We start from the raw sequence: 288,358 nt of genomic DNA, 5'->3' as shown, positions 1-288,358 counted from the left end.
AATTACTTAATTACATGAAAATACAGTTAATTTAAAGGGAGACAGGGAAAATAGGTTATGCATGCCTGATTAAGTCATTGTGTGTGGTGAATGGCCTTCACTTGTGTCATTCTGCCTCTCAGAAGCCTGTCATTTTAGATTGTTCAGACTACCTCTGAAGGCAATGCATAGGACACACCACAGTAGTCTAAAGGAGAATCCTCAACTGTGCCCTCTGTTTAAGGCAATATGCCACCTTTCTGTACTACAGGACATTTTGACTTTGGTAGCGGCAGTGGTGCAAAGTACATAAGTATAAATACTTTAAAGTACTACTTAAGTATTTTTAGGGGGGGGGGGGGGTCTGTACTTTACTTTACTATTTATATTTGGGAAACTTTTACTTTTACTTCACTATATTCCAAAAGAAAATTATGTACTTTTTACTCATACTCCATTTTTCCCGACACCCAAAATTACTCGTTACATTTTGACAGGAAATTGTCCAATTCACTCACTTATCAAGAGAACAACCCCGGTCATCCTTACTGCCTCTGATCTGGCAGACTCACTAAACACAAATGCTTCGTTTGTAAATTATGTCTGAGTGTTATCCGTCAATAAAAAAAATATATTAAAAAAATTGTGCCATCTGGTTTGCTTAATATAAGGAATTTGAAATGATTTATACTTAAGTACATTTTAGCGATTCCATTTACTTTTGATACTTAAGTATTTTTTAAACCAAATACTTTTAGACTTTTACTCAAGTAGTATTTTACTTGGTGACTTTTACTTTTACTTGAGTCATTTTCGATTAAGGTATCTTTACTTTTACTCAAGTATGACAATTGGGTACTTTTTACACCCCTGGGTAGCAGGGGGCATCTAATGGAGGTTAGCCCACTCTTCTGTCACCACCCCTTTTCTGGACACAGTGCCTGACGCTGACATACTTTTTATTTTATTTGTGTTTTATTTAACCTTTATTTAACTTGTGTGCCGCGCTGTGGGACTCCAAATCACGGCCAGATGTGATACAGCCTGGATCCATACTTTTAAGTTCATGACACAAAATGGAAGCCATTCCACTTCTCAATTATTCTCTTTTTACTTCATTTCTATAATTAAAATGTGTTTGGCATGAGAGAAGAAGTGCTTCTGACAGGGCGGTGTCATTGTGAATAACTTTGTGAGAGAGGATGGGGTGAGTGAGCGATGGATGGGTGTGACTGAGAAGGAGAAAGACACACTGCACACAAACTGGTTGAATCAACGTTGTTCACAAAATTCAATGTGATGACATTGAATCAATGTAATGTAAAAAAAATATTTGGGGGATTTTTGCCACCCAAATGTTAACATAAATCCAATGACATGGTTAACATTTTTGTTGATTCTTGTTGAATTCACATTAGTTGACAATTTAATCAAATACATCAAGTACATCAAAACTAGTTGTTGAACTGACGTCTGTGCCCAGAGGGGAGAGACAGAGAGAAAGGAATGTGGAGTTTCATGTTGTGTCATGGAGCTAAAAATTGTGTGTAAAATCATGTCGTGGTCCATAGTGGCTCGAGAGCTGTTATGGGTCTCACCTGGACTGTCAGTATTCCACCATAATCTCACACTCCCCCCTCTACATTTGCTCTCTCTCTTTCTCATTCAGTCCCTCATCTCATCCCTTTCTTTCACAGTATTGTGAGTGCAATAAAATGTTTTATCAATTTATCAATTTATTTACCCTGAAAAATAGGTATGGTCAACTGTTATAGCATTTTAACCTCATGGGGATAGGGCTGTCTACTGCCCCCGCTGGAGTAATTGCGTGCCCATAGTAAACATAATTTTTTTTTGTCAAAAGTTGCTAATATATGCAAATAAAAAATATTATTGAATAGAAAACACTCTAAAGCTTCTAAAACCGTTTAAATTATGTCTGTATGTAAAGCAGAACTCTCAGGGCAGTCATTCTCCCAAACTCTCTCTTGTGATCAGAAAAGTTGGCCCAACTTTGACGTCATCGCCCCCACTCTCCCAAGCAGTTACAGTTGTGGGAATAGTCTCTCTGCCTTCAGCACGATCTCAGCTTTCAATGGGGCTTCTCATTGTGAGAATCGCTCCCTCACGAGAGTTTTGGCTGGCCGAAACCTTTCGGTCACGCTAAAAAACAGGTCACTTTTATGCGCGCTCTGGTCAAGTCCTGTCTTTTTTCCAAGATCGATTAAACGGTGCCTGTGTTTCTGTTCGTCCTCACGATTGCTGTACACCTTTATAACATGTTAAAGCTTGATTATGAAGTTAGTTTGACAAGTTTAATTGACATATAATATGTAAGTTCGACGTTTTGGTGCGCATCCACTTGACTTTTGGCTACATTTCAACCGAAATGTGTCGTTTTTGAGAACCGAAAGACACAGACTGCAAAACTAGCTGTTTTTGGTAAGTATAATTCCTTCCAGGTCTTCTGATGGAAGAACAGCAAAGGTAAGGGAATATTTACGTGGTAAATTTGGGTTTATGTGGACTCCAAGATAGAGGAGCCATAATGCTACTTTTTGAGCGCCGTCTCATAGTATAGCCTAGTGAACGAAACCTGTAACGTTAAAAATAAATGTAACACAGCGATTGCATTCAGAAGAAGTGTATCTAACTATATATATGTAGAACATGCATATTTAGTCAAAGTTTACGATGTGTATTCCTTGTTAGCTGACGTTATCTGCCGGAGCTATCGTCATTTCTCAGGACATTTGAATAGCATTTTTTGAACGATGCATTCATTGTAAACAGAGATTTATGGATATATATAGCATATTATTGAAAAAAACATAAATGTACTGTGTAACATGTTATATTACTGTCATCTGATGAAGATTTCAAAAGGTTAGTGCATTATTTTTCTTTTAATCCTGCGTTTGTTGATTGCATATTTTTTTCAACTTGGCTATGCAAATTAGCCATGTCTTCGGTGGTGGTTTGACATAAATATGTGCTATGTTTTCGCCGTAAAACATTTTAGAAATCTGACTTGCTGGGTAGATAAACAAGGTGTTTATCTTTCATTTGAGCCATTGGACTTGTTAATGTATGGAGGTAAAATATTTTTAGGAATATTTTTGCGTTCCATGCGCCACCTTCCAGCTGAACGTGGGGGTGTTCAAAAATTGGAACCCTAGTCCCCAACAAGCCAAAAGACTGACTTGAGTGGCATTAGCTAAATTGTATGATTTTGTATTTCTCAGATTATTTTAGTTCTAACACAGCATGGTATTATCTAACTTTATTCCAATATCCTCTGTACTCACAATTGGAATGCAAGTGGGAGATTTGTGGGAGTGGTTTACACCATATCCATTTTTATTGGTCTGTGATGTTGTTTTCATACCACTTTGAAGATTGCCAGGATAAAGAGTACTCTCCTTTGCAAAACTGGATGCTACACTTTCTTCGAAACCAGAGAGGAGCTACTGGGCACAGCCATGAACATTTTATCCAGAGTGCATACATTTGAATACTTTTTTTGTACTGGTCCCCCGTGGGAATCGAACCCACAACCCTGGCCATGCTCTACCAATTCAGCTACACGGGACAAATTCAGTATCACACCAGAGATAATAGTAACTACACTATTAGCAGGGCAGATACATTGACAAACTGCAATATAAGCTACAATGTCATACACCGGCACAACTTCATTGATCTACCAAATTCATAACAATCGAAGCATGTCTGAGAACCCAAAACATGAATGAACCCACAGAAGAAAACAAAGTACTGTATCTTCAAAGCATATTCAAACTATCCAGCATAGTGAACTTACATCAATGCCATAGACTGTCTTTCCTAATCCACAATGATTACAAATATTATTACTTTTCAGCAAACGACTAGGGTGTGGATACTAAAGTGGTGTTGACCAGAGAGCAACACCTTTTCCTAGTCTCTTACTAGCGCTATAGCATACACTTTAACTGCTAAAAGCATACATTTATAACCCGATGTGCTGAATTTAGCACAGAGTATAGCTTTCCAAGAAGCAGAGGAGCAGACATAGTTAACAATCAGACGACTTCTGTGGTTTTGTGCGTTTGGGGTTTACATTCAGAGGTGAATCAATTTCCATTCATTTTAATTGCAGTGGTTCATGGTACACATTCAGCCTACAGCAAGACACAAAAAATAAGTTGTCAAATGTAAGTAATGCTTTGCTTTCTAAATAGTCATTTCAAGTCCATTTACATTTTTGTTGGATAAGAGTGCTGTTTCATGGATAAGATGTATATTATTATACCAGGGCAAACATTTCTTAAAACTGGCCTCTTTCCATACAAAAAAAAGTATTGTCATCTCCATTTTCATTTAGTTTAAGAGAACCAGCACCGTAACCAAACAATTGAAAATGCACTGCTTAAATGGCTCACTAGTTTATTTCTTCTATAAACCAGGATGAAATTGAAATGAAAAGTGAAGCTAACCAGTGAGTGGAGTGTTATGCACTCACCATCTGGACACCAGGTTTGCTGCACACGTCTGCGAATTCTGTCTTACCTCTGTCTTACCTCATAAAGACTTGGGTAGGTAGGCCCACCTATCAGGATAGAAAAGGTGAACAGAGAAAATGTCCAGTCTCAACGTCAACAGTGAAGAGGCGACTCCGGGATGCTGGCCTTCTAGGCAGAGTTGCAAAAAAAAGCCAGATCTCAGACTGGCCAATAAAAAGAAAAGATGAAAAAATAACACAGACACTGGACAGAGGAACTCTGCCTAGAAGGTCAGCATCCCGGAGTCGCCTCTTCACTGTTGAAGTTGAGACTGGTGTTTTGTAGGTACTATTTAATGAAGCTGCCAGTTGAGGACCTGTTTCTCAAACTAGACACTCTAATGTACTTGTCCTCTTGCTCAGTTGTGCACCGGGGCCTCCCACCCCTCTTTCTATTCTGCCAGTTTGCGCTGTTCTGTGAAGGGAGCAGTACACAGCATTGTACAACAATAGACCGATGAGTTTCAGAAGAACGTTCTTTGTTTCTAGCCATTTTGAGTCTGTAATCAAACCCACAAATGCTGCTGCTCCTGATATTCAACTAGTCTAAAGAAGGCCAGTTTTATTGCTTCTTTAATCAAAACAACCGTTTTCAGCTGTCTTAACATAATTGCAAAAGGGTTTTCTAATGATTCGCTAACACAATGTGCCATTGGAACACAGGAGTGATGGTTGCTGATAATGGGCCTCTGTACGCCTAGGTAGATATTCCATCAAAAATCTGCCGTTTCCAGCTACAATAGTAATTTGCAACATTAACAATGTCTACACTGTATTTATGATCAATTTGATGTTATTTGAATGGACAAAAAAACATGATTTTCTTTCAAAAACAAGGACATTTCTAAGTGACCCCAAACTCTTGAACGATGGTGTACATATATTTTTTAATCTAAATGCATTTCTGGAACATGTGAACTTTTATGTGCCTTAATAACAAACTTGTATGCCATCTGTAAATACGAATACAATTGTTAAATTTCGAGCCTAGTTGGTTTAGCCACAGAAAAAGCCAGCAACCTTCTAACTAGCCATGATTGGCTGAGATAAGAGTGGGCTGGACATGCCGAGAGATGAGTTCGGATTGGTTTTCCATATAGCACGCTACTGTCTATTTGAGTTGTTTAGTATGTGTAGGTAATCCTGTCTAACGCAACTTTAAAAAATATATACAGCATATATTGCAAAGTAGAACTGCATAAGTGTTGCTCTCCACTTTCTAAAGGACTGAGTTTTGAAATCAGTGGAATTAGAGCATGATAACTAAGGAGAAGGAGAAAACACGTATCCAGATTACATCTTCAAATTAAGGGCAACTATGGCATCCGTGACAGGGAGAAGTGTCCAACAATGATGTATACAGATAAGACAGTCTAGCTACCTACATTTTCAGATATTACACGTTTCTAATTTATACAAAGTTATTTTCAATATCAAGTAAAAGTGTACTATTTGCCAGCTAGCTAACATTACGTGTATGATCTTATTATTCGTATTTTAGAGCCATTTGCTTAGTTAGTTATAGCCTAACGTTAGCTAGCTAACATTGAACCTGGTTGGTTAGCTACCTGCAGATTCATGCAGGGTAGTAACGTCATGAGTTGGGATTAAGGTTAATTGTTTAGCTAGCTAGCTATATGTCTAAACCAAAAACTCCACTATGCAAGTATCCATTTCAATAGAATGCCACTGTGACAACTGTTGATAGACGTAGCTGGTAAATTCGCTCTGGCTATCCACTCCGATGAGAGTGAGGCTATCTAAACCCAATCCATGTTAATTGGTTCCCAAACTGTGGGTTGGGACCCACTTATGGGTTGCGGAAGGGGTCCATGTGAGTCACGGGATGATATTTTCTGTGCATAAAAATACATTTTAAAAATCTGTCTTTTAAAAACGATTTCAGTGTAAACTGAACTACTAAAACCAAATAGAAAGTATGTAGAAAATATAGTGGACCTATATATTTTTTAATAATAGCCTTTAATCTTTGAGAATTTACAACCACCAAAATATAAGGTAGACAATCAGGCCACCATTGATTGTGTTATGTTTGAGCATAAGAACACAGTATTACCATGTCAAAATGTGTAGAATTGTAGGAAATTAGGAAACTGCAACATTTTCTTTCAGCTCCATTCAAAAATGTGTAGAATTGCATGAAATTAGGTTTAACATTGCAAAATGTTCTCTCCTGTGCCAAGATGAGGGCCTCAAATATTATTGTCTAGGGCCCAGACAGATTTCAGGCCATTGCCACACCCCTTGTACTTGCACCACCAAATGCCTCAGAATTTTTACAAAGAATTGCATATTTATAGTACATTTCTTAAAATTGGTTACAAGAGCCCATACTCAAATTTACATTCAGTTAAATGTTTTGAAGAAGATGGTATTATTCATCTATGTTCTACTTTTTCTGTGTATGTTTTTTCACTGCTCAACCCTTATGGTGGATCGCGACTCAAATGACACCTCAATTGGGGGGTCACGAGGCAAAAAAGTTTGGGAAGCCCTGCTCTAGCCTAACATCCTGTACTGGAGCATCTGCAAGCAAGGCAGGGGGCCAGACCCTCCCCTCTCCCCCCAGCCGACTCTCCTCTCTGTGCAGATTTTAGCGTGTCACGAGCCCTGGGAGGGAAGAGGGCGGCCTGAAATCTGTCCGTGCTCCGCCATGGGAGGGGAGGGTACAGGGACTACATGCCATCGCTTCGATACAGTACACAACCTCCCGACCAATGGCAGCTCTCCCTTCTGGGCGGACTGGCCCAGTGCACGCATGGCATGGTGGGGCAGATAGCGAGACAGTCACTCAGTCGTGGCAGGCCGGGCGGGACAGGTGGGCAGTGCTCATCTGGGTGAGGCTCGCATGTGTGAGGGGTGAGCGGGCCACCCTGGCCAGAGCCTCGCTCTTACATCACGTGCCAGAAATCCCAGGCATGGCAGCTCTGGCTACTTCATAATCCACTTGTTACTAATGCCTGAAAGTGAGTAAAGTCAGTGGCTTGGAAGATAGCCGCTTGGGGCTAATAGATAAAGGACTTTGAAGGAAGTCCCCCTTTGACAGAAAATGTATAATACTACATGACAGTGTCTGAACATTTGTTTTGAGTGATACTGTAAAATAAGGTGAAAATGAAAGTCAACTAAGATTAAACAACTGCTGAAATAAAAAGAAGCATTCCGGTTTTGAGCCATAAAGACAAGTTCAAACTTCCATGAGCCAAAGAAGCCTTTTTTCTACTGCGCCGCCTCCTTCAAGGACAACACACAGACAGACTACTGAAACGTTATTCGTCTTTCTTTCATTTAGTGATGTGAGAAAAATCCAGAAACAATCCCTGCTTCACATTAAGAGCTTTAGGAAGAACGGTGTAAGAGGTTTAGGCCTTTAATTCTTTGGAGAAAGCTATTCGTATGTCCTTGGATATTACTGCATAAGAGCCTTGATGGCACCGCCATGTCACAAAGCACAGAGCATCACATTGAATCAGCTCCCTTTAATCCCGCTTAATTTAGGTACGTAAACAACAAGGGCTTAATGTTCCCATGACCCTGCCACCCAAATTAATTAAGGAATTGATTCTCTACTTCTTAAGTTGGCCTTCAACTAGATTCGAACAGGAGATGACTCTCATGAGTCCCCTCCTGTCAATTTCTCCTTCTCTCTGTCACACTCTCTCCATTTATCTCTTCTCCCCTTTCTCACTTTCCATCCATATCTGTTGCAACAGCCACCTCACTCTGATATTCACTCCCTTCTATAGATTCACTCACAACGTTTCTCTATGTGCTCTCTCGTCGTTTCACTCTCACACAATTTATCAAATTCTCTCGTGTAATTTTCTTGATATCCCTCTCGCTCTATTCATTTTTGATGCACCTCTTACCTCCCCCTATCCTCCCCTAGGGGTTTTGAGGACAGGGGGTGTGAGCCCGCTGCAGCCCCCTCTCCCCTCTCCTGGCTGTGTCTCGGCCTGGGTGCGGCGACCCGCTGTCAGATCCCATTACCTAATTGGTATTGAGATGCAGTTTTCCCGGGTTTTTGCTTGCACTGCACTACTGGTGGAGGTGTTCAGGGCTCCAGCGCACACTTTGCCTCAAATTCACCTCAGAGGCAAACAGGTTTTTGGCTAAAATGTCCTAGTACTGGGTCAAGTTCATGATGTTGTTGAACTTAACAAAGGCCCCAGGACCAGTGGAAGCAAATTAGCCCCATAACATCAAAGATCCAACAACATATTTTTCAGTAGGATGGGGTTATTTTCTGCTCATGTATTCTGATTTCGACACCAAACCCACCACTGTTGTGCTTGGCCAAAGAGCTCTATTTTCATGTCATCCAACAAATGTAAATGCCTGGAGTTTGCTAAACGGCACTGGCACTTGGATTGGAATCGGTGCTTTGGTCAGATGACATGAAAATAAAGCACTTTGGCCACGCACAACAGTAGTGGGTTTGGCATCAAAATGAGAGTCCTAGTAACTGTGCAGAAATAGTTGCCAGTACTTAGTTTTATTTGTATCCCCTCAACCAACCCAGTTACTAAAAATATGTTTTTGAACAATGATGGGAATGTTTGGCTGGCAGATTACGTGTCACTCTTTTTATAGATAGGCCTTTACATGAAATGGATTCGAAACAGCTCATTAATATCTATTAATTTTGACAGAAAACTACAGGCAACATGACCCATATTTCAAAGTGTTTGAAGACAGGCTTTGTAGGGAAACAAGAGCACTAACATGAAAGGAAGCATGTTCATTGGGGGGATAATAATGATTCTTTCACCCTTCCCTCCTCCTCCATATCTTTGGGGCATTAACATTAGCGTCGGAGGGGACGGCTGCTGTTTTACGGGTTCTTAAGAACTGTGCTATTTTGTTTGTATTTTCACATTGTTTGCAACTCATTTCTACATTCTACATTCATTTCTACAGTCTTTCATAACTGAAAAGAGCTTCTTGACATCAGAACAGTGATTATTTATCTTGAACTGGACAAAGATCTTTTCTTTAATGAGTCCGACGCGAAGGATATACTGCTTTGTTGGGATAAGGCCCAAATCCCTATCATCCGCGTGAAGAAAACATGGAGAAAAATGGGGAGGAGGGCGGGGTGCTTTGTAAGAATTAGCAGACGAGTAGGTAAACCACCACTACCTTCCGTATTATTGGCCAACGTGCAATCATTGGAAAACAAACTGGACGATCTACGGTTAAGACTATCCTACCAACAGGACATTAAAAACTATAATATCTTATGTTTCACCGCGACGTGGCTGAACGACGACACGGATAACATAGAGCTGGCTGCCTTCTCCGTGCATCAGCAAGACAGAGCAGCTACGTCTGGTAAGACGAGGGGCGGGTGTGTGTGTCTATTTCTCAATAACTGTTGGTGCGCAATGTCTAAAATTAAAGAAGTCTCGAGGTATTGCTCGCCTGAGGTAGAATGATAAGCTGTAGACCGCACTATCTACCAAGAGAGTTCACATTAATATTATTCGTAGCCACCACAAACCGATGCTGGCACTAAGACGGCACTCTACAATCTGTATAAGCCATAAGCAAACAAGAAAATCCAGAAGCGTGGCTCCTAGTGGCCGGGGACTTTAATGCAGGGAAACTTAAATCCGTTTTTCCTCATTTCTAGCAACATGTCACATGTGCAACCAGAGGGAGAAAAAACTAGACCACCTTTACTCCACACACAGAGACACATACAAAGCTTTCCCTTCCCCTCCATTTGGCAAATCTGTCCATAATTATTTCCTCCTGATTCTGGCTTACAAGCAAAAACTCAAGCTGGAAGTACCCGTGATTCACTCAATACGGAATGGGTCAGGGGATGCGGATGCTAGAGGACTGTTTTGCTAGCACAGACTGGAATAGGTTACAGGATTCATCCAATGGTATTGAGGAGTATACCATCTCAGTCTCCGGCTTCATCAATAAGTGCATCGACAATGTCGTCCTCGCAGTGACCATACGTACATATCCCAACCAGAAGCAGTGGATTACAGGCAACATCCGTACCATTGGATATGGCAGGGCTTGAAAACTATTACGGACTACAAATGGAAACCCAGCCGTGAGATGCCCAGTGACGCGGGCCTACCAGATGAGCTAAATGCCATTTATGCTCAATTCGATGCAAGCAACACTGAAGCATGCATGAGAGCAGCAGCTGTTCCGGACACGCTCTCCGTAGCCGAAGTGAGCAAGACTAGATGATTACAGACCCGTAGCACACACGTCGGTAGCCATGAAGTGCTTTGAACGGCTGGTCATGGATCACATCAACACCATCATGCTGGAAACCCGAGACCCACTCCAATTCGCATACCGCCCCAACAGATCCACAGATGATGCAATCTCAATAGTACTCCACACTGCCCTTTCCAAGCTGGACAAAAGGAACACCTTCTGAGAATGCTGTTCATTGACTACAGCTCAGCGTTCAACCCCATGGTGCCCACACAGCTCATCACTAAGCTAAGGACCCTGGAACTAAACCTCTCCCTTTGCAACTAGATCCTGGACTTCCTGATGAGCCGCCCCCAGGTGGTAAAGGTAGGCAAAAACACATCTGCCACGCTGATCCTCAACACTGGGGCCCCTCAGGGGTGTGTGCGTAGTCCCCTCCTGTACTCCCTGTTCACCAACGACTACATGGTGAACCATCATTAGTTTGCTGCTCCAGTTTCAACTGTTCTGCCTGCGGCTATGGAACCCTGACCTGTTCACCGGTCGTGCTACCTTGTCCCGGACCTGCTGTTTTCGACTCTCTCTCTCTACCGCACCTACTGTCTCTAACTCTGAATGCTCGGTTATGAAAAGCCTTCTGACATTTACACCTGAGGTACTGACCTGTTGCACCCTCTACAATCCCTGTGATTATTATTACTTTATTATTATTATTTGACCCTGCTGGTCATCTATGAACGTTTAAACATTCATGGCAATGTACTGTTATAATCTCAACCCAGCACAGTCAGAAGAGGACTGGCCACCCCTCAGAGCCTGGATCCTCTCTAGGTTTCGTCCTAGGTTCCTGCCTTTCTAGGGAGTTTTTCATTGCCACCGTGCTTCTACATCTGCATTGCTTGCTGTTTGGGGTTTTAGGCTGGGTTTCTGTATAGCACTTTGTGACATTGGCTGATATAAAAAGGGCTTTATAAATACATTTGATTGATTGATTGAGTGGTAGGTCTGACAATGACGCGACAGCCTATAGTGAGGAGGTCAGAGACCTGACAGTGTGGTGCCAGGATAACAACCTCTCCCTCTATTTGAGCAAGACAAAGGAGCTGATCGTGGACTATAGGGAAAGGAGGGTCAAACAGGCCCCCATTAATATTAACGTATCGGAGTCCACATCACCAACGAACTATCAGGGTCCAAACACACTAAGGCAGTTGTGAAGAGGGGACAACAACACCTTTTTCCCCTCAGGAGACTGAAAAGATTTGGCATGGGTCTCCAGATTCTCAAACAATTCTACAGCTGCACCATCGAGAGCATTCTGACCGGTTGCATTGCCGCCTGGTATGGCAACTGCTCGGCATCTGACCATAAGGCGCTACAGATGGTAGTGCGTACGGCCCAATCAGTACATCACTGGGGCCAAGCTTCCTGACATCCAGGACCTATATATACTAGGCAGTGTCAGGAAGGCCCAAAACATTGTTAAAGACTCACCCAAGTCATAGACTGCTCTCTCTGCTACCGCACGGCAAGTGGTACTGGAGCGCCAAGTCTAGGCTCAAAAGGCTTCTTAACAGCTTCTACCCCCAAGCCATAAGACTACTGAACAATTAATCAAATGGCCACTCGAACTAAATACATTTACATTTGTTTTTACCGTGCTGCATAGTCACTTTACAAATTACCTCGACTAACTACCCCCGCACATTGACTCGGTATTGGTACCACCTGTATATAGCCTCGTTATTGTTATGTAATTTCTTCTCTTACGTTTTGATGCATTTTTTTTTTTTTAAATGTAGTTAATTTAGTAAATATTTTCTTAACTCTTGAACTGCGTTGTTGGTTAATGGCTTGTAAGTAAGCATTTCACAGTAAACTATACTACACCTTGTTGTATTCGGCACATGTATTCGGCACAACATATGACATACATGTGCCGAATACAACATACGAACAATTGGAGAAAAACCTGATATGAGAAAGACTCATAAATGGGCCAAAAAATTGTACAGCTTTTTTTAACACAAGGCATGATGGTTTGAGGAGGCTATGAGGCTGATTCTCCCTTTACATTTCCTCTCCATTAACATGTTTCCTTCTCCTTAACAGGAACAAGTTTGTCTTTCTCTATGGGCGCAGACTGATGTAATGTTTGGCATAAAATGGATTGGGTGATTGTTGGAGACGCTTGAAAACCTCAGAGGAAACTGAGGCCATTTCTCTTATGGCTAGAGAGACAAGATTGCCTTAGTGGGGAACAATCATATTATGGCTAGCTGATTTACAGTGTTGCTTTGACCAGATAAAGTTATTCCATCCTGATAGTGTACAGTTAAAGTAATTTGAGGGTGACTGATATTTGACACTTTGGTTTGCAGAAAGAATAAATGTGTGACCTGTTGTGATGAGACCTAGTGACCTCCATACTCTGGCAAAAGAAGAAAACATCATCTCATTTAAAGTTCACCCAAAACAATATGTCTTCTCTTTTCATTGACATTGGCCTAAACTGCCACTATATCAATGAAATGAACTGTAAATAATGCCTCAGCAAAACTAATTTATCTGACAATATCTCAAAAATGGTTTTGTTAATTATAACTTCCAAAGTGTAGCTTAATAGCTAAAAACATCTGTCTGATGATAAGATATATACAAAACACACCTCAAAGACCACTTCCTGAGATCTGTGAAAAACATGTTGTTTCCAATGGAAGGGAAGTTGGAGCTATCGCTTGTGCCAGTGAGGAAGTCCCTGTCGTTAGCCATCTTGGATAGGTGTCCCTTCAGAAAAGCAGGAAAGACTGCACGAGAGAAGGCATACCAAAACAAGGGCATGCCCCCAGTCCCTGTCCACCCTGTCTGTGCAAACAAACCCCTCAAGTCTTACAGGATGCTAGATACAGCAAAACAGACCCTTACCCGAGTAATAAATGCATACATCCGGACAGAATCCAATGGCTGATTAGGTGCGGACAAAGCGCTCGCCTCAGCAGAAAGAAATTAATCACTTGTGTATTAGCCAGACATCTGTTGCCATTTTTCAATGAATGTATTCATCAACCAGTTAGGGACCACTGTCCTGACTATCATTACAACAGCATAATCCCTTTAAAAAGCCATTCAGCTAAAATTAGCCACATGGCACTGGCAGTATGTTACAGTAAGGAGTGATTTCAGTATGTCATAATATAGTTTAGTGGATGATAGCATATTAACATGTTAGCATAATGGTAAAGGTAGACTGATAGCCTACTGAAGTAACTTGACATGGTTGAAAAACGTTACAAAAAAATCAGAAAACTAAGGTTTAAAAAGCGTATTTCATGAATAGATCCCTTTTATCATCTTTCAAGGTGTTCTGCCTTTTTTCAAGACTTAAAATACTCTTCGCGAACACACCGTTTATGTAAGATTCTTTCTATTTACGTCTACCAAACAATATATATATTTTATGTCAGTACATGGTAGTTACAAAGCCAATAGACAAGTTCAGTGTAACCATAGTTAAATTGTAGTTTGTTTGAGTTCCATTCTATGACAAAGAACACTAACCTCTATATATCCTGTAAGGGCACCCATGCAACCAGCTTCCTTCCTCTTCTTTCCTGCCTTTTTAAAAAACCCACCACACTCTTCCCTCTGTTCAGATGACACCTTTATCAATATACTTTCTGCTTCACTAGTTACATATTATTTTGCCTGTTGAAAATAAGACCCCAACCCCCTTGCCTTTTTTGCGATGAGGTTCTCTTGAGTAAGGGTTTGTGGATGTCTGCTGGGGTGATCTTATGTCACCTCTTAGGGGATGAGGGGTTCACACATACTTTCTCCACAGGGCCCACCTCGCTGAGCATCTACCAAGAGTGCCATCTGTTCAAGTTTTCACAAGTTTTATTAGTCATATGTACAGGATACACATGGTATACACTGTCCAAATAAATGCTTACTTGTAGCTTCCTTCGCAACAACAATAGGAAATTCTAAAAGATAAGGAAAAGGAAAATTAAGTAAATGTCTCAGTAGAATAGAATAAACATTTTAGCACGAGTATAATACATGAAAGTACCATTTCCAGTCCAATATTTAGACATTTATCAGGAAATGGGGGATTGGGCGGCAGGTGTTTAAATTGTGCAGTATCAGCAATAATAAATAAGAGACTGGTAGCAGCAGTTGTGATGTTGTTTGTAGCATGAATGTGCTGTATGTGTGTGAGTGTATGTCTGTGAGTGTCTGAGTGAGAGCATGTGTGCTAAGGTCAGTGCAGGTGCTCAGTCCAGTTCAAGTGTTCAGCAGTGTAACGTTTGTCGTTGGGAGAGAGAGAGGAGGACCAAGGTGCAACGTGGTAAGTATTCATATTCTCTTTTAATGGAAATGAATACTCAAACAAAAACAACACAACACGAGAGCGAAACGAAAACAGTTCTGAACGGTGAAATACAAACACAGAACAGAAAATAAACACCCACGAAACGCAAGTGGGAAAAAGCTACCCAAGTATGATTCTCAATCAGAGACAAATAACGACACCTGCCTCTGATTGAGAACCATACCAGGCCAAACGCAAACACAACTGTAACGGTTTTCTAGGTGTGAAGGAGAGTCGGACCAAAATGCAGCGTGTAGATTGCAATCCATGTTTTATCAACAAACGTAAACACGAATAAACACAAACACTACAAAACACTAAACGTAACGAAAACCGAAACAGCCTATACTTGTCAACTAACACAGCGACAGGAAACAAAGACACTAAGGACAATCACCCACAATAAACTCAAAGAATATGGCTGCCTAAATATGGTTCCCAATCAGAGACAACGATAAACACCTGCCTCTGATTGAGAACCTCTCCAGACAGCCATAGACTTTGCTAGATACCCCACTAAGCTACAATCCCAATACCAACACCAAAACCCCAAGACAAAACACACCACAATACAAAAACCCCATGCCACACCCTGGCCTGACCCAATACATGAAGATAAACACAAAATACTTCGACCAGGGCGTGACAGAACCCCCCCCCCTAAGGTGCGGACTCCCGAACGCACCTCAAAACAATAGGGAGGGTCCGGGTGGGCGTCTGTCCATGGTGGCGGCTCCGGCGCAGGACGTGGACCCCACTCAGTCAATGTCTTAGTCCCCTCTCCTCGCGTCCCTGGATAGTCCACCCTCGCCGCAGACCATGGCCTAGTAGTCCTCATCCAGAACCCCACTGGACTGAGGAGCAGATCGGGACTGAAGGACAGCTCGGGACTGAGGCAGCTCGGGACTGAGGGGAAGCTCGGGAGTGAGAGAAAGCTCGGGAGGGAGAGAAAGCTCAGGAGTGAGAGGAAGCTCAAGGGTGAGAGGAAGCTCAGGAGTGAGAGGAAGCTCAGGAGTGAGAGGAAGCTCAGGCAGGTAGATAGATCTACCAGATCCTGGCTGGCTGGTGGTCTCAGCAGATCCTGGCTGACTGGCGGATCTGGCGGATCCTGGCCGACTGGCAGTTCTGGAAGAGTCTGGTTGACTGGCAGATCTGGAAGAGTCTGGTTGACTGGCAGATCTGGAAGAGTCTGGTTGACTGGCAGATCTGGAAGAGTCTGGCTGACTGGCAGATCTGGAAGAGTCTGGCTGACTGGCGGATCCTTGCAGACTGAAACATCTGGCTGCTCCATGCTGACTGGCGGCTCTGGCTGCTCCACGCTGACTGGCGGCTCTGGCTGCTCCGTGTAGGCTGACAGCTCTGGCGGCTTCTTACAGACTGGCAGCTCTGGCGGCTCCGTGCAGACTGGCAGCTCCTTGCAGACTGACAGCTCCTTTCCCTCTCTCTCCACGGTAAGCACGGGGAGTTGGCTCAGGTCTCCTACCTGACTTCGCCACACTCCCCGTGTGCCCCCCCCAATACATTTTTGGGGCTGCCTTTTGGGATTCAAACCGCACTGCCGTGCTGCCTCCTCATACCACCGCCGCTCAGCTCTCCTGCCTCCAGTTCTGCTTTGGGGCGGAGATATTCTCCAGCCTGAGCGATATTCTCCGCTCAAAATCTCCTCCCATGTCCAGGAATCTTGAGATTTCGGCCGCTTCTGCTGCTGCTGCTGCTGCCCGTTACCACGCTGCTTGGTCCTTTGGTTGTGGGTGTTTCTGTAGAACGTGACAAGCAGTCTGATGGCTTAGATAGAAACCGTCTCTGAGCCTGTTGGTATCAGACCTCATGACAGTAAGAGAGAGACCAGCTCGTGGCTAGGGTTGTGTTGGGTCCTTGATGATGCTGCGGGACTTCCTCAGGTACCGTTTCAACTAGATGTCCTGGATGGGTGTTTTGAGTGCAAATAGTTTCGTATTTGATCCGTTTTCTTTTATGTTTGATTTTGTGTGAAGCACCGAAAAGCGCTTCCCCACTATTCACCTCGTGAGCACCTTGTGCTGTGCACCAGTACTTATGATTTATTAAGTCAATAATTTATCCATCTCTGGTTTTTGTCTGTTTAGAGTACAAATAGTTTGGTATTTGGTCTGTTTTCTTTTCATTATATGCACCAACAGACAAACAAACAACTAAGGGGTGGATTCTATAACAGCTTTTCTGTTAGTGTACGATCAAATCATGCTCAATGCCTGGCTGTTTTAAAGCAGTGGAATATGTATTCTCCTATAGTTCTGAACTCATTTATTGTAACTATTCACCTGGTTAAATAAAGGTTAAATAAATAAATACATTTGTTAAAGTTATTTACAGTTTTTTACACAATTTGCACAATTACAACTTTAGGGTTCCTCTGTTAATCAAGACACAGCTTCAGCAGCGCAACTAAATTAAACAATTTAGAATAATGACATTTGTGAATTCCTTCTCTGATGTGTGTAAGGCTTCAACACTTAACAGGTGATTTTGTTCGTCTAACTTTAGCAGCGACTTGTGGTTTGTTTCCTCTGAGGTTTGTGCTTTATGGGTTTGCTGTGAGTAATTAGTGATAGCAGGGAGAATATCTACAGTGCTATTAAGCACTATGTGCCTGGGAGTTGAGGGTCATTCCAAGTTAAACTGTAATGTTAACTGTGTGATTACTTGAGACACATCGCATCCCCTTAGGAAAAAAATCCCCTTTTGTTTCATCTGGATTCTCAATAGCTTTGTATTTTTTTCCTCAATCCTTTTACTCCCTTTTTTTAAATTTATTTTTATTTTACCTTTATTTAACTAGGCAAGTCAGTTTAGAACAAATTCTTATTTTCAATGACGGCCTAGTGGGTTAACTGCCTGTTTAAGGGCAGAACGACAGATTTTGTACCTTGTCAGCTCGGGGATTTGAACTTGCAACCTTTCGGTTACTAGTCCAATGCTCTAACCACTAGACTCCCCCGCCGCCCCTTAAGCCAGTTCCAAGTGGAAATTGTAAACGAGCATGAAAAGAGGACAATATTACAGACCATTTCATCTAAAATATCCTTTTCGGGACGCCAGTGTTTTTTCACAACTATTTTCTTTCGGTAACACTTGACACCCAGCGTCACAATACATTATGACAAGGTCATAACCATGTCATGATATGTTATAACCTGTCATAATATGGTAATAAATACACTGTCAACACACATATTTAGAACTGTTGTGACATATGTTTCATTATTTTATGGCTGGTTATGACACCTACATAGGAGTGTAAAAACCCACAAAAACCATTCACAGTAGTTATTTTATGGTTGGTTATGACACCTACATAAGAGTGTCAAAACCCACAAAGCCTACTACACATGGCAAAACACTCCATTACACCATAGCCAACATGCCAACAGTATGTTTATGATATATATATATTTGTTTTAAATTGACCAAATGAAACTATCATTATTGTTCCGCACAAATTAATGTCAGACATGCACCGACCCCAAAGCCCTGTTGCTGATGACTGGGAAGAATGTCGGAGCAGATTTCAGGCTGAGGACAAGACACCCTCTTTTTGACTGAAGACTGACATAAGGTCATGTACGTGATAGGCCTATCTGGCTTATATACTCAGTAAAAAAAGAAACGTCCTCTCACTGTCAACTCCGTTTATTTTCAGCAAACTTAACATGTGTAAATATTTGTATGAACATAACAAGATTCAACAACTGAGACAAACTGAACAAGTTCCACAGACATGTGACTAACAGAAATGGAATAATATGTCCCTGAACAAAGGAGGGGGTCAAAATTAAAAGTAAAAGTCAGTATCTGGTGTGGCCACCAGCTGCATTAAGCACTGCAGTGCATCTTCTCCTCATGGGCTGCACCAGATTTGCCAGTGCTTGCTGTGAGATGTTACCCCACTCTTCCACTCAGGCATCTGCAAGTTCCCGGACATTTCTGGGGGGAATGGCCCTAGCTCTCATCCTCCAATCAAACAGGTCCCAGACGTGCTCAATGGGATTGCGATCCGGGCTCTTCGCTGGACATGGCAGAACACTGACATTCCTGTCTGGCAGGAAATCACACACAGAACGAGCAGTATTGCTGGTCGCATTGTCATGCTGGAATGTCAGGATGAGCCTGCAGAAAGGGTGCCACATGAGGGAGGAGGATGTCTTACCTGTAACGCACAGTGTTGAGATTGTCTGCAAAGACAACAAGCTCAGTCCGATGATGCTGTGACACACCACCCCAGACCATGACAGACTCTCCACCCCCAAATCGATCCCGCTCCAGAGTACAGGCCTCGATGTAACGCTCATTCCTTCGACGATAAACGTGAATCCGATCAACAACACTGGTGAGACAAAACCGCGACTCATCAGTGAGGAGCACTTTTTGCCAGTCATTTCTGGTCCAGCGACGGTGAGTTTTTGCCCATAGGCGATGTGGTTGCCGGTGCTGTCTGGTGAGGACCTGCCTTACAACAGGCCTACAAGCTCTCAATCCAGCCTCTCTCAACCTATTGCAGACAGTCTGAGCACTGATGGAGGGATTGTGCGTTCCTGGTGTAACTTGGGCAGTTGTTGTTGCCATCCTGTACCTGTCCCAAATGTTCGGATGTACCAATCCTGTGCAGGTGTTGTTACACGTGGTCTGCCACTGCGTGGATGATCAGCTGTCCTTCCTGTCTTCCTGTAGCGCTGTCTTAGGCGTCTCACAGTACGGACATTGCAATGTATTGCCCTGGCCACATCTGCAGTCATCATGCCACCTTTCAGCATGCCTAAGGCACGTTCATGCAGATGAGCATGGACCCTGGGCATCTTTCTTTTGGTGTTTTTCAGTCAGTAGAAAGGCCTCTTTTAGTGTCCTAAGTTTTAATTACTGTGATCTTAATTACCTACCGTCAGTAAGCTGTTAGTGTCTTAACGACCGTTCCACAGGTGCATGTTCATGAATTGTTTATGGTTCATTGAACAAGCATGGGAAACAGTGTTTAAACCCTTTACAATGAAGATCTGTGAAGTTAATTGGATTTTTACGAATGATCTTTGAAAGACAGGGTCCTGAAAAAGGGCCGTTTCTTTGTTTGCTGAGTTTATATTTACGATGGTAATAATGCTTCTTGACAGTGTCATAAAGTGTATTTTCTTAGACCAAGTAAAGTGATACAATATGGTCATAATGCTTCATGTCAGTAAAGTGTATTTTCTTAGAACAAGTAAAGTGATACAATATGGTCATAATGCTTCATGTCAGTAAAGTGTATTTTCTTAGAACAAGTAAAGTGATACAATATGGTCATAATGCTTCATGTCAGTAAAGTGTATTTTCTTAGAACAAGTAAAGTGATACAATATGGTCATAATGCTTCATGTCAGTAAAGTGTATTTTCTTAGAACAAGTAAAGTGATACAATATGGTCATAATGCTTCATGTCAGTAAAGTGTATTTTCTTAGAACAAGTAAAGTGACACAATATGGTCATAATGCTTCATGTCAGTAAAGTGTATTTTCTTAGAACACGTAAAGTGATACAATATGGTCATAATGCTTCATGTCAGTAAAGTGTATTTTCTTAGAACAAGTAAAGTGATACAATATGGTCATAATGCTTCATGTCAGTAAAGTGTATTTTCTTAGAACAAAGTGACACAATATGGTCAAAATGCTTCATGTCAGTGTATTTTCTATAAATTATGTAAAATATGATGAAAAAAAATTACTGTAAAGAATTCATTACAACAACAAATGATTTAAGAAACAGACTTTCAAACGAAAGGAAACAACAGGTGTAAATATATGTGTTATCACAGTGTTATGACCATATTATGACAGGTTAGGATAAGTTATGTCAGCCGTTATGACATATTATGACATGGTTATGACCGTGTCATAACGTGTTATGAAACTGGGTGTCAAGTAAAGTGTTACTTTTTTGTAACGGCGTTCTTCGTTTGTTGAAAGAGAGTCGGACCGAAATGCAGCGTGGTGGTTACTCATGTCTTTTAATGAAGAAACGAATGACGATACATGAAATAACTTAAGAAATACAAAAACAACAAACGGAATGTGAAACCTAATTACAGCCTATCTGGTGAACACACACAGAGACAGGAACAATCACCCACGAAATACACAGTGAAACCCCGGCTATCTAAATACGGTTCCCCATCAGAGACAACAAGAATCACCTGACTCTGATTGAGAACCACCTCAGGCAACCAAGCCTATACTAGACACACCCCTAATCAACCACAATCCCAATGCCTACAAAACCCCAATACGAAACACAACAATAAACCCATGTCACACCCTGGCCTGAACAAATAATTAAAGAAAACACAAAATACAAAATACATTTTTTTTCTATACGAGATCCCTGAAGATAATTTGGACGACAAAAGCTTTCAGTTGTCCTGTCTATCACATTCTAAATATAACACATGAAACATCGGGGATATAAATACATTGACTGACTTGTTACCCTTGTCTCCACCCTTCGCCAATAAACTGTCACATTGGGCCCTGATTGCGTGCCTGCTTCCACGGCCCCTTTTGGAGACTGGAGATCCGTCTGAGTAGTGAGTGTTGTGACGGTTTTCAGATTTCTCCTTTGAGCGTCCTTGACTCTGATAAAGGCTTCAAATGACTAAAGCCTGTAACGTTCGCACATCAGCAGGGTAATGTAATGGCTTTGCTGCTGAACCTCAAGACCGAGGGGACATATTATTTATATACAAACTAGATGAATTACAGGGGGCACTGTTTTGAAGCCACTGCACCGCCATCTTGGTACTCCCGCCACTGTTGTAAAACATATTTTGGAAGCTATAGAAATGAATTTATAAATGTCTACATTTGTTTTGTAACGTTTATTCTATTACAGTCACCTTAGTGCATACTTTTAAATTATATTATGTAAGCTAAACATAAAACATTTCCCTTAAAAGTATCATTTTTTGAAATTACTAATATTACTATCACCACTACAACAACAAAATACTTAAATATATGTAATTATGTCCTTGAAACATTTAAATGAAATACTGTAGAATTCCATTAATTCCTATGGAAGACTGCTTCTTCTGGGTAGTGCCAATATGGCAGACCGGTGGCTTCAAACCCTCTCATTGGCCAATACATAGCAATACAGTGTTTATATATATATCATTGGAAGGGACAGATATGGCTCTTTTTATTTGATTATACTTTTCCTTTCTCCTTCCCTCTTCTACTGTCTTTGAGGATTTGTTATTCGAAACTGACCATTACTAAGTCTAGGTGTCATCTCTGGGAGCTAATGTTGAGTCTCAGGCGAGGTTACTCACCGAACCAACTACTTTACACTGGAACTGTTGAATTGATTATGTACACTGAGTGTACAAAACATTAGGAACACACACGTTTTCCATGACAGACTGACCAGGTGAATCCAAGTGAAAACTATTATAGCTTATTGATGTCACCTGTTAAATCCACTTCAGTCAGTGTAGATGAAGGGGAGGAGACGGGTTAAAGAAGGATTTTCAAGCCTTGAGACAATTGAGACATGGATTGTGTATGTGTGCCATTCAGAGGGGGAATGGGCAAGACAAAATATGTACGTGCCTTTGAACGGGGTATGGTAGTAGGTGCCAGGCCCACCGGTTTGTGTCAAGAACTGCAACGCTGTAGGGTTTTTCATGTTCAACAGTTTCCCGTGTTTTTCAAGAATGGTCCACCACCCAAAGGACATCCAACCAATTTAACACAACTTTGGAAAGCATTGGAGTCAACATGGGCCAGCATTCCTGTGGAACACTTTCGACACCTTGACTTGGAGCAACAGCCATGAGTATATATACATTTAAAAAAATGTGTATACTTGCGAGAGATGGGCATCAAGGCAAAATACAGATAAAAAAAAAAATCAAACATGCAAGTCAAAGTTTCAGTCTGACTGTAGACGTCCCTTCTGCTTAAAACATGCCCTGAAAGAGGAACCCAGGGATAAGAATGATGACCGTGAATACAATTAACATTTAACATTTAAGTCATTTAGCAGACGCTCTTATCCAGAGCGACTTACAAATTGGTGCATTCACCTTATGACATCCAGTGGAACAGCCACTTTACAATAGTGCATCTAAATATTTTAAGGGGGGAGAAGGATTACTTTATCCTATCCTAGGTATTCCTTAAAGAGGTGGGGTTTCAGGTGTCTCCGGAAGGTGGTGATTGACTCCGCTGTCCTGGCGTCGTGAGGGAGTGTGTTCCACCATTGGGGAGCCAGAGCAGCGAACAGTTTTGACTGGGCTGAGCGGGAACTGTACTTCCTCAGTGGTAGGGAGGCGAGCAGGCCAGAGGTGGATGAACGCAGTGCCCTTGTTTGGGTGTAGGGCCTGATCAGAGCCTGGAGGTACTGAGGTGCCGTTCCCCTCACAGCTCCGTAGGCAAGCACCATGGTCTTGTAGCGGATGCGAGCTTCAACTGGAAGCCAGTGGAGAGAGCGGAGGAGCGGGGTGACGTGAGAGAACTTGGGAAGGTTGAACACCAGACGGGCTGCGGCGTTCTGGATGAGTTGTAGGGGTTTAATGGCACAGGCAGGGAGCCCAGCCAACAGCGAGTTGCAGTAATCCAGACGGGAGATGACAAGTGCCTGGATTAGGACCTGCGCCGCTTCCTGTGTGAGGCAGGGTCGTACTCTGCGGATGTTGTAGAGCATGAACCTACAGGAACGGGCCACCGCCTTGATGTTAGTTGAGAACGACAGGGTGTTGTCCAGGATCACGCCAAGGTTCTTAGCGCTCTGGGAGGAGGACACAATGGAGTTGTCAACCGTGATGGCGAGATCATGGAACGGGCAGTCCTTCCCGGGAGGAAGAGCAGCTCCGTCTTGCCGAGGTTCAGCTTGAGGTGGTGATCCGTCATCCACACTGATATGTCTGCCAGACATGCAGAGATGCGATTCGCCACCTGGTCATCAGAAGGGGGAAAGGAGAAGATGAATTGTGTGTCGTCTGCATAGCAATGATAGGAGAGACCATGTGAGGTTATGACAGAGCCAAATGACTTGGTGTATAGCGAGAATAGGAGAGGGCCTAGAACAGAGCCCTGGGGGACACCAGTGGTGAGAGCGCGTGGTGAGGAGACAGATTCTCGCCACGCCACCTGGTAGGAGCGACCTGTCAGGTAGGACGCAATCCAAGCGTGGGCCGCGCCGGAGATGCCCAACTCGGAGAGGGTGGAGAGGAGGATCTGATGGTTCACAGTATCGAAGGCAGCCGATAGGTCTAGAAGGATGAGAGCAGAGGAGAGAGAGTTAGCTTTAGCGGTGCGGAGCGCCTCCGTGATACAGAGAAGAGCAGTCTCAGTTGAATGACAAGTCTTGAAACCTGACTGATTTGGATCAAGAAGGTCATTCTGAGAGAGATAGCGGGAGAGCTGGCCAAGGACGGCACGTTCAAGAGTTTTGGAGAGAAAAGAAAGAAGGGATACTGGTCTGTAGTTGTTGACATCGGAGGGATCGAGTGTAGGTTTTTTCAGAAGGGGTGCAACTCTCGCTCTCTTGAAGACGGAAGGGATGTAGCCAGCGGTCAGGGATGAGTTGATGAGCGAGGTGAGGTAAGGGAGAAGGTCTCCGGAAATGGTCTGGAGAAGAGAGGAGGGGATAGGGTCGAGCGGGCAGGTTGTTGGGCGGCCGGCCGTCACAAGACGCGAGATTTCATCTGGAGAGAGAGGGGAGAAAGAGGTCAGAGCACAGGGTAGGGCAGTGTGAGCAGAACCAGCGGTGTCGTTTGACTTAGCAAACGAGGATCGGATGTGGGCTCAGAGCCAAAAGCTTGGACTTAAAGTGGATGGCAACGAAGAATGTTGTTGTCTTAAGTGCTGAAAGTAAACCTGAGAATTCAGGAAGTCTCTAAATGACTCAAGGCACCTCTATTATTCAAAAGATAAGAGAAACAATGGAAACAAAATAATCTGTTACATATTGTTTGTGTGTGTATGGGGGTAGGGGGATTTAAGGGTTACTTTCCAACACTGTACATCAAAAAGCGTGGTGCATTAGGTGCATATTTGTCACGTTTTGACCTTAGTTCCTTTGTTTTGTCTTTGTTGTCGTATGGTCAGGGCGTGGGTTGGGGTGGGCAGTCTATGTTTGTTTTTCTATGTTTTATTTTGCTTTCGGCCTGGTATGGTTTTCAATCAGAGGCAGGTGTCGTTAGTTGTCACTGATTGAGAATCATACTTCCCCACCAGTGTTTCGTGGGTGATTGTTTTCTGTTCTGTGTTTTGTATTTCACCGTTCAGGACTGTTTCGTTTCGTTCTTGTTGTTTTTGTTTTGTGTTCATATAATAAATACAATATGGACACTTACCATGCTGCGCATTGGTCTTCCGTTCCTTCTTACTACTCCTCCTCAAAAGAGGAGGACGAAAATCGTTACAATATTGGGAATGCGTTTTACATTTGAGCGTTATTCACTGAGTGGACCTTGACAACATGGAACACATTAAACTAAATGACCAGTACTGTTCCATTTTCTGTATTACCACCTAGTACTTACAAAGTCTGATATTTACAAACCATACGAACTCATTAGGGGGAAGCCACCCTGACAACCCGAAAAGTGTAATGCAATTAATAGTTTTTATACCCTCCAGTTCATCAAAGCAATACACATTTAATCTGATATTGTCGCAATAAAATTGCAAGCAATATATTTGAGGCACATAAATGAGTGTGAATAAAAATCATACTTAAGGTGTTTACACCACAATCCAGACAATGTTTCCTAGTCCACACACCAACACACACACAAGCACGCACACAGACAGAAGCACGCACGCAATCCACACACATCCAGTACTTTCTAGCAGACATTATTCCAATGGTTGGCTGAGCTATCTAAAAGCAATAGCGATTGCATGCAACCTCAATTGAGATTGACTAGGAAAAGTAGCAGATTCCTTCAATCACGATCTGCTTGATGATACAGCTGTGGGATCCTACTTAAGAGCCGTTATCACTGACAATATTAGGCCAGTAAAAAGAGCCTCCAATCAATGCACATTAGTCCCGTGTTTACTCTACACAACATGAATAGTCAACACAACATCTCAAAGTCATTTGTTTTAGGAAGGATGCCTAATTGTTTATTTTTTAAGAAGGGGATTTGTTTGGATATCTGATAATCTTTTTTTATTTTTTTATCATCAATTTGCAATTTGTATCTTAATCTCACAGCAGAGTTTGTCTGATATAATATAATGGGTAGAATGTGTAGCCTAATACAGTAGTCTTCAATCACAGCTTCCACCGTTGTAAAAACGTATGGTCCTCCACGTATTGTCGACCATTAATTCTTGACTGTGTGAGTGATGCTTCTGGTAGCCATGGAAACCTGATTCACCCCCGCCTCTCTCTCCCCGGCCAGTCCTCCTCTCTCCATCCACTGAAAAGCTCTTAACTTTGCGCATGTACGGCCAAACTGAACATTGCATCGACTCCAAGATGGCGTTAACACGTCTGGCTTGCATTCTGGTCCTGCTCTCAACTCACTGTAAGTAAATGCATGAGGACCACGCTTGATTTCCCTAGCTCAGATACATTCTGGACGTGACATTCGCTATTGTTATTCAGAATTAGCTACTTTGACATTTTCGAGCTACAATGTGATGTGCGTTAGGTCAGGAAGAATCACTTAGGTTATATCCTAACTAAACTCAGCAAACTAGCTATAGTCAACCAGCTATCTTGTTATTCATGGATGATGTCCTGATTAAATGGAGATATATTAATGTATAAAGGAAGCAATCGAAGACCAGAAGTAGGAAATCGTTTGGTAACGCACGAGGCTCAAGCGTTGGAATGTTTGATCCGACGCGAGCCTGACAGTGCACCGTTATTTGTATGGCATTTGGAGGCATGTCTAGCTTCTCGAACTCTTCAGAGATAGAAAGCCCCGCAAACTGCTCTACATACAGTTAGTTATCGATAGCGCATGTTTATTTGCTACAAACTTTACATTATGAAATAGCAAGAAGATATCAAATGTAGAATTTGTTTTTAGAGGCGTGTTGTTTCAACGGGATGAGTCGAGTCCCTTTTGTCCGTCTTACTTTCAAAAGTTGTCAACTATCAATTCAACTCTAAATGTGTTATTGTGTTGAATAAACACGTATTTGATAGTAACATAGGTTTTCTTAAACGTTTTTTTTACGTGTTTGAATTGTGGTTGATAAAAGTTCAGACTGGCAATATTCAGTGATGCGAGATAGCGTTTTTTCCCATTCTGGAATAAAGACAGTCCGCGGGAGGAGCCTGCCTGAAAGCAGCATATGCAGCGCGCTTTGCAAGCGTTGAGAACTCATTGAAGATCGGTTCTAAAACGTTGATTTGTAACTTTTTATTAGCCATCTCAGATAAGCGATTTGTCTCTGCACCTGGCAAAATTGTGGCGTTTTTTAATGTTTTGATTGGGCTATGTTTCTGAAAGGGTATGATGCAATTTGTTCCGGATAAGTGTTCCCACGTGTTTTAGACAGCTCATGCATGGTCAGATCCTCCTCGGAAAGAACGTTTAATCATTATGTTGACATTTTAGAATTACGTTTGTATCAACTTTCACAACTGTTGTCATTGATGCTTAATGAAACAAAATAGAACTCAGATTAAGAAAAAAATGTAACCAAAACATTTAGAATTGTTCCCAAATGGCTCCTAGTAGCCTGTAGCAGGTGTTATAGTATAGCCTATGTCAAATTGATATTGTGTGTATTGTAATGAGAAGTATAATCACTAAAGTTAATGATAACTAAGGTAAGGCTACTCGCATACACAATAAATAAGACTAGATCATAGCAGGATGCTATTAAACAGCACCAGGTGTGATGGACTGGTGGTGCTCATTTGCTTTGAGCAAGGGCTTGACTTAACTGTTTTCCTGGTGTTCTTTAAGCCTGGTTGAACCCTTCATGACGACAGACACACACAAGAAAGGGGGGGGGGCAGACCTCATTGTGCCTTCAGCCCCTCTGATCATCCAAGTGTGTGGATTGGCTTAATTCTATGTGGATTTAATTAGGAATAGCAAGAAGGCTGCTTCCTAATATGTTGCTGATGTCTTTTTCTGTTGCTCTGTATTTAGGCCTACTGACAATCTGATTTAGTGTGCTTTAAGTGGTGTATTATTTTACAGCTTATCCAGTTGTTATTGTCTGTAGGCTATATAGTAAGAGCTGGTTGACCCTGATTGTTGTTGGAAATACTGTTTACCACAACTATAGTTCTGAAAGAAAAACATAATTAAAATTTTCTGAGGAAAACAACTTTAATCAGCTTTGTACATTTAAACACTTTTAAATGTATTTTTGTTGCTTGAATCTACAATTAATTAGATCTCTTGCTATGCATATTCTTTCATTTGTTTTAGGCTAACTCATCATTGGCTTGTTTGTTCATTGTCAAAGAACTGTTTTGAACTCATGTCATAGTTTATATTTATTTTGAATAGTTATAAGAAATGTAGCTATTGTGTATGTATCCATCACAGATCTTAGAGAACAGGCTGATATTTCGCTGTTGGATTTACACAAGTTGTTTTACATCAAATTTCCTAAGAAAGGTGTAAGCACTCAGGAACACATTTTGCCTGAGTACTCCTGCCAATACTTAGAAGTGCCAAGATATGTGGGAGCTGAACAATGCTCTAAGTGGAAAAGTGCCAAGCCAATATAAACGTTGATCTTTCCTTGATAGGCATAGAAAAAGTGCCTGGGCAAAACAACCCATTAGGTCCAGTCACTCCTATTTGAAGTTCGAGAATTATTGTTTTCTAAAATGCAAGTTTGTACATTGATTGCAATAAAACATGTTTCCAGTCTGAATAAATGTGAAAGAAACATGCATTACAATCTACAATGTATTTCTTAAAAGCATGGTTGTGGCAAATGTTATTTCAGACTTGGTAAATGACCTTTTAGCAAATAAGTGGCTACTCGTGGAGGCTTGGCCAACTGAAACTCTGGTCTAGTTCTTTTTTTTGCTCTATGGCAGCTCACAGTAAGTCTGCTTAAGCCTGACAATGTAAGTAAAAAAAAGAAAACACACACACACACACACACACACACACACACACACACACACACACACACACACACACACACACACACACACACACACACACACACACACACACACACACACACACACACAATGAAGGATAAGACGCTTGTCTTCTTTGAATTAAGGCGTCCGAGTGCTTTCCACCCAAAACAGTTCGGAACAGTTTGTGCGTATACTATGATGACATTTTGTGATGTTTTGAACTTTGGCAATGTTCTTTTTCGGCTGTTTGGGCACACAACATTTTTTCTCGAGTCAAACCGAAGACTGTAGCCGAAGTAAAACCGAAGACGTTAGCCAAAGTCTCCGTCCCCCCTCGCCGGTGATTGGTCAACAGTAGGGATTATTCAATGAAGTGCCTGTTGTCATTCAACGAGAGACGACTCGTCCTTATGCACATTTTTTCACTTGAGAAATACTGCACCAGACATCCTAGTCAGATGCAAAATTGCACTACAATTTTTTGTATTTAACCAGGCAAGTCAGTCAGTTAAGAACAAATTCGTATTTACAACGAAGGCCTTCCCCTGCCAAATCCGGACGACGCTGGGCAAATTTTTTCGCTGCCCTATGGGTCTCCCAATCACAGCCGGATGTGATGCAGCCTGGATTCGAACCAGATACTGCAGTGAGATGCAGTGTCTTAGACCACTGCGCCACTCGGGAGCCCTTAGATCTCTTCAAAACCGTTAACTCAAGAAATCTGTCATTCATTTTATCTTAGATTAATTCAGACTATTTTGAGAAAATGTATACTGGCTACGGCGTCTCAAAATGGACAAACAGTACTATTGTTGCTTTTTTTCTTTTCAAGCGATGGTATTTTAAGGGAGTATGCGAGCGCACCCGTTAGGTTCTGCTAGCTGAGCCCGGCTAGGCGCCACCCGAACTGAAGCATGCTGACGACTTTAAGCACTACAAGCATCCATTTAAACAAGTGCCAGATGACAGGTGCTTTCTTCATTGTCTGAAATGTGTGGCATTACTGGGGTAGGCAGGAGTTAGTGAGCCCCAGGGAAAGTGCTGCTAGTGCTTCCCCCAGGAGGTTGCTTGTTATCAGGTGCTTCCCTTCCCACCCACAGCTTGTGAGCAAATGTTTGGAGCACTCCCTAAATGGCATGCTGGACCCTTCCCGGCGAGTCACATCCAGCTTGATATTTTAGTGGAAAGACAGTAAATGGCAGGGAAAAGGGAATAGCACGCTCTGAGAGGAGTTGCTGCCCACTCAGCACTCATTTGTTTAAAGAGTTAAGAGTTTTTCCCAATAGACAGAGGTTGTGTGAAAATGGTAGACCCACTGTCCGTTTAAACTAGCACGGTATCCATTTTCTGTAATAAGGCTTGCAGCTCTAGCCTACATTTCTATTTAGCATGTAAAGCTGTTTACAGTTGACCTATTCTTGGGTTAGGTTTTGACAACAATCTGAAATGTAATTTTGAATTATGTGATGTGCACGAAACATGCAGATTAATTTCAGCATTTAGAAGTTACACTCAAGTTGAAGCAGCTAATCCATGGACAACAACAAGATGATAACTGCGCTACAAAGGTCTATGCGTGGGATAAAAGGCAGCGAAGCAAATACCTCCTACACTGGAATGGCCTGAAACAGCTGAGCAGGAGTGGGTGGAGGTGTTTGCTGTGAATGCATGGGTGACCAGAAATATCTGTGGCCTCCCTCCCAAACCTCAGACGCCGTATGTTAGCACATATGGCATTCTGAATCAAAAGCATATGGAGGGGGGACATTCTAATGTACAGTGAATTACAATACCCCTCCCACTCAACAACAACGTCAGCAAGACAAAAGAGCTGATCGTGGACTACAGGAAACGGCGGGCCGAGCATGCTCCCCATCCACATCAACAGGACTGCAGTGGAGCGGGTTGAGAGCATCAAGTTCCTCGGTGTCCACATCCCTAAGGAATTAACACGGTCCACACACACCAACACAGTCGTGAAGATGGCACGACAATGCCTCTTTCCACCTCAGGAGGCTGAAAAGATTAGTCATGGGACCTAAGATCCTCAAAAAGTTCAACAGCTGCACCATTTAGAGCATCTTGACTGGCTGCATCACCGCTTGGTACGGAAACTGCTTGGCATCCTACCGCAAGGCGCTACAGAGGGTGGTGTGTACAGCCCAGTACATCACTGGGTCCGAACTCCCTGCCATTCAGGACCTCTATACCAGGTGGTGTCAGATGAAGGTCCTAAAAAATGATAAATACTCCAGCCACCCAAGTCATAGACTGATCTCTTGCTGCTGCAATCTGCATGGACCCCCCTGCACTAACTCTTTTGACTCATCACATACGCTGCTGCTACTGTTTATTATCTATCCTGTTGCCTAGTCACTTTGTCCCTACCTATATGTACATATCTACTTCAATTACCTTGTACCCCTGCACATCGACTCGGTACTGGTACCTGTGTATATAGCCAAGTTATTGTTTCTCATTGTGTATTTATTCCTCATATTATTCTCTTTCTATATATTTTTTTGAAAATGTCTCTCTTTATTGTTGGGAAGAGCCTGTAAGTAAACATTTCAGTGTTATTCTACACCTGTTGTTTAGGAAGCAAGCATGTGACAAATACAATTAGATTTGATTGACCTGTTTTGTTAAGAGATAGAAGGAACCCCCTGCGGATAAATTGGGCTTAATGAAAATGAAAGGGGAGTTAACGAACAAAGAAAGCATAACAGTTGTGTTAGCTGAAGGAGTTACACATAAAAGCTGGATAAAAAAATGGAATGGTCTTTCATGAGATACAAATTCACATGAACTTCACACAAAGAGCTTGAAAGGTTACTGAAGTCGGCGCTATCATGCTTTAAAAAAAAATCTCCTCTTGGTAAGTAGTGGCAGATGCTGAGGGGAAAGTTGAAAATGACATGCTTACTGTGCGCTCCAGGAATGGCAAGCATGTACATTCTTCACATGTCAATAAGACTATCATGTGGAAGAAGCGCTGATAAAAAGAATAGGCCTAGTGCCTGGCTGTATAAGCTGAAAGTACTGGCCAAACCCCACCATATATATATATATAGTACCAGTCAATAGATTGGACACACCTACTTATTCAAGGGTTTTTCTTTATTTTTCTATTTTCTACATTGTGTGCCAAGAGTGTGTAAAGCTGTCATCAAGGTAAAGGGTGGCTACTTTGAAGAATCTCAAATATAAAATATATTTAGATTTGTTTAACACTTTTTTTTGGTTTCTACATGATTCCATGTGTTATTTCATATTTTTTATGTCTTCGTTATTATTCTACAATATAGAAAATAGTGAAAATAAAGAAAAATCCTTGAATTAGTAGGTGTGTCCATACTTGACGGGTACTGTAGGCCTCAATGTAGTTTCATGGAATTATCAGGATGACAAATATTTCTCTTTCTTGCACTTCTGTCTGTCGTGAGATATGTCAACATTACGTCTGGAAGAGATATTTCCCCTTGTCAATTGCAGGCTGTTTGATTTACTAAGACATTATTATGTTTATTCTGTGTCTGCGGGATAATCTTTGAAATTCTCTTCAATCGGCTGTCTGAGCAGTGCATGGCTGATTTCCTGTTTGGGCTATCTGTGGTCGCATGATCCCTAGGGGAGGAAGCACCAGAGGATTTTTACTCCCTGTGTTCAGTCACTGGATTCAGATAGAGCCAGCACATCAACAGGTCAGGAGGAACCGCCATCAATCACACAATGGGATACTGTCAAATTGGTGAAATTATTACAGAATAATTGATGACAGTGCACAGATAATGAAGTGAATGCGGCTGAAGAACTGCCTGTCTGAAAAGGCAAGGGAAGGCTGAGCTACATGCTGGGAGTCATAGCCAGATAATCGCTTTGGATTCCTCCTCTATTTACCATACTGTCACAAAGGCAATTACTCTCTCTATAAATAGCCAGATGCCAGAATCATGAGACACCCTCAGGTGTTTGAACACTGTTTATTCCAAAGCATTGGGCTTGTAATCAAGCAACTCTAAATATATGATTCAACTTGAAACATATGCATAGTGCTGACATCTAAACCATAATAAAACTACTATAGAAACTATTGGCATTATCAGACAGAATTGAAGATTTTGAAAATCATTTTCTCCAAATTGTTTCTCCTCTTCAAAATTGGAGAATAGATTTGAATCATATTAGAAATTCCACTTGACCAAAAAAATAATTAATCAAAGACACATTGACGACAACTGGCTAGCTTCAGCGCCATCATCACTGCTTTTCTACCCTCCTGAAAACGCAATTTGGCTCTTTCAGAGAGAGCGGTGTTTGGCCCCCAAAACAAGTCTATCACCAACAGCCAAGCTGACAGTCAAAACACTCCTTCCTGTGAATTGCAGGTGTGACGACGACTCCAATCCCTTAGAGCAGTGTTCTTAAGTGTCTTCTATGAAGGGCATACGACACCAGAATTGTAATTTAAAAAATACATTCCAATAATTTTGTTGACCGTAACTAATCCACGCTGAGGCGTTCTCTTGATGTAGTGCCTTACCCAAAAAGGTCAGTGTGCAAGAGCCATGGTTGTACGGCCTCCAAGGAGGGATGTGCAATTCTTGCGCTATAAGACCTGGCAAAAATGTTTTTGTTCATCCAAAGGGAGTGTTGGGAGTTTACTGTGACTTCTCTTTATGTTTCTATCCAAGGGAATTGGCCCAGATGCTTTATCCACGCAGTGACACATTTGCCACAAATTATTCATCATCAGGGAGAAATCCTTCTTTACGACCATCTCAAGTTCAGGAAATGTACAATAGTCTACTGCAGACTACCATGCCATCGCAAATGAGATTTTTGATCAGATAACGCTTTGGTCCATCAAAGTTTGGTATTACAGTTTTAGTAATTTTGTCCAGAGGTTCTTATTCACAAGGCTCGACATTCAGGTACAGGCCAATGGCAACTGGCATACAGACAGTGGCAAGTCAAATTCATAGATTTGTAACCTTTTTAAGCACTTAATTCTAATTTAATTACCAAATTTCTATGAATTGTTTTAATAGACTATAGGAAAAAAACTCTCAAAAATGTATGCATTACCAATAGGGTTGCAAAGGGTCAGAAACTTCCAGGGAAAATTTCTATGGGAAGTTAAGCCCCGGAATTTGGGGAATTTTGCTTAAATTCATTAAGAAAACCTAGCTTATAACAGTGACCCTTTTTTTGTGGGATACACACAAGGCAATTCTAGGTCTTGTGGTATTTTTTGTTTAAACTATCCCCAATTCAATGGAATTGCAACGCTCTGCATGCACAGTGCATTCTTCCATCACATGTGCAGTGATCTCTGCAGTGCACAGCTGATTCTCAAGATCTTGCACACTAATGAGATGCTATTGAGCCCACACTACTACACTGTCTGAGCCAAGGACTACATGCTTTCTGGTAAGTTTTGATTACAATACTGGGTGGGGTGAATATATTTTATTTGACATGCATGATGTTTTTGTTAACTAGTAAATAGTAGCCTACAGCGAAGTGTGTTTAAATCATTTCTAACTTGTTAACAATTTCTGATAGTGTTTTCTACCATCTGGGTTTTAGTTTGCTTGAGCCTGGTAACTGAGGGGTGTTAATTCACCAGCTTCCAAACATGTTTCACTTTACAGGAAAATGCCACGGTGTGGATGTGTGGAGACATTTCACTGCAGCTAATGTAGAAGGAAAAGCTGTGTACATTTGCAAATACTGTGCCAAATAATATGTGAAGAATGCAACAAAGATGCAGAAGCATCTGGCCGAGTGCATAAAGTTCCCTTAGCAACCACTGACAAATGTCCCTCTAGTTCTTTTCGAGGTGAAAATAATGAATCAGACACCTTATCGATAGCAACAGCTCATGGTCCTCCTGGAATCAGATGTTTTTTTGACTCAATGGAGGAACGTAGTCAGAGAAATGCTGATGAATGTTTTGCTCAAGCTGTGTATGCAACAGGTTCACCTCTGATGCTCACAGGCAATGTGAGTTGGAAGATATTTCTGAATGTTTCTTCACCCAGCTCCAACCAGACATGCTTAATCTACTAATTTGCTGGATGCAGAGTTCAACAGAGTTCAAGTGAAGGACAAGCAAATCATAGAGAAAGCAGACTGTATTGCAATCATCTCTGATGGGTGGTTCAATGTTCGTGGGCAAGGAATAATTAACTACATAATCTCCACACCTCAATCAGTATTCTACAAGAGCACAGACACAGGGGACAACAGACACACCGGTTTCTACATTGCAGATGAGCTGAAGGCAGCAATCAATGACCTTGGATCACAGAAGGTATTTGCACTGGTGACAGACAATGCTGCTGTGCTGTGCTGGCTGTGCTGCTCATGCATTGAATCTGCTCCTCAAAGACATCATGGCACTGAAAACAATGGATCCACTCCAAAAAAGAGAGCCAAGGAAATGGTTATGTGTGTGAAGGGTCATCAAGTTACAGCAGCAATCTACCTCAGAGGACACTACAGTTCCGAAATGCATCAAAAAGCTGGAGACTTCTGCCTGATGGCCATACACACCGCAGTATACACGTTGGACCCCAAGTATGCTGGCAAGAGCATCCTGTCTGCTGCAGAGATCAACAAGGCCTATGGTGTCATCACTACGGTGTCTCGCCACCTTGGCCTGGATGAGAGCAAGGTTCTTGGCAGTTTGGCGAAGTACACTTCCAAGCAAGGGCTTTGGGATTGAGATGCAATATGGCAGTCGTCCCATTATATCTCATCAGCCACCTGGTGGAAAGGACTTTGTGGATCTGAGGCCCTTTCCCCTGTTGCCTCCATCATCCTCCAAATCCCACCAACATCATCCGCCTCAGAGCTGTCTGATTTTCAAAGTAGGCAATTACATCATAACTGAATTGCGCATTGCACATATTCAACCAACAGATTGAACTTTTTAAATACCTGGTTTGCATACCCATTCTTGCCTTACCATTTACTGGTAGAGATCATAACTCCATGCAACAACCAGCTGTTTCAGATCTGCATGCTCTCTCTGACTGACAGATATAGGCCTACTATATGAGTATGGCGTGCTGGTGAATAAATAACCGACAAAAACGAAATAACAGCTTTAGGAATCTGTTTTTTTTAATCAATTATATAGCCTAGATTAAAAATAGCATTATTACCATATTGTTTTTACTGGCCCAAGTGGGCCACTGATTGGCCCAGAGAGTTTCCAAAATCTCCCCGGGCCAGTGGGCAGCCCTGTATATCGAGCCCTGTATTTGGGCAGCTGATAGGTAGACCTACAACTAAAGTACAGTTTCCAATTGTGTCACGACTCCGACCGAAGGACACTCCCCTTCCAGTTCGGGTGGCGCTCGGCGGTCGTCGTCGCCGGCCTACTAGCTGCTACTGATTATTTCCTCCCCCTCCTTATGTGTTGATTGAGTGCACCTGTTTTGAATTAGGTAGTAGGCTTTATTAGTCAGCCGGCCCGCAGAGTTCCTTTTGCGGGATTAATTATTGTGACCATCTGTTTTAGTGTACTTGTGTGCACGTCTATGGGTTTTGTGTTTTTCCCATTTTGTGGGTTTTCCCGAGACCGTTTAAGTCCCCCTGTTTGGGGGCATTTGTGTGTTCATTACGCCCTGTGTGTTCGTGAGGGTTGGCTTTTGTTTGCCGTTTGTCGGTGCATTAAAATAGCACTCACCTGAACTCTCTGCTTCCTGCGCTTGACTCCTCACCCATTACACTCAGATCGTTACAGAATCCCGCACCACTGGAATGGAGTCAGCAGGAGCAACAGCCACTCCCCTCCCATCGATTGAAGAGAGGGTTCTACATCACACCACCGTTCTCCATCGGATCGGAACGCCGATGGATCTGGTGATGGAGAGAATGGACAGATGGAAGAGAAGCGGTCTCCCCTCTCCACCTTCGGCCCTCCCTCCTCAGGACTCCCCATCTCCCGACTCCAGCACCCTCCGTCTTACGCTCCCGAGGGTCTATGATGGAGCGGCAGCAGGGTGCCAGGGGTTCTTACTCCAGCTAGAACTGTACCTGGCCACCGTCAGACCTACTCCCTCGGGAGCGGAGAGGGTGAATGTCCTCATCTCCTGCCTCACGGGTCGTGCTCTGGAGTGGGCAAATGCAGTTTGGAATGGCCCAGACTCAGCTAAGGAGCACTACCCCGAGTTTTCTCGCCGCTTCCGCGCCGTGTTTGACCATCCTCCAGATGGCCGAGCGGCGGGAGAACAACTATTCCATCTTCGGCAGGAGAAAAGGAGCGCCCAGGATTACGCGTTGGAGTTCCGTACCTTGGCAGCAGGATCCGGGTGGAACGACAGGGCCCTTATCCACCACTACAGGTGTAGTCTCCGGGAGGACGTCCGCAGGGAGCTAGCGTGTCGGGACACCGCTCTTTCATTGGATGAGCTAATTGACATGTCCATCCGACTGGACAATCTGCTGGCTGCCCGCGAGCGTTCGAAGAGGGTCCTGTGTGTTCCACCACCCAGCACCTCCACTCCTGTTTCGATGGAGTTGGGAGGGGCTTTGCCGAGGGGTACCGGAGGAGGAGGCTCTCTCTGCACCAACTGTGGTCGGAGAGGACACACGGCCGATCGGTGCTGGAGGGGTCCGTCTGGGAGTCGAGATGGCAGGCGGAACATTTCTCGATCACCCCAGGTGAGTCAGCACCAAACTCACCCAGAACCCCCTGTTGGTCACATGTTTGTCTTGATTTTTTTTCTTAAATTTTTTCCCTCTTCCCAGCATAGGGCGCTAGTCGATTCAGGCGAAGCTGGGAACTTTATGGATCGCGGACTTGCTATTAAATTAGGTGTTCCGCTTGTGCCGATAGATTCTCCCTTTCCCGTGCACTCCCTAGATAGCCGGCCATTAGGGTCAGGGGTGGTCAGGGAGACCACTATCCCACTGGACATGGTAACGCAGGGGAATCATAAGGAGCGTATCAGTCTCTATATTATTGATTCGCCTGCGTTTCCAGTGGTGTTAGGGATTCCCTGGCTGGCCCGGCACAATCCTACAATTTTGTGGAAACAGGGGGTTCTCCAGGGGTGGTCAGAGGAGTGTTCTGGAAGGTGTCTGGGAGTTTCCGTCGGTGCCACCTCGGTGGAAAGTCCAGACCAGGGTCCCACAGTGAGCATTCCCCCCGAGTATGCCGATTTGGCAATCGCTTTTAGTAAAAAGAAGGCGACTAAATTACCACCACATCGACCGGGAAGGGATTGTGCAATAGATCTCCAGGGTAACGATGCGCTTCCCAAGAGTCACGTGTACCCATTGTCCCAAGAGGAGACGTTGGCTATGGAGACATATATCACGGAGTCTCTGGGACAGGGGTACATTCGGTCCTCCATTTCACCCGTCTCCTCGAGTTTCTTTTTTGTGAAGAAGAAGGAGGGAGGATTGCGTCCGTGTATTGATTATAGAGGTCTAAATGCCATCACAGTGGGGTTCAGCTACCCACTACCTCTCATTGCTACGGCAGTGGAATCCTTTCAGGGAGCGCAGTTCTTCACAAAATTGGATCTCAGGAGCGCGTATAGCCTGGTGCGTATTCGGAAGGGAGACGAGTGGAAAACCGCATTTAGTACCACATCGGGCCACTATGAGTACTGCGTCATGCCATATGGGTTAAAAAATGCTCCAGCCATTTTTCAATCCTTTGTAGACGATATTCTCAGGGACCTGCACGGGCAGGGAGTGGTTGTTTATATCGATGACATTCTGATCTACTCAGCCACTCACGCCGCGCATGTGTCTCTGGTACGCAAGGTGCTTGGTAGACTGCTGGAGCATGACCTATACGTCAAGGCTGAGAAGTGTGTGTTCTCCAAACGAGCCGTCTCCTTTCTGGGTTATCGCATTTCCACCTCGGGGTTGGAGATGGAGGGTGACCGCAGTAAGGCCGTGCGTAATTGGCCGACTCCAACCACGGTAAAAGAGGTGCAGCGGTTTTTGGGTTTTGCCAACTACTACCGGAGGTTTATCCGGGGTTTTGGCCAGGTAGCGGCTCCAATTACCTCACTGCTAAAGGGGGGCCCGGTGCGGTTGCGATGGTCAGCAGAGGCGGACAGAGCTTTCAACAGGTTGAGGGCGCTGTTCACGGATGCACCTGTGTTGGCGCATCCGGACCCCTCTCTAGCATTCATAGTGGAGGTGGACGCGTCCGAGGCTGGGGTGGGTGCCGTGCTATCACAGCGCTCGGGTACGCCACCAAAACTCCGCCCCTGCGCTTTCTTCTCGAGTAAGCTCAGCCCAGCGGAGCGTAACTATGATGTGGGGGACCGGGAGTTGTTAGCGGTGGTCAGGGCTCTGAAGGTGTGGAGACACTGGCTTGAGGAGGCTAAGCACCCCTTTCTCATCTGGACTGACCATCAAAATCTGGAGTATATTCGGGCAGCTAGGAGACTGAACCCGCGGCAGGCAAGGTGGGCCATGTTTTTCACTCGATTCCGGTTCACTTTATCATATAGACCGGGCTCCCAGAACGTGAAGGCGGACGCACTGTCCCGCCTTTACGACACGTAGGATAGGTCCACCGAACCTACTCCCATCCTTCCGGCCTCAAAGCTGATGGCACCGGTGGTATGGGAGGTGGAATCGGACATCGAGCGGGCGTTACGGGCTGAACCCGCGCCTCCTCAGTGTCCGGCGGGGCGGAGGTACGTGCCGCTTGGTGTTCGGGACCAACTGATTCGGTGGGCTCACGTCCTACCCTCCTCGGGTCACCCTGGGGTGAGGAGGACAGTGGGGAGCCTTCGGGGGAGGTATTGGTGGCCTACCTTGGCTAGGGACGTTAAGGTTTATGTCTCCTCCTGTTCGGTATGCGCCCAGAGTAAGGCTCCTCGGCACCTTCCTAGAGGGAAGTTACAACCCCTCCCCGTTCCACAACGGCCATGGTCACATCTATCCGTAGATTTCCTGACCGACCTTCCCCCGTCTCAGGGCAACACCACGGTTCTGGTGATTGTGGATCGGTTCTCTAAGTCCTGCCGTCTCCTCCCGTTGCCCGGTATCCCAACAGGCCTACAGACTGCGGAGGCATTATTCACCCACGTCTTCCGGCACTACGGGGTGCCGGAGGACATTGTTTCTGATCGGGGCCCCCAGTTCACGTCCCGAGTATGGAGGGCGTACATGGAGCGTCTGGGGGTCTCGGTCAGCCTGACCTCCGGTTATCACCCCGAAAGTAATGGGCAGGTGGAGAGAGTAAACCAGGAGGTGGGTAGCTTTCTGCGGTCGTACTGCCAGGACCGGCCAGGGGAGTGGGCGAGATACATCCCCTGGGCTGAAATGGCCCAGAACTCACTACGCCACTCCTCTACTAATGTGTCCCCCTTTCAGTGTGTGTTGGGGTACCAGCCGGTCCTGGCACCGTGGCATCCGAGCCAGACCGAGGCTCCTGCGGTGGAGGAATGGGTGCAGCGCTCCAAAGAGACCTGGAGGGCCGTCCAGGAATCCCTTCAACAGGCTAGTGGACGGCAGAAAAGGAGTGCTGACCGCCACCGCAGTGAGGCCCCCGTGTTTGTACCAGGGGACAGGGTCTGGCTCTCGACCCGAAACCTACCCCTCCGCGTGCCCTGCCGGAAGCTTGGGCCGCAGTGTGTAGGGCCGTTCAGAGTCCTGAGGAGAATAAACGAGGTGTGTTATCGATTACAACTCCCTTCCTATTATCGTATTAACCCCTCGTTTCATGTGTCTCTACTCAGGCCGGTGGTAGCTGGTCCCCTACAGGACGGTGAGGTACTGGAGGTCCCTCCTCCCCCTCTGGACATCGAGGGGTCCCCGGCGTATACGATACGGGCCATTCTGGACTCGAGACGCCGGGTGAGGGGCCTGCAGTACCTCGTGGACTGGGAGGGGTACGGTCCGGAGGAGAGGTGCTGGGTACCCACCAGGGACATTTTGGATCCGTCAATGTTGAGGGATTTCCATCGCCTCCATCCGGATCGCCCTGCGCCTCGTCCTCCGGGTCGACCTCGAGGCCGGTGTCGGCGCGCTGCGGGAGCCACGCGTCAAGGGGGGGGGGGTACTGTCACTACTCCGACCGAAGGACACTCCGCTTCCCGTTCGGGTGGCGCTCGGCGGTCGTCGTCGCCGGCCTACTAGCTGCTACTGATTATTTCCTCCCCCTCCTTATGTGTTGATTGAGTGCACCTGTTTTGAATTAGGTAGTAGGCTTTATTAGTCAGCCGGCCCGCAGAGTTCCTTGTGCGGGATTAATTATTGTGACCATCTGTTTTAGTGTACTTGTGTGCACGTCTATGGGTTTTGTGTTTTTCCCATTTTGTGGGTTTTCCCTAGACCGTTTAAGTCCCCCTGTTTGGGGGCATTTGTGTGTTCATTACGCCCTGTGTGTTCGTGAGGGTTGGCTTATGTTCGCCGTTTGTCGGTGCATTAAAATAGCACTCACCTGAACTCTCTGCTTCCTGCGCTTGACTCCTCACCCATTACACTCAGATCGTTACAAATTGAATATGGATGCGTTCGTAAATTCACTCGGGTTGTCTACCCCGATTTCAGAGCACTCTCGTCGGAGTGTGCCAGAGTTCAGAATAACTGATGAATTAATGAACCCTCAACACCCGTTGAATATGGCCGGTGTCAGTTGACGTCGGCAAAAAAGCATACTTTAATTGTTGCCAGCAGCACGGTTACAGTCCCCGATGATCTGTTTAACATGAAAACACATAAAATGGTGATAACATAAAATAGTCAGAGTGAGACTTTACTCTCATTTGTGTCTGGAAGTAGCTAGCCAACGTTAGCCAGTTGGCTTGACGACCGTTGTGAGCCCAGAACGCTCTGAACGCTCACAGAGCGAAACACTCTGAATTTACGAACTGACAATCTGGCAACTCTCTGAATTTACGAGCACACTCTGGCACTCCAGATTGAATTTACAAACACACACTATATTTCACATTATAAAGTGGGTGGTTCGAGCCCTGAATACTGATTGGCTGACAGCCATAGTTTATCAGAACATATACCACGGGTATGACAAAACATGTATTTTTACTGCTCTAATTACATTGGTAACCAGTTTATAATAGCAATAAGGCACCTCGGGGGTTTGTGATATATGGCCAATATACAACGGCTAAGGGCTGTGCCCTAGCACTCCGCGACGCTTCGTGCATAAGAACAGCCCTTAGCCGTGGTATATTGCCCATATACCACACCTCCTCGGGCCTTGTTGCTTAAATAATCCCTCTCTCCAATAAATGTTAAAATGATGGTGAGTAGGCGACAGAGAACAGACAAAGCTACAAGAAAATATTAATGATTTGTGTTAAACAAAGGAAGGCCTTATTAGAATCAATAGCCTTTTTTACTGTTGAAAATCCACCATTAGCCTTAGACTTGCAATGTTAATTTAGCTGACTGGTCAGCTAGTGTTGGAAGATTGTAACCAGACCATATGGTGTCCGGGCATTAGGGCTAACACTTAGGGGCTACAGTATTAACTGGTACACTTAGGGGCTACAGTATTAACTGGTACACTTAGAGGCTACAGTATTAACTGGTACACTTAGGGGCTACAGTATTAACTGGTACACTTAGGGGCTACAGTATTAACTGGTACACTTAGGGGCTACAGTATTAACTGGTACACTTAGGGGCTACAGTATTAACTGGTACACTTAGGGGCTACAGTATTAACTGGTACACTTAGGGGCTACAGTATTAACTGGTACACTTAGGGGCTACAGTATTAACTGGTACACTTAGGGGCTACAGTATTAACTGGTACACTTAGGGGCTACAGTATTAACTGGTACACTTAGGGGCTACAGTATTAACTCGTACACTTAGGGGCTACAGTATTAACTGGTACACTTAGGGGCTACAGTATTAACTGGTACACTTAGGGGCTACAGTATTAACTGGTACACTTGGGGGCTACAGTATTAACTGGTACACTTAGGGGCTACAGTATTAACTGGTACACTTAGGGGCTACGGTATTAACTGGTACACTTAGGGGCTACAGTATTAACTGGTACACTTAGGGGCTACTGTATTAACTGGTACACTTAGGGGCTACAGTATTAACTGGTACACTTAGGGGCTACAGTATTAACTGGTACACTTAGGGGCTACTGTATTAACTGGTACACTTAGGGGCTACAGTATTAACTGGTAAAAAGGATGATTTGATGCGGCAGAGGTGCCGCAGTGTAACTCAGCAAGTATGACCTCAGTAATTACTTTGTCCTATTAATGCTCTTAACACGGATACTCTTTATATTACAGTATGCTATTTACCTAGTACTTACTTAGAAATGACATGGTGAAATGTTAATAAATAATCAATAATAGCTTAAGAACTTTGTTTGGTTTATTTGGGATTAATTGAAAAAAGCACCAGCATTTGGGCCCAGGTAATAGTGTTTTGAAGTATTGCTTTATTTGAATTAAGGACCGAAAAGTATTAATTGTCATCACATAATTTCATTAGTACATACCAGGTAAATATAGACAGAAACAGGACTGTAAGTATAGCCAGTAATAATATCTTCACGATGGCTTTCAACTGACCTAGTCTGGAGCACATCCATTAAAACCTCATCAGTTAAGTGGGGAAAAAAGCCTGAGAAAAGTGTTCGGACAGAGTATATATATACAGTAAATACTTAATGAGGACTGACATGTTTGATTTCCAGCGACATTAATGGCATTTTCTAATCCTGTCAGTATGTATCACAGGGACGTAGGCGACCCATGTTTTCAGGTTTGCCATGAGTTGTGCATGAGAACACGGTAGAAGCCCAGATACAGTATGCACACAGTACAGCTGCCACACGTGTGTGAGTACATACCTTGGGTAAGTAAGTGCCTGAGATATTTGTCGACATGCCAGAAATTGTTGACGAGTTTGTACCATGGTGGCCCTCGACTGAGCTCCGGTAGAGGGTGTATATTCTGTAGTATTTGCCTGTCAACCATGTTACAGCAAGCTATAGAAAAATAATAACAATTTGGGTCATTTTCATTGTGACAACAGAGCTTTGGCTGACATTTGTCATGGCTGTAACCGGATGCTGGACAAGGCCACAGCCTCAGAGCTGGAGAAAGAGGGTTTAATCAGTCATGTGTGAAGCTTGCTTAAGAGTCCATTTTAGTAGCAGAGCTTATATGGGCTGATAAGGGTGCTTGCCTGAACTGGTGACATTGGCAAGTAAAAAATAAAAAAGACCGACGCATGGAAGTGCACAGTCATTTGGATACATTTTCAGAAACACTGCTGCATCAGCCAGGGATGAGGAGGGGAAAGAAAAAGCGAATAGGAGTGAAGAAAGTAGACAACTGTCGTCAAATGTGTCACATTTAGCTCAGGCATTTCCCGATTTCTAAAGCAAGAAGGTTGTAATTAAACTAAATTGTTCTAATGTGAAATGCAACGGAGACATCCCAAAATGACCACGCTATCTCATCTTTCCTCCTGATAGTCGCACTTCCCGAGTTGAACATGTTTACACAATGGTCATGATCAATGCTTACAAGATTACCTTAAAAGGAGCCACCAAGACCTTGGAAGGGTCTTACACAGGCAGAATAATCAGACAGTATTAATGGAGGGGATTATGTGGCTTAAAAGAGATCTTCACAACGTGGAAAGATACCACAACAAAGATACTGGTACATTTACCATAGATAGCCATGTAGGTTGGACACGAGAAGAGTAACGCTGGAAGGAATTCAAGACCACTAGATGAACGGCTGAGATATAGAAATTACGACTTCTTGTGAGCAAAGCAACATGGGAGGTGAGACAAAAGACAGATTCAATTTGTCCCTCTTAAAACTTTTTTCCTTTGTTTGTTGAAGCGCGAAGGCCCCCAAACTTTCCCCTTAACCTATTTGTTGTTGTATGTGTCGAATTGCTACGCTTTATCTTGGCCAGGTCGCAGTTGCAAATGATAACTTGTTCTCAACTAGCCTACCTGGTTAAATAACACCCCTCACTGTACAAACCCCGATCTTCAAACAAAGACTGCCTGCATTGCAAGGTAGCATATTGATAACAAACCATGAAATGAAATACTTTTGAGTGATATATCCTGACAGTCCTGTAAAATCAGATGAACGTACTATGACCCTGATGGAACATCTGGTCAACCTGCACCAATAGAGTTAAGACACTGAGCTGATAGCAGTAATAGAGAAAGAAAAGAGTCAAATGTCTTCAGGGGCTTGACCAGTGTTCTTCATTTCCAGTATGCACTGGTGGAATGATGAAGACGTGACTTATAGTCTTTCCCGAAAGAACAATGCGAGCACAGCTGTGCGTCTCCTGAAATATTCAACGCATAAAACAGCAGAGAGAAGGACTAGAGCACACACATCATTTATTGATTGAATAAATAAGAACGGTAGAAAACACAAGAACAAAAGCTTTTTAAGCAGGACGAGTTATGTTAGCGCTCACACGGGGCCTCAAAAAGTGTGTCTGTTGGATGAGAAGAGGAAAAACAAAAGTTTCTCGCCCCCCAAAAGTTGAACCGCAGCTTCCTCGGACTCATCCATTCTGTCAAATCAAATAACATGTATTTGTCACATACACATGGTTAGCAGATGTTAATGCGCGTGTAGCGAAATGATTGTGCTTCTAGTTCCGACAATGCAGTAATAACCAACGAGTAATCTAACTAACTGTCCGGTTTGAGCCACAATAAGGATCTTATGGGTTTGTGCATTTTCACCACACTTTCAGAGGGAATCTACAGTATATCTCTTGGCTGACGAGTCCCTTTTAAACAGCCTCCTGCTCAGTGTAATTAATTCCCCGCACTGATGGTCATTCATGCGGAACTGGCCAACCATGCAGTTTTATTTCAGATCATCAACACTCAAGATCATCCCTCATATGTCCGTGGGCAGCATCCCGTGGTTTCAGGGAGATTGTTAGTGCAATGTTTTGAGACCGACCTCCGTTGTGCTGGGAATGACAGAGCTTGGAAGGCCTCGTGGAAGGCCTTGTGATTAAGCATATATCTACAGGAGGCCCCAGATTTGAGCAATGAAGGTAGTGTAGAGTACTGTATGTACAGTAGGTTAAACATACTGATACCCACTCAATCTGACTGTTTTCCCCTCAGTTTAGCTGGGCGCTTGACTAGAGATCAGGCAGCAGTTGGCCAATCAGTTGGAGACATCACTTATCGGCGGTGAGGTTACTGTAATTGCAGGTGCAAAGAGTCCATCAGAATCTGGACATTCAAATCAAATACCATTTTAATTGTCACATGCTTCGTAAACAACAGGTGTAGACTAACAGGGAAATGCTTACTTACGGGCCCTTCCCAACGATGCATAATACAATTTACAAAAAAATAATATATAAAATAATATTCAGAGCAATATGCAGACCAGTGACACTCCCCAGTAATTGATATTCTCAATTACTGGGGATATTCTCCTCAGTGTGACTAATGAGCTTGACCATAATTATTTCCCATTAAAGGGCAATTTCCCCCCCCTCTCGGTTAGCTGAGTCATGCTACAATTACTCAGCTAGTACTGTAATAATAGGTTAAACTGTATCATTAAAGTGTATCTGCAAAGGAATTCTCCATTGCATGAGACACAGAAGATGAGAACAAGCATAGCAAGAAACCCTCAGACAGGTGATTGCTCTCATTGGTTGGGTTATGAACACACCTCAGCGATGCACTGCACATCTGTATAGTGAATAAATAATGAGGATTACCGGCGAGTTTAGAAAGGTCCAGATCTTTTTTGTGACTCTGTCTTGACATGTAAACATTGCTTAATCTGCCAACTATATCATTCAGTCTTTCAGAGCTTCAGGGAAAGGCATACTGTTTATTTAAAGAAGTCCCTGCCAGGCAACTGTGCCAGAATTTCACGTTTGTATGCGACTTTAATCTTGATTTTTCCTCGGTTACGTTTGAGGCTAAACATAAAGGAGAGCTACTGACGGTGGAGCACTTTTGTTTATCAAACAGAACACCACAGAGGACTTGGGTTTGATGTAAGCAAAGACCTGGCAGGTGACAAAGGTCAACAGCTGTCCTCTATTCTTGCCATGAAAGCACTTCCGTGGCTGACCATTGTGTCCCAACATCCAGGTTGCATTGTAACATTGTACAGTATGTCTTACTTCCTGTAAAGGCATGCGAGTGACTGCATTTCTAGCATTAAAGCCAGCCATGGAATGGGGGGCACAGAGCGCTCAGCGGTTTTGCTATGCAGCGCGTTTATCCGGCATTCCCCATAGAAACCTGTGGGGAATTCCTCCCGAGCAGGTGATGGAAACGGGTATTGTAGGGAAGGTCAGTGGTAACACTCCCTGTCCTGCTCCTCAGACGGCCTATGCTAACTATTTCAGTCTGGAGTATGCCTTTGTGTTGTTCTGAAGGACTGCTCACTGGGTCAGTCGCTGGGATTGCTCACCGGGGAATTGCGCACTTTGAAGTCTCAAGTCTTTTTCGTTATATGAGAGCATTGTGTTAGTGTCTAGTCTGGAAATGGTTCTGAAATAGTCTTGATTTATTAAGTTATGTACCTTATGCTGTGGAATTTGGGAGACTTTAGAGTTTGGAGAGTGGGTGGTAAGAACGCTTTTTCCACCAGAAAAGTCAGAACACAGAAATTCTGGGACGTCAATTTGGGCTGTCCCTGAAAAAATAAAAACACTTAATCGACAGTCATCTATTCTTTCGACCAATCAATTGGTCAAAATGTTTAAATGTGCATTTTTCCATATACTGTATAAACATATGTAGGCTACTGAGCTTGTCTGATGCTTTAAGCACTGCATTCAAAAAATTAAGACACAAATGACTAAAGAGGGAGCCAGAGATAAATATAGCCTAAGCAGAAGAAGAAAAAAAACTGTTCCTGATCCTCTTCCTCCCACTTCCCACTGCTGCTGGTCTTTGTAGATTGTGCCATTACTCTCCTGAAGTCGCTGGTAATAGGCTATGCCAGTGGTCGGCAACCTTTTCCATTTGGAGTGCCAAGTAATCTACACACACACTACCTCATAATGACGAAGCCAAAACAGGTTTTTAAAAACATTTTAGCAAATTTATTACAAATAAAAAAACAGATACCTTGTTTACATAAGTATTCAGACCCTTTACTATGAGACTCGAAATTGAGCTCAGGTTCATCCTGTTTCCATTGGTCATCTTTGAGCTGTTTCTACAACTTGATTGGAGTCCACCTGTGGTAAATTCAATTCATTGGACATGATTTGGAAAGGCACACACCTGTCTATATAAGGTCCCACAGTTGACAGTGCATGTCAGAGCAAAAACCAAGCCCAGAGTTTGAAGGAATTGCCCGTAGAGCTCCAAGAAAAGATTGGGGAGGGGTACCAAAAAATGCCTGCAGCATTGAAGGTCCCCAAGAACACAGTGGCCTCCATCATTCTTAAGTGGAAGAAGTTTGGAACCACCAAGACTCTACCTAGGGCTGGCTGCTCGGCCAAACTGAGCAATCGGGGGAGAAGGGCCTTGGTCAGAGAGGTGAACAAGAACCCGATGGTCACTCTAACAGAGCTCCAGAGTTTCTCTGTGGAGATTGGAGAACCTTCTAGAAGGTCAACCATCTCTGCAGCACTCTACCAATCAGGCCTTTATGGTAGAACAGCCAGACGGAGACCTCTCCTCAGTAAAAGGCACATGACAGCCCTCTTGAATTTTCCCCAAAGGCACCCAAAGGACTTGCACACCATGAGAAACAATACTCTCTGGTCTGATGAAACCAAGATTGAACTCTTTAGCCTGAATGCCAAGCGTCACATTTGGAGGAAACCTGACACTATCCCTAAGGTGAAGCATGGTGGTGGCAGCATCATGCTGTGGAGATGTTTTTCAGCGGCAGGGACTGGGAGACTAATCAGGGTCGAGTGAAAGATGAACAGAGCGAAGTACAGAGACATCCTCGATTAAAAACCTGCTCCAGAGAACTCAGGACCTCAGACTGAGGTGAAGGCTCACCTTCCAACAGGACAACGATCCTAAGCACACAGGCAAGACAACGTAGGAGAGGCTTCGGGACAAGTCTCTGACTGTCCTTAGGTGGCCCAGCCAGAGCCTGGACTTGAACCTGATCGAACATCTCTGGATAGACCTGAAAATAGCTGTGCAGCGACACTCCCCATCCAACCTGACAGAGCTTGAGAGGATCTGCTGAGAAGAATGGGAGAAACTCCCCAAATACAGGTGTGCCAAGACATTTTAGTTGTTGTTTTTTTAAACCCGTTTTTGCTTTGTCATTGTGAGGTATTGTGTTCTGACAATGCAGTAATAACCAACGAGTAATCTAACCTAACAATTCCACATCTACTACCTTATACACACAAGTGTAAAGGGATAAAGAATATGTACATAAAGATATATGAATGAGTGATGGTACAGAACGGCATAGGCAAGGTGCAATAGATGATATCGAGTACAGTATATACATATGAGATGAGTAATGTAGGGTATGTAAACAAAGTGGCGTAGTTTAGTGGCTAGTGGTACATGTATTACATAAAGAAGGCAAGATGCAGTAGATGATATAGAGTAGAGTATATACATATACATATGAGATGAGTAATGTAGGGTATGTAAACATTATATTAAGTGGCATTGTTTAAAGTGGCTAGTGATACATTTTTTCCCATCAATTTCCATTATTAATCAATGTTAGAATAAGGCTGTAATGTAACAATGTGGAAAAATTCAAGGGGTCTGAATACTTTCCGAATGCACTGTAAAGACAACAAATAAAAATATTGCATCCCGGAGGTAAATATCCTGATGAAAATAAATATCCTATAAATCACGTTGGCTACACATGGCCTGTCTGCAAGAAACTGGAAACATTGTATTAACTTGGTCCTGCCCGAAGCTCATGATAGCAAACTTGCAACATTTGATAAAATATTCAGGGTCCTCAGAGTTTCCCATGCCAGTGAGCTCCGGACAGACAGACACAGCTGTAGGCTATTTTGTGAAAGGGATAAAAAGTAATCAGGGAGGCCCCTTTTATGCTGAGTGGTAATCAAAAGGGAGAGAGCTGGACATATTTTTTTAAATAGGCTACGTTGAGGAACTATTGTCATGCTCAATGGATGTAAAAACAGACTGTTGACTTGCTGTTTGAAGCGAAGAAAAAATTACTTTGTGAAGCTCTGCAGTGATGGTGAGTTAAGACCATCAGCAATATTATCAGATCTCCAAATGGGCACATTTGTAGGCCTACATTTGCGAGCCGGCCAGGTAGACTAGTCCTACTTTTATATGCGTAATCAGGTGCGTGTCCTTAATCAAGATTGACAGGAGCGCCCCAAGCAAAAACCAATGAATAAATTGAGAACTCCTAAATGAAATGAAAAAAAAACAAGCGTAGCCTAAGTTCTGCACTCTGCAAAGGTGTTCACTCCTACAATGACCACGATAAAACTAAAAATATGCTGAATGCATTTACAGAAATTACTGTAACCAAATAAATATTGCAGATTAAAAGTTATGTGAATTAACTGTAAATGTACTACTGGTGTGCCAAACCTGCGGCCTCCAATGGATTCGTCCACTCAGACAGGCATGAATCCGACATGTCTCGTGTGCCATCATTTTGTTTTTATACACTTACCACTGCTCGACTAAAAGAATCTCGACCAACAGTCTATCAACCAAACAATTGACCGGTTGACTAAATGTGGTCAGCTGTGATGTCAATAAACATGAAATTACAAACCCTACTGTAGTGAAGACTTTAACATTTACTACATAGAATATATCACAGCAGAGCAATGTATTTCCTTCAGCAAGGCACTTTAATCAGATTTGTATATGTTGGACAAGGGTATTCACACTAACAAGCGAGGATTATAAAAAGGGACAGTAAACAAATGAACGGGGGAAGTTATGATCGTTGTCATTACTTGACCTCGTCCTGGAAGGACTTTCTCCCACTGAAAGTCTATGAGTAGGGTGTGGGTGCATTTTAAAAAGGGACCCTTGTCCCTGTCCACGCTTGTCAAAACATCTGCATCACCTGTGACCGGTTGTCCCCACTGTGTCAAATGCTTTGGGTGACCTCACATTCTACACTCCTCTGCACTCACTCCACATTAACTGCTTACTAAGGAACAATGAAATAGGCCAGAACTGCTGCCCACAGCATTTCACAAATATATAACCATATTTATTGAGTCCAGGTCTACTTAAAATCTGGTCAAAATATATATTCTTAGCTGAAGCAGTATATAACTTGTATGGCCGCTGAGTCCCTCAATCGATAGTAGTGATTGTGGACAGCTCCCCACTGGAATAAAAGTGTTGACACTACTATTTTGTCAGTAAATAGTAAGTTAAAAAGAAAACAAGCGAAGTCTGAATAGTATGAATGCCTCAGACAATGTTTAGGTAGCCTACATCTTCCAACCTCTCCTCATGCTCGTTGTTTTCTGAGTACAGTCTTTCATAACACTCAATCATTTTCAGGAGTCTATTCATGGGTCATTCATCAAAATGGGTTTTGTTGCCAGGAGCCATTTTTCATTGAGCACTATCCTGCATGGCCAGCATATTTTAAAATAACAACTTTTATGAAAATACTTAACTGGGGTTATTTTTACCTACAAATATACAGAGGTGCGAACCTTCATCTTTGAGTCATAAAAAAAGATGTGTAGCACTCAAATGCTTTGAAAGGCTGGTCATGGCGCACATCATCACCATCATCCCAGACACTCTGGACCCACTCCAATTGCCATATCTCCCCAACAGATCCGCAGATGACGCCATCACTATTGCACTCCACACTGCCTTCTCCCACCTGGACAAGTCACAATATCATCAGACAGAGCTTGTTGTCATTGCAGGCAATCTCAACGCTTTGCGTTACAGGGAAGACATCCTCCTCCCTCATGTGCTACCCTTCCTGCAGGCTCATCCTGACATGACACTCCAGCATGACAATGCCACCAGCCATACTGCTCATTCTGTGCATGATTTCCTGCAAGACAGGAATGTCAGTGTTCTTCCATGGCCAGCAAAGAGCCCGGATCTCAATCCCATCGAGCACGTCTGGGACCTGTTGGATCGGAGGGTGAGGGCTAGGGCCATTCCCCCCAGAAATGTCCGGGAACTTGCAGGTGCCTGGGTGGAAGAGTGGGGTAACATCTCACAGCAAGAACTGGCAAATCTGGAGGAGGAGGAGATGCACTGCAGTACTTAATGTAGCTGGTGGCCACACCAGATAGTGACTGTTACTTTTGATTTTGACCCCCCTTTTTTTCAGGGACACATTATTAAATTTCTCTTCGTCACATGTCTGTGGAACTTGTTCAGTTTATGTCTGTTGTTGAATATTGTTATGCTCATACAAATATTTACACATGTTAAGTTTGCTGAAAATAAATGCAGTTGACAGTAAGAGGACATTACTTTTAAATATATATCTCTCACTGTCAACTGCGTTTATTTTCAGCAAACTTAACATATATATATTTAATATAATAATAATCAATCATTTTGCTCTTTGTTTAACAATCTTACATATAAAACCTTATTTGTTCATCGAAAATTGTGAATAACTCACCACAGGTTAATGAGAAGGGTGTGCTTGAAAGGATGCTCGTAAAATGTTGGGTTGTATTGGAGAGAGTCTCTTAAATCATTTTCCACACACAGTCTGTGCCTGTATTTAGATTTCATGCTAGAGAGGGAAGAGAATCCACTCTCACATAGGTACATGGTTGCAAAGGGCATCAGTGTCTTAACAGCGCGATTTGCCAAGGTAGGATACTCTGAGGGCAGCCCAATGAAGAAATCTGACAGTGGCTTCTGATTTTAACAGAACCGCGTGCTGCAATTTCGCTGAGGCTCTCTTATTCAGATATCGATAAGTGGACTGGAGGCAGGGCATAAAAGGGTTAAAGAATCCAGTTGTTTGTGTCATCCCTTTCGGGAAAGTACCTGCGTAATTGCGCACCCAACTCACTCAGTAGCTTTGACCATATCACATTTGACATTGTCCGTAGCTTGAGTTCATTTGCACGCAAAAACATCATACAATGATGGAAATACCTGTGTGTTGTCCTTAATGCAGACAGGGAAGAACTCCAACTTCTTAATCATAGCCTCAATTTTGTCCTGCACATTGAATATAGTTGCGGAGAGTTCCTGTAATCCTAGATTCAGCTCATTCAGGAGAGAAAAACATCACCCAGATAGGCCAGTCGTATGAGAAACTTGTCATTATGCAAGCGTTCAGACAAGTGAAAATGCCAGTAAAGGGGCAGCAGGGTAGCCTAGTGGTTAGAGCATTGGACTAGTAACCAAAAGGTTGCAGGTTCATATCCCCGAGCTGACAAGGTACAAATCTGTCGTTCTGCCCCTGAACAGGCAGTTAACCCACTGTTCCTAGGCCGTCATTGAAAATAAGAAGTAAAATAAAAATACATTTCAAAAAGAACTTTAATCTCGTCTCTCAATTAAAACATACCTGTCAATACTTTGCCCCTTGATAACCAGCGTACTTCTGTATGTTGTAAAATCACATCATTGCACAGTGCAGAAAATACACAAGAGTCCAGGGGCCTTACTTTAACAACGTTAACCATTTTCACTGTAGTGTCCAAAACATCATTCAAGCTGTCAGGCATTCCCTTGGCAGCAAGAGCCTCTCGGTGGATGTGTGTACCCAAGTGGCGTCGGGAGCAATTGCTTGCATGCACGTTACCACTCCACTATGTCTCCCTGTCATGGCTTTTGCGCCATCAGTACAGATACCAACACATATTGACCACCAAAGTCCATGTGATGTCACAAAGCTGTCCAGTACTTTAAAAATATCCTCTCCTGTTGTCCTGGTTTCCAGAAGAGGAAGTCTTCCTTAATTGACCCCCCATAAACGTAACGGACATATACCAGTCTGTTGACTCATCCAGCTGTAACGCATATAATTCACTGGCTTGTATGTGAAGCAGTAATTATTTCAAAACATCTCCTGCCATGTCACTGATGTGTCATGAAAGTGTTGTTTGATTAAGGCATTGTCTGTATAGTTTTTTTGGCCTTTTCCCCCTGCATTGTCTCAGCCATATCCTCAGCAGCAGGAAGAATTAAGTCTTCCAAAATAGTATGGGGCTTGCCTGTCCTAGCCACTTGGTAACTCACTATATAAGATGCTTCTAGCCCCTTCTTATTAATGGTATCTGTTGTTTTTATACATGTCTTACTACTCTGAAGTCGTCTTAATTTTTGCTCAAAAAACTCCTGTGGCTTATTTTTCAAATGGGCATGTTTTTGTTTCTAAATGCACGCACATTACTAAATGCACACAAGAGTGAAGGTTTCATCGAGTTGTGAGATAGTACTTTTGAACATATAACACACTGTGGCTGAGGAAAGGCACTACTCCAAATATAAATGAACCCCAAATCAATGTCGTTCTCATCATATTTGCGCCTCTTCGATGGTCCAACGTCCCTGTCTGTTGTTCTGTGTTTTCCCTGGTAAAGGGGCAGTAGCTCTTCAGCTGCATCAGATTCACAACTGTCAGTGTCCATGCTAGCTGGGTTAACAACAAATGTAGAATTACTGATGCTAGCATTGGATGTGCTCGTGGAAGTAGAACCACTTGTGTCGTCGAGAGGTGCAGGTGTAGTACTGCTGGTAGTAGCAGTACTACCAGTAGAGTTGGTATGTGTCTCTATGGACGAGGGCCTTACTAAATGGACTGTTTGAAATCGTGAAGAATTGTTTTACTTTTTTTTGTAAAGGTATTTATTTTTAAAATATTTAAAGCAATGTGAATCACATTTTTACTTGGCGTACCCCCAGCGGCATTGTGTGTACACCCTGGTGGGCAAGTCCTGCCCTAGACCATCACGCGACAAACTTAGAACGGTCTCAGAACGTCAGTGGGATAACATTGCGCCCAAAACCCTTAAGGGACCTAATGGGAACATCGGCGAATGTCCTCAGGGCGTCCCCTTTTTGCTGGGTCTATACCAGGCAGTGTCAGAGGAAGGCCCTAACAATTGTCAACGGCTCCAGCCACCCAAGTCATAGACTGTTCTTTATGCTACTGCAGGGCAGGCGGTAGCGATGCACCAAGTCTGGAACCAATAGGACCCTGAACAGCTTCTACTCCCAAGCCATAAGATTGCTAAATAGTTAACCAAATAGCTACCTGGACTATCTACATTGACCCTCTTTTGACTCATTAAATACGCTGCTGCTACTGTTAATTATCTATCCTGTTGCCTCATCACTTTACCCCTACCTATATGTACATATGTGTGTAACTTTAGTTATGAACAAATTCTTATTTACAATGAACTGTACCTCAGTTACCTTGTACCCCTGCACATTGACTTGGTACTGGTATCCAGTATACTGTATATTCTTTAACTTTATTATATAGACAAGTTATCGTTACTTGTTGTGTATTTATTATTTTTCTATTATTTCTCTCTGCATTTATAGGAAGGACTCGTAAGTAAGCATTTCACTGTTAGTCTACACCTGTTGTTTACGAAGCATGTAACAAATACAATTCGTTTTAATTCTGTGTAGAATTAAGTGTAGGGCTGGGATTAGGGCTGGGAATTGCAAGGGACCTCACGATAATGTCACGATACTTAGGTGCCGATACAATATATTGCAATTCTCACTATATGTATTGCGATTCACTACTGCCATTTTTATTGCGATTTGATGTTCCAAACATATTTCTCACAATATGTCTGCTGCTGAGAGAGCACGAGAAAAACAAGTTTTAATCAGTCAGGGAAATAAAAGTTCTGAAAATATGTTGGCCCACTATTTAAAAAGAAGATGGAGAACATGCTATAGGATGAAACATTTTTGTGGGGGTGCAGGTTCAGCCAACTAGTGCTAGCTAATGCTACTTTTCAGTAGCAAAATATTTTCTATGTTCAGCCTGAATTTAGATGTTTTTGTCACTGGCCTACACGCAATACCCCAAATGTCAAAACATAATTCTATTTTGAGAAACGTATACAAATTAAACATTTTAAGCTGAAATGTCTTGAGTCAATAAGTATAAAACACCTTTTATTCTGGAAAGCATAAATAAGTTCAGGAGTAAACATTTGCTTAACAAGTCACATAAGTTGTATCGACTCACTGTGTGCAATCATTTTTAAACATATATTTTTAATGACAACCTCATCTCTGTACCCAAAACATACATCTTTAAGGTTCCTCAGTCGGGCAGTGAATTTCCAACACACATTTCAACACAAAGACCAGGGAGGTTTTCTATGCCTCGCAAAGAAGGGCACATATTGGTAGATGGGTAAAATAAAACAGACATTGAAAATCCATTTGAGGTTATTAATTACACTTTGGATGGTGTATCAATATGCCCAGTCATTACAAAGATACAGGCGTCCTTCCTAACGTATTTGCTGGAGGCCAATGGTGACTTTAAAACATTTACAGAGTTTAATGGCTGTGATAGGAGAACTGACGATGGATCAACAACATTGAAGTTACCTCACAATATTAACCTAATTGGCAGAGCGAAAAGGAAGCCTGTACAGAATATTTTTTATTCCAAAACATGCTTCCTGTTTGCAACAAGGCAAAATGTGGCAAAGCAAGTCATTTTTTCTCCCGAAAACAAAGTGTTATGTTTGGGGCAAATCCAACACTACATATCACTGAGTGCCACTCTCCATATTTTCAAGCATAGTGGAGGCTGCATCATGTTATGGGTATGCTTGTAATCGTTAACTTGTCAGGTTTTCAGGATAAAACATAAATGGAATGCAGCTAAGCACAGGCAAAATCCTAGAGGAAAACCTGGTTCAGTCTGCTTTCCAACAGACACTGGGAGATGAATTCACCTTTCAGCATGACAATAACCTAAAACACAAGTTCAAATCTACACTGGAGTTGCTTACCAAGGAGACTGAATGTTGGCCGAGTTACCGTTTTGACCTAAATCTGCTTGAAAATATATTGCAAGACATGAAAGTGGTTGTCTAGCATTGATCAACAACCAATTGACCCAGCTTGAATAATTTTTTCAAGAATAATCGGCAAATATTGTACAATCCAGGTGTGTAAAGCTCTTAAGACTTACCCAGAAAGAAAGACAGCTGTAATCGCTGCCAAAAATTATTCTAACATGTATTGACTCAGGGGTGTGTATACTTAGGTAATGAGATTTCATTAACAATAAATGTGCAAAAAAACAACAACATGCTTTCAGTTTGTCATTATGGGGTATTGTGTGTTGATGGGTGAGGAAAAACAATTGAATCAATATTGATTTCAGACAGTAACACAACAACATGTGGAATACGTCAAGCGGCTTGAATACTTTCTGATGGCACTGTATATTTATTTTTAACAAATTGAGTCGAATATAGACATATCGTGTAAAAATGTCATTGCAATATGTAACTGTATCAATTCCCTCCCCCCACCCTTCACTATTCTTTATATAGAAGTGCTAGCTCATTTTTCTTTTAATGCCATTAAGAATAACATTCTAAAAGGCATACCTTGCAACACACTATCTCATCAAATAAAATGGCTGTTGACAACCATGACATGTCATGAAAAAAGAAACCACTTAACAGTGTCCAGAATAGAGAGGTGACTAGGGGGATGTATAGGCTATTTATCCATTCAACTAGCCTAACTGTCCAGGCATTCGAAGTTGCTGTCCCACTGCACAAGATGGCTTTTGTTCAGGAGTGCAAACAAAAGGCAATTAATTGGATTGGCTATGGGGGGGCACTGCTGGAGAGGAAGACAGTGGGGGCGATGGGATTTGTGCTTGGGCTGCTGTTCCAGGGCTGATAGCATCTCGATGAGTGGACTGAATGCTACCGGGAGGCCCATTATAGAGACTTCATGAGCTTCCTGCTGCCTTCTCACAGACTCTGCCCTGTGAACACCATGATTGTGTGGCTAAAGAGTTCAGTAAGTGACTATCTCTGGCTGTGCTACAATGTGTTTCGGCCATTGTCACATTGTCCAATAGAAAACTGGCCTGTTCCACTCACTTCCAACAGGATCTAAGCCTACGTAGTAGATCAATTCCATTGGGAAACACAGAGAGATGAATAGATAAAGCCAAACAACTTTGCTAGATTTAGATATGTAGGTTGTGAAAAGTCTCCGTTTTGTGAAAAGCTCAAGCGAGCCAGTGAAGTCTGGCCAATGACCTTGTCCCCAGAGGCAGTGTCACATGGGACGCCCTGTCAACTCAGCCGTTTTTTCAGAGCACAGCGAGCATCCTTTGGACCAGGAAGTGAGGCGGATTAAGGCTTTTGCCCCCACTAAATCAACACGTCTCTGCTAGCAGTGTGGCGTTATTATTCAGCTGTCAGACAAGCCTTAGCTCACCGGTGTCTGCTGCATACGTCGGCTGGCACTCTCAACAATGGCCGCTTATCGCTGTAGCTCGGGCCAATGTGGCCGAACCTACCCCAGTGTATCGGGCCAAATAGGCCATTGCGACGTAAACTATACGCTGAGGCGACATTCCGTAAACTCACGCATTGGTATCTCTTTATGCTCGTGAGGAATTATTAAGGAGTTGTATCTTGTTAATGGAAAGATTTAGGAAAGAGTTATTATCGCAGTTGAAGGATGAGAAGTACATGTGGGGGGTTGTGCATATGTCTGTGGAAGCTGGGATTATTATAGGATGACGTTATACATATTTAGCTCTTACTCTCAGGGACTGTCTAGAGATTTAACCACAATAGTATTATCTATCTGTGTATGAACACTGTCAGGGGTTATGGAGTGAACTAGCAACACCCATGTTTCAACCCCATTGCTTGTTTTGTTTTTTCAAAATGTCATCACAATCACATTACTTGACCATAACATTTGGCCAAGGAACCTATTTAAACCCACAAAAATCTATTTTCCCTTTCTCGACAAAGCATAGACATTTATTTTCGTTGCAATGGGAAAGGCTGGGATGGAAATTACATTCCTAATTAGGATTTAGGAAAAGGTCAGTCTGCTTGGACTAGAATGTGAGGCATTTGCAGCGAGCAGGGCAGATGCCATCTGTGCAGAGTGCTGTGAGCAGCTAATTCTGGCACCCGAGAGCAACACGATTTAACACAGATTTTTGTTGTAGGAGCTTCGCTTCGAGCACGGGATTGACTCTGTCCCCTGCCAAAACTCTGTGATGAGCTGAATTAGGCCCATGGATCTCTTAAGCCCCTACCACGGTCTGAGGGGGCTCCCCAATGTATTTTGACGTGCGAGATGTGTGGCGTGTCAGATTGTAAACACCGGAGTGCTACATCAGGGGCGCCGTCCACTCAATTTGCCTTGACAGAAGGTGTTTTCAGCATCTTAAAATCAGCCACCTATTGATCTTAAGGGAGGATGGTCAAGGCTTCCCCAGCTGCCTGTAAAATATCAGGAAACGTAGTGCTGCTATGCTTCCTTGAGAGTACAACCATTTAGCAAACTTTTGGGACCACTATAGCTGCAAGGCTTCTCAAACGCTAACCTGTTCTCACCCTACCAGACCCGCTACCGCTGATTGTCCACCACATCACCACTAACCTGCACTTAATGTACAGTATTGACTCCAGAACAAGCTATGCACAACCCATATAGCATGGTGGCTTCCCTTTATGCACAGCAGAATGTCGAACTGGCGCCCCTCTCCTCTCCATCAGCACTTTCATACCCACTAAAATGTGCATGACTTATAATGCTTCCTGTGTAAATGTGCCTGGATATAAATATGTAGATTAGCAGTTCCAAGCTTAGATTCTTTTACCTGTTATCAGAACACCCTATCATAATTCTATTTATGTTATCAGACTTATAGCACTGGCTGTTTTGAATTTCATGTTGCCCTTGGCAAGTAAAAAGAGATTACCTAAGAGGTAGTAATATAAACAGTATGCTTGCCATTTAATACAACACGGGGAATAGACTACAGTGCATTCGGAAAGTATTCAGGCCCCTTTACTTTTTACACATTTTCTTACGTTACAGCCTTATTCTAAAATGGATTATATAGATTTTGTCCCCCTCATCAATCTACACACAACACCCCATAACGACAAAGCAAAAACAGGTTTTTAAAAATGTTTCCAAATGTATATATAAAAAACTTATATCACGTGTTTTAAATGTTTCCTTATTAATTACAAATAAAAAACAGATATCACCTTTCTTGGGCATGACTCTACAAGCTTGGCACACCTGTATTTGGGGAGTTTCTCCCATTCTTCTCTGAAGATCCTCTCAAGCTCAGTCAGGTTGGATGGGGAGCGTTGCTGCACAGCTATTTTCAAGTCTATCCAGAGATGTTTGATCAGGTTCTAGTCTGGGCACTAGTGGGGCCACTCAAGGACATTCAGAGACTTGTCCCGAAGCAACTCCAATGTTGTCTTAGCTGTGTGCTTAGGTACATTGTTGTGTTGGAAGGTGAACCATCGCCCCAGTCTGAGGTCCTGAGTGCTCTGAAGCAGGTTTTCGTCAAGGATCTCTCTGTACTTTGCTCCATTCATCTTTCCCTCGATCCTGACTAGTCTCCCAATCCCTGCCGCTGAAAAACATCTCCACAGCATAATGCTGCCACTACCATGCTTCACCGTAGGGATGGGGCCAGGTTTCCTCCAGACGTGACGCTTGGCATTCAGGTTTCATCAGACCAGAGAATCTTGTTTCTCATGGTCTGAGTGTCTTTAGGTGCCTTTTGGCAAATTCCAAGAGGGCTGTCATGTGCCTTTTTACTGAGGCGTGGCATTCGTCTGGCCACTCTACCATAAAGGCCTGAATGGTGGAGTGCTGCAGAGATCATTGTCCTTCTGGAAGGTTCTCCCATCTCCACAGAGGAACTCTGGAGCTCTGTCAGAGTGACCAACGGGTTCTTGGTCACCTTCCTGACCAAGGCTCTTCTACCCCGCTTGGTCGGGTGGCCAGCTCTACGAAGAGTCTTGGTGGTTTCAAACTTCTTCCGTTTAAGAATGACGGAGGCCACTGTGTTCTCGAGGACCGTCAATGTTGCAGACATTTTTTGATACCCTTCCCCAGATCTGTGCCTTGACACAATCCTGTCTTGGAGCTCTACGGACAACTCCTTTGACCTCATGGCTTGGTTTTTGTTCTGAAATGCACTGTCAACTGTGAGACCTTTATATAGACAGCTGTGTGCCTTTCCAAATCATGTCCAATCAATTGAATTTACCACAGGTGGACTCCAATCAAGTTGTAGAAACATCTTAGGGATGATCAATGGAAACAGGATGCACCTGAGCTCAATTTCGAGTCTCATAGCAAAGGGTTTGAATACTTTGTAACGGTCTGTTTTCACTTTGTCATTGTGTGTGTGTGTGTGTGTGTGTGTGTGTGTGTGTGTGTGTGTGTGTGTGTGTGTGTGTGTGTGTGTGTGTGTGTGTGTGTGTGTGTGTGTGTGTGTGTGTGTGTGTGTGTGTGGATTGAGGAAAACATTTTATTTAATCAATTTTAGAATGAGGCTGTAACGTAACAAAATGTGGAAAAAGTCAAGGGGTCTGAATAATTTACAAATGTACTGTAGGTAGCACACAGTATGACATTTTTCTCTGTAGCTCAGCAGAATAGTTTATGGAGAAAAGTAAGGATAAAAGCTGGTTAATTATGAGTAGGACTGATGTCTGACTGTAAAGTCTATGTATACAGAGGGGTCTGTTTGGTGCAGATAAGTATGATGCAACATACTGTGAATCAAGTGCCTGTTTCTTTACATCTAGGTAATATTGAGTGTTGAGATCAGATATCATATTAAGTCAAGAGGAATAAAGACTGCATTAAATGATCACAACATGATTATCTTAACAACCTTGAATTTAACATACATATTTAATGTCTTTATAGGAGTTAATGCAGCAATGTTTCTGTTAAACAACTTTACAAATGTAAATCTGGTCAGGCATATCTCTGGACCTCTTAATTCAGTTAGGCCTGTGGGCCGGGGGATGCAAGTTTTAGTTATGCTTTTCTACTGGGTAAAGCTGGAATGCCATTATTCCTGGCACACAATGGCCATCGACAATTGTTCAGTTGAATTTATCATTCACTCACTCCTACTGCCTAAAACTGTGTCACAAAACAATGGTCTCAATTGGCATGCAGGAGGGCCTGGACCCTGTGAACCACCAGTAGGACACCAAACAAGAGCACTGTTTTAATCCAGGAACCAGATTTTATCATGCAAAGACGCTGCACATGACTCAATGAATGGGGACGGCAATATTCTGCTCAAAGACCATTCAGAAATGTTTTGCATTTAGTTAATAATTCAATTGAATAGCACATTTTTGGAGCACTTTGACATCCTGTATTCTAATGTGAAGCGAGTGCAGATCACAACTGGTATGGCTGCGCCACCAAAGGTGAAGAGTGAAGTTTTGTGGACCAGCCTGTGAGTTAGTAACTACTCAGCTGGAGGACAAAGTGATAGCGGCCAGATGAAAATGCTGACGCAAAGTGACAGGTTCCCAGGCATACGGTGACACCGTCGCCCCCTAACCCCTCCACTCTCTCATTGGTTCTAGTCAGGCCTACTCTTTGACCTCCATAGATCAAGAGGACCCCTCCCTGCCGTAAAAGCACAGGGGGCTGCCCTGAAGCAGGGCTTATCGCAGCCACACATGCAAATGCAGAATAAATGAATGCGCAAAGAGCCCTTCCGGGTAAAACTGAACTCTGCCGGAGTCGACCTGGAGAAGATGGAATGTAAATGAGCTTACTACTGATTCCCAACCACAACTTCTAATCAGAGACCATTATACACACACAGTGCACACAGTTTCTTTTCAGCAGTAGGTATCTTACTGGATATAGCATGTTATACCACGGGTGGGTCTAATCCTGGATGCTGATTGGTTAAAACTGCATTCCAGCAGTTAACACCGGCTAAATCTATGATGTTGAAATGCCTATTTATTCTGTTCCATCTCACTGGCACTGCGCAATCCACTGTCTCATCAGCCCAGCCAGGCACTTTATAAACTTGATCTCCACTATAAAAAGCATCCAGACATTATCTCCCATTTCTTTTACACTAGCATTTGGTTATCAACAGCGGAGACTTGGATAAACTTTGCTGTCTGTCTCTCTGACATTTGCAACATTGTTTCAATATTGAAATTCGATATACAGCTGTCCCATAGTTATAAACATGTCGGGAGTCTGGACAAAACAGACAGGCAGGCAGCTTTTCTCTGACAATTGAAATCATGAATCAGCTGGCATCATTTTTATAGATATATATACAGGTAAAATGAAATGAAATGCAGCTAGTTTTCTGTCTGTCCAGCTTTAGTTTGAAGTGTGTTGTTGGCTAGTTCCTCTAAACAACAGTGTTCTGACAAGAGAGTACATTTTCTATGCCAGGCGAAATCGTGCATCATTAGCTCATTATGGATTCGTCCAAATAAATGTCACTAAAAACAGCTTAAACAAACACAAAATGCAACTACTTACTACTGTTTATCTGGCTGCACAGTTTGATGTACTAAGTTAGCTATAGTTGGCCAGCTAGCAATGTTTTTAATGGAAATATGTTGGGAACCCTTGTATGACACGGTTTGCAACAACACCCATGACAATATATCCTCCAAACACGGACTTCTTGGGCATTATCATTTAAAGATTGCATATACAATTGAAGTTTGCTGCTCTCTTGCACTGTTACAACACTCAGCCCTCCTCTCCCATATCAAGCCTGGTGACATTTGCTCGGCAGCTGAAGGACTCCGATGTATTTTCTTTGAGAGGCTTGCGTTATCTTTGCTTGAACTGCACTATATTTAGTCGCAATGGAATGAGGGAAGACCACAAAGCCCATGTACATTTCTGAACTTGGAATTTGATTGCCTGTATGCATTACCATTAGATATCAAATCCTTTTATGACAGGAGTTAACATTCCTCCCGTGACTGTTTCAATCATCATATAGATGCAACCAATGTGACGTCATTCCCTGATCTGGTATCCACTATCAACCCCAGCAACCTGGATACAAAAGGCCTTTCTGCTGGTGCCATATTCAGTTGTTACCCAATACTGAAAAGAGAGAGGAAAACAGCAATGGCAAGGCAAGTCCAGCGACAACCTGTGATTCGAGGAGATGAGGCACAAAAATGACATGTGACTCTTAGGGTACTATCACAACATATTGTGCAATCACAGCATAGCAATAGTGGTCAAATGTTAAAGTTGCCTAGGGTTAATTACACGGAAGAAATTAGGCCCTAATCTATGGATTTCACATGACTGGCATCTGTTGGTCACAGATTATTTTTTAAAGGTAGGGGCGTGGATCAGAAAACTAGTCAGTATCTGGTGTGACCACCATTTGCCTAATGCAGTGTGACACATCAGCTGCCAGGAATTGTGTACAGATCCTTGCGACAGCATTATCATGCTGAAACGTGAGGTGATGGGATGAATGGCACGACAATGGGCATAAGGATCTCGTCACGTTATCTCTGTGCATTCAAATTGCCATCGATAAAATGCAATTGTGTTAGTTGTCTGTAGCTTATGTCTGCCAATAACATAACCCCACCTAGACCATGGGGCACTCTGTTCACAACGTTGACATCAGCAAACCGCTCGCCCACACGAAGCCATACACGCTGTCTGCCATCTGCCTGGTACAGCTGAAACCGCCATTCATCCGTGAAGAGCACACTTCTCCAGCGTGCCAGTGGCCATTGAAGGTGAGCATTTGCCCACTGAAGACGATTACAACGCCAAACTGCAGTCAGGTCAAAATCCTGGTGAGGACGACGAGCAAGCAGATGACCTTCCCTGAGACAGTTTCTGACAGTTTGTGCAGAAATTCTTTGGTTGTGCAAACACAGTTTCATCAGCTGTCCGGGTGGCTGGTTTCAGACGGTCCCACAGGTGAAGAAGCCAGATCTGGAGGTCCTGGACTGGCGTGGTTACATGTGGTCTGCGGTTGTGAGGCTGGTTGGACGTACTGCCAAATTCTCTAAAACGATGTTGGAGGCGGCTAAAGAAATGCATATTCAATTCACTGACAACAGCTCTGGTGGACATTCCTGCAGTCAGCATGCCAGTTACACGTTCCCTCAACTTGAGACATCTGTGGCATTGTGTTGTGGGACAGAACTGCACCTTTTAGAGTAGCCTTTTATTGTCCCCAGCACAAGGTGCACCTGTGTAATGATCATGCTGTTTAATCAGCTTCTTGTTATGCCACACCTGTCAGGTGAATGATTATCTTGACAAAGAATATATGCTCACTAACAGGGATGTAAACACATTTGTGTATTTAATTGGAGAGAAATAAGCTTTTGGATAATTTCTGGTATCTTATATTTTAGCTCACAAAACATGGGACCAACACTTTACATGTTGCGTTTATATTTTTGTTCATTGTATTTCATTGCCGCCTACGCGCAGATGCTTATATTGCTCCTCGGGTTTCATTTGTGCCCATCTGTGACAGCAGACAAACCTTTCGTTTCAGAATATCTTGTCAGAGCTCAAGCTTGGAGGATGAACAGATGGATACAGTGTTTGATTGAAACCAGAGGTTATTTGTATCATCCAATAAGAAGAGAAGTGACACTTTACGAAAGCAAATGGTGGGCGATTTTGCTTATCGTCCACGAAACAGGATGAAAATTCAACTAAATACCTCTGGTAATGGTGTTAGTCGGCCCATGGTGGTAATCTTCACTTCTTATATAAAGAGGCTTCAGTGTGCCCTCGCCACTATGTATACCCACAACAATGTTAAACTGTGTTGGACCTGAAGTGTAAAAATAGGGGTGAGAGGGGATAACAAAGTTGACCGGTCAAGTCAGCTGTCGAGAGTGACCTCCACTGAGGAACTGGAGGTCACTGACACTGCTGGATGACCTTAGCTGTGACAACACAACCTGCGGTCACACGGCCTGCAAGCTTTGACCTAAAACCGGTCCCTGCTATTGTTGTTGTTATTTTCACTGAAGACTTGAGGTCAGTTTGGCACATTTCTACTAAGGACTTACCACCAGTGTTTTCCCCAAAAGGCTGTTTCCATCTTATGGGCCATTGCTTCAGCGGGCCTGGTCTAACCTGGGGCCAAGCCCAGGCCACTGGTACTTTTGAAAATAAGAATTTGTTCTTAACTGACTTGCCTAGTTAAATAAATGTAAAATATATATATATATTTTTACATAATCACTGGCAACACAATGGTGCTGTAATGGAAAACCCCCATTTAGCCACTTCCCCCCAGCTCATAAAAAAGGTGGGCCCCCACCAGCAGGGTTGGGTAGGTTACTTTCTAAATGTAGTCTGTATTTTTAAATATTTTGTCTTTAACCTTTTATTTAACTAGGCAAGTCAGTTGAGAACAAATTCTTATTTACATTGACGGCCTAGTAACAGTGGGTTAACTGCCTTGTTCAGGGGCAGAACGACAGATTTTTACCTTGTGTAGTAATCAGTAAGTAACGTAATTTTTGGATTACCCAAACTCAGTAATGTAATCTGATTACTTTCCCCACAAGAGGCAGGAAAGAACACAAATTATCCATCAAACACAGTTGACTTGTGGTCAGATTCCCTCAGGTGGAACAAACTTAAACTTGCACCTTCTTTCAATGCCTAATTTAAAGTCATTGAGAAAACAGAAATGTGTCTGTCTTTTTTCGCAAACATTCTTTCTGAATTTTAAAAGTATTCAAAAGTATCTGTTATCTGATTCCAATGCTTTTTTTCTGGTAACAGATTCGATTTACAGTTGTTTTGTAATCAGATTACATGTAAGAGATTAACTGTATTCAGTTACTCCCCAACCCTGACAACCAGAGCTCCTGGTTACTGGTGGGGGAAGGGACATTTGCATGCTTTGGTATAGAAACTGTGGAAACTGGAACATGCTTTGTTTTGGGGTCAGGGCTAATCCTTTCTTAGAAAGGAGTTTATTCTATATGGAATATAAATGTCAATTCATGAATTCATTAGTCTGGCTGAGTCCAGACACAGTGTATATATTTGCAGCTAAGCTAAGTGGGAATTGGCATCTCCTAGGGGTAAAACAAATCAGATCTGTATTTTTGAGAGAAAGCAAAGCATGCCACTGAGATTATAGGCTATTTTCATTTTACTTCTGTTGAACACTATCCTGTCTAACAGTATTGTGAAAGTATTTGGTTTTAGTGGGATAAAAGTAACTCAAAACACAATGTGGTTTAGCCTGCACATTTCATAAAGGGCCTCCCAGTAAATTACTCACAGCACTGACCAAAGAAAAACACTCTCTGTAACCAGGTTTTTAGCCAACCATTCCATGCGAATGAATTACCTGACATATGAAAATTTGTGTCAGTAAAATTAATTATTTGAGAAATGGAGGTGGAAACACCTTTTATGCGCAAATATTGATACAATTACCATCATATCAAAGTAAACTTGGAGTTAAGTGATTGATGTGTGGTCCTCCACCTACGAATTTGTATTTTTTACCTTTATTTAACTAGGCAAATCAGTTAAGAACCCATTCTTATTTTCAATGATGGCCTAGGAACAGTGGGTTAACTGCCTGTTCAGGGGCAGAAAGACAGATTTTTACCTTGTCAGCTCGGTGGTTTGAATTTGCAACCTTCCGGTTACTAGACCAACGCTCTAACCACTAGGATACCCTGCAATTTATTAGGCTACAGATTAAATAATTGATGATGAACTTCACAGGGTGGTCAAAGTGCATGGTGATGAGCTTGATGCTCCTTTACAATAAAATCAAGGGTCTTATTATGGTGACATGTTGATCGATGCTTGGCTGCCGTTTGACAAATAAAAAAATATAATCTCATCGTGTAGGTAGTTTACCCGCGCTGTATCTGCCAGCTGTTGGCTAGAGTATGTGCCAAGACCAGAGTGGGCACATTGGCTATATACTGTATTGCAACAGTTTTTCTGACTAAACCAACAGTATAGTTGAAAATGTGATGGAAACCCATTTATGTATTTTTTTATTCGGTACATAAAACAAGTAATTTTTTTACGTGCACTACGTCATCACGCACAGACTTTTATCCGCAATAAGCCAGTTTGATGGAAACACATCTCTGGTGTGTAAATGTACATATTGTTTTATGCACTTTTTTGAATATTTACATAAAAACCTGTCACCAATTGAATGGAAACCTAGCTAGTGGTCAAGTACAGTGAGCTCCAAAAGTATTGGGACAATGACAATTTTGTTTTGTCTCTGTACTCCAGCACTTGGGAACTGAAATTATACCTTGACTTATACATTAATTATACACATTAATTATACATTAAAGTGCAGACTGTCAGCTTTAAGTTGAAGGTATTTACATCCATATCGAATTAACCATTTAGAAATTACAGCACTTTTTGTACATACATGTAGTCCTCCCATTTCAGGGGACCAAAAGTATTTGGACAAATTCACTTGTGTATTAAAGTGATCAAAAATTAATATTTGGTCCCATATTCATAGCACATAATGACTACATCAAGCTTGTTACTCTACAAATGTGATACATTTTCTGTTTGTTTTGGTTGTTTCAGATTATTTTGTGTCCAATAGAAATTAATGGTAAATAGAGTATTGTGTCATTTTGGGGTCACATTTATTGTAAATATGAATAGAATATGTTTCTAAACACTTCTACATTAATGTGGATGCTACCATGATTATGGATAATGCTGAATGAATTGTGAATAAACATTCCCCCAAGATGCTAACCTCTCACCATTACAATAAGGAGGTTAGCAATTATTATTATTATTTTATGCCTCTAACTTCTTCACTCATCATTATTCATTATTCCGTAATCATGGTAGCATCCAGTGTTTAGAAACATATTATATTCTAGTTTACAATGAAAGGGACTCCAAAATGACAAAATAAATGATTTACCGTTCATTTCTATTGGGCACAAAATAATCTGAAACGCAAGCTAAACAAACAGCAAATACATCCAACACATTTGGAGATTCCCAAGCTTGATGTAGTCATTGCGTGCTATGAATATGGGACCAAATACTTCACTTTTTACTACTTTAATACACATATAAGTGAATTGTGTCCTAATACTTTTGGTTCCTTGAAATGGGGGGACTATGACCAACTCAGTGGCCTTGTGGTTAGTATCCACCCTGAGATTGGAAGGTTGTGAGTTCGATCTGGCCGAATCATACCAAAAACTGTAAAAATGAGATCTGATGCGAACCAGATGCATCTCTGGGAAACCGATGCATCTCTGCTTGGCATGCAGCATTAAGTAGATAGATTGGGGGTAAGGCCAGCGATAGACGAGGGTCCTGTCCAGGGGCTGTACTTGTACTTCAAGCTGCCTCACACTACAGAAACTGGAGATAGGCTCCTGCTCCTATGAGCCATTCCAGCTCGCACACACCAAGGCTTGTGCAAGGCTACTTACTTCTGTACAAAAAGTGGTTCAACGATTCAACCGATATGGATGAAAATACCCTCTGTAAATTTCTCACTCATTATTATTCTTGATTCATTCAGCATTATCCATAATCAGTCTACACTTCAACCTCATAGTCATTGCATCATTTCAAATCCAAAGTGCTGGAGTACAGAGCCAAAACAACAAAAAATGTGTCACTGTGCCAATACTTTTGTAGTTCACTGTATGTGGTGACAAAAACTGTAACCTAGTTTTGCATGCGAAGATAAATATTTACTCTCTTTGGGGAATTCCAAGTGTTCACATAGCCTCCCTCGGCTACAAGTTAAACTCTCTGCAGGCCAAGACACTGTGGCGGTACAGAAGTGCAGTTACCCGAGTGGCTGAATTGGAGAATGTGTGACCTTTTCCACACCTTGGCCAACAGGGAGCCATGCAGAACCTTTAAGAGCAGTAGAGGGAGAAGAGAGCTTAAGTCTTGAGGAGTGTTGTACTGGACAGTATTTTTTAGCACTGGGGTAGAGCCTAGTTTAACACAATCCACATATGGAGTGGAAGTTGCATAGCACAGAAACACATCCCATCCGATGCCATCGCTAACTAAGGAGGATAATGAATTGCTCTGTGGGCACCACTTGCTCAGCGAACGCACAACCTCCTCCTCCTGGGGGAACTGAACCAATGGAGCAGTTTAAAAATAACGAGGAATATTATCCGCTTCACGTGCTGTTGAATGTTCACTGAGGAGATGTGTCAAATTTCTAATCACGTGTTTGTGTGCACAACACAAAACAAATATTTGAAGACAGCAACTAGAAGATACTTCGCAAACTAGGTACTTTAATGTCTGGGGTTTTCAAAGGGGCATGGGAGTATCTTGCTGAGGTGCTAGGCAGCGTTGTCACTTGGGGATTTCACTGGGAAGCTTATTTGGAACCCTCCATTTATGACTTCACACTCCTCTATAACTTTCTTTTACTACCAGAAGGGGAAATATTTGTGCCATTCCCCATAGGAAAACACCATAGAAAGCTAGGATCCAATTCACATGCAGGCATCCTTTCTCTAGTCATCAGTTCAATCACCATCGCTCCATGTCATCTGCATGTATAATTTGAAATGAAGCCAAGGGCTTTTTTCTCCAGTTGCTCTGCTATTGTTTTATTCAGCACTGCTACGCCTGGGATTTTATCAGGGCATTACACTAAGATTATCAAGAAGAACCAGCCTTCCCTCTTGAGGAGGGTGAGGGATATAAAAAAACATGAATGTAAATTGCCAGATCGCACACAGATGTGCCCTGCCAAGAAGACGGGAAAGAGAGAAGGAAAGACAGGTTAATATAGGTCACAGAGCACCTTTATGGTTTGAGGGCTTAAACTACACACACAAAGGCACACACACTGCAAAGATCTGTCCGTCCACCATATATGAACCCAGTGGGAAACACTAGAGCAGCCTCTCAGGCCCAGGTGTCAGGGGCTGCGTCATGGCACTGGGAAGAGTCTCTCCCAGAGCAAGGCGGAGAGAGAATAGACAGGAAAACAGGCGTCATAGGGCAGGATGTGGCAGACAGGGGAAGAGAGACGGGAGATACCTGTCCCACAGCGCACAGTCATCACTTCCTCATTGCCGCCTAGACTCCGAATGCTTTACTGGCCAGTGCTGCCGTTCCGCTAATGCCCCCCATCAGGAAAGCTCCATCTGTTGCTGTGCAAACGCTAAGGAGGATGTCATTGTTAAGAGGATGTATGTTCAAGCAAGGGAATGGCCTGCTGGATCCGCTCTATCTCTTGTATTGTTCAGCTAGCCTCGCCTGCCAAACCAGGGAAATGATTAGGAATTCAGACTTCCTGCCTGCAGACTAGACTATTTTGTGTGTAAATTACCAAACGTCGGGACTCGTTGGGGACAGTATATTTCCACAGTATTTAGTATGTTGTTTAAAAAGCTACCTTCTGCACTCCCAAAGGGTATGCTCTGGATGTAGATTGGAATTTATTCCTGGAGTTTTTGCCATTTTTGTCCTGGACAGTTGTTTCTAGGCCAGACCTCACAACCTTTTATTGGAGTTTCAAGCTAACTTAAGCACTAAATATGTACTAATACTGTCTTATTTACAGCCTTAGCTAGTATTTTAGCAAGTAAAAAAAAAATAAAGCTGTTTGGTGAAATCAAAGACAAAATACTATTGTGTTTAGTAATATATTTAGGCAAGCTGATATGTGTTTATTGTCTTAAAGATGGAAGCAAAATAGTGGATGCAAAATAGCACCATAATTTCAAAGATTCACAACTACCTGGGGCAGCAGGTAGCCTAGCGGTTAGTTGCTTGTTCAAATCCCCAAGCTGGCAAGTTGGAAACATCTTCCGTTCTGCCCTTGAGCAAGGCAGTTGACCCCCACAACAACTGCTCCCTGGGTGACGATGACGTGGATGTCGATTAAGGCAGCCCCCCTTCAGAGATTCAGAGGAGTTTTGGTTAAATATGGAAGATATATTTTGGTTGAATGCATTCAGTTGTGCAACTGACTAGGTATCCCTTTTCCCCTTCTATATTTTACAGTAGGTATGAGGTTCCTTATTGGATATGCATCCTTCTTTCGATGCTAAACCCACCACTGGTGTGCATGGCCAAAGAGCTCTATTTTCATAACATTTACATTACATTTAAGTCATTTAGCAAAGGGCATGTCTTCTTGTCCCTTGATATTCTGGAATAGAGGAATATGTGAATATGTTTCAGGCTTTGACAAAACAATTTGATGTTTCAGTTTAGAAATACAGTAAATTAGCTTTTCAGTCAAGCATTGTTACAGTATTAACAAAATACTGTATTTTATACTGCTTTTATGCCTTGTCACTTCTAATGCTTGTGGGTTTTTTAAAAGGCAAACTGAATAACTTTTTCCTCTCAGGGCCTAACTTTTATGGTCTGTCTGAAGTAGAACTGTATTAAATGGATCACATCTCGAGAGACAAAGCCCAAAATACTGTTATTAAAGATTCATAGCCATTAACATTAGCAATGTGGGGAACATTAAAGTTTCAAAGGCTTCCACTAAAGAATTACTCATAGTCCTTCCTTTCCATCGCTCCCACTCCTCAACTTTAGCAATGGATCGACATTTACATAATGGTTACCTGGAGGAAAATGGAGGAGGGTCATGCTTTTTCAATTTCAGTCAAGGGGAGGGTTAAGTATTTTTTAAGTGTTTTAGAATTAGTTGCTTATTAAGTTTCAAGTTTTAATGTCACATGCAAAAGTACAGTAAAATGTGTTTCTTGCAAACTCAAAACCCAACAGTGCAATAAACAATAACAATGTATTACTAGAAAAAAACACAAGAAATAAGATTAAGAAATATGAAAAACTGTATTGTGTATTTAAGTAAGGAAGCATACTATATACCGGAAATATTAAAAAGTCAGGTCCAATACCACATTTACATACTGGAGTGACCAATTGCCGTGCTGCAGCAGAAATAATAGTCTATGGCTTGGGTGGGTGGTTGGTTTCTTTGACCATTTTCTGTGCCTTCTTTTCACACCGCCTGATATAGAGGTCCTGGATGGCAGGGAGCTCGGCCCCAGTGATGTTATGGGCTTTTTATTAAATAATATGGCAAAAAGCACAGGCCCTTGTTAGCTAAACATGTTGAAGAAAATAAAATGGATCCGATTATATAAACTGATCTATCACAGATCTATCACAGTGCTTTGGTCGGCGATGCTTTACGCTAAAAACAAGTTGTAAAATACTGGGAATGTCACGATCGTTGTAAAGAGGAGACCAAGGCACAGCGTGATATGAATACATGTTCTATTTATTAATGAAGACGGACACTAAACAAACTATACAAAATAACAAATGTGACGTTATATAATCTAAATGTGCAGATACATGCAACTAGACATAGATAATAACCCACAAAATAACCAAAGAAGATGGCTGCCTAAATATGGTTCCCAATCAAAGACAACGATAAACACCTGCCTCTAATTGAGAACCAATCTAGGCAACCATAGACATATATAAACACCTAGATGATAAACAACGCCATAAACCTACAAAACCCCTAGACAGTCCAAAAAACACATACATCACCCATGTCACACCCTGACCTAACCAAAACAATAAAGAAAACAAAGAATACTAAGGTCAGGGCGTGACAGGGAAAGATGTGACTCCGATGGATATGGGGATTTCATTGTTTAATTTTCTTTGACATTCAGAGGCTGAGCTACAACCTTTAACCGAGGAGACAAAAAATAGACTGCTTGAGAAGTAATCTAATTCTGTCACTATCAATTGATTAAGCTATTCACTTTCGGACCAATATAATGTTTTTGTTTAAACCCAGACAGCTTTTCGGTAAAAACTTGTGACCTTTTTTTGTTGGGTTAAGCCACAGAAGAAGAGTAGCCAGCAGTTAAAGCTTACATTTTTCTGTGTTGGTCGGCCTAGGGTGGAAAGGTAGGCCTAACTTTTGAAAGTACCACGCTCAGATCAAAATGTTTAGAAACAGCGACAGGTTCGTTGCAAACAAGACACACTGATTTGGAATTGCAGAAATATGATAAGATAAACACATAGGCCTATTGCTCTGTCCATCCTTAGCCTGCAATTTCAGTAATTTGTGTGGTATTAAAAAATAATCTCCTAATATGTAAAATGAAGTACAATTGCGTGAAATGTTTCTAAAAGGCCATTTTTTTCTCTGACCTGCAAATACGATGATAGATTCATGCAATGTTTTTACCATAAAGGCGATCTTTCCACCCCTACTCTTGTCTACAGTGGTATGCCAACCTACAACCTTCTGGCCCGCAGCCCTGTGCACTATCAAAATTCCTGTATTGCCATGTAATGCTGACAGGACGAAGAACAGTTTCTAAAACTGCATATCTAAGGCTCTGGTCTGTCCAAGAAGTGAGGGTAAACGGATCACTCCCTTACTACATCTCATTAATTGTTCAATGTAAGATTAATGTAAGAGGGCGGATAATCACCTTTTTCAAAACGTGGGACAATGTATAGCATGGTGTTTAAACTGACGACATAAGGTAAACAAGCTGTGATCTAGTAATGATCTCAGAGTCATTAGGGGAAGCAGCTTACCCTGTCTGCTTTAGAAGGCAACCCCAGCCAGCTCCCTCAACCATGCGTGCATTGGATAGTGCATTGGATAGTGCATTGGATAGCAGGGAACTGGTATGACACCAAAGCAAGCTGACCTTGACTTACTAGGAACTGGGTGAGTGTCACAGAAAACACACCTACTTTAATGCCTGGGTGTGAGTAGAATTTCCTGGGGAATGGTCTACCAAAGGATCCGTGACCTTACGCTTTCAGAAAGACTTGTCTCTTCAGGTCACCGACTTGCCTTACTGTGTGAAAGAACTGTGTGGTGCTTTGCTAATTCACTGTGTCAGCAGAGGCCTGGTGAACTCTAAAACAGTAAAAGGCTCTAAACGGGCTCCTGTCTTTTTAATGGATTGGGGGGCTTAGGCCTCTAGCAGCTACTTGAGCCTAAGCTTTAGTCTCAGGGAGACTATTCATGGGTGTATGACTGGGTTGGGATGCATGTGTGGGAGCATGGCCTTTCTGTATGATTCTGAAGTGCACACGGCAAAAAGTGAAATCTATTCAAGCATAAATATCTTATAATGAGTGATAATTAATTTATTAAAATTAGTGTTTTTTTCTTACCAAGCTAAATTATCTACTATCGTTGGCAGATAATTTTTTTTACCTAAAAAATGCCAGCACCAAACCAGTGTCTCTACATTTGTACTTTTGGTAGAAAACAATAATGTTAAAAAGTTCTAAACTGTGATTTTCAAACACTATGAGATTCACGATGATGTAGGGAGCAAGAAAATACCATCCCTCTTGCTAAAAACTTGTTGCAGGTTTTGAAAATCATTAAAAAAAAATGTTTTTATCCCACCCTGTGATGTCACAGAGAAGCATTTTTTAGGACTCTTTTTATCTTTTTAACCACAGATCATAGAAGCCCGGCCTTTTCACATATGTAGACACTGGTTTGGAGCCGGAAATAATGAATATGAGGTTGAAAAGTGATGGAGTTGCAAGTAATTTATCTCATTTAATGATAAGGCGATTTAAGGTAAAATATCTTGAAATACATGTAAGATAAATGACTTGCAACTCCATCACTTTTCAACCTCCAGCACCAACCCAGTGTCTACATATGTGAAAACGCTGTGTATTTTTTTCGTTAAAAGAAGTGAAATTATCTGCCATTGATGTTAGATAATTTAGTTTGTTCAGAAGAAAACACATTTAAGATGGCTTCAATTAAACTTTTTATAGTACATCCCTCTGTCATAGACCAAAGCGGGCGTGTTCCCAGGGCACTCATGGCCCATTACTGCTACATGGGCACACGTGTCAGGAGCAGAGAGAGAGAGAGAGAAAGAAAGAGAGGGGTCGGGCAGGCGGCTAGGCTGCCACTGGCACGGGAGAGCTCGTACCAAGAAGGGCGCCCGTCTCCCTGCACAGTTAACCACCGTGCGCAGAAACTGAGCTCGCCTTGCGTATGTCCGCATTGGTTCGCCCCGCCAGACTAAAAATGGAAGGTAACAGATCCAGGTCATGGTACGCTGGAAAGAATGAAGAATGCGTCTGGGTGGTGTGGTAGACTGGGAGCAAGGGGATGGAGGGCTTGATGTTAATTGAGTTTCTGGAATTTTAGATGAACTGACTGGTTAGAAACATCCCTAATCCAGGCATAACAGCCAGCGGACATACCACAGCACTGCAAACAGCTACCAATGGACATTGCACGTGTGTGTAATAGCAACGTTTGTTAGTAAGGCTCATATTTTTTCCTTTCCTGTTTTGCAGGCTACTTCAACGTATTGGCAGTAATACTGAAAACAACGAATGATGCGCCATGGGCCAACGAGTTTGAATGTAAGAGCCAATAGAGATGTCGTAATATATACACCAACATGACAATCAGTTACAGACATTTCCTGCTTGACCTTGACATGACACTAAGGAACCAGAAGTAGATAACATCGACCCTCTGCTTCTTCCTTAAATAAACAACTTAAATCTAATTCCCTCTTGTCTCCTCTGGCAGCTATCGAATTGTCCTGTTTGATAGAGTCCATCTCCACAAAAAACCCAAGAATCGAATGGAAGAAAATTAAGGATGGGGAGCCCAGTTATGTCTACTTTGAGAAGAAAATCTCAGGTAACAGACTCAACGGAGTGCTTTGTCATAATGGCGTCTTCACTTATATCTCCAACATCAATATCAAAGTGACAAAACCCCCCACAAAATGTTCAAATCCTCTTAAGACACAAACAACTTGGACTAATGAGGGAACGGCATTCTGTTTTATACTCATCATGAATTATTCCTGTATTAAATCAATGGCAACTTAAAGCATGTTTTTTAATCCTGCAGGAGATTTGGAGGGCAGAGCAATGATCAGAGAGCCTGCGACATTGGTGATAACCAACGCCACAAGATCAGACTCAGCCAGTTACCGTTGCGAAGTCAGCGCCCAGACTGACCTTAAATCCTTTGATGAGATTTTGATCAACCTCGTCGTAAGAGGTAGGTCTATCATCCCAGCCAGCCACATTTCTTCACATCTGCTCAACACATCATCATCAGCTTCTTGCACCAGAAGCACATCATTAGTTGTATTACTACAGTAAACTGTGGTATAATATTGAAACCAGAACAAATTCAAGACTATACACCCACACGAAGATGCATCACCTTGTGGCTATGACTGAAATGACATGTTTGGGGAAGGGAGCATTGCTGCTACCTCTGTGAAATTGCATGTTTGCCATCAATCATTTGCGTTGCAATAATGCATCTCATCATCTCATCATGATTTAATGCATCTCATAATTTCACTGCTATAATGTTTGCCGTTAGTCTTAAACCTTGAAGCTTTGAAAGTTGCTATGAAACATAACATACAAAACACAATGAACATGTAGTCTTTGTACCTAAAACAGCCATATCAGTTTACAGGGACTCGTTTTTCCTCGGTTTTACTAAAACGGCACTGCATTAGTGGTTACAACTATCGATGCTGTAAGCTGAAACCGTGTTTTAGGTCACGCCAACCTTTTGGCACACGTACTGTATGAGGATGCTTTTTGACAGACCCGTCCCTGCCCCAAAGGCGTGTTCTGGGCTATATGGGGAAACCTCTGAGACTGCACCCTCGCTAAATCGCAGTGCTAAAGATGGAAAGTGTTGGCAGGGTTTGGCACGGGGCAAAAAACACATACCCACCCTCCGAGATCATTCATTGGCCTAGTAACTACAATTCAGTGTGTATCATGGGCGATGCTGTTTTTGACACAATCAGATGCTGAATGTTGCCATTTCTAAATGTGTGATTGTGTCCACAGTGAAGCCAGTGGTGCCGAAATGTGCTGTCCCCAAATCGGTGCCTGTAGGGACGGCGACAGAGCTGCGATGCGTGGAGGATCAAGGTTTCCCCAAGTCTCAGTACCAATGGTTCCGTAACAAGGAGGAAATCCCAGATGACCCCAAGACCAGCCCTAAGTTCATCAACTCCTCCTACACGCTCAACGCCGAAACAGGCACCCTGGTGAGTGTTTGTTTGTGCGCGGTGACTGGGAGGGAAGGGGCCACTGTAGTAGTGCAAGGCGAGGCTGCGGGGGTGGTGGCCTTGCCCCCAGCAGTAGGGGCAGATATTTTGGGGTGACAGTTGATGGTGTGAGGGGGCTTGAGCCATTAGGGGAATCTGCTGTCCTCATTGGCACATTCCTGAGCTCCTTCTCCCCTGCTCAGTCAGATAGTCAGTGGCTCGGCCTTTTCACTCCACTCAACCTTTTCACTGGCTTCTAAAGTTTGGCCTGGCTGTCACTGACATACTTTACTTCCAGGGAGTCACACCCTACTATTGTTCATATTGGCCGCTTGTCCTTGAAGACCACCAGCACATGCTGCCAAATCTGCTTTTCATATCCAACTGAAAGCTAACTAATTAGAAACAGGACTAGAATTAGAGGACAAGACCTTCATTAAGGTGGGTTAAAATCCGATGGGAGACAGGGATATCTGTTGAACAGTAAAGCAACTCATTTTCGGGACAGTTCCACCCCCAATGTAATTCAAATTGAACGTCGTTATAAGCCTGCACTTTCCCACATGCAGTAAATACACCAGAATGAAAGGACTCTGTTTATACAGAGTGTAATTGAGACTTGCTGCTGTTGGTTTTTCCTCTGCAGAAATTCAGTGCTGTCAGAATGAACGACTCAGCAGAGTACTTCTGCCGAGCAAAGAACGACGCGGGCCACTCAGAGTGTGGACCACAGACAATGGAAATATGTAAGTCTGTCTGACAGCTGACAAATTTGTACACAAGACACATGTTGTTTGTTGAAGCATGTCATCCCAGTAGTCCGGTGTTCAATTCATAAAGAGCCAGTTGAAGGTATCTCAACATCAATTCTTCATTCTTCCTGTTGTTCTTCCCCAGATGATATCAATATCGCCAGGATCATCCTGGGAGTGCTGGTGGTGGTGCTATTGTGCATAACCGTTGGCCTCTGCTTTGCGTACAAGCGTGGCTACTTCGCCAGCCAGAAACAGACTGGAAACAAGTGAGTGAAACTTCCTCTTGAGCGGCAATAGGGAAGGGTCATGGCTCATTGAGGTTTAACATTAGCCAATTTAGACTTTATGAACAAGCTTGACCTCACAACTTGACCTGGTTTTATAACATGCATGGCACAATTCTTTCTGGAAATGTGTTGTTTTTGCAACAGCATAATGCCTTCTGATCATGTCTCCGTTGTGTTTCACAGTTACAAAGCACCAGCCAAAGGAGAAGGGGTGGACTATGTCAGAGCCGAGGACGAGGTGCGTAAAGAAAAACATTTTTTTTCAACTCAAAAAAGTTCAACTAGGCAGTCCTTTAACTTTAGCTTACTTGCTCTTCCTTTTATTCCAGGGCGACTTCCGACACAAATCTTCATTTGTCATCTGAAGAGAAAGACGAAGGGCATGGTACTTTGGAAGGAACTCATTAAGTGTGTGAGATGACCAGTGAGCTGCCACAGTACGTGCCTTGAGCTCTCAGCATGTCTGAAATGATTCAAGTTTGCCAAAGATGACAAGTTTTCACATCTATATAGAACTGTTAACCATTGTTACAAACAAGTTTTGAAACCAACTTGTTGACTGCTTTCATCACCAATCAACTTATTTTGCTAAATTATGGAGTTAAGTTAGTTATTGCATGTTTTAAAAGGTATTTAACACCATCTGTGGGAGGAAAAAAAACATTTATGTAGGATCTTCTGCTAGGAGGGAAAAAAGTATTTAGCTAAGTTCTGAAGTAAATGTAACATAACACATTTCTACTGTAAACATTTGCTTCAAAAACCTTTGTCATTTATAACTTTTTTTTCTACCAGCAAAATGTCAGACTATTTTTGATGGAATATATTTTGAAACACCTATAGATAAAGGTTTACTTTTTTAAATATTTGTAAAATACTAACCGTTTTTTTTATTTGGTTTTGGGAAAAATATCTAAGTTTCAACCACTCAATATTCACCTGTAAACAGTCACCTTTTCTGATCATGAAAAAAAAATGTAATTACAAAACCTAGCATATCAAGGTTTTCCTCTAGAATGGTCTTAGATCTTTTATTTACTGCTGGGATTTCCATGTTAATATTGAAAGAAAGTTACATGTTGATGTTTGTATTGTAGATATAGTCTTAGACAGTTGGAGGCTTCAAAGAGTACCAGCCAAAAGCTAGGAAACACTGTACACAATCAGTGGTGCATATCCTTGATTTTAAGTGTCCTTCTGTGCTTTCTGTTTATCTTGTATATTTTGAATATACTGTCCAGGTTGGGTTTTTTGCTGTATGTCAGGAATATGTTCAGTATTTGTAATAATACAGGGTTGATGTTGGCTAACAATTGTACTGATTGTATATAGATAATTGTTTGTTCCCTCCCACCCCCACCAATCGAGACTATGGTGAAAAACATTGGAGAATAATCAGATATAAAACTACCAAAAGGAGGCAATATGAAACTCTTTCCATGGTTTGAAAAAGACATGGTCATGGTAGAGCTGATCTGCCTAATGTTTGCACATAGGAAGATATCAATACTGTTCAATCATCTCTACTCCAGGCAAAAATAACTGAAAACTGAATTTGAAATAGAAAATTTAAGTAAACGACTTTGGGAAAATGTCAAATACCATTTGTCTAATTCATTTCAGACATTTCCAAGAGTTACAAAACATTCTGAGATACATACAACAATTGCCTGATACACAAATAGTTTTTCACAAAACAGGTAATGAAGTTTTTAATTTGTACATTGATAAAGATCATTCCTTTTAAGTGCCTTCTGCCATTACAACAATAGATCAGCTTCAACACTTTTTTTAACAAAAACTTTAATAGCATTTATAACTCTACAAACAGCGTTTGAGAGGAATGACATTGCCACCTATTCTTAAGACAGGAATAGTGTAACATTTTCCCACCCAAATAATTTGTACATATCTGCTTTGCTTTGTAAATAGATTTTCGTTTTACATTCTTTGAAGGATTAAACTCGTTTCCATTGGAGTAGAAATAGAGATGTATTAGTGCCTAAATATAGTGGGAATTATTTTTGGTAAAGAGTAAAGACACAGCACTAGTACACAAACAGAAGAACATATACAAAGTTTAACAGACTAAATGGATGGAGAAACACAAAAGCATGTGGCCTACATTTACCATAAAGCCAGAAAACACCTGAAACTTCCAAGGCATTGAAAATAGATGTTATTTACAAGCCCTTTCTTTAAAACCTACAATTTAGTTGTAAATACACAGTGAAAGATGTATTCCAACACATGTTCTGTGGTTGGGGCTAGCTAAGCCAAATACTAACTGCCAATCACGTTTCCTCCAATCCAAAGATCATGAGGTTCCATCTATCCAGTGTTGAAAATCTTCCTCTAATTTCTCCAATGCTGGAGGTTGGCATTGAAGTCATGTCAAGGTTCAAGCTTTTCAAGTGTTCACATGTTTCATTTATTGATGACATTTTCTGAACCAAACTCATGTAACACCCATCTCAGGCCAGGTACAAATCCTCTGAGAATTCTTAAACCGTATGTCTATGAATAATAAAACTCACTTCTAATATTCTGACATGTGCAGTGGATTTTAATTTACAAAAATAAAAAGAGAAAATATTAGATAGGACATTGAGTGTGTTCAGTGCGGACAGAAGAGAACATGAAAAAGAGAAAAATAAACAACTTTTGCTGGATTTGTCTTGTTTTATTATTGAGTGGGGACTGCAAGTTCCATTACCTTGACACAAGTTCTGAAAATACAAGAGAATAATCAGGTGAAACATTCGACCCATTTAAAATGGTTTACCGCTTTACAATTTTTACTTGCTGCTGATCAGGTGACATCTTCCCCAGTCTTTGAACCTGTGAAGAAAAAAGAAGAAAAAAACAGTCAAACCAAACACATTATCACAATGTTCTTGTGATCAAATGGCATCTGTCGAAAGATCAAAATGTAGCATACCTGTTCTCCGGTCACTGAAGATGGTGCTGACTCCTTTCCCGAATGTAACTTAGTTTATGTTACCTGAGTAACATGTAACAAGGATATTATGTTGGGAAATTAGCTTTTTGGTCTTTAACATTAGACATAAGGTTAGCAGTTTGGTTAGGATCAAGTGTAGGGTTTGGCATTAGGTTGGCAGCTTTTAAGATAGTAGAACTTCTAGCTTTGCAGCTTAGTGCCAACTGATGACTTTAGTGACTGGGAAATGGCCACCTCCAGACACTGCTCTTGGTGAGATTTATCATGGGGCTGCCAGCCATTGATTTGTGGCTTAATGGCAGCACTTTTCTCTCTACATTAAGGACCTTTCATTCAGTCAGTAAATTGTTGACAGTACCTGAAAATACCACCCGTGGTGATTTTACTATGTAAATCTTAGTGAGGCAAACTTATTTTTCATCACCAATGCATGCCAGCAAAGCCACAACACAACACTAGACTTTTCATAAATTTCGCTATAATGGTGACAAACGGTACCCACAAACTGTTCGTGCCTAATAAAGCTGTCCCAACAGCAGAGCTTTCTTTGCACCGATACGTTTTATCTATAATTTCTCTTCATATGACAAGGATTGAAAAGGATTTGCCAGTAGATTGTCGACTTGATTCATGATGACTGCTAGCTAAGATTTTGAAAGTATGATGTTGACACGATCAGTCCAATCAAATCTACAGTAGATATAACTTGATTTGACGTCATTTTATCTGTGGCCAATTACCTTGAGCCTTCTTGGATGGGTACTTCTGATGTAACTCTATGGCAGCACCCAAGGGGCTTGAATTGTCTAGCTCTCCCTGTAGATTTTGCGGTGACATAGTGTCCCCATGAGTGACAGAACACTGAGCCAATCACGGCGCCACAAGAGAACATTACCAACCCCTACTCTACGTATTTTCCGCTGGCTGCCCCACCACCACAGACATCACTGAGCAAGGCTGAAACACTAATTCTGGAGCTGTCTTCCTCAAGAAAGCAAAAAATGTTTGTATGCGGTTTTATTAACTGAAATATTATTATTATGTGACAATAAATATACAGTACCAGTCAAAGGTTTGGACACACCTACTCATTCAAGAGTTTCTTTATTTGGACTATTTTCTACATTTTAGAATAATAGTTAAGACATCTAAAATATGAAATAACACATGGAATCATGTAGCAACCAAAAAAAAGTGTTAAACAAATCAATACACATTTTATATTTCAGATTCTTCAATGTAGCCACCCTTTGCCTTGATGACAGCTTTGCACGCTCTTGGCATTCTCTCAACCAGCTTCATGAGGAATGCTTTCCAACAGTCTTGAAGGAGTTCCCACATACAGTGCGTGCTCATCCACCCCTTGTACTCCTTATTCACCCATGACTGTGTGGGCACGCATGCACGTCTCTAACTCAATCATCAAGTTTGCAGACGATACAACAGTGGTAGGCCTGATTACAAACAACGACGAGACTGCCTACAAGGAGGTGGTCAGAGACCTGGCTGTGTGGTGCCAGGACAACAACCTCTCCCTCAACGTGATCAAGACTAAGAAGATGATTGTGGACTACACGAAAAGGAGGACCGAGCACACCCCCATTCTCATCGACAGGGCTGCTGTAGTGGAGCAGGTTGAGAGCTTCAAGTTCCTTGGTGTCCACGTCACCAACAAACTATCATGGTCCAAACACACCATGACAGTCGTGAAGAGGGTACGACAAAGCCTATTCCCCCTCAGGAGACTGAAAATATTTGACGTGGGTCCTCAGATCCTCAAAAGGTTCCACAGCTGCAACATCGAGAGCATCCTGACTGGTTGCATCACTGCCTGGTATGGCAACTGCTCAGCCTCCAACCAAATGGCACTACAGAGGGTAGTGCGTATGACCCAGTACATAACTGGGGCCAAGCTTCCTGCCATCCAGAACCTCTTTACCAGGTGGGGTTAGTGGAAGGCCCTAAAAATTGTCAAAGACTCCAGCCACCTTAGTCACAGACTGTTCTCTCGTGTTCCGTATGGCAAGCAGTACTGGAGCGCCAAGTCTAGGTCCAAAAGACTTGTTAACAGCTTCTACCCCCAAGCCATAAGATTCCTGAACAGCTTCCTGAATAGCTAATCAGATTGCTACCCAGACTATTTGCATCCCCCCCTTTTACACTGCTGCTACTCTGTTTATTATTTATGCATGGTCACTAACTCCTACATGTACATAGTACCTCAACTAACCGGTGCCACCGCACATTGACTCTGTAACGGTACCCCCTGTATATAGCCTCACTATTGTTATTTTACTGCTGCTCTTTAATTATTTGTTACTTTTATTCTCTATTTTTTACTTATTTATTTTTCTTCTTAAAACTGCATTGTTGGTTAAGGGCTTGTAAGTAAGCATTTCACTGTAAGGCATACTACACCTGTTGTATTCGGCGCATGACAAATTAAATTAAATATGTAGCTTGTAGACAATTGAAATTCTGATTCAGACATTGCTTCATATTCTATATTAAACAGCCAGATATCTTTCAAAATGCATTTGTAATACCAGGATTGACAGGGATAGATACTTCTATATTTGAATAAAAACAGCATTTTTTTTGTGTATTTATTTTTCACCAGGTAGGCTAGTTGAGAACAAGTTCTCGTTTGCAACTGCGACCTGGCCAAGATAAAGCAACGCAGTTCGACACATACAACAACACACAGTTACACATGGAATAAACAATGTGTGTTTGGCACTTGTGCCGCTGTAGCAGCAGCTGAAAATAAATCCCCAAGTGAAAATTAAACAGAAGTTATGATTAGCTCCCAACAACCGCTCAAACGGCTTCCTATTTCGCAACAAAGAATCCTTCACTCATGCTGCCAAACATACCCTCCTAAAACTGACCATCCTACCGATCCTCGACTCCGGCGATGTAATTGATAAAATAGCCTCCAACACTCTACTCAACAAATTGGATGCAGTCTATCACAGTGCCATCTGTTTTACATTTACATTTACATTTAAGTCATTTAGCAGACGCTCTTATCCAGAGCGACTTACAAATTGGTGCATTCACCTTATGACATCCAGTGGAACAGCCACTTTACAATAGTGCATCTAAATCTTTAAACAAATAAAAAGGATTACTTTGTCACTATCCTAGGTATTCCTTAAAGAGGTGGGGTTTCAGGTGTCTCCGGAAGGTGGTGATTGACTCAAGCTGTCCTGGCGTAACAATTCCAAGTTTGTTCCACAGTGGGGGGAGAAAGAATACAGTTTTGACTGGGCTGAGACGGGAACTGTACTTCCTCAGTGGTAGGGAAAGAGCAGGCCAGGAGGTGGATGAACAGTGCCCTTGTTTGGGTGTAGGGCCTGATCAGAGCCTGGAGGTACTGTTTTGGTGCCGTTCCCCTCAATGTGGGCAAGCACCATGGTCTTGTGAAACGGATGCGATGATGCTGGTGACCTGGAAGCCAGTGGAGCAGGCGGAGGAGCGGGGTGACAGCTGGGAGAAGACTTGGGAAGGTTGAAAACTAGACTCTCCCTGCAGACTTCTGGATGAGTTGTAGATTTAATGGCACAGGCACAGGTCCCAGCCAACCGATCCTGCAGTAAAGATGGGAGATGACAATGCCTGATTAGATTGTTTTGTCATTAAGCCCCTATACTATTAAGTATGAAACAGAAAAAAACATGTTTTTTATCCATTTGCTTTCATTTGATTAAAACCCCTCCCTCAATGATGGCTACTTCGTTCTACAAGTAGCCAAGCCCTAACAATAAACAAATAAAATCAAATTGTATTTGTCACATACACATGGTTAGCATATGTTAATGCGAGTGTGGATTGAAATGCTTGTGCTTCTAGTTCCGACAATGCAGTAATAACCAAAATGTAATCTAACTAACAATTCCAAAACTACTTTGTCTTATACACAGTGTTGGGGATAAAGAATACGTTTTGACTCTTGAGACATGGGCTTTGAAAATTCACCCAAGCTTTATTAAAAATCACATTTGGAAGCAGCAAAACAGTGCTTTTTTATCTAGGTGACTTCTCAAACCTAAAATTTTGGCCTGGTTCCGTTTGGATCTATTATAAAACCCTGTAATGTGGGCTACATGTGTCCATATGCTCATCATAAAACAACCAAAATATTGATGATGCTGGTGACCCATTAACTGTTCTCCAAGACTCAAACTGATAAGCAGGGCAGGACCAGGCAGGTCTTGACAAACAGACTTAAAGGATCAAAACTACTCCTCTCCCTCAGACTATCCAAACAGATTCTATGCCCATCCACAGGTCTCTACCCCTCGACAAAAACTGTCCTGCTGAAAATGGTAATTGATTATATAATAATAATATATTGCCATTTAGTGCAGAGCTTTATCCCCGGCGTTTGTACAGTCATGTGTGCATACATTCTACGTGTTCTGGGACATGGATTGAACCCACTTTACCCTGTGTTTGTAAACACAACATGCTCCTCTAACTGAGCATGAATTCCCATCATCATCAATCTGAAGAGCATAGCTGAGTTGATGTTCCTGGCCAGTTTGTAGGACATCATGGGCTCCCTTCTGGTAAGGAGAGAGTGGTGGACACCACAGATCCATGGAGTCCATTGTCAGCTGGATAATGTAACGAAATATTCTTAAAATTATACTGAACAAAAATATAAATGTCCAGCAATTTAAAAGATTTTACTGTCTTGTTAAATGTTTTATAGAATGTGTCAATTGTTAAATAAATAAATGAGGCTCTAATCTATGGATTTCATTCACATGACTGGGAGTACAGTTATGCATCTGATTGAGTCACAGATACCTTAAAAAGGTATCTTGTGGAGAACAAAAGGCCATAAAATGTGTTGTGTGACAACTACATATTTTCCCTGGCCTTTTGTTCCCAGCACAAGATGCACCTGTATAAGTCATGCTCTTTAATCAAATTCTTGATTATGCCATTTATTTATCAGGTGTATGGATTATCTTTATAAATTGTAACTCAGTAAAAGGTATTTAAATTGCTCATTGATATTTTTGTTCAGTATAATTTCTAAGCCCCCCACACGGACATTATCCTTGACAATGGACTATGCAGTCTGCAATCCCCATTCTGTTCCCTTACCTAACTCATGCTGTATTTTAACAACTGGCCAGCATTCTAAAACATTTAACAAGACAAGCTAGGCCAGATTGAAATGAGGACATGGACATTAAACATTTTAAATGTGGCATTTTGAAAGAATATTTAGCTCTTCCAGCTGACGGACCTCCACATGGGGTCTGTGGTGTACACCACCGTTGGGTTTTAAGAATAGCAGTGCATACCTCTCCTACAAACTGGACAGGAACATCAACTAGGCTATACTGGATTCAGGCTGATCACTGTAAGTTTTAGCATGATTCATTACGTAGAATACAACATGTTTTATAATAAAACACTGATAAAGCTTAGCTAATACATTTGCATGTCCCAGAACACGCTAAACAAAGCGTTCTGTTGCAACAAACGCCGGGGTATTATTTGCACTACAATTATCATAATCTATTTTTACCTGGTACCAATATTCAAAGTCCGCACTACCTGTTTTTGTCCACCTTTCTTTACCCAGCAGCCAACAGCAACCTCCCCACTCAGCGCTAAGGTGAGTGCAAGGCTGAGGATCCCAAAGGTCTATGGCAGGCAACATTCATCAAGACCTGCCTGGGGCAGCTCTCTGCCCTGCCTTAACTCAGTTTGAGTCTTGCCAAGAGGAAACAAAATGATTTAAATGATAACAAATCCCTTAAAGCTTCATAAATATTTTGGTTGTTTTTTATGTGATGCAAACCAGTCCAGAAGGCACAACATCGCCATACTTACATTGCTTTGGAGAGAACCAAACAGACCAGGCCAAGGTTTTAGGTTTGAGGATGTCAGTGAGAGAAGTGAAAGGTGATGTTAAAGCACTTAGTTGTTAATTTTCTCAATCTAAAGGAACAACCTAGATTCAAGCCCATGTCTTTGTTCTAGTCTGGGAGAACAAATGTTACTACAGTGTTTTCCAACCTCGTTAAAGTGACAAACTGGCAAACTTTTAATTTATCAAAAATAATACATTTATGTACTCTTTCAACCCTTGAATGGCTATCCAAATAGTCTAGTTTCAAACCACACTAGATGACCCTAAACCCGTCCCATAGGGGGCTGCAGGCTATGAGTCAACATGTGATTGTTGTGATTCTGGATAGCCAGATTGCTAGCAAGAATGACAAGAAACTGACGAGGGGAAACGTAAGTGGCTCGTTTCATCTTGTTCTTGATACCATGCCTTGTTTTGACTGATTTCATGTCAATGCTAATATGGCAAAAATTAGCTTGTTAGCTAACCAACGACTGTAACGATGCATTTGACAGACACGTGTTCATTGTGCAAATGTATTTGTTTTCAATAAACATTGGTGACGAAATATTTCTTACATGTTGTCAACAATCTAAACCAAACCCGTCTGTTTGGCCCCAAAATTGCGCACACTTCAGTTTTGTTGCGAATTATATAACGGGTGTGTCTAATCCTGAATGCTGATTGGTTAAAAACGCATTCCAAGCAGTGTCTATTACACAAATTACCACCGGCTAAATTTATGACTTTAAAATGCCTATTTACTCTGTTCCATCTGACTGCGCAATCCACTGTCTCATTAACCCTGCCAGGCAAATGATACATTTGATTTCCACTATAAAAAGCATCTAGGACATTATCTCACATTTCTTTTAGACTAACATTTCGTTTTCAACAGCAGAGATTTGTATAAACCTTGCCATCGGTCTCGGACATTTGCAACATTGTTTTAATATTCAAATTCGATCTCCAGCTGTCCAATAGTAATGAACGTGTGGGGGTCGGGACAAGACAGACAGCAGGGCAGGCAGCGTTTGTCAGCAAGTCGAAATCATGAATCAGCTGGCATAATTTTTATGGATATATCCAAAAAGAATATATATTTGTTTTTAAAAATAAATAAATAATAAAATATATATATACATATACATACACAAATACATTTACTTTAAAAAAGGTGAAATGAAGTGCAGCTAGTTTGCAGTCTTTCCAGCTTCAGTTTGAAGTGATTGAGTTAGCTGTGTTGTTAGTTAGCGCCTCTGACCAACAGTGTCAGTCCTGACGAGTAAGCACATTTTCTTTATTTTTTTAATACATTTTTTATTTACCCCTTTTTCTCCCCAATTGCGTGGTATGTTTTACTCACTGCTTTAGCACACTCTGCTAACCCTGATGTCATTGCCGTGTCTGAATCCTGGCTCAGGAAGGCTACCAAAAATTCAGAGATTTCCATACCCAACTATAACATCTTCCGTCAAGATAGAACTGCCAAAGGGGGAGGAGTTGCAGTCTACTGCAGAGATAGCCTGCAAAGTAATGTCATACTTTCCAGGTCCATACCCAAACAGTTCGAACTACTAATTCTGAAAATTACTCTCTCCAGAAATAAGTCTCTCACTGTTGCCGCCTGCTACCGACCCCCCTCAGCTCCTAGCTGTGCCCTGGACACCATTTGTGAATTGATTGCCCCCCATCTAGCTTCAGAGTTTGTTCTGTTAGGTGACCTAAACTGGGATATGCTTAACACCCCGGCAGTCCTACAATCTAAGCTAGATGCCCTCAATCTCACACAAATCATCAAGGAACCCACCAGGTACAAGCCTAACTCTGTAAGCAAGGGCACCCTCATAGACGTCATCCTGACCAACTGGCCCTCCAAATACACCTCCGCTGTCTTCAACCAGGATCTCAGCGACCACTGCCTCATTGCCTGTATCCACTACGGTGCCGCAGTCAAACGACCACCCCTCATCACTGTCAAACGCTCCCTAAAACACTTCTGTGAGCAGGCCTTTCTAATCGACCTGGCCCGGGTATCCTGGAAGGACATTGACCTCATCCCGTCAGTTGAGGATGCCTGGTCATTCTTTAAGAGTAACTTCCTCACCATTTTAGATAAGCATGCTCCGTTAAAAAAATGCAGAACTAAGAACAGATACAGCCCTTGGTTCACTCCAGACGTGACTGCCCTCGACCAGCACAAAAACATCCTGTGGCAGACTGCAATAGCATCGAACATATATGCAACTGTTCAGGGAAGTCAGGAACCAATACACGCAGTCAGTCAGGAAAGCTAAGGCCAGCTTCTTCAGGCAGAAGTTTGCATCCTGTAGCTCCAACTCCAAAAAGTTCTGGGACACTGTGAAGTCCATGGAGAACAAGAGCACCTCCTCCCAGCTGCCCATTGCACTGAGGCTAGGGAACACGGTCACCACCGATAAATCCATGATTATCGAAAACTTCAACAAGCATTTCTCAACGGCTGGCCATGCCTTCCGCCTGGCCACTCCTACCTCGGCCAACAGCTCCGCCCCCCCCGCAGCTCCTCGCCCAAGCCTCTCCAGGTTCTCCTTTACCCAAATCCAGATAACAGATGTTCTGAAAGAGCTGCAAAACCTGGACCCGTATAAATCAGCTGGGCTTTACAATCTGGACCCTCTATTTCTGAAACTATCCGCCGCCATTCTCGCAACCCCTATTACCAGCCTGTTCAACCTCTCTTTCATATCGTCTGAGATCCCCAAGGATTGGAAAGCTGCTCCAGTCATCCCCCTCTTCAAAGGGGGAGACACCCTGGACCCAAACTGTTACAGACCTATATCCATTCTGCCCTGCCTATCTAAGGTCTTCGAAAGCCAAGTCAACAAACAGGTCACTGACCATCTCGAATCCCACCGTACCTTCTCCGCTATGCAATCTGGTTTCTGAGCCGGTCACGGGTGCACCTCAGCCACACTCAAGGTACTAAACGACATCATAACCGCCATCGATAAAAGAGTACTGTACAGCCGTCTTCATCGACCTTGCCTAGGCTTTCGTCTCTGTCAATCACCAGATTCTTATCGGCAGACTCAGTAGCCTCGGTTTTTTGGATGACTGCCTTGCCTGGTTCACCAATTACTTTGCAGACAGAGTTCAGTGTGTCAAATCGGAGGGCATGCTGTCCGGTCCTCTGGCAGTCTCTATGGGGGTGCCACAGGGTTCAATTCTCGGGCCGACTCTTTTCTCTGTATATATATCAATGATGTTGGTCTTGCTGCGGGCGATTCCCTGATCCACCTCTACGCAGACGACACCATTCTATATACTTTCGGCCCGTCATTGGACACTGTGCTATCTAACCTCCAAACGAGCTTCAATGCCATACAACACTCCTTCTGTGGCCTCCAACTGCTCTTAAACGCTAGTAAAACCAAATGCATGCTTTTCAACCGATCGCTGCCTGCACCTGCATGCCCGACTAGCATCACCACACTGGATGGTTCCGACCTTGAATATGTGGACACCTATAAGTACCTAGGTGTCTGGCTAGACTGCAAACTCTCCTTCCAGACCCATATCAAACATCTCCAATCGAAAATCAAATCAAGAGTCGGCTTTCTATTCCGCAACAAAGCCTCCTTCACTCACGCTGCCAAGCTTACCCTAGTAAAACTGACTATCCTACCGATCCTCGACTTCGGCGATGTCATCTACAAAATCGCTTCCAACACTCTACTCAGCAAACTGGATGCAGTTTATCCCAGTGCCATTTGTTTTGTCACTAAAGCACCTTATGCTACCCACCACTGCGACTTGTATGCTCTAGTCAGCTGGCCCTCGCTACATATTCGTCGCCAGACCCACTGGCTCCAGGTCATCTACAAGGCCATGCTAGGTAAAGCTCCGCCTTATCTCAATTCACTGGTCACGATGGCAACACCCATCCGTAGCACGCGCTCCAGCAGGTGTATCTCACTGATCATCCCTAAAGCCAACACCTCATTTGGCCGCCTTTCGTTCCAGTACTCTGCTGCCTGTGACTGGAACGAATTGCAAAACTCGCTGAAGTTGGAGACTTTTATCTCCCTCACCAACTACAAACATCAGCTATCTGAGCAGCTTACCGATCGCTGCAGCTATACATAATCTATTGGTAAATAGCCCATCCATTTTCACCTACCTCATCCCCACAGTTTTTATTTATTTACTTTTCTGCTCTTTTGCACACCAATATCTCTACCTGTACATGATCATCTGATCATTTATCACTCCAGTGTTAATCTGCAATATTGTAATTATTCGCCTACCTCCTCATGCCTTTTGCACACATTGTATATAGACTCCCCTTTTTTTCTACTGTGTTATTGACTTGTTAATTGTTTACTCCATGTGTAACTCTGTGTTGTCTGTTCACACTGCTATGCTTTATCTTGGCCAGGTCGCAGTTGCAAATGAGAACTTGTTCTCAACTAGCCTACCTGGTTAAATAAAGGTGAAATAATAATTATTTTTTTTAAGTATCCAATTGGTAGTTAGTCTTGTCCCATCATTGCAACTCCCGTACAGACTCGGGAGAGACGAAGGTCGAGAGCCGTGAGTCCTCCGAAACACAACCCAGCCAAGCCACGCTGCTTCTTGACACAACGCCCGCTTAACCCGGAAGCCAGCCACACCAATGTGAAGGAGGAAACACTGTACACCTGGCGAACGTGTCAGCATTTATTGCGTACGGCCCGCTACGAGTCGCTAGTGTGCGATGGGACAAGAACATCCCTCGCGGCCAAACCCTCCTCTAACCCGGAGGACGCTGGGCCTATTGTGCGCCACACCATGGGTCTCCCGTTCGCGACTGGCTGCGACAGAACCTGGACCTTAACCAAGATCTCTAGTGGCACAGCTAGCACTGCGATGCAGTGCCTTAGACCACTGCGCCACTCAGGAGGCCCGTGAGCACATTTTCTATGCCAGGCGAAATTGCGCCTCATTAGCGCATTGTTATGGATGTATCCGAATACATGTCACTAGAAAACAGCTTAAACAAATGCAAATGCAGCTATTGTTATTCTTTTTGACGTTTGATGTGACTTTAAGTTAGCCGTAGTTGGCTAGCTAGCAAGCAAGGGATAAGAACGTTGCCAGCCAGTATGGCAATGGAATATTAAAAACGAATGACTGGGTCGCGTCCATAGATACAGAATAAAAAGATTTATGGACTGGGTCACGTCTCTGGCAACAGAACCAATAGAACAAATGACCAGCCGGCTTGCATAGCAACCCTAGATTTGTGTCTGGACTATATCTTGTGGAAGGATGAAATAGTATGAATAAAATAATCAAAATAATTTTAATGAAAATTTGTCAATCATTATTTTAATATGTTGGTAACCCGTTGTATAAAAGTGATAATGCCCCGGAAGCCAGTGTTTGGAGTATATATCAACTTTGTCTCGGCTTAACAACACCCGTGCCAATATATCCTCCAAACACTGGCTTCTTGAGCAACCAACCCATTTATACTAGTCATACACTGAATATAAAACATTTTCACTGCGCAAATCTCTGACCATCTAACCATGAAGGGCTGGTCAGCAATATCCCAAAGACAGCGTGCAGGTTGAAAATCACAGACTTCGAATAGACCTTATTACCTTCCTTGTAGAAAGCAATTGGTACCAACTTCTTTAAACCCAAAATAGGAGCATAATCATACCTGGTCTTTTGGGGGAATTAGTTGTAGCTCTTGTATTTCTCATAGTAGTTGAAGTGGAAGATGCACTCGATGAAGTGCTGCGAGAATCTCACTGGGTTCTTCTGGAGCAGGAGTTGGACCGGGGATGGGATTGATTTAACAGTTCCCTCAGTTAATTAGGTTATTTCTTTATTGGAACTGGTGACTGATGAATGATCATCACTTACCTAGCGATAATAGCGTCAGGATCCACTAGCACGGCAACGAAACGGAAGAACAGCGAGCCCTTCCATTTGACAAACTCCTACAAACAGCGATAGGCAGGATTCATCATTACACTCTTTCTGACAGTGACAGGTTTATTGGGAAAAACTTTACATTGTGGCTTTGGCAAGCTGAATTTAGGTGTAGGAATTGTTTTATTTGATTTATTTAACTAGGCAAGTCAATTAAGAACAAATTCTTATTTACAATGAAGGCCTACCCCGGCCAAACCGTAACCCGGACGACGCTGGGCCAATTGTGCGCCGCCCTATGCGACTCCCAACCACGGACGGTTGTGATACAGCCTGGAATCGAACCAGGGTCTATAGTGACACCTCTAGCACTGAGATGCAGTGCTATGGAGCGCTGCGCCATTCGGGAGGATTAGACAGAAAATAGGATTAGAAATAGGATTAGACAGTCCTATGCATTGAATAGGAATCCCAAGTATATTGACACTACCGTTCAAAGGTTTGGGATCACTTAGAAATGTCCTTGTTTTCCATGAAAATATACATGAAATTAGTTGCAAAATGAATTGGAAATATAGTCAAGACGTTGACAAGGTTATAAATAATGATTTTTCATTGAAATAATAATTGTGTCCTTCAAATGTTGCTTTCGTCAAAGGTAATCTGTTGAGGTAATCTGAAGAGATTTCACCCCACGCTTCCTGAAGCACCTCCCACAAATTGGATTGGCTTGATGGGCACTTCTTACGTACCTTACGGTCAAGCTACTCCCACAACAGCTCAATAGGGTTGAGATCCGGTGACTGTGTTGGCCACTCCATTATAGACAGAATACCAGCTGACCGCTTCTTTGCTAAATAGTTATTGCATAGTTTGGAGCTGTGCTTTAGGTCATTGTCCTGTTGTAGGAGGAAATTCGCTCCAATTAAGAGCCGTCCACAGGGTATGGCATGGCGTTGCAAAATGGAGTGATAGCCTTCCTTCTTCAAGATCCCATTTACACTGTACAAATCCCCCACTTTACCACCACCAAAACACCCCCAGACCACCACATTGCCTCAACCGTGCTTAACAGATGGCGTCAATCACTCCTCCAGCATCTTTTCATTTTTTCTGCATCTCACGAATGTTCTTTGTAATCCAAACACCTCAACTAAGATTCGTCTGTCCATAACACTTTTCCAATCTTCCTCTGTCCAGTGTCTGTGTTATTTTGCCCATCTTAATATTTTATTTTTATTGGCCAGTCTGAGATATGGCTTTTTCTTTGCAACTCTACCTAGAAGGCCAGCATCCCGGAGTCGCCTCTTCACTGTTGATGTTGAGACTGGTGTTTTGGGGGTACTATTTAATGAAGCTGCCAGTAGAGGACTTGTGAGGCTTCTGTTGCTGAAACTAGACACTCAAATGTACTTGTCCTCTTGCTCAGTTATGCAGCGGGGCCTCCCACTCCTCTTTCTATTCTTGTTAGAGCCAATTTGCGCTGTTCTGTGAAGGGAGTAGTACACAGCGTTGTATGAGATCTTCAGTTTCTTGGCAATTTCTCGCATGGAATAGCCTTAATTTCTCAAAACAAGAATAGACTGACGAGTTTCAGAAGAAAGTTATTTGTTTCTGGCCAGTTTGAGCCTGTAATCAAACCCACAAATGCTGATGCTCCAGATACCCATCTAGTCTAAAGAAGGCCAGTTCTATTGCTTCTTTAATCAGAATAACAGTTTTCAGCTGTGCTAACATAATTGCAAAAGGGTTTTCTAATGATCACTTAGCCTTTTAAAATTATAAACTTGAATTAGCTAAAACAACGTGCCATTGGAACACAATAGTGATGGTTGCTGATAATGGGCCTCTGTACGCCAATGTAGATATTCCATAAATAATCTACTGTTTCCAGCTACAATAGTCGTTTATAACATTAACAATGTCTACACTGCATTTCTGATCAATTTTATGTTATTTTAATGGGCAAGGAAATGTGCTTTTCTTTCAAAAACAAGGACATTTCTAAGTGACTCCAAACTTTGAACGGCAGTGTATTTCCAGGGTTACATTGGCCATTAATAACATTTAGGAAGGCACAGTCATTTTCAAGAAGATGGCATTGATACATTTGAATCATATCACAATCCAGTCATAGTAGCATAGTAGTGTCACTTCTAATAATTTTCAGTCTGTTTATATTCCTTCGGCCACTAGATTTACATTTGAGTCATTTAACATTTAACTATTTTCCAGAATGCTTTACAGTTAGTGCATTCACCGTAAGATCGCTAAGTGGGACAACTACATATCACAGGCATAGAAAGTACATTCAAGTTGAGGAGGAGGATTATTTAAGATGCTGTTCGAAGGGTTTCAGATATTTTCGGGAAGATGGGCAGGGAGAAGCTGGTTCCACCATTGGGGTGCCAGAACAGAGAAGAGCTTGGACTGGGCTGAGCGGGAGCTGCCCTCCCATATGGGTGGGAGGGCCAAAAGACCTTCGGTGGCAGAACAGAGTGATCGGGTTGAGTGTAGCATTTGACCATGTGAGGATATGGCGGAGTCGAGTGACTTGGTGTATAGAGTGAAGAAAGCCTAGAACCGAGCCCTGGGGGACACCAGCAATGAGAGTACATGGTGTAGACACAGATCCTCTCCACGTCACCTGGTAGGAGCGGCCTGCCTGGCAGGATGCAATCCAAGAGTGTGCAGTGCCTGAGACGTCCAGCCCTGAGAGGGTGGAGATGAGGAACTGATATTTCACAGTGTCAAAGATCTAGGAGGATGAGAACAGAGAAAGTCAGCTTTGGCAGTGCGGAGAGCCTCCGTGACACAGAGAAGAGCAGTCTCGGTTGAGTGACCCGTCTTGAAGCCTGAGTGGTTAGGGTCAAGAAGATCATTCTGAGAGAGATAATGAGAAAGTTGAGCAGAGATAGCATACTCAAGTGTTTTGGAAAGAAAATAAAGGATACAGGTCTATAGTTTGACGTCAGATGAGTAGAGTATTGGTTTCTTGAGGAGGGGAGAAACTCCAGCCATTTATAAGTCAGAGGGGGCGCAGCCAGTGGTTAGGGATGAGTTAATGAGGTTAGTGAGGAAGTCTCCAGAGATAGTCTGGAGAAGGGAGGAGGGCATGGGGTCGAGTGGGCAGGTTATCGGGCGGCCAGACCTCACTAGTCGCAGGATGTCATCTGGAGAGAGAAAGGAGAAAGATGACAACTTGTTTTCAAAGTCGCCCACAGGGAGGGAGGGGGTGGAGGATTAAGGAGGGAGGAGAAGGTGGAAAATTGTTTCCTAGGTTTAGAGGCAGAAGCTTGACATTTAGAGTGGTAGAAATTAGCTTTAGCTGTGGATACAGAGGGAAATAAGGGTGAGGAGAGGGAGTGAAAGGATGATAGGACCCCCGGAAGTTTAGTTGTCCTCCATTTTCACTCAGCTGCCCGCAGCACTGTTTTGTTTTATGGAAGAAACTGTACATTTTGTGCGTTTCTATCACTCATGCAATGATGTCCGAGGGGAAAAAACTGTGTTTCGTTGTGTGCAGTAACTAATTTCCCAAATGGACGTTGCCATTAAGGATTCCAGCTTTAAAGGGGTATGCTACGTGTCAAACAAGTACATGAGATTAAGGTCAGCTAAACAGAAAAGACGATGCAATTTGCAAGTTACACTCTTCATAAAACAGTTCTTACTTGTGATCAGTTCTTAGAGTGGACACCTCAGGTTCAGTCACATAGGGTAACAACATTTTCAATTCCTCTGATCCATTTATTATGACAATGGCAGTATCCAGTTTCAGTGAATTCAAAATCCCACCCTTGCACAAAAACACCAACAATGAACACAGTTCAAATCTTTAGCAAGTTACTTGACCCCAACTCTTTTGAACAATGAATTCAAGACTGACTTGACATTACAAAATATTTTTCCTTAGTTCCTTGAATTGTCGCTAAAAGTTGCTAGATTATGTTTTTCCGTTGCCACAAAACATATGTAACTATTGACGACCCAACAACCGATAGTAGAATGAGACATATATTTCACTGGATGTATAAATATGTAGCATCCGCTTGACATTTCCACTCACTACCAAATATGTGCTCTTAACCAACTGTGCTGTTTTCTTTAGATATTTCGCATTGTTTGTAACTTATTTTTGTATCTAATGTTGTTTCTACCATCTCTTATGACCAAAAATAGCTTCTGGACATCAGAACAGTGATTACTCACATAGAATTGGACGAAGGATTTTTCTTTAATGATGTGAAGGATATACTTCAAACACCCGAACATGCCCTCATCCCCGTCATTCGCTGGAGAAAGAAACTGAGATTTCTCTGAAAGAGATCGCGGTGCCTTGTGAGGATCAGGCGATGAGTGGCTAATCTGCCTTTGCCATCCGTACTGTTAGCCAATGTTCAATCGCTGGAAAATAAATGGGACGAACTGAAAGCACGTATATATCCTACCAACGGGACATTAAAAGCTGTAATATCGTGGATGAACGACAACATTAATAACATACATCTAGCGGGTTATACACTCTATTGGCAGGATAGAACAGCAGCCTCTGGTAAGACACAGGGTGGGGCCGATGTATTTTTGTAAACAACAGCTGGTGCAAGATATCTCGCTTGAGGTGGAGTATCTCATGATAAGCTGTAGACCAAACTATCTACCTAGAGAGTTTTCATCTCTATTTTAGCTGTCTACATACCACCACAGACCGATGCTGGCACTAAAATCTCACTCAATGAGCTGTATACCACCATAAGCAAACAGAAAAACGCTCATCCAGAGGCGACGCTCCTCGTGGCTGGTTAATTTAATGCAAGAAAATACTTCATTTCTATCAGCAAGTTAAATGTGAAACCAGAGTGAAAAAAACTCTAGACCACCTTTACTCCACACACAGAGATGCATACAAAGCTCTCTCTCACCCTCCATTTGGCAAATCTGACCATAATTCTATCCTCCTGATTCCTGCTTACAAGCAAAAATTAAAGCAGGATGCACCAGTGACTCGGTCTATAAAAAAGTGATCAGATTAAGCAGATGCTGAACTACAGGACTGTTTTGCGAGCACAGACTGGAATATGTTCCGGGATTCTTTTGCTGGCATTAAAGAGTACACTACATCAGTCACTGGCTTCATCAATAAGTGCATTGATGATGTCGTCGCCACAGTGACTGTACATACATACCCCAACCAGAAGCCATGGATTACATGCAACATTTCCACTGAGCTAAAAGCTAGAGCTGCCGCTTTGAAGGAGTGGGATGATAACCTGGAAACTTATAAGAAATACCGCTATGCCCTCTGACGAACCATCAAACAGGCAAAGCGTCAATACAGAACTAAGATCGAGAGAGCTGCCCAGTGACACGAGCCTGCTAGACAAGCTAAATAACTTCTATGCTCACTACGAGACAAGTAACACTGAAACATGCATGAGAACATCATCTGTTCCGGAACGACTGTGTGATCATGCTCTCCGCAGCCGATGTGAGCAAGACCTGTAAACAGGTCAACATTCACAGACGGATTACCAGGGCGTGTACTTCGAGCATGCATTGACCAACTGGCAAGTGTCTTCACTGACATTTTCAACCTCTCTCTGTTTGAGTCTGTAATACCAACATGTTTCAAGCAGACCACCATAGTGCATGTGCCCAAAAACACTAAGGTAACCTGCCTAAATGACTATCGACCCGTCTGTAGCCATGAAATGCTTTGAAAGGCTGGTAAGGGCTCACATCAACACCATTATCCCAGAAACACTAGACCCACTCCAATTTGCATACCGCCCAACAGATCCACAGATTATGCAATCTCTAGTGCACTCCACACTGCCCTTTCACACCTGGACAAAAGGAACACCTACGTGAGAATGCTATTCATTGACTACATCTCAGCGTTCAACACCAGAGTGCCTTCAAAGCTCATCACTAAGCTAAGGACCCTGGGACTAAATACCTCCCTCTGCAACTGGATCCTGACAGGCTGACCCCAGGTGGTAAGGGTAGGTAACAACACATCCGCCACGCTGATCCTCAACACGGGGGCCCCTCAGGGTTGCGTGCTCATTCCCCTCCTGTACTCCCTGTTCACCCATGACTGCTCGGCCAGGCACGACTCCAACATCATCATCAAGTTTGCTGATTACACAACAGTGTCAGGCACGACTCTAACATCATCATTAAGTTTGCTGATGACACAACAGTGGTAGCCTGATCACTGACAACGATGAGGCAGCCTATAGGGAGGAGGTCAGAGACCTGACTGTGTGGTGCCTGGACAACAACCTCTCCCTCAACGTGATCAAGACAAAAGAGATGATTGTGGACTACAGGAAAAGGACCGAGCACGCCCCCATTCTCATCGACGGGGCTGTAGTGGAGCAGGTTGAGAGCTTCAAGTTCCTTGACGTCCACATCACCAAAACTAACATGGTCCAAGCACACCAAGACAGTCGTGAAGAGGTCACGACAAAACCTATTCCCACTCCGGAGACTGAAAAGATTTGGCATGGGTCCTCAGATTCTCAGAAGTTTTTACAGCTGCACCATCGAGAGCAGATGGTAGTGTGCATGGCCCAGTACATCCCCGGGCCAAGCTTCCTGCCATCCAGGACCTCTATACCAGGCTGCGTCAGAGGTTGGCCCTAAAAATGGTCAAAGACTCCAGCCACCCTAGTCATAGACGGTTCTCTCTGCTACCACTCGGCAAGCGGTACCGGAGCGCCAAGTCTAGGTCCGATAGGCTTCTAAACAGTTTTTACCGCCAAGCCATAAGAGTCCTGAACATCTAATCAAATAGCTACCCAGACTATTTGGTCCTTCTGTAGCTCAGTTGGTAGAGCATGGCGCTTGTAACGCCAGGGTAGTGGGTTCGATCCCCGGGACCACCCATACGTAGAATGTATGCACACATGACTGTAAGTCGCTTTGGATAAAAGCGTCAGCTAAATGGCATATATTATTTGCATTGTCCCCCCCTTCTACGCTGCTGCTACTCTCTGTTATTATCTTTGCATAGTCACATTAATAACTCCACCTACATGTACATATTACCTCAATTACCTTGACACCAGTGCCACCGCACATTGACTCTTTACCAGTACCCAATGTATATGGCCCCTCTATTGTTTAATTATTTGTTATTCTTACTTTTTTGCATTTTCTTAAAACTGCATTGTTAGTTAAGGGATTTTAAGTAAGCATTTCACTGTAAGGTCTAGAACTGTTGTATTCGGTGCATGTGACAAATACAATTCGATTTGAGAGACCAAAGAAGTGACATTCCACTTCCTAATTTTTTCTGTTTCAAATAGTCATGTACTGGTTCATATACAGTCAACGCACTTATGAAACATTTGATCTCAATACAGTTTTATGTTCCCAAAACTAGAATATTATGTTATGTGGACTATGTTTTGTAGACTTTATCCTTTGTCAAAGTATTTAAAAACCGCGTTGTTTAGGAGTGCAAAGTTGATTGAGTTAATGCACACGTGCATTTCACAGTATGCGTTCCTAACAGAAATATGCAAATGTATGCTAGAACGGGCCAATAGGACCTCGCTCGCTCGTATTTGGCTCTGCCCATATGTTCCCATTGGAAACGACAGGCTGTGGTCTATCTTGAATTAGTTATAAAAAATCTGTGACCCAACTCTGCAGGAGCGGCGCTGCGCACTTGTTTTACGTCACCAGCGGGTTTTTTTCGCACCAGAAATGTTGGGTTGAAATCGCGCAGAATCTGACGTTGACAGCAAAGATATTGGATAAATTAAAAATGTCCCACTCAGGCCGTTTACCATTGATTCCGTTCTACTTAAGGGGTGGCTCTCTCGAAGGCAGCGGGGACTTGTCTACTAAGTGCGTTGACTGTATATGAACCAGTATATGACTATTTGAACCAGAAAAAAATGAGGTAGTGGGATGTGTCACTACTTCGGTCTCTACTGACAGCTTTGGCTGAAGCTGACATATCTATCTTGTTTCATTTATTTAGAATATCATACTTTTCTGGCACTCTTTTCTATCTGTTGAATATCTGTTTTTCTAACGCACCCTGCATTTACACGCATGCGCATTTAAAGAGGAAGCTCAACATTGGACATTGCTTCATCAACAGTTGCCCTATTTAGTTTAGGTAGTGGCATAGTACAGCACAAACTACATTTCGGAAGAAATCACTCGTTACTGTAGCAAGGATTTGAAATACAGTAACGTAGGATTGTTGTTGTACATGCAGAATCTACAAAGGCTCTGAAACAAGGTGCAGTGATGAGCTTTTTTAGTTTTGGTCAAAGTGCACAAATCGATATAGTTTTGAATGACGCTGAGACAAGAAAGAAAGCCGAACATAAGACCGAAGATGGGAAAAAGGACCAATATTTTCTGTTTTATGATGGCGATACAGTATCTGGAAAAGTCAACTTAACACTGAAGAATCCAGGGAAAAGACTCGAGCATCAAGGCATCAAAATCGAGTTTATTGGGAAAATTGGTAAGTGTGACACCCATCTTTGTTGTCACTGCCCAAATAACTAAATAAGCTACACAATTATCCATGGTGCAAAACATTAACAAGTCTCTATTAATGATATTGTAATCCTAATTAATTGCCAGGCTGATCAAATTAGCTATTTGTGTCCATTGATTGAACAGTGACGCAACACGTAGCCATGCTCATTCACTGCACTGCATGGTTAAAGCTTTGTGACCTGTGGTGGGCTATGTGATATACTGGAAGTGATCAACAGAAGACGCATTGTGCCACAGAAACTCTCCTACAGTATATTCTACCTGGTAAAAAGTGTGAGAATCATGAGGCTAATTTAACCAGTCAGAAGTTAAGATATGAAAATCATGAGACTAACTTCACCTGTCAGTTACACTTGGTCTGTATCATGTCCTTTATAGTTAGGCCTACATTGTAATAAATGTTATCAGTATCGCACAGATGGGAACAAAGAACTCTCTGGTGGTGTAATGTTTCATTAACTACTCATGGTGTGATTGTGATAACATACAGAACCTCAAGTCTTTTTGTCCACCCGACCTAGAATACCTCACAACCAAATGCCGACCCCATTACCTCCCAAGATAATCATCTTCGGTTATCGTCACAGCTGTGTATATTCCCCCTCAAGCCAAAATCACGACGGCCCTCACTGAACTTTATGCAAACCACATATGTGTCCACTTCCTCGATTCGGTCTTGTGTAGCAAAATTTTAATGTTTATTTTAAATTTTTACATTGGCTAAAAGTAGCGACTCGGAGCTAGAAAATCTTATATCATACACTGCAGTTGCGGAACAACGAGAAAGAAATTCTGCTTTTAAAGTTGATAAATTCCACTTTTGAGAAAAAGGCCCTTGGATGTTTTGGTACACTTACTGGAGAGCTCTTTGTCTACACCTGTTCAGCATCGTTCACACCCTCTTAAGCTTTAGCCCTACCCATCTCTTTAAGTATTCACATGTGAGGTCATGTGGTAAACACACCCTATATCAAATCAAATTGAAGTTTATTTGTTACATGCACAGGATACAGAAGATGTAAACAGTACAGTGAAGTAGTTACTTGCATGGTAGCAATATCAAAACCAGAAAGTGTCCAGATACAATATTTTTGTCATTATTAGAAGACGCTTACATGACACTTGTCTAAATTGATGGGTCATGTGAAGGAAATGCTATAACCACCCCCCAAGCCACATCTAGCTTAGTGAATGGGTCACTATTCTCTAGACATGTACACATGTTCATGAAATACAATAGATGGCAGTAATCACCCCCAGACACACCTGGTTAATTTGATGGGTCATGTATTAAGCCGGCCGAAGTTGAGTCTTTTGTTTAGACATGTAGCTAGCTAAACAATGGACCGGCATAATCCAACTCCTACTACTACCACCAATGCAAACATTATCATAGCTGTAGTATGAATCTGCAGGTAGCTAAAGCTAACAAATTAGATTAAATTTTAGCTAGCTAACATTAGGCTATAACTAGCAATACAAATGGGTTTCTGATTCAAATAATATTACTACACAGATCATACACGTAACATTAGCTAGTGAGCCAGCTAGCTAACAGTACGCTTTAACTTGCAATGTGAATGACATTCTGACAAAATTAGTTACTTATATCTGAAACTATAGCTAGACTCTTACCCGTATACATGGATGAATGCTTCACGTCAGACTGGAACTATTTAACTCCGTTTTGTTTGTGGCTACATCTTGTTTGGCCAGTGTTGTTTCAAGTCACTTTGGTTCACACTGACCGTGGCGTGTGCAGAAAGTAGCCCATCATTTTTTCCAACTGATCTGTCGATAACGCCTGTTAAATTCAGGGCATCAATGTTGTTGAGAAGTTGCAACTTTTGTAGTTCTCGATGGCTAATGTTATATCTTTCAAAAACGGCGAGGCAGACCAATCCAAACTCATCTCCCGGCATGTCCAGCCCATCCACTATCTCAGCCAATCATGGCTAGCGGGAAGGTTCCTGTCTTATTCCTTGGCTAAACCAACTAAACTCAGCAAAATATCCCTTTTTCAGGACCCTGTCTTTCAAAGATAATTAGTAAAAATCTTTATTGTAAAGGGTTTAAACACTGTTTCCCATGCTTGTTCAATGACCCATAAACAATTAATGAACATGCACCTGTGGAACGGTCGTTAAGACATTAACAGCTTACAAAAGGCAATTAAGGTCACAGTTACGAAAACTTAGGACACTAAAGAGACCTTTCTACTGACTCTGGAAAAACACCAAAAGAAAGATGCCCAGGGTCCCTGCTCATCTGCGTGAACCACGTGTAACAATCCGCTTGAACCACGGACCATGTGTAACATTTACACCATTTAAGCACAGGATCGAGCGACTTACAAATATTCACCTTATGACATCCAGTGGAACATCAATACCTAAATCTTTTAAGTGGAACACAGGACTGGCAAAAGTTTGTTCCACTTCACTGACTTCCTCAGTGGTAGGGAGGCGAGCAGGCCAGAGGTGGATGAACGTGGTTTTGTCTCACCTGGAGGGGTGATGGTGGTCTTGTAGCGGATTTCAACTGGAAGCCAGTGGAGAGAGCGGAGGAGCGGGGTGACGTGAGAGAACTTGGGAAGGTTGAACACCAGACGGGCTGCGGTGTTCTGGATGAGGAAATGGCACAGGCAGGGAGCCCAGCCAACAGCGAGTTGCAGTAGTCCAGACGGGAGATGACAAGTGCCTGGATTAGGACCTGCTAGGCAGGGTCGGGGATGTTGATTTGGTCAACACCTGCACAGGATCGGTACATCCGGTCATACCTGTGGAACACAGGACATCTCTTCACTGACGAGTCGTGGTTTTGTCTCACCAGGGGTGATGCTTTTACTTTTAGAGGATTTGTCTGTATTCACAGCATCATCGTGAATTTTAGATTTGTCTGTATTGTTGTGAATTGTTAGATACTACTAGATAACTTGTTAGATAATTATTTTGCTACACCTGCAATAACATCTGCTAAATATGTGTTTCTGACTAATAAAATGTACATTTTTTACACCCTTGTAAGATGCAGGAACCAGTTGTAATTTTGTTGCATTACCTTGAATCTCTCTCTATAGTACTTGTAATGCCTTTTAAAGGGATAGATTAGAAAGTAAACTGGTGATACCAACAACTATTTCTCTCTTTTCAGAGCTGTACTACGACAGGGGAAACAACTATGAGTTTGTATCTCTGGTTAAAGACTTGGCCCAACCGGGAGAGCTAACGCAGTCCCGGACATTCGACTTTGAGTTCACAAATGTGGAGAAACCATACGAGGCCTACACGGGACAGAATGTCAAATTACGGTAAGCATCTGGCAAGATTAAACAAACCATGCATTAAACATTTTCACAGCACAATAGGACTGTTACATACATTGGCGATTTTAGCATGTAAATCTTGGTAGGGCAAAAAATAATAAAAGTGGGATGCATGCCAGCAAAGCCCCAACACATCACTAAACAATACATTACTTGCGCTATAAGGGTGACAAATGGTGCCTACATACAGCAGTCTCAACATCTTACCACTGCTACACCTGGTCATCAGTGGAGCCTTGTCTGCCAGCGAAACAGTTCATCCAGCCTCATTTACTGCTTTTTAAAAAACATAGGTGATATGGCTGACTTGCCTAAACAAATGTGGTTTCTACTGACAATTGAGATGTACAAACTATAGCATAAGGGGACGACAAGCGGATAAGAGGCAATCCGTAATTTCGATTAAGACAGTAATGAGCGAGCTGGGAGAGACGTAGTCAATATAGCCATTTGTTTATCACTTTTGAAATGTACAGCGACAGAATCCAGAACATGGGTCGTTCTTAGTGTTCTCCCTGTACACCAAGTCAGAACCGTAGGATAAATAAAGTGGGCATATAAGCTCTTACAATATTCAATGATTACATTTCTCTAAAACAGGTTATAGGCTACATGTGCACCACATGTAGGTGAAATTAAGAGGGGTAAATAGACCAAATTATTAGTCTTACTACACAACATACACTTAGTACTACTCTCTTTGCTACAGTATATATATCTCCCTAGCATATTACATAATTTATGCAGCAGCATACAATACATTTTTGAACTCCCCTGTTGTGCTGTGCTCACGGGAAGTTGGCGCGGCAGTCCTTTGTGTGCAAATTTTGTCATCAAAGTCAGGAATTCTCTCTTCTCTGGATTTATGGTGCTTTCAAAACAACTGAGAACTCTTGGGGGGGGGGAACAAGGTTGAATCATGATGACATCATTGATCTTCAGGTCGTAACTCTAGAAAGAGACCGGAGTTGGATGACGGCTCAAAATATTTTCCCAGTAGGGAGCTTGTTTATTCCCGACTTCCCAGTTGTCTTGAACTCACTGAAGTCAAGTTTTCGCAGTTCCGAGTTAATTTGTTTTGAGCGTGGCACAAATCATGCTTCATTGATAGCATGGCCTAGCTTGAATGTTTATCATTTTAAACTTGGAAAAGAGCCCCTTAATCCCAGATTTGTGATCACACAGCCACTGTCTGATTCCTTCCACACCACTCATTGTTGAATTTGTGATTTCCAACTTGTTGTGTAATGTTTATGTCCAATGGCTGATTAGCACTGATACGTTTTATCTATAATTTCTATTCATATGACAAGGATTGAAAAGTAGATTGTTGACTTGATTCATGATTATTTATGCTAGCTTGCTAGCTAAGATTTTGAAAGTATGATGTTGACATGATCAGTCCAATCAAAGCTACGAGTGATTTGACGTATGTATATATCTGTGGCCAATGACCTTGAGTCTTAGATGGGCACTTCTAATGTAACTCTATGGCAGCACCCAAGGGGTTCGAATTTGAGGTCTACCCTTAGATTTGGTGGTGACGTAGTGTCCCCATGAATGACAGAACACTGAGCCAATCATGGCATAACGCTCCTTATTTTCTCCTGGCTTGCCCCACCACCACAGAAAGCAAGGCTGAAACGCCAGCATTTTGGAGCTGCCTTACTCAAGAAAACAAAGAGACCATGTTTGTATGCAGCCTTATTAACTCAATTGTTTGCAAACTGATATGTGACGTGTATTCATGCAAAATAGGCAAGTCCCCCCCCCCACACACACACACACACACTAAAAATGTGGTGTTCAAAACAGGGGGGCTGAGTTCCAAATGCGATTTCATTGTTATTTCTGTCGTATAAATTTCCTGTATTACCAAATAATGAGAGAGCAAAACACACAAGTCAGTCATATTATAAAGTCCATCTTTAATTATATGAGCTTCACCATAGCTCTGTGTCTCTCAGATCAATTCAGTGTCTATAAATTAATTCTCTGAGAGTGCTTACAAAACAGTTCTTAGTATCATTTATAGCCAAGACAAATCCCATCTCAACTCACATGACTAATAACAGATCTTAGGAACATTACACAAAGAACCTTTTACTTGAAAGAGTATCCCATAGCTAGATAGCATTAGCTATAAATTATAGTTCAGTTTGGTTTCCTAAAAGAAGTTCATATCTCGTTGTTGGTACAACAGTACCAAACCATTACCTCATTCAATGGCATATATCAATTGTCAATTCTAGATACTCCTATCTCAAATACACCTCCTCCTGGACAAGCTCACCGAGACAGTGAGCCTCTTAGGTCATATACTAGATCAAGATAAGGGCAACCTCAGAGGGGACATGTAATAGTTAGACACATTCCTATAAGAAGACAAGCCTCCATTCTGTCCTCCTCCCCTCCTGATATTCTTCATAGCATCACATGGTTTAACAGATACATTGACATATGAAGACCAGCCTGACCTCTCCCCTCTCTGGGCCCCTAGTGACTAAGCCCTAGCAGAGAAGGGATAACTGCAAACTGCCAACAGTATTATCCAAAAGAAGACATCCTAACATACAAATATCCCACAAGCATTATTATGTAAATAAAACATAACTTATTTATGAATGTTACCGAACTAATTCTGATTCAGCCACGACATTTCTATCGCCTAATAATAGTGCATTCTAGTTGTTGTCTTTGGGAACAGGTAATTGTCAATGGATTGCATGTGATTCTAGGCCATTTTGTTAAATGTACCCATTTAAAGCATCATAATGCTGATTCTGTGGTAAAAATGCCTGGGTCTGAATGGATTCACCTCCAGAGTGCCATTTTAAGAGTTTTGCATTCAACAAAACGTAATTGTTGCCTTGACAAATAGAAACAGAAGTAAGGAAGTAGAAACAGGATTAATAGAAACTGAAAATAGAGACAGACTAGACTAGAGCCTAGTCTAGAGAGTTGCCACTTTCCATGTATCCAGTACAGTGCATATCTACAGTCTCTTAACTGCTGTCTTTTAAGTGAAGTGCATATTTTTTATTTATTTGTCAGGGACCATGTACCATGGTCAATCCATTGCATCAGATTTAATTAGATGGCTCATTTTCATCTGTATTCCCTGGGCAGAAAACAATCAACATCAATACAATGCTACAATATAACACACTATTAAAATATCTATGTGGAAAAAATATACATTGCCTTCAGAAAGTATTCAAACCCCTTGACTGAATCTACAATTTCTTGTTGCAGCCTGGATTTAGTGTATTGATACACCATCCAAAGCCTAATAATAACTTCACAATGCTCAAAGGGATATTCAGCGTCTGCTTTTTTATTTTGACACGTTTATCAATCGGTGACCTTCTTTGCGAGGCATTTAAAAACCTCCTAGGTTTTTGTAGTTGAATCTGTACTTGATATTCACTACTCTATTGAGGGACCTTACAGATAATTGTATTGTGTGGGGTACAGAGCTGTGGTTGGCATTCAAAAAATCATGTTAACCATTATCCTTGAACATGGAATGAGTCCATGCAACTTATTTTTCGATATGTTAAGCACATTTTTACCCCGGAACTTATTTAGGCTTGCCATGACAAAGGGGTTGAATACTTATTGACTCAAGACATTTCAGCTTTCACTTCTTAAAATTAATTTCTAAAAAATTTCCAAACAAAATTCCACATTCACATTATTTGGTATTGTGTGTAGATCAGTGACACGATCTCAAATGAATCCATTTTAAATCCTGGCTGTAACAACAACATTTGGAAAAAGTCAAGTGGTATGAATACACCTCCCTGTAGGCTGTCTCGTCATTGTTGGTAATCAGGCCTACCACTTGTCGTCTGCAAGCTTGATGATTGAGTTCAAGGCTTGCGTGACCACTCAGTTTACATTTTTTTATTTTTTATTTCACCATTATTTAACCAGGTAGGCTAGTTGAGAACAGGTTCTCATTTGCAACTGCGACCTGGCCAAGATAAAGCATAGCAGTGTGAACAGACAACAACACAGAGTTACACATGGAGTAAACAATTAACAAGTCAATAACACAGTAGGAAAAAAAAGGAAAAAAGGGGAGTCTATATACATTGTGTGCAAAAGGCATGAGGTAGGCGAATAATTACAATTTTGCAGATTAACACTGGAGTGATAAATGATCAGATGGTCATGTGCAGGTAGAGATATTGGTGTGCAAAAGAGCAGAAAAGTAAATAAATATAAACAGTATGGGGAAGAGGTAGGTAAAATTGGGTGGGCTATTTACCAATAGACTATGTACAGCTGCAGCGATCGGTTAGCTGCTCAGATAGCAGATGTTTGAAGTTGGTGAGGGAGATAAAAGTCTCCAACTTCAACGATTTTTGCAATTCGTTCCAGTCACAGGCAGCAGAGAACTGGAACGATCAGTGAGATACACCTGCTGGAGCGCGTGCTACGTGTGGGTGTTGCCATCGTGACCAGTGAACTGAGATAAGGCGGAGCTTTACCTAGCATGGACTTGTAGATGACCTGGAGCCAGTGGGTCTGGCGACGAATATGTAGTGAGGGCCAGCCGACTAGAGCATACAGGTCGCAGTGGAGGGTGGTATAAGGTGCTTTAGTAACAAAACGGATGGCACTGTGATAAACTGCATCCAGTTTGCTGAGTAGAGTATTGGAAGCCATTTTGTAGATGACATCGCCAAAGTCGAGGATCGGTAGGATAGGCAGTTTTACTAGGGTAAGTTTGGTGGCGTGAGTGAAGGAGGCTTTGTTGCGGAATAGAAAGCCGACTCTAGATTTGATTTTAGATTGGAGATGTTTGATATGAGTCTGGAAGGAGCGTTTGCAGTCTAGGCAGACACCTAGGTACTTACAGATGTCCACATATTCTAGGTCGGAACCATCCAGGGTGGTGATGCTAGTCGGGCGTGCGGGTGCAGGCAGGGAACGGTTGAGAAGCATGCATTTGGTTTTACTAGCGTTTAAGAGCAGTTGGAGGCCACGGAAGGAGTGTTGTATGGCATTGAAGCTCATTTGGAGGTTAGATGGCACAGTGTCCAAGGACGGGACGGAAGTATACAGAATGGTGTCGTCTGCGTAGAGGTGGATCAGGGAATCGCCCGCAGCAAGAGCAACATCATTGGTATATACAGAGAAAAGAGTCGGCCCAGTAATGGGTGAATAGGGAGTACACGAGGGGGCTGAGCAACCACCCTTGTGGGGCCCCTGTGTTGAGGATCAGCGGGATGGTTTTGTTTCCTATCTACACCCCCCGCCAGGATATCCAGGACCCAGTTGTACAGGAAGGGGTACGGACCCAGGGTCCCGAGCTTAATGATGAGCTTGGAGGGTACTATGGTTTTGAGGACTGAGCTATAGTCAATGAACAGCATTCTTACATCGGAATTCCTCTTGTCCAGATGGGATAGGGCAGTGCGATTGCATCGTCTGTAGATCTATTGGGGTGGCATGCAAATTGAAGTGGGTCTAGGGTGTCCGGTAAGGTAGAGGGCGTATGATCCTCAGCTAGCCTCTCAAAGCACTTCATGGTGACAGAAATGAGTGCAACAGGGCGATAGTCATTTAGTTCAGTTACCTTTGGGTACAGGAACAATTGTGGACATATTGAAGCAAGTGGGGACAGCAGACTGGGATAGGGAGAGATTGAATATGTCCGTAAACACTCCAGCCAGCTGATCTGCGCATGCTCTGAGGATGTGGCTAGGGATGCCGTCTGGGCTGGCAGCCTTACGAGGGTTAACACGCTTAAATGTCTACTCGGCCACAGACAATGAGAGCCAGTCCTTGGGAGCGGGCCGCATCTGTGGCACTGAGTTATTCTCAAATGTACAATGTGCAGGGATACTTCAGTATTTGAGGTAGATATGTAGGTGGGGATTAGGAAAAAGTGACTGATGGCAGAATAAATAAGTGTGAACAGGGCTGAAAAGTGACTGGCAGCAGGAATATATACATACCTATGGTAATATACTAGTGTAAACAGGAGTAATAGTGACGTAGCAGGATAATTAAATGGGTACTAATGGTATTTGCAATGAATGAACAGCAGCATAGTGGAAGTAATAAATCAAATCATTTTAGCAGCAGGGTAGTTGTGAAGGGGAGCAGTAGTTGTTAGCTATGTAACAGTCTTATGGCCATGGGATGAAAGCTGTTTTTAAAGGGATCCTTCGGGATTCAATGACTTCCAGTCACTGAGCTTATGCTAATTAGCATTGGCTCGTGAAGCTATCTCTTGACTTCCTTCATACTGGACACAGAGACATAAAAATGGTATCCACGAGTTCATATGACTCTAGGAATGCAGATAAAGGGCCTTATTGCCAAAATCCTGATGTATCCCTTTAAGAGTCTGTTGGTCTTTGCCTTGATATTACTGTATATGCATCATGGCTCAAACTTCACTTGATTTCTACTATGTCTCGCCAACTATTTGTGTTCTTTATGGAGAGAATGTGACTCCTATCAGCATTATTGGACACCTTCTGAATTGTTTTTTGTGCATCCTGTATTATTACCCAATTTTTTTCTTTCTTTTAAAAAAATATTGCAGCTACTTTCTGCGGGTAACTGTAAGCCGGAGACTGAACGACATCAGTAAAGAAATGGACATTGTTGTGCACACGCTCAGTATGTTCCCAGAACTCAACTCGTCTATCAAGATGGAAGTGGGAATCGAAGACTGCCTGCACATCGAGTTTGAGTACAACAAGTCTAAGTATGACTCTATTACCATGGTTTATCATATACATTGATTGGAAGGCTTGCGATATTCCTGTTTTTGAATGGCGGGCGAGATAGCAGAGCTTTAGTGAAATCTCAGTCTCCCTGGTTGATCTTCCCTAAACTCCCATGATAAGAAATCATATGATTTGTGAGGGAAAAACCACCTGAACATAATAGAACATTTTGAAGTAGCTTTTGTCGCAATTCTATAAGAACACTGACCGGTTTGATGGGAGTGAAACAATGTCGTAGTTCTTGTTATTATGACCACTTCTTTCAGCACTGTTTATTAGCGTTTGATTGAAGTGACTAGTTAAAACAAAACCAGTTTGGGTTTCAGTCTGTCCTTGTCCATAGACCGTAGAACTGTCATTTTAATGCAGGTACCACCTAAAAGATGTCATCGTGGGGAAGATTTACTTCCTGTTGGTACGGATCAAGATCAGACACATGGAGATTAATATCATCAAGCGAGAGACGACTGGCACGGGCACAAACGTGTACCATGAGAACGACACCATAGCCAAGTACGAGATTATGGATGGAGCACCAGTGAGAGGTCAGTGGCATTGACAACCAGTGGAGGCTGGTAGAAGGGGAAATCGGAGGGCGGGCTCATTGTAATGGCTGGAATGTAACTATGTTTTGATAATTTTCCATTCACTTCCATCCAGCCATTACAATGGCCCCCGTCCTCTGATTTCCCCTTCTACCAACCTGCACAGTTGACAAGCCCAGTGTGTAAATCCAGCCATGGGATGTGGACAGAAAGCGTCTAAACAACGTTTTTGTTTTTTACAGTGAACTATCACTTTAATAATATGGGTTTGTCTCTTTCAGGGGAGTCCATCCCTATTCGACTTTTTCTGGCTGGCTATGAGATCACTCCTACGATGAGGGACATCAACAAGACGTACTCTGTGCGGTACTACCTCAATCTGGTGCTCATAGACGAGGAGGAGAGGCGTTACTTCAAACAGCAGGTACATGCAGACACACGGTAGAGACAGTACAAACACTAGATCTGTGGTAGAGACAGAATGGAAGATGGGTTGGTGTTGGTACATAATGCTCTACACAGTTGTTCTATTTGGTCTGATTGGTGTCTAATTTGTGGTACATCTCAATAGTCAAGGTCGGCACATTGCTCATTTCAACTCTGCATGGGTGCTGTGTAAGAGTAAGGCTGTAACAATACATTGATTTTGTATAATGGATGTAACGAAAGGAAACTAAATAGAGGTCCTATCATACCTGTATCACACCATGCTGCATCGTAACATGAGGTGTACACCACTATATATTAGTTGGTTGTGTGTTACCTGGAATGTGTTGATTAGCGCAACAGAAAAGTAATATTGAACATTCTTACTGGACAAGTTCAGGTAGTCTCTCCCTGTTTCCTTCTTTTTTTGTCCATTTGGTGCCTCATTAACACTACCCTGTTTTGTTGCCTTGTTCTAGGAGATCACTCTGTGGAGGAGGGGGGACGTAGTGAGGAAGAGCATGTCCCTCCAAGCGGCCATCGCCTCACAGCGCTTCGAGTACTCGTCCAGTGACGAGAAAGCCCTAGCTCATGCCCAGGATAAGGAACAGTAGCTAAGCCCCAGAATAGCCTACAATCCATCGCTTCGAAAAGGTGTGTGTGTGAGCACTATGTGTACATGTCTGTGAATCTACGACTGTGAGAAAGAATACATGTGTGTGTGCTCGTCAGGTCATCTATGACAGAGTATGTGTGATGTCCAAAATTATGTGAACAGCAGCCATTTTAGGCATAACCTCGCCCCTTTCAACTTTGCCATTTCATCAACAACACTGATGATGTTACTTTCTCCAACAACTGCAGCTGAAAAGATGTCACTATAATTCAATGTTTGAAGAAATAAGGCGTTCTCATGGTATGTTTTATGAACTTTTAGCCAGGTTTTTCTGCTGTACTGATTATTGTAATGTCTTTTTTCTGTCCTTTTGAATTAGTGATGTGTCTTAAACCAAACCAAACAGCTGCTGTTGAGAAACCTTTTAGGCATCTCTTAATGAGTACGTGTCTTTGGCAGTTGGACTCAATGGACATGCAAGTCCTCTTAAGGCCTGGTTACACCTTGCATTAACATGTGGGCGTCATCCAATCAAGATGATCAGATCACTATCTGATCAAGGTTTGTGGTGTACACACATGGTATTAAGATTTGTCTCTTAGTTAGTGCAAGGTATAAACGTGACTTTAAAATCAGAATGCGAAATGTCATGCGACTTTAGATGCACACCAGCTTAGGGAAAATGACTTTTGAATTGTCAAACAAATTATTTGTATAAAACATTGCATTCCATTCTATCATCAAAAATAACACTACATTCCAAACTTTGTCATTATCAGTAGATGCAAACATGTATATTTTGTTCATGTATTTGATATTTTATCAGCATTATACATGTTCTGGGTTTGTCTAGATGACTTATGTCCATTGACAATGGGCGAGTTAGTTTTGCATGGCCCAGTGTGGTACACTAATGGTTTCTCGGAACTGATGGCTTCTACGGTTGCGTTAGGATAGTTAGTAGTAGGTTAGGATAATTAACGTTACAGGTTAGCGGCAGGTAGCCTAGTGGCTAAGAATGTTGGCACTGGAACTGAAAGGTCGGTGGTTTGAATCCCCGAGCGACTAGGTGAAACATCTGCCGACGTGCCCTTGAGCAAGGCACTTAACTCTAATTGCCTTAATAAAATGTGAAATGTTAGGACAGTTAGGTTAAGGTTAGGCTGAGCAAAAATGCGCTACTCCATCTAACCATAGAAACCATCAGTATCACCACACCGGTTCCCCTGGTAGGCAGAGTTTTCTCATTTTAGACCATTCCATTGGTCCTGATGAAATCACTACCCACTCAAAACAAACTCCCCCCACTGCTACTGCTGTTAATACAAGTGTGGCAGATTTTGGTGTAACCTTTCCAACTTATGAACTGAATATATGATCAATTTAATACCTTTCTTTTTTATTTGAACAAGATCTACAGTTTTCTGTCTGTAATTGGTTTGAAAAGTACCTAGAAAACATTACCAACACCGGTTACATTTTTTCCTTATGGTTAATTGCCAAATGGTTCTAGTTCAATTCTAGAAGCTTATTCACAGCTTATTTTTCTTGTCATCTCCAACCATTTTATACCAGGTACATGACTTCCGGTGTAAATGCACTGAAGTCCTCATAACGTGTGCCGGGCACTGTCATATTGACTGGAAATAATATGAAGAAACAAAGAATATGTTAGTCTTTTGGAATGGTGTTTTGTATTATGCTCTAACTAGACTTCAGGCTAGATTCAATCAGATTCACGCTAGCCGACTCCCTCATAGCTGTTGTTTTTAAGGTGTCGGAGGTAGAACTGGGTTAGAGCTGTCAAATCCACAAGGGTCTCCCAGGATTATACCTATCGTGGACATTGCCATTGGCTGCACATACTCGCATTAGTATAAATCCCATGCAGCCGTACATTCTTATTCTGAACTTCTAGCGTGAGTAGGGTGGGTGTGGTTTCGTGACGATGAACACACGAGCAGTTGGTCACCAACTGACATATTGCTTAAATAAAAACAAAGATCTGCCTTGTGTGTACTGGTTAACGGTGAAGTGAGGTAATCTAGGCCTTCGTGAATGTTTACAGCCCTTTTTGGGCACCTGATAAATGGACTGAAACTGTATTGTCCATAGACGTGTGGGTTCATTAAATCCTATGGGCTGGGCTACAGTGTCTTTACAAGTTTCATGTATTATAATTATTACTGCTGTTTCTCAATGCGGAATTTATTTGTAGCTCGACTTACTTGATAGTCTCCCTGAGTCTGAAGGTTAACACTATGGGTTCGTCCCAAGTGGCACGCTATTCCCTATGTATTGCACTATTGACCAGGGCCCATAGGACAGTTACCTATATAGAGATGCATTTGGGACACATCCATATGACTCTGTAAACATGTTTTAAAGGGGCACTTCTCTACTTTTTATCAGCATACTGTGTTCTGGTTAAAAAGTGGTGAAGTGTCCCTTTAACCTTCCATGACCTGGCTTGTCGCTTTTGGTGTAAAACGCCCATCAGAGGATATTGCAAAGTATCACTGTGTGTCATTTGAGAGATGAACACTTTGCAATAGGTTCAATTTCCGAATTTTCTTTATCAATGCTAAACAAAGGTTCTTAAACATATAGAGAATGGTGGATTTAATTCAAAATTACTCAAGACATGTACATAGATAAAACAAATATATTAACAAAGTCATCTTACCAACCTTTTTTTAAAGCTACAATCTGCAATTGGAAAACTGCAAAATCCATCCTGCCACTTATTTTGGTATACAGCCAAGGAATGGGACAATATAACCCCACCTGAATGCATAGACAGTGCTCCAGATGCAAGGACTGACAGTTTTGAAGCTATAAATTGTTTGCTTACAATGCCATTGTTTACAAACAATTGAATACAAGTGCATAGGTTGTATTCTTCAAGAATCAATGCCTTCAGAAAGTGTTCACACCCCTTGACTTTCTCTGCATTTTGTTGTTACAGCCTGATTTTTAAATTGATTAAATTGAGATGTTTTGGTCACTGGCCTGCACACAATACCCCTTTAATGTCAAAGTGGAATTATGTTTTTGGAAAAATGTACAAATTTAAATGAAAATCTGAAATGTCTTGAGCCTCTGAGTATTCAACCCCTTTGTTATGGCAAGCCTAAATAAGTTCCTGGAGGAAACATTTGCTTAACAAGTCACAATATGCTGCATGGACTCACTCACTCACTGTGTGCAATAATAAACAGTCATTCAAAAATGTGAATATCTCATCTCTATACCCCACACATACAATTATCTGGAAGACCTCTCAGTCGAGCAGTGAATTAAAACATTTTAAAAGCAGACATTGCATATCACTTTGAGTATGGTGAAGTTATTAATTACACTTTGGATGGTGTATCAATAGACTCAGTCACTATAAAGATACAGGTGTCCTTCCTAACTCAGTTGACGGAGAGGAATGAAACCGCTCAGGAAGTTCACCTTGAGGCCAATGGTGACTTCAAAACAGAGTTTAATGGCTGTGATAGGAGGATGGGTGAACTATTGTAGTTACTCCACAAAACTAACTTAATTGACCTGTACAGAATAAGAATATTCCAAAACATGCGTCTTGTCTTGTTTGCAACAAGGCACTAAAGTAATACTGAAAAAATGGGGCAAAGCAATTCACTTCACTGAATACAAAGTTTAATGTTTGGGGCAAATCCAATACAACACATTACCGAGTACCACTTAATATTTTCAAGCATGGTGGTGGATGCATCATGTTATCGTTAAGGACTGGGGAGTTTTTCAGGATAAAGAAAAAAAACAGAATGGAGTTAAGCCCAGCAAAATACTAGAGGGTAACCTGGTTCAGTCTGCTTTCCACCAGATACTGGGACATTAATTCACCTTTCACCAGGAGAATAACTTAAAACACAAGGCCAAATCTACACGAGTTGCTTACCAAGAAGACCGTGAATGTTCCTGAGTGGCCGAGTTACAGTTTTGACAAAATCCTCTTGAAAATCTATGGCAAGACTTCAAAATGAGGGGGCAGGGTAGCCTAGTGGTTAGAGCGTTGGACTAGTAACCGAAAGGTTGCAAGTTCGAATCCCCGAGCTGACAAGGTACAAATCTGTCGTTCTGCCCCTGAACAGGCAGTTAACCCACTGTTCCTAGGCCGTCATTGAAAATAAGAATTTGTTCTTTAACTGACTTGCCTAGTAAAATAAAGGTAAAATTTAAAACATTTTTAAAAAAAAAAGTCTGTCTAGCAATAATCAACAACGAACTTGACAGAGCTTGAGGAATGAAAAAAATTATAAATGTGCAAATTTTGTACTATCCAGATGTGCAAATCTCTTAGACTTACCCAGAAAGACTCACAGCTGTAATCGCTGCAATTCTAATATGTATTGACTCGGGTGTGTGAATTCGAGTAAATTAAATATTTCTGTATTTCATTTTCAATAAATTTGCAGAAATTTCAAAACATATGTTTTCACTTTGCCATTATGGGGTATTGTGTGTAGATGGGTGAGAAAAAAATTGGTTTAACCCATTTTGAATTCCGGCTGTAACACAAATGTAAGTCAAGGGCTATGAATAATTTCTGAAGGGACTGTATGTATATTCCTAGCTTGTTTAGAATACATTAACGTCCTATATAGTAAGTGATTAAAAAAATACTATATTTCAATATTATCCACAACCAATATGCCAGAGCTTGAAGAATTTAAAAAAAGAATTATGGCCAATTGTTGCACAACCCAGGTGTGGAAAGCTCTTAGAGAAAGACTCACAGCTGTAATCACTGCCAAAAGTGGTTCTTACTGTATCTTATCAAGCTATAGTAGTATTTTCTTTTTTTTACAAGTGTTAGAATTTTTCTTCCACTTTGACATTAGAGTATTTAGTATAGATTTAAAAAATGACAATTAAATCCATTTTAATTCCACTTTGTAACACAAAGAAAATTGTGAATACTTTCTGAAGGCACTGAATAATTCTTTAAAAGATAAACATTGGATGTAGCTTTCAGTGTATTTACAGAAATGTAGGTATATGTTAACCTAAAATACATGTAATGTATCTTTCATAGCAAGCTATAAGGTACTAGCCCATTTGTGAAAGGGAATGTTAGTATACAAACAAACGCTGTAGGCTAAATGGCATACAGGATACAAGTACACAAAGTTAACTTTTCCCTTTTAATAGTTGTATTTTGTGTTTCTGTATTTGAAAATAGTTTAAACTCTTATTTCTCTGATTTAAAAGAGAGCCTAAAATGGTAATGTTTTTATGAAATGCCTGGCTTGCTCCTCTCATGATGTGAAGCACAAACATGATCACTAGGGGGCAAGCTTGCATGCACTCCTGGTGAGATATACCTTACTCCCATCTTTCTGTAATGTCTTTCAACCCATTCAAACACAGAGGATGCAAGTAGTCTCGGTTGCTCCCTCTCATCTCCTTCATCTGTAATGATGAAAGATGGTGAAAGCAGATTTAGGTGAAAGCTAATTCCTGATAGGCATCCACAATATTTCCACCTATCCTGTGACTCCAAATGAGTGTAAAGGAGATAAGGAAAGGAAGCCACTGTCGACTATTAAGATGCACCCTAAAGTACATGCATTACACTGTAAGTGAGCGTCCTTAGTACTGACAGAGGCTGGTTGCTAGAGGAGATGGATAGTTTATCCTGAAAGGTTGCTGATAGAACACTAGTCAGTCAGTGGCAGCATTCTAACTCCTCCACGCTAAGGCTATTGGTATTGATTGAGCAGCAAATGCTGCTGACTGATGTATTTTCTTATCAGTTGAGGAATGAAGTCATGGGGAAAAAGTGTGCTGTGTTCTTCGGTATTGATTATTTTCAGGTAAAGCCCACTTATCCACTGGGCCTGTTGAGCTACACACTATTAGACTACTTTGCACCCCAGAAACTTGAACGGCAGCCACATTGACACATTCTTAACGTTGGAAACCAACAGTAGAAGTGTATGGTCTTCCCTGTATTTGATTTCACATTAGGGTTCTCCCTATTCAATCAAAACTGCTATCCAGGTGTTGCTGGTAATGTACACAGAAAGGATTTGCTCTACAAGAAAGGCCCAAAAAAGGCCCATATGCCAACAATTTCTATTAGTTTAATCATGATGTCCTGTACGTATGTGACCTTGCATTACCTATTGGGGTCACATTAAGGGTAATGCATTTCTAGATTGTAAAGATCCTTGAGTTTTATGGTTTGTTTGATTTTTACATTATGCAGCTGACACATTTTAGAGGAACTGTGGCTCCCTCGTCTCGCAACCACGGCAACCACCTCTAGTGCAAAGCTCAGCTGTGCGAGCCGGGTTTCCATGGTAACGGGGGCCTCTGTCGGATATGCGTTTTTTGTGTGTGTGTTTTTTTTTTTTTTTTTACTGTTGTGGGGGGTGTGGCTTATAATGGAGAGTTATTAGATTGTTGGTGAGTGTTGATTCCAGAAATACATTCTTACAACATGAGGACCATGAATCAAATATCATCGAAGAACAGAAGGTGTGTGAGCTGAATCCTGGACAATGAATATAGAACCATCCTATCACATCAATAATGCAACAGCTGGATATTTCATAATGACATAAAACACTATCCACTCCACAGTTAGTCCTGTAAAATCCAAATTTTACCAAAGATTGCTAATATATTGACAGTAATAGACATTTTCTCACACAAAATAGACTATCTTGCCCCTCAAACTGATTAATGGAAAAAATAACACAATTTAAACGTGTAATGAGTCTGTCTGATGTTGTGCCTCACCCCTTTCTACCGCAGCAGGTGGGCACAGCTCCTCTTGAGTGATGTCATTTCTTCCATTGAGCTTGGCGGAGTTCCTACTCTCTCTTACACTCAGTTCTACATGGTTCCAACCACTTTTGCGCCTTCTTCTTTGCTCTCTCTCGCTCTCTCTCCCCCACTCCCCCCCCCCTCTCTCACGGTTCCTTTATTGCACTCATTTACACTCGCAAATCCGCTCTCTTCACACAACGGTTGTTGAAGGTTAAATTAGTACCACACTCGCAAATCCGCTCCCTTCACACAACGGTTGTCGAAGGTTAAATTAGTACCACTCACGCTGAGTTTCCATCTATCGAAATGGCCTTCATTTTGAAACGCTAAATACAGTGGGTATCATAAGTATTCACCCCCCTTGGATTCTTTTTACATTTTGTTGCGTTGCAAAGTGGGATTGAAATATGTAAATGTGATTTTTTTTTTGTGTCAGTGATCTGCACTAAATACTCCATAATGTCAAAGTGAAATTACGTTTTTTCTTTTACAAATTAATATTTTTTTATAACTAAAATATAGTCGTATTCATCCCCTTTTTTTAGGTAAGCCTAAAGTAGTTCTGGGGTAAAATGTGGCTTTAAAAATCACTTAATACAGGAAGTTACATGGATTCACTCTGTGAAATAATAGGGGTTGTCATGATTTTTTTATGACTACCCTTTCCTCTGTCCCACATACATACAAATCAAATCAAATCAAATTTATTTATATAGCCCTTCGTACATCAGCTCATATCTCAAAGTGCTGTACAGAAACCCAGCCTAAAACCCCAAACAGCAAACAATGCAGGTGTAAAAGCACGGTGGCTAGGAAAAACTCCCTAGAAAGGCCAAAACCTAGGAAGAAACCTAGAGAGGAACCGGGCTATGTGGGGTGGCCAGTCCTCTTCTGGCTGTGCCGGGTAGAGATTACATACATACATACATACATACATACATACATTTACATTACATTTACATTTAAGTCATTTAGCAGACGCTCTTATCCAGTGCGACTTACAAATTGGTGCATTCACCTTATGACATCCAGTGGAACAGCCACTTTACAATAGTGCATCTAAATCTTTTAAGGGGGGTGAGAAGGATTACTTTATCCTATCCTAGGTATTCCTTAAAGAGGTGGGGTTTCAGGTGTCTCCGGAAGGTGGTGATTGACTCCGCTGTCCTGGCGTCGTGAGGGAGTGTGTTCCACCATTGGGGAGCCAGAGCAGCGAACAGTTTTGACTGGGCTGAGCGGGAACTGTACTTCCTCAGTGGTAGGGAGGCGAGCAGGCCAGAGGTGGATGAACGCAGTGCCCTTGTTTGGGTGTAGGGCCTGATCAGAGCCTGGAGGTACTGAGGTGCCGTTCCCCTCACAGCTCCGTAGGCAAGCACCATGGTCTTGTAGCGGATGCGAGCTTCAACTGGAAGCCAGTGGAGAGAGTGGAGGAGCGGGGTGACGTGAGAGAACTTGGGAAGGTTGAACACCAGACGGGCTGCGGCGTTCTGGATGAGTTGTAGGGGTTTAATGGCACAGGCAGGGAGCCCAGCCAACAGCGAGTTGCAGTAATCCAGACGGGAGATGACAAGTGCCTGGATTAGGACCTGCGCCTGGAGGTACTGAGGTTCCTGTGTGAGGCAGGGTCGTGGACCAGTCTGCGGATGTTGTAGAGCATGAACCTACATACATACATACATACATACATACATACATACATACATACAGTGCCTTGCGAAAGTATTCGGCCCCCTTGAACTTTGCGACCTTTTGCCACATTTCAGGCTTCAAACATAAAGATATAAAACTGTATTTTTTGTGAAGAATCAACAACAAGTGGGACACAATCATGAAGTGGAACGACATTTATTGGATATTTCAAACTTGTTTAACAAATCAAAAACTGAAAAATTGGGCGTGCAAAATGATTCAGCCCCCTTAAGTTAATACTTTGTAGCGCCACCTTTTGCTGCGATTACAGCTGTAAGTCGCTTGGGGTATGTCTCTATCAGTTTTGCACATCGAGAGACTGACATTTTTTCCCATTCCTCCTTGCAAAACAGCTCGAGCTCAGTGAGGTTGGATGGAGAGCATTTGTGAACAGCAGTTTTCAGTTCTTTCCACAGATTCTCGATTGGATTCAGGTCTGGACTTTGACTTGGCCATTCTAACACCTGGATATGTTTCTTTTTTAACCATTCCATTGTAGATTTTGCTTTATGTTTTGGATCATTGTCTTGTTGGAAGACAAATCTCCATCCCAGTCTCAGGTCTTTTGCAGACTCCATCAGGATTTCTTCCAGAATGGTCCTGTATTTGGCTCCATCCATCTTCCCATCAATTTTAACCATCTTCCCTGTCCCTGCTGAAGAAAAGCAGGCCCAAACCATGATGCTGCCACCACCATGTTTGACAGTGGGGATGGTGTGTTCAGGGTGATGAGCTGTGTTGCTTTTACGCCAAACATAACGTTTTGCATTGTTGCCAAAAAGTTCAATTTTGGTTTCATCTGACCAGAGCACCTTCTTCCACATGTTTGGTGTGTCTCCCAGGTGGCTTGTGGCAAACTTTAAATGACACTTTTTATGGATATCTTTAAGAAATGGCTTTCTTCTTGTCACTCTTCCATAAAGGCCAGATTAGTGCAATATACGACTGATTGTTGTCCTATGGACAGAGTCTCCCACCTCAGCTGTAGATCTCTGCAGTTCATCCAGAGTGATCATGGGCCTCTTGGCTGCATCTCTGATCAGTCTTCTCCTTGTATGAGCTGAAAGTTTAGAGGGACGGCCAGGTCTTGGTAGATTTGCAGTGGTCTGATACTCCTTCCATTTCAATATTATCGCTTGCACAGTGCTCCTTGGGATGTTTAAAGCTTGGGAAATCTTTTTGTATCCAAATCCGGCTTTAAACTTCTTCACAGCAGTATCTCGGACCTGCCTGGTGTGTCCCTTGTTCTTCATGATGCTCTCTGCGCTTTTAACAGACCTCTGAGACTATCACAGTGCAGGTGCATTTATACGGAGACTTGATTACACACAGGTGGATTGTATTTATCATCATTAGTCATTTAGGTCAACATTGCATCATTCAGAGATCCTCACTGAACTTCTGGAGAGAGTTTGCTGCACTGAAAGTAAAGGGGCTGAATAATTTTGCACGCCCAATTTTTCAGTTTTTGATTTGTTAAAAAAGTTTGAAATATACAATAAATGTCATTCCACTTCATGATTGTGTCCCACTTGTTGTTGATTCTTCACAAAAAAATACAGTTTTATATCTTTATGTTTGAAGCCAGAAATGTGGCAAAAGGTCGCAAAGTTCAAGGGGGCCGAATACTTTCGCAATGCACTGTACATACATACATACATACATACATACATACATACATACATACATACATACATACATACATACATACATACATACATGCATACATACATACATCTGTAAGGTTCCTCATGTAACGGATGTGAAACGGCTAGCTTAGTTAGCGGTGCGCGCTAAATAGCGTTTCAATCGGTTACGTCACTTGCTCTGAGACCTTGAAGTAGTAGTTCCCCTTGCTCTGCAAGGGCCGCGGCTTTTGTGGAGCGATGGGTAACGATGCTTCGAGGGTGACTGTTGTCGATGTGTGCAGAGGGTCCCTGGTTCGCGCCCGGGTATGGGCGAGGGGACGGACGTAAAGTTGTTCTGTTACATTGATGCTGTTGACCCAGGTTACTGGTTGCTGCGGAAAAAGGAGGAAGGTCAAAAGGGGGGTGAGTGTAACGGATGTGAAACGGCTAGCTTAGTTAGCGGTGCGCGCTAAATAGCGTTTCAATCGGTTACATTAATTGCTCTGAGACCTTGAAGTAGTAGTTCCCCTTGCTCTGCAAGGGCCGCGGCTTTTGTGGAGCGATGGGTAACCATGCTTCGTGGGTGACTGTTGTTGATGTGTGCAGAAGGTCCCTGGTTCGCGCCCGGGTATGGGCGAGGGGACGGTTTAAAATTATACTGTTACACTCAGTCAAGTACCACATTTCAAGCCCAGATTCAACTACAAACACCAGGGAGCATTTCGAAAGCCTCATAAATAAGGGCAGTGATTGGTAACAATAACAAATCAGACATTGAATATCTCTTTAAGCATGGTCAAGTTAATAATTATGCTGTGTGTGAAGTATTAAACCACCCACACACACACCAAAGATAGTCATCCTTCTGAACTGAGCTGCAGGACAGGAAGGAAACTGCTCAGGGATGTCTTCATGAAGCCAGTTAACTAGCTATGATGGGAGAAAACTGAGGATGGATCAACAACATTGTGGTGATTCCAAAATAATGACCTAAATGACAGAGTGAAAGGAAGAATACAGATGTACAGAATAAAAAGATTCCAAAACATGCATCCTGTATGCAATAAAACACTGAAGTAATACTGCAAAAAAACAAGGCAAAGGAATATACTTTTTTGTCTAAATGCAAAGCCTTATGTTTGGGGCAAATACACCACATCTCTGAATAACTGTATGTGTACAGTATGCTTGGCAAAGACTGGGGTGTTTTTCAGGATACCAAGAAATGGGAAGGCGCTAAGCACAAGCTAAATCCTAGAGGAAAACCTACTTCAGTCTGCTTTACACCAGACACTGGGAGAGGAATTCACCTTTGAGCAGGACAATAAGCTACAACACATGCCCAGATTTACATTGGACGTGCTTACCAAGAAGACAGTGAATGTTCCTGAGTGGCCAAGTTGGTTTTGACTTAAATCTGCTTGAAAATCTATGACAAGACTTGAAAATAGCTGTCCAGGCATGAATCCCCAACACCTTGACCGACTGAAGAATTTTGAAAAGAATAATGGGGAAATATTGCAAAATCCATGCGTGTAAAGCTCTTAGATATTTACCCAGAAATACTCACAGCTGTAATCACTGCCAAATGTGTTTGATATTGTTTTATTTTTCCTAAATCTTTATTGGTGTGTATTTTTGTGTAGATCATTGACAAACAATTACAATGAAATCACTTTTAATCCCACTTTGTAATACAATAAATGTGAAGAAATCCAAGGGTGGGTGGGTGTGGGATACTTTTGATACCCACTGTAGATTCACGCATTGTCAAAAATAGATGCAAAGATGAACTTATTGTCATTTATTGAGCAACACGAAAAGGTCAAAGCAGTTACTCACAAACCCAAACTAATCATAGTTTATTGATAATTAAGGTGATAATCTTTAACTCCACATACGTTCCTATGATTCTCGAACTTCTTGTTCAGGTGGAAGTATTATTATTATTTTATTCTAGTTTAAAGGGATAGTTTGATTTGTACAGAACATTATCTGTTTATTTAGCCATGTCCAGAATCTTCTGGCTTGCACTTATTGAAAGTCCAAACATTTGTGGCAGGCAATATTGTAAGGGAACTTAACGATCAAATGTCGGTATACCCTTGTCCCATATTTTCATTGCCAAGTCAAAAATTGAAATAAAAATGTACACAGAAATTGCATAATGAAAGAATCCCAAAGAATAAAAACAATTATTTAAAGACCACACACAAAAAAATACTTAACAAGCCTCGATCTTGTAGAGGTGAAATTGAGGGTTTTCTTTGGCTATGTCAGCATTAAATCCTCAAATCCATATCCAATCAAAGGACTGCAGAAGATCAATCGACTCTGGAATTTGATCAAAGACAGTGTTGAGTCAAGATACTAGTTTTAGAGGAAATATCAGTTGTATTTGCTTGATTCCTTGTGTCCTCTCGTTGCCTCCTTTTGAAAAAGGTCTAAGGTAAATGAGGAGAGGAGGCGAGGAGAAGAAACAAATTACTCTCCTTGTCCACTAGCTTTTTATCAGGCAATTTATGTTTACGGAGGAGGAATCCCAAAATACTGTACATGTGTAAAGTGTTTAAAAGAAATGCAGATTGTTAAACCAGACATTTTATAGATCAAAGGATTAGTAGCCTATCATTTTTTAATGTGTGCATACTTTTCTCCTCTGTGAAAACCACATCTGATTCAAAGGGGTTGTGGCAGATTTCAAAACTCTTGCAGTAGGATACACCTGTGTATCATCCCCTGGAGGAGGCAATTAAGGAGAGGACAAACTCCTCCGTTCACCTACAGTATTAACGAATTGAGACTCTCCTTCATATTGTTATAGACCCCCCTCAGCCCCCAGCTGTGCCCTGGACTCCATATGTGAATTGATTGCCCCCCATTTCTCTTCGAGTTCGTACTGTTAGGTGACCTAAACTGGGATATGCTTAACACCCCGGGCCATCCTACAATCTAAGCTAGATGCCCTCAATCTCACACAAATGATCAAGGAACCTACCAGGTACAACCCTAAATCTGTAAACACGGGCACCCTCATAGATAACATCCTGACCAACTTGCACTCTAAATACACCTCTGCAGTCTTCAACCAGGATCTCAGCGATCACTGCCTCATTGACTGCGTCCGTAATGATTCCGTGACACCCCTCATCACTGTCAAACGCTCCCTAAAACACTTCAGCGAGCAGGCCTTTCTAATCGACCTGGCCCGGGTATCCTGGAAGGATATTGACCTTATCCCGTGAGTAGATGATGCTTGGTTATTCTTTAAAAGTGATTTCCTCACCATCTTTAAATAAGCATGCCCCATTCAAAAAATGTAGAACTAAGAACAGATATAGCCCGTGGTTCACTCCAGACTTGATTGCCCTTGACCAGCACAAAAACATCCTGTGGTGTTCTGCATTAGCATCGAATTGCCCCAGCAATATGCAACTTTTCAGGGAAGTTAGGAACCAATATCCACAGTCACTAAGGAAAGCAAAGGCTAGCTTTTTCAAACAGAAATTTGCATCCTGTAGCACAAATTCCAAAAAGTTTTGGGACACTGTAAAGTCCATGGAGAATAAGAGCACCTCCTCCCAGCTGCCCACTGCACTGAGGCAAGGAAACACTGTCACCACCGATAAATCCTCGATAATCGAGAATTTCAATAAGCATTTTTCTATGGATGGCTATGCTTTCCACTGGGCTACCCCTACACTGGCCAACAACTCTGTACCCCCCGCAGCAACTTGCCCAAGCCTCCCCTCTTCTCCTTCACCCAAATCCAGATAGCTGATGTTCTGAAAGAGCTGTAAAATCTGGACCCCTACAAATCAACTGGGCTAGACAATCTGGACCCTCTCTTTCTAAAATGATCACTGCAATTGTTGCAACCCCTATTACTAGCCTGTTCAACCTCTCTTTCATATCGTCTGAGATCTCTAAAGATTGGAAAGCTTCCGCGGTCATCCCCCTCTTCAAATGGGGAGACACCCTGGACCCAAACTGCTACAGACCTATATCCATCCTGCCCTGCCTTTCTAAAGTCTTCAAAAGCCAAGTTAACAAACAGATCACCGACAACTTCGAATCCCACCGTACCTTCTCCGCTATGCAATCTGGTTTCCGAGCTGGTCATGGTTGCACCTCAGCCACGCTTAAGGTCCTAAACGATATCATAACCGCCATCGATAAAAGACAGTACTGTGCAGCCATCATCATCGACCTGGCCAAGGCTTTCGACTCGGTCAATCAACGCATTCTTATCGGCAGACTCAACAGCCTTGGTTTCTTAAATAACTGCCTCGCCTAGTTCACCAACTACTTCTCAGATAGAGTTCAGTGTGGCAAATCGGAGGGCCTGTTGTCCGGACCTCTATGGGGGTGCCACAGGGTTCAATTCTCAGGCCGACTCTTTTCTCTGTATATATCAATGATGTCGCTCTTGCTGCTGGTGATTATCTGATCCACCTTTACGCAGACGACACTGTTCTGTATACTTCTGGCCCTTCTTTGGACACTGAGTTAAAAAACCTCCAGACGAGCTTCAATGCCATAGAACATTCCTTCCGTGGCCTCCAACTGGTTTTAAAACCTCGTAAAACTAAATGCATGCTCTTCAACCGATTGCTTTCCACACCCGCCGCCCGGCTAGCATCACCACTCTGGACAGTTCTGACTTGGAATATGTGGACAACTACAAATACCTAGGTGTCTGGTTAGACTGTAAACTCTCCTTCCAGACTCAATCCAAAATGAGCAAATTTGATGTAGTCTATCACAGTGCCATATACTACCCACAACTGCGACCTGTACGCTCTCATTGACTGGCCCTCGCTTCATATTCATCGCCAAACCCACTGGCTCCAGGTCATCTATAAGTCTTTGCTAGGTAAAGCTCCGCCTTATCTCAGCTCACTGGTCACCATCGCAGAACCCACCCGTAGCACCCGCTCCAGCAGTTATATTCACTGGTCATCCCCAAAGCCAACTCCTCCTTTAGCGGCCTTTCCTTCCAGTTCTCTGCTGCCAATGACTGGAACAAATTGCAAAAATCACTGAAGCTGGAGACTTATCTCCCTCACTAACTTTAAGCATCAGCTGTCAGAGCAGCTTACCGATCACTTCACCTGTGCACAATCGATCTGTAAATAGCCCACCAAACTACCTCATCCCCATATTGCTATTTCTTTTTGCTCTTTTGCACCCCAGTATCTCTACTTGCACATCATCTGCACATCTATCACTGCAGTGTTAAAGCTAAATTGTAATTATTTCACCACTATGGCCTATTTATTAGTTTACCTCCTCTCTTATACATTTGCATACACTGTAGATAGATTTTTTGATTCTGTTATTGACTGTATGGTTGTTTTATCCGATGTGTAACCCTTTGTTGTTGTCTTTGTCACACTGCTTTGCTTTATCTTGCTTTATCTTGGCCAGGTCGCAGTTGTAAATGAGAACTTGTTCTCAACTGGCTTACCTAGTTAAATAAAGGTGAAATAAATAAAAATATGGTGACCACTTATCGGTTTCCGGGTCACGGAGAAGAGGAGGACGGAGAAGTCGAGGGGAGGATGGACCTTTGCCCAATTGAGAGAAGGCAATAGTCTTCAGTTTAATTTTGTATTGATGCTTTGGCCTCAGTTTGGAAATCTATTTGAACTTTTCTTCTTTTCTTCTTTTTGAAACAATAAGTATATTTATCGGAGCTGCTCTTCCTCCCGGGGAAGGACTGCCCGTTCCATGATCTCGCCATCACGGTTGACAACTCCATTGTGTCCTCCTCCCAGAGCGCTAAGAACCTTGGCGTGATCCTGGACAACACCCTGTCGTTCTCAACTAACATCAAGGCGGTGGCCCGTTCCTGTAGGTTCATGCTCTACAACATCCGCAGAGTACGACCCTGCCTCACACAGGAAGCGGCGCAGGTCCTAATCCAGGCACTTGTCATCTCCCGTCTGGATTACTGCAACTCGCTGTTGGCTGGGCTCCCTGCCTGTGCCATTAAACCCCTACAACTCATCCAGAACGCCGCAGCCCGTCTGGTGTTCAACCTTCCCAAGTTCTCTCACGTCACCCCGCTCCTCCGCTCTCTCCACTGGCTTCCAGTTGAAGCTCGCATCCGCTACAAGACCATGGTGCTTGCCTACGGAGCTGTGAGGGGAACGGCACCTCAGTACCTCCAGGCTCTGATCAGGCCCTACACCCAAACAAGGGCACTGCGTTCATCCACCTCTGGCCTGCTCGCCTCCCTACCACTGAGGAAGTACAGTTCCCGCTCAGCCCAGTCAAAACTGTTCGCTGCTCTGGCCCCCAATGGTGGAACAAACTCCCTCACGACGCCAGGACAGCGGAGTCAATCATCACCTTCCGGAGACACCTGAAACCCCACCTCTTTAAGGAATACCTAGGATAGGATAAAGTAATCCTTCTCACCCCCCCCCCCCTTAAAAGATTTAGATGCACTATTGTAAAGTGGCTGTTCCACTGGATGTCATAAGGTGAATGCACCAATTTGTAAGTCGCTCTGGATAAGAGCGTCTGCTAAATGACTTAAATGTAAATGTAATGTTCTGGGGTGTATTCATTATTGCACACCATAGCAAAATGTTTTGCAATGAAAATGAGAGTTTCTTTTTAGGTCCCTTTCTGTTTCGGTCTGTTAATTTCAGTTTGGTTCCTAGTAAATGCACCCCCAGGTTAGATCAGTGAAAAAAACAAAGATATACAAAATCTGACAACAAAGCGCATGAAATGTTGGTCTAAATTATTTGTATTTTTTCTCATATTTGTCTCGTGTTACATAAGCACACTGAGTCAGTCGCACAATATAAGCCCATTGTCACTTGTATGACTTTGCCACAGTGGGTAGGGGAACATTGGAACTGTGTAATCTAAGCACTGGGTGACCATAACCATGTTCTGATCGGAAAATTACGGTGATGATGTTACGGCTTAGACACTCAGCTTCATAACATTACATCAACAGTCATCTACAAGACACACTGCATTAGCCACATAACAGACTGCCGCTAATCTGATATGCTAAACCAGTTAGTGCTGCCAGCAGAAGAGTCTAGCCCTAATGTACCAGGGAGAGATCATGGCATGGCCATATGTGTCTGCATCACTCTCTGTGCACCACAGTGTTAAAATTGTGTGTAAAACCGTAACATGAGCAAATGGGTTTCAATTCCTATGAGGCTTTCAAAGGGATTTTATCTCCATCACAGATTCAGATTAAATCCAGTCAGGGATTAGGGACAGGGAACAGGCCAGGGATTGACAAGGAGCTGAGTGGGTTTATATTGTGCGAGTGTGTGTGTGCGGGGTGGTGGGGATCTGTTGGTGTGTGTGTGACGTAGTGTGTGTAAAAGCCATCTGTAACTCACATGGCGACAAAACCCAAGTTGACAGAAATGCCTCCACAACAACCATCTTTGTCTTCTGGTATGGTGGACTGCTGCCTGTTTGGCATTCTCTCAATCTTTCACTGCCTCTCTCTCTCTCTCTCTCTCTCTCTCTCTCTCTCTCTCTCTATCTATCTATCTATCTATCTATCTATCTATCTATCTATCTATCTATCTATCTATCTATTGACGTCATCACAGATTCTCACCATACTCCCTCTACTTTCCGCTCTCATTGAGGTGGGACCAAAAATTACAATATTCTTCCTTACCAAGCTAGCAAGCAAACTAAACTAACCACTACCCTTAGTCTAAGGGTCCCTCCTTTCAGCTTCATTTCCACACCAGCAACACTCTGTCCCTGTCAAAATGCTAATCAGCCTAGCATATTCACAGGCATGGTGCTAGCTGGCTCAGTTGAATTAAGCTAGCTTACCTGCAATTCTACCCATAGAATGATAAATAGCAGGTTCCAGGAAAATATAATAACGTAGCCATGGCAGACAGTCTGCATGGTCTCTACAGTACACACAGGGTGCAGCTGCCTCTCCCTTCTCCTCATTAATATTGAGGGTTTGAGCCTTGAAGGAGGGAGGAAGGGAGGGTGAGGAGGGAGGCGTGGACAAAGGGAGAGGGGGAGAAGAAGGAGGAGGAGAAAGGGTGATGATGATTCCGCAGGCAGGCTGTAGAGAGCGAGCGAGCGATGCACAGGCTCTCTCTCTCAAGTAAGGTTGAGGCTGAGGTTGCTTATTGTTTGGAAAACAACGGGCTGCTGCCAGCGGAGCGAGATAAGCAAGGGGGCTGTGGGCTACTGGAGGAGAACGGACGGACAGAACAGCACCGGTCATTGTCTTTTTTCCTTTCTCTCTCTTTCTTTTCTCTCCAGTCTCTGGAATGATTGTGATTGCTGTTGGTTGGCCAGTGTTGGGATTTGCAGAGGAAGGTGCCATAGTGCAGATCTGCCTTGTCTAGGAGGGACTGTCTCTCTGTTTCTTAGCCATATTACAGGAGGCACAGTTACTGCAGGTAATCTATCGTTCTATCTATCCTTCTCTACCTCCACCTCCCCTCTCCATCATCTCCCTCCCTCATATGTAACCACCGTCTTGTCTTCCTTCTCTTCGTCCTCTCCTTCTCTCCCTCCCCCTCCTGTTTTTCACCCTAAGAAGTACTGATGACATATACAGTCAGTGCTTGGTGTCCATTTTTATTATAGCAGCACGCCTACCGAACAAACATTCGTTTTTGTTATATCAATGCAAAAGATGCTGTGTAAATGATATGCCGGTATGAATGTTGGAATGAAGTAGCTTTCAATTTTGTTATACTGCATCTTAGCCATAACCATCTTCTTCCATAATGGGACTGACAAGCATGTTCTCATGAAGCCAATGGAAGTAAAAGATGTAAACATATTCATGTTCACCCCAGGAGTGGCTTCGGTAGGCAGCCACACAGCCATATGAATATGAATAGCAAAGGACATGTGTTTGTATTGTTCTGAGATAAATGCAACCATATTATCCACCCATCACTGTTTAATTGAAATCACCCACATATGTTTTTAAAAATCTACAATATAAAAAATGGGCTTGATTTATTTTATTAAATTATGGCAATAGATTTGGCATAGCAACAAATATTGATTTGTTGTCCAGTATAATATGGGGACAGCCATTTGTTTCTCTTTGTAACTTTTTGGGCGAGCAGACCCAATTCATATAGAAATGTGAGTTATAAATCTGTCATTATCTTTGAAAGCAAGTCTAAGTGGTAGATCCATTCTATTTGCGCTATTTCTATGCTTCCCGTTTTTCGTTTTTACGTCTTTTACTTTGGGTTTTGTACACCAGCTGAAAATACAATATTTTTGGTTCTGGAAAAAATATTTCACAGCGGTCTAGATTGTACAATGATTCTCTACAGTATACTTGCTTGATTTGTTACATAAACTGCATTTTTTTGCAACTAGGAAATGACGGAGCAATTTCTGCATAGTGTATCTTTAAATTACCTCTGATGAAGTTCTATGATTGGTTGTTTTTGGTACTGGTGGTTTGTGGGTGTTTTTGGCCTCTGGCAGGGAGTGAAACAGTGGGAGGGTAACACAGCCATACACCTGGGTCCATTGGTTAAGGTGAAGGTCAAACGTCACACACATGAGTGCATACACTCATGCACATACAGTACATTCACATACACAAACACACACACACACATCCATATTGTCACTCAGCCTGCTGTCCTGATTTCACTCATCTACCAGAACAAAAGGATGTTCTCCTGTTTTCAGTATTTTCTTTGTATCCACCTGCAAGATGTCCGTTAGCATATGGTCTAGGAACAAACAAAGGCTGAAAGCTTCTTATGTAGCCATAAAAAGCTGCAAATATGTCTAACAACATGACTAAGATGACATTGACTATTCATTTTAGTTGCCTAATAATTAATTTGAGCGAACAATGGACAATGTTTTACCAATAATACACATGTAATGTGGCAGAGTGTCACATTTCCATACATGCATTGTGTGTTTTCAAATGCCAGTTGTCAGTCACATAATGGAGACCGGATGATTCATCGTCGTCTCTTTTGGAAGGGATTGTGGGAGTTGTAGTCGTTTCCTGGACTGTGCATTTCATGTCAATTAGACATGATCAGCGCCCATTTTTACAAAGCATCTCAGAGGAGGAGTGTTGAGGATCAGATCAGATCCCCTCTGTCCATATAATCTAATTCATTATGATATAAAAGGCCAAACTGATCCTATATCAGCACTCATACTCTGGGATGCTATATGAATACAAACCCAGAGGCTTCTTTGTAGAAAATAAGGGTGGGTAGGACGGAAAGAAGAGACCAACGGAGAGAGGGGAGAGGCTGAAGAATAATATCTGGCTTTTGATGAAGCGGCACTTTGCTGAGTAATGTGATGGAGGGAGAGGAAGACGCTTACACAAGCTTGTTTTAAATTGGTTCCTCTCCACTCCCTGGATACAGGCGAAGATCCAGGAAAAGCTTTCGTACATTTAGCCCTCACTCTTGTAATTGCACTGCGTCAGAACCTGGACTCAAACACAACTTTTATCCAACAGTTCTTGCTTCATTATCTATTATCTACAAGAATCAATAGTTCTTGGTAATTTCATACAGATAACTCTACTTTCCAGAATAGTTATTAAGAACAAGAATTACATGCAGAGTAATTCACCATTGGGGATGACTGATTTATTATAGCAACAGTCAGTGGTGTAAACTACTTAAGTAAAAATACTTTAAACTACTACCTAAGTAGTTTTTTGGGGTATCTGTACTTTACTACTTATATTTTTGACAATTTGTACTTTTAGTCACCACATTCCTAATGAAAATAATGTACTTTTTACTCCTTACATTTTCCCTGACTCTAAAAAATACTACTTACATTTTGAATCAAATAAAATTGTATTGGTCACATACACATGGTTAGCAGATGTTAATGCGAGTGTAGCGAAATGCTTGTGCTTCTAGTTCTGAAAATGCAGTAATATCTAACAAGCAACCTAACAAATTCACAACAACTACCTTATACACATAAATGTAAAGGGATGATAAAGAATATGTACATATGAATATATGGATGAGCGATGGCCGTGCGGGATAGGCAAGATGCAGTAGATGGTATAGAATACAGTATCTACAGTGGGGCAAAAAAGTATTTAGTCAGCCACCAATTGTGCAAGTTCTCCCACTTAAAAATATGAGAGAGGCCTGTAATTTTCATCATAGGTACAATTCAGCTATGACAGACAAAATGAGAAAAAAAATCCAGAAAATCACATTGTAGGATTTTTAAAAATGTATTTGCAAATTATGGTGGAAAATAAGTATTTGGTCAATAACAAAAGTTTATCTCAATACTTGTTATATACCCTTTGTTGGCAATGACAGAGGTCAAACGTTTTCTGTAAGTCTTCACAAGGTTTTCACACACTGTTGCTGGTATTTTGGCCCATTCCTCCATGCAGATCTCTTCTAGAGCAGTGATGTTTTGATGATTGAGTTAGAAGCGTGCATGACCACGCAGTCATGGGTGAACAGGGAGTACAGGAGAGCTCTGAGAATGTGGGGCCCCGGTGGTGAGGATCAGCGGGGCGGATATGTTGTTTCCTACCTTCACCACCTGGGGGCGGCCCGTCAGGAAGTCCAGGACCCAGTTGCACAGGGTGGGGTCGAGACCCAGGGTCTCGAGCTTAATGACGAGTTTGGAGGGTACTATGGTGTTAAATGCTGAGCTGTCATAGGTCTCGTGTTTGAGCTGTTGAATTGCGACTCTACTTTGTCTCTATACTGACGCTTTGCTTGTTTGATTGCCTTGGGGAGGGAATAGCTGCACTGTTTGTACTCGGATATGTTTCCAGTGGCCTTGCCATGATTAAAAGCAGTGGTTCGTGCTTTCAGTTTTGTGCGAATGCTGCCGTCAATCCACGGTTTCTGGTTAGGAAAGGTTTTAATAGTCACAGTGCGTAGTCACAGTGCGACATCGCCGATGCACTTGCTAATAAACTCGCTCACCGAGTCAGCATATACATCAATATTATTGTCTGAGGCTATCCGGAACGTATCCCAGTCCACGTGATCGAAGCAATCTTGAAGCTTGGAATCCGATTGGTCAGACCAGTGTTGGATAGACCTTAGCATCGGCGTTTCCTGGTTTAGTTTCTGTCTATAGGCTGGGAGCAACAAAATGGAGTCATGGTCAGATTTGCCTAAGGCAGGGCGGGGGAGGGCTTTGTATGCATCGCAGAAGTTAGAGTGGCAATGATCCAGAATGCTACCAGCTCGTGTCGCGCATTCAATATGCTGATAGAATTTAGGAAGCTTGTTCTCAGGTTAGCTTTGTTAAAATCCCTTAGCTACAATAAATGCAGCCTCAGGATGTATGCTTAGCAGGACAGGAAAATTGTCTAATTCACACACTTATCAAGAGGACATCCCTGATCATCCCTACTGCCTTTGATTTGGCATACTCACTAAACACAAATTGTAAATGATGTCTGTATGTTGGAGTGTGCCCCTGGCTATCCGTACATTTAAAAAACAAGACAATTGTGCCGTCTGGTTTACTTAATATGAGGCATTTAAAATTATTTATACTTGTACTTTTACTTTTGGTACTTAAGTATATTTTAAACCAAATACTTTTAGACTTTTACTTCAATAGTATTTTACTGGGTGACTTTCAATTTACTTGAGTCATTTTCTATGATGGTATCTTTACTTTTACTCAAGTATGACAATCGGATACTTTTCCCACCACTGGCTACAGTATATGACCTCATATAGATTTAAGTGTTTAGGATTTGTGCTAAATTTGTGTCCGACTTGAACAATGTTCTCCAAGTTTGATGGTGCTTAGTACCATTTTGTTGTGACACAGAATTAACCACAGTGATACATCTATAATTAGCACCTTATCAAAATGTAGGGCTAGCTAAGCTATTTCTTCTGTTGAGTGTCGCTCTTAAGACGAGTTAGAAAACATAATGGGTGGCCACGGTATTGTCTTTATAATGACTGTCTGTTCCTGAATCCCTTTCCTCATCAATTAAATCCCACCAGTATTGCTTAACAACTGTTAACTACAGTTAATCAGGAATCTCAACTACCATTTTGTCTGTTTTGGGAGTGACTTTGCCATTATAGAGTTGCTGCCACATAAATATCCAATTGAAATTACTCAAGATACCTGAGATGCCATAAAAATATATTATGTGTGAATTTAGCATGTGTGGTCAAGTATTTTTACTCAAGCACAGCACCTGATTCAACTAATCACCAATACTTTTTTTTTTAATCACATGTGCGAGTGCTGATGTAGCATATACCTGAATTAGCATCACTGCTGCATTCCTGAGACCTGAAATACTGGCGCCTGGGCTGGGACCCAGCCATGCTTCATCTTTTCTGGGTCACTGGTATTGACAGTGTTTAATGTGCACCTCTTAGGGATGGATGACAATATCCTGATCTAATGAGGTGAATTGAAAAAGGCAGCCCCATGTAAAGTCCATGTTGTTTTCTAATTTCCCTTCCTTCCCTCTCCTAGGGCTCCTTTCTCTGTCGTTGACTTGTGACTGGAGACACCCACCATGGAGGCTCCCCTTGTGTGCCTGGATGAGGAGTTCGAAGACCTCCGGCCCTGCCGGGTAGAGGACATGGATCGGGCTGTGCCCCTCAGCCGACCCCCCTACAGCACCATCCCCCTGGCCCCAATGGCCCCCCTGGCTCCCATCACTCGCGAGGACTTCTCTGAACTGGAGAACTTCTCAGAGATGATGAGCTTCAAGTCCATGGAGGACCTGGTCAATGAGTTTGACGAGAAGCTGAATGTCTGTTTCCACAACTACAACACCAAGACGGAGGGCCTGGCCCCTGTGCGCAACCAGTCCCACACCGAGGAGGACGAGGAACGGCTGCAGGATGAAGAGTGAGTGTCGGCCACCACCTTTGTGTTTTTGAAGTTTAAGTCTGACTTTAGCATAAGAAATATGTGCTTTTGAGATACGAGTTAAAGATACAAATGGTGTATCACGGGGGAGTGATTTTTGTTGTTGCTTCAGCTGCTTGCCTTTTGGGTTGTACAATGCACACCCCTGTATTGTTTTTGATAACATGGCACATCCATTGCAACAATCTTCTGAGCAAAGCATTGGTCAGCTTGCTTGTTTAGGTAGTACATCATGTCTGATGATGTCTTCCTCTTCTGTCTTCAAATTGCATACTGTTGTGGCTATACAGTCCCATTCGTAAGGCACACCATTTACTTCAATCAGAGCATGTACATTCTGGGTTTGGTGTGAAACGAGCAGGTATGAACATTACACCTATGCATTCACTACATTTCAGATATAATCCCACAAGGCATCACAGCTATTAGTTAAACAGAGCATTGGCTGATATACCATTACTACAATGAGCTCAGAAAGTATTGGGACAGTGACACATTTTTTGTTGTTTTGGTTCTGTACTACAACACTTTTGGATTTTAAATGATACAATGACTGTGGTTAAAGTGCAGAGTTGGAACTTTAACTTTAACCATATCGGGGGAAGCATTTAGAAATTACAGCACATACTGTACATAGTCCCCCCATTTTAGGTGACCAAAAGTAATGGTACAAATTCACTTATGTGTATTAAAGTAGTCAAAAGTTTAGTACTTGTTCCCATATTCCTAGCACACAGTTATTACATCAAGTTTGTCACTCTACAAAACTTGTTGGATGCATTTGCTGTTTGTTTTGGTTGTGTTTCAGATTTCAGAATTTTGTGCCACTAGACATTAATGGTAAATAATATATTGTGTTATTTGGAATAATTTTTTATTGTAAATAAGAATAAAATATGTTTCTAAACACTTCTACATTAATGTAATCCTGAATGAATCGTGAATAATGATGAGTGAGAAAGTTAGACGCACAAATCTCTCACCATTACAGTAATAGAGGAGGTTAGCATTTTTTGTGGGGGTATGATATTTGAGTGTCTGTAGCTTTCTCACTCTTCATTATTCACGATTCATTCAGGACTATCCATAGTCATGGTAGCATCCACATTAATGTAGAAGTGTTTAGAAACACATGTTGTTTACAATTAAAGTGACTCCAAATGACACAATACATTATTTACCATTCATTTGTATGGGACACAAAATTCTCTGAAACACAACCAAAACAAACAACTTTTTAGATTCCCAAGCTTGATGTAGTCATTGTATGCTAAGAATATGGAACCAAATACTTCACTTTTGACTACTTTAATACACATATAAGTGAATTTGTCCCAATACCTTTGGTCGCCTAAAATGGGAGGACTTTGTACAAACAGTGCTGTCGTTTCTAAACGGTTCATCCAATGTGGATGAAAATACCCTCAAATTAAAGTGGAGAGTCTGCACTTCAACCTTATAGTCTTTGTGTCATTTCACATCCAAAGTGTGTCACCAATACCTTCGGAGCTCACTGTATGTCATTATTTAACATTGTTCAAACAGTACCACTGCATATCTCATGACCCAACTCTCAGATCCTATGATGACCAACGTTGAAGCTGTTACTCAGCCTACCTCAAAGCCGACCAAATCGCCCACCAGCAAAAACCACAACAACACACCCCAGCAGTCCACAGTCGGGATAGGCCTTGAATTATTCCATGTATTTTTGTACTCTCTTGTTCCTCTGTTGGTCTGTCTACTGCCTCTACCAGCAGGCAACCAGAACTCCCATTCGCCAAAAGCCTTTGAAGAGAAAACGCAGACATTCTCACATTGGGTGGAAATAAACCCTCTGGCTAAGAATAGCTTTGTTGTATGTGACCTTGGGTATGCCTATTGATTCATATTCAGAATTCATTATGATATAATATTACAAAGATGTATGTTGGGGATGCTATTGTTAGCATGTGGGTGTGCCTAAATGACATTGTTGCTTATCTATTCTACAGTACACCACAGAGTAAGACACCACGTCATATGATGTTTCTGATTTGAATGTTTTGAAAAATGGTTCCTCCATCACTATCCATGTAGAGTGACGCAAGGAACATAGACACATTCACCTGTTGTACGCTTGATAGATCCTTTATATTATGCGACACAGTTGTTGGAATGATTGGTTAAATCTAAGTTCCAGATTAACTAAAGGTTTGCAAATACACTGCTCAAAAAAATAAAGGGAACACTAAAATAACACATCCTAGATCTGAATGAATGAAATATTCTTGTTAAATACTTTTTTCTTTACATAGTTGAATGTGCTGACAACAAAATCACACAAAAATTATCAATGCAAATCAACCCATGGAGGTCTGGATTTGGAGTCACACTCAAAATTAAAGTGGAAAACCACACTACAGGCTGATCCAACTTGAATGTAATGTCCTTAAAACAAGTCAAAATGAGGCTCAGTAGTGTGTGTGGCCTCCACGTGCCTGTTTTACCTCCCTACAACGCCTGGGCATGCTCCTGATGAGGTGGCGGATGGTCTCCTGAGGGATCTCCTCCCAGACCTGGACTAAAGCATCCGCCAACTCCTGGACAGTCTGTGGTGCAATGTGGCGTCGGTGGATGGAGCAAGACATGATGTCCCAGATGTGCTCAATTGGATTCAGGTCTGGGGAACGGGCGGACCAGTCCATAGCATCAATGCCTTCCTCTTGCAGGAACTGCTGACACACTCCAGCCACATGAGGTCTAGCATTGTCTTTTGCATTAGGAGGAACCCAGGGCCAACCGCACCAGCATATGGTCTCACAAGGGGTCTGGGGATCTCATCTCGGTACCTAATGGCAGTCAGGCTACCTCTAGCGATCACATGGAGGGCTGTGCGGCTCCCCAAAGAAATGCCACCCCACACCATGGCTGACCCACCACCAAACTGGTCATGCTGGAGGATGTTGCAGGCAGCAGAACGTTCTCCACGGCGTCTCCAGACTCTGTCATGTCTGTCACATGTGCTCAGTGTGATCCTGCTTTCATCTGTGAAGAGCACAGGGCGCCAGTGGCGAATTTGCCAATCTTGGTGTTCTCTGGCAAATGCCAAACGTCCTGCACGGTGTTGGGCTGTAAGCACAACCCCCACCCGTGGACGTCGGGCCCTCATACCACCCTCATGGAGTCTATTTCTGACTGTTTGAGCAGACACATGCACATTTGTGGCCTGCTGGAGGTCATTTTGCAGGGCTCTGGCAGTGCTCCTCCTGCTCCTCCTTGCACAAAGGTGGAGGTAGCGGTCCTGCTTCTGGGTTGTTGCCCTCCTACGGCCTCCTCCACGTCTCCTGTAGTACTAGCCTGTCTCCTGGTAGCGCCTCCATGCTCTGGACCCTACGCTGACAGACACAGCAAACCTTCTTGCCACAGCTCGCATTGATGTGCCATCCTGGATGAGCTGCACTACCTGAGCCACTTGTGTGGGTTGTAGACTCCGTCTCATGCTACCACTAGAGTGAAAGCACCGCCAGCATTCAAAAGTGAACAAAACTTCAGCCAGGAAGCATAGGAACTGAGAAGTGGTCTGTGGTTGTCACCTGCAGAACCACTACTTTATTGGGGGTGTCTTGCTAATTGCCTATAATTTCCACCTGTTGTCTATTCCATTTGCACAACAGCATGTGACATTTATTGTCAATCAGTGTTGCTTCCTAAGTGGACAGTTTGATTTCACAGAAGTGTGATTGACTTGGAGTTACATTGTGTTGTTTAAGTGTTCCCTTTAAGTGTTCCCTTTTTTTGAGCAGTGTATATGGGACGGTGCTGTACCAGTTAGTTCCTGTTTGGCAGATGGAGAGGTGTGTATGTGTGTGTGTGTGTGTGTGTGTGTGTTGTGGACAAAACAACAGGCATGACCTGTGAGGTCATGAGTCCCGATGAATGGCTGCTTGTTTCCTGTTTGGCGCATGGCTGGGCAGTGCCACTAAGAGGAGGGTAGGGTGTGGGTGCCATGCCAAGCTGGATGGAAAACAAAGAAAGCGGAAACAAAGGGAGAGTTCTACTCTGGTCATTTTCACAAGGCTGCAGCCTTGATTGGACCGAGGTGCTTATAGTTCGAGGAGGACCTGCACAATGCTGTAAGGGGCTGTTTTTATCTATACTTCTTCACATTGGACACCTTTAAAAAATGTGTAAACTGTGGGCTTTTCTTTAATTGTTAGTTGACAGTGTGCATTGCAGCCTGGAGTGCAATACGGAGGATTATGATGTGCATTTTGATGTTATTTATTATGTTGGCAAGTTGAAGGACAGAATTGGGAACAAAGCACAATTATGTCATGTGAACATCTCCTCCTCTGAATTCACTGTCTGCAAATGGTCAACGGAACACTAATAGAAGGAAATGGCTGCAGATATACAATTGATCATTTCTATCAAATATGATTTGGGTAGAGGAGGGTCATCTAGAGAGGAAGAGAAGGATGGTCCTCTTATGTAATCCATCCTCCTCCTCAATTCTTTAAATCACAAACTGGCACTGGATTTGGGATTAGGCTTCTGTGCCAAACAAAAAGCCTATTTCCAAATAGTTGCAGCCTTGAGGACGGATAGTGTATTGTGCTTTGTTGTGAATGTCCTGATCATTCCAGCGTCATTGGTTGTGTGTTTTGTCTTGTGTTGCAGTGTATTAGATGACTTGTTACAATGTTGGTTGTTGTGTGTTTGTCTTGTGTTGCAGTGTATTAGATGACCTGTTACAATGTTGGTGGTTGTGTGTTTGTCTTGTGTTGCAGTGTATGAGATGACCTGTTACAATGTTGGTGGTTGTGTGTTTGTCTTGTGTTGCAGTGTATGAGATGACCTGTTACAATGTTGGTGGTTGTGTGTTTGCATCTGTTTTTTGTTTTTTTGTTGCATTTTTACTGTGTACTTCTGTTGTGTTGCAGTGACTGAATGTGTGTTTGTGTTGTCCATGTTTCAGTGTGTGGGATGCGCTGACGGATAACTACGTCCCTTCCTCTGTCTCCAGCTGGGACGACCCCAACTCAGAGGGATTCAACGGCAACCTCTCCGACCAGGAGGTAACACTTTCTAATATACTTCATTGTAATTTAAAGTCATTGGAAGAATCGTCTTTCTCTCCCTTCTCACCTGGAAAGACCTGAAACATTTTGAGACAAGAGTCAATTGGATTCTAGAGCAAGGAATGGACTTTTCTGCTCAAAACCCCACCTCTTTCATGTGTGACTGACTAGTGTGTTCTGTAGGGAGGCAATGTGCGAGGACGTGCTGTAACTGAGCAACGTCTTACAAAGAATGCTAGCTAGAGTGTGCTGGCTGGCTGGCTGGCTGGCTGGCTGGATGGATGTCATTCATGCCTTGAGGTTGTGGCGCTGACGTCACCTGACCTGACACCAAAAATCAAGGCTGGGCTGCCTTGACTGCCTGCTACTCAGTATCAGTCAACCACCCTCCTCCTCCTACACCCTCTCGCCCTCTCCTCCCCTAATCTGCTCTCACATGCAACTGCAGGCACTCAAAGAGTCAGGGCCAAGGCTCAGGGCTGGGTCAGGGCTGGGTCAGAGCCAATACGCAGACACAGTCTCCAGCAGAAGCTAAAAGAGACTCTACAGACATTGAAAAGCAGTCCATCAGCATTTAGTCTTCTATGTCCTCGGTTTAGTTTATTGCTGATTGATATCCTTGCAGGGATTAACTTGATTGAGACCAACGGCATAAGAACAATGAGCATCAAAAGCAATATTTTTTTAGAGGGAAGTAGAAAACAAACAGTCAATAGATAGAATCATGGCAATTTGAATGCGACTAAGCACAACCCAAACACTTTCAAGATGGCTTCCAAACTCGAGGGGCAGAAATTGTATTTTCAGATGAAGAGAAGGGAATGATGGGTTCAAATTTGGGGAATGTTCATTAGCTCCCCAAACGCCAATGCTAACATGCTAAAGCTAAATTCAATATGGGTGAATGGCTTTTCTGCAATCTTATTTTTCTAATGCTAAGATGCTAACGCTAACACTAACACCAGTGGGGGTAAACCTTGTGTCCATGGTTTATATTTCTTATACTAAGAAGTTAAGATTCAACTAATGTGGCTGAAGGGGTTTCCATGGTTTTATTCGTTCTCTCTCGCATTCTCCAGATTCATGAAAAAGAGGAGGAGGAGATGAACGAGAAGAACGACAATGCCAATTGCCTGACTGAGGAGCCTCTTATCACTGCTGATCAGGTGACTAAAGACACATGTACTTTCTGTTATACAAGCAACTTGGTAGTACTTTCAGTTACAGTGCCTTCAGAAAGTATTGACACCCCTGGACTTTTTCCATATTTTGTTGTGTTACAGTCTGGCCTTCACACAATATCCCATAATGTTAAAGTGGAAAAATATTTTTTAACAAATTCTTATAAATGTATAAAAAATGCAACACTTAAATTTCTTGGGTCAATAAGTATTCATTCTCTTTGTTATGGCAAGCCTAAAGAAGTTCAGGAGTAAAAATCTGCTTAACAAGTCACATACGTTTCATGGACTCGCTCTGTGTGCAATAATACTGTTTAACATGATTTTTGAATGACAACCTCATCTCTGTACCCCACACATACAAATATCTGTAAGGTCTCTCAGCTGAGCAGTGAATTTCAAACACAGATTTAACCACGAAGACCAGGGAGGTTTTCCAATGCCTCGCAAAGAAGGGCAACCATTGGTAGATGGGTAAAAAAACTAAAAGCAGACATTGAATATCCCTTTGAGCATGGTGAAGTTATTATTTACACTTTGTATGGTGTACCAATACACCCAGTCACTGCAAAGATACAGGCGGCCTTCCTAACTCAGTTGCCAGAGAGGAAGGAAACCACTCAGGGATTTCACCATGAGGCCAATGGTGACTTTAAAACAGTTATAGAGTTTAATGGCTGTGATAGGAGAAAACTGAGGATGGATCAACAACATTGTAGTTACTCCTCAATACTAACCTAAAAGACAGAGTGAAAAGAAGGAAGCCTGTACAGAATACAAATATTCCAAAACATGCATCCTGTTTGCAACAAGGCACTAAAATTAAACTGCAAAAAATATTGCAAAGAAATTACAATTAGGTCCTGAGTACAAAGCATTTATGTCCTGAGTACCACTCTTCATATTTTCAAGCATGGTGGTGGCTGCTTCATGTTAGGGGTATGCTTGTCATCTTCATTTTTGAGGGGGGCTAAAAAGAAACAGAATAGAGCTAAGCATAGGCAAAATCCTAGAGGAAAACCTGGTTCAGTCTGCTTTCCAACAGACACGACAGAAAATTCACCTTTCAGCAGGACGATAACCTAAAACACATTGCCAAATCTACACTGGATATGCTTACCAAGACAACATTGACTGTTCCTGAGTGGCCTAGTTACAGTTTTGACATTGGCTTGAAAATCTATGGCAAGATTTGAAAATGGCTGTCTAGTAATGATCAACAATCAACTTGAGAGAGCTTAAATAATTATTTCAATAATAAATGTGCAACTATGGTACAATCCAGGTGTGCAAATCTCTTAGAGACTTCCCCAGAAACTGTCAGAGCAGCTCACCTATAATTTAGCCCAATCAACTACCTCTTTCCCAACTGTATTTAATTAATTTATTTATTTTGCTCCTTTGCACCCCATTATTTTTTATTTCTACTTTGCACATTCTTCCATTGCAAAACTACCATTCCAGTGTTTTACTTGCTATATTGTATTTACTTTGCCACCATGGCCTTTTTTGCCTTTACCTCCCTTCTCACCTCATTTGCTCACATTGTATATAGACTTGTTTATACTGTATTATTGACTGTATGTTTGTTTTACTCCATGTGTAACTCTGTGTCGTTGTATCTGTCGAACTGCTTTGCTTTATCTTGGCCAGGTCGCAATTGTGAATGAGAACTTGTTCTCAACTTGCCTACCTGGTTAAATAAAGGTGAAATAAAATAAATAAATAAAAAAGACTCACAGATGTAATCACTGCCAAAGGTAATTCTAATATGTATTGATTCAGGTGTGTGAATACTTATGTAAATGAGATATTCCATATTTCATTTTCAATACATTTGCTTACATTTCTAAAAACATGTTTTCATTATGGTGTATTGTGTGTAGATGGGTGAGAGAACATATATTTAATCAATTTTACATTTTGAATTCCGGCTGTAACACAACAAAATGTGGAATAAGTCAAGGGATATGAATACTTTCTGAAGGGACTGTATGTATATTCCTAGCTTATTTAGACAGTTTAAAACATATATATGAAAGTAGAATACATTAAAGCCCCATAAAATTACAGTGGTTAAAAAAGCCAAGGCGAAAGTATTGCAAGACGATACTCTATATATTCAAAAGTATGTGGACACCCCTTCAAATTAGTGGATTCGGCTAGTTCAACCACACCCATTGCTGACAAATCGAGCACACAGCCATGCAATCTCCATAGACAAAGATTGGCAGTAAAATGGCTTTACTGAAGAGCTGAGTGACTTTCAATGTGGCAGCGTCATAGGATGCCACCTTTCCAATAAGTCAAATCTCTGCTCTGCTAGAACTGCCCTGGTCAGCTGTAAGTGCTGTTATTGTGAAGTGGAAACATCTAGGAGCAACAGTGGTTCAGCCGCGAAGTGGTAGGCCACACAAGCTCACAGAACGGGACCACTGAACAGGACCACGGGAGTGCTGAAGCGTGTAGCGCGTAAATAACGTCTGTCCTCGATTGCAACACTCATTAGTTGCATTAGTTCCAACCTGCCTCTGGGAGCAACGTCAGCACAATAACTGTTTGCCGGGAGCTTCAAGAAATGGGTTTCCATGGCCGAGCAGCCGCACACAAACCTAAAATTAACATGCGCAATTCCAAGCGTTGGCTGGAGTGGTGTAAATCTCACTGCCATTGGACTCTGGTACAGTGGAAACACGTTCTCTAGATTGAGTCATGCTTCAACATCTGGCAGTCCTTCAGACGAATCTGGGTTTGGCAGATACTAGAAGAACGCTACCTGCCCCAAAGCATAGTGCCAACTGAAAAGTTTGGTGGAGAAGGAATAATGGTCTGTGGCTGTTTTTCATGGTTCGGGCAGGGCCCCTTAGTTCCAGTGAAGGGAAGTCTTAATGCTACAGCATTCAATGACATTGTAGACGATTCTGTGCTTCCAATTTTGTGGCAACAGTTTGGGGAAGGCCCTTTCCTGTTTCAGCATGACAATGCCCCTGTGCACAATGCGAGGTTGATACAGAAATGGTTTGTCGAGATTGATATGGAAGAACTTGACTGGCCTGTGCAGAGCCCTGACCTCATCCCCATCAAACACCTTTGGGATAAATTGGAACACCGACTGCGATCCAGGTGTAATTGCCCAACATCAGTGCCCGACCTCACTAATGCTCTTGTGTCTGAATGGAAGCAAGTAACCGTAGCAATGTTCCAACATCTAGTTGAAAGCCTTCCCAGAAGAGTGGAGGCTATTATAGCAGCAAAAGGGGGACCAAATCCATATTCATGCGAATGATTTTGGAATGAGATGTTTGACTAGAAGGTGTCCACATACTTTTGGTCATGTAGTATATGTCAAGTATCTCCATTCTGCATTACCTCTTGGACTACTGCACATGAATAATGAATGCCTGACGACCATGGAATGTTTACCTATTGGTGATGCATAGATTCTTTAAGTGCTATTTGTGAAAGTGTATGTATTCATCTACCTTCCCTCAATCCCTTCCTCGATCACTCTCTCTCCAAGGTCATTGAGGAGATAGTTGAGATGATGGAGAACTCTCCGGACCCTGGTGAGACCGAGGAGGAGGACGAGGAAGAGAGTGGACACTCCTCATCCAAGACCAGCCCATCCCTTCTGGAGGAGATTAGACAGCTGTCCCAGGCCTCCAATAACAACATGCCCTCCTATGAAGGTAAGTGTACAAAAACTAATGTTGCCTGAAGGGTTAAACACCAAGTCACATAAACCAAGGAGTTGAATAAACAGAAGGGAGTGCCAATTTAAGCAATTCAACATCCAATTAACATTGTCATTGGAGATGCCTTTCCCAAAATCAATTTCCTGTCCATACAATACTGTGTAAAAATAAAGTGACCTTTGATCTCATAGTGGTTAAGTAGTGCTCATACAGCAGAGCTGGCTCTATGAGAATTGATTGTGAAATAAATAACCTTGTAAGAGACATATATGTACACTTGTTTGAGTTCATGCCTAGGCTTTAGCTCAGCAGGCTATTGCACTGCTTGTAGGACTTTGATTGTGTGAGGGGGCATAGTGTTGTCAGTTTACCTAAGTAAACATCTGGATATTTCATCAGTCTTCAGCCTCTATGGTGAATGTAGTGCAAAAAGGATAAATAACTGGATAAAGCTGCAGCAGGCATTTTTTAATATGAGTCTCTCATTTCAGAGGGCCATGGCACGCACTCAATATGGTTCCCTGTGGAAAGACATATTGTGTGACCATGTGGCTCCCCTGCATGAGAGACATGTTTCCTGCTTAGTGTGTGTGTGTGTGTGTGTGTGTGTGTGTGTGTGTGTGTGTGTGTGTGTGTGTGTGTGTGTGTGTGTGTGTGTGTGTGTGTGTGTGTGTGTGTGTGTGTGTGTGTGTGTGTGTGTGTGTGTGTTTATGTAAGCACATTTGGGTATATGTCTGTGAATCCATATGTCTGTGTAGATGCACTGCATGTGTTTGAGTTTTTCTTTGTATTTGGAATTGTCGTCTTAAATGTGTTTTTCGCAAAGTCGGTGTACTTCCAGAAATATAAGTCATATTAGACAGCATCCACAGTCACAGAAACAGTCAAGGCGAGTTACTCTACTCAGAATTGGATATCAAGGTAATGAAACATTTAAATGGATGATGTACAAGTGATATCATCCCACTTATGTCATCTATCCCTATATTGTATGTACTGAATACAACAGGACTATTTAATTCCTGTCCCTTGAGGCCTGAAGTGGTACTTGGCCCATATTCATAAAGTATCTCAAAGAGTGGATCTAGGATCCATATTGCTTTTAAAAAAAAAATAATAATAATTCATCAAAGTACTGTGCATTCGGAAAGTATTCAGACCCCTTCACTTTTTCTACATTGTGCTACTTTACAGCGTTATTCTAAAATGGATTTTTAAAAATCTCCACACAATACCCCATAATGACAAAGCAAAAACAGGTTTTTATACAAATAAAAAAAACGAAATATTACATTTACATACATATTCAGACCCTATACTCAGTACTTTGTTGAAGCACCTTTGGCAGCAATTACAGCCTTTAGTCTTCTTGGGTATGATGCTACAAGCTTGGCACACCTGTATTTGGGGAGTTTCTCCCATTCTTCTCTGCAGAGCCACTCAAGCTCTGTCAGGTTGGATGGGGATCGTTGCTGCACACCTATTTTCAGGCCTCTCCAGAGATGTTCGATCGGGTTAAAGTCCGGGCTGTGAATGGGCCGCTCAAGGACATTCAGAGACTTGTCCCGAATCCACTCCTACGTTGTCTTGGCTGTGTGCTTAAGGTCGTTGTCCTGTTCGTCCCAGTCTGAGGTCCTGAGCGCTTTGGAGCAGGTTTTCATCAAGGATCTCTCTGCACTTTGCTTCGTTCACCTTTCCCTCGATCCTGACTAGTCTCCCAATCCCTGCCACAGATAAACATCCCAACAACATGATGCTGCCTACACCATGCTTCACCGTAGGGATGGTATTGGCCAGGTGATGAGCAGTGTCTGGTTTCCTCCAGACATGACGCTTGGCATTCAGGCCAAAGAGTTCAATCTTGGTTTCATCAGACCGGAAAATCTTGTTTCTCATGGTCTGAGAGTCCTTTAGGTGCCTTTTGACAAACTCCAAGCGGCCTGTCATGTGCCTTTTATTGAGGAGTGGCTTCCATCTGGCCACTACCATAAAGGCCTGATTAGTGGAGTGCTGCAGAGATGGTTGGTTTCTAGAAGGTTCTCCCATCTCCACAGAGGAGCTCTGGAGATCTGTCAGTGACCATCGGGTTCTTGGTCACCTCCCTGACCAAGGCCCTTCTCCCCCGATTGCTCAGTTTAGCCAGGAGGCCAGCTCTAGGAAGAGTCTTGGTGGTTCCAAACTTCTTCAATTTAAGAATGATGAATGCCACTGTGTTCTTGCGGACATTCAATGCTGCAGAAATGTTTTGGTACCCTTCCCAAGATCTGTGCCTCAACACAATTCTGCCTCGGAGGTCTATGGACAATTCCTTCAACCTCATAGCTTAGTTTTTGTTCTGAAATTATACAGATAGGTGTGCACCTTTCCAAATCATGTCCAATCATTTGAATTTACCACAGGTGGACTCTAAGTTGTAGAAACATCTCCGGGATGATCGTATGGAAACACGATGCACCTGAGCTCAATTTCGAGTCTCATAGCAAAGGGTCTGAATACTTTTGTAAATAAGGTATTTATGCTTTTTATTTTTAATAAATGTGAAAAAATGTCTATGGTCATTATGGGGTATTGTGTGTAGATGTACTTTTTTTTATTTAATCTATTTTAGAATAAGGCTGTAACGTAACAAAATGTGGAAAAAAGTGAAGGGGTCTGAATACTTTCCGAATGCACTATGGTATATTTTCACAACGCTTAGGAAAACTCTAAACCGATAATCAAAAAGGCAGTTGTTTCAAAACTCTAAGCATATGTTTAATTGACTAAGTACAACATACACAATCATAAAGTGACTTTTTCAACAAACGTAATCATTGTTTCATCTAGAAATACATGTTTCACATTGCTCATGTTCATATGATGTTATTGCTTTTCACAATACAGTACTCACATTACTTTTGATATAATTGTCCTCTCATTTGTTAAAATACATTTTACTCTTACTTAATTGATAACAATTGAACTGTTTAGTAAACCTATAGGTTTTAAACTTTGGTCTACTACAGAGAACTACATAATGAACATGTATGTTTGTAAAGTATAAAAATATAAAGCTTGATATACTGTCATGTACTATAATTTTACTTTACAGTACGTTTTGTACTGTATGTAACAAATGCATCCCCTAAATAGCTAAAAAGATGAAGCTGCTGGGCTCTTTTTAATTGGGAATTTTCACACTGCTTTACAAAAATTGCATTAGCCAATACAGTACTGTAATATTGTAATATATGCCATTTAATATACGTGGGAATAGAATCCACAACTCTGGTGTTGCTAGTGCCATGCTCTTACTAACTGAGCCACGAAGGACCACTACAATACATGAGTACAATACATTATGAAAATACAAGTCAAAGGTTTATGATTGCATCACCATGAGTGTGCCATCCTCCTTCAGGCTATAGATGAGGTATGCAATGACAGACCTATGTCAGCCTTGGATTTGTCATGACAAACGTTTTTTCCCCAGGTGCATGAACAATGAAGACATTTGCTGTGATGCCGATGAGAACCTACCAAATGTTCAGGACAGGCTTGGTGCAAACTAGTTACTGCTAAACATTGTTTCTTTCATTCATTTCATTTGATTACAGTACACCTACAGTGTAATTATATCTGAACAATACGTGTACTTTTTGCATCAATGATTGTGGAACATTTCTTCAATAATTCCAACTTTAATCACACATGGGATAAAAATGATGGAAATGTGAGTTTCAGTAAATGTTGATGGGTAGTGCAGGTGTATTGCCGAATGTGAAAACAGTGTTATGTACTGTAATTTACAGTACTGTAGCATACAACATTCAACGTTTTGAAACCTGTATCTTGCATTTTTTTGCTCTTGGATTAACTTTTTTTTTTTTATAACTACTTTTCATGCAGAAAATACTCTCATGTTTTGGTGATAAAATCCATTTTCGCTTGCTATTTCACAGTAAACATATATTTTTGGATCAATGGTTGTGTGGTGAAAGATGTCTCCAAACCAAAAGAATGCACAATAAAAGGTTTTGAATATAAGACTTACAAGTGTTACCAGTTCGGACATTTGTACTAAGAGTTTAGAAAATTCACCACATACAGTACTTGTGAAAATAGCACCAAAGCGATAAAAACAACAACTGTGATATCTGATCTTAAATCAGCACTCCTACTCTGAGACGCTTTATGAATACGGGACCAGGTTTGATTTTTTTACCTAGAAGTTTGTCATTGTTTGACCAGAGAGTTTACTTGGTCCTGATGCGCCAGAGTCAATCCCTGATAATAATGATAACCAGCAATGCTTTGGCCCTCGAGAGAAGCAATTCGATATCCCTTGTACAGTATATAATATTATGCATATTGAATCTCGGTTCACCTCCATGTACAGTTAGCCTGGTCCCAGATATGTTAGTGACAATGACAATAGGAGTTGGCAATACAGGACAAACAGATCTGGGCTCCAGGCTAAGGTATAGTAGCTCCATACCAGACCATGCCTCTCTCTTTCTCCAGGCCTAAGTCTGATGCCCAGCTCAGCCCTGGTGGAGCTGCTGTGCCGGGTGGAGTCGGCCATCATGGAGTACTCCGAGGAGCTGGTCACTCAGCTGGCACGCCGTGACGAGCTGGAGTTTGAGAAGGAGGTGAAGAACACGTTCATCACGGCCCTCATTGATGTGCAGAACCGCCAGAAGGAGCAGCGGGACACGGGCAAGCGCCGGCGCCGGAGCGATAAGGGCCTCAGTCTGCAGGGTAACGCGGTAACCACGACCGTGGTTGGTGGTACTACTACTACAACCACTGCCCACACGGACTCCAAGCCCGCCTCTATGCCTATGAAGGTAAGCACTGAGGGAGGGAGATAAATGAGCGGGGCGGGGGTATGTTTGTATGGGCAATGGTATTAGTGTATAGGGTGATGGTGGTGTGTGTGTGTGTGTGTCTGTCTGTCGCGCACACACACCACACACACAAGCATGAGTGTCTGTGTGTTAATGTCCATACGGATGCATTTCCAAGCCAGACAGCGCTCTTTCTCTCTCTTTCTCTCTCTGCCTCCCACACCGTCATGGATAATGGACATAGAGGCCATTAGGCCCTAACTGCACACATTTTTTTTGTTTTGTTATTATAAACTGCACTTACGGGAAGAGAAACCAACACAGTACTCAGAGGACTTGACCATAGGTTCTTAAACAGTAAAAGCATAGACCAGCCTGTCCATATCCAGGAACAAATTAACAACACTTAACAGCCCCTCTTTACTCATAGCAAAGGACACGCTTGTGTTTACCTGTCCAATACCATGGTGGTTTTATCTGTTTAGTAATGACAATGTAGGAATGGAGTAAATTACTGTAGCCCTGATCATGATGTACAACCAGTCTATATACAATTGACGTGGTAATGTCTGATTTTAATGTCACAAGTATTCATGACGGCTCCTTTTAAATTAACAGCCTTTATGAATGCTGTTAGGTTACATGCATTATAAAACACACTGTTATGCATACTATATTCATAAAAGCACCTCATAAGCTTTATAAATGCATAGATAACTGATAACTGCATTTAGAATGCATCACAAGACAGCTGTCTCATAGAAAGTGTTACTGTGTTGTGGTGACAGAGGGTCGTTGTCACTCACAGCTGGTGATTGTCTGTGTTCCAGCGTTTTAGTATGGAGGGCCTGTCCAACATCCTGCAGACTGGCATCAGACAGACGTTTGGCAGCACAGGGACAGACAAACAGGTGAGACACTTAAGCTTTTACAGCTCCTAGCCACCAAGTATATCAGTGTGTTAAATCTACAATGATTCAACACTGCTACGTCACTTCCCTAACGGTTTCTCTTTGTCTTTGTTGTTCAGTATCTAAACACGGTAATTCCATATGAGAAGAAAGCAACTCCTCCAACTGTGGACGACCTTCAGATGATCACCAATAGTAAGTAGGCGGGATAATGCAATTGAATGCTAAGCTAATGGGTCGTTTTCCTCGTTTGGGTTAGCTGATCATACGACCACATCCCCAAATGTTCAACTCAGTTTAAATTTTCATTGGACAGACATACAAATTGACCCTCAAAATGTGTTTTGCTCAGTTAGAACCTCCTTTTCAATTTGATTAGTCTCTGTCCCACATAGCAGCTATACAAGTAGCATAGCTCAGAAATGTGCCAATGTTTTTGATTTTATCCCCCACAGTTCTTTACGCCATGAAGGAGGAGAGTGAGAAGGTGCCTACACTGCTAACTGACTACATATTAAAAGGTAACTAATGCTTGATTAGGTTTAGAAACACTTAACATTACATAGGTATTACTCCAATAACTCATCAAATACAATTATATTATCCAAGTAAAGATAACAAAAGTGGAAAGTACAGGATCTACTTACTAGCCTGATACATAAAGGGGCTATCCCACTGGTATAATAGTTAAGTGAACCCTGTTCCGATGGGAAACTTGAGTGTTTGCATATTGAATGTTTAATAGAATCAGCTGAGATTGCACCAATCGGATTCAAACAACACTTCCTACCCTAATATGGCTATTTAAATGGACCATATGCCATTTAGCAGCCACTTTTATCCAAAGCGACTTAGTCAAGCATGCATACATTTTACATATGAGTGGTCCCAGGAATCAAACCCACTACCCTGTCATTTCATGCGCCATGCTATAACCAAAGGACCAAGCTAAGCTGTATGCTTGGCATGTTTTTGCTGCTTAATGTTGCTGCTGCAACTATTGCTGCCACCTGCTATGTGTTGTCTGTTTTCTGCTAGCCTACCACCACCCCAGCCTCCACCCGTTTGGTTTGTTACCATCAGGGGGATTGGAATATCTCTCTCACTGCCTGTAGTTTATTATAATGGTAATGGGTTGTCTTCTATTTTCTAATAAATGGTTCAATTAATGTGAATTTCCTGTCTGTACTTATTTAATTTGAAATGTGCCTGTAAGAAAAAAAAGGCTCATTATAATGTTTTTCAGCTAATTTGATTAGCACAGTTGACGAAGACTAGGTGATGACATTATGATGTTAATTATTATAACGATGATTGAAGTATTCCCAATTATCAATGTATTTTTATTCTCCAGTGCTGTGTCCCACTTAAAGAATGCAAGCCATGGGCTGCTCTCTGACGGAGACTTCTGAGAGGGCTCTCCAATCTGGTAACCCTCCACCCCTCCTCCAGTCCAAGCTGCATGAGCTCCCCCCTGTTTCATAATCAGCCATGGATCATTACCATCTAAATCATTGTACCTTACTCATGTAATAAAACTACTGCCTTTTGCTGAGCTCACCTTGTCCTTCCTGCACACTAAGATCCGTCCAGAGCCAAAATGGCAGCCGCCTGAAAACTAGTGTATGGGGCCACTGTACCCCTGTTGAAGAACTGACTAACTGATCTCTATTCAGAGCATGATAAGCTAATACTGACCACACAGTTATACAGGGATTCATTTTTAGTTTTATTTTCTATTTTTTACAGAGATGATTTGATATCAGATATTAACATGGCTATGTTTTACTTCACTGTACCTCAGGCCTAAAAGGGGTTTGGTTCTCATGTCATTTTGTCTGTCTGCCCATATGTCACCCTGTACAGATTATTGAGGATTGATGGGTTCAACTTAAATGTAGGAAATCTGGACTGAACATTTCTCTCATTATTCGAGGACAATAACCTGTAAACTTAACAAATTTGAATAAAAAAGCCATTGACCTTTTCTGCCATGCTAGTACTGTAGCTTAATATTACGGGTGCAGTATATTTAAATGTTTTTGTTATTTCAACCAATAATGTTTGAATATTCAGTGCTCTTCAGACTTTTGATAATTTATTTTTTACTGTGATCTAATATTTCATATAGGCCATCATGTACTGTTGTTTTGTTTATTTTATACTTTTATTTAATGAATAATCAGAGTATGTGTCAACCCATTCTGTCACATGGAGTTTTATCATTGAGTTTTCATTGTCACTGATGACATGGGCTCATTTGAATATGGTACAGGCTTACTTATTTATGAATTCCTGTGAGCCACGTAGGAGAATACTACATTGCTAATCGCAAGTTCAAATAAACATGCTACCCTAAAACTGTGTGCCAGACGTGTTTTTTTTGTCACTTCTCTCTCTGCTGACTGAATCAAGGCAACACAACCCACTTGGAACAACCTCCAATGTTGTTTTAACATAATTCGTCAACATATTTTGACATGGAATCTACGTGGAAAAGACATTGCATTTGAAAAAAGTAATCAACATAAGCGGTTATTTTAAGGGTGAAATCTCAACCACAGGACTAGGTCGTCATGGTAACTAAATTTCAACATCGAGAAACCTTGTAAAAAATATGTGGAACTTGTACCTTTAAAACAACATCAGATCTTCAACGTTATATCCACTATCAGAAAGTGTGGGCAGCACTTCCTACTGGAGAATTGAACTATCTACAGCTCCCCTTTGGTCTACCATCTAGGGTTTTGACCAAGTCCAGCGCTGTTTAGCTATGATATTTGTCACTGACTATTACCAATGTGCTATTGTGAGAATGATTGCTGAAAGACCTCTACCTAAAAACTAAATAGATTCACTGTTGCTAATTCATTCCAAAAAGCAAAAAAATGCGACATTTATTTATCATCAATTATGCTTTTAGGCCTATATTGCATTTGCAGTCATCAACAGTTGTTTAAATTCAACCCAGAATTCAACTAAAAATAGACAATACGATAGGCCTAGGGTTTCAAGCTCGTTGATTTCAAATGTAATGATATTCAGTGACATTGAATGGTGTTTGGATGTCAACGCAACCAAATATCAACATTTGAAGGAGATATACTGTATCTTCTGTTTGGATAGTTCAATCTGTGCCACTGATTTAGCCTATGGCTTTAATTTGTCTGGGGTGGTGGTAGGCTAGTTTGTCTACAAATTAATAATTTATGTGTTGGATTCACATCTCCATCTCAACCAAAAATGACTTAGATTTGGGGGAAGCCTGGCTTCTCTTGGCATCCACGAATACTCCACTGCCTTTTTGACTTGACTTGAGCTGTGTCTAGTACAGGAGGCTGCTGAGGGGAGGATGGCTCATAAGGGCTGGAATGGAGTAAATGGAATGGTATCAAACACATGGTTTCCATGTGTTTGATGTGATTTGACTTGATTTATTAGGATCCCCATTAGCTGACGCCGATGGTGACAGCTGGTCTTACAGGGGTCCGACATACCAAAAAAGACATTACAGACAAAAGTCTTTACAATTTACATACAGTACATTTAAAACATGAACATGTAGTGTGTGTGCACCTATCAGCTACACATACATTTGAGTGTTTACAACAAATAGGTCACATGGGGTAGAGGCGTAGTTACGTGAGGTGTAGCTTTATTTGTTTTTTGAAACAAGGTTTGCTGTTCACTTGCGCTATATACGATGGGAGTTCCATGCACTCATGACGGTATAATACTGCACGTTCCCTTGAATTTGTTCTGGACATGGGGACGGTGAAAAGACCCCCGGTGGCAGGTCTGGTGGGGTGTGTGTGTGTGTGTGTCAGCGCTGTATGTAAGTTGGCTTAACTTGGCTATGCAAACAATTTGGAATTTCCAACAATGTTTCTTATAAAAACATGTGGAAATGTGTTCAATGCCATTTAATTCATTCCATTCCAAATTAAGGTGCAACCAGCCTCCTGTGATCTCTAGTGAAAAGCAACACATTGTATCAAATCAATCAACTGGGTCCGGCCTGAAGCTGTCTCTAGAAAACTTGCAACTGTATCAACGAGCCTATTCTGGGCCCTCAAGTCCCTCACCAGTGAGCTTGGGGCAGACAGCTGTTTTGTGTAAAGTTTCCACTGGATATCTGGGATCATTACTCATATTTAGCTCTTTTACAACAAGGCTTGGTGATTGTCGAGGTCGGGAGAGTGCTGGAAAGATTTAAATACTGTGAAGAACTATTATCATTTGCAATGGATGTTAATTTTTTTTTAAACTTCATTGCCTTACTGTGTGAGACAGAAAAAATGACTGAGAAGCTCCGTTTATTAGTGATGGACTTGGTGAGTTAAGACAATCAGAAATCAGACTTCTCCAAATGGACACCTACATTTGCCTGCAGCAGACCAAGTACTTCTATGTGTGCGTGCTCCCTCAAAATGACTAGGACAGAGAACCCAGACGACAGGGCCAAACAGGCAGGATATAACCCCACCCACTTTGCCAAAGTACAGCCCCCACACCACTAGAGGGATATCTTCAACCACCAATTTACCATCCTGAACAAGGCAGAGTATAGCCCACGAAGATCTCCCCCACGGCACAACCCAAGGGGGGGGGGGGGCACCAACCCGGACAGAAAGATCACGTCAGTGACTCAACCCACTCAAGTGACGCACCCCTCCGATGGACGGCATGGAAGAGCACCAGTAACTCAGCCCCTGTAATAGGGTTAGAGGCAGAGAATCCCAGTGGAGAGAGGGGAACCGGCCAGGCAGAGACAGAAAGGGCTGTTCGTTGCTCCAGTTGTAACGGTTTTCTTCTGGTGAAAGAGAGGCGGACCAAAATGCAGCGTGGTTAGTTTTGTACATCTTTAATAAAGATGAAAATACAACAATCTACAAAACAAGAAATATGAAAAAAAAAAAAAAAAAAAAACAGTCCTATCTGGTGCCACAAACACAAAGACAGGAACAAACACCCACAAGAGACCTAAAGAATATGGCTGCCTAAATATGATTCCCAATCAGAGACAACGATAAACACCTGCCTCTGATTGAGAACCACTCTCGGCAACCATAGACTTACCTAGAGTACTACTCTAACCACAATCCCATAACTACAAACAACCCCAGACAAAACAAACCACATAAATCCCCATGTCACACCCTGGCCTCACCAAAATACTAATGAAAACACAGACTACTAAGGCCAGGGCGTGACACCAGTGCCTTTCTGTTCACCTTCACACTTCTGGGCCAGACTACACTCAATCATAGGACCTACTGAAGGGATGAGTCTTCAATAAATACTTAAAGGTTGAGACCGAGGCTGCGTCTCTCACATGGATAGGCAGACCATTCAATGAAAATGGAGCTCTATAGGTGAAAGCCCTGCCTCCAGCTGTTTGCTTAGAAATGATATTGTCAATAAGGGGGCCTGCGTCTTGTGACCGTAGCTTACGTGTAGGTAAGTACGGCAGGACCAAATTGGAAAGATAGGAAGGAGAAAGCCCATATTATGCTTTGTAGGTTAGCAGTGAAACCTTGAAATCAGCCCTTGCCTTAACAGGAAGCCAGTGTAGGGAGGCTAGCAGTGGAGTAATATGATCAAATATGATCAAAGACCAGAGTAATTATATCACTTTGGTAAAACATCAATTTACTTCAGGGAAAGCCAGCATCTGAACCGTGGACTCGCCCACCTCTTCCTCTCTGCTGAAACTATCTCACCGGAGAAAGCACCTGAGCGGGCGATACATGGCTCCTCTGTTTTACTATATCTATCTATATCATGGATCTGATGCTGTCCGGACAGAAATAGTATGACATGCCATATTTTGTTTGTCCAGACAGCATCAGATACATGGTCTACCCATGCTGAGACAGAGAGGAGTGGTTTCTATCGCTCCGATGCTTTATCTGAGATTTATGAGTGTCGGCACGAGTCTCTCTCAAATAAATGAACATGGATGTCATAAGGTGAATGCACCAATTTGTAAGTCGCTCTGGATAAGAGCGTCTGCTAAATGACTTAAATGTAAATGTAAATGTATTTGGACAGGCGAGGTATTGGTAGGGCGAGCCAGGCCCCCTAAATCCAACCCGTAACGTAGGCCCTGGTCGCAGGTTTGTGGAGAACTTCACAATTGCGGTAATAATCTGCGCAGAATGTCATTGAGCACTTGCACCATGTACTTTCATGTAATCTCAACTGCAATGCAGGTAAATTGACGAAGCACAGTGATAACACATTTATCTGTTGTATAAATAAACATATCTGACATCATATTCCCATTTGAATTTAGCTGTTCTTTAAATTGGTTGAAGGCACAGTGATAGACATTTGGGTGACAACTAAACCAAAACTATGACATTGTTTTTCAATTGGAATTTAGTTCTAGATGGTTGCGTCTAGATGGTTGAAAGCATTGCTATAACACATTGAAAATTCAAACTTTTGGACTTCTTTTTGAGTGGGTGAATATAGATTGTAATGTTATTGATCAACATCTCAACCAAATATTACCTAAATATCCACATTGAAATGACTTGGTGTGCCCAGTGAGAAGGATCAGTCTCCAAGACAGATTAGTCCTGAACTAGAAAACTCTTTCAGCTGAAAAAACTGGTCCTGAGTGTTATATTTGGATCCATTTCAGTATGTTTTCATATCTTGTAATTCCTCACTTAATCTTGACATCCATATATACCTCATGTCTTTCCCCCATTTTTGTATGCAATAATCTTCACAACCCATAGACAGCAGGAGTGAATGCAAACTGCAATGTTATGTTTAGGCCACAGGGTGGGGACATAAGAACAATTGTTTACATTTCTCTTTCCATTAACAAAATCATGCACGGATGACAAGTTAAGGCCCATAATGTTGCAGGCCTTCACACCTTCATTGTTACTCATCTGGTCTGAGATATTGGTTGTTGGATCATACAGGTGTAATGCTTTCTCCAGGTGGTTATTGGATCATACAGGTGTAATGCTTTCTCCAGGTGGTTATTGGATCATACAGGTATAATGCTTTCTCCAGGTGGTTATTGGATCATACAGGTGTAATGCTTTCTCCAGGTGGTTATTGGATCATACAGGTGTAATGCTTTCTCCAGGTGGTTATTGGATCATACAGGTGTAATGCTTTCTCCAGGTGGTTATTGGATCATACAGGTGTAATGGTTTATCCAGGTGGTTATTGGATCATACAGGTGTAATGCTTTCTCCAGGTGGTTATTGGATCATACAGGTGTATTGCTTTCTCCAGGTGGTTATTGGATCATACAGGTGTATTGCTTTCTCCAGGTGGTTATTGGATCATACAGGTGTAATGCTTTCTCCAGGTGGTTATTGGATCATACAGGTGTAATGCTTTCTCCAGGTGGTTATTGGATCATACAGGTGTAATGCTTTCTCCAGGTGGTTATTGGATCATACAGGTGTAATGCTTTCTCCAGGTGGTTATTGGATCATACAGGTGTAATGCTTTCTCCAGGTGGTTATTGGACCATACAGGTGTAATGCTTTCTCCAGGTGGTTATTGGATCATACAGGTGTAATGCTTTCTCCAGGTGGTTATTGGATCATACAGGTGTAATGCTTTCTCCAGGTGGTTATTGGATCATACAGGTGTAATGCTTTCTCCAGGTGGTTATTGGATCATACAGGTGTAATGCTTTCTCCAGGTGGTTATTCGACCATACAGGTGTAATGCTTTCTCCAGGTGGTAAAATAAATCATACGCCTTTACAACCATTCATCTTTTTATTAAAAATATTGATAGAGTATTTTCAATATACATACAAGTTGAAGAAACTTAAAACATAGTGGTCTATGTTTGAGCATAAATACATACATTAGCACAGCAGCCATCAGTGTGTCTTCTTACATTATCAGTTAGAACTAATCGATTACTAGTATTTATTAGATGTTCCGTGATGTTCAATGTTATCATTTTGTGTTCCTGTTTTGGAAATTCTATCCCTGTGTTACATAATGCATATACATTACACTATCACAAAAGGCCAGTCTTGAATATTGTTTTATATTTTTCCATCTTTAAAACAGCAAAAGCATTTGCCATTGAATACCACTACACATACAAGCATGTCACAAACTATGTTATTTTGAGTCTGAGCTAGTCTCCCACACAGCAAAAATTGTCTGTGCGCATACATTTCTTACATCAAATCAAATAACATTTTATTGGTCGCATACACATGTTTATCAGATGTTATTGCAGGTGTAGGGAAATGCTTGTGTTCCTAGCTCCAACAGTGTCTCTCTGCTCCAGTGTACTGGCAATAACTATTCTCCAGTGATATAGAAGTTGAGGATAGGCTTAGAAGGAAAACCAAATGCTTCATTTAAGCTGTTCTATTCAACTCCAGCCATTAATATGAACCAGTCCTCAGATTTAAAGTGACACAAACCTCCACTTCATATGTAATGGGTAGTCTTGTGTGCCACGCTTTGTTTCTTGGATGTGCTACAAGTATCTTACAAGTATCTTGTTCATAACCTAGCAGAACACCATACACAAACATGTCTGAATAGAGCAATCAAGACTAAGGGTAAAAATTGGACAGTATAGTTTTGCCAAAGTAAATGCTTTCAAAGAAGTCCAGATTGACTCAAGGGTAGTTTGATCAGTGACATACCCAAAATCACTTTGTAATTGTTTTTTTGCCTTGTATCTTTTATGTCTCGTATGAAACACAAGTGCCTCATCTTAGACTCATTTGATGTGACACCTTTTGGGTCTATATCCATGAATATATTGGTCATCAGTTTGGGATGTTGACAAGTTGAAACCTTTGGTTTTGTATCCAGTCCGTCACATACGATTCAACGAATAGCCTCAAGTACAATCGAAAGAAAAATAGTAAATATCTTATTTACAATTTCCTTGTGGAGAGCAACCAAAAATCATTACAACTCAATGGTGGAACCATAGTGGTTATATATCTTAGTCGATAAATTCAAATGTAATTGACAAAATGTGTCAAATTGTATTTTATACTATAAGCTATTCCTATGCGGTAAAATAGTAATGTTTTAAGCGCTGTGTTTAAAGAGCGTCGGCATGAAGTTTTATACAAGGTACATGAAAAGGTAACGGTTACCTAGGATTTAGAAAATGTTGCAGAAAAAGTCATTCTAGTATGCCCAGTCTTTTTTCTTCTTTCTTAATTGCATGTGGCTAGACAGGTATTCAGCAGTAGTCCACCATATTTGAGAATAAAAATAATAATATATGCTAATTTGGTTTGAAGCACAGGGCGGCAGGTAGCCTAGCGCTTAGAGCGTTCGAATACCCCAGCCAACAAGGTGAAAATCTGTCAATGTGCCATTGAGCAAGGCACATTACCCTAATTTGCTCCAGGGGTGCCGTACTACTATTGCTGACCCTGTAAAACACATTTCACTGCACCTATCCGTTTATGTGACAATTAAACATATCATTATTTTATTTGGTCCTAATCTACAGTTGTCATATCGATAAAATCTGCACGAAATGCATAAAGTAAAACATCAGTGGGATCCACACATTGACTGTTCTTGCTGTAATACACAGGCAACACACACACAGACTGTTCTTGCTGTAATACACAGGCAACACACACACATTGACCAGTGGGTATCATGAAATCTTGTCCCCGTTTTTAAAGTGATGTCATAGAATGGCCTTCATAGGACGTGGTAGATCGAGTAAATACAATCTCGAAAAAAGTTGCATTGGAAAACTTTGTAAAAAATACATTGATTGATAGTACAATAATAATTTAAAAAAAGATACTGCACAAATGTATGAAATCCAGATCTATGCATCCTTCGCATACAAACTGAGTATAAAAAGTGTAAAAAAAAAAAAAGTACTTCCATATACTTAATTAAATAAAACTGCCTTATGTAGCAACACAGTCCATCTCTTTTAAGGTCTTACTAATGAGCTCACTGCATTTTGACCAGGTCAAATGCCCCAGCTTCTCGAAGGCCAATTCAAGCTTTAATGCTCGAGTTAGACATATCTTAGTGGCAGTTGAATATTTTCCTTTTGAAAATCTATGTGAGTAAGTACAGCGTTGAAGGGTAAAGGTACAATGCACCATAGCAGACTGGTGTTACACCAGCGAACCAGCCTGGTTCTGAGCTGGCACCATGATGGGCACACCTCCCATGCGGGAGATGTTGGACGCAGTCACAATGGTGGGCAGAGGTGGTGGGCGTGGGGAAGCAGGTGCTGCCTGGGGCTGGGTATAGGACTGTGGGTGCTTGGTTCTTGGCATGGGGCTACCGTTGGCACTGGATGCTGCAGAATTAGCCGGTTGACCTCGGGGCAGGGGTGTAGCCACGTTGTAGCCGTAGTCCGGCACGGCGTGGCCTTTGCTGGAGGATCCATGGCGTGGTCCAGCACGGTAGCCAGAGACGCTGCCTGTGGCTGTGATGATTGAGGCTGTGTCAGAGGGAGGGCGTTGGGGATAATGCTGGAGGTGGTGGTTGTGGTGGTGCTGGTGGTGGGACGAGGGCTCCCTCTGGTGGGGCCTGTTGGCAGTGGTGGTGATGGAGGAGAGTGTGCCGTTCTTGGAGACCACGTCCGATCCTGAGCCGGCGCTCTTGGCCCACGAGATGCGCTTGGGCGCCTGAGCGTCCTCCCTGGGGATGAAGAGGGGAAAAAGAGAGGAGGGAAAGAGAGAGGGAGTGACGGAGAAGGGGTGAGAGACTGACTGACATGCATTTGGGCACATGAACACATGCAACACAGCAATATTGTGAAAGGGAGTCTAACTTGATGTCGTTGGCCCGGTCCTCTTCATAGTCTCTCTTTCGCCTCAGAAGGTAGATGAGGAAGAGGATGATGAATATGAAGACCAACACAGAGCCCACCGTGGCTCCAGCAATCATCCCTGCGTTAGTTGCTGGGGAAACACACACACATTTGCACTACAGATCTGTGGAATAGTACCTTCACTCTCCAGGGTAAATAACAAGAGCCTTTGTGGTTGAAACGATAATTAAAAACTACAGTAGCATCATGTTTTTGTACATTAGTTCTGTTTTTACATGAACTCCACTCAGCTTTCTTCCCCCAAAAGTGCAAGAACAGCAGCCTGTGACTGTTCAGTGATTTTAAAGGACTAGGCAGAGAGTTGACTTCTTTGTGGAAGCATAAAGACACAAAGAACAAGAACATACATACAAAAAAGGCTATTAAACCTCATTAAATTTCAATGACTTTATTTAACAGAACAGCATCCCTGCATGATGGCCTTTTCCACCAAATTGATGTAGCCTTAAAAAAAAGAAGCTTTATTGCATCTAATTTAGAGTCAACCAGACCACTTATTTAGGAAATAAACTTTAGTGGGTCCTAGATGAGAGAGAGATGAGTTGGCTACCTAAGTGCAGGAATTTCAACAACAAAACTTATATATTTATTTTTTTAAATACACGTGAAACATGCATTACACCCTTTTTAGAGGAATGCACATTTAAGTGAAGGGCAGTGCATCATAATTACTTGCTCTGGATATCTGCATGCTCTGGTTTTCTAAGCCATTTCACGTACCAGGAGTCAACAATATTAGGAAGCACATTTCTCTACATTCTGACTGGTCCATATAGTGTATAGTGAGTCATGTGGGTACTTCAGTACGTACAGGTAATGACCTCCAGGTTGATGTAGCAGCTGTCATTGCCAGCTGTGTTGCTGGCCGTACAAACGTACTTCCCCGACATGCTGCTGCTCAAGTTGCTCAGCTTCAGCGTGCCCGTTTTTTCATCTGTAACGTGCACACACACACACACACACAAAAATATAAACTTATACAGTGTCCATATTAGGACAGCATTGTCAGTCCTGCTGTGACTGTGGCTTTCCTTATATGGACACCGTGCATTGGTCATATGAAATTCCTCATCATTAAATCACTACTAACCAGAAAATAAAAATGGACCAAACAATGTGGGATACCTATGTAATTATTGCATACCATAAAGGAGAGGAGATAATTGATCTAACAACGGGAACACTGACTATGAGTTTGGAATAGAGGTTCAAACGAGTGCATTTGAGCAGAGTCAAATGAGGATTCAACCTCATCTGTGCTTTAATCTAGTTCCAAACAGATTAGCCGCTAAATCTCCAAGTCAAAACAGAACAGAACAATGACACAGGCATACCAAAATAAACTCAGATGTTTATTTACCATCCTTTTGATTGCCTGTGCCATTTTACATTAAGTGTCCTTAAATCCACATAGATAAATGGTAGCCACATGCGCATGTAGTGTATTACTAAGTACAGATTGAAATAACTCACAATTGTTATAACTGGATGTGGTTACATTGTCATTACCTAGCACCTGTAAATTTGGGACACATCATGTAAAGTGAGACCTGATTGTCTCAATTCACATTTCACTTTCCAAAACCCTTTGCCACTGGCAAAGTTAAACCCTCTGCTTTGGCATTAAATCAAAGTTTATTTGTCACGTGCGCCCAATACAACAGGTGTATGTATACCTTACAGTGAAATGCTTACTTACAGGTTCTAACCAATAGTACAAAAAAGGTGTTAGGTGAACAATATGTAAGTAAAGAAATAAAACAGTAAAAAGGCAGACTATATACAGTAGTGAGGCTACATACAGACACCGGTTAGTCAGGCTGATTGAGGTATTATATATATATGTAGATATGGTTAAAGTGACTATGCATATATGATGCACAGAGTAGCAGTATATATATATATTAAAAAAAAGAGGGGTTGGTGGGTGGGACACAATGCAGATAGCCCAGTTAGCCAATGTGTGGGAGCACTGGTTGGTCGGCCCAATTGAGGTAGTATGTACATGAATGTATAGTTAAAGTGACTATGCATATATGATAAACAGAGAGTAGCAGCAGCGTAAAAAGAAGGTTGGGGGGGCACACAATGCAAACAGTAGCCATTTGATTACCTGTTCAGGAGTCTTATGGCTTGGGGGTAACTGTTGCGAAGCATTTTTGTCCTAGACTTGGCACTCCGGTACCGTTTGCCATGCGGTAGTAGAGAGAACAGTCTGTGACTGGGGTCTTTGACAATTTTTAGGGCCTTCCTCTGACGACGCTTGGTGAAGAAGTCCAGGCAGGTTAACCCCAGTGATTTACTGGGCTGTACGCACTAACCTCTGTAGTACCTTGCGGTCGGAGGCCGAGCAATTGCCGTACCAGGCTAGTGCTGCAACTTGTCGATGTTGCAGCTGTAGAACCTTTTGAGGATCTCAGGACCCATGCCAAATCTTTTTAGTTTCCTGAGGGGGAATAGGATTTGTCGTGCCCTCTTCACGACTGTCTTGGTGTGTTTGAATCATTCTAGTTTGTTGTTGATGTGGACACCAATGAACTTGAAGCTCTCAACCTGCTCCACTACAGCCCCGTCGATGAGAATGGGGGCGTGCTCGGTCCTCAATTTCCTGTAGTCCACAATCATCTCAGTCTTGGTTACGTTGAGGGATATGTTGTTATTCTGGCACCACCTGGCCAGGTTGACCTTCTCCCTACAGGCTGTCTCGTTGTTGTCGGTGATCAGGCCTACCACTGTTGTGTCATCTGAAAAAAACTTGGTGTTGGAGTCGTGCCTGGCCATGCAGTCGTGGGTGAACAGGGAGTACAGGAGGGGACTGAGCATGCACCCCTGTGTAGCTCCAGTGTTGAGGATCAGCGTGGCAGATGTGTTGCTACCTACCCTCAACACCTGTGGGCGGCCCGTCAGGAAGTCCAGGATCCAGTTGCAGAGAGAGGTATTTAGTCCCAAGATCCTTAGCTTAGTGATGAGCTGAGGGTACTATGGGTGTTGAACGCTGAGCTGTAGTCAATGAACAGCATTATCACATAAGTGTTCCTTTTGTCCGGGTGGGAAAGGGCAGTGTGGAGTGCAATAGAGATTGCATCATCTGTGGATCTGTTTGGGCGGTATGCAAATTGGAGTGGGTCTAGTGTTTCTGGGATAATGGTGTTGATGTGAGCCATTACCAACCTTTCAAAGCAGTTCATTGCTACGGACGTGAGTGCTACGGTCTGTAGTCATTTAGGCATGTTGCCTTTGTGTTCTTGGGCACAGGGACTATGGTGGTCTGCTTGAAACATGTTATTACAGATTCAATTAGGGACATGTTGAAAATGTCAGTGGAGAAACCTGCCAGTTGGTCAGCACATGCCCGGAGCACACGTCCTGGTAATCGGTCTGGCCCCGCATCCTTGTGTATGTTGATCTGTTTAAAGGTCTTACTCACGTCGGCTATGGAGAACGTGATCACAGTTGTCCGGAACAGCCGATACTCTCATGCATGCCTCAGTGTTACTTGCCTCGTAACGAGCATAGAAGTGATTTAGCTCGTCTGGTAGGCTCGTGTCACTGGGCAGCTCGTGGCTGTGCTTCCCTTTTTAGTCTGTTATAGTTTGCAAGCTCTGCCACATAAGACAAGCGTTGGAGCCGGCGTAGTACGATTCAATCTTAGCCCTGTATTGACGCTTTGCCTGTTTGATGGTTCGTCGCAGGGCATAGCAGGATTTCTTGTAATCTTCTGGGTTAGAGTATCGCAACTTGAAAGCGGCAGCTCTACCCTTAGCTCAGTGCGAATGTTGCCTGTAATCCATGGCTCCTGGTTGGGGTATGTACGTACAGTCACTGTGGGGACGATGTCCTCGATGCACTCATTGATAAAGCCAGTGACTGATGTGGTGTAGTCCTCAATGCCATCGGAGGAATCCTGGAACATGTTCCAGTCTGTGATAACAAAATATTCCTGTAGTTTAACATCGACTTCATCTGACTACTTCTTTGTAGACCAAGTCACTGGTGCTTCCTGCTTTAATTTTTGCTTCTAAGCAGGAATCAGGAGGATAGAGTTGTGGTCGGATGAACCAAATCGAGGATGAGGGAGAGCTTTGTACGTGTTTCTGTGTGTGGAGTACAGGTGATCTAGAATTTATTTCACTCTGGTTGCACATTTAACATGTTGATAGAAATTTGGTAGAACTGATTTAAGTTTCCCTGCATTAAAGTCTCCGGCCACTAGGAGCGCCGCCCCTGGGTGAGTGGTTTCCCGTTAGCTTATTTCCTTATACAGTCGTGGCCAAAAGTTGATAAAATCACAAATATTAATTTCCAGAAAGTTTGCTGCTTCAGTGTCTTTAGATATTTTTGTCAGATGTTGCTATGAAATACTGAAGTATAATTACAAGTGTCAAAGGGTTTTATTGACAATTACATGAAGTTGATGCAAAGAGTCAATATTTGCAGTGTTAACCCTTCTTTTTCAAGACCTCTGCAATCCGCCCTGGCATGCTGTCAATTAACTTCTGGGCCACATCCTGACTGATGGCAGCCCATTCTTGCATAATCAATGCTTGGAGTTTGTCAGAATTTGTGGGTTTTTGTTTGTCCACCCGCCTCTTGAGGATTGACCACAAGTTTTCAATGGGATTAAATTCTGGGGAGTTTCCTGTCCATGGACCCAAAATGTCAATGTTTTGTTCCCCGAGCCACTTAGTTATCACTTTTGCCTTATGGCAAGGTGCTCCATCATGCTGGAAAAGGCATTGTTTCGTCACCAAACTGTTCCTGGATGGTAGGGAGAAGTTGCTCTCGGAGGATGTGTTGGTACCATTATTTATGGCTGTGTTCTTAATAAAAATTGTGAGTGAGTGAGCCCAATCCCTTGGCTGAGAAGCAACCACACACATGAATGGTCTCAGGATGCCCCCAACAATCGGAAAGGGGATTCATCAGAGAAAATGACTTTACCCAATTCCTCAGCAGTCCAATCCCTGTACCTTTTGCAGAATATCAGTCTGTCCCTGATGTTTTATCAGTCTGTCCCTGGAGAGAAGTGGCTTCTTTGCTGTTCTTCTTGACACCAGGCCAACCTCCAAAAGTCTTTGCCTCATCATGTCAGTGATTCTCTCGTTAACACAGGTGTTAGCTGGTCCTTTTGTGGCAGGGCTGAAATGCAGTGGAAATGTTTTTTTGGGGTGATTCAGTTAATTTGCATGCAATTCATCTGATCACTCTTCATAACTTTCTGGAGTGTATGCAAATTGCCATCATCCAAACTGATGCAGCAGACTGTGAAAATTAATATTTGTGTCATTCTCAAAACTTTTGGCCACGACTGTACAGCTGACTGAGTGTGGTCTTAGTTTCCAGCATCTGTCTGTGGTGGTAAATCAACAGCCACAAAAAGTATGGCTGAAAATGCTCTAGGCAAGTTGTGTGGCCTGCAATTTATCACAATATTCTCTACTTCATGTGAGCAAAATCTAGAGAGTTCCTTAGATTTTATGCACCAGCTGTTGTTTACAAATATGCACAGACCGCCCCCCATCGTCTTACCGGAGTGTGCTGTTCCATCTTGCCGGTGCACTGTAAATCCATCTACCTGAATATCCATGTAGTCATTCAGCCACGATTCCGTGAAACATAGGATATTACAGTTTTTGATGTCCCATTGGTAGGATATTTGGGATCGTACCTTGTCTAATTTATTGTCCAATGATTGCACGTTTGTGAGTAGTATTGATGGTAATGGCAGCTTTCCCAATCGCCTTCTCCGGGTCCTGATCAGGCATCTGGCTCTTTGTCCTCGTCCTTGTAGAAATAAATCTTAGTCTAATCCGAGGTGAGTAATCGCTGTCCTGATATCCAGAAGCCCTTTTTTTACCATAAGATACGGTTGCAGAAACATTATGTACAAAATAAGTTGCGAAAAAAAAACACATAATAGCACAATCGGTTGGGTGCCCGTAAAACTGCTGCCATTTCATCCAGCGCCATTTTGTTTTTACATTTGCTTATTGTATATACAGTACCTTTCTAATCCACAGCAACTCACATTAGGTGCTTACAATAACTTGGCTGAACTACATACTATTACAGTACTCTCAAAGTTATAATTCTCATCAAATTGTAGAAATAGAGCACGCTCTAGTTGAAATATAGGACAACTACAATAAATACACTATTTCATAGTAACCCCCCAAATATTCTTAGGATGTTGGTTAATAAAGCTAGAGCACCACGTTCCAGATGTCAGGCAGTAGGCAGTTACTTACTGAGCATGGGCGAGAAGAAGACCTCAGACGGGTGGCTGGTCTTCTTCCACTTATACATTGGGATGGGCTTTCCTGACTTGGACTTGCAGCTCAGTGTGACGTTACCCTTCAGAACTGGCTTCCCTGACAGAGAACACTCTGGGACAGCAGGAGGGACTGAGACATAGGAGAGAGGTTAAATAGATAGTTAATTGACCATTTGTGATGAGATGCTGAGTTACAGTATTTGAATAATAGATTAAATAATGTTTAGGATTTAGGGTAGTGGCAAACTGACAAAGTTTTGTATTAAGATACATGAAGGAACATGTGTGTGCGCATGTACTATATGTGGGTATAACTGCAAGTACAGCACATCTGTAAGTGTGCGTGCACCTGTGTGCACCCCTTCCCCTTTTCCACATTTGTTACATTACAGCCTAATTCTAAAATTGAAGTTTTTAATTTCCTCACCAATCTACACACACACACACACACACACACAGCATCGCAAAGCAAAGCCACCCAGAAATGTATATACCAGTAAATATACATACGGGTCAAAATTTGGACACACCTACTCATTCCAACTACTCATTTTCTTTATGCTTTACTATTGTCTACATTGTAGAATAATAGTGAAGACATCAAAACTAATGAAATAACACATATGGAATCATGTAGTAACCAATCATGTTGGTAATATATTTTATATTTGAGATACTTAAGTAGCCACCCTCTGTCTTGATGACATCTTTGCACACTCTTGGCATTCTCTCAACCAGCTTCATTAGGTAGTCATCTGGAATGCATTTCAATTAGCAGGTGTGCTTTGTTAAAAGTTGATTTGCAGAATTTCTTTCCTTCTTAATGCGTTTGAGCCAATCAGTTGTGTTGTGACAAGGAAGGGTGTATACAGAAGATAGACCTATTTGGTAAAAGACCAAGTCGATATTATGGCAAGAACAGCTCAAATAAGCAAAGAGAAATGACAGTCCATCATTACTTTAAGACATGAAGGTCAGTCGATCAGGAAAATGTCAAGAATTTTGAAAGTTTCTTCAAGTGCAGATGCAAAAAAACATCAAGTGCTATGATGAAACTGTCTGTCATGAGGAACGCCACAGGAAAGGAAGACCCAGAGTTAACTCTGCTGCAGAGGATAAGTTCATTAGAGTTAACAGCCTCAGAAATTGCAGCCCAAATAAATGTTTACCAGTGTACAAGTAACAGACACATCTCAACATCAACTGTTCAGAGAAGACCATGTGAATCAGGCCTTCATGGTTGAATCGTTGCAAAGAAACCACTACTAAAAGGACACCAATAATAAGAAGAGACTTGCTTGGGCCAAGAAACACGAGCAATGGACATTAGACCGGTGGAAATCTCTCCTTCGGTCTGATGAGTCTAAATTTGAGATTTTTGTTTCCAACCGCCGTTTCTTTGTGAGACGCTAAGTATATTAACAGATATTCTCCTCGTGTGTGGTTCCCACTGTGAAACATGGGTAAGGAGGTGGGATGGTGCTTTGCTGGTAACACTGATTTATTTAGAATTCAAGGCCCACTTGGCTACCATAGCATTCTGCAGCAACACGCCATCCCATCTGGTTTGCGCTTAGTGGGACTATCATTTGTTTATCAACAGGACAATGACCCAAAACACACCCCCAGGCTGAGTAAGGGCTATTTGACCAAGGAGGAGAGTTATGGAGTGCTGCATCAGATGACCTGGCCTCCACAATCTCATAACTTCAAACCAATTGAGATGGTTTGGGATAAGATGGACCGCAGAGTGAAGGAAAAGCAGCCAAAAAGTGCTTAACATTTGTGAGAACTCCGTGACTGTTGGAAAAGCATAAGCTGGTTGAGAGAATGCAAAGTGTCTGCAAATATATTTTGGTTACTACATGATTCCAAATGTGTTATTTCATAGTTTTGATGTCTTCACTATTATTCTACATGTCTTCACTATTATTCTACAATCTACAATTAGTCAAAATAAAAGAAAAACCGTTGACTGAGTAGGTGTGTCCAAACTGTAATTATTCAGACACTGCTATGAAACTCAAAATCGAGCTCAGGTGCATCCTGTTTCCATTGATCATTCTTGAGATGTTTCTAAAACTTGGAGTCCACCTTTGGTAAATTCAATTGATTGGACATGATTTGGAAAGGCACACACCTGTCTATATAAAGGTCCCACAGTTGACAGTGCATGTCAAAGTAAAAACCACACCATGAGGTCAAAAGAATTGTCTGTAGAGCTCCGAGACAGGATTGTGTAGAGGCAACGATCTGGGGAAGGGTACCAATAAAATGTCTGCAGCATTGAATGTCCCCAAGAACAAAGTGCCCTCCATCATTCTTAAATGGAAGAAGCTTGTAACCACCAAGACTCATCCTACAGCTGGCCGCCCGGCCAAACTGAGCAATTGGGGGAGAAGGACCTTGGTCAGGGAGGTGACCAAGAACCCGGGGGTGACTGACAGAGCTCCAGAGTTCCTCTGTGGAGATGGGAGAACTTTCCAGAAGGACAACCATCTCTGCAGCACTCCACCAAATCAGGTCATTATGGTATAGTGGCCAGACGGAACACACTCCTCAGTAAAAGGTACGACAGCCTGGTTCGAGTTTGACAAAATACACTTAAAATACTCTGACTATGAGAAACAAGATTCTCTGGTCTGATGAAACCAAAATTGAAATCTTTGGCCTGAATTCCAAGCGTCACATCTGGAGGAAACCTGGCACCATCCCTACGGTGAAGCATGGTGGTGGATGCATCATCCTGAGTGGATGTTTTTCAGTGGCAGGGACTGGGAGACTAGTCAGGATAGAAAGAAAGATGAATGGAGCAAAGTACAGAGGGATCTTTGATGAAGTCCTGAGCACTCTGGAGCAGGTTCTCAGACTGACGTGACGGTTCACCTTCCAACAGGACAACAACCCTAAGCACACAGCCAAGACAATGCAGGAGTGACTTTGGGACAAGTCTCTGAATGTCCTTGAGTGGCCCAGCCCTTTGGCAGCGATTACAGCCACAAGTCTTCTTGGGTATGATGCTACAAGCTTGGTACAAATCTATTTGGGGAGTTTTTCGTATTCTTCTCTTACAGAACCTGATCTTACATCTTTGGAGGGACCTGAAAATAGCTGTGCAGCGACGCTCCCCATTCAACCTGACAGAGCTTGAGAGGATGTGCAGAGAAGCATGGGAGAAACTCCCCAAATACAGGTGTGCCAAGCTTGTAGTGTCATACTTAAGGCTGTAATCGCTGCTGTAAGGTGCTTCAACAAAGTACTGAGTAAAGGGTCTGAATACTTAGTGAAATATCACATTTACATATATAGCAAAAAAGTCCCCCAAAAATGTTTTTGCTATGTCATTATGGGGTATTGTGTGTAGATTGGTGTTTTTATCTAATCATTTTTAGAATAAGGCTGTAACGTAACAAAATACAGAAAACGTACAACGGTCTGAATACTTTCAGAATGCACTGTATGTACATGATTGCCTCATTCTACATATACAGCTCTTATAAAGAATACACAGATGGCATGCTGTATGACTACATGAACTACATAAGGGGTCTCCCTGTCCTTACCATTGACGTTGAGGCTAAGTTCTCCAGTCAGGCCCTGGGCCCCGGGGATGATGACCTGGCAGAGGTAGCGTCCTGAGTCCGACTCCTGCGTGTTGTTGATGTACAGGGACAGGTTGGCCGAGGGCATGGTGGCCGTGAAGCCCACACGCTCCCCGAACTGGGGGCTGCCAAAACTGATCGAGTCTGGGGTGTACGAGATGATCTGTGTGGGGTTGATGGTGGGGACAAGAGTCATGAAGATTGTTGCAAAGCTCCCTCGGAAATCTTGTCCTTTTAATTTTACACCATCTGCCATTACCAAGAAGTTCTCTTAGCTGATGTTATGTTCTTAATAGAGCCATGAAAAGTGCATTGAGTAGGAATATAATTAGAGTACTTTAAAATATGACAAAAATATTAGAAGATAACAAAACCACATTCTTTTAAATCATATAGACCTTTATGCAAACAAGTGAAACAGAATTATCCTTTGGAGCGAAAGCCTAACGGGCCAATTCAGAGTTGAGATAAGGGTTCTCTGGTTATGTCAGACTACCACCCCATGACTGGGCCTTTAGCCAAAGCAGCTTGCCATCTCAAGGCCAAGAACTGCAATCTCCCAATCAACTGCTGGTGAATGCTACTGTAGTGGACTTTTTGTGTTTGTTTGATCCCCTTTGGGACTTGGTCCGTCTGTATACTATGGTAGGATAATCTGGAATAAGCAAACATACAGAATATAGGTCATTAGATAACATTGTCTGATTGGGGAACAAGTCAGATGACAGTTATGGCCCACTGCCCACTTAATTTGTTTTTGTTTTGTCAAGGGTTAAACCCAACCTAACGCCAAAATCACAACTCCGTTCAGTGGTTTAGCATTGTTTCACTTGATGGACAAATTTTCAGAAATGTTACATTTTATATTTATGCATTTTCAAGCAAGGGTAAAATACAGTGGATAGATGGAGTGTTAAGCCTTTTATTTGATTCATTTAGGAGGGTTTCCAAAGGAAGAGCTTTGCCAGATTAACAGTATAACAGCAGTCAAACATCCTTCATGATAATAATCCTCCACGTTACAGCCACAGATGGCCAAGCAAGTCAGAATTTCAAGTGGAAGCTTTTGAGCAAGAACTGCACAGAACATAAACATATTTTTCTGAATACTCAGACAAATGATGTGAAGTATCACAGAAGTCAGAGTTTAACATTAAAACAAAACCTAACAAATTAGAATACATTCATAATTTCAAGTCGACTTTAAAAAAAGGCAATATTACAGATGAGTTACATTTTTCCACCAAAAAACCTTTCCATGTACAAAGTACTTCTGACAAGGAAGTATGTAACTGGTATGCAGAGCTAATGCAAGTACCATTTATTGTAGACTTAAGTAACAGCAAATATGCCTTTGCCTTAATGTTTGGTGCAAAAGTTCAAGTTACTGTACGCATCTCAAGTGATGACAGCCCTTAAAATCGTCAGACGATCAGCATAGATGCTAGAGGCACCACCAAACAACAAAACAGATCCTAAAACACACTCACCAGTTGGGTGTTATTGGCCACAAAGTTCCAGAGAACGGTGTTCTTGCCAGTGATGGAGCTGGGGCTGTACCAGGCCTGCAGCACCACTTTCTGACCCTCAATCACTTCCATGGTCCTCTGCGGCATCTGGATCTGGGCCAACACACCTGGAATTGGGAGAGGGGTACTTTACTTATACTTTGGATATCACTTTTCAACAAAGTTTTATATGAAATACTTATATTATATATACACATACAGTTAAAGTCAGAAGTATACATACACCTTAGCCAAATACATTTAAACGCAGTTTTTCACAATTCCTGACATTATATCCTAGTAAAAATTCCCTGTCTCAGGTCAGTTTGGATCACCACTATTTTAATAGGGTGAAATGTCAGAATAATAGTAGAGAATTATTTATTTCAGCTTTTATTTATTTCATCACATTCCCAGTGGGTCAGACGTTTACATACACTCAACTAGTATTTGGTAGCATTGCCTTCAAATTGTTCAACTTGTGTCAAACGTTTGGGGTAGCCCATTCCTCCTGACAGAGCTGGTGTATCCGAGTCAGGTTTGTAGGCCTCCTTGCTCGCACACGCATTTCAGTTCTGCACAAATGTTCTATGGGTTTGAGGTCAGGGCTGTGTGATGGCCACTCCAATACCTTGACTTTGTTGTCCTTAAGCCATTTTTCTACAACTTTGGAAGTATGCTTGGGGTCATTGTCTATTTGGAAGACCCATTTGCAACCAAGCTTTAACTTTCTGACTGATGTCTTGAGATGTTGCTTCAATATATCCACATAATGTTCCACCCTCATGATGTCATCTATTTTGTGAAGTGCACCAGTCCCTCCTGCAGCAAACCACACTCACAACATGCTGCTGCTGCCACCCCCGTGCTTCACGGTTGGGATGGTGTTCTTCAGCTTGCAAGCCTCCCCCTTTTCCCTCCAAACATAATGATGGTCATTATGGCTAAACTGGTCTGATGAAACAAAAATAGTACTGAGGACATTTCTCCATGTGCAGTTGCAAACCATAGTCTGGCTTTTATTAAGGGCGGTTTTGGAGCAGTGGCTTCTTCCTTGCTGAGCCACCTTTCAGGTTATGTCGATATAGGACACGTTTTCTCCAGCATCTTCACAAGGTCCTTTGCTGTTGTTCTGGGATTGATTTGCACTTCTTGCACCAACGTATGTTCATCTCTAGGAGAGAGAACGTGTCTCCTTCCCGAGAGTTATGACAGATGTGTGCTCCCATGGTGTTTATACTTGCGTACTATTGTTTGTACAGATGAACGTGTTACCAACAGGCGTTTGGAAATTGCTCCCAAGGATAAGTCTTGGCTGATTTCTTTTGACTTTCCCATGATGTCAAGCAAAGATGCACTGAGTTTGAACGTAGGCCTTGAAATACATCCACAGGTACACCTCCAAGTGACTCAAATGATGCCAATTAGCCTATCAAAAGCTTTAAAGCCATGACATCATTTTCTGGAATTTTCCATGCTGTTTAAAGGCACAGTCAACTTAGTGAATGTACATTTCTGACCCACTGGAATTGTGATAGTGAATTATAAGTGAAATAATCTGTCTGTAAACAATTGTTGAAAAAATGACTTGTGTCATGCAAAGTAGATGTCCTAAACGACTTGCCAAAACTATAGTGTGTCAACAACAAATTTGTGCAGTGGTTGAAAAAAAATTATATATAAGCTGGAGAACGTCTTTAAAAGCACCCACCCCCAGAGGAAGTTGCCGCCACAATTTTGATGTAATTTCCTGACCTAGAAAGGCAATGCACATGTCGGTTCCACCTCTGAAGAATATCAATGACTACTTATTCATATTCATGAATTGGGTGTGTGAATTTCCATGTGGAGTTGATAAACAACAAATCGGGCACTGACAGCTGTCAGTGTAGCTAGCATGCTAACCTTATCTACCTACCTAGATCTTGCTAACCTTATCTAGCTAGCTAGATCTTGCTAACCTTATCTAGCTAGCTAATGTTATTTGTTGTTGTTGTTTTTATACACCATATTCAAAACATTCGCCAGATTGCTCTATGACTGGTTCCGGAGATGGATTTGTCATAAGCATCGACTTATTGAAAACTTTGCCACAAATGGAAACCACCAGCCTCTCTTTGACTTTGCCCTCTCTTGTCAAATCCAAAGTTTTGGCATCTTCCATAAATTGCAGCCATAGAAATAGTTAAAAAGAATAAGCTGATGCTCCAGTAATATGGGTAACTATTGAAAGATACAATGTAGAAAAACGCATATCTACAGTACAGTCGTGGCCAAAAGTTGAGAATAACACAAATATAAATTTTCAGTCTTGTGGTAGCAGAATCTTAATTAGTTAAGTAACATTTACATAATAATGCTTATGTGAGATATTTGTCATTAGGATGTTTTATTTTGGATAATACTGTTGGCAGTTTGCAGTTATCCCTTCTCTGCTAGGGCTTAGTCACTAGGGGCCCAGAGAGGGGAGAGGTCAGGCTCGTCTTCATATGTCAATGTATCCGTTAAACCATGTGATGCTATGAAGAATATCAGGAGGGGAGGAGGACAGAATGGAGGCTTGTCTTCTTATGGGAATGTGTCTAACTATTACATGTCCCCTCTGAGGTTGCCCTTATCTTGATCTAGTACATGACCTAAGAGGCTCACTGTCTTTTCTGATCTTGTCCAGGAGGGAGTGTATTTGAGATGGAAGTATCTAGAATTGACAATTGATATATGCCATTGGATGATGTAATGGTTTGGTACTATGTTGTACCAAGAACGAGATAGGAGACCAAACTGAACAATAACTTATAGCTAATGATATCTGGCTATGGGATACTCCTCTCTCATGTAACGTCTTCCTTTGTAATGTTCCTAAGATCTGTTATTTGTCATGTGAGTTGAGATGGGATGTGTCTTGGCTATAAATGATACTAAGAACTGTTTTGTAAGCACTCAGAGAATTAATTTATAGACACTGAATTGATCTGAGGGTCACAGGGCTATGGTGAAGCTCATATATAATTAAAGATGGACTTTATAAAATAACTGAGTTGTGTGTGGTTTGCTCTCTCAATGTTTAGTAATACAGGACATTTCCACGACAGTCTTCTGCCTCAGTTTGTATGATCGCAATTTGCATATACTCCAGAATGTTATGAAGAGTGATCAGATGAATTGCAATTAATTGCAAAGTCCCTATTTGCCATGCAAATGAACTGAATAAAAATGTTAAAAAATACTCTGCATTTCAGCCCTGCCACAAAAGGACCAGCTGACATGTCAGTGATTCTCTCATTAACACAGGTGTGAGTGTTGACGAGGACAAGGCTGGAGATCCCTCTGTCATGCTGATTGAGTTTGAATAACAGACTGGAAGCTTCAAAAGGAGGGTGGTGCTTGGAATAATTGTTCTTCCTCTGTTAAACATGGTTACCTGCAAGGACACTTGCCGTCATCATTGCTTTGCACATAAAGGGCTTCACAGGTAAGGATATTGCTGCCAGTAAGATTGCACCTAAATCAACCATTTATCGGATCATCAAGAACTTCAAGGAGAGCGGTTCAATTGTTGTGAAGAAGGCTTTAGGGCGCCCAAGAAAGTCCAGCAAGCCCCAGGACCGTCTCCTAAAGTTGATCCAGCTGCAGGATCGGGGAACCACCAGTACAGAGCTTGCTCAGAAATGGCAGCTGGCAAGTGTGAGTGCATCTGCACGCACAGTGAGGCATAGACTTGGAGGATGGCCTGGTGTCAAGAAGAGCAGCAAAGAAGCCACTCCTCTCCAGGAAAAACATCAGGGACAGACTGATATTCTGCAAAAGGTACAGGGATTGGACTGCTGAGGACAGGGGTAAAGTCATTTTCTTTGATGTATCCCCTTTCTGAATGTTTGGGCATCCAGAAAAAAGCTTGTCCGGAGAAGACAAGGTGAGCGCTACCATCAGTCCTGTGCCATGCCAACAGTAAAGTATCCTAAGACCATTCATGTGTGGGGTTACTTCTCAGCAAAGGGAGTGGGCTCACTCACAAGAACACAGCCTAAGAACACAGCAATAAATAAAGAATGGTACCAACACATCCTCCGAGAGCAACTTCTCCCAACCATCCAGGAACAGTTATGGCACCTTGCCATAAGGCAAAAGTGATAACTAAGTGGCTAGGGGAACAAAACATCAATATTTTGGGTCCATGGCCAGGAATCTCCCCAGACCTTAATCCCATTGAGAACTTGTAGTCAATCTTCAAGAGGCGGGTGGGCTGCCATGTGACCCAGAAGTGAATTGACAGCAGAGGTCTTGAAAAAGAAGGGTCAACACTGCAAATACTGACTCTTTGCATCAACTTCATGTAATTGTCAAGAAAAGCCTTTGCCACTTATGAACTGATTGTAATTATAGTTCAGTATTCCATAGTAACATCTGACAAAAATATCTAAAGCAGAAAACTTTGTGGAAATTAATATGTGACATTCTCAAAACTTTTTGCCACAACTGTAAATGGACACGTGCATCCTTTGGTAGGTAGGCTGCTGGCAGGCTGAGGTACAGCAATGCCAAGTCAGCCTATGCTCATGGTTTTCACAGGGGAAGTGAAAAGATCGGCTACAATGACTTTGCTCATGATCATTAACACTGCAAATTACATACAAACTACAAGTTCCTTGAATTTCCTTCACAGGTGCGTTTCATTATCTGAAGACACTTCTAACATTACACAAATCAAAGCAGTGTCGCAAAACTTTAGTGGTCAAAACCATTCATCTTGGGGCGACGGGGGAAGCGGGTCTGCAAAATGCTATCATGACACAATTATATTCTTAATACAGACTAGCTGTGAAAATTGTCAAATTATCCAATGGATTATCTGATCAAGATGATCCTAACTGTTAGAGACCAATTTCTATTTTGCCCTGTATATCAAAAGTGTTGGAAAAACTAGTCAATAATCAACTGATTGGTTTTCTTGATGTCTATAGTATTCTCTCTGGTATACAATCTTGTTTCCACTCAGGTTATGGATGTGTCACTGCATGGTCCTAAATGATGTCACCATCGCCCTTGATTCTAAGCAATGTTGTGCTGCTATTTTTATTGACTTGGCCAAAGCTTTTGATACGGTAGACCATTCTATTCTTGTGGGCCGGCTAAGGAGTATTGGTGTCAGAGGTCTTTGGCCTGGTTTGCTAACTCTCTCTCTATCTCTCTCAAAGAGTGCAGTGTATAAAGTCCTTACATCTGCTGCCTCAGCCACTGCCATGTCACCAAGGGAGTACCCCAAGGCTCAAATCCTAGGCCCCACGCTCTTCTCAATTTACATCAACATAGCTCAGCAGTAGGAAGCTCTCTCATCCATTTAAATGCAGATGAGTCTTATACACAGCTGGCCCCTCTCCGGATTTTGTGTTAAACACTCTAGAACAAAGCTTTCTTAGTGTCCAACAAGTTTCTCTGCCCTTAACCTTGTTCTGAACACCTATAATAATAATAAAATAATAATACTCCACCTCCAAAACAAAGGTCATGTGGTTTGAAAAGAAGAATGCCCCTCTCTCCACAGGTGTGATTACTACTTCTGAGGGTTTAGAGCTTGAGGTAGTCACCTCATACAAGTACTTAGGAGTATGGCTAGATGGTACACTGTTGTTCTCTCAGTACATATCAAAGCTGCAGGCTAAGGATACATCTAGATTTGGTTTTGTCTACTGTAATCACTCCTCTTTTTCCCCAGCTGCCAAACTAACCCTGATTCAGATGACAATCCTACCCATGCTAGATTATGGAGACGTAATTTATAGATTGACAGATAAGGGTGCTCTCGAGTAGCTAGATGTTCTTTACCATTCGGCCATCAGATTTGCCACCAATGCTCCTTATAGGACACATCACTGTGTGTGACCCACTGGTTGATTCTTATTTATAAAACCCTCTTAGGCCTCACTTCCTATCTGAGACCTACTGCAGCCCTCATCCTCCACATACAACACCCGTTCTGCCATTCACATTCTGTTAAAGGTCCATAAAAGCACAGACATCCATGGATCACTCCTCATTTCAGTTCGCTGCAGCTAGTGACTGGAACGAGCTGCAAAAAAACTAACCGCACAGTTCTCCATCTCTTCATTCAAAGACTCAATCATGGACATTCTTACTGACAGTTGTGGCTGCTTTGCGTGATGTATTGTGGTCTCAACTTTCTTGCTCTTGTGCTGTTGTCTGTGTCCAATAATGTTTGTTCCATGTTGTGCTGCTGCCATGTTGTTGTCATGCGTTTCTACCATGCTGTGTTGTCATGTGTTGCTGTCATGCTGTTGTCGTCTTGGGTCTCTCGTAGTGATATGCGTTTATCCTATATTTTCAAAATTTTAGCCCAGCCCCTCATCCCCGCAGGAGGCCTTTTGGTAGGCCATCATTGTAAATAAGAATTTGTTCTCAACTCACTTACCTAGTTAAATAAAATAAAAATACAATTTACTGGTTAAAAAAAGGAGCTGCAAAAACAAGTTTACTCCCACCATTTTAATTTGCTCAATTGCTCAGGTGGCAACAAGGCCGTTTGGCTCATCTCACTCAGTCACAAAGAGGAATAACTTTGCAGCTGTTTTTGATTAATAATCAAAACCATGCTGGTGGGTGCTAACATTCAAAGGAAACACAGCCCTGGAACAAAACATAGGCTGAAAATAATTTGTATGTAATATCATAGGAAAAGACACCACATTCATATGGATTTGCCCAAAGTGGGCAGTTCAGATTAGTCACTTCAAGCCCAAATATATCATACTTTGACAAAAACAATGACGTATTGACTTAAATCGTCGTGCAACATCATGAGTAAGCTCTGGCCATCATTGTTCAGCTCGAAGGCTAGTGGATTTCTACTGGTGCGGGTGTTTATGGAAACTGTCTGAATGTGGTTGTGAATATCAGGCTGAATAGATTGAAAAATGCATGGGCCTTGATCAAAAACAGTTGAGTGTTTCTGGTAGAAAGGGAAAATGCACTTTGTAATCAGTGTAACACTTGTCACCCTTCAAGAAATTATCCTCCTACTTCATTCTCAAATACTGTAAAAAAAAAAGAAAGAAAAAAGACCATGCTTAGTAAGCCAACACAGGGAATTAATTTGCAAACGAAATACTTACTCTTTCACTCCCAGAGCTATTGGAACCAATGATAAATCATCAGTCTTGCCAACAATAGTTCATTGCCACAACCACTTTGCGCACAATACATAACACCATAAACAATTGTTCCTACCAACCAAAGACGGGAAGATATCCAAACAGGCAAATACTTTTCTTCATAACTCTTCATGACCACAAGCCCTTCATTACCACAAACACAGTGCTAGATGGTTACTTGGTCCCACTAAGTCACAGCGACTGACACACAGAGCCCCCCCCCAAAAAAATACATCTTATGATGTCATTGAAGCAGAGGGGTAGAAATGGACTCCAGACAGCAATCCAGTTGAAAGTGGATCAACTGTAAAATAAAATAAAAAAACTTGTGAATGAAAAATAAATAAAGTGGATGAATCTCTACCCGTCTGGTTTGCCAGCTTGGTCACTTAATGGGTCAGTCAGGTTTGTCCATGGTCCACTCAGGGCACTCCCCACCCACCCACACTATCCACTCAGGCACTTCTATTCCCTTCTTTATCCACAGCTAATCGTCTTTACCATTATTATATGTTCTATTGAGCTTCGGGAATTACAAACCTCTTCATGGCATAAAGCAATATAGCTAGCATAGGATCTTACCCTCTTACATTCCAGCTTTGGAGGCAGCCGAGTGGAGGGATTTCATACAGAGCAGTTTACTAGACATTGAGAATAGTGGTAGCTATATGCAGTGGTGGATATACTGTATTATGCTCTCCTGGCAATTCTCTGAATTCAGAGAGTTAAATCACAATGTTTAATCGCTAAAGAGGATAGGTGGCTAGCTGTCTCAAAATTCCTGGAACGTTCAATAAATTATTATAAATAAATGATGAGAACACATTCTTATTTACAGCAACGGCCTTGGGGGTCCAAATCCCCAAATCCCGGTTGGGTTGGAGGATTAGTGGAATCAGGAGGGAATAAGCAAAAAGTCTGGAATCCTCCAAGCAGGTTTTCTGGAAAACCAGGGAATTTATTGAAAGTAGCTAGCAAGTTTCTAGATAGCCACAGTAGTTGCCTTGGTAACCAAACAGACTTGCTAGTTTAGCTAACCAAACTTTCAGCTTGCTATTATGAAAGTCAATAACGGTTTTCAATTCAACTTTTGCTTTCAAAAGCAGCTCAAACATCGAACATGTAAGAATTAATTAAAGTCATTGAATTCTACCGTGCTGACATGCTGTGCGTTACAGGGAATTATACAACAGGTGGGTCTAATCCTGAATGCTGATTGGTTATAGCGCATTCCAGCCAGTGTCTATTCCACAAGTTACCACCGGCTAAATCTACGACGTTAAAATGTCTATTTAATCTGTTCCATCAGAATGCGCAATCCACTGTCATCAGCCCAGCCAGGCAATTTATAAACTTGATCTTCACTACAAAAAGCATCTAGACATTCTCACATTTCTTTGAGACTAATATTTAGTTTTCAACAGCAGAGATTTGTATAAACCTTGCTGTCTGTCTCTCCGACATTTGCAACATTGTCTCAATATTCAAATTCGATCTCTGGCTGTCCCATAGGTGGCAGCGTAGCCTAGTGGTTAGAGCATTGTACAAGTAACCGAAAGGTTGCAAGTTTGAATCAGCAAGCTGTACAAATCTGTCATTCTGCCACTTAACAAGGCAGTTAACCCACTGTTCCTAGCCCATCATTGAAAATAAGAATTTGTTCTTAACCGACTTGCCTGGTTAAATAAAAATAAATAAAAAAATAGTGATGAACGTGTCGGGAGTCGGGATGAGAGTCAGGCATGAAGCTTTTCTCAGCCAGTCGAAATCATGAATCAGCATCATTTTTATGGATATCAATAGAAAAAAAACAGGCAAAACGACACTAAGTGAAGCTAGTTTGCAGTCTTTCCAGCTTCAGCTTGAAGCAATTGTGTTAGCTGTGTTGTTGGTTAGTTCTTCTGAACAACAGTGTCCTGATGAGAGAGAGCACATTTTCTATGACAGGTGAAATCGCACATCATTAGCTCATTGTTATGGATGTATCCATATAAATGTGTACTAGAAAACAGCTTAAGCAAATGCAGGCACTGTTTGACGTGACAATAAATTAGCTGTAGTCAGCTAGCTAGCAAGCAAGGGATAAGAATGTTGATAGCCAGTATGCCAATAGAACATTTAGAACGAACTACTGGGCCGCATCTCTGGCAACTGAAGCGATAGAACAAACGACCAGCTGGCTTGGGTAGCAACCATAGATGTGTGATGTGTGTCAGGACTATATCTTGTGGAAGGATGAAATAGTATGAATAAATTAATCAAAATAACTTTGAATGAAAATATGTAAATCATTATTTGAATATGTTGGTAACCCGTTGTATAAAAGTGATAATGGCCTCGAAGCCGGTGTCGACTTAGTCTCGGGCCTAACAACACCCGTAACAATACATATGAAGTAGGGAGTTTACATAGACAGTGGGGAGAACAAGTATTTGATAACCTGCAAAATCGGCAGTGTTTGCTACTTACAAAGCATGTAGAGGTCTGTAATTTTTTATCAAAGGTACACTTCAACTGTGAGAGACGGAATCTAAAACAAAAATCCCAAAAATCCCATTGTATGATTTTTAAGTAATTAATTTGCATTTTATTGCATGACATAAGAATTCCAGCTCTCACAGACCTGTTCGTTTTTCTTTAAGAAGCACTCCTGTTCTCCACTCATTACCTGTATTAACTGCACCTGTTTGAACTCGTTATCTGTATAAAAGACACCTGTCCACACACTCAGACTCCAACCTCTCCACAATGGCCAAGACCAGAGAGCTGTGTAAGGACATCAGGGCTAAAATTGTCTGACTCAGTTACACCAGCTCTGTCAGTAGGAATGGGCCAAAATTCTCCCTACTTATTGTGGGAAGCTTGTAGAAGGCTACCCAAAATGTTTGACCGAAGTTTAACAATTTAAAGGCAATGCTACCAAATACTAATTGAGTGTATGTAAACTTCTGACCTACTGGGAATGTGATGAAATAAATAAAACCTGAAATAAATAATTCTCTCTACTATTATTCTGACATTTCACATTCTTATAATAAAGTGGAGGTCCTAAATGACACAAGACAGGTAATTTGTACTAGCATTAAATGTCAGGAATTGTGAAAACTGAGTTTAAATGTATTTGGCTCAGGTTTAAGTAAACTTCCGACTTCAGTTGTACACTGCTCAAAAAAATAAATGGAACACTTAAAAAACACAATGTAACTCCAAGTCAATCACACTTCTGTGAAATCAAACTGTCCACTTAGGAAGCAACACTGATTGACAATAAATTGCACATGCTGTTGTGCAAATGGAATAGACAGGTGGAAATTATAGGCAATTAGCAAGACACCCCCAATAAAGGAGTGGTTCTGCAGGTGGTGACCACAGACCACTTCTCAGTTCCTATGCTTCCTGGCTGATGTTTTGGTCACTTTTGAATGCTGGCGGTGCTTTCACTCTAGTGGTAGCATGAGACGGAGTCTACAACCCACACAAGTGGCTCAGGTAGTACAGCTCATCCAGGATGGCACATTAATGCGAGCTGTGGCAAGAAGGTTTGCTGTGTCTGTCAGCGTAGTGTCCAGAGCATGGAGGCGCTACCAGGAGACAGGCCAGTACATCAGGAGACATGGAGGAGGCCGTAGGAGGGCAACAACCCAGCAGCAGGACCGCTACCTCCGCCTTTGTGCAAGGAGGAGCAGGAGAAGCACTGCCAGAGCCCTGCAAAATGACCTCCAGCAGGCCACAAATGTGCATGTGTCTGCTCAAACGGTCAGAAACAGACTCCATGAGGGTGGTATGAGGGCTCGACGTCCACAGGTGGGGGTTGTGCTTACAGCCCAACACTGTGCCGGACGTTTGGCATTTGCCAGAGAACACCAAGATTGGCAAATTCGCCACTGGCGCCCTGTGCTCTTCACAGATGAAAGCAGGTTCCTGCAAGAGGAAGGCATTGATGCTATGGACTGGCCCGCCCGTTCCCCAGACCTGAATCCAATTGAGCACATCTGGGACATCATATCTCGCTCCATCCACCAACACCACGTTGCACCACAGACTATCCAGGAGTTGGCGGATGCTTTAGTCCATGTCTGGGAGGAGATCCCTCAGGAGACCATCCGCCACCTCATCAGGAGCATGCCCAGGCGTTGTAGGGAGGTCATACAGGCACGTGGAGGCCACACACACTACTGAGCCTCATTTTGACTTGTTTTAAGGACATTACATCAGTTGGATCAGCCTGTAGTGTGGTCTTCCACTTTAATTTGGAGTGTGACTCCAAATCCAGACCTCCATGGGTTGATAAATTTGATTTGCATTGATCATTTGTGTGATTTTGTTGTCAGCACATTCAACTATGTAAAGAAAAAAGTATTTAATAAGAATATTTCATTCATTCAGATATAGGATGTGTTATTTTAGTGTTCCCTTTATTTTTTTGAGCAGTGTATATCCTCCAAACACCAGCTTCTCGGGCATTATCACTTAAATAATGCATGCTATAAAATGTCCTTCAAGCCAATCAGAGACAAGTATTAAACCATGCCATGGTATGAAGTCATGTTGCTCTGATTTCCTGTATGGGTCAGTAATAATCACATTTATATCAGATGGAAGAGATGCCCTTCAATGTCATTTGTTGTTTCTTTTGGGTAATCATGTAATATCCTTGTCTTTCAATAAAATTACATTTCCAATTTTAAAGAGCTGTGTGTAATCTTCCTTCATCTCTCAATCCAGTCCATCACTGCATGCTGTGTGTTTGTGATTAGCAGACGCAAAATGCACGCAGTGTGTATAACTATCACATGGGAATGTGTAAGCTTGTCAGGGTGCATCTGTGGAGTGTCCATGTCATATGAAATGTGATGTGTGTATAGATCTTGTCAGATGTTCCATGTTCCCACTCCCAAATTATTTAAATAATTTGTTATTTTAGCCCTACTCTAAATTATTTGCCCAGTGTTATCAGAACACATGAGGATACAAGTAGGTTAATTTATGGTGTTATTTTGATTATTCATTAGAATAAACACCTAACCTTAATCTCACAAACATGCATTCACACAAGCTTATAAGCATACATTCAAAACTGCACACACACACATTTTAAAAGAAGCCATATTTCAGATAACTGACATGATCAAAATACCTTAAACACCTTGAAGGGTTGTAAGATGCACAATCACCCAAGCAGGACCCGATCACCATCACTATCATCCTAACCTAATGTAGCAGGCATAAAACTACATTCCAAGATGGCATAGCAGTTCAGACGTCTTTTGTCCTCGTCTTGTCCCGTATACATATATATATTGTGGCAAAGAAGGGGGTCGAGTGATAAGTGGCAGATATGTGAGAGCAGAGCTAATAAACGGGCTCTGCCCGATCACTAAAATGGCCACCCATGTATAATAATAATAATATATGCCATTTAGCAGACGCTTTTATCCAAAGCGACTTACAGTCATGTGTGCATACATTCTACGTATGGGTGGTCCCGGGGATTGAACCCACTACCCTGGCGTTACAAGCGCCATGCTCTACCAACTGAGCTACAGAAGGACCATGTCAGAACTACAGATCACAAAATGGCCGACCGCCAAAACTACAAGTCCCAGAAGCAAGGGGAACCCTCAGAAGGTGGAGCCGACTCACAGATAAAGGGTCAAGAAAAACCAGGAAGAGGTAGAAGGGGTGGAACACCCCATCCTGTTTTTAAGCAGGAAGCTGGAACCACGGGAAACCAACTACTCAGTCGTTGAGAAAGAGGCGCTGGCAGTAAAGTGGGCTCTAGAAAGCCTGAAGTACTACCTGCTGGGGCGCCACTTCACCCTCATCAGTGACCATGCCCCACTCACCTGGATGCATAGGGCTAAAGAGAAGAACGCTCGGGTGATGCGGTGGTTTTTGAGTCTCCAACCGTTCCATTTTGACTTGAAACACAGAGCAGGGAAGGAAATGGGAAACGCGGATGGGTTATCCCGCATGCATGCATATTTTGCTGCGGTAGCCCGACCTAGGGGGTCGGATCTGAGAGATATGTGGCAAAGAAGGGGTCGAGTGATAAGTGGCAGATATGTGAGAGCAGAGCTAATAAACGGGCTCTGCCCGATCACTAAAATGGCCACCCATGGCCACCCATGTCAGAACTACAGATCACAAAATGGCCGACCGCCAAAACTACAAGTCCCAGAAGCAAGGGGAACCCTCAGAAGGTGGAGCCGACTCACAGATAAAGGGTCAAGAAAAACCAGGAAGAGGAAGAGAGAGGACTGGAAGGAGCTATGAACAATAGAGAAAGAGACTATAGAGATTGGCTGGATTGACCGTGTATGAGCTGGATTGTTTGGACTTACCTGTTGGCGTTTGGACCTGGACCTACCGAGAACCCGATTCGTGTACCGAACCCTGCTATCCTTGACCTCGCCTACGGCCTGGGTGGACCAGGACGGAGAAACAAACACACAGGTACTGTCCTGTTCGAAAGAACTCTCATTCTTGGGTGATTTGGTGACAGTTTACCACTTAGTTTGTGACAAACGCTCCTAACCTTGAAGAGGTTTGCCACAATATATATACTTTTTTCACATACATTTTTAAAATTTTCCATCAACTCATCTTCAAAACACTCTCCTGCAACCCGCCTCGCCCATTTATTTTTATAAAAAAGTATTATTTACCTCAAATCTGTAATCCTCCAAGAAGCTAGCCAGAAACTAGCCAGAAGCTAGCCCAGAAGCTAATCCAGAAGCTAATCAGAAGCTAGTTAGCTTCTTTACTGGCAAATCGTTAGTATTCAGCTAACCACAGTTTGTGGTCATCAGCTATCCTTTAGCTCGAAAATCTATCGGCAGTTTTGTACGGCGCAGCGCGGCTCGGAACGGAACATACCGAACCAATTTCTCTCTCCATGTCCCTGGATTTCAACCACTCTCTGGACATTCATACCTGGATCTCACAGCTAGCGAGCCGCTATCCGTGTGACTATCGCTTTCGTCGATTCCGGAGCAAACATCAATTATTCCGGAGCTAGCCAGCTCCGTCAATCACTCCTGAGTTACATCAATCTCTCCTGGGCTGCAGTCACCTATCCGGACCCGTTTTACTGCCTACGCGGAGCCCCACCGGGCCTTCACAACTGGACTGTCGACATATCTACCCGAAGGAGTTATCCGGCTGGCTCCTCCGTCGCGACGTTACCTGAACGCCCATCTGCGGCCTGCTAACCGTTAGCTGTCTCATCGGCTGCTATCTGAATAGACAATCAGACAATGAATTTATTTGTATTATTATTATGTTTTCTTCTTGGGCCTCTATAACTATATATATTGTTTTAATTTTGTTGTTGTTGTGTGATTTGGATGAATCCCCTCTACCACACGGAACCCCACTAATCTACTGACGGAACTCAAGAGGTGGCTCCATCCTATGCTAGCTTGCTACCGATGGCCTGGCTAGCTGTCTAAATCGCCGTGACCCCCAACCAACACCTCCACTCACCGGACCCTTTTGATCACTCGACTAAGCATGCCTCTCCTTAATGTCAATATGCCTTGTCCATTGCTGTTCTGGTTAGTGTTTATTGGCTTATTTCACTGTAGAGCCTCTAGTCCTGCTCACTATACCTTATCCAACATATTAGTTCCACCACCCACACATGCAATGACATCTCCTGGTTTCAATGATGTTTCTAGAGACAATATCTCTCTCTTCATCACTCAATACCTAGGTTTACCTCCACTGTATTCACATCCTACCATACCTTTGTCTGTACATTATACCTTGATGCTATTTTATCGCCCCCAGAAACCTCCTTTTACTCTCTGTTCCAGACGTTCCAGATGACCAATTCTTATTGCTTTTAGCCGCACCCTTATTCTACTCCTATGTTCCTCTGGCGATGTAGAGGTGAATCCAGGGCCTGCAGTGCCTAGCTCCACTCCTATTCCCCAGGCACTCTCTTTTGACGACTTCTGTAACCGTAATAGCCTTGGTTTCATGCATGTTAATATTAGAAGCCCCCTCCCTAAGTTTGTTCTATTCACTGCTTTAGCACACTCTGCCAACCCGGATGTTCTAGCTGTGTCTGAATCCTGGCTTAGGAAGACCACCAAAAATTCTGAAATTTTAATTCCAAACTACAACATTTTCAGACAAGATAGAACTGCCAAAGGGGGCGGTGTTGCAATCTACTGCAAAGATAGCCTGCAGAGTTCTGTCCTACTATCCAGGTCTGTACCCAAACAATTTGAACTTCTACTTTTAAAAATCCACCTCTCTAAAAACAAGTCTCTCACCGTTGCCGCCTGCTACAGACCACCCTCTGCCCCCAGCTGTGCTCTGGACACCATATGTGAACTGATTGCCCCCCATCTATCTTCAGAGCTCGTGCTGCTAGGCGACCTAAACTGGAACATGCTTAACACCCCAGCCATCCTACAATCTAAACGTGATGCCCTCAATCTCACACAAATTTTCAATGAACCTACCAGGTACCTCCCCAAAGCCTTAACACGGGCACCCTCATAGATATCATCCTAACCAACTTGCCCTCTAAATACACTTCTGCTGTCTTCAACCAAGATCTCAGCGATCACTGCCTCATTGCCTGCATCCGTAATGGGTCAGCGGTCAAACGACCTCCACTCATCACTGTAAAACGCTCCCTGAAACACTTCAGCGAGCAGGCCTTTCTAATCGACCTGGCCGGGGTATCCTGGAAGGATATTGATCTCATTCCGTCAGTAGAGAATGCCTGGATATTTTTTTTAAATGCCTTCCTAACCATCTTAAATAAACATGCCCCATTCAAGAAATTTAGAACCAGGAACAGATATAGCCCTTGGTTCTCCCCAGACCTGACTGCCCTTAACCAACACAAAAACATCCTATGGCGTTCTGCATTAGCATCGAACAGCCCCCGTGATATGCACCTGTTCAGGGAAGCTAGAAACCATTATACACAGGCAGTTAGAAAAGCCATGGCTAGCTTTTTCAAGCAGAAATTTGCTTCCTGCAACACTAACTCAAAAAGGTTCTGGGACATTGTAAAGTCCATGGAGAATAAGAACACCTCCTCCCAGCTGCCCACTGCACTGAAGATAGGAAACACTGTCACCACTGATAAATCCACCATAATTGAGAATTTCAATAAGTATTTTTCTACGGCTGGCCATGCTTTCCACCTGGCTACTCCTACCCCGGTCAACAGCACTGCACCGCCAACAGCAACTCGCCCAAGCCTTCCCCATTTCTCCTTCTCCCAAATCTGTTCAGCTGATGTTCTGAAAGAGCTGCAAAATCTGGACCCCTACAAATCAGCCGGGCTAGACAATCTGGACCCTTTCTTTCTAAAATTATCTGCCAAAATTGTTGCCACCCCTATTACTAGCCTGTTCCACCTCTTTCGTGTCGTCTGAGATTCCCAAAGATTGGAAAGCAGCTGCGGTCATCCCCCTCTTCAAAGGGGGGGACACTCTTGAGCCAAACTGCTACAGACCTATATCTATCCTACCATGCCTTTCTAAAGGTCTTCGAAAGCCAAGTCAGCAAACAGATTACCGACCATTTCGAATCTCACCATACCTTCTCTGCTATGCAATCTGGTTTCAGAGCTGGTCATGGGTGCACCTCAGCCACGCTCAAGGTCCTAAACGATATCTTAACCGCCATCGATAAGAAACATTACGGTGCAGCCGTATTCATTGATCTGGCCAAGGCTTTCGACTCTGTCAATCACCACATCCTCATAGGCAGACTCGACAGCCTTGGTTTCTCAAATGATTGCCTCGCCTGGTTCACCAACTACTTCTCTGATAGAGTTCAGTGTGTCAAATCAGAGGGTCTGCTGTCCGGACCTCTGGCAGTCTCTATGAGGGTGCCACAGGGTTCAATTCTTGGACCGACTCTCTTCTCTGTATACATCAATGAGGTTGCTCTTGCTGCTGGTGAGTCTCTGATCCACCTCTACGCAGATGATATCATTCTGTATACTTCTGGCCCTTCTTTGGTCACTGTTAACAACCCTCCAGGCAAGCTTCAATGCCATACAACTCTCCTTCCGTGGCCTCCAATTGCTCATAAATACAAGGAAAACTAAATGCATGCTCTTCAACCGATCGCTACCTGCACCTACCCGCCTGTCCAACATCACTACTCTGGACGGCTCTGACTTAGAATACGTGGACAACTACAAATACTTAGGTGTCTGGTTAGACTGTAAACTCTCCTTCCAGACCCATATCAAACATCTCCAATCCAAAGTTAAATCTAGAATTGGCTTCCTATTTCACAACAAAGCATCCTTCACTCATGCTGCCAAACATATACCTTGTAAAACTGACCATCCTACCAATCCTCGACTTTGGCGATGTCATTTACAAAATAGCCTCCAATACCCTACTCAACAAATTGGATGCAGTCTATCACAGTGCAATCCGTTTCGTCACCAAAGCCCCATATACTAACCACCATTGCGACCTGTACGCTCTCGTTGGCTGGCCCTCGCTTCATACTCGTCGCCAAACCCACTGGCTCCATGTCATCTACAAGACCCTGCTAGGTAAAGTCCCTCCTGATCTCAGCTCGCTGGTCACCATAGCATCTTCCACCTGTAGCACACGCTCCAGCAGGTATATCTCTCTAGTCACCCCCAAAACCAATTATTTCTTTGGCCGCCTCTCCTTCCAGTTCTCTGCTGCCAATGACTGGAACGAACTACAAAAATCTCTGAAACTGGAAACACTTATCTCCCTCACTAGCTTTACGCACCAACTGTCAGAGCAGCTCACAGATTACTGCACCTGTACATAGCCCACCTATAATTTAGCCCAAACAACTACCTCTTTCCCAACTGTATTTAATTTATTTATTTAGCTCCTTTGCACCCCATTATTTTTATTTCTACTTTGCACATTCTTCCATTGCAAAACTACCATTCCAGTGTTTTACTTGCTATATTGTATTTACTTTGCCACCATGGCCTTTTTTGCCTTTACCTCCCTTCTCACCTCATTTGCTCACATCGTATATAGACTTGTTTATACTGTATTATTGACTGTATGTTTGTTTTACTCCATGTGTAACTCTGTCGTTGTATCTGTCAAACTGCTTTGCTTTATCTTGGCCAGGTCGCAATTGTAAATGAGAACTTGTTCTCAACTTGCTTACCTGGTTAAATAAAAGGTGAAATAAATAAATTAAATAAAAAGAAACACCTACGAGCGGAGATCCCAAATCTAGTTTTCACCGGAAAAGGAAGCTTCGTTGAAGATGGCTGTATCCCTAAAAACCGGATACATCCGATTGTTGGCAAAGCCGCTAAGGATGTCATCACCCCAGTCCACTGCCTGTTCTGATTGAGTGGATATTTACTCAATACAAACTGCAATGTGTCCAAATAACCAGGTGGGGGAAGCAGATAACCAGCACCTGCCACTGAGCACCAATGAGCTGAAACAGTGATAGAAGATCAGTACCTTCATGCAAATATAATTTGAATCTCTATTCCACAGTAGTACAGTTTCTTAACATAACAATCACTGGTAATCTTCCTGGGTTCATATACAAACACAATACAACCAGGGATTTAGTGGTAAAAACATAGGTGAATAAACCCTGAGCAACATGGGTATAAAGGTGTGTAGGTAATGCAAAAGAACATGAATGTACAGTAGAATAATAGGTAATAATAATAATAATAATAATAATAGCATAATAACAGAGTTCCCGCCAGAAACAATAAAGGGTCTTAGAATGTATAGGATTAATACAGAGAATCCTTTAAAAACAACCCATTCACTAACGATACCGCTAAACTTTCATTGCTTTCACAGACATAAAAATGCATCAAGGGTTGAACTGTGAGAAGCAAAGGCGCTCTCTGAGTGGAGTCAGTGTGTTTACATTCATGATTACAGGGTGTATGTGTGTTTAATGCATGTTTACTATAATTAGCAGAGCTGACAGTCTAATGAATGCCATTTGCCTCTTGTGAGGCGGTGTGTGTGTCTCCTCTCTCTGAGTCATTAGGCAACAAGCTCCCCTCTCCGCTCTCATCCCTCCATCCTTGCTAAGACGTCTCAGTAAGGGGGGAATAAACCAGCAGAGGGATGTGCAAAGGGGGGGAATCGGAGTCTACAGCGGCCTGCTGTCATTAAGTAGAGAAGCTCTCCTCCATCCTTTTTTTAAGTCACATCTCTCCCCTCATGTAGCCTCTCTCGCTCACTACCCCAACAAGGGTCTTAGCTGGCCTAATGCCTTTCTTCTTTGAGACAAATCTACCCCCACCCCACCACTGCTGCTGCTGCTGTACCTCTAGTGGTGTGGGGTCTGTGCTTTGGCAAAGTGGGTGGGGTTATATCCTTCCTGTTTGGCCCTGTCCGGGGGTGTCCTCGGATGGGGCCACAGTGTCTCCTGACCCCTCCTGTCTCAGCCTCCAGTATTTATGCTGCAGTAGTTTGTGTCGGGGGGCTAGGGTCAGTTTGTTATATCTGGAGTACTTCTCCTGTCCGATTCGGTGTCCTGTGTGAATCTAAGTGTGCGTTCTCTAATTCTCTCCTTCTTTCTTTCTCTCTCTCTCTCGGAGGACCTGAGCCCTAGGACCATGCCCCAGGACTACCTGACATGATGACTCCTTGCTGTCCCCAGTCCACCTGGCCATGCTGCTGCTCCAGTTTCAACTGTTCTGCCTTACTATTATTTGACCATGCTGGTCATTTATTAACATTTGAACATCTTGGCCATGTTCTGTTATAATCTCCACCCGGCACAGCCAGAAGAGGACTGGCCACCCCACATATGCTCTCTCTAATTCTCTCTTTCTTTCTCTCTCTCGGAGGACCTGAGCCCAAGGACTGTGCCCCAGGACGACCTGACATGATGACTCCTTGCTGTCCCCAGTCCACCTGACTGTGCTGCTGCTCCAGTTTCAACTGTTCTGCCTTATTATTATTCGACCATGCTGGTCATTTATGAACATTTGAACATCTTTGCCATGTTCTGTTATAATCTCCACCCGGCACAGCCAGAAGAGGACTGGCCACCACACATAGCCTGGTTCCTCTCTAGGTTTCTTCCTAGGTTTTGGCCTTTCTAGGGAGTTTTTCCTAGCCACCGTGCTTCTACACCTGCATTGCTTGCTGTTTGGGGTTTTAGGCTGGGTTTCTGTACAGCACTTTGAGATATCAGCTGATGTACGAAGGGCGATATAAATTTATTTGCTTTGATTTGATTTGATTTGTACCTTCACACAGGTGATGTTGGGGGTAGAGCTCCTGGCCTTAGAAACTACAGGTTCGGAAGCCAGTGTGCGTGTGTGTGTCTGCATGTGCTGGTCTATGACACAGGGTAAGGCGAGTTGCTTGGCAGTGATAATGATGAAAGGTGAGAGGTCCTGCTACTTGCTGCTGCTTAGACAGAGACTGGAGTCCGGTGTCAGACACCCAGCGGGGTGCATTCTCTGACAAAACCACTGTATCTAACACACCATTCCTCTAATTTACTACAAGCTTTCACTCTTCGCATTACTGCTACCGTGGTCTTATTCAAGATGTAGCAAAACATAAATGAAAACGTGTCTTATTGGATAAGTTCGAGTAGTATCTTTGTTTCAGTCAATTTTCTACCATGTGGTGTATATGGAATACGACATTGTTAGCTTATAAAAGAGTAAGCATTGGATGTATTTTAAAATGACCCAACTGGATGTAATAAATGGAGGATAGTAAAATTGGAGGATAGTAAATCAGAAAGAAAATGAAAACAAGAGAGAAACCGGAATAAAGCGAGAGACAGGGAAAGAGACAGAGGATAGTAAATCGGAGTGAAATTAAGACAGGTGAGGATAAGGCGAAGTTGAGAGGCTCACCAGACGAAAGATTAAGAACAATCTTGATCGTCAATGGATACTCAACTGCCTGCACATCCTCTTGAGGTTTCAGTAAATTTTTCTCCAACAACGTTCGCATTGAGAAACTATAGCCTTTTTGACCAAGGATGACTTTTTGGACTTGAATGCCCGAACATTCAAGATATAAAAAGGTAAATAAATAAAAATACCTATTTTGCATTCCCCACCTTATGAGACCTACACATCCTCAACACTGGAAAAAATGTACAGTGAGATTGAAATCATTTAAAAGCTTACAAACAAGGTTGTCAAACTGTTTTCTAATAAAAAAGTATGTTTTTATCCTTAATCGTCAATTATCTAAAAACACTTCAAAGCAAATGTTTTTTCATATTCACATATGTTGTAGCTTAGACCTTATTTCACATCTGAGGTTTTTGTGTTGTGACTGCAATCAGCTGAGACAGAACATGCTCTTGAATACAGGGTGGGTGTCACGTTTTGGCTGATAAATGTACTAAAATGAAAACGTCGACATTCAAATGGTTCCACAAAGATGGTTGGATGTCCACATATCAGAGAATGTTGACTTGAATGGAAATGTTTGAAATTATACTTATCAATCATCCATAGGAAACCTATGGAAAACATCCAAATATATAGAACAGACATTACCATTAAGTTGACATTCAACGGTGGGTGGACCAGAAGCCTTCTTTGTGGTAGTAATTAGAAGTTAAAATGTCAATTCAATTTAAATGTCAAAGGTGTACCAGCTAAATTGCAGTGGTCTGAAGGGATAGGTCAATTCTATGAATTAATATTTCTATGATTGAAATGACACCCACCCTGTATTCAAGAGCATGCTATGTCTCAGCCATTGGTGGGCACAACACAAACAACACAGAATATGTAAAATAGGGTCTAAGCTACAACATTTGCAAAAATGAAAAAAATTGGAGTTGATGTGTTTAGATAATTGAAGTTAAAAGGTATTATCATTTCTATACATAAACATTTTCTTTCTCAAGAAATGTATATATATATATATATTTTTAAGTGTCAGTTTTGAAATTATATCAAACTCAACCACTTATCTTTTTCAGTGATGAAGAAATGGATGTCTCGTGGTATGGTTGGGTATAAAATAAAAAAATGGGTCAACTTTGAACACCTCCGTCTCCTGAATGTTTTGTGGCTTTCTGTCCATTTCTTCCATGGGCAACTACGGCATATATAGAAAGTTGTCTTTAAATCAAAAGGGACGCTGTCAAAAACTTCATATTGGTTACTCATCTGTGCTCGAAGTTCTTCAATCCATTCACATTCCTAGATGGATCGGATTATAATATTGCGTCATAACTGACGAGATTGAATATCAGCCAGTGTGGATGAAAAAAATGATTTACGTGAAATGTGAAATTCCCTGTGTTAGGTCAGTTATGATCACCAATTTATTTTAAGAGTGTGAAATGTCAGAATAATAGTAGAGAGAATTATTTATTTCAGATTTTATTTCTTTCATCACATTCCCAGGGGGTCAGAAGTTTACATACACTCAATTAGTATTTGGTAGCATTGTCTTAAATTGTTTAACATGGGTCAAATGTTTCAGGTAGCCTTCCACAAGCTTCCCACAATAAATTGGGTGACTTTTGGCCCATTCTACCTGACAGAGCTGGTGTAACTGAGTCCGGTTTGTATGCCTCCTTGCTCACACATGCTTTTTCTATAGCATTGAGTTTTCATTGAGGTCATTGATGTCAGGGCTTTATGATTGCCACTCCAATACTATAATTTTCCATTCTCATGATGCCATCTATTTTGTGAAGTGCACCAGTCCCTCCTGCAGCAAAGCACCACCACAACATGATGCTGCCACCCCCGTACTTCACGGTTGGGATGGTGTTCTTCAGCTTGCAAGCCGCCCCTTTTTTTCTCCAAAAATGACGATGGTCATTAAGGCCAAACTGGTCTGATGTAACAAAAATAGAACTGAGGACATTTCTCCATGTGCAGTTGCAAACCGTAGTCTGGCTTTTTTATGGCGGTTTTGGAGCAGTGGCTTCTTCATTGCTGAGCGTCCTTTCAGGTTATGTTGATATAGGACTCATTTTACTGTGGATATAGATACTTTTGTACTCGTTTCCTCCAGCATCTTCACAAGGTCCTTTACTGTTGTTCTGGGATTGATTTGCACTTTTCACACCAAAGTACGTTATTTCTACTTCCGGCGCAAACAGAGATGGCCGCCTCGCTTCGCGTTCCTAAGAAATTCTGCAGTTTGTTTTTTTACGTGTTATTTCTTACATTGGTACCCCAGGTCATCTTAGGTTTCATTACATACAGTCGAGAAGAACTACTGAATATAAGAGCAGCGTCAACTCACCATCAGTACGACCAAGAATATGACTTTCCCAGAGCGGATCCTGTGTTCTGCCTTCCACCCAGGACAACAGAATGGATCCCAGCCTGCGACCCAAAACAACAACGTCGTAAAAGAGGCAAACGAAGCGGTCTTCTGGTCAGGCTCCGGAGAGTGGCACATCGCGCCACTCCCTAGCATTCTACTCGCCAATGTCTAGTCTCTTGACAACAAGGTTGATGAAATCCGAGCAAGGGTAGCATTCCAGAGGGACATCAGGGACTAACGTTTTTTGCTTCACGGAAACATGGCTCACTGGAGAGACGCTATCGGAGTCGGTGCAGCCAGCTGTTTTCTCCACGCATCGCGCCGACAGAAACAAACATCTTTCTGGTAAGAAGAGGGGCGGGGGCGTATGCTTTATGGTTAACGAGACGTGGTGTGGTCACAACAACATACAGGAACTCAAGTCCTTCTGTTCACCTGATTAAGAATTCAATTCCTCACAATCAAATGTCGACCGCATTATCTACCAAGGGAATTCTCTTCGATTATAATCACAGCCGTATATATTCCCCCCCAAGCAGACACATTGATGGCTCTGAACGAACTTTATTTGACTCTTTGCAAACTGGAATCCACATATCCTGAGGCTGCATTCATTGTAGCTGGGGATTTTAACAAGGCTAATCTGAAAACAAGACTCCCTAAATTGTATCAGCATATCGATTGCGCAACCACGTCTGGTAAAACCTTGGATCATTGCTATTCTAACTTCCGCGACGCATATAAGGTCCTACCCCGCCCTCCTTTCGGAAAAGCTGACCAGGACACCATTTTGTTGCTCCCTGCCTACAGACAAAAGCTAAAACAAGAAGCTCCCACGCTGAGGTCTGTTCAACGCTGGTCCGACCAATCTGATTCCACGCTCCAAGACTGCTTCCATCACGTGGACTGGGATATGTTTCGTATTGCGTCAAACAACAACATTGATGAATACGCTGATTCGGTGAGCGAGTTCATTGGAACGTGCGCTGAAGATGTCGTTCCCATAGCAACGATTAAAACATTCCCAAACCAGAAACAGTGGATTGATGGCAGCATTCGCGTGAAACTGAAAGCGCGAACCACTGCTTTTAATCAGGGCAAGGTGACCGGAAACATGTGTAGCTATTCCCTCTGCAAGGCAATCAAACAAGCTAAGCGTCAGTATAGAGACAAAGTAGAATCGCAATTCATCGGCTCAGACACAAGAGGTATGTGGCAGGGTCTACAGTCAATCACGGATTACAAAAATAAAACTAGCCCAGTCACGGACCCGGATGCCTTGCTCCCAGGCAGACTAAATAATTTTTTTGCCCACTTTGAGGACAATACAGTGCCACTGACACGGCCCGCCACCAAAACATGCGGACTCTCCTTCACTGCAGCCGAGGTGAGTAAAACATTTAAACGTGTTAACCCTTGCAAGGCTGCAGGCCCAGACGGCATCCCCAGCCGCGCCCTCAGAGCATGCGCAGACCAGCTGGCTGGTGTGTTTACGGACATATTCAATCAATCCCTATCCCAGTCTGCTGTTCCCACATGCTTCAAGAGGGCCACCATTGTTCCTGTTCCCAAGAAAGCTAAGGTAACTGAGCTAAATGACTACCGCCCCGTAGCACTCACTTCCGTCATCATGAAGTGCTTTGAGAGACTAGTCAAGGACCATATCACCTCCACCCTACCTGACACCCTAGACCCACTCCAATTTGCTTACCGCCCAAATAGGTCCACAGACGATGTAATCTCAACCACACTGCCCTAACCGATCTGGACAAGAGGAATACCTATGTGAGAATGCTGTTCATCGACTACAGCTCAGCATTTAACACCATAGTACCCTCCAAACTTGTCATCAAGCTCGAGACCCTGGGTCTCGACCCCGCCCTGTGCAACTGGGTACTGGACTTCCTGACGGGCCGCCCCCAGGTGGTGAGGGTAGGTAACAACATCTCCATGCCGCTGATCCTCAACACTGGGGCCCCACAAGGGTGCGTTCTGAGCCCTCTCCTGTACTCCCTGTTCACGCACGACTGCGTGGCCACGCACGCCTCCAACTCAATCATCAAGTTTGCGGACGACACAACAGTGGTAGGCTTGATTACCAACAACTACGAGACAGCCTACAGGGGCCCTCGGAGTGTGGTGTCAGGAAAATAACCTCACACTCAATGTCAACAAAACTAAGGAGATGATTTTGGACTTCAGGAAACAGCAGAGGGAACACCCCCCTATCCACATCGATGGAACAGTAGTGGAGATGGTAGTAAGTTTTAAGTTCCTCGGCGTACACATCACAGACAAACTGAATTGGTCCACCCACACAAACAGCATCGTGAAGAAGGCGCAGCAGCGCCTCTTCAACCTCAGGAGGCTGAAGAAATTTGGCTCGTCACCAAAAGCACACAAACTTCTACAGATGCACAATCGAGAGCATCACCGCCTGGTATGGCAACTGCTCCGCCCACAACCATAAGGCTCTCCAGAGGGTAGTGAGGTCTGCACAACGCATCACCGGGGGCAAACTACCTGCACTCCAGGACACCTACACCACCCGATGTCACAGGAAGGCCATAAAGTTTATCAAGGACAACAACCACCCGAGCCACTGCCTGTTCACCCCGCTATCGTCCAGAAGGCGAGGTCAGTACAGGTGCATCAAAGCTGGGACCGAGACTGAAAAACAGCTTCTAACAACTATAGTTTTTTTTAAAGAAATTTGTGGAGTGGTTGAAAAATGAGTTTTAATTACTCGTGTATGGGTTAGGTTACACACAAATGGGAAACATTTTCAAGGGCAGTGTATACTTTCTACAGGTACATGGGATGAGGGTGCATGTGTGTGTGTGCGTGTGTGTGTGTAGTACTTGTGTCCAGTGATGACATGAATTGGTAATGCGAGAGAACCTGCATTTGTCGAGTGTCAGAGCTCGAGGGTCTTGAGTGGGTTTAAGTGCGGGCAAACCTGTCCTATTGTGTGACAATGAGAGGTTTGTGAGCATGCACTGTCATGTGTGTGTATGTGTGTGATGGTGGGCGATTGTGAGTGTGCAGGAGGACACTCCGATCCCGGTGGCACACTGAGCCTGTCTGCTCCCTTCGGGACAGCAGAGTGCGTCTGTGTCTAGCTCATGTAAGCATGCCTAATTTACAGGAAGGGCTGTAGCTAGGCCTGGTTTACTCCCTCCCAAATCCTACCAGTAGATAAAGCTGTAGTTAGCTCTTTGATGGAGGTGCTGGTTTATATAGCATCCATTCAAGCTAAAAGCTAAAGCTAAGTGAAGGGAGGCACCCATTTCACTTCCTCGCCCGCCTCAACAGCTCAAAGTTAAGAGAGGGAGTCACATTGTAGGAATGTCCCATCCATGTCTCTGTAAGATGGATGATAACTGGAGGAAGTTATTTTAGAGCCTGTATGGAATATGAAAGCCCTAAGTGCCAGTGTTTGATGAGAAGAAATGTACTTTCAAAAGATCTCATCTTACTCTGGTCATCGCGATTACAAATGTCCCCAATTGCAGGGGAAAATCGATAGAAATCAAAGCAAAAGATGGATGCACATCAGAGAGGGAAAAAAGGGGGATAGAGTCAAAGTACTTAAATCTTCTGAAGACGATTTAAAGCGCTACAAAGACAGAGAGGCACATTGACTCATGAGGATGGGCGTAGTATAGCAATTCCCAATTATCATGGAGAAAAAGCACGAAACAGGGAAAAGTCACCCAGTCACACCGGGGTCATATTTATTAGCACCAAACAGAAGGAAATTTACAGAAAAGGGGAGGGGCTACCTGGACTAATCCAATAAGAAATATTAATTTTCTTCTTTCATTGCAAAATTTCCATTGCATGCCCTAATGACTATGCCCCAGATAGTGCTTTGATTTCCACACCGTGATCCTCTAAGGGCTGAACCATAAAACTCACTGGCACCAAAATATTATCTGAACATACTGTCTGAGCAACTTTGTGGTACGGTCTACATTTTTATCAGAATCAGGGAATCCAAGCCAATATTAATGGCACAAGGACTGACAGACGGGTGGAGTGATGGCATTTTGGGATGATGCTAAACCATGCAGAAGTGAGCAGCAGCAATCAATCTACAGTAGCCTGTCCAAACACTTTACTCTGACTCACGCCACCTCATCAACCAAGTGTGAGATGACTGGAATTTGAGCCACACAGACACAGCTCTCGGCAGCAGAAATTGAAGAAGACTTGCTCATCATCTGATAAGCCTCTGTCGTTCCCAGCCACGTCTTCCAGTATAATAAAAAGAAACAGCGGACTTGAGAAAAACGTGCCGGCCCTATCTCGCCGAAACAGTTTCTCCTCCTGCTCTCTCCTTGGCTCATCTATATAGCCTCGAGAGAGAGAGAGAAGAAAAAAAACATTTCAGTGTATAATTGCAGGGGTGAGGACATTGTGTGCGTGCTTCTTGCATGGGTCTGGTAGTGTGTGTACAAATGTAAGTGTGTTTGTGCGTAGTGTGAAAGTGTGTCTACATTTAAGTGCGGGTGTGTGGGTGTACACTTGTGTGACTATGTGCGTGTGTTCATGCCGGCGTGTGTTCGTAGTGTGTATGTGTAGCGGGCCTGGGCCTTGGTGGTGATGTGCGGGACTGATAAAGACCGAGAGAGGCTGAGCCTGGAGGAGCTCAGAGCACAGAGACGTTGAGATTAATTGAAGCGGTAATGACAGCTTTGAGTTGGATCTGATTGGGGTGGTCTTTAGGGGGACTGACAGTGAGACAGAGTATTACTAAGCGCTTATAATGATGTGTATTGGCGGAGGGAAAGAATAGACTATCGAAGCATAAGGGTCTTCTTATAGAGATGGCTATGAAGGCTTTTTGTTATCTAATAGGCTATATTCATCTGATGACGGTAACAAGTATGATAGTGTGGACGCAACACCTTTCCATTCCAATAGAAGACCACATAGTACACCTTTTCAAATGATCGTGTCACTTAATAGTAACATTTACAAGAAACATTGCTTTTGCTAAGACCTGATAGAAGAGTTAAGTTCAGAGAGAAGTGTTGAGTGCTACAGATCTACTGCAAAGCACAGATTCAGCATCCTCTACCCAGGGCCAAAATCAAAGAAACACCCCCCTCCACCCCACACACTTCCTTTACATTGTGCAGACAGGAAAAACCTGGGCCTGCTGATAAAGAGCTGGGCGGTACTCCAGAATTAGCGGGGTCTGGCACAGAAGCACAGGTCAAACAGGAAGTGACAGACAGGAAATCAGCTAGAGTCACATACCGCTGTAGACACCTGGCTTCAAAAACAGGCATTCTGGAAGAAGACTTAAACGCGAGACCTCCGGTAAAGTACTTCAAATTTACTCTACAATCACAGCCTGTGATGTCATACTGTACCATGACAGGTCAAATGTATCTTGCACTGAATCGTGTAGGAACTGGGGGAGATGGTAGCACTGTAAAAGGTATAATAAATATTATGAGACATTAATATAAATAATGAAATGCCGGCTAAGCACACTACTTATAGGACTAATTCATACTTGACCTGTAACTACTTTTTGATTGGATGTGTTGGAAAGAACATACAATATCAATAGACTAAAAACCTGCCGCTTACTCAAAATGTAAATAACAGAACACAATACACACTCACGTCGAACACTGTAGTGTATAATCCATCCATTCATAACACACAAGGTAGGCGGACAACCTAAACTACACCCCATGAAGTCCAGGTGCTTTATCTTGAGACAAGCCGCCAGTCTCTGGTGATGAAAAGTGACCTGGTGTCGTAAGGTGATGGATTGGAGCGTCACCACAGCGCCATCTGATCTGCCCAGGGATTCCATCTGACAGACAGCTGGGAAAATCAATCTGCATAATACTGAAAGGTGGCAGTTGACACAATCCTCCTAGGACACGTTGGATTATAGCCATGACGAATTCTCCCCTCCCCCTCAGATTATTTCTCTCCCCCTGCCCTTGTCTGATGGGAAGGAGGCACCGCATGAACATGTCTCTGAGCCGTGACATATTAACCCGCCTGCCTTCAATATCTGATTCTAGTCAGAGAGCGAGTGAGTGAGAGAGTGAGGTGTGTGTAAGAGAGAGAGAGTGGGTGTCTGCGTGAGAGAGACGTGTGTGTGTGTGTGTGTGTGTGTGTGTGTGTGTGTGTGTGTGTGTGTGTGTGTGTGTGTACCTTTCCATGTGTGCGCATGTGTGTCTGAGTGACTGACCATTTTTCAATTTTTATCAAACTCTGGCTGGCATCATCTGGCAGGTGTTAGTCGGGGCTGTTATGGTTCTTTGTTGTAGTTTGGTGTCAGGATCAAAGCAGTTACTAGGAAAGCTGATTGTGTCTTGGTGTGTGTGATGGTGACAGAGGATTTATGGGGGAGAGGAGTAGGGTTAAGGTGGGGATGGAAAGGGTTACATTTGGTAGGGATGCAGTGGAATGTATTATTTGTATTATGTTCGAGGGAAAGGGGCTGTTCAGTTTTACAACCGAATATATTCAACTAAAATGTGTCTTCCACATTTGTGTCAATGTAGATGTGGTTACTGAAAGCCTACCATTTAAATGGAGTTCCACCAACGTCAGCCCAAAATCTCAATCCAACCTCTGGTTAGAAGTGTCCAGTGAGACTTCAGTAGTAGGTAGAGAGGGACAGCAGAGAGAAGTCTTTAGCGAGCGGGGACTGGCTATTATTCTAATGAGGGTCTGGCTATTATTCTAATGACCTCTGCCCCCAAATAAGACCAAATTTGGTTGGTCTGGACCAGACTAAATTTTAACCAATCATAGACGTCCATGTTCCACAAGATTAGACATCACAGTAAAATAGAGCACAGTACAGTAGAGTATAGTACATTATACTGTACTCTAGTGTGTGTGTGCGCTTTTCTTTACTGTACTTTGTTTCACTGTACTGTGCTATCCAAACTTGTGAAACAGACGTTTATGATTGGACCAAATCTGAACCAATCATGGCTGTCTATGTTTGGGCAACATTACGGCTGGTTCGGAGCAAAAAACAGTATCGGTGGACGTTGAAATCATGGCCAGAGTGGACTGACCAAATTCCTACTACTTTTAACTGGAGAGAGAGAGAAGAGGCAGAGAGAGAGAGGGGTTGTCCAGACTGTTTTCTCACTCACTTTGACCCCCAGACAGACAAAGAGTTACAGTTATGAGCTGAACATGCCAGTATACAAGTGGAAGTGTGGACAGTAGCAGGTGACCGAACTGTAGTTTGTGATTACTATGATTTCCCATTGTATCCAGTTGAACTGCATTAATTCGATCACTTAATTCACTTAATTCACATACAAAAATATATATCAGTAAAAACAAATATCTTAAAGTTATGAGTTTCTGGTGGTTGAATTACAAGGCATTTTTTTTTTAACTTACAGAAGGCAAATAAGTTCTCCAAAACTAAATATAAGTTGTTGATATGAGTTGGCAAGGATATTTAGTTCAACATTAGTGTTGATGCATTTCTAATTCCTTTTAAATAGTTATTCTAGTAGATGTTTTCCAAGACCCTTTTTCCATCCGTTTGACCAGAAGCAAATCAAAGCCATTACCTAAGCCTCATTTTTAAGATGGAAATGGTTTAACATTTTATTTATGCCAAAAATAGACTCTTAGCGTTCATTTGACACCCAATTCTATTCACTCACATTGGTGCTCATGGGTCATTTTATATGGAAATGACCACTGCTATACTCTTGACAGCATCATACCTTGATTAAATCTTAAAGAAACATTAAGAATTCTGATGAGGTGTTTAATATTTAAGAGGCTTGATTTACACACCCTTGAGAAGGCGGGAGAGGAGAGATTCAATATCAAAGATAAGGGGGAGTGAGGCATTAATCTTGTTTTGACATGAACACTGATAACAGCTCACTTGAATGGCAGAAAGGACACGGGCCTGGTGTACCAATACTAATTGAGGCTGTTCAAAATGCTAATAACGCCCATAGATGCCATCTGTGTCAGTGAAGAAACCCAGATTACAAAGTTGCAATGCCACTGGATATGTTTTCATATGAAGCTTAGGAAAAAAGAGGGGGAAAGTGACTCACAATTATGAGGCTAAATATAGACGGGCTATGGTTGTTACGATCAACCAACATTTGAAACGCCACAATCGACAGTGCAACTGAGACAGGCAGCGAATCATCATCGGGGCTGGATTACATTACACTCTCTCTGAGGACTTAGCCGTTTTCCCACACCCTGTCAGATCGGTTTAGTGACACTTTCTGTAAACATACCGGCCCGGAATTCACAGAGGGATCCAAACTCTTAACCCTGGCTTACTCCAGCCCACTACAACATACAACGTATACCACACACACACACACACACACACAAAGATTGGTCTAATAAAACGAACACACAGTAATTAGCAGGGGAATTGAAAATGTAAGTTACAGTTGTAATGTGTTTACCAAGCCTGCCTATGAACCTCTGAGGGACCACTCGAGTAATAATACCATATTTGGAACTAAATGGTCATCCTTGATAAGGTCTGGTCTCTTCCTGCCATGAAGGCGTATCTTGGGGCCTAATTGGAGAGATTGTGAGTGCCCTTGAAGAGGTCATCAGAAACAAACAGATGCCTGGAGGCTGCTTGTCCTGTCGCACATCTTTAGAGAGACAACTCACTTCCTGGAAACTCTGGTCATGTTTCTTCTCCCAAAAGGTCATGTCCCACAAACTGGGAACTCTCCTTGTCACCCTCTATGACTGCTGCCCCCGAAGCTGGCTGAGTGGGAAATTAAAACAAAAAAAACTATGTTTTAAGTGAAAAGTGAGCATTGGTCTGAAGCCAAAAAAGGAAATTCACATGAGCACCAGAAAGCCTACTCCACCCATGCCCTACCAAGGTTTTCCAGCACACAGCTTTGACCTACTACAGTAACTATGTTGGTCTATTGTATTTCAAACAATATTTAGACGGTTTGAATCCTAAGCAACCTTTCTCCAAAAACACTGCCACAGTTTACACCTGAAGGTGATTAACCAACATTATAATAGAGGATAACACTGCCACAGTTTACACCTGAAGGTGATTAACCAACATTATAATAGAGGATAACACTGCAATACAAGTCAAGTACAAAATAATGACAATGGCAACATCAATAATGTAGCCATTAGTATTCATGTAATATTAACTGCTGACTTTACAGAGGGAAGTGAAAATCAGAAAGCCAAGCCAATATGGAGTAAACTGGAAAACTGTTACCAAGACAATTGAGAAAGCTCCTGGAAAATAGACACATATTAAACATGTTACTTTACATTTTACTGAAAAAAGGCCTACTACATTACCTGTAAACAAAAAAGTGATTCACAAAATATATATTTTCCCCCCAAACGTACATTAATCAAACAGTAACATTTGTACATAGTGCCTTCGGAAAGTATTCACATCCATTATGTTAAAAATGTCTTACAACGTAATAAAAATATATAAAACTAAAGTTAAGTATTTAACCCCTTTGTTATGGCAGGCACAGACGAGCTAAGTCAGCTTTTACACACCACGTTCTGTCCCTAATTGCCCCCAACTGCTAAGCAGCCACGTAGACAAAATAAGCTGTACTGACTATTCTTAGAGATGATGGTTTGATTTTTGCAAAACTTGTAAAATTGTTGTTTGAAAGAATCTGCAGTCTCTTCCCTTTGATAAAAATGTCTATGACAGTCCACAATATTAACGTAATTGACAGAGTGAAAAAAGGAAGCCTGTACAGAATAGAGGTCGACCGATTAATCGGAATGGCCGATTAATTTGGGCCGATTTCAAGTCTTCATAACAATCGGAAATTTGTATTTTTGGGGTGTCGATTTGCCTATTTTTTATATCTTTATTTAACTAGGCAAGTCAGTTAAGAACACATTCTTATTTTCAATGACGGCCTAGGAACGGTGGGTTAACTGCCTTGTTCAGGGGCAGAATGACAGATTTTCACATTATCAGCTCGAGGAATCCAATCTTGCAACCTTACATTTAACTAGTCCAACGCAATAACGAACTACCTCTCTCTCGCTGCACTCCACAAGGAGACTGCCTGTTACGCGAATGCATTAAGCCAAGGTAAGTTGCTAGCTAGCATTAAACTTATCTTATAAAAAACAATCAATCATAATCACGAGTTAACTACACATGGTTGATGATATTACTAGATATTATCTAGCGTGTCCTGCATTGCTTATAATCTGACTGAGCATACAAGTATCTAAGTATCTGACTGAGTGGTGGTAAGCTGAAGCAGGAGAGTAAACATTCATTCAAAAAGCACTTTCGTGCATTTTGCCAGCAGCTCTTCATTGTGCGTCAAGCATTGCTCTGTATGACTTCAAACCTATCAACTCCCGAGATGAGGCTGGTGTAACCGAAGTGAAATGGCTAGCTAGTTAGCGAGCGCTAACTATTTCTATTTTTTTATTTCACCTTTATTTAACCAGGTAGGCTAGTTGAGAACAGGTTCTCATTTGCAACTGCGACCTGGCCAAGATAAAGCATAGCAGTGTGAACAGACAACACAGAGTTACACATGGAGTAAACAATTAACAAGTCAGTAACAGAGAAAAAAGGGGAGTCTATATACAATGTGTGCAAAAGGCATGAGGAGGTAGGCGAATAATTACAATATTGCAGATTAACACTGGAGTGATAAATGATCAGATGATCATGTACAAGTAGAGATATTGGTGTGCAAAAAGAGCAGAAAAGTAAATAAAAACTGTGGGGATGAGGTAGGTGAAAATGGGTGTGCTATTTACCAATAGATTATGTACAGCTGCAGCGATCGGTTAGCTGCTCAGCTAGCTGATGTTTGAAGTTGGTGAGGGAGATAAAAGTCTCCAACTTCAGCGATTTTTGCAATTCGTTCCAGTCACAGGCAGCAGAGTACTGGAACGAAAGGCGGCCGAATGAGGTCTTGGCTTTAGGGATGATCAATGAGATACACCTGCTGGAGCGCGTGCTACGGATGGGTGTTTTGCCATCGTGACCAGTGAGCTGAGATAAGGCGGAGCTTTGCCTAGCATGGCCTTGTAGATGACCTGGAGCCAGTGGGTCTGGCGACGAATATGTAGCGCGGGCCAGCCGACTAGAGCATACAAGTCGCAGTGGTGGGTAGTATAAGGTGCTTTAGTGACAAAACGGATGGCACTGTGATAAACTGCATCCAGTTTGCTGAGAAGAGTGTTGGAGGCAATTTTGTAGATGACGTCGCCGAAGTCGAGGATCGGTAGGATAGTCAGTTTTACTAGGGTAAGCTTGGCAGCGTGAGTGAAGGAGGCTTTGTTGCGGAATAGAAAGCCGATTCTTGATTTGATTTTCGATTGGAGATGTTTGATATGGGTCTGGAAGGAGAGTTTGCAGTCTAGCCAGACACCTAGGTACTTATAGGTGTCCACATTGTCAAGGTCGGAACCATCCAGTGTGATGATGCTAGTCGGGCATGCGGGTGCAGGCAGCGATCGGTTGAAAAGCATGCATTTGGTTTTACTAGCGTTTAAGAGCAGTTGGAGGCCACGGAAGGAGTGTTGTATGGCATTGAAGCTTGATTGGAGGTTAGATAGCACAGTGTCCAATGATGGGCCGAAAGTGTATACAATGGTGTCGTCTGCGTAGAGGTGGATCAGGGAATCGCCCGCAGCAAGAGCAACATCATTGATATATACAGAGAAAAGAGTCGGCCCGAGAATTGAACCCTGTGGCACCCCCATAGAGACTGCCAGAGGACCGGAGAACATGCCCTCCGATTTGACACACTGAACTCTGTCTGCAAAGTAATTGGTGAACCAGGCAAGGTAGTCATCCAAAAAACCGAGGCTACTGAGTCTGCCGATAAGAATATGGTGATTGACAGAGTCGAAAGCCTTGGCAAGGTCGATGAAGACGGCTGGCTGCACAGTACTGTCTTTTATCGATGGCGGTTATGATGTCGTTTAGTACCTTGAGTGTGGCTGAGGAGCACCCGTGACCGGCTCGGAAACCAGATTGCATAGCGGAGAAGGTACGGTGGGATTCAAGATGGTCAGTGACCTGTTTGTTGACTTGGCTTTCGAAGACCTTAGATAGGCAGGGCAGGATGGATATAGGTCTGTAACAGTTTGGGTCCAGGGTGTCTCCCCCTTTGAAGAGGGGGATGACTGCGGCAGCTTTCCAATCCTTGGGGATCTCAGACGATATGAAAGAGAGGTTGAACAGGCTGGTAATAGGGGTTGCGACAATGGCGGCAGATAGTTTCAGAAATAGAGGGTCCAGATTGTCAAGCCCAGCTGATTTATACGGGTCCAGGTTTTGCAGCTCTTTCAGAACATCTGCTATCTGGATTTGGGTAAAGGAGAACCTGGAGAGGCTTGGGCGAGGAGCTGCGGGGGGGCCGGAGCTGTTGGCCGAGGTAGGAGTAGCCAGGCGGAAGGCATGGCCAGCCATGGTGACCGTGTTCCCTAGCCTCAGTGCAGTGGGCAGCTGGGAGGAGGTGCTCTTGTTCTCCATGGACTTCACAGTGTCCCAGAACTTTTTGGAGTTGGAGCTACAGGATGCAAACTTCTGCCTGAAGAAGCTGGCCTTAGCTTTCCTGACTGACTGCGTGTATTGGTTCCTGACTTCCCTGAACAGTTGCATATCGCGGGGACTGTTCGATGCTATTGCAGTCCGCCACAGGATGTTTTTGAGCTGGTCGAGGGCAGTCAGGTCTGGAGTGAACCAAGGGCTGTATCTGTTCTTAGTTCTGCATTTTTTGAACGGAGCATGCTTATCTAAAATGGTGAGGAAGTTACTCTTAAAGAATGACCAGGCATCCTCAACTGACGGGATGAGGTCAATGTCCTTCCAGGATACCCGGGCCAGGTCGATTAGAAAGGCCTGCTCACAGAAGTGTTTTAGGGAGCGTTTGACAGTGATGAGGGGTGGTCGTTTGACTGCGGCACCGTAGCGGATACAGGCAATGAGGCAGTGGTCGCTGAGATCCTGGTTGAAGACAGAGGAGGTGTATTTGGAGGGCCAGTTGGTCAGGATGACGTCTATGAGGGTAACTAGAGGGACGGAAGCTATACTGTTTCACTGGCAATACTAAAGTGCATATAAGAACATCAAATAGTCAAAGGTTAATGAAATAAAAATTGGTATAGAGGGAAATAGTCCTATAATAACTACAACCTAACACTTCTTACCTGGGAATATTGAAGACTCATGTTAAAAGGAACCACCAGCTTTCATATGTTCTCATGTTCTGAGCAAGGAACTGAAACGTTCGCTTTCTTACATAGCACATATTGCACTTTTACCTTCTTCTCCAACACTTTGTTTTGCAGTATTTAAACCAAATTGAACATGTTTCATTATTTACTTGAGTCTAAATTTATTTTATTGATGTATTATATTAAGTTAAAATAAGTGTTCATTCAGTATTGTTGTAATTGTCATTATTACAAATATTTTTAAAACAAATTAATCGGCATCAGTGTTTTTGGTCCTCCAATAATCGGTATCGGCTTTGAAAAATCATAATCGGTCGACCTCTAGTACAGAATAAACATATTCCAAAACATGCATACTGCTTGCAACCAAGGCACTAAAGTAATAATGCAAAAAAAAAAAATCCGTAACGATTATAAGCATACCAATGATATGATGCAGCCACCAATACAGTATTTGTTGAATTGGATTTGCCCATACACAACAGTTTGTATTCAGGACAAAATTATTATTATTTTTTTTTGAGTTGTTACTTGCTAGCTCGTTGGCTATCTAAATGGCTATAGTAGCCAAGGACGTTCACTAGATTGTGTGTTTAACATTATTTGCTTGTTTACACAGATGACGTCAGCCTTAGATTAAAAAACCTTCCTTGGCTAAATATAGCTAGCTAGCATTCCTCGCTTAATGGTTAGCTAGCTTGCAAACGTTAGAATACCAATCAGATGAGCGCTATCTGTGGTACATCATTATGTTAGCTAGCTAAGGTTATGGCTGCTGCCTAGCTTGGTAACTAACATTAATTAATGAAAAACACATTCAGCTAAACTAAAAACAACTGACCAATTTTTCATGTCGGACAATTATCTGTATGCATTCACGTGTCGATTACGACCCAAGTTAAGCATGCATAAATGAAAACCTACAGGTTCCAAGTGGAAAAAAAACATCTACTTCATGAAAAAAAAAAAGAAATAAACACCATTATCCATGCACTGTAATTTACAACTTGATAATAGCAATTGATAAGCACAAGGTAAATTAGTAATCTGTTAGGATAAGGGAATTGTACATTTAAATTACTGGTTTACCTTATAGTCGCTGGAGACAAATGTGAAACCAGTCATATGGCATCAAACTGAAGCATATCAACACTCACACAGTATAGTTTATGAAATGCTGTCATTATGCAGAATTTAAATTGTACGGCCTTATAACTTGCAAGGATGGGCACTCTTAAATGTCTTATTATAGGCTACCCTGAGATTCTGTTTCCTATTTCTATTATGTTAAATATTATCCACTGTCAGTTTCGACCGTCGGTAGGACTAATAACCGCACATATTCAACAGCCAATTGACTGTTAGTTCAGTTGGTATAGCCTACGTTATCATTCCATTTAATTCATTTGTTTACCTTAAAAAAAATCTGCTGTAAATCTCCGTCATGGCCGTGTGGTTGTTGCTGAGGATCATTAGTAACAGCTGACAATATAAAAAAATATAAAAAATTGCAAAGTGCTTATTTCTAGTGTGTGAGTGAGACTCCAAATTGTGATCAGTATAGCCACTCATTGTGCTTATTGAGTTTCCCCACCAGCTGCTGTCAGGGAACAACGACTGGATGACGAAAACTTCAGTACTCAAGAACTCGGATACCTGTATCAACAACGGCTACCAGCTAGCCAGCTAGCTGTATGGTTGAGAGGGATGAGGCAAAAGGAATTGCAAATAAGTATGGCTGCACAACCAATTGGCAAACATACTGAAATTGAGAAATCATATGACTAAACTGAATAAAAAGATGAAACTATACTATGAAACAAAGATAAATGACAAAGAATGATAGTAAAAAGCTTTGGAGCATCTAAAATTACATTTTGGGCAAAAATGTTAACTCAGCTCCATCATTCATTTAAATCAGATGGCTAATTCATCACAAAACCCACTGATATTGCCAACTACTTTAATGGTTGTTTTCATTGGCAAGATTCGCAAACTGATGCAGACCATTAGAACATCTCATCTACATTTTAGAGTCGAAAATACATTTAATATAGCCCACACAAACACAATAAATCCTTTATTTATTTTAGACAGGTCTAAAGAAACATGATATGAAGAAAATGCAGCCTATTTCAGAATTACAGACTAGCATATTAGGAGTCATTCTTATGTTATGCCCTGATGTGGCTATGGCATATGGTTGTACGCTACACTAGTTCACTTAGCAGCCAAAATTTGCAGAATACTGTGGCATTATTTTATTGTATGAAGAAAAAAATGTTTTCAAGCTCTGTCAAGTTGGTTGTCGATCATTGCTAGACAGCCAATTTCATGTCTTGACATTTTAAAGCCAATTTAATTGAAAACTAACTAGGCCACTCAGGAACATTCAATGTCATCTTGTTAAGCAACGCCAGTGTATATTTGGCCTTGTGTTTTAGGTTATTGTCATGCTGAAAGGTGAATGTCTCCCAGTGTCTGTTGGAAAGCAGACAGGACCAGGTTTTCCCTTTTGCCTGTGCTAGCTTCATTCTGTTACTTTTTATAAAATAAAATAAAAAAACTAAAACTCTAGTCCTTGAAATATGAAGAGTTGTATTCCGTAATGAGATGCATTGGCTTTGTCCCAAACATAACACTTTGTATTCAGAACAAAGTTCAATGGCAATTTTTTTTGCAGTTTTACTTTACTGCCTTATTGCCAAACAGGATCAATGTTTTGGAATATTTTTATTCTGTACAGGCTTCCTTTTCACTCTGTCATTTAGATTAGTATTGTGGCGTAACTACAATGTTGATCCATCCTCAGTTCTCTCCAATCACAGACATTCAACCCTATTTCAAAGTCACCATAGGCCTCATGGTGAAATCCGTGAGAGGTTTCTTTCCTCTCCAGGAACTGAATTAAGAAGGACGCCTGTATCTTTGTAGTGACTGTGTGTATTGAGACACCATCCAAAGTGTAATGAATAACTTCAACGTGCTCCAAGGATTATTCAATGTCTGTTTAGTTGTTTTACCCATCTTTGTGAAGCATTGGAAAACCTCCCTTGTTTTTATTGTTCTAATTCACTGCTCAACCTTACCAATAACTCTGTGTGGGGTACAGAGATTAGGTTGGCCTTCAAAAATCAGTAGTAAAACAGACTGCAAACCTGAGATTTAAAAATATATATTTTATTCACTGTCGACAAGAACGTGGGCCGATTATTATACACATTTTCACTTGGGAGTCTATCTGCAAGGTTCAGGGTGGCAAGCATTTTCCCTCTGAAAAACATCATTTGCACAGTAATATAGTGCTCATATACCCTGATATGGCTGATGTATTGGGCTAAAATGCGTAGTCGTCCATTTACCAGGAAAGCACACAGAGTCCTTAACCCTCCTGAGGACTGTGTTAAAAGGGCTTAGCTTTTCATACACATCTCCGCTGAACATTCAGAAAAAGACAAGCAAATCTGTCGAATGACTGGGATATTTTGGTCAGCATAGCTGCAGTCAGAAATTAAAATGGCCTTTCGATGACTGGGGGGGGGGTTAGGTTTTTGCACATTAAGTGTTTTAGAGATAGATGACATGACACTAGTCCCATCTCATCGAATAACACAGCTGTATTGGCTCATTGTTATGGGGATTGTTCAAAGTTAACAATATTTAGACGAGTTTAACCAAGGGGGGTTGAAATCTGCTCAGTACATACAGCTCATTACAGATATACCACGAGGGGAACTATGCCTGTAATGAGTTGCTAGACCTCGGTATGGCTATGGGAGGTATGACTGGCCACTGCCATGTTCATATGCCTAGTCGGTTGGTTATCATGTCAGCCACCAGACGCTGGAGGATAAAATGAGGTGTCAGGATACATTCTATTGTACTTTTCCAAAGGTATATTCCACCTTCAAAACACTGACTATAGGACCCTTCAAACACATGCACATCGATTTAACTAAGTATACAATGGCAGGCTGATGCTTGTGAAATAAGCTGGATCCAGCAGGGTTGATTATTACACACACAGTGTGAGTTGTCGTCTGCACCAGCAGGAGAGTGAGTAAGTGTTGACGCAATACGATCCCGGCCATGAGCTGCTGTAAGACGACACGTTCCACTGAGCCCTTCCACTAAGGGGTCAGTGTTACAACAGAGAATAAGTGTTATCATAGCTGACAACCAGGGGGAAACAAGGGAAGCACTGGCTCAATGTGATACCTTGGACCAAATACCGAAAAAAGGAAACGCAGACGTCAATGACTAAATCCTCCACAAAGAATGTGTGATATATCAACAGAAGAACAATCTCCATTACATCAAAACCTGACTAGTCTGCCGAAACAGGCAATTCAATACATCAGTGGATGGGGCTCAGCGGTCTAAGGCACTGCATCTCAGTAAAATAAGAATTTGTTCTTAACTTCTTCGAGAAGTTCGAGAAGCTCTTAATTTTTGGATAAAAAACGTTCCAGTATTAAACAAGATATTTTGTCACGAAAAGATGCTTGACTATGCATGTAATTAACAGCTTTGGAAAGAAAAAAAACTCTTGACATTTCCAAAACTGCAAAGATATTATCTGTGAGTGCCCCAGAACTAATGCTACAGGTGAAACCAAGATTAAACTTCATACAGGAAATGATCCAGATTTTGAATGCCCTGTGTTCCAATGTCTCATTATATGGCTGTGAATGCGCCAGGAATGAGCCTGCACTTTCTGTCGTTTCCCCAAGGTGTCTGCAGCATTGTGACGTATTTGTAGGCATATCATTGGAAGATTGACCATAAGAGACTACATTTACCAGGTGTCCGCCCGGTGTCCTCCGTCGAAATTATTGCTTAATCTCCAGGTCAATGCGCGTTCCATTTTCTTCAGAGGAGAAACCAAACTGCCACGAATGATTTATCATCGATAGATATGTGAAAAACACCTTGAGGGTTGATTCTAAACAACATTTGCCATGTTTCTGTCGATATTATGGAGTTAATTTGGAAAAAAGTTTGCGTTGTAATGACTTAATTTTCAGGTTTTTTTCTTACCCAAACGTGATGAACAAAACGGAGCAATTTGTCCTACACAAATAATATTTTTGGAAAAACTGAACATTTGCTATCTAACTGAGAGTCTCCTCATTGAAAACATCTGAAGTTCCTCAAAGGTAAATTATTTTATTTGAATGCTTTTCTTGTTTTTGTGAAAATGTTGCATACTGAATGCTAGGCTTAATGCTATGCTAGGCTATCTTACACAAATGCTTGTTTAGCTATGGTTCAAAAGCATATTTTGAAAATCTGAGATGACAGTGTTGTTAACAAAAGGCTAAACTTGAGAGCAAATATATTTATTTCATTTCATTTGCGATTTTCATGAATAGTTAACGTTGCACTCCTGGATAGAGGTTTTTTTCGTAGCCAAACGTGATGAACAAAACAGAGCGATTTGTCCTACACAAATAATATTTTTGGAAAAACTGAACATTTGCTATCTAACCGAGTGTCTCCTAATTAAAAACACTTGGTTGTCAAGCTTGTGTAATAATATGAATATGTAAGCGTCAGACATGGGAGAGGTCGAAGGGGGCCAAGGCTGCATCAGGTACCCAGGTGAAAAGGTTATCATGGTTGAATCGTCAGAGTTGCCCAGCTGCTGTTGGGCTCACTGCAATCCTTCTCTGTTTCAGGGTATGAAGGGACAGGAGGAGCTTTCGGCAGACAACTGGAAAGGAGGGTTGGCAAAAGGAGGAGTGGAACGAGAAAGGCACTCAGAAAACTGGAGACTTGGGGATCATGTAAGGACGAACATAGGCCCCACTTCACTCCTCATGCACACACGTAAACCAAGATCCCTCAGACATATTTCCAGTGACAGTGTATGACACCCAGAGAAATTGGGGGATCACAAAGGACGATATTGCTTTGGTGAAATATGACTATATTCACCAAGCAAGATAAGGGGTGTGTGTGGATGCAGGGATCGGTGACACAAGCTTGCCCCTCCGCCACTCTCCCTGCACCCAGTCCTGTTGCACTCTTGGAGACTGAGCAATATGAGGAGCACTGGGACCCTGCTAAGCCTGCTCGTCACGCTCTAATCCTATCAGCTTTCAAAGCCCTCCATCTCTGAAGGTACAGCCCCCAAAGACAGGCAGATCTGGTGCCAGAGGGAGAATATGACATAGAATGATGACTTTCAGGGAAAAAACACACATGCATCCACACACATACAGAAAAATAAACCAAATGACAGACAACACGCCCATAGAATGAACTCACAAGCAGCCAGCAATATTAACACCTGCTAGTTAAAACAGTGTTAGAGGTTGGCATAGCATGTACAGCGAGTGATTGCGTCGCTGGAACATCAAAATTATTTTTGAAACCGATTATAAAGGAATTACGAGAGGTAGCTAAATGGTGAATGTTCACTATGCGTAATTTCCATATAACCACAGTGTTTCCCCTTGGATTTTTTTCAGCAAGCTAGCCAGCTAGTTACCTTGGAGGTTTCTCAAGACGATTTGATGTTGTGGCTTGTCACTGACATTAAAAGCGTGTCTCGGGAAAAAAAAATCTATATATTTTTTAAAAGGGGTTTACAGTGACGGCAACGATTTAGCATTGGCAGTGCGCTGCTGCTAAATTAATATAGGGAAAACACTGAACCATGTAGATACAAGGAATTACAAGAGGTTTGCTACGAGCCATTTCAGTATAACCAGGTAGGCCTACAGGCAACCCACAACTACATTAAAGTAATGTCAAACATGACATGTTCTTATAAAACTAAGGCCCGGAAGCAGATCGTACAGAGTACAGATCACTCCTCTCTGGCTGCACATATCCCTATGGGCCGCTCCATTTAAAAGATTCCTAAAGGCTAGGTTGTCTGATTGGGGAGCCAGATAGCCAGGGAGTAGTGTTGTAGTGTTGTGCTCGGCTCCTATACAGGTAGGGCCCCTCTGTTTCTAAATGAGGCCATTGTGTCCAGACCCAACTTCTAAGAGCCTATGGCTGCTTGCCAAAAGGTACCCTATTACCTTAGTGTACTACTTTTGGGTCAAAAGTGGTGCACTATATAGGGAATAGGGTGACATTTGGGATGCAGGTTGAGTCAGTGGGACTTGTGCTGAATGGCGAGCACGGGCAGTCTTTCTCTGGTAACACCTAGCTCCCTTCCCACAATCCCACAGGCCAATAGACAATGGAAGTAGGACTTGCGTCACCCCTATCCCTCACCCCAACTCCCTCCCCCTGACCCATTCTCTCCAAAGGCTTCTCTCTTTTCTACCCCTCCCCACAGTAGGGTATCCGGTTGCAGGAAGGATGGGTGTGGTGTTCACATTTCCTTTTCAGGTCTGTGTGACTGGAGTTTGACGGTCAAGGTTCTATAACTGACCAAATGAAGAGACTGCCGTTTGATTTCATTGGCAGAATGTCATCTCCTCACAGGAATACCTAATCTACCAACACATTTCTTGTGGTATTCTTTACCAGAAAAGACTGGTGAGCTGTAGGAAATGTAGCTGTAAGTGACTATTTAATTCCATTGCAAAACAAATAAAGCTGAGTAATTAAAAAACAAACATTTAATCCATTTTAATACATTTGCTGTAACGAAACAAAATGTGAAGGGGTCTGAATACCTTGATGGCACTGCACATACATAAAAGTGCTGCACCTCTTGAATTTTGAGAGTTATTTTACAAAGGTGTCTTAGAAACTGCAGAATATGCTCTTTCAGATACTATATAGAAATCAAAATGTTATGTGACTGAAGGAGGATTTGATAAAGTGATGCTCCTTTCCCTGCATCAGTTACAAGATGTGCCCATCTCTTCATGTACAATTGATAGGCCTAATATTGTCACTCATCAGATTGTAAATGTAATCTTGTATATAGGCTAATGCTTGTGTGTGGAATTTTTCTCCCCAATTTCGTGGTATCCAATTGTTGTAGTAGCTACTATCTTGTCTCATCGCTACAACTCCCTTAAGGGCTCGGGAGAGACGAAGGTTGAAAGTCATGCGTCCTCCGATACACAACCCAACCAAGCCGCACTGCTTCTTAACACAGTGCGCATTCAACCCGGAAGCCTGGCCACCTGGGCGCACACTCCGCCACAGGAGTCGCTGGTGCGCGATGAGACAAGGACACCCCTACCGACTAAGCCCTCCCTAACCCGGGCGATGCTAGGCCAATTGTGTGTCGCCCCACGGACCTCCCGGTCGCGGCCAGTTACGACAGAGCCTGGGCGCGAACCCAGGGACTGATGGCACAGCTGGCTGCAGTACAGCGCCCTTAAACACTGCGCCACCCGGGAGGCCTGTTTTGGTATAGTTTTGATGGGCCGGCTGACAAACTGATCATTACACTGTTGTCTTTCTAAATTAAAAATCAACCTAGTCGCCCTCATTCAGTTAGGCTTAATTTAAATTAAATTGTTAAGGTGCATAATTATCTATCCATTCAGTGTGTGAGAGACTTATTAGCAGCTGGCTGGGTACAACACAGTCTGATGATTAAGTTAGGAATAGGTGTAAAAAAAAAAAACACCTTTCTGTGTACGATTTCAAAATTCTGAAAATGAGTAGTGTTAAAAAACATTTAGGAAAAGTCAGGGAAGGACCAGGACAGTTTTTTTGTGCATATTTTTTTATTTATTTACAAAATCCAACACCAGTGGACGTTGGCCTATGGCGGTTCTAGCGTTATACAACTAATTGACCAATTCTCTAGCGACAAATCAGGGCGTTCAGTACGTTTTTACGTTCTGAATGTTCAATTGAACGGAAACAGTGCTGTACTGAATGACCAGTTGAAAAACAGGGAGAGGTTGTGTTGTGGGTTGGGCAATGCTGTCAGCATGGCCACTTCTCTTAAAATACGTCAAAAATTGCATCAAGTCACACCTTGCCACACCCACCAAGTGGGAGCAAATGTACCTCAAAAGTCTGTTCAAGAACATTTTGGGGAAATGTGACGTTCAGTACAAACAGTTCCCCAACATAGCAAACATGCAAATGAACTGAACGCACTTTAGATCAAGCCCGGACTGTGCAATGTAGTAGGGAGTTGTAGTTGCCAACAGGCCCATATCCCACATAGTTAATTACCATGTTTACTGTGCTAAACTACAATGACAATCTATTGTGTTCCTACTTTGTTCGGTCAGTTAATTTTACACCAGCTACTTAGGTTAGTGTGTGGCAGACACGGAGAGATAGAGAATAGACAGAAAAACACGTGATTGAGTGATACCTCGAAGCAACTGCTCTATCTCTACCTGAAAATACATGATCTAAGTGATTGGTAGGTGGTATTCAGCAGTCATACAAGCATGACTTATTTACTTAAAATACTGATTGTCAGATATCTCTAGAGCTGTTGCCTAAACCGAGTTAGAATTAAAAACGTCAAATAAAACTAAACGTAATATACACCGAAATATTTTATTAAAGTAATGTGTATTAATGGTTAACATGTGATAAGCAGTAATGGGCAGTCACTACCATCATGGGACTTGTATTAATTGTTTGATTCTGTTATAACAGGGGTGTCAAAGTCAAATGGACGGAGGGCCAAATAAAAATTTAGCTACAAGCCGAGGGCCGGACTGTTCGAATGTTCATTGAAAATTTTTTAAATGACGCATATAGTCTAGTGAACCTAATTGAACCTACTGAAAACCTAACAAATATATTCCAATATGATCAGATAAATAAAGCAATATTTTCTTATGGCTCTGTCAGTAATCTTTAATTTTCAACAGACACAAAAGACAAATTTCCTTTATATAAAAATCCCCATAACATGAACATTAAATGAAAGAAACCGGTATTCAAGGCACCATCAGTAGCCTATATTTTCTATTTTAGCAAAAGTGGGCTAAATTTACTTCAAAGAAAAAAACAATAATAGCAATTTTCTATCATCCACTCAACTGAAATATTTTTAAAATATAATTGGATTGAAATACAATAAAATAAAGTGCAAAAATCTATTAATCAAAAACAACACTTTGTTTAAGGAGAAGTAACATGCAGTGAAAACAAATATTAAACTTTAACTTTTAAACTTGAACTGAGTAAAAACTCTAAATATGTGATTGCACAGTAATGTTCACTTGTTTGAGGTTGAGGGTGATACTTGGTGGTGTCCCATCTTTTCCACAAGTTCATCAATGTTCGGGGTAAGGCTCTGAGCTGAGGAAATCCTCAGAATTGAGTGGAGGTGTTCAGCAGTAAGTCGACTTCTGTGTGATGTTTTGTTCAAGTTCATCAAAGAAAACAGTTGTTCACACAGGTATGTGCTGCCAAACATAGACAACGTTTGAGCAGCCTGGATGCGCAGCTGGGGCATTGTGTCGGGAGGAAACGGGCGAACTCCGCAGCACCCACTGCCGCATATTTTGCCCTCAGTGCATCATTGCATTGGAGGTCAATCAACTCCATTTGGAGGTTTGGTGGTGAGCTTTCCACGTCAACAGCAAATGGGTTACCGAGCAGTTCCAACCTGCTTTTTGTGCTTCAAAGTCAGCAAATCGGCGTCGAAAGTCAGCGGCAAGCATACCTATTTTATCAGCCAACTGTGCGCTCGGGAACGCACTGGTAGAGAGCTTCTCTTTCATGGTCTGGCAGCTGGGAAAGTGGCTCAAATTTTCTTTCCGCATCTGCGTCTCCCACAGAGTCAGTTTGGTTTTAAATGCCTTCACTGTACTGTACATATCAGAGATGACACGATCCCGACCCTGCAGCTGCAAGTTCATTGCATTCAGATGACTCGTAATGTCACACAGAAAAGCCATTTCACACAGAAACATTTCGTCTCGGAGTTGTGTTGTGTCTTTCCCTTTGCTGTCCAAGAACAGACAAATCTCCTCACGAAGCTCGAAACATCTTTGAAGCACCTTTCCCTGGCTTAGCCATCGCACCTCTGTGTGATAAGGCAAATCACCATGCTCCGTTTCTAACTCCGTCAGAAATGCCTTGAACTGGCGGTGATTCAAACCTTTGGCTCTGATAAAGTTAACTGTGCGCGTGATGATGCTCATTACATGCTCCATTTTCAAGGCTTTACCGCACAACGCTTCCTGGTGTATGATACAATGATAAGCTGTCAGCTCACCTGTCGCGTTTTCCTCTTGCATCTTTTCCCGTATCTTCGCCACCAGTCCGCTCCTGTGTCCACACATCGCAGGTGCTCCGTCGGTTGTCAAACCCACGAGTTTTCCCAAGGCAGCTCCATCTCATTTACACATCTTGACACCTCTTCATACAAATCATGCCCCGTAGTTGTGCCATGCATAGGACGTAAAGCCAAAAACTCCTCTGTCACGCTTAGGCTGGAGTCCACTCCGCGGATGAAAATTGACAACTGGGCAATGTCAGAAATGTCGGTGCTCTCATCCACAGCCAAGGAATATGCAATGAAATCTTTTCCCTTTTTCACAAGCTGCTCTTTTAGATTGATGGACAACTGGTCTACTCTCTCGGCAATGGTGTTTCTGCTCAGACTCACATTTAAAAAGAGTTGCCTTTTTCTGGGCAAACTTCGTCACAAACTTTAATCATGCAGTTTTTGATGAAATCCCCTCCGTAAATGGCCGGGCTGATTTAGCGATCTCTTCTCTAAAACTGGCCTTGACAGCAGCCTGGCCTTGTGATTTGGCTTTTTTGAACAGAGCCTGTCGAGATTTGAGGCCTCGTTTTAATTCCTCTGCCTTTTGTAGCCTTTGTTCCATGTCCATATTCTTGTTTTTGTCCGCGTGTTTCGTTTCATAATGTCGTCTCAGATTATACTCTTTCAGTACCGCCACACTTTCTCCACACAGAAGACACACAGGTTTTCCAGCTACCTCCGTGAACAAATACTCCGACTCCCACCTTGTTTGAAACCCCGGTTCTCAGTGTCCACCTTCCGTTTTGCCATTTTTGATGGGTATCTGAAAGTTAATTTTACTGTGATGCTGACAACTGCTGTGCCAATAAATATTGAAATGAAGCAGCCTACTGCTCGGTGCGTCACCGTTGCATTGTGGGAAATGTAGTATTGGTGCGTGTAAAAGATCTGCGGGCTGCCGGCTTGCTGCGGTCTGCGGGCCGGTTCTAATAATAAATCAAGATCATCCCAGGGGCCGTAAAAAACCTTCTCGCTGGGCCGGATGTGGCCCGGCCTTGACTCTGACATATGTGTGTTATAACATTCGACCCACATAATGCATTGTGTATTTAATGTAAAAAAAGAAAGAAATCGAAACCACTTATTGTTTTAGAACACCTCTCTCTGACACGCTGGCGTCTGTGGGGAGTTCTGCCCGTGTGTGGTGCTGTCACTACGCCTGTGAAATAATGCATGGGCTCCTGAAATGGGCCTCTTGTACTCGAGGGGTCTGACGTTCCTGTGTGGTGCAAAACACTGCATAACTATAAGGCCCGGTCCCAGGATCCACTTCTGTTAGAATAGGCCACCATAATGGACCACACACACGATAGGGGCTGCACCAAATGATTGATGTATTATAATAATTGATTATGCTTATGTTGTATTAATAGAAGGGGAAGGGCTATAAGACCCCTCTGCCACTACATTTATAGGGTCCTGGACTACAGATTAGCAATATATATATGCATTATAAGGTTTGTTCCACTGTTCTTTTCTAGTCTCTGCCTCTTATAAGAAACAGTCAGAGTCTGAGAAAGTGCCTCAAGGCTAAAAGAAATTAGACACAGAACCCTGCAGATGAGTGAAAGAGACAAGTCAACATACCACTACATAGCAACTTGGGGAGTGGAATATTACTGATGCGCCCTTAGAAAAGACTGGAACTATTGTTCTCTCCTGCAAGTTTGTATAACTGTATATGCATGGGCTTGGTCTCCTGAGTAGAAGGTGTTGACGTAGGCAGTTACATCACTAGGGGTTGACTGCAAGCATATTAAAACGAACTTGGACTTTTCCTATTTTGCAGAACTCACGAGACATCATTTGTATGTTTGATCCTTGACTTCTGTCTACAGCTGTATTTTTATTAAAATGTATATGATTTATAATTGCACATTGAGTATTCATTATTAAATAGAAGCACAACAATAACATGACCACAGAGAGAGCGAGAGCTAGAAGAGAACACGAGACAGGTCTATAAAAAGGAGGGGTTTGAAATTATCACCAATAAATCTACTGAACAGATAACTACGCCAGACAGTGCATGTCATGAAAATAACAAATGCAACAAATAATGGCAGTTAGTTACTCGACTACATGCATAAACCGTCCATTTTGGACATCACTATTGTGTCCTCTAAAAACCTATTTTCTCTCGATTCAAAGGGTCTTGATCGTTTGGCACCCCATCTTCTCTGATAAAGTGAGAGCACTAAACTCTCATGTAGCCTACAGCAGGTAGGAGCCTCCATCGGGATTGAGCCTATAATTACTAGATGGGCGATAGCCATATCCTCCCTTCTCAGATATGGGCAGTGGGAGTAGCATGGATCGGCCCTATTCGTCCCCTGGGGATGCCTTGCACGCCTACACCCTGAACAAACAAATCACTAAATGGAGAGGGGATAGAGGGTCGGAAATGAAATTTACACAGCCTAAAGATACACCATGCCAACCCTTTTGAAAAACACCTTCAAAGTGATTCTATCCATTCAGCAATACAGCAAGCTACAGTTGAAGTCAGAAGTTTACATACACCTTAGCCAAATACATTTAAACAGTTTCACAATTCCTGACATTAAATTCTAGTAAAAATTGCCTGTCTTAGGTCAGTTAGGATCACCACTTTATTTTAAGGATGTGAAATGTCAGAATAATAGTAGAGAGAATGATTTATTTCAGCTTTTATTTCTTTCATCACATTCCCAGTAGGTCAGAAGTTTACATACACTCAATTTATATTTGGTATCATTGCCTTTACATTTTTTAACTTGGGTGAAACGTTTCAGGTTGCCTTTCACAAGCTTCCCACAATAAGTTGGGTGAATTCTGGCCCATTCCTCCTGACTGAGCTGGTGTAACTGAGTCAGGTTTGTATGCCTCCTTGCTTGCACACACTTTTTCCAGTTCTGCCCACACATTTTCTATAGGATTGAGGTCAGGGCTTTGTGATGGCCACACCAATACCTTGACTTTATTGTCCTTAAGCCATTTTGCCACAACTTTTGAAGTATGCTTGGGGTCATTGTCCATTTGGAAGACCCATTTGGGACCAAGCTTTAACTTCCTGATTGATGTCTTGAGATGTTGCCTCAATATAGCCACAATTTTCCTACCTCGTGATGCCATCTATTTTGTGAAGTGCACCAGTCCTCCTGCAGCAAAGCACCCCCACAACATGATGCTGCCACCCCCGTGCTTCACGGTTGGGATGGTGTTCTATGGCTTGCAAGCCAAGCCTCCCCTTTATCCTCCAAACATAACGATGGTCATTATGGCCAAACAGTTCTATTTTTGTTTCATCAGACCAGAGGACATTTCTCTAAAAAAGTACGATCTTGTCACCATGTGCAGTTGCAAACCATAGTCTGGCTTTTTTATGGCGGTTTTGGAGCAGTGGCTTCTTCCTTGCTGAGTGGCCTTTCAGGTTATGTCGATATAGGACTTGTTTTACTGTGGATATAGATACTTTTTTTACCCATTTCCTCCAGCATCTTCACATAGTCCTCTGCTCTTGTTCGGGATTGATTTGCCCTTCTCGCACCAAAGTACGTTCATCTCTAGGAGACAGAACACATCTCCTTCCTGAGCGGTACGACGGCTGCGTGGTCTCATGGTGTTTATACAGATGAACGTGGTACCTTCAGACATTTGGGAATTGCTCCCAAGTATGAACGAGACCTGTGGAGGTCTACAATTGTTTTTCTGAGGTCTTGGCTGGTTTCTTTTGATTTTCGCATGATGTCAAGCAAAGAGGCACTGAGTTTGAAGGTACACATTGAAATGCATCCACAGGTACACCTCCAATTGACTCAAATGATGTCAACTAGCCCATCAGAAGCTTATAAAGCCATGACATTTTCTGGAATTGTCCATACTGTTTAAAGGGCCAGTCAACGTAGTGAATGTAAACTTCTGACCCACTGGAATTGTGATACAGTGAATTATAAGTGAAATAATCTGTCTGTAACAATAGTTGTGTCATGCACAAAGTAGATGTCTTAACTGACTTGCCAAAACTATACTTTGTTAACAAGAAATTTGTGGAGTTGTTGAAAAACGAGTTTTAATGACTCCAACCTAAGTGTATGTTAACTTCCGACTTCAACTGTATGTGAATAAATGTTCACCACGATCCATTAGGAAGTCCATTGAAAAAGCAACGCATCACCTCAAAAAGCCTTAATATACAGCAAATTGATTCAATTATATTCTTTGTGTTTTGGTTACCAAATGTTTTATTGTTTTTAAATACTGTTCTTTGGTGTGCTAGTTAAGTGTTGTAATACACTGGAGTGGCCAACGACCCAGAGGCCTCTGGTGCAAGTGAAACATGGCATGGAACAAGCGGAAAACGCTATTCCTCAGATTGGACTGTGATTCCAATGGACACACAGGGAAAAATAAAAAAGTGGACATGCTAGCTACGCTAAAAGTATGTTGTAAATGAGTGGTGTAAGCAACTTGCCTTCCCCTCTACACATCTTTGAGAAATTAATGTGTCAGATGTTTGTCTTTTTTTTTTCCCTCTTAAGGTGCACAGTCAGTCATGTGAACGGCGTCACATTTACCTTACATTGTGCCACCAGAAATAGAAAAGGAATGTGCTAGGGTACAAGGGGCTGACGGGGTCCCCTCCACGGGTGTTACTTATCTGCTCCAAGCAGGTTTCAGAGGGGCTGCGCTGGCTCCTGCTCACACTACTGGAACTATCGAAGCCAGTACTGAGAAGAAAGAGCCTATCCTTCACTTCAAAATAGCAAAGAGGAAAAATAGATATTTGAAGTAATTTATGCAGCCGTTCGTTTCTCTAAATGGTATTCATGAGATATTGCTCAGGTGGTAAGAAGGCTTACCAGTCTCATTTTGTTAAATTTTCAGCTGTGATATCCGTGTTTTTTTTTATTTTTTTTTTACTGGTAATGTCCTACACATCTTTCACCGGGCTCTGTCATTTTGGACGAGAGAGCCTTCCCGTATCTGTTTTTTAGAACGTGATATTTCACATTAGGTTTAATGAAATACAACAGCTGTAAAATACTACATGGTTACATATTCTTTCCCTTTGTCCTTTAGCCATTTAAATATAGTCAAAGAAAATTAGCACCGACTCCACACATCCAACTCTTAGATGCAAGCACACACACACAACCACCCATAGGCAAACACACAAGCACACACACACTTGCGTACGTGACAAAAACAATTGTTTTTTAAAATCCTGCATTCTCAAAATAACAGGCTATAAAACAAGGCCGGGCGAGTCAAAGGTGAGTCTTGTCTGTCAGTCTTGTCTGTCAGACAATACCCACCCCCCTAATATGATTTCAATTCACAAAGCAGCCCCCACAACACACACCCTGTCCACTCGAGTGGCTGAGGCTTCGCCCGGTTCTTAGATTAAAGCCCAGCGAGCTAATTTGCTGATAATCCACAATTCCAGCATCATCCCAGTCTAATCCTCACAAGCTCGATCAAACAGGCAAATCTCCAGCTCAGTATCTCCCTGTATCTTCTGCGTGCACACACACACACACACACACACACACACACACTATAATGAATACGCGGACACTCAGCGGGCCCTTCAGAAGCCATGTAAAAGTTATCTAACTAAACATGACACACTAGTAGACTGACAAGAACAATCTCACACCATAACATGTGCGCGAACAACTATTTACATAACCATGTACCCAACTTTGAAGTCTTCAGGTAAAAGTGGTAACGCCATAGAACTCTGTGAGGAATGTGAAAATGTGTTATTAACTGCGATGGGAGGTGATTATTTTCTCTAACAAATTCAACTGCTTAGGTGTGGAGTTAGGGAGAGACAGGCGAGTGATTAGGGAGGAGATTAAAAGGAACGGTATGAGAAATCCAGTCGTGTCACCCGAGAGGACCTGGGCAAAATGAATAGAGGGACGAAATAAATGGAAACTGAGTTGCTGTTGGTGAAGGGTTTACACAGGAATAGAAAATATTTGCAGGAGGATATGCAACGAGCGTTAGGGAAATTGACTGATTTGGAGTTGGCTCTGAATGTCAGTTGGAAGATTGCTGGGTGTTTGCTGGGTGTTTGCCGTCATAGTGTACTGTATTTCTTTCGGGCCTTTTCATCATATGGATTTGAGAGACTCTGTATAGTGTGTGTGTGTGTGTGCCCAGTTAAGTATAACAGTCAAAACCAAATCATCTTCTGGTGTGGTCTAACTCACCACTTGCTGCCAAGCATCACAGTGAAGCCTTTCTCACCTCAATGTGAGGGCAATTCAGCACCATTTCCCAAATGGTCAGAACCTACCGCCGAGTCTTCTGGATAGAGGCAGAGAGTACCCTAATAGTACCCTATTTCTGGGCAAAGAGTTAGTGTAGAAAAGCCAAACAAGACCAAACCTGAGTGCCCCACCCACCTAGCAAACTGTGCTTAATGCCAGGTTAATGGACATGACTCCAATGGATCGTAACTCCCTGGGAAATCAATGGCTGTAATGAACAGTCCCTAATGAAGTTTCAAAACGTCAATGACCACTGAGGGAAAGCTTTCAATTGAGAGGCTAACAAAATGGCAATGATGACCAGTTAAGCATCATTTGTGGCCGTCTAAATCTAGAGTACCCATTTACCTACAGATCTTACGCATATATTCAAATCAATCTCAAGGTGGTGTTTCCCTCAAGAAAATGTATCATTTGTACAGAGATTGGTTGACATAGTAGTATTTACATATTCATTCCGCCCCTCAACTTTTTTTTTATTTTTTAAAGTCAAGCTAAGCTAGACAGCCTCAAATCCAGACTTAATCCTGATAGATCCTGTTTAGCATTCAGTTTAAAAACATCTACCTCTTCAAAGACATCCAGAGAGATTATGGAAGCTCTCTGCCTGCAGTACTGGTACGGTGCTGTTCCTTTATACTGTAGATGCATACAGAAAAAGCGAGAAACTATCACACGAGGGGACATTTCTCAATTGCCAGTAGAAAGGGACAATCCAAAGGCAAAGAAGGACATTGGTGAGGCGGAAACATTCAAAGAGATAGATATAACACATGGTATTAGCGTAAAGCAGTGTTTTCCAAACCTATACTTGAGCACCCCTCGCTGTTTCACTTATTTGTACTATTCCATAACTAGCACACCTGATTCAACTAATCACTAAGCCCTTGATTAATTGAAATCAGCTGTGCTAGTACTGGAATGGTTCAACTACTATAAGTGGAACATCTAGGGATATTCGAGGAGAGGTTTGGGAACCACTGTATAGCATAGTTTGCAATTAGTTTAAAACACATATGCTTTTTAAATTGCATTGTTCTTCCTCACACACAGAATAGTGTGCTTACTTCACTTCAAACATTATGGCCAAGCAACGCTGAAAGGGCTATAGCAATGTTGATTATGAACAACTGGGGACAGCGATGGGAAAGTCAACCCCTGAGGCATATTCCTTCAAATCAATGCCTTTTAGTGACCATTTAATGCTGGTAGGGTATTGTAAATTATGAGTAATGGCAGAAAAGCTTTTTTGGCTCAAAAGTTTATCAAGCAATTCCTTTTGCAAGGGTCACAGAAATTGTTTTTTGACAAATGAGAAACTGTTTTTGGGAACAACCAACCCACTCGAGCTTATGAATTTGATTAGTGTTCCATCTTTATTTCTGCAAAAAAGGATGATTTAATTAGGACAATTCTCAGACGACGAGGGAGACTGACAGAAATTGTGAAATTGAGATATCTAGGGTGTCCACTGACTCTGCCCAGAGTTATTGAAAACGCACTTTGGTGATGACAAATATGATTCTTTAAAAATGTTTTATTGTTTCGTAACCTAATGCATCTGATAATAAGCACAGAGCTCTGCAGCTTTCTCTCTAAAACTTGAGGGTTTTACATTTTGGTCGTCTTCCAAGTTGTTTCCGCAGGTCGCAAATAGCAAAATTTGCATGACACGAGCTGAATAAAATGTTAAACGCTTTGAAAATAAAAAAACTTGTTGGCATTTCACAGAGATATGCTTGTGTGAGAAAAAAAACGTTGCATTAATATTAATAGTGTATACTAAAATGTCTCAAAATCAATATACATCTTACCTCTATTATTGGTTTATGGCCTCTGGATTTGAGAAGAAAGATAATCAAACGAAAAGCCTGCCAGGTAGCCTTAATTCTCACACTGGCCTCCACTGATTTAGTCACCCTAATTTTGACCATCCTACAAGGGTAAAAAAAACGGCAATAAGTTTTGAACGGATTATGATAGAGACATGGAACTGGTTCTTTTAGAATATTATCTACACAATTAGCATTATTTTACCTATTGGTCGAAAGATCTATTTTTGATTGGACACCCTAAGACCTCTCATACTCAACTGGCGGACCGGATCCAGACCGGGGTCAATATGGACCGCAGGTCTCCCCCTCCACCCAACAAAAAATAAAACATAGGGCTTCGACCCCACGGTATAATAAACACAAATAAGACATTGAAGAATGCATAGAATTAGCTTTAAAATCAGCAAAGGAAATCTCTGCCCCATGCAAAATGCGTAGAATTGCAGGAAATTAGCTTTAAAACAGCAAATTCTCTCTTCACCAACAAGAGGGGTGTGAACAGTTTGGGGTCCCATTGGTTGCGAGGTGGGAATTTGTTACTATGCCGATAAATTACATTATCCATCCGGACCTTTGCCACCGAGGAAATACGTGACCGGATTTTCTCAAATAGTACTCGAGTACGCCTGCCCTAAGATATCGTGCAGAAATGTATGAAAGATGTTGAGTACATTATAAATGTGTACAGCACACGGACACTGGGGGATGCCTTTCATAAACAACAATTACAGTCTGAAGTGGGAAAGCTGCACCTCCATGATACCAAAATAATGACATCATATGGCCCCAAGAGCACGGTTGTGACCAAAAACACCCCTTTGGATGAAATCCTATAATTACACAGCACCATGGAAAGGCTGAGAGAGGATGATTGGAGGGAAGGTAAGAGCAAATAAAAGGATAAGGCCAACAAGTGAAGGCTCGCCTACAGATCTATATATAAAACAAGTACTGTAGACATACAAACCAACAGACACACACAATACGTGCTTTTGCCTCCTTTCCAGGCTTGCTTTCAGTGTAATGTGTCCCCCTAGATCTAACCTCCTGGTTGAGCTGAGATGTGCTGATGAGACGTGCTGATGAGAGGAGGGAAGCGGGGGGAGGCTAGGCTGACAAGTTGACCTGTCCCCCCTGGGGGAAAGCTCTGCTGGGCAGGCAGAGGCTTGAGGGGCACGGATCTGCGAGAAACTACTGGCTATGGAGGTGCTGGACAGGAATGACTGTGTGTGTATGTGTGTATGTGGGGGGGCACAGCGCCGTGACATTTAGGGTGACTCCTAGCCCACGTTACACAGTGCCTCTTGATCACTTGCTCCTCCCCTCACTAGGAAAGTGCAACATCCACTCTGCCCTGAAGGGCTTCACTTAATAGTGTGGATATAATGACTTTTTCCACAAGGCTGGCTGCTGCGTTGCTGCTACTGCATACACAATTACTCTGGGTGGAATCAGCAAAGTGTAATTATCAATTTGTTAAGAGTTGAGTAGTTTGGTTCTCTGGAAATACCTCTGATGTATATAACAAACAGGTGGTGCAAAGGCTGGATGGACATTCACCAGGACTATTGCAATGCTATTCCTTCCTGCCTGTAAGGCTCTGGTGTAGCTAGCGGGTGCCTTCTAAGACGTCAGCTGCATGCTGCAGTAGGGGCATTGGCTGATGGAGCCTGGGCCTTGACTTGCCGTATGGGATTACAGTGGATTTCAGAGGACATTACACAGTCATTTTATAGCAGAGACAGAATAAGTGGGGTTTTGCCCATAAGGGAAATCCAAGCATAAGAAGGCACACTTGTCCAATTGCAATTAATCGACTACGAAACCTAGCGATATCACCTGCCCCAACCAGAATGACAAATAGGTGAGCAGGAATTTGAGATGAATAATGGTATCTTTCTTTCAATCATCAAAAATGTGTATAAGGGGAGTTGGGGATTCAGATTGGGGGCAGACTTACGCAGAGGACAATATGACTGTATTATGACACCAATTTAATGGCTTTCATCATAGTAAACAGTACACAAACCACAATACCTGCAGGGAAACTAGTTTGCACATGAAAAGATATGATTATCAAAATGTTATAGCAATTGCACCAAAATAATAAGGTCCATCTTAACAGAATGGTTAATCAATTACAATTATTATAATTGATTGGATGTAATGCTTTTCCAGTAGCTCAAAGCGCTTCACATAGTTTGAGGAGAAATGTTAGATGCAACAATTAGACCCCCCTAGCTGGAATCTGACGGACAGCAACATTATCAGTATGTGTCATCTCAGTTGTTGACCTGTTAGTTCTTAGGCCGCATTGTAATTGCTTACTGTAATGCCTCCCAAAAAAGGCAGAGCGAGATGGAGGAGAGGTTTGACATCAGCAGCCTGTCGGGGTGCGTGAGCAGAGAGGAGAGAGTAGCTAGCAAAGCAGCTTGACAGCCTGTCATGTCACCCGATAAGCTTGAAGGTTTGTAAATAGTAATTAGTAAGCAGATTGTTTGAAATTACTCTGTGGGTTTGACATGCATGTCATTGTTATAGGCTTGACATGTCATTTTACAAGACATTTCGTTGTTATAATTTGGGACATCCCTTTCAAAACCAGTATAACCAGTCTATAAATATCTTCTGGCATTGGTTTGGTGTCTCCAGAGGGACATACAATGCCATACTGAGGGACAAATACATTGAGAGAAATAAACACAGCAGGAGACTCAAAATAACTCAGCCCTCCATATGCAAACAATATACAATACAAATTATCTCAGGAGAGGTTCTTATAACATGCAGCAGTCATGAATCAGTCACTTATGGGGGAAATAATATGAGGAATCTAGTACACAGCCCTCTGCCCATTTGTCGAGCAGGCTCCATTTCCTCTTCCAGAAAGGAAGATGGGGAGAAACAGAAACACACACAGAGAGAGAGAGAGTGTGTGTCTTTAAGGGAGTCCATAGGCCAGACACAGCATGTTGGGACTTGGGAAAGTCACCCACTGCTTTTCTCATGACCCCTGGCCAGCTTGTAGTCTGCTTTAGCTCGTGGGACAGTGCATGCGGGGAGTCATGGAGCAGAGCAGCAGGAAAGTGCTGTCTGTCTGAGGCATTCGCCTGGTGGATGTCCTGTGTGGCAGAAGCCACTAGTTGAGCTGCGTTTCATTCCAAAAGGTTGGCTCCTCCCTCAGCCCACGTTCTCTCCCCTCTGTGGATCAGAGATCACGATAGGTAGGTCTAAACACAGCATCTCTGCTTATTGTCTAATTGCTTTTCCCATTCAGTTTTATCAGAAACTGAGAGCCATTTTCTGGAATTAAAGGCAGCTGAGGGCAACTTTAACAAGGGGCGGAACTGCGGAGGACGCTTGCTAACATTATCTTAGCACTAATGCTAGCTGCCCTCACATACCTGTCCATAAATGTGTGAGAGGCAAAGCACACAACTCGGGTGAACTAATTTCAATCTCCCCAGAGGTCCAAGGATGCATCACAACGTGAGATACATGGCCAGAGGCAATACACAGGATTACAACTGACCACTGTTCTCTTGGGGTCCAGATAGGACAACCCTCATTTTACCTTGTTATAACTAGTGACATAGATTGGTGTTCTTTCTGTCATTACGTCTAACAATAGTCCAGATAAATCCACAATCCCCTGTAACAAATCAAAAGCATACCAGTTACTCGAGTCCCACACAAGAGACCAGCGACTTCAAATTTGGCCTGTATTCCAGGCTCTAAACACCGTTAGGCAAGCCTCCAGTCCATATTATTTTAAGAAACAAACAATTAGAGATAAGGCACAGTTGTTATAACTTTGATAGATTGCATTCCAGAGGATGGGGGGGGAACTCAACGCACTGCAGCAAATACAGTGGAGGGAGGAAGCAAACTGCGCCAAACGATGAGGACACGCCAGGCAGAGTCGCGTTTATTAGGCACCAAAGCGATGAAAACAGACAAAGAGGGAGGGAATACCTGGACTTTTCCAATAAGAAACATTGCATGTCCTAATGATCACTACCTAGACTAAGGCATGCTGTATCTTGATGAGGGACAGACATGTTGCTAAAATAAAGTCCAGAACCTTCAGCACTATTAAAAACGACACTGAATTCTAGAGAGTAGGTGAAGTGGGGAGTATTACATGTGACACTCTTCCCCAGGCACGCCTTTCCTCGAACCCAGAAGGATCTAGGAAGCCCATATGGGATGACCTTGTTAAATAAGTCAGTCCTTTGTAGAGCACACCTGGAAAACAAATGAAGATATTATCTTCCCAGGGATGGTGTGTCTGGAATGGAAGTGTCATCAACTAGCGTGTTCCTTCCATCTCATTTTTAAACTTGTTCTAAGTATAACATTTTAAATCCTTTGTTTTCCATTAAAACAGTTAACAGTTTGAGGAAGTATAAGGTCATATTAAAATTGGGTCTAATTATTCATTAAGGATTTTTTTCGTTAATTACAGGTCCAAATTATCCAGATATCACGAGGTGGTTCAGGGTTCCGACTGAAAGAGCAAAAAGCTTTCAATTGTAACAATACTGGTACAGCTTTCCTTTGACCCACCCCTACCCACTCCAGTAATTAGGAAAAACAAGTCCAGGCACATCAAGTAGCGAGACTTTTTAGAAAAACACATTTCTTCAGTAATGAGATTCAGTAAAGTACTGGATACAATACAAGGTCACTTTAAACAATTACAACACATATGAGAGTAATGGCATTCAAATGAGCAAAACCAAAATGACTCGGCTCAGACTTGACCATCCTAATTGATTTAGGGATCTCAGGACAATGTAACTAACACCATGCAATAGATGGTCCTATTAAATATACTGTATGTTTTATAGTGCCTGACATGACAACATGTACTGTTGGCTGCTGTGTTGAGAGGACAAAGAGCATGGCCAAGTACAAAAATACACACACACACACACACATACATACATACATACATACATACATACATAAAAACTGTAATTTCCATGTAAAAGCACCCATGAGCAGTTTATAGGATCATATCAAATTTGGTCTTGTTGGTGGCGGGCCGCATTAGAATAATAGCCCGTGTGTAGAATAATACCCAAACATTCAAAGCAGGATATTACATTTTTCTACCTTTGTGTACTGGTTCAGGATACATCCTCATAAAGAGAATGACATTCATACCCATAATTATGCATTTCTGTGTTGTACAGATTAAGGACCCATGATGTCATTCTGTTACCGGGTGTTGATCCACTTCACTTACTGTAGTTCAATAAACAAGAGATGTTCTCAAACTCAAGGCGTCATATCACAGCTAACACCCCATTCTTTCTGCAGAAATCTTTGAATCTTAATTTGGAGTAAATATTTATCAGATTTTGGAAAATGTGCTCACATAAACTGTGAGAGATTTTACTGTCATTCTGCTACCAAACTTTGCATCTTCAATGTTCCTCAAGTAAAAGTATTTTAGCAACATTTTCAGTGGCAATTGTTCAAAGTAGACTTTTGCATATAGGTTTATGGTTTGCTAAACTTTGCTTGACATACATTTTGAAATGTGAAAAGTGAGTCTCAGCATTACTCTGTTACAGTGGAATTGCCCAAACCTAGATTCTAAAAAGGTCCAACTGAGCAAGAAGCTGCGATGAAAAGAAAAACAATGCTGGCTACTGGCTTAATGTCATATTAATGGCATTGGGTGACACACACTTGCTGTGAAGCAGTGTGTTTACAATACATTAGTCTAATGTAGCCTACTTTAACTCCAGACTTCAGTTCCAAGACACTAGTTTTAACACCGTCACACACAAAACTAACGCCCCCCCCCCCCATAACTCAACAATGTGATTGAAAAGGCAACAAAACAATCACAGGTTATCCTGTTTTCAAGAGAAGACAAACACAGCCATGGGAATGAAAGCATACAAGTAGAACTAGCCATCTTCCTGTTAGAAAGACTCTATTCACAACCATTTCCTCCCATGTCTTGGCCCCTACATCTTAGGGGACACACCTGCTGTAGACTGTTGGTGAGTCAAACAGATAACTAATTTATAAATCAGGTGGGTTATTGTTCAGCTACTGAGCAGTATTTTCTGCACTTCATACTTAAGGTAAAAGTTTGAGAATAGATTGCAATAAACTTGTGTCAAGTAATGATTCCTTGGAATACACATTACTATTTGTCAATGCCACACCCTGATAAGGTGAAATGAGCTAGTGTGAGATTGCCAGCATCAGCACATGATTGTTTTGGAAACAAAACACTGAAAAGGGCAGAGAATCCTAGGACAGATGTGGGAAAGAGAGATAGGAAGTTTCCACTACATCCCATTTCCAATGAATACTTTGGTTCCGTTTTGGGCTTCTTTTTTTTTACTGGGAAAGAATACCGCTCGTTAAAAAATGCACCATGTCTGAAAATTCTTTGTCAAAATCTAAAAACAAATAGCAGTGTTCAGACTATTTCTACATATGACATTGTCCATAAACTATATATAAATTGGTTAAATTGTAAAAGAAATGTCATTACGACCAAAATACTTGATGTTAGAATGCTTGAGTGTGATGTGAAACAATACTTTGCTAAACAGTGTTAGTCCACTGTTCAGGCAGTGTGTGTCCATTTTATAATAAAGGGATTAATCCTCCCTGGCCAGCAGAATTGTGTGTAACACACTTGTTTCAAATCCAATGGAAAACGAACAGGTGTTTCAGGTTAAATCCCCATGTCGAGTACGGGAACTTAATCGTCTACTACTCCACAACAAAATTATAAATTCCACTGTATTAGGTCAAGTGTTGTACTGTCATTCGGAGGCAGCTAGAACATTGTTTATTGTTGTCGGTGTTGTCAGTTCAAAGAAAATGTTGGTTACAAAACACCTTGCATCCACATATAGCCTACTAAACAATAAGACCACTACTTTTGAAAAGATAAATTGCGTTATTTCAAACTCAAAATGACATGTCTTACCTGTAAAAAACAAGAAAAATGTGAACGACAGCAAGATGCAAAGTTTCCTCGAAGTATACATCTCCATAGTTTAACATGCGTCTTCAGTTTGACCCACAGCCGCTGTTTCCTGTCTTAATGTATTGTCTCTGTCTCCGTTATCTGTGAGCAATTTCGCACTACCTTGAACCGCCAGAGCGAAGACTTAGGGTAGAGAGTTTACAGTGGGCAATGTGACATTATCCGGAGTTAAGTCATCTCGTTCTCAGCAGCAGTTGACGTGAGAGTGATAAAGCCTCGCGTTCGCATTTAGCGTAGCGCGCAAATAATTATTCCAGCAGCCTACTTTGGCAAGTGTCCAGATCTTTTCTTACAAAAATGTCTTCGTCGACTTCGTCTTTCACGAACATCGTCGTCAAAAACGAACAAAGTTCTCACAGTGAGAATGCTCTGCCCTGCCACCTCAACAACCGACACCTGTGCACATTAGCAACGTCACGCTTGACATTCTGCGCACTTACAGGTGTAGTGGTTCTATTCCCAAATAAAGAAACCGTGTGAAAATAACTATTCCCCATTATAAACTGGGTGGTTCGAGCCCTGAATGCTGATCGGCTGACAGCCGTGGTATATCAGACCCTTTACCACGGGTATGACAAAACATATTTTTACTGCTCTAATTACACTGGTAAACAATTTATAATAGTAACAAGGCACCTCGGGGGTTTGTGGTAATGGCCAATATACCAAGGCTAAGGGCTGTATACAGGCACTCCGTGCTGCGACATAGTTAAGAACAGTCCTTAGCCCAGCCCTGGTATATTGGCCATATACCACACCCCGTCGTGCGTTATTGCTTAAATAGAACCTTGGTACATCGATTACACATTACTTATTGTATATTGCACATATAGGATACATATTATATATGTTATTAGCTGATTCAGGGTATAACTAGGCTACTGTTGGAGGCTAGTGCAAAATGCCTTTTTCAGTTCATAGACATTATTTATTTAGCAAGAGAGCTATTTCTGGACATTACTATCTAGACAGCCTACACACCTGCTATGTGTGCTGAGTTCCAAATTAAGAACTCAATGGGGGCTGGCAATGATACAGTATGATGACAGTCAAGTCCTTTAAAAAAAAATGGTGACTTTTTACAAATGATTACAATATAACAAATCAGCTGATAAAGCTTTTCAGACAATGGCCATGGTTAGCTCATCTGTTGAGACACACATTGAGGCTAATGCATACGTGTGCAATCTGAACAATTCCAAAATGATCTAGTCTCTCTCTTTTCTTTCCCTCTCTTGAAACTGCAGTTCGTGTTCTATTCCTCCTTTACATCTCTCAGGTGGCTAATGCAAAGAAACAAGCCTCGGTGGCTTGTCAAGAGAGCTTTGGCACCCCCAGCACTTAGCAGGCAACTTGGAAGTGGAGAATGTAGACAAACCCAGCCCTTAGAGGTGAATACCTGACTCACTCTGCTTTCTCTGAGGCTGGTCGGTTGCCATGGAAATACTGGTGAGGCTAAATGCAGCAAGATTACTAAATTATTAGAGTCCAAAGGCTACTGGGTCGCATCTATACGTATAAAGAGTTGCCAATGGATTACATCGGGACCTCCCCTGAATTGCTACATTGAGGGTGGGTGGTTGTGTCAAGGAACATGAGCACTGTCTGAAAGAAAACCAGATATGTTGCCCCCTAGACTGAAAGGCCTATATTTTGATTCATTTTATATTCAAGTTCAGACTATTTTCGATGAATCTCCTATGCAATTGCCTCAAAGCCGATTTCTCTACATATAGGCTTACTAGAATATCTTGTAGTTAGTAGATGTGAAGCCCATGCAGGCTATAAAGCAGGGCTGGCTCTAGCCTTTTGGGGGCCCTAACTGAGATTTGGTGACCCCACAGTTTTAAAGGTAATTTCTGCAATTCTACTAATTTAGCAATGGGGCAGAGAGCAAAATGTGCAATTTTACCACTAATTTCCTGTAACTTGACTCCATTTTACCAGAGGGTGGAGAGACATTCTTGCCTTTTTAAAGCTAATTTCCTGCAATTCTACACATTCGCCATGACATGTTAATATGATATCTGAGTGAGAGTGACTAACAAAATCAATGGGGGCCCCATGGTGGTAAGGGGCCCGGGGGCACGTGCCCTGTGTGTCTGGTCATTATTCAGCCATGATTACTGCAAGTTTAGATAGCTGGCTAGAATAATTAACCAATCTAAATTTAAAAACGCTGAGTGACTGCCTGTAGCTATGTTTCCATTAACTTGTCCAGTGATCTTCTTTGTAGACATTTAGAAAGTTTTCATAGAAAATACATGCGACAATTGCCTGTTACAGTGCGATTCCATTTATCTATCTTATGTCGATAAAAAGAGCTGGATGTAATGACGTCACATTTAAAAAAATATATATAACAAAATAAGCAAAAACCTACAGTGTCAAATAAAAATTAAGTGGTTGAAGTGTTTCCATTACACATTTAGGCAAATTGCGCATGAATACATTTGCGACAGCCTGTATGCTCTCCCACCTATCTGTGTCATGTCTCAGGTAGCCCGTGAAAGCTAGCATGGATAGAATGCAATAATTGATTAACATTTACTATATATTAATAATTCTCATCTGCCAACATATTGCCATGGTGAAACTTGTACTTCTGCAGATCTGAAAATGTTGGATTGGGAAACTTGCCAGTCAACCAGAAAAGCAAGGTGAAGTAATTTAGAAAACTCTTGAAAGTCAGGACAATCCTTGTCCTGCAAAGAACCATCATTTTTTATAGTTTACATTTTTTATATAGCAATTCAGCTTAGGCATTCAGAATCAGAGGTGTGGACTCGAGTCACATGACTCGAGACAGATTCGAGTGACAAATAGGGTGACTTGCAACTTGACTTTGACTTTAACATCAACGACTTGTGACTTAACTTGGACTTGAGCCTTTTGACTCGAACTGACTTGATACCCTCCAAGCCCAAATAATAAAAATGATTATTTTTAGTAAAGTGTGCAGCGCATCAACTCTTCATTTAACGGATTACCGTTGGAATCGGATAGCAGCCAATCAAATTGTGCCAGCTGAGAAAAAGGAGCCCTTGGAAAGATGATACCCAAAGTTTTTATTTTCGGATATAAAGACTACACTGTAGTCATCAAAAAACGGATTGCAACTTGAAAATGACAGACGGAGGCGCAACAACTTCCACATTTTTTTCCGACATTTCAAGCTGTACAAAGAACGGTAAGTCGTGGTTAATATAGCCGACAGCTATATAATTTATAACTTTGCTAGTGTAGCATGTAGGCTAACATAACGTTAAATCAATGAGCCTCCACACTGTCAGTCAGTGCAGGACTGTGATCAGTGCACCCAAGATTGCGGTACAACTGGCCAGGCAGTTGGAAGCCTATATCCTGCCTGATGTTACTGCTGTTCCTAAAACCATTGACATACGTTAGCCTACTGTAACCACACACAGAGAGGGTGTGTGCGTGTGTGTGTGTGTGTGTGTGTGTTACATTTGGGCGATTGTGTACAAGTCTACATCGCCTGATTGCGATCCTCGATAGTCGATCACAATGGGGGGTTGGGGGGGCGGGTCTTTCTCATGATGTAGCCATGATGTATTTCCATAGAAATATAAAGTTTATTTGGAAAGAAAGAAATATATATTTTTAAAAGCATTCACAATTTGGGTAAATGTAATATACTAACTATTACTCTTGTTAAAAATATGAAATGGTATTACATTTGGTGAAGAGCACATTATGACTTGTTTAGGACTCAAAACTCAAAGTTTAGGACTTGAGACTTGACTTGAGACTTGTCGGTCTTGACTTGGGACTTGAGTTCTAAGACTTGAGACTTACTTGTGACTTGTAAAACAATGACTTGGTCCCACCTCTGTTTAGAATTAAATGTAGAGTGCAGCTTTATAGTTATTTAATGATATCAAGTGCCCTACGTACCTTCAAAATTATTCTGCATTAATTTTTCCGAAAAACACAGTTTATCATTATTTGTCGCAATAAAGAAAGTCAGACAAAAGAAAAATCCACCCTGTCAAGAAGATAAAAATGTTGTTGACTCTTTAGAAAATGTATCCTCTCTGCCGTTTCCATTATACATGTTGCAATGATTTATTTTGCGACATTGCTTTTGTTGAATAAACCTGGGTCAATGGAAACCTGCCAAGTGACTGACATGACCTCACGTAGCAGGGGTAGAAAGACGCATGGGCAGAGTCCCCACCAGCGGAGGCTGCTGAAGGGAGAACAGCTCATAATAATGTGTTTGATGCCATTCCACCTATGGCCCTCCAGCCATTACCACAAGCCTGTCCTCCCCAATTAAGTTATACCACCAACCATCTGTGGTCCCTACTTCCGTTTTTTGTCTAGGGGAAAGGGAAGTTACAACCTAAATACTGTATCCCTGAAAACTAGAAACATCCACTTTCTCCCAAATCCGCTAAGGGTGTGACTGACATAACAGAAAAACTGCTAATACACAACCACATTCTGGAATTGCACCTTGTGTATTATACTATTCTAACTCTCAACAATAAGTTGAGACCCCGACAGAGTTCCTAAACAATACATAACTGTTCTAGATATAATTTTTCAGAATTGGAACATTTAAATGTTGTGGTCTGTTATGGACGACTATGGGACATTGTGGCATTGTTCGGCTATCCCTGAGCAAATGTCCGCTCTCCTTAACCACAAAACGCACACAGACAGGGCTTGCTGCCAAAGGCAGGGCCCGCAGCCTGTTAAGAAGACAATGTGCATTGAAGTTAAATACTAGGGAGGTTGAAACAGCCGCTGCCATCTCGAAGAGGCTAAAGCAAACACAGCAACTTCGCTAAAAGGCTAAAGAAGAGGCAATCACCTACACTACCGGTCAAAGGTTTTAGAACACCTACTCATTCAAGGGTTTTTCTTTATTTTTCCTATTTTTTTTTACATTGTAGAATAATAGTGAAGACATCAAAACTATGAAATAACACATATGGAATCATGTAGTAACCAAAAAGTGTTAAAGAAATACAAAAATATTTTATTTTTCATATTCTTCAAAGTAGCCACCCTTTATTTTGACGAAAGCTTTGCACACTCTTGGCATGAGGTAGTCACCTGGAATGCATTTCAATTAACAGGTGGACCTTCTTAAAAGTACGTTTTTGGAATTTCTGTCCTTCTTAATACGTTTCAGCCAATCAGTTGTGTTGTGACATGGTAGGGGGGAGGGTATACAGAAGATAGCCCTATTTGGTAAAAGACCAAGTCCATGTTATGTCAAGAACAGCTCAAATAAGCAAAGAGAAAAATGACAGTCCATCATTATTTTTAAGACATGAAGGTCAGTCAATATGGAAAATTTCAAGAACTTTGAAAGTTTCTTCACATGCAGTCACAAAAACCATCAAGCACTATGATGAAACTGGCTCTCATGAGTACAGCCACAGGAATGGAAGACCCAGTTCATTAGAGTTACCAGCCTCAGAAATTGCAGTGCAAATAAATGCATCACAGGGTTAAAGTAACAGACACATCTCAACATCAACTGTTCAGAGAAGACTGTGCGAATCAGGCCTTCGTGGCTGAAATACTGCAAAGAAACCACTACTAAAGGACACCAAGACGAAGAAGAGACTTGCTTGGGCCAAGAAACACAAGCAATGGAATTTAGACCAGTGGAAATGTGTCTTTTGGGTTGTTTTGGTCAACCGTAAAGCATGGAGGAGGTGGTGTTATGGTGTGGGGATGGTTTGCTGGTGACACTGTCTGTGATTTTTTTAGCCAGCATTGCTACCACAGCATTCTGCAGTGACACACCATCCCATCTGCTTAGTGGGACTATCATTTGTTTTTCAACAGGACAATGACCCAACACACCTCCAGGCTGTGTAAGGGCTATTTTTCCAAGAAGGAGAGTGATGGAGTGCTGCATCAGCTGACCTGACCTGGCCTCCACAATCCCCAACCAAATTGAGATGTTTTGGGATGAGTCGGACTGCAGAGTGAAGGAAAAGCAACCAACAAGTGCTCAGCATATGTGGGAACTCCTTCAAGACTGCTGGATGATCATTCCAGGTGAAGCTGGTTGAGAGAATGCCAAGAGTGTGCAAAGCTGTCATCAAGGCAAAGGGTGGATACTTTGAATTATCTCAAATATAAAATATATTTTGATTTGTTTAACACTTTTTTGGTAACTACATGATTCCTTGTGTTATTTCATAGTTTTGCTGTCTTCATTAATTTTCTACAATGTAGAAAATAGTAGAAAAAGAAAAACCCTTGAATGAGTAAGTGTTCTGAAACTTTTGACCAGTAGTGCATGTTCATTGGTAGCCCATATCATACAATAGCAATGGTCTGAGTGTTTCAAATATTTAATGAAGACACTAAACAGGGAATTTCATCCATTGCCTAGTTCCATCAAACCCCAATGTGAACCAGGACATATTGTTAGTTTTATTGTGGTAGTATTCCAACTGACAAACAATGACCCTTGACCTCCCTTGACTCAACCTCAAAGCTGATAAAGGTGGACACATGGTGAGTTAATCATTGACCAGTAGCAGCTTTGATTCAAGCACATGCATCCTCCATGGTCTGCCATTATGAAGACCCTTTGAATTCACCACATTTCCCTGAAGAAACATACAAACGTATTCGTGAATGTGCACCTAAAATCTTGGACAACAATGCTAAATAATGTTGAGAGTATCAAAATAGTGGCCTACCTGTCATATTTCCCCTCTTGTCCTGTGCACAACGTATTGTATATCCTGTAAAAAGTGCATCATCTCTGATAGGCAGTAAGATGAACAGTTGAAGCTTCACATGCTTGCATACATACACACAGACGCACACACTTGACAGCCTAGTAGTGTTCACACTATTTCTCTAGAGATGATGGTAATAATCAGACACATAACATGGCCAATAGTCATATGCATTAGTGGTAGGCATGCAGTGAAAACAAACTGAGGGATTGACATTATCTACCAGAGGGGTGATTATACTAAAAAGCAGGATCAGTTAGTTAGCCGGCTAACTTTGATAAAACCAGAAATAACTATTGATTTTATTAATACTGACTTAAGCTACATTTATGTGTTTTTGGTTATTGAGTCAATTAGACCATGCACATTTCAAGCGTATCTTTAAAAAAATATATGTGAAGTTATTTCAGAATATTTCTTCAAGTTCGATGGCTAAGTCATTGGTCGTGCTTTGTAGTTTATCCCCCTGGGAAAGTTATGACTTCAAAACAAACAAATATCTGCAATAAAATATGTCACGTTATTTTTCAGATTCTGAAAGTAAAGGTAACTGCTAAAATAAAGGAAACACCAACATAATGTGTCTTAATCGAGTGTTGGGCAACAACAAGCCAGAACAGCTTCAATGCACCTTGGCATAGATTCTTCAAGTCTCTGGAACTCTATTGCTGCATTTACACAGTCAGTCCAATTCTGACCTATTTCACAAATTGGTCTTTTGACCAATTAGATCGGCACTGAAAATGAGCTGATGTGAATAAATCTGATGTGATTGGTCAAAAGACCAACTAGTGGTAAAATATCAGAATTTGGCTGCCTGTGTAAACAGTCTATTGGAGGGCTGCGACACCATTCTTCCATGATAAATTTGATCATTTGGTGTTTTGTTGATGGTGGTGGAAAGCTCTGTCTCAGGCATCACTCCAGAAGTGTTCAATTGGATTGAGATCTGGTTACTGAGATGTCCATGGCATATGGTTTACATTGTTTCCATGCTCATAAAACCATTCAGTGACCACTCATGCCCTGTGGATGGGGGGGGATATTGTCATTCTATGGAGGCATGGCCATGGTAGACAAAATTATGACCTGCCCAGCATTTGTATACATGACCCTAAGCATGATGGGATGTTAATTGCTTACTTAACTCAGAAACCACACCTGTATGGAAGCACCAGCTTAAAATATACGTTGTGTCCATTTACTCAGGTGTTTCCATTACTTTGGCATTTACTTGCATACTCACCATTGGATTGTGTTAAAGAACGCAATGCCTGTAACTTCTCAGTTATGGCTATCTGCTGCCATCTGGTGACAGAAGTGGTGCATGAAGCATTGGCTCTCCTGCAAGGAAGGTTGGTAAGGATAAGACCTACGGGTCATCACTAGACAGCAGTATGCAGAGACAAGGACCCAACACCTACAAATGAGCCCACTGGAAACTAGAACTATTCAATGAGTGGCAAATGACGGTCTGTGCCCTGTTTATTATTTTTTTCAAAACATGTAAACACAAGACTGTGACCTGGAAACAAAAATACACAAAGACACTGGTTAACCAATAATATATATCAAAACATTAACATACTTCTTTGAAATTCATAATGTTAATAAATGCTGGAATGCTTGACAACATCAATATATATTCTTAAATATATATTTCTATATAGAGATAGATTCAATATCTTCATTCATATTGCCCCTCTAGGTCCTCTATTAGAATTGGATCAAGTTCCTTACATGCTCTTTACCCCGGGATCTTTTTCTGGCACCTTAGACCTGGCACCTTAGACCTGGCACCTTAGACCTGGCACCTTAGACATCCAAATTCAAAGAAGTGTAAAGGCAGTTTTAAAACAAGTGCACACAATCTTCTTGTGACAAATATACTGTATGTCCACTGCTACAGTGCCTTGCGAAAGTATTCGGCCCCCTTGAACTTTGCGACCTTTTGCCACATTTCAGGCTTCAAACAAATCCAAAACTGAAAAATTGGGCGTGCAAAATTATTCAGCCCCCTTAAGTTAATACTTTGTAGCGCCACCTTTTGCTGCGATTACAGCTGTAAGTCGCTTGGGGTATGTCTCTATCAGTTTTGCACATCGAGAGACTGATTTTTTTTCCCATTCCTCCTTGCAAAACAGCTCGAGCTCAGTGAGGTTGGATGGAGAGCATTTGTGAACAGCAGTATTCAGTTCTTTCCACAGATTCTCGATTGGATTCAGGTCTGGCCTTTGACTTGGCCATTCTAACACCTGGATATGTTTATTTTTGAACCATTCCATTGTAGATTTTGCTTTATGTTTTGGATCATTGTCTTGTTGGAAGACAAATCTCTGTCCCAGTCTCAGGTCTTTCGCAGACTCCATCAGGTTTTCTTCCAGAATGGTCCTGTATTTGGCTCCATCCATCTTCCCATCAATTTTAACCATCTTCCCTGTCCCTGCTGAAGAAAAGCAGGCCCAAACCATGATGCTGCCACCACCATGTTTGACAGTGGGGATGGTGTGTTCAGGGTGATGAGCTGTGTCACTATAACGCCAAACATAACGTTTTGCATTGTTGGCAAAATGTTCAATTTTGGTTTCATCTGACCAGAGCACCTTCTTCCACGTGTTTGGTGTGTCTCCCAGGTGGCTTGTGGCAAACTTTAAACGATACTTTTTATGGATCTCTTTAAGAAATGGCTTTCTTCTTGCCACTCTTCCATAAAGGCCAGATTTGTGCAATATACGACTGATTGTTGTCCTATGGACAGAGTCTCCCACCTCAGCTGTAGATCTCTGCAGTTCATCCAGAGTGATCATGGGCCTCTTGGCTGAATCTCTGACCAGTCTTCTCCTTGTATGAGCTGAAAGTTTAGAGGGACGGCCAGGACTTGGTAGATTTGCAGTGGTCTGATACTCCTTCCATTTCAATATTATCGCTTGCACAGTGCTCCTTGGGATGTTTAAAGCTTGGGAAATATTTTTGTATCCAAATCCGGCTTTAAACTTCTTCACAACAGTATCTCGGACCTGCCTGGTGTGTTCCTTGTTCTTCATGATGCTCTCTGCGCTTTTAACGGACCTCTGAGACTATCACAGTGCAGGTGCATTTATACGGAGACATGATTACACACAGGTGGATTGTATTTATCATCATTAGTCATTTAGGTCAACATTGGATCATTCAGAGATCCTCACTGAACTTCTGGAGAGAGTTTGCTGCACTGAAAGGGGCTGAATAATTTTGCACACCCAATTTTTGATTTGTTAAAAAAGTTTGAAATATCCAATAAATGTTGTTCCACTTCATGATTGTGTCCCACTTGTTGTTGATTCTTCACAAAAAAATACAGTTTTATATCTTTATGTTTGAAGCCTGAAATGTGGCAAAAGGTCGCAAAGTTCAAGGGGGCCGAATACTCAAGGTAGGGAAAGGCATTCAGCAGTAGCCATTCCCCTCTCACATCCCCTGATAAGAAAGCATGTACACAGACCGGGGTTCAAACACTATTTCAAATATCCTTTTGTGTTTGCTATTGCCTGCCGAATGTGTCAGCTGGGGTTAACAGTTTTGTGACTATTCTTTTGGTTCCATTGACCAAGGCAAGCTCAATCAAGACCAGCCGAAGTATTTTAAATGATTTCAAATAGCATTTGAACTCAGGTCTGCAGTTAAATTGGGGGAAAGAGATATTGCATGTCCCTCTGGCCCCCGTACAATCCTTCAGTTAATGGGAGTCAAAACAACAAGCGTTACAACGCCTCTTTGTTGTTGTACTTTAAAGAGTAACCAACTGCAATTTCTAGACATTCCAACAGTGAGCCAGCAGAGAGGAAATCTAGCTCCACCTCAATAAATTTAATGTATATGGTCGAATGTTCAGGGCCCAAGGAGAGGCCCTCTTCCCTGGTCTGCTGGCCGGTGCCGCTGCAATTCCCCTGGAGGAAGCATGTTACGGCCGGGATCTCCCTGCGGCTGTAGTGCTTGCCTGAGCTCTGAAAGTGCTGGAACAGACACTGCTGTAAGGTCCTCTCCTCTGCGATGCCCAGGTAGCAGTAGGTCACTTTGGCCCCAGTCCTCTCCCCCTCCCCCACTCGTCCCCCCGGCCTCACCACACTCTCGGACCTGGGCCCGCCGGAGCCCGACGACCCAGAGAGAGGCAAGCTCTGGTCAGTGTCTTGGTGTTGCAGTGGAGAGGCTGGAGCCTCATCCTCCCCTGCGTAGTGCAACTCCGCCACCACGTCCTCGTAGCCTATGGCGTACAGGCCGTAAGTCTTGGGGATACCCCCCGGTAGGAGATACTTGGAGGTCCCGTTGCTACAGCCCTTCACCCTGGCCTGGGCTATGGGGATCCAGTCCACCTCCATGTGCAGTTCCAGGCAGCGTGCTTCGCTAATGGTGATGTCCAGGAACTTATAATACACGTTCTTCCAGTTCATCTTCTGTACTTTGGTCATGATGACACGGCCCTCTGCCTTCTCTGGGTTGAAGTACTCGCGCAGCCGCTTGCCAAGGGGCACCTGGGAGCTGATCTCTGCGTAGTGGTAACGGATGTCCTCACGCCAGCGCGTGTTGTAGCCCACGCCAAAAATGGCCAGCTTGTTGGAAAGGTGTAGCCGGGAGAAGTCGGTCCATGTCTGAAAGTGCTCCCACTTCACCTGCACCGACTCCAGGATACGCACCACGTTCAGCATCACTTCCTGTTTCCTGACAGGGACAGAAATAAATGACCGGTCAAGATTTGGTTGGAACCATTGGAGGGTTGGTAATAAGAACAGCTGCTTAATTTTGATGAAGACTAGATATTGAATGATGCAGAGACCAAGTTTCTGTAGGCAATTTGTTTTTCAAATATATCACATCTTGGCAGTAAAAACATAAGCATTTAGTTTGGCATTATATTCATATTACACAGTGTTATTAGGGATCATTCATTCTATGGAGAAAAAAAATACATACTGGACTTGCTCCGAAGGCTCAGGTCGCAGCTGCAGGACTCTGGCATTCTTTGGTGGCTGTGTTTCCTCTGAAGAAATGAACAGTATTTTCCATCAACATCAAAATAACACAATAAATGCTACCTGACAGGCATATGGCCTCATTAGCCAACTCCTCCATTATTCCTTTTGACATAGAGTGAAGGAACAGCCTGCATACTAACGACAGGGCTTCCAAACATTTCACAGTCCCTGGTTAAATAAAGGTGAAATAAATAAAAAAAACTACCCCTAGTAGGAACTACCAGCACCCTGGATAGTCTACCTACCCCTTTAACAAAAATAAGTCTGCTGACCACTTCACTATAGCCCACTTTTGTCAACCCCACAATCAATCACCACCACTCACCAGTTTCCATCTCTCCCTCCTGGAAGGCCGAGGCCAGCACCTGGTTGCACCAGTCTTCCTGGGAGAAATCCTCCATGGCGCTGCCGTCAGACTCCATCTCCTGGTACAGGCCACTGCTGTTGATGAGGACGGGGGCACACATCTGGGAGTCCCAGCCTCCCTGGCCAAACACCTTTTCCAGCTGCTCGATGGAGTAGCTGCTCTTCCTCTTGCCGACACCGTGCTCCTTCACTCGGCTGTAGCACCGTCGCAGCGTCTGCGGGTCATAATGGATGTGTAAATGTTAGAGGAAGAGCTTGAGGTTTGTGGTAGCTACTAGGCTAGCTATAGGCATATCCAATGCCACAAATACACCAGATTTGAAAAAATAATTTACTGAAATCCTTTGCTTTGAAATTAAACAGAGGATATTTAATTCTCTACAATTGCACTAGATGCTAAATTCAACCATCGTCCGCAAACTTCTAGTCAGCTTACCGGACAGCTATCTACATTTGAAGTCGGAAGTTTACATACACTTAGGTTGGAGTCATTAAAACTTGTTTTCAACCACTCCACAAATTTCTTGTTAACAAACTATAGTTTTGGCAACTTTGTTAGGACATCGACTTTGTGCATGACACAAGTCATTTTTCCAACAATTGTTTACAGATTATTTCACTGTATCACAATTCCAGTGGGTCAGAAGTTTACATACACTAAGTTGACTGTGCTTTAAACAGCTTGGAAAATTCCAGAAAATTATGTCATGTCTTTAGAAGCTTCTGTCAATTGGAGGTGTACCTGTGGATGTATTTCAAGGCCTAACTTCAAACTCAGTGCCTCTTCGCTTGACATCATGGGGAAATCAAAAGAAATCAGCCAAGACCTCAGAAAATAAATTGTATACCTCCACAAGTCTGGTTCATCCTTGGGAGCAATTTCCAAATGCCTGAAGGTACCACGTTCATCTGTTCAAACAATAGTACACAAGTATAAACACCATGGGACCACGCAGCCATCATACCACTCATGAAAGAGACGCGTTCTGTCTCCTAGAGATGAACGTACTTTGGTGCGAAAAGTGCAAATCAATCCCAGAAAAACAGCAAAGCACCTTGTGAAGATGCTGGAGGAAACGGGTACAAAAGTATCTATATCCACAGTAAAATGAGTCCTATATCGACATAACCTGAAAGGCCGCTCAGCAAGGAAGAACCCACTGATCCAAAACCGCCATAACAAACCCAGACTACGGTTTGCAACTGCACATGGAGACAAAGATAATACTTTTTGGAGAAATATCCTCTGGTCTGATAAAACAAAAATAGAACTGTTTGGCCATAATGACCATTGTTATGTTTGGAGGAAAAGGGGGAGTCTTGCAAGCCGAAGAACACCATCCCAACCTTGAAGCATGTGGGTGGCAACATCATGTTGTGGGGGTGCTTTGCTGCAGGAGGGTCTGGTGCACTTCACAAAATAGATGGCATCATGAGGTAGGAACATTATGTGGATATATTGAAGCAACATCAGTCAGGAAGTTAAAGTTTGGTTGCAAATGGGTCTTCCAAATGGACAATGACCCCAAGCATACTTCCAAAGTTGTGGCAAAATGGCTTAAGGACAACAAAGTCAAGGTATTGGAGTGGCCATCACAAAGCCCTGACATCAATTCTATAGAAAATGTGTGGGCAGAACTGAAAAGGCGTGTGTGTGCAAAGATGGCTACAAACCTGACTCAGTTACACCAGCTCTGTCAGGAGGAATGGGCCAACATTCACCCAACTTATTGTGGGACGTTTGTGGAAGGCTACCTGAAAACGTTCGACCCAAGTTAAACAATTTAAAGACAATGCTACCAAATACTAATTGAGTGTATGTAAACTTCTGACCCACTAGGAATGTGATGAAAGAAATAAAAGGTGAAATAAATCATTCTCTATACTATTATTCTGACATTTCACATCCTTAAAATAAAGTGGTGATCCTAACTGACCTAAGACAGGGAATGTTTTACTTGGATTAAATGTCAGGAATTGTGAAAAACTGAGTTTAAATGTATTTGGCTAAGGTGTGTATGTAAACTTCCGACTTCAACTGTATCTAGCTCAGGGAAGGGCAACTGGTTACATTATCTCACTACATTACTTCACTGGACAAACATATAAAACGCAACAATAATAAAGATTTTACTGAGTTACAGTTCGTGTAAGGAAATCTGTCAATTGAAATACATTCATTTGGCCCTAATATATGGATTTTACATGACTGGGAATACAGATACTGTTGGTCACAGATACCAAAAAAAAAGTAGGGTCGTGCATCAGAAAACCATTCAGTATCTGGTATGACCACCATTTGCCTCATGCAGCGTGACACATTCCCTTTGCATAGAGCTGATCAGGCTGTTTATTGTGGCCTGTGGAATGTTGTCTGTCCCCTCTTTAATGGCTGTGCGAAGTTACTGGATACTGGAACACGATGTCATACACGTCGATCCAGAGCATCCAAAACATGCTCAAAAGGTGACAAGTCTGGTGAGCATCCAAGCCAGAGAAGAACTGGGACATTTTCAGCTTCCAGATATTGTGTATCGATCCTTGTGACATGGGGCCGTGCATTATCATACTGAAACATGAGGTGATGGCCATTGATAAAATACAATTGTGTTAGTGGTCCATATCTTATGCCTACCCATCCCATAACCCCACCATGGGGCACTCGATTCACAAGTTGTCATCAGCAAACCACTCTCCCACACGGAGCCATACACACTGTCTGCCATCTGCCCGGTACAGTTGAAACCGGGATTAATCTGTGAAGAGAACACTTCTCCAGTGTGCCAGTGTCAATTGAAGGTGAGCATTTGCCCACTGAACTCTGTTACGACCCCAAACTGCAGTCAGGTCAAGACCCTGGTGAGGACGACGAGCACACAGATGAGCTTCCTTGAGACGGTTTCTAACAGTTTGTGAAGAAATTCTTCCGATGCGCAAACCCAGTTTCATCAGCTGTCCGGGTGGCCCATCTCAGACCATCCCGCAGCTGAAGAAGCCGTATGTGGAGGTCTTGGGCTGGCATGGTTACATGTGGTCTGCGGTTTTGAGGCCGGTTGGACATACAGTACTGCCAAATTCTATAAAACGATGTTGAGGCGGCTTATGGTAGGGAACTTAACATTAAATTCTCTGGCAAGACCTCTGGTGGACATTCCTGCAGAGAGCATGACAATTGCACGCTCTCTCAACTTGATATATCTGTGGCATTGTGTTGTGTGACAAAACTGCACAAGGTGCACCTGTGTAATGATCATGCTGTTTAATTAGGTTATTGATATGCCACACCTGTCAGGTGAATGGATTAACTTAGCAAATGAGAAATACTAACAGGGATGTAAACAAATGTGCACAAAATTGGAGAGAGATACGCTTTTTGTGCAGATGGAAAATGTCTGGGATCTTATATTTCAGCTTATGAAACGTGGGACCAAGACTTTACATGGTGCGTGTATATTTTTGTTCTGTATAGCTCTCTAGAAAGGTAACGTTACTTAGTCATGGGGCATAGCTAGGAAGGTAGCAATGACAATATCCTGGATAACATAAAATTAATGAACATAACACGAAGTTCCCTAGCAAGAGTCTGACAGATGGCTAACGTTAGCTACCTAGCTATGTGATAGATGAACATGCTTACTCTGTCCCCCATTACCTTCATCCTTTCCCTGCATTGGGATGGGGTCCTTTCGTAGCCGAGCTCTGCTAGGGCTCGTGAGACCCGCTCGTACATTGCTGGACCAGGAGCCTTTCCAGAGAAAACGGTGCCTGCAACCTCCAGCTGCTGCATTCGTGCCTCTGTCAGTCTTTCATTCCCCCATACCGCAATAAGGGCGTTTGTTTCTGATGGGGTCCACGACATCCCTCGGCAAGCGGTGAAGCTATTTGATGCACAGGCCGATCCACTTCGGCCTGCGCTCCCAGAAATTGACAAACCTACGTTGAGAGGCGAGAATCGATTAGGTGTGGAGGGATTGGAATGATATTGGTTGCTGTCGCTCAAATCTTCTGATTCTGGTGATGGCACTTCTGTTTTCGGTATCTTTAAAGGCGTCGATATCTCTGGAGAATGATCAGCGTTACTGGGCGCCGCCATCTTGCTTCTGTTGCTAAGGGGCGGGGGATGGGAGTTGACGTCTTCTCAGTGGATTGGGTGAGCGGTCAATTAATATTGCAAACATAAAATATGGGTCAAGCCATCTGCACTGTATAATTTGTGTGCGCGCATGCACTCGGCGTTGCCATGTTCCCGTGTAAATGTTGGGAGGGCCGGAGGGGTGTGTGTGTTTTGAGTGAGTTATTGGCTAAGTCACGTGAGCGAGAGGAGCGGGCAGCACCGCGTGCACGTTGTGACAACTTTTTTTTTTACCAGTTGTTGGTAGACTATTTAGATTGTCATTATGGATACACCTATTTCCAAACCGTTTTCCAGAAGATATATTAATACCCTAGAACCGATGCACATTAAGAAATAATGGAGATACAGCGCTGGACAACGACTTTGGGCGCACTAGTGCGCATTTCACAAATCCGCTCGGAGGTGGTTTAAACCGCATTCTAATGTTGACTGCTTAAAGAAAACGCTATCAAGCCTTACGCATGCTCAGTTCTCGTGTCTCGGAGGCTGCCCGTGTGGGCATTTGAAGTGTAAATTATGCAACTCCCCCGCGTGGTTCTTTTTATGGGGAAAAGTCCTCAATGAAACTGACATTAGGCTAAATGTCGAATTATACATTTGCCTCTTTTGGCCATCAAGTAGTCTATTAATGTATATGCCATTGTAGGCTACCATTTGATACAATAAATATGTTGAAATTACGATATCACAGGTCATTGCAAATCAATTTGTGCCACCTGTGTAGTCTACCTAGAGCTGGCAAACCAATATAAAAAATAGCCTATAACTTCAGTGTGTTGTTGTTGAAGTCTTGTGTTATTATGAATGCAGTAGTCAGATGAGGCTACAGGTAAAACACATTCTAAAAAATTAACACTGGCTGCGGTTAACAAGCATATTCATTCCCTAAATTCTAGACCTCAGCTGAATCTGGTAATGAATGGTGTGGCTTTTGAACAAGTTGAGGAGACTAAATTACTTGGTGTTACCTTAGATTGTAAACTGTCATGGTCAAACATATATATTCAAAGGTTGTAAAGATGGGGAGCGGTCTGTCCGTAATAAAGAGATGATCTGGTTTTGTTAACAACACTCCAAAAAAGCAAATCCAGCTCGAGTTTTATCTTATCTTTATTATTGCCCAGTCGTGTGGCCAAGTGCTGCAATGAAAACCTAGTTAAACTGCAGGTGGCCCAGAACAGAGCGGCACGTCTTGCTCTTCATTGTAATCAGAGGGCTAATATTTATACTATGCATGCCAGTCTCTCTTGGCTAAGAGTTGAGGAAAGACTGACTGCGTCACTTATTGTTTTTATAAGAAACATTCATGTGTTGGAAATTCATTCGTTTTGCATAATCAATTTACACACAGCACTGACACACACTTACCCCACCAGACATACCACCAGGGTTCGTTTCACAGTCCCCAGGTCCAGAACAAATTCAAGGAAACGTACAGTATTATATAGAGCCATGAGTGTATGGAACTCCATTCCATCTTACATAGCGCAAGTGAACAGCAAACATGTTTTTATTTTAAATGAATAAAGCAACACCATACGGCACAATGCCTCACCCCATGTGACCTACTTGTTGTATGCATGTACTGACACACAATCAAATTGATTCCTAAGGCCCTTTTTACATCAGGCGATGTCACAAAGTGCTATACAGAAACTCAGCCTAAAACCCCAAATAGCAAGCAAAGCAGATGTAGAAGCACAGTGGCTAGGAAAAAACTCCCTAGAAAGGCAGGAACCTAGGAAGAAACCTAGAGAGGAACCCGGCTCTGAGGGGTGTCCAGTCCTCTTATGGCTGTGCCGGGTTGAGATTATAACAGTACATGGCCAAGATGTTCAAACGTTCATAGATGACCTGGAGGGTCAAATAATAATAATAATAATCACAGTGGTTGTGGAGGGTGCAACAGGTCAGCAGGAGTAAATGTCAGTAGGCTTTTCATAGCCCGAGCATTCAGAATTGGAGACAGCAGGGTCAGGGTTCCATAGCCGCAGGCAGAACAGTTGAAACTGGAGCAGCAGCATGACCAGGTAGACTAGGAGCAGTAAGGAGTCATCAGGCCAGGTAGTTCTGAGGTATGGTCCCAGGGCTCAGATGCTCTTGGAGGGGAGAGATAGAGAATTAGAGGGAGCATACTTAAATTCACACAGGAGAAATACTCCAGATATAACAGACTGACCCTAGCCCCCTGACACAAACTATTGCAGCATGAATACTGGAGGCTGATGCAGGAGCAGTCGGGATACACTGTGGCCACGTCCGACAATACCCACAGACCAGGCCAACCAGGAAGGATGTAACACCACTCACTTTGCCAAAGCACAGCCCCCACACCACTAGAGGGATACCTTCAACTACCAACTTACCATCCTGAGACAAGGCCAAGTATAGCCCATGAAGATCTCCCCCAGGGCACAACCCAAGGGGGGGTGCCAACCCAGACAGGAAGATCACATCAGTGACTCAACCCACTCAAGTGACGTACCCCTCCTAGGGACGGCATGGAAGAGCACCAGTAAGCCAGTGACTCAGCACCTGTAATAGGGTTAGAAGCAGAGAATCCCAATGCAAAGTGGGGAACCGGCCAGGTAGAGACAGCAAGGGTGCCTTTCCATTCACCTTCCACCCCCGGACAAGACTACACTCATTCATAGGACCTACTGAAGAGATGAGTCTTAAATAAAGACTTAAAGGTCGAGGCCGAGTCTGCGTCTCTCACGTGGATGTGCAGAACGTTCCATAACAATGGATCTCTATAAATAATACTTTTTTCTTAACTGACTTGCCTTGTTAAATAAAATATTTTAAAAATATACAAATCAAAACAGTCTATCAGAATTCCAGTCATTCCAATTAATGTTATACCCCTTGATCTTCAAGAATAGGACTTGGAGATGTGGAAGTATAGATTAGCCAAATTTGTTTACCTGAGCATAACCCAAAAAGCCCAGCCCTACTCTGTTGTTTATGATTTTGTTGTCATTTAGGACTGATTTGCCTCATTGATTCAAGTTGAAAAATAAATGCTGCGCTCATGGAATGGCATGTTTTGAGCACTACTGAAAAGTGCTATTTTCATGTGAAAAATATATGCCATATTTTATTTAACCTTTATTTAACTAGGCAAGTCAGTTAAGAACAAATTCTTATTTATAATGACAGCCTAGGAGCAGTCGGTTAGCCGCCTTGTTCAAGATGACTTAAAGATTGATGTACACCAGTGGAAACCATCCAGCTTGAAGGAGCTGGAGCAGTTTTCCCTTGAAGAATGGGCAAAATCCCAGTGGCTAGATGTGTCAAGCTTATAGATACAAACCCCAAGAGACTTGCAGCTGTAATTGCTGCAAAAGGTGGCTCTACAAAGTATTGACTCTGGGGGAATGAATAGTTATGCATGCTCAAATTATCTGTTTTTTTTGTCTTATTTGTTGTTTGTTTCACAATAAAAAATATTTTGCATCTTCAAAGTGGTAGGTATGTTGTGTAAATCAAATGATACAACCCCCCCAAAAAAACGATTTAATTCCAGGTTGTAAGGCAACAAAATAGTAAAAATGCCAAGGGGGGTGAATACTTTCGCAAGGCACCGTTTGGTCAGACTCACGTGGAACAAATTTAAACGTGTGCCTTTTTTCAATGATGATTTTAATGTAATTGAGAAAACAGAGAAGTGTCAAAGACTTTTTTTTCTCTCGCAAACATCCTTTCTGAATTTAAAAGTAACTCAAAGTAATTATGTTGTTTTTCAAAAGTATCTGTAATTTGATTACAATATTTTTGTTGGTAACGTAACGGATTACAGTTTCCGTTTTTTGTTGTAATCGATGTAATCCACTGCTCCCCAACCCCGCTAGCCAATGAGGTAACATAACTAAACAAATGGTTAACGACGTCGACATGCGAGTAGTTTTAGAATGTCCCACAACATGGTTTGAAAAAGGCGCTCGCATTCCCTATAGGAAGACACAAATGTTGCACTGGTAATAATTGGTCAGATCCTTTGACCTGGTTGTGCTAGAAGCAAGCTGTTTTCACTCTAGTAACCATGACATTAACAAATCTTCTCTTGCTTCAGTCACTTGTTTCTCTAGGTCACTCTGAAACAACGGTATAGCTAAGCCTTATCATTACAACAATTATTATCTGGGATATTTTTTTTTTCATAGTCGCACAGTGCTCCCAAAATAACATTCCTGGTTGCACAGCATTGTCATGGGCAGGACCGAATCCTTGGTCTCTCACGGGAAAATCCATCTTGACCGTTACACCAAGAGGAAATGTTCTCTTGGGCTGAGGGTGACGCTGATTTTGAAGACTCAGATATGGCTACCTCGTCATGAGACCACGAACCCGTCACATGTCCAGTACATGCACTACATGACCAAAAGTATGTGGACACCTGCTTGTCGAACATCTCAATCATGGCCATTAAAATTTAGTTGGTCCCCCTTTACTGATATATAAGAGCCTCCATTCTTCTGTGAAGGATTTCCACTAGATGATGGAACATTACTGTGGGGACTTTCTTCCATTCAGCCACGAGCATTAGTGAGGTTGGGCACTGATGTTGGGCGATTAGGCCTGGCTTGCAGTCAGCGTTCCAATTCATCCCAAAGGTGTTCGATGGGTTGAGGTCAGGGCTCTATGTAGGCCATTCAAGTTTTTAGACACCGATCTCGACAAACCGTTTCTGTATGGACCTCGCTTTGTGTACGGGGGCATTGTCATGCTGAAACAGGAAAGGGCCTTCCCCAAACTGTTGCCACAAAGTTGGAAGCACAGAATCATCCAGAATGTCATTGTATGCTGTAGCGTTCAGATTTCCCTTCACTGAAACTAAAGAGCCTATTCCATGAAAAACAGCCCCGGACCATTATTCCTCCTCCACCAAACTTTACAGTTGGCACAATGCATTGGGGCAGGTAGCCTTTTCCTGTCATCCGCCAAACCCAGATTCGTCCGTCGGACTGCCAGATGGTGAAGCGTGATTCATCACTTCAGAGAACTCAGTATTGAGTGTTGCAACTAAGCTACGGTCTTCAGCACTCAGTGATACCATTCTGTGAGCTTGTGTGGCCTACCACTTTGCGGCTGAGCCATTCGTGCTCCTAGACCTTTCCACTTCACAATAACAGCATTTACAGTTGACTGGGGCTGCAATACAGAAATTTGACGAACTGACTTGTTGGAAAGGTCACATCTTATGACAGTGCCACGTTGATAGTCACTGAGCTCTTTATTAAGGCCATTCTCCAGCCAATGTTAGTCTATTATCGTCCCACGCAACAGTTGCTTGAACTTTCACGTTAACGTTTGGGTGGAGGTAAGCGTCACCTCTTCGTATTTACCACTGTGCTAGAGCTGTGTCATGTTCAAGTACCTATGAGTGAGTGGAACAGTGCCGCGACCATTCAATGTACCTCAGTATATACGTACCTCAGAGTACGTATATACTGTACTCTATATCATCTACTGCATCCTTATGTAATACATGTATCACTAGCCACTTTAACTATGCCACTTTGTTTACATACAGTGGCCTCCAACTGCTCTTAAACGCTAGTAAAACCAAATGCATGCTTTTCAACCGATCGCTGCCTGCACCCGCATGCCCGACTAGCATCACCACACTGGATGGTTCCGACCTTGAATATGTGGACACCTATAAGTACCTAGGTGTCTGGCTAGACTGCAAAATCTCCTTCCAGACCCATATCAAACATCTCCAATCGAAAATCAAATCAAGAATCTGCTTTCTATTCCGCAACAAAGCCTCCTTCACTCACGCTGCCAAGCTTACCCTAGTAAAACTGACTATCCTACCGATCCTCGACTTCGCCGACGTCATCTACAAAATTGCTTCCAACACTCTTCTCAGCAAACTGGATGCAGTTTATCACAGTGCCATCCGTTTTGTCACTAAAGCACCTTATACTACCCACCACTGCGACTTGTATGCTCTAGTCGGCTGGCCCTCGCTACATATTCGTCGCCAGACCCACTGGCTCCAGGTCATCTACAAGGCCATGCTAGGCAAAGCTCCGCCTTATATCAGCTCACTGGTCACGATGGCAACACCCATCCGTAGCACGCGCTCCAGCAGGTGTATCTCATTGATCATCCCTAAAGCCAACACCTCATTCGGCCGCCTTTCGTTCCAGTACTCTGCTGCCTGTGACTGGAACAAATTGCAAAAAAATCGCTGAAGTTGGAGACTTTTATCTCCCTCACAAACTTCAAACATCAGCTAGCTGAGCAGCTAACCGATCGCTGCAGCTGTACATAATCTATTGGTAAATAGCACACCCATTTTCACCTACCTCATCCACAGTTTTTATTTATTTACTTTTCTGCTCTTTTGCACACCAATATCTCTACCTGTACATGATCATCTGATCATTTATCACTCCAGTGTTAATCTGCAATATTGTAATTATTCGCCTACCTCCTCATGCCTTTTGCACACATTGTATATAGACTCCCCTTTTTTCTCTGTGTTACTGACTTGTTAATTGTTTACTCCATGTGTAACTCTGTGTTGTCTGTTCACACTGCTATGCTTTATCTTGGCCAGGTCGCAGTTGCAAATGAGAACCTGTTCTCAACTAGCCTACCTGGTTAAATAAAGGTGAAATAAAATTTAAAAAAAATATATATATGTATATACTGTACTCGATACCATCTACTGTATCTTGCCTATGCTGCTCTGTACCATCACTCATTCATACATCTTTATGTACATATTCTTTATCCTTACACTGTGTATAAGACAGTAGCTTTGAAATTGTTAGTTAGATTACTTGTTGGTTATTACTGCATTGTCGGAACTAGAAGCACAAGCATTTCGCTACACTCGCATTAACATCTGCTAACCATGTGTATGTGACAAATAAAATTGTATTTGATTTGATACCTGAGCTGAGCTGATCCTGTCATGTGTCGAACACACGTGGCTAATGAGGAATACATGGGCATGAGCCATACCCCTTTTATTATGGGATTAATAACTTCCTGGTAAGTCAATATTCAGACTCTCTTCCTCTATAACATTCACACATACAAATTAAAGAAAATACCAACATAAAGCGTCGTTATAGGGTGTTGGGTCACGACAAGCCATACCAGCTTTAATGCACCTTGGCATAGATTCTTTAGATGTCGGGAACTCTATTGGAGGGATGCGACACCATTCTTCCACGAGAAATTCTATCAGTTGTAGTTTTGTTGATGACTGTGGAAAATTCTTTCTCAGGTACCGCTCCAGAATCTCCCATAATGGTTCAATTGGGTTGAGATCTGGTAACTGAGACATTGTCATCCTATGGGGGGCATAGCCATGGTTGCCAAAATAATGGCCTGCCCAGCATTTTTTACATGACCCTAAGCATGATAGGATGTTAGTTGCTTTATTAAGTCAGGAACCACTGTGTGACACCTGCTTTCAACATACTTTGTAACCCTCATTTACTCAAGTGTGTCCATTATTTTGGCAGTTACCTGTACTTTATCAGAATAACGGTCTGTTGTCATACCTGTCGTCCAGGCAACTCATTTGGTACCAATTTTGAGGTAACTTCCATTGCTTTTGATGGCGTTTAGGAGTTGTTTTACACATATTTGTTTTTACACTGAAAACAATCACCTTATTCTTTATAAATGTTGTAGATTGATAACATGACTAGCTTCTCAACACGCACATTATTTCCTATTACCATATTATGTGAGGATCAGTTCTGATACCTGCATTTTAAGTGAGTGTATTTGTTAACGTGTCAATTAACAATCTGACAGCACAGTTGCGGTCACCAATGCTCTGGATAACACAAAAACAGCCTAAGCAGGTTTGCTTTGGTGAGTAATGTTTAGTGAGCTGTTCTCTCATTTGTGACTGGAAGTAGCTAGCCAATGTTAGCCAGTTAGCTTGGGTGCTTGACTGATGTTGTTAGTTCAGAACGCTCAGATCAACCCTTGAAGAGATGAGTCGGGCTAAAGCTTAAGAGTGTATGAATGATGCTGAATGGGTGTAGACAAAGAAGAGCTCTCCAGTAGTTACCAAAACATTCAAAGGCCATTTTCTCAAAAGTGAGATTACAAGTTTATCAATTTTCAAAGCAGAATTACTTTCCCATTGTTCCTCAAATGCAGTGTATGATATACCATTTTGTAGCTCTGTGCAGAAAGCATATCCAACTGACACTCTTAGAAAAAAATCTAAACTATTGGAACCAAGACTTAAAAAGAACTGATGGAGGGAATGTTGGAGCATAACTAACGAAATTACAGATAACGAAAATGCCATGTGGCAAATAATAATGCAGGCATCAGTGATGGGGGGTGAGCATCCGGGTCTGGGCAGGGGAGATATACATTTGAAGTCGGAAGTTTAAATACACCTTAGCCATACACATTTTAAACTCAGTTTTTCACAATTCCTTACATTTAATCAGAGTAAAAATTCCCTGTCTTAGGTCACTTAGAATCACCACCGTATTTTAAGAATATGAAATGTCAGAATAATAGTAGAGAGAATGATTTATTTCAGCTTTTATTTCTTTCATCACATTCCCAGTGGGTCAGAAGTTTACACACACTCAATTAGTGTTTGGTAGCATTGCCTTTAAATTGTTAAACTTGGGTCAAACATTTCGGGTAGCCTTCTACAAGCTTCCCACAATAAGTTGGGTGGATTTTGGCCCATTCCTCCTGACAGAGCTGGTGTAACTGAGTCAGGTTTTTAGGCCTCTTTGCTTGCACACAGATGTTCAGTTCTGCCCACACATTTTCTATGGGAATGAGGTCAGGGCTTTGTGATGGCCACTCCAATACCTTAACTTTGTTGTCCTTAAGCCCTTTTGACACAACTTTGGAAGTATGTTTGGGGTCATTGTCCATTTGGAAGACCCATTTGCGACCAAGCTTTAACTTCCTGACTGATGTCTTGAGATGTTGCTTCAATATATCCACATAATTTTCCTACCTCATGATGCCATCTATTTTGTGAAGTGCACCAGTCCCTCCTGCAGCAAAGCACCCCCACAACGTGATACTGCCACCCCTGTGCTTCACAGTTGGGATGGTGTTCTTCGGCTTGCAAGCCTCTCCCTTTTCCTCCAAACATAATGTTGGTCATTATGGCCAAACAGTTCTATTTTTGTTTCATCAGACCAGAGGATATTTCTCCAAAAAGTATGATCTTTGTCCCCATGTGCAGTTGCAAACCGTAGTCTGGCTTTTTTTTAATGGCGATTTTGGAGCAGTGGCTTCTTCCTTGCTGAGCGGCCTTTCAGGTTTTGTCGATATAGGACTCATTTTACTGTGGATATACTGTGAATTCAGAAACTGCTTTGCCAGCTGTCGTCCAGCAGTGGGCATATGCTCTCTGTGTGTCTTTTGGTCATGACATGACCAGAGGGGAGGAACATCCCCCTGTCCTCCCTTTTCTCTCAGGAGGCATAGTTTTTGACAATCTCCATGTGTTTGGTATTTGGTAAAGGTCAGACACAGGAAAGAATGTGGACAGACTAACTTTTAAAGACAGGTTGCACATCCGGTTGTGAGAAGTGGCTATGAATTCAGAGAGAGTGCTTCGTGTCAACAGAATAATTCTTCATATTTTCATTATGACTTATTACATTTGGGATGCATCCCAAATGGCACTCTATTTTTGTTATAGTGCATTACATAAAATAATGCACTATAAAGGGAATAGTGTGCCTTTTGGGACACAAGCATGGTCATATGTTTATCAGCTCAAATGCACATCTTCAAGAAGCCCTATAAGCTCCATAGGTGATTGGATATTTGTGAATGCAAATTTGTCCAAAAGACTAGGTTCTGTGTCTGTACCATTATAGGATCTCCATTATATACGATATATATGCGCAGACATAATTTAAGATTAATGAGGTGATTGCTGTATTTGTACTCAATCAGGACAAAATGCTTGGCTATGAGGTTTATACTGCAACCATTTACCTAGCGTCTTACTAACTGAAGTTTGAAGATGGACCGATCTCTTCCTAATTATTCCTGGCTGGTATTATATGCCTTGTGGTGTCATTAGAATGTTAAGTTTAGCATGTTCTATGGTCATTCTATTCATGAGTGTGTTTTTATTAAAATGGTAATGTAATCGTGGGAGATAGGATTTGATTGAGAGGGAGGGACAATATCATACTTGTGAATATTATAATGGTAATTTTCAATCAGCCACCATTTTCTATTTGCCTTATGTTGATATTTTGGATTAGCCATTTACCTAGCCTACTCAATCCATTTCCCTCTGACCAGAGCAGGGGTACATTTTCATAACATGGGTAACACATAATATGTACAGCTATTATTAGCATAATGCCCTAATGGACAAGGATTCAGCAAAAACAAACATGGAAAAATACATATCCATAATTTCGTAGTAAATTATTGGAAATTGGGATGTAGGCTCAATTAAAAAGTGTTTGAACACAACCTTTGTGTGTGCTGTTAAAAGCCAGCAATTAATCTTCTCTCCGGTTCGGCAATGGATTTGTGTAACGTCCATGCTAACCTCTGATTGGGTCACAGATGTGTTGGGTCCCAAAGCCTTGTCAATGTGGTATGCTAGGGATGTGTTTTTACTTGAAAGCTCTGCGTTGGCTGCATGGTGCAATTTGCTCCAAAATCATGAAGAGATAAAAAGAAATGGATGGAAAATTAAAAACAGGAAAAGGTGCTAAAATAAAAGGAATGTAGCACATAAGAGAAAATGGTTGACCATATCTCTTCAAAAGAAGACATTTTCAGGTGTTATCACACAGCTTTTTATTAAGCTTCGGCCTATCTGGGTAAATAATCCGTAGTAGGGGGCTTTTCACACCCACCATACAATTCTGTTTCATCTCATTCCCCTTCGCTGAGTGCTCAGGATCAGATCATTAGCGAGTGGGTGTGATTGATCATTACATGCATTCATCGCCAGCGCTTATTGCAGCACCTGCAGTATGCATGCCAGCTCAAGCACACAGCCAGAGTTGATGAAATCAAATCAAATGTTATTTGTCACATGTGCTGAATACAATCTCAGTGAAATGCTTACTTACAAGCCCTTGACTAACAATGCAGTTTTAAGAAAAATAAGTGTTAAGTAAAAAATTGATAAGTAAAAAATTAAATAGTTAAAGAGCATCAGTAAAATAACAGTAGCTTGGCTATATAAAGGGGCTACCGGTGCCACATCCACGCACCAGCCCTCCGGTGGCAGCCCCCCGCACCGGGCTGTCTCTCTGTCTCCTTCGTACAGGTGCTCCCGCCTGTACAGCGCTGCCGGAGTCTCCCACCTGTCCAGCGCTACCTGAGTCTCCCACCTGTCCGGTGCTGCCAGGATCTCCCGCCTGTACGGTGCTGCCGGAGTCTCCCGCCTGTACGGCGCTGCCGGAGTCGTCATTCACTCTGGCAGCACCGGACAGGCGGGAGACTCGTCATGGACTCTGGCAGCACCGGACAGGCGGGAGACTCCGGCAGCACCGGACAGGCGGGAGACTCCGGCAGCACCGGGCAGGCGGGAGACTCCGGCAGCACCGGACAGGCGGGAGACTCCGGCAGCACCGGGCAGGCGGGAGACTCCGGCAGCACCGGACAGGCGGGAGACTCCGGCAGCACCGGGCAGGCGGGAGACTCCGGCAGCACCGGGCAGGCGGGAGACTCCGGCAGCACCGGGCAGGCGGGAGACTCCGGCAGCACCGGGCAGGCGGGAGACTCCGGCAGCACCGGGCAGGCGGGAGACTCCGGCAGCACCGGACAGGCGGGAGACTCCGGCAGCACCGGACAGGCGGGAGACTCCGGCAGCACCGGACAGGCGGGAGACTCCGGCAGCACCGGACAGGCGGGAGACTCCGGCAGCACCGGACAGGCGGGAGACTCCGGCAGCACCGGACAGGCGGGAGACTCCGGCAGCACCTGAAAGTGCGAACCACTGCTTTTAACCAGGGCAAGGTGACCGGAAACATGACGGAATACAAACAGTGCAGCTATTCCCTCCGCAAGGCAATCAAACAAGCTAAGCGTCGGAATAGAGACAAAGTGGAGTCGCAATTCAACACAAGAGGTATGTGGCAGGGTCTACAGTCAATCACGGATTATAAAAAGAAGACCAGCCCCGTCGCAGACCAGGATGTCTTGCTCCCATACAGACTAAATAACTTTTTTGCTCGCTTTGAGGACAATACGCTACCAAAACCTGCGGATTCTCATTCACTGCAGCTGACTTGAGAAAAACATTTACGTGTTAACCTTCGCAAGGCTGCAGGCCCAGACGGTATCCCCAGCCGCGTCCTCCGAGCATGCACAGACCAGCTGGCTGGTGTGTTTACGGACATATTCAATCAATCCGTATCCCAGTCTGCTGTTCCCACATGCTTCAAGAGGGCCACCATTGTTCCTGTTCCCAAGAAAGCTAAGGTAACTGAGCTAAACGACTACCGCCCTGCAGCACTCACTTCCGTCATCATGAAGTGCTTTGAGAGACTAGTCAAGGACCATATCAACTCCACCCTAGACCCACTCCAATTTGCTTACCGCCCCAATAGGTCCACAGACGACGCAATCGCAACCACACTGCACACTGCCCTAACCCATCTGGACAAGAGGAATACCTATGTGAGAATGCTGTTCATCTACTACAGCTCAGCATTTAACACCATAGTACCCTCCAAACTCGTCATCAAGCTCGAGACCCTGGGTCTCGATCCCACCCTGTGCAACTGGGTACTGGACTTCCTGTCGGGCCGCCCCCAGGTGGTGAGGGTAGGTAACAACATCTCCACCCTGCTGATCCTCAACACTGGGGCCCCACAAGGGTGCGTTCTGAGCCCTCTCCTGTACTCCCTGTTCACCCACGACTGCGTGGCCATGCACGCCTCCAAATTAATCATCAAGTTTGCAGACGACACTACAGTGGTAGGCTTGATTACCAACAACGACGAGACGGCCTACAGGGAGGAGGTGAGGGCCCTCGGAGTGTGGTGTCAGGAAAATAACCTCACACTCGTCAACAAAACAAAGGAGATGATTGTGGACTTCAGGAAACAGCAGAGGGAGCACCCCCCTATCCACATCGACGGGACAGTAGTGGAGAGGGTAGTAAGTTCCTCGGTGTACACATCACAGACAAACTTAATAGGTCCACCCACACAGACAGCATTGTGAAGAAGGCGCAGCAGCGCCTCTTCAACCTCAGGAGACTGAAGAAATTTGGCTTGTCACCAAAAGCACTCACAAACTTCTACAGATGCACAATCGAGAGCATCCTGTCAGACTGTATCATCGCTTGGTACGGCAACTGCTCCGCCCACAACCTTAAGGCTCTCCAGAGGGTAGTGAGGTCTGCACCACGCATCACCAGGGGCAAACTACCTGCCCTCCAGGTCACCTACACCATCCGATGTCACAAGATGGCCATAAAGATCATCAAGGACAACAACCACCCGAGCCACTGCCTGTTCACCCCGCTATCATCCAGTAGGCGAGGTCAGTACAGGTGCATCAAAGCAGGGACGGAGAGATAGAAGCTATTTTTCAATCTCAAGGCCATCAGACTGTTAAACAGCCACCACTAACATTGAGTGGCTGCTGCCAACATACTGACTCAACTCCAGCCACTTTAATAATGGAAATTTATTTATTTATTTATTTTATTTATCACTAGCCACTTTAAACAATGCCACTTAATATAATGTTTACATACCCTACATTACTCATCTCATATGTATATACTGTACTCTGTATCATCTACTGCATCTTTATGTAATACATGTATCACTAGCCACTTTAAACAATGCCACTTAATATAATGTTTACATACCCTACATTACTCATCTCATATGTATATACTGTACTCGATACCATCTACTGCATCTTGCCTATGCCGTTCTGTACTATCACTCATTCATATATCTTTATGTACATATTCTTTATCCCTTTACACTTGTGTGTATAAGGTAGTAGTTGTGGAATTGTTACATTTACATTACATTACATTTAAGTCATTTAGCAGACGCTCTTATCCAGAGCGACTTACAAATTGGTGCATTCACCTTATAACATCCAGTGGAACAGTCACTTTACAATAGTGCATCTAAATCTTAAAAGGGGGGGGGGTGAGAAGGATTACTTATCCTATCCTAGGTATTCCTAGTTAGGTTATATTACTCATTGGTTATTACTGCATTGTTGGAACTAGAAGCACAATCATTTCGCTACACTCGCATTAACATCTGCTAGCCATGTGTATGTGACAAATAACATTTGATTTGATTTGGCTCTAAAACTGCCATAAATAAGCCAGACGACGGTTTGCAACTGCACATGGGGACAAAGATCATACTTTTTGGAGAAATGTCCTCTGGTCTGATGAAACAAAAATAGAACTGTTTGGCCATAATGACCATCGTTATGTTTGGAGGATAAAGGGTATGTTTGCAATCCGAAGAACACCATTCCAACTGTGAGGCATGGGGGTGGCAGCATCATGTTGTTGGGGTGCTTTGCTGCAGGAGGGACTGGTGCACTTCACAAAATAGATGGCATTGTGAGGCAGGAACATTGTGGGATATATTGAAGCAACATCTCAAGACATCAGTCAGGAAGTTAAAGCTTGGTTGCAAATGGGTCTTCCAAATGGACAATGACCCCAAGCATACTTCCAAAGTTGTGGCAAAATGGCTTAAGGACAACAAAGTCAAGGTATTGGAGTGGCTATCACAAAGCCCTGACCTCAATGCTATAGAAAATGTGTGGGCAGAACTGAACATCCGTGTGCAAGCAAAGAGGCCTACAAACCTGACTCAGTTACACCAGCTCAGTCAGGAGGAATGGGCCAAAATTCACCCAACTTATTGTGGGAAGCTTGTGGAAGGCTACCCGAAACGTTTGACTGAAGTTTAACAATTCAAAGACAATGCTACCAAATACTAATTGAGTGTATGCAAACTTCTGACCCACTGGGAATGTGATGAAAGAAATAAAAGCTGAAATAAGTTATTCTCTCTGCTATTATTCTGACATTTCACATTCTTAAAATTAATTAAATTTCAGGAATTGTGAAAACTGAGTTTAAATCTATTTGGCTAAGGTGTATGTAAATGTTTTTTGAAACAACATTTTTTTTTTCATTTCACTTTACCAATTTGGACTATTTTGTGTATGTCCATTACATGAAATCCAAATAAAAATCCATTTAAATTACAGGTTGTAATACAACAAAATAGGAAAAACACATAGGGGGATGAATACTTTTGCAAGGCACTGTAGCAGCAGCGTAAAATAGGGGGTGGGGACGACGACAGCAATGCAAATAGTCTGGCTAGCCATTTTATTACCTGTTCAGGAGTCTTATGGCTTGGGGGTAGATTCTGTTAAGAAGCCTTTTGGACCTAGACTTGGCGCTCTGGTACCGCTTGCCGTGCGGTAGCAGAGAGAACAGTCTATGACTAGGGTGGCTTACACCACCTGGTATAGAGGTCCTGGATGGCAGGAAGCTTGGCCCCAGTGATGTACTGGGCCGTACGCACTAACCTCTAGTGCTTTGTGGTCGGAGGCCGAGCAGTTGCCATACCAGGCAGTGATGCAAGCAGTCAGGATGCTCTCGATGGTGCAGTATTATAACTTTTTGAGGATCTGAGGACCCATGTCAAATCTTTTCAGTCTCCTGAGGGGGAATAGGCTTTGTCATGCCCTCTTCAAGACTGTCTTGGTGTGCTTGGACCATGATAGTTTGTTGGTGATGTGGACAATTAGGAACTTGAAGCTCTCAGCTCTCAAGTCCTCAACTGGCAGCTTCATTAAAAAGATGCCGCAAAACACCAGTCTCAACGTCAACAGTGAAGAGGCGACTCCGGGATCCTGGCCTACTAGGCAGAGTTACAAAGAAAAAGCCATATTTCAGACTGGCCAATAAAAATAAAAGACTAAGGTGGGCAAAAGAACACAGACACTGGACAGAGGAACTCTGCCTAGAAGTCGCCTCTTCACTGTTGACTTTGAGGCTAGTGTTTTGCCATTTGAGGACTTGTGAGGTGTCTGTTTCTCAAACTAGACACTCTAATGTACTTGTCCTCTTGCTCAGTTGTGCACCGGGGCCTCCCACTCCTCTTTCTATTCTGGTTAGAGACCGTTTGCGCTGTTCTGTGAAGGGAGTAGTACACAGCGTTGTAGATCTTCAGTTTCTTGGCAATTTCGCGCATGGAATAGCCTTCATTTCTCAGAACAAGAATAGACTGGCGAGTTTCAGAAGAAAGTCTTTGTTTCTGGCCATTTTCAGCCTGTAATCAAACCCAGAAATACTAATGCTCCAGATACTCAACTAGTCTAAAGAAGGCCAGTTTTAATGTTTCTTTAAATCAACACAACAGTTTTCAGTTGTGCTAACATAATTGCAAAAGGGTTTTCTAATGATCAATTAGCCTTTTAAAATAATAAACTTGGATTAGCTAACACAATGTGCCATTGGAACACAGGAGTGATGGTTGCTGATAATGGGCCTCTGTAGGCCTATGTAGATATTGCATAAAAAAATCAGCCGTTTCCAGCTACAATAGTCATTTACAACATGAACAATGTCTACACTGTATTTCTGATAAATTTGATATGATTTTTAATGGACAAAAAATGTGCTTTTCTTTCAAAACAAGGACATTTCTATGTGACCCCAAACCTTTGTACCTCTTTCCCAAATATACATTACATATTTATTTTTTACCAGAACACAACAAATAAGGTCTGAAAAAGTTGCCTTACACAACAAATTTTACTTATGTAAATAAAATCTAGTAATGATCATAATGTATTAGCCTTAATTGAAGTTTAAACTACTATGCACTGTTGTAACTGGTACACGCGTTGCCTCTTAGTAGCCAATGTTTGTTCTTGGTACCATAAACAGTTTTTTAGAAGTTTAGTGATACAAAGGGGAACAATGGAATACTTTCTGGAAAAGCTTCTGGAATAAGTTTTAAATAAGCTTCTTGAAAAGCCTATAAGTTTAAGATTGTTTGTGATATTGTATGGGCATTGTAAGAATACGTAAACAGATGAAAATGAAAATGACAGCACACGCCAAATGAATTCATTCGCCTCCCACTTCCCAATTAAGTCAGATAGTAATGCTGAATCCCCCCCCCCCCCAAACACCAAAGGCCCTCACATCCCTTCATCCACACTGTCCCAAAGAGAATCTGCCTTGGCGGCTTCCTCCAGCTGAGTCCAGCCCTCTCTCCCTCCAGGGAGCTCCAGGCTCTAGGCTAACCTCCCCCAGAGTGACAGAGGCCCAGGTGCCATCCCCTAGTCAGACGTGGGGGTAATTCATCCCGGTGGGCCAAAACACACGCTACTCCCTCATCAGAGAGCTCGGGCTCCACATTAAACACTGTCTCATTATCTTGATGTGGACGAGGCCAGAACCTAATGAGAGGCGGCGTAATGACCAGAAACATCTGATCTCCACCCGCTCATAACAAAACAGTCAGGTAGCCCAGGGTCACGGCCAAAGTCATGTCATGCTTCTGTATTTTGGGGGAAGGGAGGTAGCGAAGGACATAGGGATGGAGGCAGGCTGAGCAGTGAGAGAATTCAAGTTCAAGTCTTGGTGAAGCAGAGCGGGGATTGAGGCTGTGTCGGGCATGCAGAGGTCAAGAAAGGTACTTGGTTATGTTGGTAATTTGATTAACTTATACTGAATATGCTCATCAAATATCTTATTTTTAATGCCCTTTTCCCAATGTTTTTTTGTAAATTAAAAGGCAATCATTAAACTTTTTAATGTAATTTTGAAGTCTACATTAGAGGACATGTGTGTTTTATTCTATAGATATTATTCTCCATACATTTTTGTCTAATTCATTAGGACAATGATATACAATTATTCATCAGCAGCTGAAGATTTCTGTGAGACCCAAGAGGGTCTGTATTGAAACATCAGCGGGCACCATTACTCCATTACATCTAACTTTAATAGACAGAGTTTCAAATGAAGCTTTTTCTACAGTTCATTAACACCTCATGAATGACAAATCAAGGGGCGGGCAAATGCTTGGTAATGATATTATATCAGCGTGAACCAAAGACCGTATTATCTCATAACCAAGCACATTTCTTCACGTCAATGCCTTTAATATTTCAGATAGCTGAAATGGAATAACTTTGCTGTCTGTGACATTGTAATGGTATCGATAAGGTCACCGATCAAGCGTAAGCCATGTTGCTGCAGTAAGACACTGTAAGGTATCCATATTCGGACAGCCTCGGTGTCAACAGGGATTGTTTAAACCATTGTCTCAGGTGTGATTCAGCAAATCCTATGTAGAGAATTCAGGTCAATTGGGTGATGACATACTCATATCAGATGTCAAGACTACAACTTTGTTAGGAAATGCAACTGCTAGCAACTCTTGTAGCTTACACTGGAATTGTTATATTTTTTTATTGAACCTTTATTTAACTAGGCAAGTCAATTAAGAACAAATTCTTATTTATAGTAACGGCCTAAAAAGGCAACCTCTATCATGCTGCAATGTGAGGTGGGAAGTAAAGCAAGGCCTTTGAAAACAATAAATGGTCCTTGTTTTTTTGTATAAAATCTTAGCAAATGTTATGTCTATTGAATTAAGGGTTAGGTGAGGGTTAGGTGTCCCTGTTTCTGTGAAAAATCATGTAGGTCTAACCCATACTGTACATACCTTACTTCCCAAATATACATGCAGTTTACTTAGTTCAACATTTTTCAATCAAATCCCATTTCGGCTTTCACTCTCAGCGTGCGCTTCATTCAAATGCAATTAATCCAGCGACGTCACAGTCAGCAAGAAGAAATGGGAAAAATGGAGAGAAGGAATGAATGAAGGATCACTAATGGTCATCGTCTTTGATGCATGGTCCCACTTGAGGGCCCACGACGGGCCCCTGATTAATGTAATATAATAATAATAATAATAATATAATAATAAATAATATATGCCATTTAGCTGACGCTTTTATCCAAAGCGACTTACAGTCATGTGTGCATACATTCTACGTATGGGTGGTCCCGGGAATCGAACCCACTACCCTGGCGTTACAAGCGCCATGCTCTACCAACTGAGCCACAGAAGGACCACGTGTGTGTGTGAGAGCAGAGCCTGAGTGATGAAGGGCCCACTCCACGGTGTGGGTGGTGGGAGGAGGGGAGCAGTGGCCCTGAGTCGGCAGGCTCTCGGCCCCCCCGGTGGACACAGATGTGGGTTAGCTGGACCCTAGCCCCCTTACCTCAGGCCTGTCCACAGCTCAATACACCATTACCCCCGGCAGCTGCTCTGACCAGAGCTTACCACTCGCACTGTCCGCATGGGCTAACTCTGGGAGAGAATGATGGGGTAAGTGGTTGCAGAGTCTTCATAACTTTCACTCAAAGTGAAAGAATAAAACTCTTCACCTCAGTGAACTGCAGATCTTTTCTACAGTTGAAAATGATCAAAAAATGATTGCATTGAGTGAAAATGGTTTGTATGGGGAAATGATATACTACTTATGAATGTTTTCATTCAACATGTGACTCAAATGTCACATGGTATTGAGTTGGTTTATAGACTAAAAGTTCATCTGAATGTCATTTATATGACCATTAAAGACAGCCAGGAAAATATTAAAAAAGACACTTCAGAAAACCTTTGAAAACTCAAATGGATCTACGACATACACGTTTCTTTCTGCTTCTCCCACCTTGGCTTTAAAAGTGTACAAGTACTCTATTTGATAGCCAAAGTACCAGTTTAGTTCCTAGGAGAATTCATACTGAGTCTCTAATGGGATTGAAATCCACGAAGCAAATGAGAGCGGGTCATTTTCAACACCATCTCACTGAATATTTGCATCGAAAGTCACTGTCAACACCCTTCAACTGTGTCGTAATGAGTGCGAACGCCGTGCAAAAATTGGCCCACTCGCTGTCTCCTCACTTTGTGTGCTAGTGATTGATAACTGCAATAAAGACTGGAGCGTCTCCAGAACGAGTGTATTCCAGCTTGGTCTTATTGTTGCTCACTGAGTGTCCCCAATTAATCTAACTTCCTTCAGAGTTCTGCTCTGGGGTTGAGGGTGTTTATTGTGCTATGACAGCGCGGTTCGATCCAACATTGTTTTAATCACACTCTATGACACCTAAAGTTAGACTTGCGTCGCTTGTGCCAGTCATTCTGCAAGGAGTAGATAGTGAGCGATAGTGACAGTTTGGACTAATGAATCATTCTTGATTGCAGGCAGGACCGCATTCTGTCAGGTTAGCTCTGTTTCCATCCATTGGGGTTTAGGGCTCTTTGTGTTGGGGTGACTTTCAGTGTCATGACATTTTACGAAGAGGCGAAAGGTCCCTGACCAAATGTCAATGCTTTCGGGGGGCCTTTGGCAGGCAGATGGCTAGCAGCCTCTCTGTGTCCACTGTTGAAAAATGACCACTTGGAAAAGTATATCCAACTGATAATTTCCAAGTCAAGATCAAATCAAATCAAATTTTATTTGTCACATACACATGGTTAGCAGATGTTAATGCGAGTGTAGCGAAATGCTTGTGCTTCTAGTTCCGACAATGCAGTAATAACCAACAAGTAATCTAGCTAACAATTCCAAAACTACTACCTTATAGACACAAGTGTAAGGGGATAAAGAATATGTACATAAAGATATATGAATGGGTGATGGTACAGAGCGGCATAGGCAAGATACAGTAGATGGTATTGAGTGCAGTATATACATATGAGATGAGTATGTAAACAAAGTGGCATAGTTAAAGTGGCTAGTGATACATGTATTACATAAAGATGCAGTAGATGATATAGAGTACAGTATATACATATGAGATGAATAATGTAGGGTATGTAAACATTATATTAGGTAGCATTGTTTAAAGTGGCTAGTGATATATTTTACATAATTTCCCATCAATTCCCATTATTAAAGTGGCTGGAGTTGAGTCAGTGTGTTGGCAGCCTGATGGCCTTGAGATAGAAGCTGTTTTTCAGTCTCTCGGCCCCAGCTTTGATGCACCTGTACTGACCTCGCCTTCTGGATGATAGCGGGGTGAACAGGCAGTGGCTCGGGTGGTTGTTGTCCTTGATGATCTTTATGGCATTCCTGTGACATCGGGTGGTGTAGGTGTCCTGGAGGGCAGGTAGTTTGCCCCCGGTGATGCGTTGTGCAGACCTCACTACCCTCTGGAGAGCCTTAAGGTTGTGGGCGGAGCAGTTGCCGTACCAGGCGGTGATACAGCCCGACAGGATGCTCTCGATTGTGCATCTGTAGAAGTTTGGGAGTGCTTTTGGTGACAAGCCGAATTTCTTCAGCCTCCTGAGGTTGAAGAGGCGCTGCTGCGCCTTCTTCACGATGCTGTCTGTGTGGGTGGACCAATTCAGTTTGTCTGTGATGTGTACGCCGAGGAACTTAAAACTTACTACCCTCTCCACTACTGTTCCATCAATGTGGATTAGGGGGTGTTCCCTCTGCTGTTTCCTGAAGTCCACAATCAAGATCAACATTATTTAGTGATTTCTCTGGTCAGTGAGACTTCTGGATTCCTCTCACATGTTTGTCTGAAAACGTATGTAAAAGTATCGCCCTTACCATATGAAACACTAATTCTCCATGGCTCCCTAATGAGGTGATATGAAGCTATCTATCCTTTTGTTTCACACTGCTTTGACGGACTGGACGTTGGGGAGTGAGGAGGGTCTTATTTTTTCTGGCCAATATCTTGACCCTGATAGCCACTGGACAGCAGCTCATTAGCAGAATTGGAGAAGATAGGATGACCCCCACACACACAAGAGAGAAAATGAGTGTGTCACCGATGTGCCCCTGCGATGTGCCGCTTCTGTGGGTCTAATTAAAAGGGTCTGGGAGCAGAGGGGTTGCTTTTGTGCCCAGCAGGGTCCTACATCTCTTCCCTCATCTCCCTCATCTCCTCTTGCAGTCTCCCCTCTGGCTTTGATTAACGTGGTGTGTTAATGCCTACAGAATGCAGACGCACGTGCGCTCCTCACACGGGGAGAGGAGTGAGTCGTTTGAGCACCTTACTCCCCCGAAGCGCACACACACACATACACACACACACACACACACACATTTGATTACTACTTCATCATCTGGTTAAGAGTAGGGTAGATACTTGTGAGGACTTTTTAGGGACAAACAATTGATTCCCATTCAAAATTATATTTTCCCTAACCCCTAAACCTATCCCTAACCACTAAATCCTAACCCTAAACCGAACCCCTAAGCCTAAAATAGCCTTTTTCCAAGTGAGGACCAGCAAAATCTCCTCACTTCCCTGAATTTATGTTCGTTTACTATTCTTGTGTGGACTTCTGGTACACACAAGTATAGTAAAACGTGTACACACACACACAACTCAATGTTAGTTTACCCCTGTTTTGGAGTGAGGGTTTAATTCCTGCAATAATTTAATTGCGGGGCGTTAGTGTGTCTGTGAGTGGCTTGATATACCCATGTAGCCACTTTAGCATCAGAGGATGTACCTCCATTCTCTCTCAGAGGTCAGGGAGTACTTGTCAGTCAATAGTTTTGGATTTCCCATCTAATCCCTCTATTCTCTACTAGAGGAACAACATGTATGTTCATTATTATTAATAAGACCTTATGTTCATGGTTCATTATCCCTCTCCTTTGCATCTACATTTGGCTTGGATACAAACTAGCAGATGGGTTCTGCTATTACATTTGTCTCCACATTGGGAGAGGTTGACTCAGGCACTGAAGTGAGCAATGCCCTTTTTCCTATTGAGGGACTTTGAATTATACTGGGGTTTAATAAGTTGGTATCAGGGGAAGATTGTTGGAGATTGAGTTTGTCCTTGACTTTGGATGTACTTTAGTACATATTTACAGTTGCTGGAGTTGGAGCCTGATCTCCCTGATTAATAAATAAATGTAAACACTGTGAAATCTCAAAGCGCTTTATGTAAGTTGAAGTTCTGCAGACTTTGGGCCATGTGGTTTTAGCCTACTGCTATAAAACAATTTCCGTAATTTCAGGAAGAAAGCAAAGTGATATCGTACTTTAAAAAATGCGTAGCTCACATTGTCGGTTGCTGATCTTGGTAGTGACACGCCTGCATCCATGGGGGTCCTGTGGAAAAAAATAAAACATGTTTTGGGATAATGGGATCAATACATAACTTGGGTCCAGACTTTTTCCTGCTAAGGTCTCCTGCCTTGAATTCTTTTGAGTGATGGCATCGCATTGCATCGCATCATGCTCTTTTAGAGGAGCAGTCAAATGAAGCGGGAGCCCCCAAATAAAGTTTGGGTGTATAGAGTGAGAGGGAAGTCATAGGTCCCATCCCGCAAACACTCTACCTTTCAGTGCTGGCATCTCTTTCATTTACATGGCCTCTTCATTAACTCCTAACTCCCTGTTCTCCCTTTGTTAGGGGGAACCCCCAGATGAGGCCCGACTGGGTCGTTCATCACCCCTGTCACATGGCCCTGTGCCCTGGGACCAGCCCACCGGTCCACAGCCCACCATGCATATTCAAGCGGAAGGCCCAGTAGGTAGCACCCTAAAGCAGGATAAATATGCCCAGGGTCAGGGAAACGGCTGCCTCACCCATTGTACTTTTCTTAGCCCATATTAAAATGTGCTAATAAAGAGTGAAAAGATTCCCCGCTGTAATGGCTCTCCAGGGGCAGGCTGGGTAATTAAAGGGCTGCCTCTTTATATGAACAGTAATCACTCATTTTGTGTTGAAAGAAAACACGGGGGAAGGAACTTGGAAGCATGTTTGTATTGGAGGACCAATGCCAGCCAAAATAGTTTTCTAAAGAAGTGTCTCCTGATCCCATTGTCTAATGTAGTCAAGTGTCTTGATTTGAGATACAATGCATGTTATAATTTTTTTTGTGCAAATCTCCCATCAACATCAATATAGCCTATCATTTTCAGTGAGCAAAAGTTTGAGATGCAAAGTCAAATTACAATTCAGCCTTTCTATTAGTATCTGATATCTACAGTACATCTACATCTGATCCAGTTGCACACAGTATGGATTCTCAACCCTCCTCTTGCTATACCTGAGATGGCAATCACATTCAATACATACTATCACAAACTTGTAGTGCTGCTGGGTAGGATTTGTTTAGACGATGGTTTTCCACAACACAAACCACTGTCGGAGGGAAAACTATATATTTGTATTCATGCTCTCGGAGGCACAGACTGGGATTTGTCTCTCGTGTTTTTTGAATGAGTGGCATGACCTCAATATGTTATGAAGTGATCTCTGTCTGTTTGGGACGAGCTGATGTAATTAACAGAAGAAAATGAATTTGACTTGTATGTCGGTGTCTGTGCTCTGGCGTATTGCTGAATTCCTGTATTTTGGAAACATATTGACAGTGATGAAAACAAGGGGCAATGAAAAATTAAAATTAACGTAACTCCTTCTCGCTCATATTTGGGCCTGTGCTCTGAAAATCTTTCATCACAAAAGGTCAAAATAGGTCTGCAACTATGGGACTACACCTTCCGATTATTGAGTTGCTCTTTTGCTCTCAGAACAGCCTCAATTTGTCGGTGCATGGACTCTACAAGGTGTCGAAAGAGTTCCAAAGGGATGCTGGTCCATGTTGACTCCAATGCTTCCCACATTTGGATGTCCTTTGCGTGATGGACCATTCTTGATACACACGGGAAACTGTTGAGCATGAAAAACCCAGCAGCATTGCAGTTCTTGACACAAACCGGTGCACCTGGCACCTACTACCATACCCCTTTCAAAGGCACCTACATTTTTTTTCATGCCCATTCACCTTCTGAATGGCACACACACACAATCCATGTCTCAATTGTCTCGAGGCTTAAACAGAATTCTTTAACCTGTCTCCTCCCCTTCATCTACAATGATTGTGGTTGAAGTGGATTTAAAAAGTGACATCAATAAGGGATCATAGCTTTCACCTGGATTCACCTGGTCTGTCTTTCATGGAAAAAGCAGGTGTTCTTAATGTTTTGTACACTCAGTGTATATTACTACTAGCTGCATATTCTGTACTTATCTGGGAAGCCATCACTATAGATATGACTCCACTGCACAGTACTCTGAGGGCTGATGGAGCATCACATCTTTACAAGGGTGTCATAATGATCTCAATGAATTGCTCTATGGCCTAATTACAAGGTTCTCCCATTGTGCTGAAGTGTGTATGTGAGTTAGCTTTGTGTTCAAAGTGTGTGTGAGTCCTTGGGGGGACCCTACTGAAGGAACGGAGCCCACCCTGTCCATCTCTTTGTACTGTAATCAGCCTGTCAAATGACGTGTGTGTGTGTGTGTGTGTGTGTGTGTGTGTGTGTGTGTGTGTGTGTGTGTGTGTGTGTGTGTGTGTGTGTGTGTGTGTGTGTGTGTGTGTGTGTGTGTGTGTGTGTGTGTGTTAGTGCTGAGCGATTTGATGTTAAATGCATCGTGAAATAATGACCTTACAATGATTTCAGATCTTTTTAAATAGAAATTCCAAAGTCAAAACATTACATTGCCAAAACATTGAAAATATCCCATTGTCTCTTTCAGGTCCACATTGAGTAGACATCAATAGAAAATAGGAAATATCTATGAAATAATACAATCTTTCAGTAGTGTATATCACTTATGTTTTATTTGAGGACTTGATTATTCTTCATTTCTTAAAGTCATCATCTCATCTCTGCTCAGACAGTAGCAGTCAGCCAGCCAGTCCATCTAATGCTATGTGCTCCCCACACTGTACTGTCTTTAGTCATCCTATTTAGCTAGCCTGCCTAAGCATTTTCCCATCTGAAGCAGTTTGTGCATATATTATGCTGACATTTCGTTTTGGTCTTCGGCAAGGATTTATTTCAGCCATTCGTAAACACAAATATTTTTCTCGATGCAAACCAAAGTTTGGTAGTCGAAGTCTGTGGCCCTTCGTGTGTGATTGGTCAACAGTAGGCATTCTTCAATGAGGTGTTTGTTATCATTCAACGAGAGACGACTCGTTTTCATGCACATTTTTTTTCACTTCAGAAATACTGGGACTGTATGTTAAGATCTCTTTGGCAAAAACATACAAATGAATGACAGATTTTTTGACTCATTTTGAGAAAGTGTATACTGGTTTTTTGACTCATTTTGAGGAAGTGTATACTGGCTACAGCGTCTTAGATTGACAGATGTACTATTGCAGTATTTTTCTTGCTTTTCAAATGAAGAACCTTTAAGGGAGTATTTGAGCACACTCATTCGGTTCGCCTAGTGCTCAGCTCCACTAGCCAAGTTTTGCTAGGCGCCAGCCGAACTGAAGCAAATGCGAAAGCTTTCTGCAGAGCTGTCTGATGAAATAATTTAGACTAGTTCTTAATAGTAGATAAGAGATACTTTCACAAACTGTCTGCGTCCCTCTCATTGTGTTGTGTACATTCTTCTCTCATGCGGTCTATGTGTATCGAACCAAACGTAGCAGGCGTAAAAGTGTATCCGTCCAGAGATCTGTATATAATGACGAGATGCTTATGTCTCTGACCTAACAATGGGAGTCGTCCCAAAGGCGGGAATGCAGGTGACAAGTTTTGGTCCAAAATAAGCCCATAGAAACTTATTTTGAGTTTATTTTGGACAGATTTTGGCAAGAGTGAAACCTCTCGCTTCTCCTATTCCTCTCTGACCGAGCTGGAAAAACAGGTGCAATGGATTATGGCCATTGTAGTAATTACCATGTTTCTGTGCTGAACTCGGTTGAATATTTGAAAACTTGAACTTTGATCTCTCTCTAAAGAAACGTGCGTTGGGCTCACCAAAAAAACAAGCTGAATGGAATTCAAGTAATTGAACCGACATCGGTCAATTAGTGGTTTAATAAAACATTTTAAAAATTGTTTAATCACTCGGCACTAGTATGTGTGTGTGTGTGTGTGTGTGTGTGTGTGTGTGTGTGTGTGTGTGTGTGTGTGTGTGTGTGTGTGTGTGTGTGTGTGTGTGTGTGTGTGTGTGTGCGCAGTAGAGGCCTAATTCCATTCTCAGCTATGTCTCCAGACAGAACCCCTGCTGTCTCATAAACACTGTCACTGCCCAAGAATGTCAGTACAAGCATGGGCGAGCCAAACTACATACTGTGTTTGCCATCATCCCCATAATGCCTACTAAATTAATACAGTCAAAATCATGGTTCAATATAACACTACGGCATGGCTCTGCCTTGTTTATATTTACTTTGTCAAAATATATATTGGATAGAGTTGGCCCTCGTGGTGGTACACTTCGATAATCTATCCAGTGCCCATTTAGTTTTGATACACAAGTCAACTTGGTAATACTTGACACAGTATTATAACAGCAAAACAAGAAACATGAGGCCAGAAGAATGATACAATGGCAGTCAACCTGGAGACCCATGGATTTAGGTGGACCAATTTGGATCACCTCTGTACTGAGGAAGGAAGTTCTGTTACCAACAATGTATTTTCTCAGTAAAATAGTTTTCCCGTTTTCGACTGAACAGGGTCAGAAGAATCTATGATTAGTTGTGTCACACTCAGTGACAGTGCTCCATGCTCTTACAGCATCAACTGTGGATCGCAAAGACAAAAACCCCTCAAAGAACACAAGAGATTCCAGTGACATCACCTCAAAAATATAGTTTTTCTTTGGGGAGAGCAATGCAAACCTAAACACCTCAATTTACCATAAACCGAAAACTGCCTTAGAACTCAGACCCAAAACGAGAGAATCTCCATTTCCTGGAATGGCACGATTATTAGTCTCAGCGACAACCGGGCCACTGGACTAAAGGCTTCAGTGTGACAGAGAGATCTGAGAGAGGGAACCGGTGGCAGAGCTCAGCTCGTACCAAGAGAGGACCAGCGGGGGTTGGAGCCCGACCAGCCAGGCCTTTCATTTATCCAACTCATAAAAGGGCCTCTCGTCTCTCTTCTAATTGCGACGTGAACTCTATCACGCTGGGCTTATTGGGAGAGGGAGGCGGGGGGCTGGCTTCATTTGAAGAGCTTTGTTAAGCTTGCTGGCCCCTTTTTCACTTGCCTTCCCTTGAGGACCTGTGGTGGGCTGTGAAATGGACATCAGATCAGACACAAGGAGCACAACACAGAAGGGAGAGGAGGAAGGGGGGCATGGGGCACACAGAGATTTGACTCTCTCCACTCGGCGTTCATCTTCATGTCCCTGCACTGTTTGGATAACTCTGTCAGGAGTGTGAAGAGGACAAGACAGAATAGTCTGTGGTAATGTCACAGAAGGCATGACCAAACTTTTGAAACTGCTAAGACTTTGAATGAGTAGTACTCAGATATTCAATATTCTCTTTTTGTTACAGTAAAACAAATTTACCCCCCAAAAACTATGTACATTTTTATAGATTAGATGTTTTTTTTATTTTGTATTTGTGGCGAACAAACAAATACAGACATCCAGACAACCTCAACAAAATAACTCAAGGTCACCACTTCTATGCTTTTGAAACAAACTTTCCGTCATCTGATCGACAGGATAGTTAACCAAGCGAGGTCCAGGCATTTGCAATTGGGGAGAAATAAATGGGAAAAGTAAATTGAGGAGGAAATGTTGACAATGACTCCACCTCATTGTGGTGTCTGTTAATCATTCCCAGAGCCCCTCTGGCTCCAATAAGGGAGAATAAAATAGTATAAAAGAACAATTTGGGCTGCCCCAGCTGTGAAAAGCCAAACAATCACGCACACAATAGCCCTGTAGCGGCCACAGTAATTCAGCGTGTGATTACGAACACGCCCCTCTCTTGCCGTGTCTTTGTTTAAGTCGACCGACAGCACATCACCTCGCCCCCCCCCATCCCCTTGAATGGCCAGATGGGTTCATCCATAATGCAGAGGAAAAGTGGGGTAGGACCCCCCTAGTTCGCCCATGCTCCAACATTGCTCTCATAAGGACCCATTACAGACTGATGCTCCCCTCTTGCCTAATTAAGCACAGCTTTGTCAGCCCTGTGCGCGATGGCTTACCGATCTGGGAAGAGGCCCTCGCACCTGGGGATGCTACCTGTTACTCAGCCCGGGTAATCAGCCCTGTGGAGAGGCCCCCAGCTGGCCAACCAGCCAGGATACCCTGAGTTAGGGATGGGGCGGGTCCATAGCTGGTGAGGCTTGGTGGCTGTGTATGCTGTTGTTTTATGGCTGACTGTGGGCTGATAAATGTTGTCTTAAGGAAGTCACACCTCAACGGGCAGACATACACATGCTTAGAAACACAAACACTCACTTGGCTACATACACAGATTTTCTCTTAGTAATTAACCTGTACCTGCCTTGTCACCTGGCTTTTGGTTAGCTGGCCACTCTTCCTTGGGCCACTCTTCCTAGTTTTGTTTTGTTTCAAATGAGTTTTTACTCATTTTGAGATGACATTTATTCATCCTTCAAACGTTAAATATGTCTTCCACAGTGTTGAATTGCCACTACCAGGCTCCAGACTCAACTAAGGTAATGTGCAGAGCAAGGAACATTAATTGCCTAATACACTAAATGCAAACTGCACCTTTGCCAGTTTGCCAAGCATTGCATTTGCAGTGTTGCCAGTTATATACTCAAAACATGAAAACATAAAAAGCCCTCTAGGTGAATCCTGGTTAAATCAGTGATGAAGCCACGATTGGGCACACAATTGATTTTCACAAAGTTCGCTCACCTGGAATGCTTGGCCTCTTTGAAGTCTGTCAAACAGACAGCACAGTGGGAAAGCAATCAAACCAAAGTTCTCCCCCCCTTAAAATATCAGGGCTGACAAATAATTCATCTTTTGTAACAATCAATACGCCACAGACCCCTTCACTCTTACATGCCACTGTTTTCTCTTCATGGTACTGATTGGAATGAACACCAATTTTCTGAAGCAATCGGTGCATTGATTGCAAGAAAGCAACCCTTCCCGGTGAGTGGGTGAGGTCGTTTCAGACTGGTCATATTTAGCTGCAAAGGGTCAGTTTGGAGAAGCACTTAAGAGTAGGAGAGAATCTCTAAGAGACATTCAGATTCGAGGACTCTAACCCAAGTGAGACAGACATGGTCTGTTGTTTTGGAAAATTTGCACTTTTGGTTTGTAAGGGGGGTGTTGTTCTAATGCATATTTAATTGAGTACTTAGCATTTTTTTGCATATGAGCTTTTTATGACAAAATGAGAAATGGATAAGGAACATAAGGGGTAAAATTCATGAAAAGCGAATGTCCAAAGAATACAAATGATAGGGGTGTTTTTTCCAAGTTACTATTCATGGGATCGTGGCTAATTATCTCTTTGTTGTGTGATTATGCCGAGTTTGCTCAGGGTTCAGAGTCACCGTTGTGGGCAGGAGCCAGCTCTTTGTTTAACTTCCTCCCCTCGTGGCCCTAAGTGTACCTTAGGCCCCTGGAGAATGGCTAATCCCCAGACTAACAGGCACATTGGCCCTGTCAAACTGTCTTCCCTTGGGCTCCCTAGAATGGCATATTATAAAAGGACAAGGGTGTTACCAGAGCATACCTCTGCTTTTAAACTGCATCCGTCCTGAAGGTTTCAGATATAAGTTTTGCATTAGAATGCTTTGAAGTGAACAGTTAAGTTGGCCGACTCATGATGTGATTTGTGGAAAATATTGTGAAATCAACCGTGGCGATTCCCAGAGAGCTAGTTTGTGAGGCTTGATTGGACACAACTACCTCAAGTAACAGTGGCCATCTTGCTCTGGGGGCTTTCTCCCTCTGGCCTCACAGCTGAGCGTATATGGGACAGAGGCACCAATTATACCACCCTGGCATATGGGCAGTGCAGGAGCGTCTCTCTAATGTGCCAACGTGCCAACTGCTCGCCAGTCGAGGGTCAGCAGCGCTCTGAGTTGCTGCCAAAAAGGCTCCCAATTACAAGGAACCTCCTTCCCCAATGGTGGTTGTGGATCCAGCTGTGAGAGGTCCAAGTACTCGCGGGCATGGCACACCTGCATCCGGATCGCACCACGGGACTGGCTGTCTGTCGGCACCTCCATCCAGCTGGGACAAGGAGGAGGGGGCTTCAGCCGGCTGTCCTTTACCCCTACCCTGGAGTTTCCTGGAGCAAATTAGAGCAGCAGGGCCCAGCAAAACCTGGGCACAGATGTTCTGCCCACCCCTGGCCCCATGTAACAGTCTGGGGCCACATCAGCACCGATTTTCCGAGGTCAACTGCAGGTGTGAATAGCAGAAATCTCTTCTCGCTATTCGAAAGATCTCAACGATGAACCGAACAGGAACATCTCAGCAAACAGGAACATCTCTGTGAGAACAGGTTTCCATTGCGATTACAAAGCCGACAGGAATGAGTTGACGTGTTGGCTCACGGGTTGCCACTTGATATGCTGACAGACAAGAGTATACATCTTATGTGTACAAAGACATGCACCTCTTTTCTTTATTGACCCCAGTACTGTTTGCGCCATTCAAATGAAGTATTTGTTCTAAAGGCTAAGCTGTCTAGTCTAGACACTGCAGACATGGCTGAGAGCAGTCACATATATTCACAGCCCCAGTGCCTTCAGCAAAAGAGCAATGAAACTGAAGTCTATACAGAGGTCAATAAGTAAAAGTTCAATGCCATCGATTCCTGTGACAAAACCAATTTAAATTGGCCTAGGTGGCTTCAATACAGTACACAAAATAGGTGAAAATCGTCTCAGAGAAGAACAGCAAATGACAAAAACGATGTTTCTCACCCCATGTCTGGGAGGTTTCTAGAATGCAAAGTTTAGTCAATATAGACGATTGTGCTGTGTTGCTTCTTACTTAATTGAGTCAGACTAATTGTTGGAGGCGCCTGGGGAGAGGATGGAGGAGTGGGTGGTAATGAGAGTTCGATTTTGATGATCTTCTCAAGCAGGGGAAGAAAAAAATGGTGGACGCCGTAACGCAGGCTCTGCTATCGATCTCCAATCTGAGCTCCAAATGGAACACTTCAGTTATAAGCCATTTTATAAACACTGCCACTCAGGAGGAGAGTGGAAAGGAAAAAAATGAACAAATTTCAACTGTCACTTTTTACCACTTCCAAGAGTGACCATCAATGGTAACTGTATATACTGGACCCAGACAGTACAAATGACAGTGTGATCAAGATGACCTGGCAGCACTAGGCTGTACCTCCATAATGGCCTTTTAAAATAACTGTCTAGTGTTTACAAATTTCTATGAAATATGACCTATACTTACTTACAACACAAGTGAAATAGTTTCCTTCCAGAAAATGTTTAATTATGTTAAACATCTGCTTTTCTGTGTTGGAATGGTGTCGGCATACCTCAACAACAGAATGGTGTGGGTGTATGTATACCGGTCATAAAAAATATTAATGCGAGTACCGCCGATTGGCCAGCTCACCATCCTCTAGATCATATAAACATCTTCAAATGTATGCATTTGGAAGAACAAAAAGCCATTGGAATGCAGTGGCTGTTAGTTTGGACCATGTCCTAATATACCATCATGTTCCTGTGTGTTCTGTCCTTGCTGTGCTATTATTTATCATCACACTTCACCCTCCACTTACCAGCCAGAGCATAGAGAGTACGAGCTGCATCCTAAACAGTCATTTGACACCACAGGCCACCATTCACCAGCTCGCCACTTCCAGCTTGGATGCTGATGACCTGTCTTTTACTGGGGGCAAACATGTTCTAAACAATATTACCAAAACTGATCTCCCTCATCAGCAGGAGAGTACAGAGTCAAAGTGTTTAGTTGGCAAAACACAGTAGCGGTGTCGCGCTAAAATTATGAGTCCAGTAAAAAGTGGGGGTTCACAATGTGTAACCAGATTATTATGGTTGGTGTATGGTTTTGATGAAAATGTTGGTTTGGTGTCAAAGATAATTGCAACCATGTAACAGACATCTGTCAAATTCTTTTCGATTTTAAATCAAACTTTATGCCTTTGCAATATCTTGTCAGGTTACATCA

At 42.4% G+C, this 288,358-nt stretch overlaps 5 protein-coding genes and 1 long non-coding RNA gene across 10 annotated transcripts; 4 read left to right on the top strand and 2 right to left on the bottom strand.

Annotated features, from left to right (window-relative positions):
• Nucleotides 1–26,560: 26,560 nt before the first annotated feature.
• LOC118391041 (junctional adhesion molecule 3B-like) lies at nt 26,561–81,854 on the top strand. The gene is made up of 9 exons (XM_035781982.2): nt 26,561–26,662; nt 76,520–76,588; nt 76,761–76,874; nt 77,091–77,243; nt 78,062–78,264; nt 78,911–79,010; nt 79,162–79,285; nt 79,490–79,544; nt 79,636–81,854. Exons 1-9 carry the CDS (start codon nt 26,578–26,580, stop codon nt 79,669–79,671), a joined length of 939 nt encoding a protein of 312 aa, XP_035637875.1. The 5' UTR covers nt 26,561–26,577; the 3' UTR covers nt 79,672–81,854.
• A 20,036-nt stretch (nt 81,855–101,890) lies between these two features.
• LOC118391040 (vacuolar protein sorting-associated protein 26B-like) lies at nt 101,891–116,412 on the top strand. The gene is made up of 6 exons (XM_035781981.2): nt 101,891–102,550; nt 105,742–105,898; nt 112,482–112,646; nt 113,038–113,213; nt 113,495–113,637; nt 114,119–116,412. Exons 1-6 carry the CDS (start codon nt 102,328–102,330, stop codon nt 114,251–114,253), a joined length of 999 nt encoding a protein of 332 aa, XP_035637874.1. The 5' UTR covers nt 101,891–102,327; the 3' UTR covers nt 114,254–116,412.
• Nucleotides 116,413–132,451: 16,039 nt separating this feature from the next.
• LOC118391039 (fasciculation and elongation protein zeta-1-like) lies at nt 132,452–156,309 on the top strand. 2 transcript variants are annotated; one of them, XM_035781980.2, is made up of 10 exons: nt 132,452–132,805; nt 137,868–138,248; nt 143,278–143,329; nt 144,412–144,498; nt 148,034–148,202; nt 152,712–153,037; nt 153,868–153,948; nt 154,068–154,143; nt 154,404–154,469; nt 155,303–156,309. In XM_035781980.2, the coding sequence occupies exons 2-10, from the start codon at nt 137,911–137,913 to the stop codon at nt 155,317–155,319; spliced, it is 1,212 nt and encodes a 403-aa protein (XP_035637873.1). In that variant the 5' UTR covers nt 132,452–132,805; nt 137,868–137,910; the 3' UTR covers nt 155,320–156,309. The 2 variants fall into 2 exon arrangements, with proteins under 2 accessions (XP_035637873.1, XP_035637872.1); XM_035781979.2 differs by having other exon boundaries at nt 132,453–132,805; nt 143,230–143,329.
• A 4,585-nt stretch (nt 156,310–160,894) lies between these two features.
• On the top strand, nt 160,895–161,620 carry LOC127906288 (uncharacterized). 3 transcript variants are annotated; one of them, XR_008060740.1, is made up of 5 exons: nt 160,895–160,968; nt 161,007–161,120; nt 161,159–161,234; nt 161,311–161,442; nt 161,481–161,615. It is a non-coding gene; the product is annotated as an uncharacterized LOC127906288 (long non-coding RNA). The 3 variants fall into 3 exon arrangements; XR_008060739.1 differs by lacking the exon at nt 161,159–161,234 and having other exon boundaries at nt 161,273–161,442; nt 161,481–161,620; XR_008060738.1 differs by lacking the exons at nt 161,159–161,234; nt 161,311–161,442 and having other exon boundaries at nt 161,463–161,615.
• Nucleotides 161,621–161,692: 72 nt separating this feature from the next.
• On the bottom strand, nt 161,693–239,588 carry LOC118391038 (endothelial cell-selective adhesion molecule-like). Its single transcript, XM_035781978.2, has 7 exons — nt 239,071–239,588; nt 176,163–176,308; nt 174,634–174,835; nt 171,045–171,200; nt 165,608–165,730; nt 164,737–164,866; nt 161,693–164,603 (listed from the first exon to the last, which is right to left on the bottom strand). The coding sequence occupies exons 1-7, from the start codon at nt 239,135–239,137 to the stop codon at nt 164,072–164,074; spliced, it is 1,356 nt and encodes a 451-aa protein (XP_035637871.1). The 5' UTR covers nt 239,138–239,588; the 3' UTR covers nt 161,693–164,071.
• A 7,736-nt stretch (nt 239,589–247,324) lies between these two features.
• On the bottom strand, nt 247,325–255,988 carry LOC118391037 (myb/SANT-like DNA-binding domain-containing protein 2). 2 transcript variants are annotated; one of them, XM_035781976.2, is made up of 4 exons: nt 254,886–255,988; nt 251,208–251,463; nt 250,821–250,887; nt 247,325–250,568 (listed from the first exon to the last, which is right to left on the bottom strand). In XM_035781976.2, the coding sequence occupies exons 1-4, from the start codon at nt 255,339–255,341 to the stop codon at nt 249,614–249,616; spliced, it is 1,734 nt and encodes a 577-aa protein (XP_035637869.1). In that variant the 5' UTR covers nt 255,342–255,988; the 3' UTR covers nt 247,325–249,613. The 2 variants fall into 2 exon arrangements, with proteins under 2 accessions (XP_035637869.1, XP_035637870.1); XM_035781977.2 differs by having other exon boundaries at nt 254,901–255,987.
• Between the last annotated feature and the right edge of the window lie 32,370 nt (nt 255,989–288,358).

Source organism: Oncorhynchus keta, chromosome 12, assembly GCF_023373465.1.
Source record: "Oncorhynchus keta strain PuntledgeMale-10-30-2019 chromosome 12, Oket_V2, whole genome shotgun sequence".
NCBI lineage: Eukaryota > Metazoa > Chordata > Actinopteri > Salmoniformes > Salmonidae > Oncorhynchus > Oncorhynchus keta.
Note: the sequence above shows the minus strand (reverse complement) of the source record. Positions and strands in the feature narration are given on the sequence as shown.

What these genes read in the sequence shown, in the direction of transcription:
- LOC118391039 (XM_035781979.2), top strand. Translation starts at nt 137,911, where the DNA reads ATGGAGGCTCCCCTTGTGTGCCTGGATGAGGAGTTCGAAGACCTCCGG. An exon ending in CAACATGCCCTCCTATGAAG is followed by an intron (nt 148,203 to 152,711) that starts GTAAGTGTACAA and finishes CTCTTTCTCCAG; the next exon opens with GCCTAAGTCTGATGCCCAGC. An exon ending in CCGCCTCTATGCCTATGAAG is followed by an intron (nt 153,038 to 153,867) that starts GTAAGCACTGAG and finishes TCTGTGTTCCAG; the next exon opens with CGTTTTAGTATGGAGGGCCT.
- LOC118391041 (XM_035781982.2), top strand. Translation starts at nt 26,578, where the DNA reads ATGTACGGCCAAACTGAACATTGCATCGACTCCAAGATGGCGTTAACA. An exon ending in GGTCCTGCTCTCAACTCACT is followed by an intron (nt 26,663 to 76,519) that starts GTAAGTAAATGC and finishes CCTGTTTTGCAG; the next exon opens with GCTACTTCAACGTATTGGCA. An exon ending in CAGAAACAGACTGGAAACAA is followed by an intron (nt 79,286 to 79,489) that starts GTGAGTGAAACT and finishes TGTGTTTCACAG; the next exon opens with TTACAAAGCACCAGCCAAAG.
- LOC118391037 (XM_035781976.2), bottom strand. Translation starts at nt 255,341, where the DNA reads ATGGCGGCGCCCAGTAACGCTGATCATTCTCCAGAGATATCGACGCCT. An exon ending in TGAAGGTAATGGGGGACAGA is followed by an intron (nt 251,464 to 254,885) that starts GTAAGCATGTTC and finishes TATGACCCGCAG; the next exon opens with ACGCTGCGACGGTGCTACAG. An exon ending in GAGCCTTCGGAGCAAGTCCA is followed by an intron (nt 250,569 to 250,820) that starts GTATGTATTTTT and finishes TGTCCCTGTCAG; the next exon opens with GAAACAGGAAGTGATGCTGA.
- LOC118391038 (XM_035781978.2), bottom strand. Translation starts at nt 239,137, where the DNA reads ATGGAGATGTATACTTCGAGGAAACTTTGCATCTTGCTGTCGTTCACA. An exon ending in CTTCTTCTCGCCCATGCTCA is followed by an intron (nt 165,731 to 171,044) that starts GTAAGTAACTGC and finishes TGCACGTTACAG; the next exon opens with ATGAAAAAACGGGCACGCTG. An exon ending in CAACCTGGAGGTCATTACCT is followed by an intron (nt 164,867 to 165,607) that starts GTACGTACTGAA and finishes GTGTTTCCCCAG; the next exon opens with CAACTAACGCAGGGATGATT.
- LOC118391040 (XM_035781981.2), top strand. Translation starts at nt 102,328, where the DNA reads ATGAGCTTTTTTAGTTTTGGTCAAAGTGCACAAATCGATATAGTTTTG. An exon ending in CGAGTTTATTGGGAAAATTG is followed by an intron (nt 102,551 to 105,741) that starts GTAAGTGTGACA and finishes CTCTCTTTTCAG; the next exon opens with AGCTGTACTACGACAGGGGA. An exon ending in GGACAGAATGTCAAATTACG is followed by an intron (nt 105,899 to 112,481) that starts GTAAGCATCTGG and finishes AAAATATTGCAG; the next exon opens with CTACTTTCTGCGGGTAACTG.